General features: G+C 43.5%; 1 long non-coding RNA gene across 1 annotated transcript; it reads left to right on the plus strand.

The window, feature by feature from the left end:
* The first annotated feature begins 42,064 nt into the window (after positions 1-42,064).
* Positions 42,065-42,693, plus strand: LOC144827287 (uncharacterized). Its single transcript, XR_013610118.1, has 3 exons — positions 42,065-42,100; positions 42,413-42,513; positions 42,609-42,693. It is a non-coding gene; the product is annotated as an uncharacterized LOC144827287 (long non-coding RNA).
* Positions 42,694-288,358: the final 245,665 nt, after the last annotated feature.

The raw sequence follows: 288,358 nt of genomic DNA on the forward strand, positions 1-288,358 counted from the left end.
GGAGTATTCACAGATAATCCGAAATATATCTCTAACTTTAGTTACATTGGAAATACTTGTTCACGACAGTGGCTTGTACTTGGTATACACGCAGCTACTGAGGAGCTTAAAAAACTTGCTGATATCATCAAAGACATTGAGAAACAAATTATTGAGAGTAACACTGGACCAGAAGCCAAGAAACTACTGGAAACGGTAGAGAAAACAGTGGAGGAATTTAACCGCATTGAACAAAATTAAAAAGCTAACAAAGTAAAAAAAGAAATCAAGTCTTTTTCACAGGAGGGTGCATTCCCCTATCTCAACAAAGACTTTTACACAAACCATATTTACAGTAACAACTCTCAGAACCCCAAGCCCTGGGGTCGCTTTAATAGACGTAATACCCTGGTAGGGTTTTCAGATACCTCAGCTGACTCATCAGATAACTCTGATGCTGAAGAAGGACCCAGTGCACCCACTCCTAACCCTCATATTTTAGGCTGTGGCCAATCGGAACCTCCCAAAAGGGGCAGAGTGAAACAACAACCCCGATGGTACAACCCTCCAGGCGAAAGACAAACCCGACACAAATTTTACCAATGGTAGACTCAACCAATACACCAGTCTCTGACAGCAATCTGGTTATTACCCTTTTTAATTTATCAACACACTCGCTATCATGTGATGAAATCTCTATCCTTAGTAAGGGTCTATATTTCGTCCCCACTTCATACCCCAATTTTCTGGACCTACAAGCTGAGCTTTTTGGCTTTTTTAGGAAAATACGGCTTCAGGCATTTTTTTAAAACACCGAGAGCCCTCCTAAAAATACAAACACACCGTTCAGACCACCCTCAACCTTTCTACCATCATCCAATATGGTACCAAGTGAAATAATCACTTTCGAAAAGATTATCCTACAAGAAACATCCAAGCTGGCCAAATCTCACCTTTTTATTCCACACAATCTCAACCTACAGTAGAAATAAGCAATCTCCAATTCGCATGACAATACCAACGTAGTGATTAAACCTGCGGACAAGGGGACCCGGATAGTGCTAAAAAACATCGACACATACAAATGGGAGATTAAACACCAACTTTCTAATACTGATAACTATCTCGGACTCCCGACTATCCCTACCAAAGATCTCCAGTCGCTTATCCGACAGGTCACTACAGAAGGTCTTGATGAGGGTTTCCTGAGTAAGCACGAATTCAACTTCCACAATGTCACCAGCCCGCGCACTCCAGTCATTTATACGCTACCTAAGGTCCATAAAAGACTTATGGATACCCCTGGCTGCCCGATTGTGTCAGGCTGTGGCTCGATTCTCGAGCCACTAGGCCACTATGTTAATTTATTTTTGAAGGACTTTGTACCCATCACTGAGTATTACATTAAAGACAGCATGGCCATGATTAATTTAATTGAAAACCACCCATATGATCCCACCACCGAGACTTTATGCACATTGGACGTAGAACCTCTCTACACTAATATCCCACAGAGAGACTCACTAATTGTTATGGGATCCATACTCAACAAAAGACCACGTCCCCACACAGTCCCCACACTCTTTATCTTATAATTGCTTGAGATATGCCTAAGAAGGAATTTTTTCAAATTCAATGACCAGTTTTACCAGCAGGTTATGTTATGTTATGTTATGTTAATAACATTTATTAGGCGCAACAGCTGCCCCAGCAAAGCGGCGTCCTGGCGCCAGGTCTGGGGGACATCAATGGGGGCTAATTTTGCCCCTACACTAGCCGTTCTCTATATGGACTGGCTTGAATGCAACACTATTCTTCCCTCTAGCAACCCGTTCCACACATGCATTATAAAATGGAAACGGTATATAGACAACATCTTCCTTATCTGGTCAGGAGAACTAGAAATACTTAATGCCTTCCTTCACTGGCTTAATGAAAACTGCAATGGTCGCACATTCACCTTGACACACAACAAAGACAGTATTCCGTTCGTCGATCTCACTATCCAGCATCAAGACGGTACTCTTTTCACATCTCTTTTTCGCAAACCAACTGAGCGCAACACTCTACTCAGCTATAAAAGCTGTCACCCCAGGGCCCTGAGGGACAGTCTACCTTATTCGCAGTTCCTCAGAATCAGGAGAAACTGATCATACACGACTGACTATTTTTCTGAAGCACAAATACTTTCCACCAAACTCATTTCCCGAGGCTATCCCCGCTGACTAGTGTGTAACGCATCAAAGAGAGCGTGGTACTGCCCCTGAGACACTCTACTCGAACCCAAACCCAAACCACTGGCAGAATGCCTTGTCTGCGTCACAACATTCTCCTCAGTTTCTAGCATAGTTCGCAAAACTATCAGGAAGAATTGGCCAATTCTTAATGCGGGCTCACTCAACATAGACCCACCTATGTTCGCATTTAAAAGAAGTAAGAATGTGAAAGACCACCTGGTTCGAGCAGCATTGCCATCCATCTGGAACTCCAACCCCACACTGAATGACCGTAGGTCCTTAGCCCCCCGAAAGGACATATTAAATGTGGTAATTTTATAGTGTGCGAGTTTACCATAGAGACAAAGGAGTTTGTCTTTAAGGATGTGAAAAATGTCTTAAAATCCCTGAGTAATTGTAATACTTGCAACGTGATAAATGCTATTTTTTGTCCTTGTGAAATGATTTATGTGGGCCAAACAAAGCAAAAGATTCGGCTGCGCATCTCGCAACATCGCAGCAGAATTCGATACAAGACAGCGAATGCGCCGCTCGTGGATCATTTTCTTGAGAAGGGACACACAGAAAATGACATTCGGTGGACAGTTATCACCACTGTAAAAGTTCCCCAGAGAGGAGGGGATCTCACACGCATTCTCAATAAGGAGGAGATGAAATGGATTTAAAAAAGACTGATAGTCTCAACACAGCATTAAACCTACAGGAGGACTGGAACACCTTGATATGAACATTTTAGCCCTAGTTCCATGCCTTCCTCTGTTTACAAACCGCTATCTATTATATTCACCCTTTCAAAATAGCCGACACAGTCAACACTACCTCTTGCCATCTCTTCTATGTCTAATATTCACATGGGAGCGTCTGCCCAATCAAATTGGCTGACACAGTCGACACTACCTCTTGTCACCTCTTCTATGTCTAATAATCACATGGGAGCGTCTGCCCAATCAAATGCACTCTCTCTCCCACATAAACTCCATGCATGACTCGCCACTCCTACTGGCACCCGCGATTGAGCAGCACTGCATCCTTACTATCGGTAAGTCCTTACCAAGAAGTTTTGCCCGACCACCGCGCTTTACGCTGGATCTCCCCTGGGGCTGCCGGGTCAACCATCTAATTCCAGCCAACCTTTTGCCTCCCACCCTAGGTTATCATACCGGACTATCTTGAACGTCCCCATATTCCCGATTGTGGTCAGCCTGACGTTCTTTGACTGGTCAAACCTTGGTAAGCGCCCGTGCGACAATTCTCAAGTGTCGCCCATGGTCCTAGTTCACTGCTGGTTTCACCTTGACACTCCTATTCGTTCTTTCAGGCCCTTCTTCAGGCTTACACAAGCACATTGCTAACCGGAATCGAATCCAAGCTGACCCCAACATGTCACAACCACAGCCCACCCGGTAAGCCTCCCTTTACCCGTCCCACCCACCACCTTATCTGACACCTCGCCCGCAACTTACAGTAACCTACTCGCTGTTTTTTGCAGGAAAATCCTGTGATCAGGCACAAATTAAGCCTTGAACCCCTTGGCTTCCCTCTTGGTGAGCTTTCTCCTATAGATATTGACACTCTCCAATGTCATCTTCACTAGCCTGGTTGAATGCGTCGTCACCCCCTTTTCCCCCCCTTTTTAACCAGCCTCAGCACTTGCGCCGAATGTAATTTTTTCACACCTTGCGTTGAATGTAATTTTCACGTCATGCACATGCACCGACCTCAATTTCGTTTTCTTGCATGTGTTTAGGTATCTTTTGTTCAGTACTTTATATCAGCCTGTCGCACTCGAACCTTCCTCCCACAGAGTGCATGCCCACAAAATTCACGCTATGTATACATGCGTCCTTTCCGAATTGTCCTTACGGATGTCTTTTGGTATTTTCTTTTCCTTCTTCCCATCAGGCAAATGAGGCTGCTTTACTATTAGGCATACATTAAATGTCCTGATGAGATCTGTAGAATGTGTTAAACGTATCGAAACGCCGTCGACAACTATGAGCATCTTACACACATGGAATGATTTATTTGCCCTTTAAAAAGTGTGAAGGTGTCAATATTGTTCTGTTTTACAATCAAAACTGTGCGATTAACGAGTTTACAGAACGTTAAGCTCTTGCCTAAGCCCTTTTGTTTGTTCCCTTTAATTGTTCCCTGTTCTGATATTTCTTGTGTGGTTGACTGGGTACAGGCTTGTGCCCTGTCTTGTATAATGTGTGTTATTCATGTTTTACATTGACTGAAAAGTAACTACCAAGACCTCTGCCCGGCTGGGCATGTCTTTTTCAAATATAGCAACGAATTTGTCTATATTTATTGAATAAGCATTATTATTTGTAAGGGACCACTGTTACCTTAATAATATTGACTCCCAAGGTCACTTGCCGACTTCTTTGGGTTCCCTTGTTGTTTTAAAAAAATAAACCAAGAACATGGCAACTTTCTAAAAGTGGCCTTTTCAGAATTGTAATAAAAAGTCTGACTTCACCATGAGGTAGAATTTTAGACTAGGATTACAGAGACACCAAACTTGAATCAGGTATATTATCTTCCCATTTGGATATTACTCCTATAACATGTAATAGTGTATTCCCAAAGTTATCTTAGGGGCTATATAGGCCATTCTGGCAGTGAAAAACAATCTTAAGTGTTTTTCACTACCAGAACATGTAAAATTTGAAATTACCTGTCTTGCCTATAAAATACATTTCACCCTACCCCCTGGATTGTCAAGGGCCTACTAATAGGTATACAAATGGCAGGCCTGGGCCTGGCCAAAGATTTAATTTGCCAGGTCGACATGGCAGTGTAAACTACACACACAGGTTCTGCAATGGCAGGTCTGAGACATGGTTAAAGGTCTTCTTAAGTGGGTGGCACAATCAGTGTTGCAGCCCCACTAGTAGCATTTAACTTACAGGCCCTGGGTACAGGTAGTACCAATATACGAGGGAGTTATAAGCAAATTAAATATGCCTATTGGCATGAACCAATAGTACCATGTCAAAGGAGAGAACCCTAGCTTAGTGCCGAGCAGTCAGACTTAACTTAAGATGCAATGTGTAAAGTATTTGTGCAGAGAACACACCGTAGCATAGTAAAAGCACCACAAAAATACTCCACACCAGCTTAGAAAAATTGAGAATGTTTTTATAAATAAAACATGACCAATTTATTTTTATTTATTATTATTAATCTTAATCTTATAGAGCGCGACAGCTACCCGTAAGGGTTTCCCGGCGCTAATTGACAATAAACAACATGGTTAATCCTGAAGAAAAGGGGTTATTGGGCAAACAGCCAGGTCTTTAAGGCCTTTCGAAAACGGAGATGGCACTGCTCCATTCGTAAGTCCACAGGAAGAGAGTTCCACAGTTTAGGTCCCAATACAGCAAAGGAACGGCCTCCCACTCTGGAAAGCCTGAACCTAGGTACGCAGAACAGATGTTGGGAGGAAGAACGAAGTGAGCGTGTAGGTACATAAGGCTTAACGAGTGCTTGAAGATAGATGGGAGCAACCTCAATTTTAATCTTATGCATAAAGCATAGTGCCTTAAATTTTACTCGGTTGTCAATATTAAGCCAATGAAGTTGCTTAATGCGTTCCGTGATTGGATCATATTTCCGGCATCCACACAGGAGCCGGGCGGCAGCATTCTGAACTAATTGGAGACGATGCAGGATCGCCTTGGTGGCCCCAAGATAGAGCACATTACTGTAATCCAGTCTTGAGGTCACCAGGGCCGTCACAACAGATCTTTGTGTGTCAGATGGCAGAAACCAAAAGATCTTTCTCAGCCATCTAAGAATAGTAAAACAGGTGGCTGAGACTTTATTGACCTGGTCTTTCAACGACAGATCCCTGTCAATGAGGACCCCTAGGTTTCTAGCACGTTCCGATGGAGTGGGTAGAACGCCCATCGTTGATGGCCAGTGTCTCGGACTCCAAAGGTCAGGCTTGTTGCCAAAGACGAGCACCTCAGTCTTATCGCTGTTAAGCTTTAGAAAATTCCGGCTCATCCAGCGAGAGATGTCACTAAGACCAGTTTGCAGGGAGGAAGGAGAAGAAGGGTCTGCTTGAGTTAAAGAAAACACAATCTGAGAATCGTCAGCATAAGTGAAGAGGTTAAGGCCAGAAGACTGTGCAACATGGGCTAACGGAACAACATAAAGATTGAAGAGGAGGGGGCTAAGAATAGAACCCTGGGGAACACCATGAGGGGAATGATAGATATTAGAAGTGGAAGTATTAGAAAAGATTTGAAAAGTCCTGTCAGAAAGAAAGGATGAAAACCAGAGTAAGGCTTTGTCACAAATGCCAAAAGAGGCAAGGCTATTGAGAAGGGTACTGTGGGAGACAGTATCGAAGGCTGCACTGAGATCAAGCAAAATCAGTGCAGCCGTTTCGCCTTGATCTAATAATTGGCGAATGTTCTCAGTTACACCAAGTAGGGTGGTTTCTGTAGAGAAACCTCGGCGAAAGCCCGATTGAGATGAGTGAAGAAGATTATTGAAAGTGACAAAGTGAGAGAGATGCAAATGAACATGTCTTTCCAACATTTTTGAAAAGGCTGGCAGCAATGAGATAGGCCGGAAATTGGCAGCAACATTAGGATCTGCAGTGGGTTTCTTGAGAAGTGGGGTGACCATTGCATGCTTCCAGCAAAGGGGGACAGTGGCTGAAGCAAGAGAGGCGTTAAGTAAAGAGCAGATCACTTCAAGTTGGGAAGATTCAAGCTGACGTAGAACCGAAATGGGTACAGGATCCATGGGTGAGCCAGATTTAATATTGTTTAGAATTTCTAAAAGAGTGGCAGGAACAAGGTCAGGCCAAGTCTGCAAAGAAGCCAGGGGAGGGCAAGTGGCAATGGGGGGTGACCAAGGGCAGGCAGTAGATTTCTCAAGAGATTTAATATCTCTATAGATTGTGTCGATTTTAGCTGTAAAGTACTGGGCAAGTTCGTCACATTTCTTACTCGAAAGAGGAGGGGGTATAGCAACTGTCTGAGAGCCAGCAAGGTCTTTTACAACTTTAAATAAAACATTAGATTTATTTATGGATTCTGTAATCAAATTTGTAACATAAGTGGCTCTGGTATGAGCACAGGCCTTGTGGTATAGTTTCAATTCGGCTTTATACGTAAGCCCGGCAACAGTAGAGTAATCTTTCCTCCAGGCCCGTTCTAGTCTCTTACATTGAACTTTGTGTAGACGAAGGGTTTCATTGTACCATGGGGCGGGAAAATTATGAACAACATTTCTTTTGTTTGTAAGAGGAAGACAGATATTTATAGCATCAAGGAGCCAGGAGTTCACTGAATTAGCAGCTGAGTTCATGTTGTCTAAATTAGGTCGATATTTAGGCAAAAGATCAAGAAGCTTTGAGTTGAGAGCTGTAGTGTCCAAGTTCTTCCAGATTCTCCTTTTAAAATTGCGAGAGGAATTAGGTGTGGTCAGAGTTTTATTGGTAGCTACAGTAAATTTAACTGGATAATGATCTGACCAAGAGACAGGTAAAGCAGGAGAACATGTTATTTGCGAAGAGTTTGAAAAAATAGGATCTAAAAGATGCCCACCCCTATGGGTGGGGCCCTTGTTGTGTAAAATTAAATTCATAGCAGCAAGATCGGTGATACAGTTACCAGCAGCCTTATCATTGGGGTTGTCCAAATGTAAATTTAAATCACCAATGACAAAGAAATTACTGGAAGATACGAGCACTGAAGCTATAAAATCCAAGAATTGGGTGTACCAAGAATTAGAAGTGCCAGGGGGACAGTACATTAAAAGTCCAGTAATAGTATAGTTGGGGTTTAGAGTGAGCTTAAAGTGAAGAGCATCACATTTGCTTAAAATAATAGGATCAGAATGACATTGATATTTTTTATTAAAAATTATTGCCACACCGCCTCCAGTCCTTCCAGGACGGTCGTTTCGGACAATGGCATAGTCAATAGGCAATGCTTCGGTGATGTCAGGGCCAGAATAATCGTGAAGCCAAGATTCAGTAATAAAAAGTGCGTCAGGCGCCTCATCAGTAAGCAAGTCAAAAATATTGCGTTTATGTCTGGGCAGAGAGCGACAGTTATGGCTGACGAAGATAAAACCAGGAGGAGAAGGCATAGTAGCTCGTAGTTGTTGACTTTTACATAAATCAGGAGTATTTAATAAGAAAGGGCAATCAGGGCAGTGCAAAGGAAAATTTCCAAGTAGGTCAAAAGAATGCGTTATATGTGTATTGAAAGGTCTTAGATCAAATAATTGTTTTCTGGAGTATGAGCGCGGAGTTCTGGATGGAGAAGAACCAAGGGGTCTGGCCCCGGGACCCGGTTGGGCGCGGACGGGCGCAGACGGGCACGCCTTTGGCGCTCCTTCGGCGCGCCATCGGCGCGCCCGCTGCGCCCGCCCGCTGCGCGGACGGGAAATGATACACATTTATACAGGAGGAGGGTGGGAGGGTCTGAAAGCCTAGACCGCGATCCCTGCACCTCCCTAAGATGGCGGCTGACCCCTGGTTTGAGCCGCGACAGCGTTCAATCTGCTGTGCGGTCCGAGGTGGGAAGCGGAAACAGTGTTAGCAGTGTGAATATTGACCAAGACAACAAAAATCCAAGCAGTAGAAGTCAAGATATGAATTTTAAAAGGTTAAATGCAAAAATAGCACCTTGAAGCAAATAGCACTCAATGAGTTAATTGGTCGCACTGGACTGGGACAAAGTCAAGACTTCAGGCCACCTGCAATGTATCACAGGCTGGCTACAGGGCCCGATGAGCAAAAGCACCTTAATCCTTGTCGCAGCAGGAGATATATCGATGATCCCCACTGAGTCAGAGTGTTCAACCTGATTTCTCCATGCAACTGCGGTTGTGTGTTGGTCCGGTTGAGTGAAGCGCCAGTTCTGGGTGCAGCAGTTCTGAATGCCATGCACCAGGTTAATCCGTGCAGGAGAAGCAATGCGTATATCTTCTCCATGCAGTGGCGGCAATAAATTAGTTTGGATGCTGGCGTTCAGCAGGTGATGCACCGGTCCAGTCCCTACAATGGAATTGGTATGCAGGTTCTGGCAGATGCAGCACTTTAAACTCACTTCCAAGGGCCCTGGACTGGATTGGCACCACTAGGCAGAGCAAGACTTACACCAAGTGAAGTCAAGGGGCTGAGTTGAAGGAGAAGTATTATAGATCACTGAGACTATAGACATAGGAGGCAAGACAGCAAGCCCTTGGAGAGTACTGAGCTTCTGGTATGTAGAGATGCAGTTCCAGTCCTTCTCACTCCCAAGCAAGAAGCCACAGGCAGCAGGTCAATGCAGTGAAGCAGTTAAGGAAAGTGGCAGTCTCTTCTGGCAGCACAGCAGTCATTTATACTGGTAGGATGTCCTCAGTTCCAGACATTTTCTCATTTGGTGGCGTCAGAAGCCCAGTACGTATACCCAGTTCGGCCTTTTGAAGCAGGAAAATCTTACTTTATAGAAATCCTTTGAAATGCACAAGACACTGCCTTTGCCGCCGTGGCTCCATTCTCACTGCAGGGGGGTATGCAATCCTTTGTGTCAGCACCGGTCACAGCCCTTTCATGTGAAGAGTGTCATCTCCTCCCTCTCATCCTGCTCAGAATCACCAATCGACATGCAGTTCACTACTTAGTCACACCTACCCTTCCTATGTGTGTGGCTGTCTAGAGTAAATGCATGAAGCAAGCTGTACCCACCCCAGATGGGTATCCCAGAGACAGTCAGAAGGCAGCAAATGGTTTAAGTAACTGCAGTTTAAAAACCAACTTCACCGTCAGTTGTGTGTTTAAATTGCGAGTCCTGAGACACCAATGTGGTTTTCCTGTCTCTTCCCAATTGGAAATTATACTTAGAAAATTTAATAAGTCAATACCAATGTTAACTCATGGGAGAGATAGGCCATGTAGTAGTGAAAAATGAATTTAGGTATATTTCACTACCAGGACATGTAAAACTTAAAATAACATGTCCTTTTTAAAAAGAACACTGCACCATGCCCATGGGCTGACCAGGGCCTACCTTAGGAATGATCTATATGCAATTAAAAGTAAGGTTTGGACCTGGCCAGTATGTTAATTTGACAGGTCGAAATGCAGTTTAAAACTGCACACACAGGCTCTACAGTGGTAGGCCTAAGGCAGGTTTAGAGGGCTGCTTAAGCAGGTGGTGCAATAAGTGCTGCAAGCCAATCAGCAGCATTTGATTTACACGCCCTGGACACATGTAGTGCCCTTGACTAGGGACTTATAAGTAAATCAAATATGTTAATTGTGGATAAACCAATATTACCATATTTTAGTTGGCGAGCACAAGAAATTTAGCACTGGTTAGCAGTTCACAGAGTCCCAGAGCAAACAAAAACTAAGTCAGAAAATGAGGAGGAAGGCAAAGATTTGGGGTAAGCCGGCAAAAAGTACCATTTTCAACAACAGGGATAAAGACCCAAGGAGTGACACTACCCAATTTTGCAACAGTTCCTTACTGCAAATAATCCCACAGAGCACCTCTCTACCTAAAACCAAGATGGCAGAAACGTACCTCCCCTGTGCAGAGCTCCTGTGACCGCCAGCAACCCCTCCTCTGTTTTCACTCAAAACTGATTCTAGGGGCAGCTCCTATCCCACTGGGATTGGTACCACCGGGATTGGTCCCTGTCTGACAAGAAGGACAAAAGAGGGGCAGGCCCAAGTGTAGCTACATTTACCTCTGACAGGGTAGACCTCTGTGAAGATTATTAAGTTCCTGGGCACTGCCCTGCCCAGATGGTCATCCTGTCTTAGGAACAGAACATCTGCCCACACCCAAGGCCATTGCCTAAGCTCTGGGAGCATGTTGACACCTCCTTAAGGAGCTATTCAGCCTGTGAGTGAAGGATGGAAGCTCATGTAAATGGGTTTCTAGAGGCATAAGGCAGGCAAATAGCAAATTTTGAAAAGTACCTTTTCTAAAATATTTAGTACAAGTCTGACTTTACCAATGAATTGGGTGTGTAATAAATATTATAAAAGTCCAATAATTAACGTTTTAGTTGCTTCCTAGGTGGGAACAACATTATTTAATGTTGATATTAACTCCCAGTACATTCCTATGGAACAGCTAACCCTGCTACAATGAAAATATGTTTTGGGGCCTTGCCACTGTAAGGACATGTTCTATATTACATTTTTGCATGCCCCACTTTTAAATATTATGGACACTGCCTTATTGGGCATTTAGGCTGGCTTAGGGGTGATTTTCATTTATATTTTAAAGGAGGATATAGGCCTGTCAAAAGAGGTTGTTTTGAAAGGTCAAATATGTAATGTGTTAAAACAGCACCGACAGGCTACAGTATTAAGCTTGTAGCCATGGTCTGCACTGTTGCTCTAATGGTTGCACAATGTGTGCTGCAATCAACTAGCATACATGCCAACATTCCCAATTGAGACAGGAGGCTCCAGATTTTTAGGCTATTTTTTCCACCGATTTTCTTTCTTCAAATGTTTCCTCTTTATTCTTCCCAAATGTTAGCAAGTATACACTAGTGATGGGGGCGTGTACTAGCAAGAATGCCACCTAGAAGCGTTTCTCGGCTGTCCCTTCAACAGCCCGAATGATCGCAGTTATCCTGCAGCATCCTGCTCTGAAATATGGCCAAAATAAGATAAGAAAACTGTGAACTACCCCTCCAGTGAAAAATCGCTGTCCGCCCCAAGATCCGCACGATGACAACCGAAAGCCGAGAAGAGCAGGCAGCGCCATCATGGGGTGAGGAAAGCCGAAGGCGAAGCACACTGCACGCAACAGCCAGCGGACCTCCAGGACCTCGCCTGGCGCTCCGGGAAGTGGAGACAAGTTCGGTAGACCAGAAAAGCACAGTGTGCCAGCGAGGAGCCCTGGTTGTGCTCTGAAGGTTGGGGATCGTCAGCCCACCCCTGCCTGTAATAATGGAGACGAGCCGGCCTTTGAGTCCTCCCCCACTTCACTAGTGGCAGCCGATGGACCTCCGGGATCCCAACCAGCGCCCCAGGAGGCAAAGTTGAGAACGGAGTTCCTGAGGGTGCCAGGAGTTGAAGAGGAGTGCTGCTGTTTGTCCTTAAGGCAGGGGAAAGCAAGCCTGCCCCTGTCTGCAATAGTAGAGATTGGCCAACCCTCTGGCCTCTTTTGTCTAGATGAGGCTGTGGCAGATCTCGGTTACACTAAAGAGGGAGGATCGACTCTGGGTGGCAGAAACGGGGCCAAAACACACACGCTAAGGGGGGAGCCCCTGTAAAAGTGTGCAGCGGAGGCCAGATGCACACAGGACGGGAGATAATGAAACATAAAGTACGGAGGTAGAAGAGACACTACTAGGACACTTGGCGGGACACCAAACTGGCACAGCTAAACCACCGGGAAACGGAGCTGCGCAGGAAAGCTACACTCTTAACCTGAAAGCCACATCCAACAAGGGCTGCAAATAGATCTCTGCTGGAAGCCTGGAAAGGAAAGCTGAAGAATTAAAGGGGACAGAGCACCCTGACCAGTGTCCAAAGCACTGAGAAGCGCAAGGAATAACGCACTGTATACCAGGGGCCACAAAGAAAGGGCCTCACCAGACATTTAGACGCAGGAAAGAAAATCCACAGCAATCATGGTGAAAGAGAAAGCGCCCAAAGCACAAACAAATAAAATATCAAACTATTCCCAACCTATACCACTAAGCCCAGAAACCAGAGAAGGATAAGCTAATGGATGGGAGGGCCCCCACGATCAGAGCGATGGGGTTCTCCCCGTGCTGACAATGTAATTCAAGCAATCCAGTCGACAAGAGATGGCGTTGTCTATACAAATTGACATGATGGAAATGGATGTAAATCTTGCGCGATGTGACCAGTGGAAAGTGCCAGATAGGGTAAACACCACAAAAATAATGTGTATACATTACAGAAAGAAATTCTCAATCTTAGTGCCACAGTGGTTGACTTAAAAAGCAAGTACTACAGCTGGAGAAGAGGACGGATAAAGCTTGAAGGCCGATCCAAATGGAATAACCTAAGATTTATTAGTTTTCCAGAAAAAGCAGAAGACCCCTCAACAGAATATTCTTTGAAGACTGGATCACCAAGGAAATAGCCCCGAAGAGACTTTCAATGATATTTAATGTTGAAAGAGCTCACAGGGCACTGGACCCCCCACCTAGACCAGGAGCGCCTCCCTGAGTCATCATCACCAGATATTTTAATTACAGAGACCGTGACGTCAGCCTGCAAACTACCCATAATATAGGTCAGATTTTCTATGAGGGACATCTCATCTCCATTTACCAGGACTATACACAAAGAGTGCCGGAGCCGAGTAAAACCTTCATTATGGTTAAACGGAGACTCATTGACCTGAATTTAACATACAGCCTCATGTTTTTCTGCAAAGCTATGAGTGAAAAACGAGGGCAGTACTCTGGTTTTTCTCGACCAGCAAAGCAAGTGACTGTTTGGACACAAGAGGAACAAGAGGGAGGTGTCTGGCCCCATCCACGGGATCCACCGGACTTCCAGCGACTGGAGAACGTACGGAGTAACGTAGGAGATCAAAAAGACAACAACAATTGGAAATAACTCAAGGCGCAGGGCGGATTAAAGTTCTCCCCAACAGGACATTACAAGTTTAGGACACAGAGACTGTACCTGAATGAGAGGTGGTATCTCAGGACCTAGAGACTGATCCTGGAGGCCCAGGAGAGAAGATGAATGAACAGAGGCAGGAGAGCAAAAAGGACAAGTGCAGATAATTGATTAACAAACATACATATAATGGGGGTGAGGTCTAAACATGCGCGGAGGGAGACTTAAGGGAAAACATATATAAGAAACAATCTTGCAATGCTACGAAGCTGCCCCAGGACGTACACACGGTACCTTCGCCTGCCACTTCTGCAAGTTCGCCTGCACCAAGACCCCCACCAAACTCACTAACTCCAAACACAGCTCCGACCCTAACCACCTGAAGTGCATCCTGCTAAATACCCGCTCGATCCACAGACACGCCACTGAACTCTGGGACCTACTCGACACTGCTTCACCGGACATCGCCTTCCTTACAGAAACATGGATGAACGCCTCTTCAGCGCCCAACATCGCCATAGCCATCCCGGACGCCTACAAGATCATCCGAAAAGACCGCACCAACCAAATAGGAGGAGGCATCGCCATCGTCCATAAGAACACCATCAGAATCACGACCAGCCTCGATGATAACCTTGCAACCGCCAAACACCTACACTTTCAGATCCACTCCGACCCCAGGACCACACTTAGAGGCACCCTCATCTACAGACCACCAGGAACCCGTAAACAATTCAGCGAAGACGTCACTGACTTCATCAGCCCACATACCCTCGCCTCCGAGGACTACATTCTACTGGGAGACCTCAACTTTCACCTGGAAAAGAAAAACGACAGCAACACCACCACCCTTCTGCACAACCTGGCCAATCTTGGTCTCAAACAACTTGTTGACACCCCCACCCATATAGCCGGACATACGCTCGATCCAATCTTCACCTCCAGCAAGCACATCTCCTTCGATCACACCACAGCTCTCCATTGGACGGACCACAGCTGTGTTCACTTCAGCTACAAAACTACCTCGACCCACAACCCCCCACAACCTATTCCTCGAAGAAACTGGAACAAAATCACCACCGACCAACTCCTCACATCGCTCAAACAAAACCCTCCCACCCTCTCATCAGACCCAAACCAAGCGGCCACCAAGCTCAAACAATGGATCACCCACAGCGCTGACGAACTAGCACCCTTGAAAAACCACCAAACCAAACAGGGTAGCAAAAAGGCCCCCTGGTTCAACGAGGACCTCAAGAAATCCAAGAAACTATGCCGTACTCTCGAGAAAACATGGAGAAAAAACCCAACCACTGACAACCTGACCACCTTCAAGACAGCCACCCGCAAACACCACCAATTGATCCGATCTACCAAGAAATCAGCTTTCAAGGATCGACTCGACAACAACGCCCAAAACAGCAAGGAACTATTCAACATCGTCAAAGAATTTACCAACCCCACCACAGCCTCAAACGACATTACTCCCTCCCAAGAACTCTGCGACTCGTTATCCTCTTTCTTCTACAACAAAATCGCCGACATACATAACATCTTTGAGAACATTTCCAAAGAACAGTCCACTCCACCCACCACCGAACCTAAACCGCCCTCTAACATCCTTAACGCCTGGAATCCAATCACCACTGATGACACCATCTGCCTAATGAACTCCATCCACTCAGGCTCGCCAACCGACCCCTGTCCCCACCACATCTTCAACAAAGCAGACTCCATCATCGCTCCCCATCTCCGTAATGTCATCAACTGCTCCTTCAACTCCGCTACCTTCCCAGAAAGCTGGAAACACGCCGAACTCAACGCCCTCTTGAAGAAACCCACAGCGGACCCCTCTGAACTTAAGAACTACCGCCCCATCTCCCTCCTCCCATTCCCTGCCAAAGTCATTGAGAAAGCCGTCAATAGACAGCTTGCCTCCTTCCTTGAATCCAACAACTCCCTCGACTCCTCACAGTCCGGCTTTCGGGCCAAACACAGCACCGAAACCGCCCTTATTGCAGCGACAGACAACATCCGAACACAACTGGACAACGGAGAAACAGTTGCCCTCATCCTACTCGACCTCTCCGCCGCCTTCGACACAGTCTGTCATAGCACCCTCATACAACGCCTCAGCAACATCGGCATACAGGGAAAAGCCTTGGACTGGATCATCTCGTTCCTCGCCGAGAGAACCCAGAGAGTCCGACTCCCCCCATTTAAATCAGAGGCCACCGAATTCATCTGCGGAGTACCACAAGGATCATCACTCAGTCTCACCCTCTTCAACGTTTACATGAGTCCCCTCGCATCCATCGCGCGACAACACAACCTTAACATCATCTCTTACGCTGACGACACCCAGCTGATCCTTTCCCTTACCAAAGACCCTAACACCGCCAAAACCAATCTTCTTGAAGGAATGAAAGAAGTAGCCGAATGGATGAAAAACAGCCGCCTAAAACTTAACTCAGACAAAACAGAAGTCCTCATCCTAGGATCATCCCCCTCTGCCTGGGACGACTCATGGTGGCCATCGGCCCTGGGCACGGCACCCATACCCACAGACCACGCACGTAACCTAGGCTTCATCCTAGACTCCTCCCTCTCGATGACCAGACAAGTCAACGCCGTCTCTTCCTCCTGCTTCAACGTACTTCGTATGCTCAAAAAAATCTTTCGTTGGATCCCCACCGAAACAAGAAAGACTGTCACCCACGCACTGGTCACTAGCCGTCTTCACTATGGAAACACCCTCTACGCCGGAACCACATCCAAATTACAGAAAAAACTCCAACGCATCCAAAACGCATCAGCCAGACTCATATTGGACATCCCGCGCCAAGCTCACATTACCGGTTACCTGAAAGACCTCCACTGGCTTCCCGTCAACAAGAGAATAATGTTCCGTCTCCTCACCCACGCACACAAGGCCCTCTACAAACTAGGACCCGAATGCCTCAACACACGACTGTCCTTCTACACACCGACCCGCCAACTAAGATCCTCCAATCAAGCCCTCGCCGCAGTTCCACGCATCCACAGATCCACCATGGGAGGAAGATCTTTCTCCTACTTGGCGGCCAAAACCTGGAATTCTCTCCCCACTCACCTCCGACTTACCCAGAACCACATTTCCTTCAGGAAGGAACTTAAAACCTGGCTATTCGATAAATAATGCACCCCCTCCCCCAAGCGCCTTGAGACCCTCTGGGTGAGTAGTGCGCTATACAAATTCCTGAACTTGAACTTGAACTTAGGAAAAGCAGTACAGAAAGTAGTTCGACACACACCCTATGCCCCTGATGCGCCATTATGGGTTGTGAAACCCTTCAAAAAGAGAACTGGAACAATGTCCATTAAAATATGGGTGGAAGGTGGCTGCCAAATAATGGGAGATCTTTACAGGAATGAACAATTCATAACGAGGGAGGAAGCCAAGAACATATTTGATTTAGAAAAAGGGCAATATCTGCAATATGCAAAAATTCTGTAGTGGCCCAGGAAATATGGCCTGCATTCCTGCAGGAACCGCCCACCACATCGGTCTTATAGGCGATAATTAGCCTTGCTGGAGGCCGTAGATTGGTCTCACATATATACAAAGCACTAGGAGGTGGTATTTCCCAAAAACTCCTTCCAGGCCATGGCACGATGGGACGGAAATGTAGATGAACCTTTATCAGATAAATAATGGGAGAAAATACATGAGGGAGGTAAACGGGTAAGGTCTAATGTGAGGTTTACACTTATACAATATAACGTTATACATCAGACATATCTAACCTGCGGGTGATCCAGCGGCCTATAGAAAATATGTCATAAATTACGCTACCCAACTCTACAACTTATACTATTTATCACTAATTAAACACAAAGGCCCATTAATCAAACATGACATATTATGACCAACTGAACCATGTGGCCTAATTAACCTATTCACAATTTATATACATTTATATACAACCGCGGTAAATGGATATCATCATTTCAATAAATCTAACTATTTATTAAGCCACTTATGGCGATAGAATCTAGCTAATGGTAACTTGAACCTGAACCCATGAAATGTCAAGACCAGCTTGTTTTCAAAAGTAAGATTTTATTAGCTATTTATTATAATTTCATAAATGTAATTTTTATTAAAGCATTTTTATTAGAATCATTGCAAGTATAAACTTTATAAGTTTCAAAAATTATTATTGCAAAGGTATTTATTAGTTTGGCATTTTTCCAAAAGCTAAGTCCCTAACTATGCTAAATAAATGAAAATAAAGTAAAGTCTTTGAGGGCTCTTACGTGTTCCAAGTAAAGTCCGTCAGCACGACACCCTCTTCCAAAGGTCAGCAAAAGCAGTAGCAAGCAAGCAAGCATAACCCTTCCACGGGGAATGGGTTTTTATACCTTACTAAGCTAACTAATCTAAGTAAAAGTAATTCTTTTCTGCAAAAGTCGGAGTCCCATTGGTTCAAAAGTGACAAGTGACATGTCACCTCATTTTCAAAACATCAGTTCCGTCACTTTCTTAGAGTCCATTGTCTCTAGCATTCGAGCTCCGAGGCTTCCTCAGATTGCAACATTGTCTTGCATAAAATTTTACATCATGTCATTTCGCTTCCTCGGATGCAAAGTTATCAAATGTTCCTCCTGCCGGTTCCTGGCCTTGGCCTTGTCCGAGTAGGAGACTGTTAGAAACACACCACGCTTTCCAAATGTTACCATCAAAAGGATATCTTTCTTTTGAAAGGACTCTCTCTTGCTCCGTGCAGAAATTATTTGCAAACTCGAGTAAACTAGGCCCAAAGCAGTCAATTTAACGTCCACTAATATATAAACAAACACAAAAGAATAATTAATGTAAGAAATATTATTCGTTCTGTTGCCACCCAGCAAATACTAATGATTAAACCATTAGTCTAAATTACCTAGCCAAAGCAAACAATTAAAGCAGCATTATATCTACCAGTCTACTTAAAATCCATCGAAATTCCTTATGCACCTATAGAAAATAGAGTGACACCATGTAGACAAGGGAAGCAAAAAATAGCACATGCATACTTTTAAAAATAGTTATAACATGACAAAAAGACAAAATTAATTTATTAATTTGCACGAACAAAAGATGCAACAAATATGCACGTTTATGAGCACACATGTTAATATCCCGCGTGTAGTGTAAGTTTAATCTAGGTTGAACTAATACAAACACAGCACCAAACGTTAATAAAGTTATTTTTCATTATGGAAGTGTGACTTCACGAGTTGAAATAAAATTATTTCTAAATCTCGCTCCATCAACTCCCTCATCTGGTGATTAACAAATCACCACACCACACCCAAAATTTAGTAAAATTTTGACTAACCAAAAATGGTTCGAATTCATTTGTATTAGTATTTTCTAAAAATTTGTCTCTTCAAAATCTTTGCAACTATCATATTGAACTCTACGTAACTCTTGTAACTCAATTTCCTTCTCCTGTTCCTTTTTGATCTTATAAATTTGTTTCTTTTCCTTCATGTGTTTCTTTCTCTTGTGTAACATGCAACTAATTTTTGTCAAAACTACTATAAATATTATTACAAACAAAGGTGTTAAAATCTTGCCAAGAACTGAACCACCAATTTCTTGAAACCATGTTTTAATAGCCTGGAATCTCTTTGTAAGTCGCTCTGAAAAATCATCCTCTTCTAAAGGAACTATTTCTGAATGCATTTCTGTGATGTTTTTGATATACATCTCAATATTCTTACTTTCATCAGGGATATAAGTACAGCAGTGCTGAACATGTAAAATACCACAGACTCCTCCCTCTTTTGCCAGGAGTATGTCTAATGCAAGGCGATCTTGCATCACTAATTGCAATGACCTCAACATTCACTAATTGGAAACCATCTGCTGTGTCAGTTGACAATCTGTCAACAATTGTGGATAATTTTCTGATCCTTCCTGCATTCAAGGTTATACCTACTAAAGGTATTACTGCTTCAAAAATATCTCCCAAAATTTCTGTAAAACTTTCTCTTTTATATCTATTTATATGATTATTAATTTTAAACAATCCTTCTTCATTTCTGTCAAGATGAAAAATCTTTGGAAAAACAAGCCCAACAAAACATGTCCCATACCAATGATCTGGAAGGTTATAATAAGCCTTATCACCACAAATAAAGTAAATCCCAGGAAAAATTGGATCTTTGCCCCCTTTGAATCCCCAACCTCCCTCGCAATTGCTAGCACCCACAAAATAATTATCAAAAAGTGTATTATCTCTTCTAATGCAAAGCTTACCACTAATTGGTTTGTCTATGTGTATTGCAACATTATCAAAAGTCTTGCCATTAAGCTTCTCATCCTCTTTTTGCCAGAATTTAGATTTAGTCTGCTTGACTATTTCATTTCTCTTATAAATTGCTCTTCTCTCCTCAACAAGATTCAAGAAAGACTTTTCTTCAGCTCTTAATTTACAGGTTAAATTATTCTTGTAAGCATACTCATAGGTAAGTTCGTTAGTGACTAAAAAGAATTCCCTCATCTGTTTAGCTCTTTTATGTTTATTTAAAGCACTCTCAATTTTTAAATTTGCAAAAATGTCATTTAAAATTTGAATAGTAATATTCTAAGCGACCAGTCTGATAAAATAAGCTAGCTAACACACTACAAGTTATCCCACATGTGAGAGGAAGCATATTGTATGTCACTCCCTCAGAAACAGAAGCAGGTAATTTTACACAGACGTAGCAATCTTTAACACCCATTACCTTAACATATTCTCCCAAAAGCCTTGAGAATGAATTGCTTGAAAAATCACTAACAGATTTATCCTGATGAATTTCAGGTTTGTGATCAATCACTTTGTTAGTTATATCTGTTGCACTATGTTTGTCTTGACTAACTGAAGCTTTGCTTGTCATATTAACTTTATATAAATCTTTACTAATTTCAAAAGGAATGACAATAGCCAATACTAACCAGAGCAGAATTAACATGAGCACACACACCAAAGTCATCTTACAGCATTTCTTGAAAATGGAACACTTTGAAGTACTCCTTTCCATAACATAAGGCATCTCTGGAAAATCTTATCTCAAAAAGGTAATAAAAAGAAAACAACATTTTAAAAATTATCTATTATCTAAAATTCAGACTAAATATATACCCCCCTTTTTAAAATCTTTTTTTTTTTTTTTTAAATCCTCTAACAACTTTTCTTCGACCTAATGTCACAAGTTAATTTCCAACTAAACAACTTTTCTTCGACCTTGTGTCACCTAACACAATTTCTTCAGCCTTTTGCCATAAACAAAACCCCACCACATTTTTTTTTTCAGATTAGTACTTCAATAGTTGTCACTAATTTCCTCAACCTCTTCCTGACTACTGCTGTTAATTTCAATAACAGGAGGAATAATCAGATAAGTCCACTCAGGAGATTTATATTTCTGATTAGGTCTCAAAATTCTTTTTGTTTTTCTAGTCACTACTTCTATTTTCCTCCCTTTTTCAACTTTCTTTTCAGGCTCTTTTTGACTAGTGATTTCGTTCACTTGCTCCTTTGAATTTTTAATCAACCTGAATCTCAATCCTCCATTTTCACTTGGCCATGATTCTCCTTTTCTCAAGATCTTTCTTTTCGGTTCTGCAATATTTGTTTCAGTCTTCCAAGATCTTTTTCTTACTCTTCTTTCTTGATCATCAACATCACTTTCTGCAGAATCACTATCAGAAATTTCTATTCTTGACTCAGGAACTTTTCTAATCGGCAGTCTCACTCTGTTAGGAACTATATTCTGTCTTCCATCACTGGTACTTGGCAATTCAACTTCCTCCTCTTCTTCAATTACCTTCAACTTCCCAGTTTCTGGTTTCTTGTTCCTCCTTCCAGAGCTTATTTTCTGCTTTTCGATACTCTCCTGGTCAGAAATTTCGATTGATTCAGCTTCTCTGTCTTCAAAATTTTCAATAGCCTCTACTCCATTCACTTTCTTAACAGACTCTTCTGCTGAATTTCTTTTTAACAGATCTTCATCACTTTCAGAGTCTATTTCAATGATTTCCAAATCTTTTCTGTTCAAGTCTTTATTCACTTGCAAATTTTCCAGATGTCGACCTCTCTGTCGATCTTCAGAATCTGGATTTCTTTCACCTTCTACTTCAGAATCAGAATCATCTGTAGAATCACTCTCTTCATCAGAGTTTTCAGGAGTAGGAATTGGAATCGTGTGGCTTGGATGTATCCACCTTTTCAATCCTTTACATTTTACTGCATTCGTTGTTACTAGAATTATTTGTCTAGCTTTCTGCCATCTTGGAACTAGACAATTTCTTCTCCGATGTACTTTAGTTCTAACCCAATCTCCAGGTCTCAGATCATGTGTTTGTACTTTCTCATCTGATTGTACTTCAGTTCCCACCTGCAGTCCGCCGTGTGTGTACCTGCCTGACATAGTTGAATGAGGAGGGTCAGAGTATATGGAACGTTTAACATGAGGCTCGACCACGAAATTGATGTTCTTTTAAAAGTAACGAGGTTTTGACACAATGACAAGACGGATGTTTTGGTCTTTGATTTATGAATGGTGTGTAAACATGACATTTGTTTTTTAATAGATAGCTTAAGGATAAGCTGTGGTGATAGCTCACGATTGGAGCACCCCGACATCCTTTCCAAGCCCTGAGCAGCTGGTATGCGCAACTTGGCTGTCTCTGGGTAATAGCAGTTGGATATTCCTTCTGGTTTCCATGTTCACATACATTTTGCTAATAGCTGGTTCACATGATTTTAAATTGTTGTCTTTTCGCCTGTTCTCTCTCTGACAGCAAAAATCGAACTAGTGTCCAAAAGTGGAGTGGTGGCACAAGAGTGCAGCCCTGATGAAACTGCTTAACGAGCTATAGCAGTGAAACATGTCGGCACTGGCAATAGGTAATGGTGGGCATGAATAGCTACCAGCCTTTTTAGACACCATTGCATAAGTAATTCCCTATAAATAAAGTTGGTTAAGGGGACTTTATGCTTGGTTTTTAAGCACTTCTTTATGTTTTGTGTTTGTCACCAGCAGATATCACTGCTATCCACTGTTTGTCACAATTTCTGTTGTTGTTGTGGACACTCCTTTGCTTTCTTCTTTTTTCTTTGAGAGACAAGTAACGACCGATGATGAGACAGGGGCCTGTCTGGAAATCTCACACCAGTTACCCGTTGGTGGTGTTTCCGTGAGGTGTCACTTGTCTTCTCCACATTTTTTCTAAGGAGAATTTAGTCCAACACGAATGTGTGGACAAGTGTGACTAACACATTTAGGTCACGAGTGTTGGTGTTCGTGGTTGCTGTCAGGGCGAACAGGCGGAATACAAATTTTGTACGTGTGCAGGATTGCAGTGCAATATTCTCTTCATAAAGTGTATGAGAGAGTGAGAGGTAGCAGGATATGTTAACTGCCCCTTGTTGTAGTCACTGACATGCTTTGACGCCCGAGGACTGGGTCTTGTGTTGTATGACATTTTCTGAGTGAAGGGCGACCCTTTCCTTTTTCCCTCTGAGCTCCTATTGTGTTTTTGCCCACCTGATTAGACGCAGAAGTAACTACGTCAGACAGTCTTTTGCAATATTCCAAAATAGCACTGTCATTAATGCTCAACAATTTCCCTACTGGTACAAAAGCTTGTCTCATGACTCTGCCCATAAGAATTTCACGAGGACTCAGACCTGTCTTTTTATCAGGTATGCTTCTTAGAGACATTAAAACAAGTGGAAGAGCATCAGTCCACTTCATACCTGTATCAAGACACATTTTTCCAATCCTGTTTTTGATCGTTCCATTAATCTGTTGGTGGTGTTTCCGTGAGGTGTCACTTGTCTTCTCCACATTTTTTCTAAGGAGAATTTAGTCCAACACGAATGTGTGGACAAGTGTGACTAACACATTTAGGTCACGAGTGTTGGTGTTCGTGGTTGCTGTCAGGGCGAACAGGCGGAATACAAATTTTGTACGTGTGCGGGATTGCAGTGCAATATTCTCTTCATAAAGTGTATGAGAGAGTGAGAGGTAGCAGGATATGTTAACTGCCCCTTGTTGTAGTCACTGACATGCTTTGACGCCCGAGGACTGGGTCTTGTGTTGTATGACATTTTCTGAGTGAAGGGCGACCCTTTCCTTTTTCCCTCTGAGCTCCTATTGTGTTTTTGCCCACCTGATTAGACGCAGAAGTAACTACGTCAGACAGTCTTTTGCAATATTCCAAAATAGCACTGTCATTAATGCTCAACAATTTCCCTACTGGTACAAAAGCTTGTCTCATGACTCTGCCCATAAGAATTTCACGAGGACTCAGACCTGTATTTTTATCAGGTATGCTTCTTAGAGACATTAAAACAAGTGGAAGAGCATCAGTCCACTTCATACCTGTATCAAGACACATTTTTCCAATCCTGTTTTTGATCGTTCCATTAATCTGCTCAACTACTCCAGATGCCTCAGGTCTGTATGCACAGTGTATTTTCTGCACAATATGCAAAGCTTCACAGATCAATTTCAAAAGTTTATTATCAAAATGTCCCCCTCCATCACTCTCAATAGTAACAGGGAAACCGTATCTTGGGATAATTTCTCGAAGAAGCAATTTTGCCACTGTAATCGAATCACAATGACGTGTTGGAAATGCCTCCACCCATCTTGAAAACAAACACACAATCACAAAAACATATTTTAAACAATTGTGTAAAGGCATTTCAATGAAATCCATTTGTAATCTGGTGAAAGGGCCACCCTCTTGACCTATGATTCCTGTACCTACAACTGATTTTCTGTTCAGGTTCATTTGTTGGCAAGTTAAACACCTCTGACAAAGAGATTCTGCAATTGTTCTGAATTTGGTATTAAACCATGTCTCTTTAAAAAGTCTGATCATAGAATCCCTTCCAATATGACCAGGGCCATGATATAATCTGGCCATGTCAGCAATCATACAATTAGGTAAAACTATTCTGCCATCTTTGTAAGTCCAAACTCCATCTTCATCTCGTGGTCTACATTCTGCTTTTAACCATGTGTTTTTCTCCTCATCATCAGCTTCATTTTGTAAATCTCTGATTTCCTGCCATGTTTCAACTACTGTTGTTAGCATCAATGAATTCGAATCACTTTCTTTACTCATTTCCCGATTATATGCACAACCATTTCTTGCGCAATACTTAGCCGTCTCATCTGCATAAGCATTGCCTTTGGTGATATAATCCTCACCCTTTTTGTGAGCTGCACATTTTACGACAGCAATTTCTTTTGGTAATTGAATGCCATCTATTAATCTCCTAATGAATACTGCATTTTTGATTGGAGAACCTGCTGAAGTTAAATAGCCTATCTGAGACCAGAGCTGTCCATAATCATGCACAACTCCGTATCCATACTGGCTATCAGTTATTATGGTAACTCTCAAATCTTTTGATATTTCACAAGCACAAATTAAAGCAATCAATTCAGCCACCTGTGCTGAACAAATTCCTTCAAGACATGATGCTTCTTCAACATCTGCAACTGTACAGACTGAATATGCTGCCTTTAAAACACCTCCTTCTGATCTTAGACAGGAGCCATCTACAAAGTAGACAAAATCTGATTCAGGCAAAGGTTTGTCTTTAATATCTTGCCTTGGCTTGGTACAGTATTCCATAACATCCAAACATTCATGCTCCACATCAATTTCATCAATAATTTCAGAATCAGGCAATAATGTAGAAGGATTCAAATTCACACATCTTGCAATAGAAACATTATCTGCTCCTAAAATAACTTTCTCGTATTTTGTTAACCTATTACTAGTCAGATGTTGTGTCTTACTCCTTGTCAGGAGTATTTCAACTGAATGGGGAACATAGACTTTTACAGGAAACCCCATTATGATTCCTTCACTTTGCTCCAAACTGACACTAGTTGCTGCAACTGCTTTTAAGCAACCTGGTAAGGCTTTTGTAACAGGATCAAGAACTGCTGAAAAGTATGCAATGGGTTTTCTCAGATTCCCATGTCTTTGAATTAGTACAGACAATGCACATCCTTCTCTTTCACTGCAATACAGTTCAAAATCTTTTTCATAATTTGGCATGCCTAGAGCTGGAGCTTCACATAGGCTTCTTTTTAGATTCTCAAAAGCTTCTAACTCAGATTCATTAAGAACAATCGGATCTTTTACATCAGATTTTGTCAATTTCTGTAGTGGTTTCGCAATTACTGAAAATCCACTTATTCATTGTCGACAGTAACCAACCATTCCTAGAAACATTCTAACTTGTGTTTGAGTTCTTGGAGGTTGCATTGCTTGAATCATTTTAATTCTTTCAATTGTTACCTGTCTTATTCCTTTCGCAATTCTATGTCCAAGGTATTTCACTTCTTGTTTACAAAACTGCAATTTTGCAGGAGATACTTTATGTCCCTCTTCTGCTAGATGATTTAAAAGTACAATTGTGTCTGTCACACAATTTTCTCTTGATTTTGCTGCAATTAGTAGATCATCAATGTATTGCACTAATGTCGACCTGCCAGGTAGATTTAGATCTTCTAAAGATCTCTTTAACAACTCCTTAAAAATAGAAGGACTCTCTGTATACCCTTGAGGAATTCTACACCATACGAGGGTCCTATTTTGAAATCTGAAAGCAAAAATTTCCTGACTCTCTGGATGTAAAGGAACAGTAAAGAATGCATTGCAAAGATCAATGACAGTATACCACTCAGCATCATGTGGAATCTGATATAAAATGACTGCTGGATTTGGAACAACAGGACAACTTGGAACGACAATTTGATTAATCTTTCTTAGATCTTGAACAATTCTATATGTTCCATTTGATTTTTTAATTCCCATAATCGGTGAATTACAAGGGCTACTCTCAATTTCTTTTAAAACACCTTGTTTAATGAATTTTTCAATCACTGGAATAACACCTTCTATGGTTTCTGCTTTCATTTTATACTGAGGAATGTTTGGAAAATCTATTCCCTGTTTCAATGACATTTTGACTGGATCGATATGTTTCATCAGACCCATCTCATTTCCAGTCAAATCCCAAATTTCATTCTTGACTGTCTCTTTTAGTTCTACAGGAAGATTTTCTTTTTCAAAAGCAGGAAACAATTTTGTTTCTTCTGATTCTACTAACATCATTGTCATTCTATACAAACCATCTTCTTCCATTGTTTGCAATTCTACTCCATCAGGAGAACAATATATTCTACAATTCATCTTGCACAATATATCTCTCCCTAGTAAATTCACTGGACTGCTATTACAAACCACAAATCTATGTTTGTCTTTAAAATTTCCAATTTCAACTTGCACTGGATCTCTTAAATCAGTCTTAATTTGTTGATTACTTACTCCGACTACTTGGATGGTTTCCCCAGAGAGAGGTAGGTTTTCAATTTCCACTGATCTAACAGTAGAACGGGTAGCACCAGTGTCCACTAGAAAAGTGATGTCTACATCATTAACTTTCCCATTTACAAATGGACCAGACTGGTCAACCTCAAGAGTGGCTCCAATTACACACTCTTCCCCCTCTCTCGGGCACCGTCAGAAGTAGTCATCAGAATCACTTCCTTGATTCTCTGTTAACAAAAACTGTCCTGAAGCATTTTGCACAATTTGTCTTTGAGTCCTTATTACCTGATCATCTCCTTCAAATCCCACACCTGGATTATATTTTTGACTTCCCCCAGAATTTGGAAAGGGAGGCTGTGGAATTTGATTCTGCTGTTGAATCAATTGATTTTGTAGCTGTCGCTGAAGACTCAGGTCATTTAATTTACGCTGCAAACGTAGCTGTTGCTGCAGATCAACATCATTCTGCATCTGTGGGTTTAACAATGGATTTTTAAAATTTCTGGGTGGGTTTTTACACTCACTCTTCCAGTGTCCAATCTCGCCGCAATTAAAACGAGGCAATTTCTGTTTTAAATCATCCATTTTAGCATTATATATTTTATTATTATTAAACTTAAATTTTCCTTGACCCTGATTCATGTTCTGATTTTGAATAAAATTTCCGTTTTTATTTTCAAGACTGGCAATTTGTTGCTCAGCCACTTTCACTTGTGCACACATTGCTTTCTCTTTCAACTTCTTTTGTTTAACCTCTAACTCATCACTACAGTATTTTGCTTTTCTCAAAATGTCGTCAACTGAAAGTGATTGCCATCCTACAATATTATTTCTAATCATTTCCCCAACTTCTGGTCTAAGACCATAAACAAATCTGTAAATAAAATGGCTCATATCCTTTTCGTCTAATTTTTCATAGCCACTGTATTGTTTAAAAACTAGTAATAACCTTTCATAAAATGAATGAACTGATTCTTTAGGTTCCTGATTAGTTCGATCTATTTTAACCCAGTCCACTTCTTTTGGAGCAATTTTTTGTTTTAACCAATAAATCACCTTTCCATAAAAATCCATTACTATTGGAGCTGGAGCACCAGTTACTTTAATTCGCTCAGGTTCCTCTTTAGGCCAACCTATAGCAATTTTACATTCTGTCCAAAGATCTGATGGAACAACGATGTCGAAAAGTCCATCCAGATCAATCCACAGAACTTTTGAAACTTTTATAAACCTGTCTACTTGTCGATACCATTCAACAGGCTTTTCCCTCAGTCTTGGAAAATCATTAGTAAAAAGTAAAATATCCTGTCTCGACCAAGGAACATGAACATAACCTCCACCAGCAATTTTTCTCATTGGAAATTGTTTTGATAATTTCTCTAATTTTTCATCCTCCTTCTTTCTAGTCCACTTCACTCTCCACTTACTTAATTCACCGAGCTTTTTGATGTAAACAATCAAATCTTTTATGTGCATTATTCTTCCAATTGAGTTTAAATTCTCAATATCTTTTTCTGAAAAATCCAATCTATAATGCTTTCCAAAACTCTTTTGTCTACTTAAATCAATTTCGAGTTCTGCTGCCAGTTCCTCTAACTGATCATATTTATTCTTTGTTTTCCATTGAATACTCTTGCAGATGAACAGTAATTCATCATCACGACAACATTTTAGACTGTCAGAACCAATTGTACCAATTATTAATTCTTCTAAATTTGCTTTTAATTTTGCAACATCAAGTTTTGGATTTGACCCTCTTCTATCAGAAGTCTCAGTATCAGATTCTGCACCCATTGGTGACTTATTAAAAGAACCTTCATTGAAAGTTAAATCAGGCATTTTCGTTTTCTCAAGATTAATTTCAGATAAATCTGAATAAAAATTTTCAGCAACCCTTTGAACTTCTGCATTTAAAGGAATAGTTAAACTTGTCCTGTTATTTTCTCTCTGTTCAAAAACAGGCTGAACAGGACCAATAGTTACTGGAACAGTCACAGCTTCCATGCCTTTAGTTATTTGTCGAATTAATTCTTCTTTAGATCGTAAATATTCTGAAGTATTTCCAACTTCCTCATCTCTAATTTCTCTCATTAAATTTTTAGGGGCTTCCCTTTCTTTTGGAATTAACGAAAAATGTTTACCCCCAATATAAACATCAGCATTTGTCCCAATTTCTGATTTTTCTGGAGTTTCAAAAGATTCTGAATTATTAGGGTATAATCTTGGAGATTCATTAATAGGAGGTGCACTTGGTGTGGTTTCAGTAGAAACCATCGGAGTAGACCATGATCGAGGAGGTCTCAAAGGTTCATTTCCTTTATTAGAAGTAAAAATTTCTTCTAAAACTGCATCTTCAGTTTCACTTTCTATGACTACATTATTTTTCTTTTCAGATCTTTTTTTACCAGGAGATCCCAAAACCATTTCTCTAATTAAATAGAGACCATCACACATGTCTCCCTGTCTCCACATTCGTATTCTATCTTCATGTGTCTCTCGTCTATAGCTTGGTATTTTCGGAGGTCTTTTAATACCACTCGCTTCTCTTTGAAGTTGAAACATTTCATCTTCCCATTCAACTAATGCTTCAAATTGAGTAGGTCTTGGTTTTGGAATAAGAGCATTCATCTTTTCTCTCAAATTTCTTAAAATTTTTATATTAAATGAACCATATTCAGGCCAAGTCAAAACACCATCGTCTTTAGTGTAATGTTTCCAGACATCAAACCATAAAACAGTATGATATCCATATTCACCTTCCATATACGCTGCAGGTGTTTTATATTTATGAAGCAATTTACCACCTCGCTTTTTTATTTTCTTGTCAGGTGAAATAACATTTTTAAACTTCTGAAATATTGTAGGCTTTTTCTCAACATGTTTAAAATAATAACTCATTTTTCAAATCAAATCCAATTAAAGGAAATGATCGTAAAATATTTCCTGGATGTTCCGTAACGCTAGCCAATCCGTACGCGAAACACACCAACAAGCCAATCAGAGTTGAGCTACTTCACTACCTTGCTCAACGAATAGAAATTGTTCTTTCTCAAAGAACCAATCAGTTTACAGCACGTCAGAGTTACGAGAGCCAATCAGAACACAGCCTGTGACGTATGCTACCCAATCACTGCGCGAACCGTGTGACGTATACAGCTACTGCGGTTTCTCGTGTCTCTCTCTCAGCTCTCACCCCTCCTTTACAAAAACTTTTCACAGCGCCATTTTAAGAACGCTTTTTCAATGAAAAATTAATTCAACAACCACAAGAAAGACTCATCTGTCTGTTTCTCTAATAATATGATAGAATTTCAATCATACAAGAATTCTATATGTGGAATAGACGACGCTATTCTCACAGAATATACAATTGCCAATAAAGTAATCTTTTTACTCTACCCTTCAAACAAGTAATAATGAACTCATTTCCCTCAGAATGCACATCCAAGTGACAATTCAAAGTTTAACTTGAACACCATTACAAAACAATTACGCACTTTCAAACGGAAAGTATCCCTAATCAAACACACATGAAATCCGTACAGGACTCTCACCTGTTTATAGATATCATGCACCGTTAGTAAAATAAACGACGTTATCCGTACAGGACTCTCACCTGTTTATAGATATTAAGCATGTTATCCGTACAGGACTCTCACCTGTTTATAGATAAACATACACCGGCGTTATCCTACCCTTCACTCAAGCTTGAATATATACTATTACTCTTATCACAGTGAGTTTTAGAGCGGGCTCATTGTCCCTATACTCATGCTGCTCAAATTTCTTAGATAATCCTCACTATACAACATTCACACCTAGCCCTACTATGTGTTGCACGGCGACAACACTTGTGATACACGGCGATACCACTACTCTGAAACAGATCAAATGTGCTGTGTGACTACCTTCTCATCACACTAATTTGTACCGGTACAACAAGGAATTTTCACGCAGCTGGAAAAAACCTTACATATAGCACGAAAACGGATTCAACATATGTTAGACATCGATCCTATGTAACTACCGTATATGTTGGTTACCATAGCAACCATCAAATTCTGCTACTAAGGTAATTGATCCAGCGGCCTATAGAAAATATGTCATAAATTACGCTACCCAACTCTACAACTTATACTATTTATCACTAATTAAACACAAAGGCTCATTAATCAAACATGACATATTATGACCAACTGAACCATGTGGCCTAATTAACCTATTCACAATTTATATACATTTATATACAACCGCGGTAAATGGATATCATCATTTCAATAAATCTAACTATTTATTAAGCCACTTATGGCGATAGAATCTAGCTAATGGTAACCTGAACCCATGAAATGTCAAGACCAGCTTGTTTTCAAAAGTAAGATTTTATTAGCTATTTATTATAATTTCATAAATGTAATTTTTATTAAAGCATTTTTATTAGAATCATTGCAAGTATAAACTTTATAAGTTTCAAAAATTATTATTGCAAAGGTATTTATTAGTTTGGCATTTTTCCAAAAGCTAAGTCCCTAACTATGCTAAATAAATGAAAATAAAGTAAAGTCTTTGAGGGCTCTTACGTGTTCCAAGTAAAGTCCGTCAGCACGACACCCTCTTCCAAAGGTCAGCAAAAGCAGTAGCAAGCAAGCAAGCATAACCCTTCCACGGGGATTGGGTTTTTATACCTTAGTAAGCTAACTAATCTAAGTAGAAGTAATTCTTTTCTGCAAAAGTCGGAGTCCCATTGGTTCAAAAGTGACAAGTGACATGTCACCTCATTTTCAAAACATCAGTTCCGTCACTTTCTTAGAGTCCATTGTCTCTAGCATTCGAGCTCCGAGGCTTCCTCAGATTGCAACATTTTCTTGCATAAAATTTGACATCATGTCATTTCGCTTCCTCGGATGCAAAGTTATCAAATGTTCCTCCTGCCGGTTCCTGGCCTTGGCCTTGTCCGAGTAGGAGACTGTTAGAAACACACCACGCTTTCCAAATGTTACCATCGAAAGGAAATCTTTCTTTGAAAGGACTCTCTCTTGCTCCGTGCAGAAATTAGTTGCAAACTCGAGTAAACTAGGCCCAAAGCAGTCAATTTAACGTCCACTAATATATAAACAAACACAAAAGAATAATTAATGTAAGAAATATTATTCGTTCTGTTGCCACCCAGCAAATACTAATGATTAACCCATTAGTCTAAATTACCTAGCCAAAGCAAACAATTAAAGCAGCATTATATCTACCAGTCTTCTTAAAATCCATCGAAATTCTTTATGCACCTATAGAAAATAGAGTGACACCACGTAGACAAGGGAAGCAAAAAATAGCACTTGCATACTTTTAAAAATAGCCACAATTAGTTATAACATGACAAAAAGACAAAATTAATTTATTAATTTGCACGAACAAAAGATGCAACAAATATGCACGTTTATGAGCACACATGTTGTTATCCCGCGTGTAGTGTAAGTTTAATCTAGGTTGAATTAATACAAACACATCACCAAACGTTAATAAAGTTATTTTTCATTATGGAAGTGTGACTTCACGAGTTGAAATAAAATTATTTCTAAATCTCGCTCCATCACGGGTACTACATAGAATGTATCCGGACCACACAAACCAAAGCCCTGAATGTAGACAACCAGATGCGCATTTCATTTATATGATATGGGATTGTCCAACAGTGACACAATACTGGTGGATGGTGATAGACTGCATACAAACTGCCACAGTGTCGAAAATACCAATAACTATAAAAGTTGTAATACTGGGAATGCTTCCTACACCTAGATCCAAAAATCTCAGGGGAAAGGTTTTCATATTAAATAAAAAATAGAGATAAGATAGCTCAGCCAGGATCCCCCTACAATCGAGGGATGGTTAAAAGACCTGAACGAATGGACAACTGCAGAACTATTTCGAGTGAAAAGGGTCAGAAAGGAAGATGAGATAGAAGAGGATGCGCTGGCCTGGACCCTCATGATAGCAGATGCAAAACAAACCCCTACCCCAGATGAGGAGCTGATCGGGGACTGACTGGAAGAGATAGGTACAGAGGGAATGCCCAGATGATTTGTAAACAGAGAATGCAAGGTCTATTTACGTATAACTATGGAAAGTAGGATATGTTGCTCCTATTTTTACTGCGAATTGGCACAACAAGAGGGAGGGTGTGAGGAATGTTTTCTTGTTGGTAATATGGCACGAACAGCATGTGATTTATATGTTTCATAATGGGAGCTCAAAGTAAATAATGTTGTGATATAGAAATAAGGATGTCTCGGAAGTCTAGAGACGATGTATATGAAAGCTGATACGACATATGTAAAATGTTATGATACGATGCGAAAATGGCAATAATTGTGTATTAATTTATTTTTTAAAGTATACACTAGTGATATTTACCTTACAGGCCCTGAGTACACTTTACTAGGGACTTATAGGTAAGTTAATTACAGCAATTATGAGTATAGCCCATTTTTACATATTTTAGGGGTCAGAGCACATGCACAGACACCTGGTTAGCGGATTTCCAGTGCCCAACCAGCATCAACAATCTCTAAAAATTGAAGTGATCATGCAAAAAGAGGCATTTTCCTACTGATGGCCATGAACAACGGCTGGTAAACTGAATGTGTGAGTGGTCATAGTGAGAATAATGATAACAATTTTATATCAAAAGAGTGCTGATGTCTAATAGAATTTTTCAGTCAGAACTCCAATTGCACTAACACTGAACAGAAGGAAGAACAAAGGAATCCTGTTCAAATTGAGTCTAAATCGTAGAGGGAAACAGCCTCCACACATCAATGAAAAATGTCAATCCCTCAAATGGATTTAAGTATGTAAATCTGAATGTTTTGGAAAAACTGAACAATACATATTGGGGAATCAAGAGATAATGATCCTGAAAGAGTGCAATGCAATGGCTAGGTTCTGTCATAAGATGGTACAGCAAATTTGCCTTTTCTGGACCCTAGTTTTCTTGGTATTAAGATACACAGTGACAGTGCTATTGCCCCAAAATGGCACAGGTAAAGTTGGTTTTACCCGCATGTTCTATTTTACTGTTACTGTCCAGTAAAACCATTGTAGTTGTAGCAGAAAATGCCCCTTTTTCATAGAAGTCAAATGTCTCATGTGGGCCGCAATACATAGTTGCACCACCCCACAGGTTATCAAAAATTGCCTTTGCCTTTCATGAAAAGCCTGATTTTATATACTTATGAGCCACTTAAAAGATTGCATTGCAGTTCCAAAGGGCACGGTGCTATTATATAAAAATAGGATGCACAGTGTAGGCTTTGCTAAACCTTTCCTTTTAAAAGACCCAGGGGGGTTTGAATCTTCTTGGATTTCTATATTTTCATTTTCTGCATTGGAAAATGCTTGGGAAATGTTTCACTTTCAGAGTTATTTTTTGATTACTTTTTAAAACTTGATTTAATGGTTGAATCAGATTTTTAATAGCCTAGTTGGAAGGGTAACTTGATACACCTTTGCACTGTGGCACCTGACCAAAACTGGGCTACACCTATTTGTGCAGAGAACCATAGCCTTCCTCAAAGACCAGGAAGGACACATTGGAGGTATCTGCTGTCATCTTAGCAGCATTTACCTATTTGGAAGTGACCACGAACAGTTGACTGAACAAAGGGCAGCTTTAGCAATACCTCTTATAACTTGGAGATGCCAGGGTAGGCTTCTACTATTTATTTCTATGAACCTCATAGACAGCCAGGCTCCAGTCACAAAAGGATAGATCAGCTTGGATCCTATCAGGTGAGACAAGAGCTCAACTACTTAAAGACGTCACTAAAAAGAAGAAGACAGGCCCGCTTGAGGTCAGAAGAGTTTCATCACATTAAAACTGGGGCTTTTGGGTAAATGTACAGCCAGACAAAGAGGAAGTGCTGCAGAATTAGGTGGGGACTTTGAAAAATATTTATTATAGGGTACCAGAATTTCTCCAATTACTGGCTAGTGGAAGGACACATTTGTCACCTCGACCACCACTTCCTCAAAACATTTCAGGACTTGAGAAGACTCAACCTGAAAAAGAAGGCTGTGCTGGAAGAAGACTCCTAACTCCTGCTTGAAGATGAGGATTCACTAATGGACTCAAGGATCCAATGACATAAGGATGCCTCAATCATGCTGCCGCAGAAGGACTGAAACTAATCTCTAAACTTGAAGTGGGTGGCCTACTGTTTACCTGACTCAGGGACACAAAATGCAGAGGTAATCCTGACTTTACGAGCCCCCAGCCAACTGATGAGAACTGGACTCTGTAGCAGACCTAATTGAAGCGAGACATGGTACTTAGAGGCCTACCATGAGGAACTAAGGGCAGTAGAACTGTCCAAAATAAACTATTCAAGGAGAAAAATGGGGCTTACTCACTTTATCCATCTCCAGAGAAGCAGGACAAGGTACTAACGTTTGCCAAGCGATTTATATATTATGTGGGCAAGTAAACCAGGTTCACCTGCAGTGCTTATTGACTCATTTAAAACTCATTCAGAAATACTTCACAGCAAAGGTATCTGGCCTCGTGTAGTCCTGTCATGCTAAAGATTGCAGCCTTTCCTCGCTGAAGGATTTTGACTACCATGATGTGACTGAGTCCGAAGGCAAAACCTTGGACTGGGGTGAACCAGAAAATCAATCCTACCCATTAAGCAAACTTGATGACTGTGAAATCCAGGGTTGTCCCAATCAGAGACTTTACCTCAAAGCTAACCGATAAGCAAGAGCTTGATAACATTGTATCCTACTACAAGGCATTACCACCAGCCACAGCCTTGTCCATAGCCCTTCAAGAAGAATTTGACTTCCATTTCAGAGGCTAAATCAGAAGGTAAAACCTTTAACTAGGGTGACCCGCTTGGTGTTTACAACTTCCACTGCATTGCGCATATTCTGCATTCACACCTAGGGGCATATTATCAACAACGAGCGATAAATATCGCTTAACGTGTCTAGCGCGTTTTTCATTATCACCGTATATCGCCGGATCCCATCATCATGTTAGCGGCGTATTTGAAATGATTTGCCAACAGGCGATGTGAAATTCTGCGATTTTCATCAATATCGCATGAAAACCAGCGATGTTAGAACTGCGCTGAAGAAAATGTTGTTAATAGGGAGAAGTGGAAGTAACCTTACAATCCACCTCCCATATGCACATGGCGAAGTCGAGAATTTTGTAGACGTTAGTTTTCTGCAATATCCGTGCTTAGCGCGTATTTTTTCATCACTACCCGGAAGAGGTGTGGCGCCGCGGCTAGGGCGACTGACTCCAGAATCTGGGGATCACGGTTCGATCCCCGGTGCCGGCGGCAGATTAGCCCAGCACCATGTGACTCTGGGCAATAGCTTTCTTACTTGATGTGTGTTTATGGAGTTCAGTGAGGGATATGGTAATAGTACCTTCAGTTGAAAGCGATCACAATCTGCTGTCCCTCACCTTAGCCCCTTGGTGGTCTGTTAGGAGTGGTGGTCCCGTACTTAGTTCAACAGTTGGCCTAGGCGAGTCGGAGGTATCCCTTTGCGGTAGACGCCTGAAGTGGCCAAAACTTCTTTTGTCTGCCGATAAACTGGAGGCTGTGTCCCAACTTCTGGCCTTAGCCCATCAGAAACTGGGCACAGTTGATGGGGGTCTGGGGGAGACATGTGAAGTATTTTGTAACTTAACTGGGGCCTTGACAAATTTGCTTACTGTGCCCCAGAGGCATAGTGGGGCGAAAGTAAGGGCCAACACAAGAGACGGCTGGTACACTCACAACTGCAGGGAGGCGAAGAAAAATCTAGTTGAGGCTGTTAAAGCAAAATCCCAAGTTAGGATAAGGGAGGCAAGGAAGGTTTACTCCAAGTCAATCCAGCTAGCAAAGAAGGAATGGGAGGAGAAATTTTGGTCGGACTTGCTCACTGCCAGTAGAGATAAAGATGCTAGGGGTTTTTGGAAATTGATAGGCTCTCGTAATAGACCCGACGACACCCTGAGAACTTGCACTATTCCACCCCAGGCCTGGTTCCATCATTTCGGGGCCTTATATTCAGCGATAGAAGGGCCCCTAAGTGAGCCAGCTGTACTCTCCTTCCCAATGGACTATGGTACTTTTGACTTGTTTACACCACGGGAGGTTGAGAATGCAATCAAAACCGTGGTCCCACTGAAGGCTGCTGGTCCTGACGGGCTCCCAGGGGATTTGTTGCGCGCTTACCCATCTGATTGGGGCCTAATGATCTCGGCCCTCCTGAATGCCATCCTGGAGGATGGCCCGACCCCCGAGTCATGGAGAGGGGCAGTGGTAGTCCCCATCTACAAAAAGGGAAGTAGAGACACCCCAGGGAACTACAGGCCTATAAGCCTGATCGATTCTACCCAAAAAGTAGCTGGAAAGGTTATCCTGGGGAGAATCCTTCAATGGGTGGATGAGAACCAGGTCTTATCAGACTTCCAAGCAGGCTTTCGCTCAGGTACAGGCACAATTGAGCAGGTCTTCAGGCTTTTACTCCTGTACTGGAAGGTGGTGGAGCTAGGCAAGGGCAGTCTCTATTTGGCCTTTATCGACTTGAAGACTGCCTTTGACCTAGTTCCCAGGGAAGAACTTTGGAGGGTTCTCCACCGAATGGGCCTCCCCCTGTACATTTTGTTTCTTCTCAGGAAACTTCATATGAACAATTTTGCTCAGGTCCGTTGGGGGAGAAACGGCGAAACAACAGATAGGATCCCGGTCTGTAGGGGTGTCAGACAGGGGTGTGTGTTAGCTCCCACACTCTTCTCTTTGTATGTAAATGGTGTGGTGGAGCATCTGCTACAGGAACCCGCGGATGCACCATGTCTGGGGGGTGTACGCATCCCAACATTGTTGTTTGCGGACGATACTCTCCTTATTTCAAAGACCCCCCAGGGGCTCCAAAAGTTGTTGACCCGTTTTCAGGACTTCTGTGTATCCAGAGGGCTGGTGATAAACGTAGAAAAAACAAAATACTTGGTACTACGTCCACCAAGGAAATTAGGTCGCCCTCCCATTCTGAATTCGGTCCCTTTGGAGAAAGTGACAGAATTTGATTACTTGGGTCTACGTTTAAATGATTGTCCCAGGGGGGGTTGCGCTGTGGGTACCTGCGGTTCTACTACCTCCGTTCTAGGGGTAAACACAAATGTTGGCTCTCTCAGCAGTGCTTTTAACGAGGGTTTTATTGGTATGTATGTTTTTCTCTGCATACCAATCACAGTGTTCAGGGTAGGGAAATATAAGTCTCTTGAATGGGGGGAAATAAATTCCAAGTCCAGGTAATTCAGGCTGGGGTGTCCGTGCTTTAGGCTGACTCTGTGTAAGGGTCCGGGCTTGGTGGATTCCCCTTCGCCGGCGTCTCCCTCGTCAGCACGGTCGTTGACCCAGAAAACAAACAAAGGACATATATTGGGTTACTGAGACGTCCGGTATATACAGTGGAGGGTAGGGGAGGTGATGGAAACCAAGTGTCGGTGCTATATGCAAAACGTCACGCAGTGCTCTCAGTGCTCGTGAAGGGAGGGGCACCTGGGACGCCTTAAACACTCGGCAGCGGATGCTTTTAATCGGTATGGCTATTCCGACCCACCCACTCCGCAACTCTGCCCCGTACCTTGTTAAGCCACGTTCCTCCCTCGGGACCGTGGCGGGGCGAAGGGTGGAAACGTTGGCCTCCTGGCTTGTAGAACTCCGCTGGGCTCGTCTGCTCTCCGACCTCTTCCTGCTTCACCTCTGCGCTCCTTCGGGTCCTCTGCACACCGTCTACCTAGAGGGAAACGCCGTCCGTCCAGGATGAGGTACTTCCGCCTTTTGACGTCGCGCCTTGGAAAGGGGGCGGAGCTGCGCCGTCCTCGTCGTTCCAATTAAAGGTACCACGTCCCTTTTCTGCGGGTGTCCAGCAATCGTCCTTAATCTCTTGCCACTCGTTCTCGGGCAGCTGTAGGGACAATGGGCAGGGTGAGAGAGCAGTAGTTGACCACCACTCCGAGTCAGTACGGGGCTCACCCGGTACCCCACCGTCACAATGATAAAATGACCTGGTCTTCACATATCAACAAGATGGTCCTCTGCCACAAAAGGGTAGGGGGTGCTTTACTCAAGGAATATCATGCATCCCCCAGATCTACAGTGGCTCCTGCAATTGAGATCTACAGGGCAAGGGGGGTCACTTCTGCCCTGTATGGCGCGGAGCTATGGGGCCATTGCAATTTAGACTTCCTGTCTAAGACTGAAAACAAGTTCCTGAAGGACCTCCTAGCTCTTCCCTCGAGCACCCCCACAGTCCCAGTGCTCTTGGATTTGGGCTGCAAAAGCATCAAAGACCAGGCCCGTCTCCGCCCATTGCTTTTATGGTCCCGCATATGGAGGGTTCCGGAATTAAAATCCTATGCCGACGGACTGTCAGAAATAATAAACATGGGGAGCTGGAACAAGATCAAGTGGCTGAGGGACACTAAAACCCTTTTGGGGGAACTGGGTCTAGGAGACAGCTGGACTACGAGATCTGCTCCTCCTAAGGCAGTCCTTAAAAAACTATATTGGGACTGGGTCTCTTGCGAACTAAATGGGAATCCTCACCATTGTAACTCGACTGCAGCGTTCCTTAAAATAAAGGATGTGGCATTATATGAACCTTACATGGACCTAATTACTATGCCAATGGATAGGGCCCTCTACTTTAAATTTAGAGTTGGTACCCTTCCGCTAAGAGGAACCATATCCAAGTGGAAGACCTATGCCCATTTATCTCCCTATTGTGCTTGCTGCCCAACTAGATCGGAGACGGTGGCACACATACTTTTTGAGTGCCCGGACTATATCCATCCAAGAAGATACTGGCTGAAACCCCTTTTTAAACGCCTGGGAACACGCTTGCATTCGGTGGCTCTCCGAATCTTATTGACTGATACCTCTCCTCTCATAGTTTGTGGTGTTTCAAAATTTTTAAAACGTTCTTGGTTAATTCGTTGCAATAGACTGTGTATCTCGGTTTAATTCTTTTTTAGTTAATTTATAACAGTGTGATTCCCAAAATGTTATCTTTTTTAACAAAAATGTATGACATAATTGTATCTTTTGTAAATGTTGCTTTTTTAAACATTTGTCATGCTTGTAAGATGTCTTTGCATATCGAATAAAGCTTTCAATCAATCTTAATCTTCTCAACGGCCCCCAGCGCCTAGAGACCCTTACGGGTGATTGTGCTCTTTACAAATGTGGATTATTATTCTATTATTCTGGGCCGGCTTGCAAATACCTCGAAGTGCAGTTAGCGGGTATTTTCCTGTTGGTTCCTGAAGGTATGCCTAATTTGCATCTCATTATCGATGCAAGGCAAGGCGTTTGGAAAACGGCTGCCAAAATGCGCTAATGCATGTTAGCGCCGCCTTGTTAATAGGGCGATGTAATTTTCGCCGCTTTTTTAGCTATTAAAGCCAAAAAAGCGGCGAAATAGCCCTTGATAAAATGCCCCCAAATTCCCAGTCAACCATGAGCAGTACCTTTTTATTAAAGCTTTATTTTTTTCATGGCACTTTTTGCCTTACATTAAAAAAATACATTTATATCTCCAGTACCCCTTAACTTATTCTACTGAACGTAGTGTCCCTTTCCCCTTTAAAGTTGCCTCTATTTTTCTAAAGTGGTTGGGCTATTTTGTTAAATTGTGTTTTTTTAAATTGTTGATAGTGATTCAAAATAACACATACTTCTTTTGGGGGTGTTTGGTGCCTGTGCCATAGATATCAGATGTAGAGCAGAGATTCTTGCAGTTGAATTTTTAGGTTGGTAGGCATAACCCCACCCAAATGTTGAAACCCCATTCCTGACAGGTGTGATACCAACGGTAATATCAATATTTTTATGTAGAGCAGACCTTACAGGATCTGTAAAATTTGGAATTCCCATCCAAAGAAACCACCCAAAGAAAATGTTATACCCAGCTCTGAACAAATAATTAAAATGGACCATCTTTGTTCCAGTAAACAAAGGCCACTGAAAGGTGGGGGAAAACATAGCATATAGGTAAAGCTGATTATTGCCTTGCTGTTAATTCTGTAAAGCGCTGTAACACCTCAGCAGCCAGCTAGCTCGATATAAAACCTTTAAAATAAAAAATTCACATTGTATGACTGGGGAATAAAATACAGACCCGTTAGGAGTCATTTATCGATTCCTAAGGAATAATAATACTAGGTATGATGAATGCTGTCTTATAAAATATTTGGAGAATTAAGATTTTGGGTTGCAAATGCTAGTGATGTTACCATAGGTCAATAAACGAAATACTACATCCTGATTGGGTATCAACTTTGTCCTGAATAGTGAGTTTTCGATGCTGACTCATAATAATATTTACTTTTGACGTGCTTATTTGTGCTCTCAGGAAATATTCTATGATTGAACATTCGGGCTAGAAATTGTCAGGGATGCTGCTATGGGCTTAGAAGCCTAATAGTTTATCCTGATTGGACACCCCTGTAAACCAATGCAAGCGGAAGTTATATCTCGATATAAAGTGATATCTAAATATGATATACCTTACCTTAGGAATTTTTCATTGTAACCGATGCAAAGTAGTGAATATACCCAGAGACTTGGACTATCCTCACTGGCTGGAGTATGACATTAACTTACATATATTTTTGTGGCTAAGATGACACCAGTTTAGGCATAGCACACAGCAAGGTAGAAATACCTGTCGGACCACAGTGAAAACGAGTCGAGACAGTTTGCTTTCTGTATGATTGAACCTGATTGGACTGTATCTTTCATCTTTTCCGATTGGTCTAGAAGATAGCATAAATAGCGAACGTGATTTCCAGTCAGTTTTATCCTGACTTTAGAAGATGGAGGTTGTCGTGCTCTTTACTCGATGGATATGAAAGTACGTGGCTTAGGTTGAGTGATTTTTTTGATACTGTGGTGGCCCCTTCGTTTGGATGATACGTTTGACAGAAGAACGAGTCTATATGGATATATTCTAAGGGATGATACAGACGTAGGCTTATTTGTGTAATTACGAATTATTGGCATAATGATAACTTATGGATAAGAGGATACATAGTTTTTTTCAACCTTTTGGGGCAATGATATGCTATTGTTATTGCACATGTGGGGTAGTTTTTGTTAAAATATGGATATTGGAGCTGTGAGCAAAAGCAGATAGTGGGTGACAGAGGTTCTATTCTGTTTACAGATTCGTCTTGAGATTTCTTGAAACAATCCACTTTTCCCTCGGACGACGAAGGGCACACATATATGAATTGAAGCTTTATATTTAGGACGATTCTCTCTGATGTAAGTAGTGTAGCCCATCTCCCTTATACACTTAAGGATTTATATAACATACATTTACTTCCACTAAAATACTGTTCAATGTATCTGTTTTACAGATGATTTTCCAATGATTTGGTTCCAAAGAGCAGAAGCTGTTTTTTTCCAGTTACAACTAAGGTCTGGAATTAGATTACTAATCACAAGTGAGTAGTGAGGAAAAAGGGGGGTTTATCTGTGTAACTAATATATCATATAGTTAAAAAGAGGTTGAATATAGCTATAGAGCTCCTCTATGAGGTTAAAAGAGTTTCTTAAGGACCCGGACAAACCTAACCCATTGTAGTCTATTTATATTGCAAGCCTATTACTATAGGTTACACTCTTTTGGACTCGGGTGCATTTTTGTAAACAGACAAGTAATGTTTAGTGCTCTTTTTTGGGGCTGAAAGAGACTTCAGAAATAGGACATTAGAGAAAATTGACTATCAATAAATCATGTTTTGTATACAGTATTGGAGGTCAACTTGGACTTTTGATTAAAATGATTATTTATATGAAACATGTACTTTACGGGTAACAAACCACTTACACATGTATATAGGACTAAGTTCAAGTGGTGGAGTCACACTGTTTCTTCATATTTATTAGGTGCATTTATTTCTTATATTTGTATGAAAGCAATGTCTGTGTTTCTTATGTACATTTTTGACAATCATTGTAACAATATTATTGTATGTGTTTATTTTTTAACCATTTCAGCCCTGATGAAGTCCTTGTAGAATGAAACGCGTTGTCTGGGCTGAACATGTATATGTATCTGCAAAAGGAATACAAATAAATCAAGAAGATTTTTATCATAAACCACGTGACTATATTGCATGATTAATGACAACTCCTGATGATTTTGGTTGAACAGATTGTGGACATTGTGGTCATGTAATTGTGATGTTTTGATGTTATAAATGTTAGGAATCAAGCACCTCATCAAATGAATACTGTATGTTTAGATAACAGACGTTCATGTGTTATTTTTTTCAATAGGCCTTTTTGTGGTGATTCTTTGGCAATAGGATCACAACCAGTTGAGGGTCTATTCTTAGATTACTAAAAAATACAAATAGATACTAATGCGACGGTTGGGTAGCCTTATTGCCTGTTTTCTCTCTTGTATAAATTGTCTGCAACTACGTTGTATCAATTCGAGGTTTCACCATAGGTCATTCTCCCATTCAGGTCTACTTTCCCATTCATAAACTATATTCCTAACCATTCAATATAGCAAATGTATTCATTAGCTATCCAGTTAAAAGGTCACAAATAGTTTAAATGCTGAATCTACATATGTGAACTTGTTCATTATCCTGCTAAATGACATATTTCTAATCCTTTGTTAACAGTGATCTTAAAGACTCTGTGAACACTTTGTGCCATTTACTAGGGGTTTATAGGTGAGTGAACTGTGGCATTTTTAGTATACCAGTTTAATTATATACACTTTAACACTGGTTTACAGATGTAAAGTGCATAGAGTTCTACAGCAAGCAAATATCTGGAGGGACACCACGCAAAAGATGTTCATTTCCTTAACTGGGCATTACCAAGCGTCATGGAGATCATTCTGTTGATGTGGCCCTACCTACTGCTGGTGGGATGTACCCTCCCTTGATTATTTACAATGAAGGAAGGACTACAGAGGTTGCTGTTCCTATTTTAATCTACAGAGGCCATTTTCTCAACAATTGTAATATAGGCAGCACTTCAGAAAAATGTTGAAATAACAATCTAATGATATCCTAAAATAACCCATAACTGAAAGTAAATTGAATTGCTTCATATTTTCATTTTTATGACCCTTGGCTATGTCTATATGAACTTCATTTTCTGAAGTGGGCTAAATGATACTAATGGTGCTTATTACTACTATGCTACATTTGCTGACTGGTATCCTTTTGGGATCAAATAGTTGAGATGAGACTGGATTGTCTTCCAGATGCAGCCTATAAACCAAATAGATTTTTGCACATTTGTTTTTAGACATGTCAATTGCTATAGTACCTTTAAATTAGGTGAATACACATTGCAAGGGAGTATCACAATGTGAAACACAGAATTCCGACATTGCTATTACGAAGGCTGACATTTTGAAGAGCATAGTCACTTTTTAATTTAAAAAAAACTCCTAGTTGCCCTAAAGAGAACTTGGCCAAAAGGGTTTCAGGAGCCCTGTGGTGAGCTGGAATATTGGAGAATGTAAACCCCCTAGTGGAGCAAATAGTGAAAATTAAGTCTATGCTGGAACACTCTAATTCTGCAGGGGAATACCTACTGAATGATATGGAGGTAAGTAGAAGAATAAATACAATGATGCAGCAACCATTCAACGAGTTGAAAACTCGCTCTTGCACAGAGGACATTTATATTTGAGAGCTATTGGAATGTTTGTGGTGAAGATGTTTCTCGTCTCGTCTAGGAGATAACCACTGTGAAGTGATACTGGACAGTATATATGATGTGAACTTGATGAGACTGTGCTGTAAATAGAGACTAAGAAGCATCCTGGCCAAGTGTCATTATTATTTTTCTAAGAATGTGAAAGTACTAGAAGTGAAGAGAATAAGAGAGAACTCTCTTCAGGGCCACTTCTGGCAGGTTCATTAGGAGATACCAACAACTATGCTTCAGAGACTCTTGCTCAGATCTATCACAAACAGCCTTTGGAGAGAGAATATAATATATCCATGGACCTTCCCCTTTGACCTTGTGTTTGGGAAAGGCAAAAAAACATTATCTCACTGATGCATAGCAGGCAGTTTTTTTTATTGAAAATAGAGGCTCGTAAAATTGACTCCCTGTGATGATGATTATTGTGTGTTCTCTGCGCCAAGGCATCATACTCAAAATGACATGGGCCCATAGCTCAGAATGAGATCTAAGAGGGAGAAAGATGCCAGAAGGAGATTGCAGAAACTAGTAGCTTCCCTAAAGAGTTGTGGGCTGCAGAAGAACTCAAAGCACACTTCATATATTTTTTCAATGCCTTAGCATTCTATGGGTTTGATTTAGACCTAGGTGGACTGGTTACTCTGTCACAAACGTGATGAATATCCTGACTGCAAGTTACAAGTTCATTATAGCCTATAGCACTTATACGACGGATGGGATATCTGTCACATTTGTGAAGGAGTAAACCATCTGCTAAAGTCTAAATCAGACTCTATGTTTTCAGAGGTGGAATTGCCATTCATTCCATTGATATCAGAGAATTCAGAGGTTAATATGAAGTAGGCGTTCTGTAAGCAGCAGGCAGAGGAGCAGCAAATCTCTTTAGCATACCGACGATTATTTCCCATGGAAGAAGGAAGTGATTAGTATTCTTGTGTACCCCATATAGGGAGGATATCTTCTCTTACTTAATCAGCAATCATTTAAGCTTCAGGTTTGTAGCTATTTACTTGGCTTCTATTTCTGCATTCTATTATTGTTTGCAAGGGGTGTTGTGGGGTTGGAGGGATTGATTTGGTAAAAGTTCTGGTTGCTGACTAGGAATTTCAACCCTATTAAAGTTGCAAAATTGTCCTTGTTAGCTCAATGTGCCACACAATACAAGAAAGCTTAACTTACCAATTATAAGAGATCTGCTTCTGAAAGTCCTTATACTAAATGCCTCCAAGAAATTCAGTTCATGTGTGAAGAGCAGCTGAGGATGAGACATAGGCTATACCCTGAAGCATTCCATTCGTTAGTAAATACTAAGCATAATGGAATGGGCAATTTTATACATTGTAACTCACAATTTTCCTTAATGGAGTCAGTGAGGGTTATATGGGGTAGATTTCTTCTGCTCAAGGGTACCGTGTGAAGTACAGAAATGACGTTGGCAACAGTCTACATACCTAACATTGAACATGAGCCCTTTCTCAAAGACTGACCTAATTTCAGCGGTGATATTCTTTGCTTGGGATTTTATTCTTATCTGGGATGCCACATTAGGTAGATATGATACACAAATACTATAAATAAAGCCTCCTCAAATAAAGCTTTAGGACAGAAGGGAAGAAAAGGTCAAAAAAGCATTTTTATTTTTTATGAATAGATTATATTTTTGTAAGAAATTATGTGGACCCAGTACACCCACAGATAGAAATCGGCTTAATATCTATCTTTGATCACCCCCCAGAGTTGGCAAAGTTTGACCTGGGACAATAAATGCTTACGCAGGGATAATGGTAACTACATTATGGTCTACTTTATGACACACTTCTTCAGAAAGGATGTGAAATCACCAATCAAAGGCATACTTTTTGCTTAATGAAAAACAGGACGTTTCAATAAAACAAATATGGGATGCATTTAAGGCTAAATTGAGGGGGGAATTCATTACTATAATGGCCGGATTACATAGGATGTGAGCTTTTGAAACACAAAAAATTAAAATGGAACTCAAAAGGGTGGAGAAGGATCACAGAGAGTGCCTCATGCACAGAATTATTTGGCATATGACAATTAGGAAAGTGACAATTGATAAGTTGAAGTAGCCCTTCTCCACAGCACAAGGCTATCTTATAGGTCAGGTAACATGGTGTGCTTAAAACGTGCCCACAGCTCATCGAAAAGAAAGAAAGAGATTATGTCACAGTCCTATTGTTTTGCAGAGGGATGACATTGCCGGATAGTCGGGTAAAGTTGAAGAAATTTGTGGAAACTATGCTAATCTTTACTTGGTGGAATCATATGACACACTGGAGTAAATAAATTATACCACAAAAGCAAGCCTCTCTAAACTCCCACAGCTACATTGTGAGGTTGGACATGGCCCTTTCTGCAGGGTCATCAATTCGTTTTTTGCCTATACCCTCCTGTTTCGCTAACCGGCTTTTGCTGGCTTTTACATTTCTGTGCACTTCACCACTGCTAGCCACCTGTGCTACATGCTTGTGCTCTTTCATGTAAACATGTTAAAATTGGCTTACACCCAACTGACACATTTAGTGTATATTTTTATGCCCAAAGTAATGAGGTACTACATGTACCGAGGGCATGTTTAATAAATGCTACTAGAGGACCTGTAGCACTCATTGTGCCACCCATAGAGTAGCCTTTTAAACATGTCTCAGGCCTGCCATAGCAGGGCTGTGTATGCAGATTTAAACTGCCACGTCAACCTGTCAAAATAAACCCTTTGGTAAACCTAAACCTTACTTTTTAAAACATATAAGTCCCTCCTAGGGTATGCCATAAACAGCACATAGGGCATGGTACAGTGTATTTAAAAATTTGGACATGTACTTTTAATTTTTACATGTTCAGCTAATGAAAAAGATTTAAATGCATTTTTCACTACTGCAATCTCTCCTATAGGATCAAATTGATCCGTTTATTGAGTGATAACTTTCAATTGAGACACTATGAGAAAGTTAAAGGAATAAATGATGCACGGAATGCTGAACAATGCAAACATTCAACCCCAGTCACAAAGATCTGGGTTTAAACCATTGTTCTTTTGCTCACCATGCCACCCCAGTTTGGACCCAGCCATAAGAAAATCACTCTTAACCATGTTGCTCATGGTAACAGTCCAGCCTGAACTGCCAAGCCAGGTCCACTCTTGACCAGAAACTAGCATCCTGGGACCGATTTGGGGGCATCACCCCTGATCAGCCAGGCTAGCTTGAATCCAGTGGTGCAGTGAGCACGGGACCCACATCTGGGCACACCCTTCCCACTTAGGGCCACAAAAGCAAAAGGAACAAATGATCTACGGAATGCTGAACAATGCAAATATTCACCCCCACTCGAAAAAGAACTGGTTTTAATCCATTGTTTCTTTGCTCACTACGCTACTCTTGTTTAGTCCCAGCCATATGCAAATTAGTCTTGACCCTGTTCCTCATGGGAACAGTCCAGCTCGAACTGCCAAGCCAGGGCCTCACTGGACCGGAAACATGCGTCCTGGGGCCAATTTTGAGGCATCACCCCTCATCAGCCAGGTTAGCTTGGATCCAGTGGTGCAGTGAGCACGGGACCCACGTCTGGGCATACCCTTCTCTCTTAGGGCAACAAAAGCAAAAGGAATGAATGATGGACAGAATGCTGAACAATGCAAACATTCACCCCATTCACAAAGATCTGGATTCAATCCATAGTTCTTTTGTTCACCACGCCACCACGCCACCCCGGTTTGGACCCAGCCATATCCAGCTCGAATCGCCAAGCCAGGTCCTCACTGGATCAGAAACAAGGATACAGGGACCGGTTTCTGAGTGTCACCAAGGTATGGGAGGAACTGGCTTGGAGGTTTGGGCTGGACTGTTACCATGTGAACAATGACAAGACTAATTTGCTTATGGCTGGGTCTACACTGGAATGGCATCAAGAGCAAAAAAAAAACAATGGATTTAGGCCCAGATCTCTGTACTGGGTGAATGTATGACATTTTTCAGCATTCTGTCCATTAATTGTTCTATTCGTATTTCTCACCTTGAGTTGGCTGGGAATGCCCAGCCGTTGGTCCCATGCTCTCCATGCCACTGTAGTCAAGATAGCCTAGCTGATTAGGGGTGAAACCCCGAAACTGGTCCTAAGATGCTAGTTTCCAGTCCAGGTAGAACCTGGCTTGGCAGTTTGGGCTGTACTGGTCTAATAGGGAACAGGGTCAAGGCTGACTTGCATATAGGTGGGTCTAAACTGGAATGGCATGTGGAGCAAAAAAAACAATGGATTTTGGCCCAGATCTCTGTACTGGGGTCAATATATGACATTGTTGAACATTCTGTCCATCAATTGTTCTTTTCAGTATTAGAAAGTTGTCAAAAACAGATAATTGAGTACACAGCTTATTTTTCTCATGCTCAAAAAATTCTTAAAGAAGTTCAATTGCAGATTTCTGGTGTGAAGGCTTGATTATGAACTGTGCCCCAGTGGCATGATGCAACATTTCATAACTGATATTCAAGCTGGTTTGAGTTATACATTTGTAGAACAGTGTCATTTTCTTCTCCTAACCATTTGGTGCCTGCAATCTGTATCCTATGATTAGGTGTAACTGGCTATTAGTCTTTGTGCTTTGCTCCCAAACAGTGAAAAAAAGGGGCAATAGGTGTTGGCAGGATGGGCCATCTCTGAATTGATGAGGGGAAGGAGCTGTCACCTACCACACTTGCCCATCACAAAGGATTTGAATGAGCACACTCATAAAGGGTTTTATGGTAATCTTTTGTGTCCCTAGTCAACCAGGGGCCTGGGCAGGGAGGCAGAAATCCCAATCACCTCTGGGGGTGGAAGCATCTAGGAGCGTTTCCTACTTTAAAGTGGGCAACAGGTATAAATAATAGACCCTCAGACCCATCTGTTCAGTGTACCTCTGGATATGTGGAAGACCAAGAGGACTGCTTTGGTGCTCTGCAAGAAGGACTGCTACTCTGCTGCCCTGCTGTGTGAGGGGAAAAAGGACTGGACCTGTATCTTAAATCCAGGACTACCATAGTGACTGCAAATGCCGAATGTCTGGACTCCTGATCAGAGCCATAGGGACAGAAAGGCTCCAAACACCTTGAACTCAGCTCCTGGACTCTGTTTGCTGTGATTCCTAGCTCCCAAATGGTGACACCCAAGTCCTGTACCATTGGAAGTGGGCCTGAAGACCGACAGATACAACACAACGCAAAGCCTCTCTTTGCAGATCTGCTTCGGAACCGCCACTGCATGATGCATCCCCAATGCAGGACCTCACATCACAGCTTTCAGCCTACTTGGGACCATCGCTACATGATGCATCCTCAGTGCAGGCCTTTGCATTGCAAGTACCTCTTCGATGACATCTTAGACGATGACAGCGGACTAAGCATCACAGCTCTGCGTCTTTCACAGACCGCCGCTGTGTGATGCATCCTCGAAGCAGGATCTTGCTATGCTCCGTAAACCAGGATTTAAAGTGCTCTGCTCATTGGGCCTAACTTTGTCCCTGAATTGGCCCACACTCCCTTGGGATTCACCTGAACTGGTGGCTTTGTCCCGGTCTGGCCTGACTAAATAAATACAGTTTGATTATAGTACTTTTAGGCACTGTTTTCAATTAAAATCTTTAAAATTGCACATCTCCGGTCTACTAATTGGATTTTTGTTGTTTTGGTCTCAAATCATTTTTACTTTTTACTCTATTTGTCTTGATTAGTGTGGTACTTTTCTTGTGTTGTGTTTGTACTTTATTACTGTTTGAAGTGTTGCATAAATACTTTACACATCGTGTTAGAATCCCCGGTTCCCTGGTTGGCTTAGGTAGGTGCCTTAGGTCAAACAGGGAGCCACAAGCCACCAACGTTAGGGAAAGACAGGTCGCCTCTAGAGATAGCCCCAGCTCCACTCCCTTGGTAGCTTGGCACGAGCAGCCAGGCCTATCTTCAAGGCCAATGTGTAAAGTATTCGCAATTACGCTCACTGCAACCGAATGATGACGCCACAAATAGACTCCATATGAGTTTCATAGAAAAGCAAGTATATGTTTATAAAAAGATATACAATGTGACCACACAATACTAAACCAACATATGCTTTGGGGTAAAGTTCCCCCTGGCCTATTACTATTGAGCTAAACCAAACAATCCTGTGTAATCCTAAAGTCGAAATATGCAGTTTGTTATGCAACAATCAGGTACTTCCCAACATAAGAACAATGCAGTTCGTAATATGGCTATCTGTACTGCAGTGCGTAAGGCAACAACCTGGTAAACTGGTATGCCCCCGTAATGCAAAGCGTATGGTCCCCTTCAGATACTCTGTTAAGCAAAAGCAATGCACATGTAATACAGTTATCAGGCAGTTCATTATGCGAAACTAATGCAATGCAGAACACATATATCAGGTAGTTCGGAATGCAACATTTTTGCAATGTGTAATACGACAATACAGCAGTTTGTAATGCAGGACTAAGACAAGGCGTAACACATCTATCAGGCAGTTTGTTATACAAACCTAGTGCAATACGTAGCACACCTAACAGGCAGTTCGTTATACAAAACTAATGCAATGGGCAATACGACCCACAGACAATTTGTTGTGCAGAAATAAGGCAATGTGTCCTTCAATTATCAGATACTCCATTATGCAGGACTAATGCAATACAACAGTTACTCCAGCACCGTTCACGGTGCCTCCGTCTGTCTCTCTGCCACTCCTGATGCTTGCGGTTAGTCTCCAGCCACAGATTCTCCTCCCAAACGGGTAAGATATAACACAGTGAATACAGCTTCGCTCTCTGGCCACAATGCTGCCACTCCCTTGTCACACAGGCTGTGATCCGAGCCGAAGCAGAGGCTTGCGCTGCAGGATAGAGAAAGAGTCCGAGAACGTCTTCCTCCGAGCCTGTGCCCCGCCCCAGGAGTCGACACACGTTACCTGGGGGGCGCAAACCCACTCTCCTCTCCTCGTCCAGTGACTTGGGCTTCGATGCAATCTCTCTGTATTTCCGGTGAATGGGAAGATCCCAGGCTGCGACTACACCGGCACTCAGAGTCAATGAGCCTCACTGGACTCCTGGTGCACGATAACCAGACAATTCCTCACAAAGGTCTCGGGCTGCACACTACACAAGCACGCGGCATCGCTGAGACACATTTGATCTTCTGGTTCCCACGATCACAGGGCACAACTTGCACAGCTCTCCGGCGGTAGAAAGCACACAAACTCTGTGTCGCAAAGACACACTTTATCTTCTGGCGCCCCAGATCACGGGGCACAACTTGTGCAGGTCTTAGGCTGTAGAAAGCACTCAGACACAGCGTCCCTCGAGACACACTTGATCTTTGGGTGCCCCCGATCACAGGGCACCTTTGGTGAGGATATCAGGCTGCAAACAGCACATGCACACAGCGTCGCTGAGACACACTTGCCCTTCTCCTGTGGATGATCACGGGCCAATCCACGCAAAAGACTCAGGCTGCACCAAGCACACGCACACTGCATTGCTGAGACTTACTGGGCTTCGCAGTGCACACGTACACAGGACTATCCTCTAAAAGGATCGGGCTGTACCAAGCACACGCACACTGCATCACTGAGTCTTGTTTGGAACTCAACGTGCCCAAGATCACAGGGCACAACTTACGAAGGTCTCAGGCTTGACAGAGCACACACACACAGATTCTCTGAGAGTCTTCACTGGGAACTTTTGTGTTCCTGTGTTTCCGAACAGGGAGCCAGCTCACCTCAGGCCCTTGGGGATAGTTACTTCAGGACACAGTACACCGCAAAGCCCTTCAAGCAGGTGGACACAGCACATAGTAAATTCCCTTTATCATTTCCTTGGTTGAAACAGCAAACTGCAGGCCAGTCCCAGATCACACAGCAAGAGCAGTCTTATCTGCCAGTCTCTTCAGTTGGTTCTTCCTTGGCAAAGGTCCTCTTGACCATGAAGTAGCTCCAGTCTTGTTCACACTTGATCAAGCCCTTTTTCCAAAGTTCATGGACTTCAGCTCGCATAGTTATACCCCTCAATGGCTTTGAAGTCTTGGTGTTACAGGGGGCACTGACCCTGCTCAAACCAGTTCTGGGTGCCTCCCTACCAGTGAAACCTTCTTCCTTTGATTAGTGGGGGTATGGATTCTTAATCACTCAGCAGGAGATGGGACAATTGTTTTATAGCACCAGCCCAGGCCTCTTCATCTCTAGGGGCTTCTCCTCCCCCTACACTCCAGATGCAGGTCAGCTTGTGCTGTCTCACTTCCTCCCCTTGGTCAAGTCATTCCCCAGATCATATCGCTTTCAAATCCAGCCAGTCAATCCACAACCAGGCAGAGACACACAGAAATGTTTAAAGCACAAAAACCCAGCCATTTCTGAAAGAGTGGCTTACAAACATGTAATGCAAAAACTATCTTCATAAAAAGATTTGTTATTGCAGGGTGAGTTCATGCATTCTAAACTTCACCTTTTCATCTTAAACCTTTGGGAAGATAGGCTCGAAAACATATTACACAGCCTTCCATTCTATTCTAATGGGCAAGATGGCCTTTGAACAGTGAAAAACGAAATGGGGATTATTTCACTGTCAGGACATGGCACACACCTTAGTACATGTCCTATCTTTCACATGCACTACACCCTGTCCAAGGGGTACCCTAGACCTACCATAGGGGTGTCTTAGGTGCACAGAAAGGGAAGGGTAAGGTCTTGCAAGTGAGTGCACTTGACAGAACAACATGGCAGTTTCACAAACTGCGCGCAGGCCCTTCAATGGCAGGCCTGAGTTCCCTTTTAAGGCTACTTGAGTGGGTGGCACAATAAGTGCTGCAGGTCCACAAGTAGCATTTGCATTACTTATCATGGCACACATAGTGCACTTTACTAGAGACTTCACTAGTAATACAACATACCAATTATGGACAACCAATTACGATTACACTGTACACAGGGAGCACTTGCACTTTGACATTGTTTAGAAGTGGCAAAGTGGCCAAAGCAACAAAGTTAGCAACACTATATCCATCACAGTACCAAAAATAGAGGAGGTAGAGGCAAAAAGTCTGGGGTAATCACGCCAAGAAATGCCAGGCCTAACACATTGGTTCTAGGTTAAGCCTGACTGCTTTGTACCAAGCTACCAGAGGGATACGCACTGCTTAATTTGGGGTTGCTTGTGACTTCACACTGATAGTAATCGTGGTTGCTGCTTTAGTAGGATTTCACACTCCTCAACCAATAACCCTATTTCCAGCAGGTGAGTTATAAGCATATATTACCAACACTGAGATATGAGAGGCTACACAATCTCTTAATCTGAACAAATCCCAGGGTTGAGAGTGATCACCAGGTAACTTATATAAAACATTCACCTTCCATCTAAATCCCAAGCTTACTGTCTTATACAAACATATAGCTGGAACCTGGAAGCGATCACCATCCATAAGTCAAGCAGACGTCATTGTCAATTTGAACCCAGTAAAGGCCAAGTGGTTAGCTCCCAATATAGAACCATTGCATTTTTAAAATTAAAGTGAAATTATACACACACATTTTAGCTAAAAGATTCAAATATTTGCTGTCAGGTCTGATAGATTCAGATAAACCTGGCTTTCTGCTTTGTCAAGAGCAGACAGACCTCAATACCATGACAATATTAGGAGAATGATTCGCTTGTTGAAAAAAAAAATCCAAAGAAGAATACAATTCCACTGATTTTGGCACTGCTGGCAGCAAAGAAAGTGTTCAACCAAGTGAGTGGTCTTTTTGATGTTTAGCCATGCTAAAGGCATTTAGATTGGGGCCAGAATGCATTGAGATGTTAATGGTCAAGACCCACAGTCCCACAGTCATTCATTTGTGATTATATTGTTACAGACAGAGACACGACAGGGTTACCCCCATACCCTCTATTATTTCATCTGAGTGTAGAGCCATCAACCTTTCACATTCACCAATGTGGGAACATTCCTGTCTACCCTCTGGTTTGGCAGTTCATAAACTATCATTGATTGCTGACTGTACCCTTCAGACCCTGGAAAACCTAGAAAGTGCCTTGCTTGCTTTAGCAGACCAACTCCAACTTTTTTTTAGAATAGGGCAGTATGATCAACATGAATAAATCAGAACTGTCAAACCTTACTTTGCCAAAAGAGACAAAATAACCATTTCATTGGGCTTCAACACACATTATCTATTAAGGAATACAATAACCCCAGAAACAGCCGACCTATATTGTGCAATCTATAGAACAATTCATAGATTGTGGGAGATGGCTGCCCATTTATGTATCATGGCTATGCAGAGAGGTTGTAATGAAAATGAATATTATATCGAGACTTTTGCATTTCTTTCATGTATTCCAGAAGAAGGTGGCTTGATGCTTCCTAGACTTCCAGCAATAAGCTATATAGTTCACTATGTGTGGAAGGGTTGTAGGCCTAAAATGCAGTCAAGACACTTACGCTCCAATAAAAAGCAAGGATGACTGGTATTACCAGAATTCTTTGAATATTTTAAGTCAGAATTACTTAGAGTGCTGATAGAGTGGCCCAAATGTGAAAATGACTGGATTTAGCGACATATGGTAAAGTCAGCGATAAGTCAGGCCCCCTAGATGATAGTGTTGCTGAGGAAAGATATTAGACCCTCCTCTGCTTATCTAAGTACACTGTTTTACACTACTTTATCACCTGGTATTAGATAACATAGAAAATAAATGTCACTTCTATTCCGGCTCCACTTATAAACACAAACATGAATCCTGAGTTCACCCAAGTTCTTTACATGGTGCCTTTGATAAATAGAGAATATTTTGTAGACATATGTCTAACATGTTTCAAAAGGGCTCCATTTCGGACTAGAAGAGTCTGGACATATACATTTTGCCCAATTACATCACTGAACAATGCATATGGTAATAAGAGAAGAAGTAACCAGTTATAGGACTGATTTTGAAATGCGATTCTCCACAGTCTCATCTAGGAAACGGCATATATATATATATAAGATAATATTAAAATCCTGCATCTCTGTCCAGCATCGATGGTGTGTTGAAGAACGGAAGTGTAATAATAACTATGCACAAGAATTGTCTCTTGACCTTAAAGCCCATGACCCCTATGCAGGTGATGTGGAGGGCATCATCATTGTGACTGTGGCCTCAATATGGAAGACATACAAACTATGAAAGTGACAGAGCTATCAGTTCACAAGGGTTTGACTCTTAGGGTGAGCTGAAGATTGGGAGGATGTCATTATTACACTGTAATGCCTCAGAGAATGGCAGAAGAAAGTGTCCACCCTTTGGCGGAATCCCTCAGCAACCATAAAGAGAGATATTTCCGAGGAATGTGGCTGATTTAGGAATAGTGTACAACTTTGTTCATGCATAATAAATTAAATTAACAATTGATTTCAAAAATACCTGTGTTTTTCTCCCTTTATACCTCAGAAGGTAGTTAGGAGTGACTAGCATTGTTTACCTACAGAGAGGTATATTGCATGTCCTGGGGCTCTCAACAGGAATGTGGAAGAGGAATGTGAAATGCTGGTCGTGGGGGGGACCTATGTTGTCATTGAGGACCCACGTTATAGCAGCAATGAAGAAGTTGTCTGTTTGAAGATGTTGCCTTTCGTTTAAAGCCTTACAGACATATATAAAATGCATACAAATATTTGACCCTTAAAATTATGGATTATTCCTTGCGCTTCAAAACAATATCCTCCTTGAGAAAAATAATAATGATCGAAAAACACTTTTTCAACATTCCCTTAACCCCTTGACCGAGGCGCAAATTCTGCTGAGGTGCTGGGGAAATAATAAGTGGGCGGGGTTCGGACGACCCCTGGCCGTCCTCCGCACAAGCCCACTGTGATGTCGGACGGCCAGTGGCTGTATGACGCATGCAAGGGGTTAAAACAGTTATACTCAAAGTACACATGGGTGTCTCATGCACCCTCCTCAGCTTTACATGCAGCCCCTTGGTCAACAGCAGTTCCGAGCTGCCGTATACTGACTTAGAGCTAACATTAAAAAGAGGTTAAATAAACAGGCAAGCGTTTATTTAAAGGTTGATAAAAGCTAAACAGGGAAGTAACCAGAGTGTCCTGTACTGCTTAACTTTAGGATCACCTTTATTTTTTAAAACATCTTGCAGCAAATGTGTACAAATATTAGTCTCTTCCAAATGTAAAAAGTGTATTCATTTACACGCAGAACAGTTTCACGTTGGTACAGCAGATTAGGTCAGTACATAGAGATTTTTTTTAAATTGCTCGTTTTCAAACATACATTTAGAAACATTTATGCTTCCCCCCTACCCTGACAAGAAGGCCAACACTGAATTAAGAGGCAAGTCATCCTGTGGGTGGCCTGGGTTGCTATTATATAAATGAACACCATTATAGTTTATTGAATCAAACACAGGAGAAGGTTTTGTACAGGTCACACCCTAAGGTCATGAATTTCAAGGTCCATTTATATGTGATAATGAAGAAAAATGAGTGAAATCCAAGTAAAATAATTGTGTAGGATCACACAATTTGGTTAAGTGTGGAAGCTGTAATTGATCCTTGGTTGTCTGGTTTCACACAGTCGCGGCTCCTGCAGGTAAGTGCGGTGGGGTGGGCAGAGGCGGGGCACAGGGGAGTCGACAGACGATGGAATAGGGAAAATAAATAAATAAACAAATACTATTTGGTCATCTGTCGACTTCCCCCGCCCTGTCTCCCCTACCACACAGCAGGAGCCGCAAGTGGTTTCATATTGTGCAATTTAGCCACTAGATGTACATGCTTCGCTTCCCCTTCAACCACCTTATTCCCCAACACGGTCCAAACGGCCACCATGCCCTGCATCAATGTGGCCCTCGATCACACCACAGACCCTGGGAAAATGTTTGTGATTACCCATGCCTTGAAGACTGTAAGGAACATTCCCACTTTGCAGCATAGAACAATGCTTCCGCATTGCATCACATATTTGCTAAGTTCACAATTCTTACTTTGGCTTTCTGAAAACTTGATATAGCAAAGCTCTGCATTGATCTTTTATTCCTTTCTAGGAAAGCATAGCAAGAGTAAAAGATAAGTCAACAGCCTAACCACAAAATGGGGGTGTTTATCCCTCCTTCCCCAACGTTCATGTGAGTGGATTTCTTATTAGTTTCAACTCCTATCTCTGAATTCCCCTAAACGAGGGGCATATTATCAAGGACAGGCGATACATTCTCGCCGCTTTTATCGGCAGGAAACTGCCGATAAAGCGGCGATAATGGCCTTGATAATATGCTCTATGAATTCCAATCGAAGCCCATGTTAGATATGAACACATCTAACATTTGATTGGAATTCATAGAGTATATTATCAAGGCCATTATCGCCGCTTTATCGGCAGTTTCCTGCCGATAAAAGCGGCGATAATGTATCGCCTGTCCTTGATAATATGCCCCTAGATTTGTATCAGATACGGTTGTGGGTTCCTACGAGCTTTTCAGTGCTCGTATTGAAGAATGCGCACACGTTGCTGTAATCTGACTCATTTGAGACATGTTTTGCCAGATTATTAGTTTTGTATTCGAAATATAGGAGAATAAAATGGCATAGCCCTCTTTTTGCGTCGCAGCCATGCTTATCTGCATTCTTTGTATGCTGACATGCCATGGGCAGATTTTTAGTACCTTTATGTGCGTTTTCATTAACTTCTTAGGCACTTATGAATGAATGAATGAATGAATGAAATGGCATTTATCATGCGCAGCTATGCCCAATGGGCGTCAAGGCGCCTAAATCAAATAACTAGCTGTCAGTAGTCAGAAACAGAACTTACTGGTATGCTCCAATAAAAAGCCAAGTTTTCAATGACTTCCTAAAAAGGTCAAGAGAAGGCAATACTTTGATCTCAAGGGGGAGTGAATTCCACATCTGGGGTGCCAGAATGGAGAAAGCTTTGCTCCCCCATCTAGCCTTCTTGGCTCGAGGGATTACCAGTTGATTGAGCTCACTAGAGCGCAGGCATCTCTTCGTGACATATCTGGTAAGTAGGGATCCAAGGGCATCAGCCGGGCCTGCACTTAACGCCTTGTATGTTAAACAGAGAAGTTTGAACGTAATCCTTGAGGGAATAGGGAGCCAGTGGAGATTCTTCCTCGCCAAGGTCATAGATGACAGCCAAGGCAGGGCCAAGGCAAAGCGTGCTGCCGCATTTTGTATAACCTGCAGGCGCTGCAGAAGGCCCTTGTTGGCCCCGGCATAGAGTGAATTGCAATAATCCAGCCTTGAGCCAACAAGGGCGATCACCACCTGTTTCCGTGCCTGTAAGGAAAGATAATGAACAATCCTTTTCAGGGTCCTAATGACACCCCAACAGGTAGCCACCGTTCGATTGACCTGAAGCTCCATAGAGAGCTGTGTGTCAAAGATGACACCAAGGTTCCTGGCAGATTGTGAAGGTGTGGGGCAGATGCCTAACAGAGGAGGCCACCACTCACCTGACCACATGCCCTGGTCCTTGCCAAAGACCAGGACCTCTGTCTTGTCCCCGTTCAACTTTAGGGAGTTGGAAATCATCCACTCTGCAACAAGTTGCATGCAGGCTCTAAAGTTTGACGCGGCTTCAGTCACAGAGTGGGTCAGGGATACCATAATCTGCGTATCGTCGGCATACAATACTACCTCCATCCCCTGAGATCTTACTAGTCTTGCAAGGGGGGCCACGTAGATGTTGAACAGGGTCGGACTCAATGCCGACCCCTGTGGCACCCCACATTGCAAAGACTTAGCAGGGGAGAGGTACTCACCTAGCATGACACGCTGCTCTCGTTGCTGTAAAAAGGAGCTCAGGAGCCTGAGGGCCGGACCTTCTATACCTGCCTCCCTTAACCTAGATGTTAAGGTAGAGGGAGACAGGGTGTCAAAAGCTGCTGTAAGGTCCAGCAACACCAGCACGGTGGTCTGACCCAAATGAACTTTCCTGCGGATGTTTTCCATGACCATAGTCAAGGCAGACTCCGTGCTATGCAGCTTTCTAAAGCCATGTTGGGACCCATCCAAGAAACCTGAAGCATCCAGGAAGTTAGAAATATGGAAGTTCAGGTGGGTCTCCAACATCTTGGCAGGGGCCGGCAGGAGGGAGATGGGTCTGAAGTTCTTCAGTACTCCGGGGTCTAGGGTGGTCTTTTTCAGCAGCGGTTTTACAATGGCTTTCTTCCAAAGTGATGGGAAGATGCCTTGTTCCAAGGCTCCATTCATTACTTCCAGCATCAGAGGAAGAATGATGTCCCTACAGTTCTTAAGATGTTTCAAAGGGACTGGGTCCAATGGGGAGGACGATTTCGTTTTGTCCAACAGGCTGTTCAGTCCCTCTAGAGAGAGAGCAGGGAACTGTACGAGGGACTGAGAAGTATCTCTACTCCAGGATTCCAGCAGATTAATTCGGGAGAAGTCCTCAGAACTCAAAGAGTTCCTCTGCGATTGTAGAGCTTATGATAGTATATCAGCGGTGTTGCTCTTTCCTATAATATTTATCCACCACGTTGATTAATCCCAACTCCAGACTCCAGGAAAAACTTGGCATGCATTTAGCCAGCCTGAACCACCGTTTACAGATGGTCATTTATAATGATTACATTCTGTTTAAATCTTTTTTATGACAAACAAATCACTGCCATATAGTAGAATGCTCACGATTTTCAGCTCATACATTCCACTTTATACCTCGATTTTTGTGGCACATGTTTGCATCCAGTTTACCTAAAGCACCTGCTTGTACATTTACACATCCTACCAATAATGGACAAACGTGAAGTTGTTAGAGAAGGTCACTTCCACGTTACCGTAGCTGGATGCAATTTTTAAGTGGATGATTGTTAAGCTTCCAGTTGAAGTTTAGCTTACCACTTCTCCTTCAGAACTCCATTACTTTTGTTTTCGTTGTTTTAATGTGTAAATTATTTTTACAGCACTCAGCAAATATTTCTAAAGCTTCTTGCAGCCCAATGGGTGTTAAGGCAAACAGGATTGTATTGTCAGCATGGCAGATAATCAGAATATTTTTTGATCACGTTTTGTTGGGAAAACACATGCTTCTTTAAGGATTTTCAGAGTGTCCACTATATAGGGAGAAAAACAATGGAACCCAGCCTCGATCTGGTCATTTCAATATTTTTCGACATGGCTCCATTATCACAAATTTGAATTCTAATCCACACATTATTTTATAATTCAAGTACAAGTCAGAATTGAGCTATGGTTTTACCCAAGCCAAACATTCCTACTACTGAATCAAATGTGTTAGAGAGGTCGATATAATCCTCAAGGGCACCTTGTTAGATTGCATAATTATCAGCCTGGAGCTTTAGTAGTAATTATCCATCCAGACAGGAAAACTATTTCCTAATTGTAGCTTTTTGCGCCCGCTCGTCAAGGCTTCTTAAAAGATGTCTGACAAATCGCTTTCTTCAGTATGAGAAAATGCCCCTTTTTGCACGGTCACCCACATTTCTTGCTGAATTGTATTGCTGTTTTTTAGACTCTGCGCACAGGGTCACTTCTGTCCAGTGCCCATTATATGTGCTCTGAACCCTAAAGCATGTAGCATTGGTTAATCCCTGATTAGCATATTTAATTCTCATTTCAGGCCATAGTAAATGGTGTAGAAACTGCCTACAATGCATATAAAGTTAAGTTTTGCCTGTAGACTGTAGCCCTTATTGTGCATCTACTGGTGTGACAATGAACACATTGCTTCAGGTCTACTATTTTAGCCTGAATAACCCATTTGACAGAGGAAAAATCTCCCTCGTACACATTGACAAGTCACTGATGTGTAGACCTTGTAGCCCACAAGGTAGGGTGCATTTTTTTTATTAGTGGATGATGTATAAATGTAATGTTATCATGCCCCTACTGTGACAAGGCTCAAAAAGCTTTTCACTTTGGCAGGCCCTGGTTGTCCTATAAGGAAAACCAGTGTTCAGATTAAAGTATTAATTCTGCTATGTCGAGTTTGGGACCAGCTACAAAATATTCCAATCACAATTTTTAATATTAATTAAAAGCTCAATTTAATGGTGAATTTGTATTTTTAAAACATATTTAAGAAAACTATTTTTTAGAGAGTTATCTTTTCCCTACAGGATTCTGATGCCTTCTACAGCAGTGGCTCATTGGTTAGAGGCGGCAGACCCGTAAGCAGAGAACGGCCCGAGACCAGGGTTCAATTCCCGACGCGGCAGGGTCGTGAACCAGGGTCAAAACGGACTCAATAATTCTCGCCTCGGTGCCTACTCTAACCAGGGAACACACTCGGCAACTCTGGGCATTAAGCTTGCCTCATCTCTACAACGGCCCCCACAGATGCCGGGGATGCCTGGTTTCACCTTGGAGATACCCAGAAAGGGACCATCTCACAGGGAAAACCAGGACGGGTTCCCCAGCGGTCTTCTGCACCAGGATACTCCATGGAGTCGCAGTGCGCTTTACAAGTACACCCACATTTACATTTTACATTAGTTCTCCAGCAGCTGTCAGTCAAGTACTTGACCCTAATGAGTTGTGAAATTCATCCCAAGAGCTGCACAATAGGCCAATTTGATTGACATTTGGACCTGAATGAAGGAGGATGACTCACATGAGCTCAGCTGGACTTTCAGGTTGAGAACTGCTGCCCTTCCTTTTAGCACACAAGTGTCAAATCATGCCTGGTAAGTGTGTCTTAGGCAAATTGCACCCCTGATAGGGGTCAAACAGGACCAGAATACCATTCTTGTGTATCCCCAGTCTGTGTGCTGAATAAACCTGCTATTACCCTTCCAGACTCTGTCTCGTGATTTGTTGTGGGTCCTGTGTCTGCTTCAAACTAGATTGTTATTCTTAGATGCAAGAGGACACTGGTGATTTTTTATAGCACCAGCCAGTACACACCTCCATCTCTCAGAACCCATGTTTAGTGTAGCTGAAGACTTTGGTCTTCTTGTCACTGCACCTTCACATGGCATTTGATCCTGTTTGCTGTAAGGTAAAGAGGAACTACTGTAAAGTAGGTAGGGTAGTTGCCAGGAACTTTTATCCCACTATCTAGGGAGTGTCCAGGAGTCACCCCTACCCACCAGCAAGTGCAAACCGTCAATGTGGCACTCCAAGGCAGCATCTTTAGAAGAATCTATGGGCCTACTGAAAGCAAAAGAGGGGATACAGCTGCTGTTTGAGATGTGTTAGGAGACCTGAAAGGCTGGACCTGCACCCACTTGTACTCGGGACAAGGAGTTGGACTCCAAGGGTCACTTGGCTAACTTCCAGTGTGGCTGCAGGAATGCAACAAGAGGCCCTTTTTATGAATTGCCCAGTTTACCAGTAGTAACTGGGCCTGGACAGGACTAGACCCTGCTGTTAACCTCTGTCAGTATCCCTGGGCGTCTCCAAGTATCTTCCCGCGGACCTGGCCCATTTGAAATGTACCCCTTTGGTTGTTTGGGCCCCAGAACAAAGTTTGAAAACTTTTGAAAGTTTTCCCTCTAGAGCTCAAGCTTCACAGTGTTGTATCGGATAGCAGAACGTTCCGCTCAAAGGTCCCCATACCTCTGAAAAAATGTTAAGTCCATGTGAGGGATTAGCAGAAAATAAATCTGGGAGGCCAGAAGTGTTTCTTAATTTTGGCGTTTTTATTTTGAGAGGACAAAAATGGATAAACACAAAGAAAAATAAGGTCTTGGTTCTGGTTATTGTTCCTGGTTTGTCAGGGTTTCTCCTTTCATTTGTAAACCTCTTTTCCTCTTCCTTCTCTTAGGTTCCAAATCCGGTCTCCAGTGGAGCATCGGCCCCAGAAGAACACAAGGAGATTAGGGTAAGTAAAATGGTGTGTCTAATAGGTTTAATAAGGACAGGGACCATCACCACACTCAGGTACAAATAAAAACTGAAACCGTTTTACTTAGGGTTATTAATCTCTAACCCTTTGTGAATTTTAAGCCTTTGATAGGGGGGAAAATGAGGAGAAATAAAGAATTTTAAAAAAACTAAAAGAAATGTGTGTAGTTTATTCCCTTGACTTACTCAAACTAATTATGGAGATTTTTCTTTCAGTCTTCCCTGGATCATTTCTATAGCTTCTCTTAGCTACCACCTTAGTTTTCTCTTTCTCGAACATTCAACATATACATATGCCCTTTTCCTTTCTTCAAAGTCCACCTATTTATCTCTTCCGGGATTGGTCAATGACCTTTGTATCAAGACATGTACTCTCTCTTTAGTCCCTACACTTCACACGTCTTGAACCCCTCTTGCACTCACCCCCTCATTTCTCTCCACGTTTCCACTCCCCACCCTGTACAACTCCCCCAGGCCACCTTTCTCCCTTTTTCCACATACTGGGAAAAGCTACAACTCTCTCCTGAGTTGCGCCAGGGGACTTCAGGCCTCCCAGGGCGACCACCACTCTTCGTTCCACCTTTCTGGAGCCTTGTCGTCCTCTTGTGTGGGCCCCCACTCTTCAACTGCCGAAACTGGATGTCCGTCTCTTTCCTCGGGACCGGCGTCTTCGTCCTCCTCTCCTTCGTTTGGCTGGGTCTTGGCTCCTCCTTCCTTTCTGGAGTCTTCCGGGTTTTGTCTTCCGGCTCTCCCCCGCCCCTCTGGCCGGAGCATCTGTTCTTCTTGGTCCGTGCTTGCTGGTGATTGGCCTCTTGCGTCTATGACTTCACCTTCCTTCTATGCTAGCATCTCTTTGCCATACACCTTAACCCTTTCCTTCTTTTCTCTACATGAATCAGTCCTTCAGAGCAGTTCATCAAGCTGGGGATGAAAAGGTACATTTAAATGGGTCAGTTCTTCCTCACAGTCCCATTCTGCATTTGGACTTAGCAGGTTTTCAGCAAGAAATCTCCAAAGCTCCTGTGGGATCAACCTGCTTTAGATATTCAGCCATCGGATCAAAGCATAACTATTGTTTCCTCAACCCAGTCGAGGAAGATTTTTCTTCTTAAAACTGATTATCTCTTACTGCCTTGGACTTTGAAGACATTTCAACATTGTTCTTCCAACAAAGTTTGACTTAGAAACTTTTTTGAAGTTAACTTGTGTATCTGACATGGGGCCCATTGCAGTTAGCCTAAAACTGCACCTCGGTCCTGGTCTACAGCTTCCATATTCTTCTATTGGAGTGGAGTGTTTTTTGTTAGAGGTGGGCGTAACCTGTCTAATTGCCTCTAGAGTAATTATGTGTAATTACCACAATTATGCAGAATTACTCATTAACTCGCAACAAGTATAATCCAGTTCTTAACGTAAAATGCACCCTTCTCTCAGAAACGGGCAAGAGGATGCATTGTGCACTAAATAAATAGAACTAAATGCAACAGGTCATGAAAAGCAGCAGCCAGCAGCTGCTTGTGTATTTCAAAATTTGCTATTCCTGTGCTCCTGATGTAGGATTTCTATCTGAAATTACTCTTGAGTGCATGTAATTTCAGTATTTTTACATCACAAGAGTAATTCAAAATTACTGAAGCTACTCTGATTATTCCGGCGTAATTAAAATTACTCCTAGGCCTTGGCCTAGGCCTAGTTTTTGGTACTTTTTCCACTTAAATCTTTAAAAATTCATATCAACAGTTCCCCAGATTAAAGCTTGTCATTTTAGTGTAATTTTGCTCATTGAATTACTTTAACATTTTTCTATGAATTGAATTGGGATTTTTATTGTGGTCTGTCTTTGAATTTGAAAGGTTTTCATGCTTCTAAATGTTTTCCGAATTTTCTTTAAGTTAAGCCCACCGTCTCTGTGCATAACTACCAGAGGCTAAGCTCAGGTTTAAATGACTGAAACCCTTTAGTGTATGTAATAACTTAGTAACATTATTACTTGTGGTGTCCTACCACATACCACGATTAATAATTCACTTTCTTACACTGATATTTAATATAATCATTTGACAGTTTTCCACTTTGGACAAACCACCTTTCTAATGGACTACGTTGACTTTTCCAAGATTCTAGGATAGTATTGCTTTTCATGACTACATTAACTGCCCATTCTAAAATAGAAGCTCAAAGATCTGATAGTAATTTATTATGCTTGCATGTATGCTGTTTGGTCCCAGGGCATGAGAGTAAATCATAAATCTTATATAATCTTCAAGTTCTTTTTCAGTTGGTGTTGTAAGCTTACAATTAATTCCTGTTACACTTAGTTCAATCTCAGCCTTGTTTACCAGTCCTCCCTCAGCTGCATATCTCTTAGTCTTTTCAGTATATAGTTTCTATAGATTTGTGATGTAAGTGAACCAATCGTTTTCTTCCACTGGTGGGGAGTTTATCCTATGTCTTTTGCCCATGAATGTTCCCAATTAACCCCAGAATGTATTGGTTTTCATATGTCATACTACTAGTGTCTCGTCAGTACAAAATATATTACCTTTCTTTATATTTACGTTTTCTCATATTGTGTTCTATGTTCCTTTATTTTAATAATCCTCTTGCTCATTTCCAGTTTGAAAGATTCCTGAGTTTGCCTTTTCAATACTTTTTAGATGGCTGTTTTTTTAATTATTCTCAATGTTCCAATGTTCTTTAGTCTTCATCAAATTGCAATTGCCTATTTATAGGATTTTAAGGTACATTACAAAATTAATATAGCACTTCGGAACCATTTTTCCTGAGTTGTTGGTTTTATTTATATAATATTTATTTAAAGTATAATTGCTTTATTGTAGCTGAACGAACAATCCTGTTATGATTTTTGACCACATGATTTAAGCCCTCTTTCCATGCAAATTCTTGTCTATCTTTATTGTTATTTGTAGATGTCTACAGTCACTACCTTTATGTCAAGGATGACATTTGGATTAAATTACTGCATAGTCAATCAGTGTTCTATATTGACTATAGCTTGTCACTGGGCTATCGTACATTGCTGACTATTAAGTTGAAGCTTTTACAAATTCCATCAAATTATTTGCCACTTTTACTTGGTTTTACTATTTTTTGGATTCAGATAGGAATACCAATGGCTTCTTCATAGTTGAAATAAAGAAGATCTTCCTAGTTCACCGGCTGTAACCTCACATTTATGTCCCCTAACATCACAGTTATAAAGTTGCTCTATTGTCCCTCACTTTCCTCTATAAGGGTGACGGGATAATACATGCTTGTTAAAATAGTACTGTGGATAAATAAATACTTGTTAAAATAAGTCCTGAATGCAATAAATTAATTTATCATTACTATACAATTCAGCTATTCTGCTACACCACAACTATTTCTGATTCTTACATCATATATCACTACTGTTAGAAAACTGTTACGACTCATGCAAACTCTTGTTATCTTACTAGTTAATAGTGCTGAAGCAAGAATCATCATTCCACCTGAAGGACATCCTTATTTCCCTTTGGGCTAATACATCTGGAAGGCTTTATAATTATTGCAAATGATATTTTCAGTTTCTCAGGTTTCCTGCAAGGCTATTATTTGTGTATCAATTTTAAGTTCTTTCAACTGGTATTTCACCCCTGCAGTGTTTCATATCATAAAACTAATTTGACTTTTAATAGGGTTGTACAGCTTCTATACTGGCAGGTCCTGATTTAAAGATTCCGGGATACAGATCCAATCAGCTTCAACAATGTTTACTATGTTGTCACTCTATTCATCTGCACTGATAAATCTTTCTATACCTTCATTAGTAATGCTGATCCTGTTGTTCATAGTCACCAGGGGCTGTAAAATGTTTCTTACTCTTAGATGTGCATTTTAACTTTGAAAGTGGGAATGTAATTCCCTTCTGTAATTAAATCAGTTCATTGTAAATTGTGGACTTGTGGATTTGTCAGTATTGCAAATATATCTATCCTATGCCTTCTTAGGCCATCTTCAGATTTTAGGATTTTATCTCCAGTGATACAGGATTGAAACTCTACAGTATCTTTATTCCATTTTTAATACAATGATGATCTTTTGGGAAGCTTGCCACTGTTGTCCTTTGAAGTTATTCTTTGCAAATTAGGGAGAATACGTAATACTTTTAAATTCATAAAGTCATTTTCGTTTTCTGAGAATAGTTCTTCAATTAGCCAACAGCTTGTGTCTGACAGTATTTGAAGGGTGATGCACCTCTTGTCTACCAATTTGATCTATCCTTTTTTCACTGTGGTTTCTCCCAAGGGGTACAAATATTTTCCGATTACATCAACTCTTTCTTTCCCTACTTCCAGACCTTTATCTAGGTGACTTGATTGTTTTTTGTTGCTCTCTTGTGAAGTTATTACTGCCCTTGGATAATTATTCTGGATATTCAAGCCACTTTTAGTTGGTAAAGACTGCTTAGTGCCTTCTGCCATATCATTATCTTTGGGGATTTTCTGCTATCTGAGGGTTTACAGAAGCCTTATCCTTTGTTGACATACTAATACTATGTTCTGTCTTAAACACTATGGGGTCGATTCCGATCCGGTAAAATCACCGTCCGTACGACTCGCATCTGGAGCCGTTTCCGTACGACTCGTATGGACGCCGTACGACCGGACGATTCCGATCCCGATCGGGCGACCCGGACGCGATTCGTACGGTCCACGTCGATTCGTACGGAAAAGCGCACGATCACCTACACACCGTACGGTGCGTACCCCCCATGATCGCAGGGGTAAGTGCCATACCCCTGCGATCATGGGGGTACGTGCCGTACACCCAGCGTACATGGGGGTACGTGCCGTACACCCAGCATACATGGGGTACGGCACGTACCCCATGTACTCTGGGTGTACGGCACGTACCCCCATGATCGCAGGGGTACGGCACGTACCCCTGCGATCATGGGGGGTACGCGCCGTACCCGGGGGGGCCGTTAAGTACCTGTTTTGGGGCGAACTCTGACTGTACGACAGTTTCCAGCTCCCGTAGAAAAAGGGTCGTACGGAGGGTACACAACACGGATCGTACTTGCCGGGTCGTAGAAAGCAGCTGCGAAACGTATGAACGTCGCGTACAGCGGCTTCCGAGGGCAATTTGTACGGGAATTTCATTTGTACGGTCCCTGGTACGATTCGGACGGATAGCTGCATCGGGTGTGGATCGTACTACGTTGTTCGTACGGGGACGGTTACGGGTACAATTCGTACGGGAAATAATGCTCCGTACGACGATTCGGAGCGCTTTTTACCGGATCGGAATCGACCCCTATGAATCGTATTGCTTGTGACCTTTTTGTGGTTTTACTCCTTGTGCTTTTTCTCTTAGACCTGCTCAAATCTTTTGTTTATGTTTTATATACATACATTTATAAAGCATAAACATGACCCAAAGATATCAGAGCATGGTACAGTGAAAGGCCACTACAACATACTCAGCATTAATCTAATATCATTAACATGTGTTGGACTTGACCCTTTTTGCAGGGTCATCGCTGAACTTTTTGCATTTCTCCTGTATTTTGTCTGACCTGTTTTTGTTGGTTTTATGACTCTGGGCACTTTACCACTACTGATCAGTGCTAAAGTGCATATGCTCTACCAATTGTAAATTGATGTATGGATTAGTGATTCCATAATTGGCTGATTTGGTTTACTGGTCAGACCCTAGTACAGTGCACTGAGTGTGCTCAGGGCTTGTAAACCAAATGCTGCTAGTGGGCTTGCAGCACTGGTTGTACCACCCACAGAAGCAGCCTGTAAAAGTGTGTCTCGGATCTGCCATTGCTGAGTCTGAGTGCAGTCTGATACTGCCATGCTTACTGGGCAAGTGCACCCACTTGCTAGTCCCTAAACCTTCCCTTTTCTTTATATCAGACACCCCTATGGTAGGCCCAAGGGCAGGGTGCATTGTAAGTATAAGGTAGGACATGCCCTGGTGAGTGCCATGTCCTAATAGTGAATTACAGCCATTTTCGTTTTTTACTGTTGCAAGGCTACCTGTTCTCCATAGGCCAGAATGGGCAGTTAGATTATCACACTTTATAATCCTAACTTACTCAGGGAACATGGTAGAAATTCGAGTTTAGTATGCCTGAATGATAAAATACATCTTTTAGTGAAGTTGGTTTTAACATTCTGTGTTTGAAAATACCACTTTTAGGAAGTGGGTATTTTCTTGTCTACCTATCCAACCCTGCCTCTGCTAGGTTGTGTATTCCTTGTCTCGAGTTTGAGTGACAGGGCTGGGGGATTCCAGGAGACCGGATGAGTCAGCCTAGTGGTGAATAGAGAGATTTGCATCTAGATGGGAGGGAGGAGTTTCACTTGGGACCTGAATAGGGCTGTGCCTTCCCTCCACAATGCTGGCTCCACCTACTGTGCTGTGTCTGATGTCTCTGCCCTGCACTGTGAAAGGAGAGGAGTCATGTCAACAGAGTGCTCTAGGGCTGTGCCTTTCCTCCACAATGCTGGCTCTACCTCCTGTGGGGTGTCTGAGGTTTCTGCCCTGCACTGTGAAAGGAAAGAAGGAGTCATGTAAACAGAGTGCTCCAGAACTGGTTTGGACTAGGCAAAGGCCCCTCTGCCGTCAGAGGACAAAGGATTTTGGGGTATAAGTAATGGGACCCTGATCCCAAGAATTTAGATCACTTTTGGACAACAAGAAGAAACCTTTGCTGAGAAGAGGAAAATGAAGAAACTGAGGAGAGACTATACCTAAGTTCAAGTGCTGCTTGGGGGATTGGCCTGCAGTGGTTGCCTGACTGCCAATGAAAGGAGAAAGGACTTTGTGTGCTGTATTCAACTTGTAAGGATCTCCAAGGGCTTGAGAGAAGAGCTTGCCTCCTGCTGAAGTTTCAGGGACAACAGACTTCAACCCCCAGCTCCCCAAGAGTTCTTTGGAAGTGTCTGCTGCTGTTTTGGGCCTTCTGAGGGACTGCGTGTCTCAAGAAGCTGGAAGCGCGACTCAAGAGGGAGAAGCGTGTCGCCATTACAGCTGCTGCTGTCGCATTGCACCACATCTCAAGAAACGTCCCGCAAACCCGAAGAAGCGTGTCGCCATCGCAGCTGCTGCCGTCGCATCGTGGATGTCGCCGCTGTAGCTGTCGCATTGCACCGCATCAAGAGAAGCGTCTCGCATAGGGGAACGAAGCCTGTTGCTGTCACAGCCACTGCCGTTGCATCGTGGATGTAACCGCTGTAGCTGTCGTATTGCATCGCATCAAGAAAAGCGCCTCGCATCCACGGAGAAGCGTGCCGTCGGAGCTGTTGTCATTGCATCATGGAACAAGAGTGTCTCCGCTGCAGTTGTCGCATCGAGCAGAAGTGTCTCGCATCGTTGGGGTCACCGCCAAAGCCGCTGTTGTCGCATCACGGAACAAGGGTGTCGCTGCTGCAGCTGACGCATCGAGTCAAGACTTCTCGCAACATCAGAGAAGCATGCCGCATCAGGAAGAACTTGACATCTTTATTTCTTTGCACCGTACCTTTGCCGCATCTCCATCTCTGCAACACTTTCCTTGTAGAAGCATGATTAAACCTAAGGTACATTGACTCAAAGTTTCGCATTTTAAGATCTAAAGAGAACTAAGCTAATCCTACCATTTTAAGTACAGTATTGTGGATTTTTGTCGTTTGTGGTCTTGTGTTAAATCTTTATAAAGAATACTTATTTTTAATATAAAACTTGTGTGGTGTCCATCTCTAGTGTTGTCACTTGATTACTTTATGTGTTCACAAATGCTTTACACACTGCCTCTGAGATAAGCCTGTCTGCGTGTGCTAAGCTACCAAGGGGGTGAGCAGGGGTTATTTTAGGAGTGTACCCCCTTACCCTGACTAGAGGCAAGGGTCCCTATTTGTCACAAGTACCTACCTGTGCAAACTAGAGACCCCCAAATCTAACAACATGGTACTACAAAAATGCTGCTATTTGCAACCACAATTAATTACATGCACAAAATGACTCCCCTTAACCATCCATGGGGTATCGGTAGAGGACCATATAAACGATTTAAAGAACTCATTTGTAACATCTCTTTACCCAATTGCTTAGTTACTGGAATGCCAATGATGCCCCTATCGGCTACAGTGTTGGTAGAATGTGCCTGGTGATGTGTTTTTTTAGCATAGACCTAGAGTCTGGACAGCTAAGAAGGAATCTGCCAAATACATTTATTTTACCTCCTTTCTGGTAGTGATGGTTGCTGATTTCTCCCGGATCTCAGGTGGGAGAGAGTTCCATATTCTAGGGTCTGAGCCAGAGAAAGTGCAGGCTTAGGACATTGTATTTCTAAACTTTGCTGCTGCCAGTAGTAGGGAGCCTATGCTTCTTAGAGAGTGACTATCACCTGGCATAGTGAGATTGTGGGATAGGTACTCAGTGTTCTTTGTTCCAATTAGCAGTCTTGCTGTGGCACTGAGGATTTTGTTTAGTTGTACCAGTCATGATTCTGTTAACCCTGTAGTCTAGTTTGGATATGACTAGAGATTTTTACTGTTATTTTGACGTCTGATGTTATGATGAAAGGTTTAAACTTCTTAAGGAATCTGTGTTAGAGAAGTGCCTTATGTGCGAATGTGTTAATGTGGGCGTGCATATTTAGATTTCTGTGTTATCCCCAGGGATTTTGTGATTTGATGATTAAAGTTTTGAAGTCAAGTGCATTAAGGTGATTGATCCATTTTTGAAAAGGAGGGGAGCAGTTGGAGAGAGAGATGAGTAGGAATTCAGTTTTCAGAGAGTTCAATTTAAGGTGGTTTCATGACAACCAGTAGAGTATCATTAAGATGGATAATAGGCAAAGGATAAATGCAACAACGGAGATCTTAGCTTCTGGAAGAAGTCTGATTGGATAGTCAATCAATCAACAGTCTTTATTCGGCTTCTTTCACAAAGCCCATAAAAGAACATAATAAAACTCAGATAAAAACATCCACAATAAAATACAAGTTGAAACTATTTCTGTGCCTGCCTAAAAAGATTACCTTCACATAATGTGTCAAATAGCACCATTCTCACACGGACAGCCCCAGATTAAAAAGATCTTAATTAAAACATGTACATGCATTAGGTAATAAAGCGCAGGGTGAACTTGAACAAAGTGTCTATCTGTAAACAGCAGAAAGATGAAAGACCTTCGTATGCTCTAGTATAAAGTGCAAAACGTAATAAATTGCATTGTATTCTAGCCAAATAATTATTACTTACAACAAGGGGTGGTGATGGACAGGGTCTCTGAATTAAGCAGAGTACTCTCACCCAGTCAAGAGATCAGGGCTAGATCCAACACCGTTTTTTAGCTCATTGCACCATCCCAGTTTCAGAACCTGGCTGTATGCAATTTAGTCTGTCCCTGGCCCAGTGCATCATGGGAACAGGGCAGACCAGACTACAAAAGCCAATTCTTACACTGGGAAGGAAACAAGCTTCCGGGGACCGGTTTCTGGCATTTCAGCCGTCTTCGGCCCGGCTTGCTTGAATCCTGATGGTGCAATGAGCAAGGGACTCACATCTGAGCATACCCTTCCACGCTTAGGGTGGACAAAATTATTTACAACAAGGGGTGGTGATGGACAGGGTCTCTGAATTAAGCAGAGTACTCTCACCCAGTCAAGAGATCAGGGCTAGATCCAACACCGTTTTTTAGCTCATTGCACCATCCCAGTTTCAGAACCTGGCTGTATGCAAATTAGTCTGTCCCTGGCCCAGTGCATCATGGGAACAGGGCAGACCAGACTACAAAAGCCAATTCTTACACTGGGAAGGAAACAAGCTTCCGGGGACCGGTTTCTGGCATTTCAGCCGTCTTCGGCCCGGCTTGCTTGAATCCTGATGGTGCAATGAGCAAGGGACTCACATCTGAGCATACCCTTCCACGCTTAGGGTGGACAAAATTATTTACAACAAGGGGTGGTGATGGGCAGGGTCTCTGAATTAAGCAGAGTACTCTCACCCAGTCAAGAGATCAGGGCTAGATCCAACACCGTTTTTTAGCTCATTGCACCATCCCAGTTTCAGAACCTGGCTGTATGCAAATTAGTCTGTCCCTGGCCCAGTGCATCATGGGAACAGGGCAGACCAGACTACAAAAGCCAATTCTTACACTGGGAAGGAAACAAGCTTCCGGGGACCGGTTTCTGGCATTTCAGCCGTCTTCGGCCCGGCTTGCTTGAATCCTGATGGTGCAATGAGCAAGGGACTCACATCTGAGCATACCCTTCCACGCATAGGGTGGACAAAATTATTTACAACAAGGGGTGGTGATGGACAGGGTCTCTGAATTAAGCAGAGTACTCTCACCCAGTCAAGAGATCAGGGCTAGATCCAACACCGTTTTTTAGCTCATTGCACCATCCCAGTTTCAGAACCTGGCTGTATGCAAATTAGTCTGTCCCTGGCCCAGTGCATCATGGGAACAGGGCAGACCAGACTACAAAAGCCAATTCTTACACTGGGAAGGAAACAAGCTTCCTGGGACCGGTTTCTGGCATTTCAGCCGTCTTCGGCCCGGCTTGCTTGAATCCTGATGGTGCAATGAGCAAGGGACTCACATCTGAGCATACCCTTCCACGCTTAGGGTGGACAAAATTATTTACAACAAGGGGTGGTGATGGACAGGGTCTCTGAATTAAGCAGAGTACTCTCACCCAGTCAAGAGATCAGGGCTAGATCCAACACCGTTTTTTAGCTCATTGCACCATCCCAGTTTCAGAACCTGGCTGTATGCAAATTAGTCTGTCCCTGGCCCAGTGCATCATGGGAACAGGGCAGACCAGACTACAAAAGCCAATTCTTACACTGGGAAGGAAACAAGCTTCCGGAGACCGGTTTCTGGCATTTCAGCCGTCTTCGGCCCGGCTTGCTTGAATCCTGATGGTGCAATGAGCAAGGGACTCACATCTGAGCATACCCTTCCACGCTTAGGGTGGACAAAATTATTTACAACAAGGGGTGGTGATGGACAGGGTCTCTGAATTAAGCAGAGTACTCTCACCCAGTCAAGAGATCAGGGCTAGATCCAACACCGTTTTTTAGCTCATTGCACCATCCCAGTTTCAGAACCTGGCTGTATGCAAATTAGTCTGTCCCTGGCCCAGTGCATCATGGGAACAGGGCAGACCAGACTACAAAAGCCAATTCTTACACTGGGAAGGAAACAAGCTTCCGGGGACCGGTTTCTGGCATTTCAGCCGTCTTCGGCCCGGCTTGCTTGAATCCTGATGGTGCAATGAGCAAGGGACTCACATCTGAGCATACCCTTCCACGCTTAGGGTGGACAAAATTATTTACAACAAGGGGTGGTGATGGACAGGGTCTCTGAATTAAGCAGAGTACTCTCACCCAGTCAAGAGATCAGGGCTAGATCCAACACCGTTTTTTAGCTCATTGCACCATCCCAGTTTCAGAACCTGGCTGTATGCAAATTAGTCTGTCCCTGGCCCAGTGCATCATGGGAACAGGGCAGACCAGACTACAAAAGCCAATTCTTACACTGGGAAGGAAACAAGCTTCCGGGGACCGGTTTCTGGCATTTCAGCCGTCTTCGGCCCGGCTTGCTTGAATCCTGATGGTGCAATGAGCAAGGTACTCACATCTGAGCATACCCTTCCACGCTTAGGGTGGACAAAATTATTTACAACAAGGGGTGGTGATGGACAGGGTCTCTGAATTAAGCAGAGTACTCTCACCCAGTCAAGAGATCAGGGCTAGATCCAACACCGTTTTTTAGCTCATTGCACCATCCCAGTTTCAGAACCTGGCTGTATGCAAATTAGTCTGTCCCTGGCCCAGTGCATCATGGGAACAGGGCAGACCAGACTACAAAAGCCAATTCTTACACTGGGAAGGAAACAAGCTTCCGGGGACCGGTTTCTGGCATTTCAGCCGTCTTCGGCCCGGCTTGCTTGAATCCTGATGGTGCAATGAGCAAGGGACTCACATCTGAGCATACCCTTCCACGCTTAGGGTGGACAAAATTATTTACAACAAGGGGTGGTGATGGACAGGGTCTCTGAATTAAGCAGAGTACTCTCACCCAGTCAAGAGATCAGGGCTAGATCCAACACCGTTTTTTAGCTCATTGCACCATCCCAGTTTCAGAACCTGGCTGTATGCAAATTAGTCTGTCCCTGGCCCAGTGCATCATGGGAACAGGGCAGACCAGACTACAAAAGCCAATTCTTACACTGGGAAGGAAACAAGCTTCCGGGGACCGGTTTCTGGCATTTCAGCCGTCTTCGGCCCGGCTTGCTTGAATCCTGATGGTGCAATGAGCAAGGGACTCACATCTGAGCATACCCTTCCACGCTTAGGGTGGACAACATTATTTACAACAAGGGGTGGTGATGGACAGGGTCTCTGAATTAAGCAGAGTACTCTCACCCAGTCAAGAGATCAGGGCTAGATCCAACACAGTTTTTTAGCTCATTGCACCATCCCAGTTTCAGAACCTGGCTGTATGCAAATTAGTCTGTCCCTGGCCCAGTGCATCATGGGAACAGGGCAGACCAGACTACAAAAGCCAATTCTTACACTGGGAAGGAAACAAGCTTCCGGGGACCGGTTTCTGGCATTTCAGCCGTCTTCGGCCCGGCTTGCTTGAATCCTGATGGTGCAATGAGCAAGGGACTCACATCTGAGCATACCCTTCCACGCTTAGGGTGGACAAAATTATTTACAACAAGGGGTGGTGATGGACAGGGTCTCTGAATTAAGCAGAGTACTCTCACCCAGTCAAGAGATCAGGGCTAGATCCAACACCGTTTTTTAGCTCATTGCACCATCCCAGTTTCAGAACCTGGCTGTATGCAAATTAGTCTGTCCCTGGCCCAGTGCATCATGGGAACAGGGCAGACCAGACTACAAAAGCCAATTCTTACACTGGGAAGGAAACAAGCTTCCGGGGACCGGTTTCTGGCATTTCAGCCGTCTTCGGCCGGGCTTGCTTAAATCCTGATGGTGCAATGAGCAAGGGACTCACATCTGAGCATACCCTTCCACGCTTAGGGTGGACAAAATTATTTACAACAAGGGGTGGTGATGGACAGGGTCTCTGAATTAAGCAGAGTACTCTCACCCAGTCAAGAGATCAGGGCTAGATCCAACACCGTTTTTTAGCTCATTGCACCATCCCAGTTTCAGAACCTGGCTGTATGCAAATTAGTCTGTCCCTGGCCCAGTGCATCATGGGAACAGGGCAGACCAGACTACAAAAGCCAATTCTTACACTGGGAAGGAAACAAGCTTCCGGGGACCGGTTTCTGGCATTTCAGCCGTCTTCGGCCCGGCTTGCTTGAATCCTGATGGTGCAATGAGCAAGGGACTCACATCTGAGCATACCCTTCCACGCTTAGGGTGGACAAAATTATTTACAACAAGGGGTGGTGATGGACAGGGTCTCTGAATTAAGCAGAGTACTCTCACCCAGTCAAGAGATCAGGACTAGATCCAACACCGTTTTTTAGCTCATTGCACCATCCCAGTTTCAGAACCTGGCTGTATGCAAATTAGTCTGTCCCTGGCCCAGTGCATCATGGGAACAGGGCAGACCAGACTACAAAAGCCAATTCTTACACTGGGAAGGAAACAAGCTTCCGGGGACCGGTTTCTGGCATTTCAGCCGTCTTCGGCCCGGCTTGCTTGAATCCTGATGGTGCAATGAGCAAGGGACTCACATCTGAGCATACCCTTCCACGCTTAGGGTGGACAAAATTATTTACAACAAGGGGTGGTGATGGACAGGGTCTCTGAATTAAGCAGAGAACTCTCACCCAGTCAAGAGATCAGGGCTAGATCCAACACCGTTTTTTAGCTCATTGCACCATCCCAGTTTCAGAACCTGGCTGTATGCAAATGAGTCTGTCCCTGGCCCAGTGCATCATGGGAAGAGGGCAGACCAGACTACAAAAGCCAATTCTTACACTGGGAAGGAAACAAGCTTCCGGGGACCGGTTTCTGGCATTTCAGCCGTCTTCGGCCCGGCTTGCTTGAATCCTGATGGTGCAATGAGCAAGGGACTCACATCTGAGCATACCCTTCCACGCTTAGGGTGGACAAAATTATTTACAACAAGGGGTGGTGATGGACAGGGTCTCTGAATTAAGCAGAGTACTCTCACCCAGTCAAGAGATTAGGGCTAGATCCAACACCGTTTTTTAGCTCATTGCACCATCCCAGTTTCAGAACCTGGCTGTATGCAAATTATTCTGTCCCTGGCCCAGTGCATCATGGGAACAGGGCAGACCAGACTACAAAAGCCAATTTTTACACTGGGAAGGAAACAAGCTTCCGGGGACCGGTTTCTGGCATTTCAGCCGTCTTCGGCCCGGCTTGCTTGAATCCTGATGGTGCAATGAGCAAGGGACTCACATCTGAGCATACCCTTCCACGCCTAGGGTGGACAAAATTATTTACAACAAGGGGTGGTGATGGACAGGGTCTCTGAATTAAGCAGAGTACTCTCACCCAGTCAAGAGATCAGGGCTAGATCCAACACCGTTTTTTAGCTCATTGCACCATCCCAGTTTCAGAACCTGGCTGTATGCAAATTAGTCTCTCCCTGGCCCAGTGCATCATGGGAACAGGGCAGACCAGACTACAAAATCCAATTCTTACACTGGGAAGGAAACAAGCTTCCGGGGACCGGTTTCTGGCATTTCAGCCGTCTTCGGCCCGGCTTGCTTGAATCCTGATGGTGCAATGAGCAAGGGACTCACATCTGAGCATACCCTTCCACGCTTAGGGTGGACAAAATGATTTACAACAAGGGGTGGTGATGGACAGGGTCTCTGAATTAAGCAGAGTACTCTCACCCAGTCAAGAGATCAGGGCTAGATCCAACACCGTTTTTTAGCTCATTGCACCATCCCAGTTTCAGAACCTGGCTGTATGCAAATTAGTCTGTCCCTGGCCCAGTGCATCATGGGAACAGGGCAGACCAGACTACAAAAGCCAATTCTTACACTGGGAAGGAAACAAGCTTCCGGGGACCGGTTTCTGGCATTTCAGCCGTCTTCGGCCCGGCTTGCTTGAATCCTGATGGTGCAATGAGCAAGGGACTCACATCTGAGCATACCCTTCCACGCTTAGGGTGGACAAAATTATTTACAACAAGGGGTGGTGATGGACAGGGTCTCTGAATTAAGCAGAGTACTCTCACCCAGTCAAGAGATCAGGGCTAGATCCAACACAGTTTTTTAGCTCATTGCACCATCCCAGTTTCAGAACCTGGCTGTATGCAAATGAGTCTGTCCCTGGCCCAGTGCATCATGGGAACAGGGCAGACCAGACTACAAAAGCCAATTCTTACACTGGGAAGGAAACAAGCTTCCGGGGACCGGTTTCTGGCATTTCAGCCGTCTTCGGCCCGGCTTGCTTGAATCCTGATGGTGCAATGAGCAAGGGACTCACATCTGAGCATACCCTTCCACGCTTAGGGTGGACAAAATTATTTACAACAAGGGGTGGTGATGGACAGGGTCTCTGAATTAAGCAGAGTACTCTCACCCAGTCATGAGATCAGGGCTAGATCCAACACCGTTTTTTAGCTCATTGCACCATCCCAGTTTCAGAACCTGGCTGTATGCAAATTAGTCTGTCCCTGGCCCAGTGCATCATGGGAACAGGGAAGACCAGACTACAAAAGCCAATTCTTACACTGGGAAGGAAACAAGCTTCCGGGGACCGGTTTCTGGCATTTCAGCCGTCTTCGGCCCGGCTTGCTTGAATCCTGATGGTGCAATGAGCAAGGGACTCACATCTGAGCATACCCTTCCACGCTTAGGGTGGACAAAATTATTTACAACAAGGGGTGGTGATGGACAGGGTCTCTGAATTAAGCAGAGTACTCTCACCCAGTCAAGAGATCAGGGCTAGATCCAACACCGTTTTTTAGCTCATTGCACCATCCCAGTTTCAGAACCTGGCTGTATGCAAATTAGTCTGTCCCTGGCCCAGTGCATCATGGGAACAGGGCAGACCAGACTACAAAAGCCAATTCTTACACTGGGAAGGAAACAAGCTTCCGGGGACCGGTTTCTGGCATTTCAGCCGTCTTTGGCCCGGCTTGCTTGAATCCTGATGGTGCAATGAGCAAGGGACTCACATCTGAGCATACCCTTCCACGCTTAGGGTGGACAAAATTATTTACAACAAGGGGTGGTGATGGACCGGGTCTCTGAATTAAGCAGAGTACTCTCACCCAGTCAAGAGATCAGGACTAGATCCAACACCGTTTTTTAGCTCATTGCACCATCCCAGTTTCAGAACCTGGCTGTATGCAAATTAGTCTGTCCCTGGCCCAGTGCATCATGGGAACAGGGCAGACCAGACTACAAAAGCCAATTCTTACACTGGGAAGGAAACAAGCTTCCGGGGACCGGTTTCTGGCATTTCAGCCGTCTTCGGCCCGGCTTGCTTGAATCCTGATGGTGCAATGAGCAAGGGACTCACATCTGAGCATACCCTTCCACGCTTAGGGTGGACAAAATTATTTACAACAAGGGGTGGTGATGGACAGGGTCTCTAAATTAAGCAGAGTACTCTCACCCAGTCAAGAGATCAGGGCTAGATCCAACACCGTTTTTTAGCTCATTGCACCATCCCAGTTTCAGAACCTGGCTGTATGCAAATTAGTCTGTCCCTGGCCCAGTGCATCATGGGAACAGGGCAGACCAGACTACAAAAGCCAATTCTTACACTGGGAAGGAAACAAGCTTCCGGGGACCGGTTTCTGGCATTTCAGCCGTCTTCGGCCCGGCTTGCTTGAATCCTGATGGTGCAATGAGCAAGGGACTCACATCTGAGCATACCCTTCCACGCTTAGGGTGGACAAAATGATTTACAACAAGGGGTGGTGATGGACAGGGTCTCTGAATTAAGCAGAGTACTCTCACCCAGTCAAGAGATCAGGGCTAGATCCAACACCGTTTTTTAGCTCATTGCACCATCCCAGTTTCAGAACCTGGCTGTATGCAAATTAGTCTGTCCCTGGCCCAGTGCATCATGGGAACAGGGCAGACCAGACTACAAAAGCCAATTCTTACACTGGGAAGGAAACAAGCTTCCGGGGACCGGTTTCTGGCATTTCAGCCGTCTTCGGCCCGGCTTGCTTGAATCCTGATGGTGCAATGAGCAAGGGACTCACATCTGAGCATACCCTTCCACGCTTAGGGTGGACAAAATTATTTACAACAAGGGGTGGTGATGGACAGGGTCTCTGAATTAAGCAGAGTACTCTCACCCAGTCAAGAGATCAGGGCTAGATCCAACACAGTTTTTTAGCTCATTGCACCATCCCAGTTTCAGAACCTGGCTGTATGCAAATTAGTCTGTCCCTGGCCCAGTGCATCATGGGAACAGGGCAGACCAGACTACAAAAGCCAATTCTTACACTGGGAAGGAAACAAGCTTCCGGGGACTGGTTTCTGGCATTTCAGCCGTCTTCGGCCCGGCTTGCTTGAATCCTGATGGTGCAATGAGCAAGGGACTCACATCTGAGCATACCCTTCCACGCTTAGGGTGGACAAAATTATTTACAACAAGGGGTGGTGATGGACAGGGTCTCTGAATTAAGCAGAGTACTCTCACCCAGTCATGAGATCAGGGCTAGATCCAACACCTTTTTTTAGCTCATTGCACCATCCCAGTTTCAGAACCTGGCTGTATGCAAATTAGTCTGTCCCTGGCCCAGTGCATCATGGGAACAGGGAAGACCAGACTACAAAAGCCAATTCTTACACTGGGAAGGAAACAAGCTTCCGGGGACCGGTTTCTGGCATTTCAGCCGTCTTCGGCCCGGCTTGCTTGAATCCTGATGGTGCAATGAGCAAGGGACTCACATCTGAGCATACCCTTCCACGCTTAGGGTGGACAAAATTATTTACAACAAGGGGTGGTGATGGACAGGGTCTCTGAATTAAGCAGAGTACTCTCACCCAGTCAAGAGATCAGGGCTAGATCCAACACCGTTTTTTAGCTCATTGCACCATCCCAGTTTCAGAACCTGGCTGTATGCAAATTAGTCTGTCCCTGGCCCAGTGCATCATGGGAACAGGGCAGACCAGACTACAAAAGCCAATTCTTACACTGGGAAGGAAACAAGCTTCCGGGGACCGGTTTCTGGCATTTCAGCCGTCTTCGGCCCGGCTTGCTTGAATCCTGATGGTGCAATGAGCAAGGGACTCACATCTGAGCATACCCTTCCACGCTTAGGGTGGACAAAATTATTTACAACAAGGGGTGGTGATGGACAGGGTCTCTGAATTAAGCAGAGTACTCTCACCCAGTCAAGAGATCAGGACTAGATCCAACACCGTTTTTTAGCTCATTGCACCATCCCAGTTTCAGAACCTGGCTGTATGCAAATTAGTCTGTCCCTGGCCCAGTGCATCATGGGAACAGGGCAGACCAGACTACAAAAGCCAATTCTTACACTGGGAAGGAAACAAGCTTCCGGGGACCGGTTTCTGGCATTTCAGCCGTCTTCGGCCCGGCTTGCTTGAATCCTGATGGTGCAATGAGCAAGGGACTCACATCTGAGCATACCCTTCCACGCTTAGGGTGGACAAAATTATTTACAACAAGGGGTGGTGATGGACAGGGTCTCTGAATTAAGCAGAGTACTCTCACCCAGTCAAGAGATCAGGGCTAGATCCAACACCGTTTTTTAGCTCATTGCACCATCCCAGTTTCAGAACCTGGCTGTATGCAAATGAGTCTGTCCCTGGCCCAGTGCATCATGGGAAGAGGGCAGACCAGACTACAAAAGCCAATTCTTACACTGGGAAGGAAACAAGCTTCCGGGGACCGGTTTCTGGCATTTCAGCCGTCTTCGGCCCGGCTTGCTTGAATCCTGATGGTGCAATGAGCAAGGGACTCACATCTGAGCATACCCTTCCACGCTTAGGGTGGACAAAATTATTTACAACAAGGGGTGGTGATGGACAGGGTCTCTAAATTAAGCAGAGTACTCTCACCCAGTCAAGAGATCAGGGCTAGATCCAACACCGTTTTTTATCTCATTGCACCATCCCAGTTTCAGAACCTGGCTGTATGCAAATTAGTCTGTCCCTGGCCCAGTGCATCATGGGAACAGGGCAGACCAGACTACAAAAGCCAATTCTTACACTGGGAAGGAAACAAGCTTCCGGGGACCGGTTTCTGGCATTTCAGCCGTCTTCGGCCCGGCTTGCTTGAATCCTGATGGTGCAATGAGCAAGGGACTCACATCTGAGCATACCCTTCCACGCTTAGGGTGGACAAAATTATTTACAACAAGGGGTGATGGACAGGGTCTCTGAATTAAGCAGAGTACTCTCACCCAGTCAAGAGATCAGGGCTAGATCCAACACCGTTTTTTAGCTCATTGCACCATCCCAGTTTCAGAACCTGGCTGTATGCAAATTAGTCTGTCCCTGGCCCAGTGCATCATGGGAACAGGGCAGACCAGACTACAAAAGCCAATTCTTACACTGGGAAGGAAACAAGCTTCCGGGGACCGGTTTCTGGCATTTCAGCCGTCTTCGGCCCGGCTTGCTTGAATCCTGATGGTGCAATGAGCAAGGGACTCACATCTGAGCATACCCTTCCACGCTTAGGGTGGACAAAATTATTTACAACAAGGGGTGGTGATGGACAGGGTCTCTGAATTAAGCAGAGTACTCTCACCCAGTCAAGAGATCAGGGCTAGATCCAACACCGTTTTTTAGCTCATTGCACCATCCCAGTTTCAGAACCTGGCTGTATGCAAATTAGTCTGTCCCTGGCCCAGTGCATCATGGGAACAGGGCAGACCAGACTACAAAAGCCAATTCTTACACTGGGAAGGAAACAAGCTTCCGGGGACCGGTTTCTGGCATTTCAGCCGTCTTCGGCCCGGCTTGCTTGAATCCTGATGGTGCAATGAGCAAGGGACTCACATCTGAGCATACCCTTCCACGCTTAGGGTGGACAAAATTATTTACAACAAGGGGTGGTGATGGACAGGGTCTCTGAATTAAGCAGAGTACTCTCACCCAGTCAAGAGATCAGGGCTAGATCCAACAACGCTTTTTAGCTGATTGCACCCTATAGGTGTGGCAGGGTATACTCAGACATGAGTCCCTTGCTCACTACTCCATCAGGATTCAAGCAAGCCGGGCCGACGAGGCTGAAATGCCAGAAACCGGTCCCCGGTAGCTTATATCCTTTCTGGTGAAGAATTGGCTTGGTTGTTTGGTCTGCCCTGTTCCCATGATGCACTGGGCAAGGGACAGACTAATTTGCATATAGCCAGGTTCTGAGCTGGGATGGGGCAGTGAGCTAAATAACGGTGATGGATCAAGCCCTGATCTTTGGACTGGGTAAGAGTGGTCTGCTTAATTCAGACACTCTGTTCATCACCAGCCCCTTTTCTGAATCGTTTTTGGCCACTATAGGTGTGGCAGGGTATACTCAGACATGAGTCCCTTGCTCACTGCTCCATCAGGATTCAAGCAAGCCGGGCCGACGAGGCTGAAATGCCAGAAACCGGTCCCCGGTAGCTTGTATCCTTTCTGGTGAAGAATTGGCTTGGTAGTTTGATCTGCCCTGTTCCCATGATGCACTGGGCCAGGGACAGACTAATTTGCATATAGCCAGGTTCTGAGCTGGGATGGGGCAGTGAGCTAAATAACGGTGATGGATCAAGCCCTGATCTTTGTACTGGGTAAGAGTGGTCTGCTTAATTCAGACACTCTGTTCATCACCACCCCCTTTTCTGAATCAAATAATTATTACAGCTGGGGGTAGGATCGTAGGAGCTACTATGAGGAACTGCTAATAAATTATGTATTACGTTCAAAAGAAAACATGTCAAAGGAATCAGTCAATTCAGACATATTATACATGTGGTACAGTTAGATAGATGATGTAGTTTGAAGAGACAAAGAGGTTTTTATGTATGATTAATCTTTGGCCAGTGAAGCTCTCTTGTTGTCTCTCTATTCTGCAAAGGCCTTTTTGGTCCACAAATAATCCCCCATTACTGAAGTTTGAGGATGATTGAACATTTTGGGTGTGGTACCTTAATAAATCAAGCCTTAATACATCTGATCCATGAAATACTAACTGCACGATCAAGGGCCAAACAATCTTTTAAAATAGAGCAATTAAAATGCTTAGCTGGGTGAACCCACCCTGAGATCCAGTGGATCGAGGACTGTGCCAACAATGTTCCCTTTAGATACCCAATAGCTAATTCTTCATGTATGTTGATCGAGATGTGCTCTGGGGAGAGATAGTAAGTTTCTTCAAAACTTGCTTTCAAGGACTTTCGGCGAAGACACATTTGTGTGCCCTTATACATCGCTGCCATAAAATGCTATGGCAACCCATTTGGCTCTATATATTTCAATCATAGCCTTGATGGACTTATGGGCCAGCTTAGATTCAAAATGAAACGCAGAAGCAACTCTCCGGGAGAACGCGTCCTCTTGCCGATACCAAGCACAGCATAGCAGCTACTTGCAACTCAATTCGGACAAAACGAAAATTCTGATGATTGGGTCATCCTTTCCTCTTTGCAGACTACGCCTTTGGCCCCTTGACTTAGGGCCCTCTTGCTCCCCCTCCATGGCTAGCAGGAACCTTGGGGTTATGATGGACACTACCCTTTCCTTCAAACCCCATGTCAACACCACATCAAGCACCTGCTTTAGTCTGTTAAAATCCTTGAGAAAACTCCTAAAAGACCTGCCCCATAGCATTTCCAAAGGGATTATGCATGCGCTTATTACCTCCAGGTTGGATTACGACAACGTAATCTATCTAGGTGCCCCCTGTCTTGGCTTCAGCAAGTACAGAATGCTGTGGCCATTCTGAACATCCCCAAGCACGAGTCTATCATACTAGGGCTCAAGGAACTACACTGGCTTCTGATCAATGCTAGGATAAAATTTGAGATGCTGATGATCACTCATAGAGCCCCACACCAGAGGGGCCCCCGATTCATCCAAGATAATCTTAAACTAAAGTCTCCAATAAGGGCATTTGGATTCTTCAACCACATCTTTCTGTGCAACCCCAGATTCCGCACAGCCAGATCACGAGGAAGATCTTTATAGGTTCTGGTCTCTGGAAGACTCTCTCAATCTTCTTTTGTGCCATTTCCAGTGTAAGCACAATTAAAAGCAGTCCTGTTTGCCAAGCTGTAACCTTCCTGTCTCACCTGCTTAACAGACACTTCTTCTGAAGCAGCAGTTGCACTCTATAAGCATTTCTTCAGTCATTCAAGGGGGACCAAGATTGAGAAGAGTTAACTAGAACTCCCAAACAAGGGAATTCAGGCACTCGACTCCAGGGATTGCCCTCTACGCTATATGATCTGGTCCTGGTGTTCCTTGGGTCACTCATCATAACACGTACTTGGTAAAATTAGCATTTAAATCGAGGCTATCCATAAATTACATGAATAGATTGAGCAAAACATTTAAGTCCAAGGGAGTTCGTGAAATCAGGACAGCATTGTCTGCATATAGCAGTAAAGGAATCAAGTGGGAACCAACTTTGGGCATGACTTTACCTACTTCAATCACTTTCCCCCATCCTCAAATCCCCCCGAAACTGTCAAATTACTATATAGCTCATGCAAAAAAACTATCTGTGGGTCAGCTCCCATCTCTAACATGACAGCTTCTTCCTATTAACCCTATCATAGGCTGTGCTAAGATCAATGAATGCAAGATGGAGAGCCCCTTTTTTGCCAATAAGCAGATACAACTTAGGATTCTGCTCGATGATACCTAGATCCTTGTGCAAATCATAATGAGTCTCAGATAAAACATTCTGTTCCATAGACAAATACACTAATCTGTTCAATAAAATGCAGGCCGCAATCTTAGCCAAGGAGCTAATGAGAGATGGGCCTTTAAAGTTTAGGGTCTTGGCGGTTGCCTTTTCTTAAAACTAGGTACCATCACACCGGAGGACCATGCATTCGGAATACACAATTGTGCTGCTTAATTCAGATATATAGTTAGTAGAAGAGCCCAAAAGTCTATATTAGACTTATATAGGTCATGAGGGACCCAATCGGAGCCAAGAGCCTTGTTAGCGGGGAGGACCTGCATAGCGGTATGCGCCTCGTCTATTGTATAGCTGTTGGGAGCTGAAACATCATCGGAAGGGGCAATGGGGCTTGTAGGATTAGGCTAGTCGTATATAGATTCAAAGTGTTCAAAGCATGCCCTAAGAAGGATAGTAGACTGTAAAGCAGATCCAAAGGCTGGCTTATACAGAGGGCTATTGACAAGTTCCCAAACCTTTAAGCTATCCCTAAGGTGACTAGCAGGCAGCAGTTGTTCCCTTACTTCTTCTCTCAGGAGCTTCTGCCACTCGTCCAATGTGCTCTCATAGCCAGCACAACGAGAGGAAACCCATTTACAGTCTCTGGTGATGGCCTCAACAGCCTGGAGTAAAACTCAATGTGCTCTAATGCAATTGGAGTCAAAACATTTAAACGGGATAGAGTTTTTGTTACCATTAAACTTGCCAGTTAACATAGAATATATATGATGACAAATCATATTAAAGTAACTCACACTAACTGGATCTTGAACTGGACAGAAGGACTGCTGTGTTGCTTAAAGGACTCAAATGAACTTATTTTCTGGAAGGACTGCTTTTCTGCTTGTTGGCCTGCTGTCTGCTGCTCCCTGAATCTGCTAGAAAGATTCTGCCATTCCTCCAAGTGTTCTCCAAGGGCTTGTTGACTTGCCTCCTGTTTTCTGATGTCTCAGGAACACAGTTCAGCTGGTGCTGCTGGACTCTCCCTTCTGTGAGTCCTACCCTTGCACGAGGAGCCCATCCAAGCTCTGGGCATCAGAAGTGGTGTCTGTAACTGTTTTCCTGAAAAACAGACACATTGATTCGACTGCACTGAAAGTGCAGTGGGTCTCCATAACACCTTTCAGATGCAGCAATAGCTGGTGCAGCAAAAACAGTAACAAAGAAATTCTGGTATGGAATTTTGCTAACTTCTGAATTACACCTCTATGGGATTTCAGCTCATAAGTGTTGTGAAGATTTTTCACTGATACCTAGTTATAATTTTCTAGCAAAAAGGAAAGATCTTGAAAAGCAGTTTCTAGTTCCCCTTGCATCTTATTAATTCATTGTGCTATAACCTGTAAAGCATTAACCTCCGTATCCATAATGATTTGGCACTCCATCAAGTTCCTTGCAACTCCAGATGAAGGACAGTGAGGGTAATACCGCCTTCTCCCTTCTAGGTAGACCTCTGTCCTGTATTACATTCTTGGAAAGCAGAGGACGCCTAATTTATTAAACAGAAGGATGGGGTGTGGGTTTCAGGAGAGCAAGAGATAGATACCCATTTGCAGCTTGTTTTCCTTGGTAGAAGATCTTGACTGAACACTTCAAGATACAGGATGGCCCACGGTCACAGAGGCACAAGATGACCCACTCTCAAGAGAGACAACAGATGATACTGAGTACCAGATAAAGGAAAAAGAGTTCTTAAAAACAGATTAGTGCAATAGGAATACATGAGGCAGCTTACCCAGTATGAGATGAAACACAGCTGATTCAGTCCCCAGGGAAACCCATAAACTTGCCCAAGACCTGAAAATGAGTAGTGCTCCACTCCACCGAAAAGCTGAATCGTGGTTGCCAAACCAAAGTGAGGAATCCAAATCCTGGTCAATAAACAAGATCCTAGTTAATTAAGCCAAATCACAGGAAATAAATGGAGCATAGCCTAAAAAAAGGAAGCAGAGTCGAAATACCAAGATCAGTCCAATCCAAATACAGAGGTCAGTACAAGGAAGTGGGAGAAGGGAAACTGAGGGAAATAACAAAGGGAAAAAACTAAAAGAGTGCAGTAATGAAATCATGGGTGAGAAATGTAATATCAAGCAAGGAAGTTGAAGCGACTGAGCTAGCCAGATATGATCTTCTGTGTTTATTAACACTTTGTAGGGCTCTGCTCTCTTTGACCTGGAAATCAACTACCTGCTCTATGGTGGCTGGTGCTGCATGTTGTTATGTTATGTTATGTTTTGTTATTTTAATTTATAGAGCGCACGTATACCGGAGGTGTCTTGGCGCTATGGACGGCGGGGAGTCTGCACTGACAACTAGTTCTGGAACAGCCAGGTTTCAAGCCTTTTCTAAAGGAAGTGAGGGAGGTTGCACTTCTGAGCTCGAACGGAAGGGAGTTCCAGAGCTTGGAGGTGTAAAAGTCGAAGCTGTGACTGCCCCATTGTAAGGTGCAGATTTCCGGCACCTGCAGAAGTTTGGTACTGGAGGAGCGAAGGTGTCTAGCTGGTTCATACCAGGCAAAACGATTTTGCAGAAAAAACGGACCCTATTGGCTCAGGGCATTGTAGGCAAGAGAAAGTGCCTTGAATTTGATCCGTTGTTCCACTGGAAGCCAATGCAACTTTCGAATTTACGTGGTGACAGAATTATTCATAGAAATGTTAGATAGTAGCCGTGCCGCTGAGTTTTGTACACTTGGAAGTTTTTTCAAGCATTGCTTCTGTACGTTTACCAGCAGACCATTACAGTAGTCCAATTTTGACTGGATTAAGGATGTGACTACAGTTTTTCTAGTTTCTACGGGGAAGTAAGGAAGAATCTTCCTCACCTTTTTAATAAGAAAGTGACTGGCCGAAACCGTTGCATTGGTGTGTTGGATAAGAGAGAGTTTGAGGTCCAGCCACACCCCCAATTTCTTGGCCTTCACCACAGGTTTAGGGGGCTCACTCATCTCAGTTGGCCACCACAGATTACCCCAGCTAGGTTGCAAATTGCCAAAAATCTCAATATCTGTTTTGTCAGAGTTTAGCTTAAGGCAATGTGTATTTATCCATTGATTAACGGAACGCATGCAATTTTGAAATTGCATTTTTGTATGCTGTTACCACAATCCGAGAGTCGTCGGCATAAGATTTACGGTTAAAACCAAAACTCTGGATTAGCGGAGCCAGTTCTGAAACATACACATTTAAGAGTGATGGACTCAATGAGGAGCCCTGTGGCACTCCACATGGGAGGGTATAAGATTCAGAATGGTATGTGTCGATCGAGACCGTTAGCCTCCTATCCTTAAGAAAGGAGGACAACAGGGCCAGCTCAGTTCCACTGACCCCTAACCTCTCCAGCCGCTATTGCAAGAGAGAGTGGTCAACGGTATCAAAGGTGGCTGACAGATCGAGGAATATCAGCACCGCTGTGCCACCACGATCCATTACCGCCCTTATCTCTTCTGTGGCTGTTTCGGTACTATGTTCATGACGAAAGCCAAACTGTGAGGGATCCAGCAAGTTGTTCTCGCTGATGAATTGGGTCAGATGGGAATTCATAATTTTATCAATTATTTTAGCCGGCAGTGGTAGCCGGGCTATAGGCCGATAATTATTGGGGACTGAAGCATCCAACTAGGGTTTTTTCAACAATGGTAAAATTGACGTGTCCTTCCAAATTGATGGGAAGGTCCCAGAAATGAACATTGAATTACAAATTTCTGTAAGTCCTGTACTCACCAGGTCAACAATTTCTTTAAGAAATGTTGGTGGACAAGGGTCAGCAGGAGACCCTGATTTAGATTCCTTAATGAGTCTGGCTACAGTTTCTATAGAGATAGGAGAAAACGCAAGAAGCATGTTAGTGTTGAGCTCTCTAGCGGAGGGTTCACTAGAAGGGGAATGGGTTAAGTCTTGAACATTTTTAAATATGTTCAGCACTTTTGTTCTAAAGGCAGCTGCAATGTTATCACATAACTTTTGGTCACTCTTAATCCCTAGGGTCTTGGAAGTGGCTAGTTTGTTCATCACTGCAAAAAGTTCTTTAGATTAGTTTTTTGCATCTTCGATTTGTATGGGGTAAAAATCTCTTTTTCCAGCTATCAGTAGGCTCTTGTACTGTAATAGGGCTGTTTTGTAAATTATTTTCTCGTTCGGGCAATAGTTGGCATGCCAATGCCTTTCTAATTGTCAACATTTCTGGTTTTCTTTCCGAAGATCGTAGGAGAATCAAGAAGTACACCATACTCTGAAGGTTGTTTTCCACCATGAGAGTAGTCTCGAAGGAAGTTTCCTCCAATATTGTCCCAGTTCATCCTGAAATAAATTTCTAGGTGACTTAATTACTTTTGTTTTGAAATGGGCTTACTGAATTTTTCCTTTGATTCCAATATCCATCACTAATAGCAGCAGAGTTGTTTGTGTAGTGTGTATGTCAGCAGACACTGTAATTCTTTTACTGTGCTCGTTATATACAACTTCTCTGACCAGGTAAATATTACAGTTTTTTTGTATCCTCTTCTTTCACATTTTCAAATATTCCTCCACATCTTGATTTAGCTGATTTTATTTTAAAATAATCTGTGATTTATATATTAGTTCTGGCACTTTCCCTTCAAAACCTATCCTGAAGTCTGAAGTGTTCTCCTTGTGGAATGTATGTGTTTTCCTTTACTATTGCAGAACTACCCATTAATGTGTCTAATTCTACTTTAAATATGATGCGACTTGCATCTAGGGTAGGCAGGGTATAATCCTCTCCTATTGCAACTCACTCTTTAATTTGGTGTTTCTCTCTCAGACACATTTTCCAAGTGAGAGCACACTGACTGCTTAGTAGGTTAGACACACGGATCATACAATTAATAGGGAAAAATCACTGGAGGTCACTACAGAAATATATCTGTATATCAGTATAACCATATGGTTGGAAGCTATAAGCAATGTAACAATGGTTGACTCTCAGCAGCTTAGTTAAAACCAACATCTAAACAAAAAACACATCCAAAGCAGTGAAAGTAGAAAACTGCAGAAAACTGATCCACAGTGGTCATAGAGGGTAATCTGGAAAAGTCCCTAACAAGACCCCATAACAGGCCACGTCAAAATAGAACAGAGGCAAAGTTGGCAGGTTCCCACCACAGGGTTGTCAGTGGAAATTATTCTATCTCTTTCACTGTAGCAGGAGCAGGCTTGCTCGGGCTGGAGTGGGCTGTGATGAACTGTACAAGCAAAGTGTAATCCTTGTGGGCCACAAAAGGTCAGGGCTGGTGATGCCAATAGGGCAAGAGACCAGAGAACAACAGCACTTAATCTAGTTTCATCAGCAGACCTTTGGATAGTGTGGTCTGGGCTCATCTCAACTCAACTCCTGCTGAACCGCAAGCCATACCTGATGCAAACTTCTCCTATGGTTTCTTTGGGTGCCCAACAAAATGTCCTTAGCACCAGGGATCGAGGGTTGGAGACTCTGTAGGGGTAAAGAAAATGAAAATCAGGGCAAGGGCACCAGCATGGCCAGCTACTTCCACACACTCATAGCACATGCAGCCATAGCATGACCTGGCAAGAGGAGGAGCAAGAAGCAAGGATCAGCCAAATAGTGCTCGTGGAGAAATGAACGAATGAATGAATGAATGAATGAAGAAAGATGTAGATGAGTACTGAGAGAATGAACCATCGACTGAGCATTTACAGACATTCATCACAGAATTGTTTGATAAAATATGAAAAGTGATCATCAAAGTACTTTAACCCAGAGGATGGCGCCATAGTTGATATTTAAGGCCAGGCATATTATCAGAGAGTAATGATTTGTGGGACAAGGCAGATTGAGAAGCTACTGAAAGATGTTTAGACTCATTTAGCCATGCAACAAGTAGCCGATGCCTGTTGGTTTTAAGCTGTGGCATTGAGACAGTTTTAGCTCCTATCCAGCCTCATGTTTTAGTGAAATAAATACATAGCCAATTCCAATTCCAAAAATTCTTTATTTCGGTCATGTAGACCATAAAAGATGCAGTAAAAAACAACACATACAATAAAATACACATTATTTTTGAGAGAAATACATGTTATAAAATGCACCCAACCGGCGCGAAAAAAGATTAAGACACTAAAAGTTCAAGAGGGTTCAGCAGATATTTTTTTCCTGATGAGCCATATAGCCATGAGAAATTTAGAGACGGCAAACACAATATGGCCCAAGGTGCTGGTTTTCAGGATCCTGTATGCCTGTGCATACTCTCTGAACCCTAGGTTCTTGCATAGTGGTGCTATCCAGCGTTTCCTGGGCCTTTGGTAGGCGAGGCACACAAACAGAATGTGAAGATCATCTTCCAAGTGGGTTTTACAGCAGGGACAAGATTTGTCGGCCGTGTTAGACCACTTGGATGTAAAAGTTTTGATAGGCAGTGTGCCAAGCCTCCATTGGACAAAGAGTTTTCTCGCTAGGATGGGAAAAATAAAATCCATAAAAGGTTCAAAAGTGTACGAATTTTTGGATTCTAAAAATCGCAAAATGAGGGTGCCGCTATTTTGAGCGTTTACCAAAAGTGCAAGAGACCTATCCTTAAAAATTTTTGACAGGGCTTTGCGCGAGATTGCTTGACAACCTCGCGCTGGGTCCTGCCAAAGGTCACGGAGATTCATTGCAATCAGTTCGTTTTTCACAGAGACAAGCCAAGGAATTTTTCCACCGCAATTGAGGCTCATGACGTGGGTAAGGTCCTCCCTGTAATGGTGCAGTTCGTTCGTAGACCAGAGCCTGTGCCAAAACTTCACTGGTTTGGACACAAGCTCCTCTGCAATAGGGGGGAGCCCCAAATCCATTCTCAGGGGCAAGAGTGGCGTTGCACGTGGAAGAGCCAATAAGCGCCTTAAAAAACTGTTTTCAACTGTTGTCAGGTCCTTCGCCGCTTTATGCCCCCAAAGTTCGCTGCCATAGATGGCCGCTGCCTTGGCCTGGGACCTGTAAGTTTCGAGGGCCGGGCTTACAGGCTTGAAGGACGAAGAATTGGCCACCTTCAAAATTGCACCAGACAGTTGAGACAGTTTTACCCTTGAGCGTACTATCTGATGGTCCCAAGATAGATTTTCCTGTAATGTTACCCCCAGATATATGAAGGTGGACACCCTCTCGAGGCTAACAGTCCCAAGGGTGGGATTAGGCCTTGTTTTAGTGGGTGGATTAAAAATCATATACTTTGTCTTCTCTGTGTTTACCTCCAACCCGTGCTGAGCACAGAAAATTCCAAATCCATCCAGGATCCTCTGGATCCCCATGGGGGATTTGGAAAGAAGGAGGGTATCATCGGCAAACATAATTGCCGGTACCCTCCTTCCTGCCAAGCAAGGAGCGTCGTTGTTATTGACATTTTCCAGGTGGGAGATGACATGATTGATGTATAAACAAAACAGGGTTGGTGCCAAGACACAACCCTGCCTCACCCCTCGACAAACGGGGAACCTAGATGATAATTTGCCATCTTTCCCACACCTGACCTGCGCATAGTTGTTCTCATGCAGCCTAACTAAGATGTTAAGAAGCTGGGGGGGAACTCCTAGCTTTTCCAACACCTCCCACAGCTTTTTGCGCGGGACTAGGTCAAAGGCTGACCTCAGGTCCACGAAGACCATGTACAGTCTTCCTCCCTCGATCTTCACGGTCTTCCAATAAAGGAGGACGAGGCGGAAGATCTGGTCCATGGTCGACGTGTTCTTCCTGAAGCCAGCCTGCAGAGGACTCAGAATGTCATTGTCCTCTACCCAGTCTATTAGATGGTTCAGAATAAGACGCGCAAAGAGTTTTTGGGGGACGTCTATAAGGCTAATTGGCCTATAGTTTGTTGGATTTAGAGGGGAACCTTTCTTGTGGATTGGCACTATTTCGGCCCCTAACCAAGAGGGAGGAACCACCATACCTCCTAATATAGCGTTGAAAAGAATAAGAAGGTACGGGGCCCAGATATCAGGATGGTACCTGAACAGATCACCGGGTAGCTTGTCCAACCCTGGAGCCTTCCCCAAGGCCAGACATTCCAGTGCTGTCTTCACCTCCCCTAGAGAAAATTCCAGGGCCGTATCTGGAGGACAGGGGAACTCCGCCGCCACCCCATCGGGCCATAGTGTGGTTGCATGATATAATGCTCCGTAGTGGGCCTCCCAAATAGAGGGGGCAATATTAGACTCTACAGCAGACGTGAGCACCCCTGTACCATTATTAACCAGAGCCCAGAACTTCCTAGAGTCTCTACACTTAAGGGCTTCAAACAGTTCCTGCCAATGGTTCCAATCCCACTCAGCTCTAGCGCTGGCTAATGCTGACTTATACTCCCTCCTCAGGGATACAACCCTCTCCCTATCACTACCTTCTTTGATGGCTGAAAGTAGGTCGGATTTGATTTTCCTGCAGGTAGGAGTATACCAAGTAGCAATACGGGTAACTTTCCTTCTTGAGGACACCTCCGGGTTAAAAACATCTGCGAGGTCCCTTACCAAAGTCTGATGGATGCCAAAGAGTCTCTCATTATAGTCAGAGAGTCTAGGTTGACTAATGAGAGCATCCACCTCCTGAAACATGGGGAGTACTATGCCATATAGCTTATTCATGGCGTTTTTATTATTGACCAACTTCCCCCATTTCACCCGGCGCCTGCTTGTAGTGAGGAGTGTGTCCCCCTGGTCGCCTCCGGCATCGATAGTTGGCGGCCCTACAGCGGGGGCTGGGTGCTGAATTTCCAGCACAAGGGAGTTGTGATCACTATCTGTTCTTGATACCACTTTGAAGTCTTTCACTTTCGGCCATAGGGATATATCAATAAAAATATAATCCAGCCTGGACTCGTGCCCCTTTCTATTAAATGTGCACACCGATGGAGTATCGGAGGGAGTGCGCCCATTACACGCCCTCAGTGAAAAATTCAAAGTGAGGGAGGTGAGTTGTATTGCCAACGGGGACCATGCTTTTGGGTGAGGTGAGGAGGAGGTAGGAACTCCCCAATAATCATCCTCCGCTGTGAGTGGTCCCTCCATTAGACCCTCGAGCGGTTCAAAGTGGCAATTGAAGTCCCCTCCCATCACTATTTTCAGGTCAGCTGGTAATTGACCTAAAAAGGATGAGAGTTCGACTAGGGTGGAAGATTCGCTGCCCGCAGCAACTGGTCGAGAGTAGACATTTACAATTGCCCAGGACCTTTTGCCAGGCCAACTGAGGAGGACACACTGGATGTCCTGGGAGAAAGTGTCAATACTTTCCACCTGACACCCAATGTGGCTCGCCACCCAGATTGCTAGACCGCCCGAGGGTCTCCCCCTGCCGTTCCACTTTGCCGGGATTTCAGAAATATCATACCCCCTCATGGAATGCGGTTCCCTTGCCCACGTCTCCTGTAGGAGAAGGATATCACTCCCGTCGACCAGGGTCTCCCACTCCGGAGTACCCACCTTATTCATGATGCCCGCCACGTTCCATGACAGAATAACCAACCCTGAACCTTGGTGTTGCAGGAAAGCCCCGCTTAGTGCTGAGCCTTGGGGTTGCGGGGAGACTTCGCTTAATGCGGGCACGGTATCGCATGTGTGCTTAGCCAAGGCGCCCAACCCGGGTATGGTGGGCGACAAGATAGATAATACAGCACGCTCCTCCAATTGCGATATGGGGACAGAGCTTGAGTCGAATGGTTCCTTAACTTGCAATTGGGTACCTCCCTGAAAGATCCCCCCCTCATTGAAGAAAGCCTGGGTCTTTACCTCAGCTGCAAGGTGAGGTAAATCCGGCCCTCTGGCTAAGACCGCAAGGGGAGATTGTCCAGAGTGTTTCGGTGTTGATCCCCATTGTGGTCAATCTACATGGTCCAGGCAAGAAAATCTGTTCTGGTGAACAAAGTTACCAAGAGCGGGGACTGTGTTATGCTTGGGTCTGTACCGTGAGCCATCAATTGCGAAGCCCACTCTAGTCCAACTCTGCTCCCTCCCCGTGGGTAAGTTAGTCACATGTGGATAAAAATCTGAGAGGGACACTAAATCTATATTGGATTTATCTGGCCTTGCCAACCAGTTGCAGATGTAAGGAGCAACTAGTGGGCTTTTAAAACTAATTATAACACAGTCCCCGGCCCTATTCTTGGGAGTGACTCCAATCCATGGAATCCTTCTAACCATTAAAACGTCTCCTTTGATGTTAGGGGGGAGGGGTCTATTAATATTAAGCCAGCTGATTACCTTATTGCGAAGTGAATCCTGTGGCTCTCTGGAGCCACCAGTGAGCTCAGGAACTCCCACCATTATTGCCGTATAGGGCACTGCCTCCGGGGGCAGATTAACCACCCTGCGCCTGGTATTAGGACTAGAATTATGACCAGTAGGTACATTAGTGTCACGCCCCACACTCCTTGGTTCAGGTACTACTAGTGACTTAGATCTTCTAGGTGCGGGGATTGGGGGTCTACGGGTTTGTGCAAGAGGAGGTGGGGGGGCATGGTTGACTGTAAGGCTGTGTTGTATCCCAGTCTGGGCTTGTGTGCATATTTCAGCAGTGAGAGGACCCTTCCCCCCAGGTTCTCGAGGAGGCAGCTGTACACTTGCGCCCAACCCCCCGCCGGAAGTATTTCGCATATACGCATTTTCTATAGCTATGAGTCTCGCGTCTATAGAGTCTAATTTTGTAGATAGCGGTTCCAACAAGTTCTTGAAAATGACCGTAAGTGAACTAATTAAAGCATCTGAAGGGTCAGGTGGGGGCCCCCCAAATATGAATGGCTCCGAACCCCCTGGTGCAGTTGTAACATACGGTGAATCTAGTTGGTCAGACTCAAAGCCCATGCCAATACTGTCAAGTGATGCCGTCATGTCCGTGCTGGCATCCAGTATTGGAGTAGTCGTATCCACTTTAGCCCTTTTTGCCCCTGTTAGCTCTCTTGACCTTTTCCTTTTCGGTGGGTGAGTCCTTGCACTACCTGCAGGATTTGATGACAATAAGGCTTGACCCTCCTCCAACGACTCAATTGATTCCACATAGTTCACATAAGGAGTGGTTTCCACTACCCCGGACGGACACAAGGGCTGGCTGTCCCTTGCTTGGGATATCGGAGTCCTAAGTTGTTGGAGCACTGACTCAATTGTCTCGTCAATACTGTCCAGGAGTGATAGATGGGTATTATGGAGGGTTATTGGAGTACTGGTCTCGTTTAACGGGGAATCCAGGATTGCCAGGGACACATTTTCTGTATTCGCCTCAAGCAATGTATCTAGCACTGTAGAACTTTTCTTGGGCGCAGCGCTAGCCTTGGGGAAGAAATTTTCAAGAGTGTTAGCATGCTGTTGGGCAGACTTACTCCGGGATCCTCTGGAGGCCATAGATAGGATTCGAGCAGGAAGGGCAAACTTAGTAAAGTTAGTAAGGCAAGGGCAAGTATTGAAAGAGGCCAGAAGTCAGAGGGAGGGCCCGGTCCGGTCTCTTCCGGCCTAGAACGGCCCGCCCTTTGCCCGGGCTTAGCCCCGGGCTGCGTCCCGCGCGCGTCCCGCGGTCCGCGGTCGAGCCCTTTCTCATATAGGGGGGTTCCCAAGGGGGCGTGGCACTGGGAGGGGGCGCGGCTCCCCCGGGAAGAGGACACAGCTGTAGGTGTTTCAAGCTGATCCTCGCAGTCCTGGGGCCGCGCCTCTCACCTCCTCTGCGGCCTCACGCCTCCCTCCTCTCGCTGGCAGAAGTATTTGGCAAAAGTCCCAGGGCAGTGCTACTCCTGTAGCGGGACCACACGAACAGGGTCAGACAACAGCAAACTCCTCTCACGAGCGGCACCCGCGAAGCGGGGGCCGCGAGGAGTAAAGAGCAGGCAGATGGGGGCGGGCACTGGGAGGGGGCGCGGCTCCCCCGGGAAGAGGACACAGCTGTAGGTGTTTCAAGCTGATCCTCGCAGTCCCGGGGCCGCGCCTCTCACCTCCTCTGCGGCCTCACGCCTCCCTCCTCTCGCTGGCAGAAGTATTTGGCAAAAGTCCCAGGGCAGTGCTACTCCTGTAGCGGGACCACACGAACAGGGTCAGACAACAGCAAACTCCTCTCACGAGCGGCATAGCAATAAACATACTCACTTATTAAAAAGTGGCTTTGGACGGGACTTTGTTTGCTATCGGTTACTTACAGTGTTGGACCAGCTAACATGCCCCATGCATTTATTGTGTAAGTAGGTATGTTTATTATGACTATTGGTGTAGTCTTGCAAATTTCATTTCATTGCTAGCTTTTCATACGTTTTTGGCACTGAGTCTTATGTTGAGTGACAGCATTTAGCCTGTGCACTTCTTTATACTAGAAAGCCCATGTTCCTACCTACATGGTGAGTGACTATTTTATGCAATATGGGTTTAGTATGTTTTTTTTGTCCATGCACATATTTATATATTTTACAGCATTACTGACAACTTTCAATTTCCTTTGGGTGTCATTTTTGTTTCTTTTTCATATACATGTAACATTGTCTTTTCAAATTGTTTTATATACTGTGATTAGATTCTTTTGAACTGTTTGTTTATATCTATATGTATAGAAGTTAAATTTCATATAGATATTTTGAGATGTTAAGGCTCTGATTGCCAACCCCTATCTGATACTCTTACTGCCCTAGTGTGAAGCCCCTTTTGACATTTGAAATACTTTGAGCTCAACCCTTTTTAACTTTTTGACCACAAAATGTGTCCAGGACAAATCTGCATCTTTTTTACCACATGTTGGGGATTCTGAAAGTAACCAGAATTGGCAAACTCACCTAGCGGAACCTTATAAAATAGGCAAAGTGTATCAAAAGCTTTGTGTTTTGTTTTGGAAAAATGGAGAAAAAAAGTCCTGTGCAAAAATTCTTTTTTTTTTCTACAAAAAATCACAACAGACGTATAGCTGTGCTAAGATCACAATTTACCCAACTTTCAGAAACAGAGTTGCAAAAATATCGACTTCTTTATCACAGTCTTTGCATTTTATTAAATAGTGTAGGATTGTTCCTGTTTGTTGGCATTTCAACCTACTTGCAGTTCAGTTTGTGTTATAAACCCCTAAGTGAACTCCAAAAGCTATACATTCCTGAAAATGAAATACATTTCTGAATACAGCAAGGGGTCAGTTTTGTGGATCTCTCATGGTGTTCCCAAAGAAAGTAATGGTTCAGGAAAATGGAAATAGGTGATGTTTTCTTCTATAATTTAAAAGACTTATGTCCCATTATTCATAGCAGTCCATTTTGGTTAAATGGATATAGAGTGACTAGGGGTTGTCTAAACACATGAAGTACCCTGTGACAAGTGAGCTGTAGCTTACAATAATGTTTTGTTGTGTACAAATTATCATTCAATTCATATGGTAAAATCTAATAAATGAAAAATGGGTATGAAGGAAACCAGTATTTTTTTAAATGTGTCCAAGATACTGAGTTTTGGAATAGTGGCTATTTTACAACTCTGAATTATATTCGGGTTACCCATACTATCAAGTTATTGAGGCAGAATGCTTGGAAAACGTGTCATTTCATGCACACTAGATGCCAAAAATGAGGAGATATTCAATTGATAATACCGAATGTAATACTATTCTGTTTTTCCATACTTCTTATGATAAAAGCTGTACTCAACGTGTCTGGATGGACCTATCGTACACAACAATTAAGGTCACAAAATTGAACGTGGATAAGTCATATTTTTGCCATGAAAAAGAATCCATTGTGGCAATGTGGAGAGCTGCAGTATTTGAGACTACGTTTGCAACCACCAAGGAAAAACTACCAAGCCTAAACATTTCTGAAAACTAGACATCCAGGAGAGATCAGGGTGGTATGAGTTGCATGGATCACATTTTAATACCCAGAATGTCTTCCAGAACTCAATCCACATGCAATTTCCTCATATTTCTGTGAAGGAGAGTACCAGAATCTGCAGGGATCTATAGCATTCATATCACCCAGCATTCCTGCACTTCTCTTGATATAAATGCACCCCACTTGTGTGGGTAGGTCTATTGCCTGCAATCGGAATGGGTGATGCCATATAAAGTCAATGTGTTTTTTTGCATGGTCCCTTGTTTTGTCCTAATGGTATAACATGGTCCTAATGGTCCTGTCTGCTGTCGCTTTGTTTAATGTGACATCAGTGAGCCGTACAGGCTACACACCAAAGAAAACAAAAACAAGAAACTCTGTACACAAGGGAAGCTCTTTCCTCACTTCCTATAAAAAAAAGGCTTCAGTGGAAGCATTTTCTTCTTGAATAAGGTGGCCGACCTTTTGACATCCTCCCCACTATGGAAGTATTAACTTGGACTTCAATTGGTTACCCACTACATTTAAGAGGTTAATTGTTATTTGCTGATTTTCCTTCCCGCTTATATTAATTTATTTAAAAATCTGTGCTTTAATGTTATACCTTGTAAACAAATATGAATGCAGTGTGGCTTTACATTCGCATTCCCTTTTTCAGTGCATGCAGTTTAGAAATCGTTATTCAATATGTGCCCATATTCGCACTCTGCTCTTACTTGGTCCATGTTTCTGGCTTTTTTAGAGTAGTTTGCTAAATGTACAGAGTGGAGTTCTCTTCCGGCTTGTATCTTCTTGAGTCATGTCATATGGCATTTAACCGGTTGATCGTTAGTAACAGTAGGTGCTGGGTACTTACATATTGCATATGCTGTTATCTTTGTTAAATACAAGTAATCTGTGGAACTATTATTCCATTCTGCATTTCTTTGAGTAATGGTTATCCAAAGTATTGTGTGCCCGCTTCAGGTCATCTTGAAGTGCTCTGGTGCATTTAACTTGTTGCCCTTTGTAACCACAGTATACAACGGAAGAGTCTTATTCACTTGGCCTTAGATCAAATGCCACTGCCCTTGGCTGCATTTAATTTTATGCTTATGCACAGGATACTTCATAAAGCCTTTCTTCATATTGCTTGGAGCATGGTTTGGCCATTTGTATGTGCTGGATACAAATTATATTAATGTTCATTACCCATTCATTTTATGTTTTTTCAATACTAAAAGCTTCCGTATTATAAGCTCAAAATAAAATACAGGTCACACCGACTTTGAAGGTCATTTCTTTTTAATTCATGCGCAGGATAATTCATATCTTAATACGAAGAAAGCAAAAGCTTTTCTGTCTTCGTATTGGTTTATGCTTTCCAAATGTTTACAAGTAATGTGGAAATATTTCATTCTATTATGATTTATATTTAGAAATGGTTAGCCAAATCATTGGTTGCGAAATTTAGGTTGCCTTATACTGCTCTCATGGTTTAAACTTTTCGTTACACTTTGCTGTTTCCAACTTATGAATATTAAAACAAATGGCAGTGTAGTTGCCTTTGTGGAGCATCTCCCTTTTACACTTCATGCGCAAGACAATTTCTCAATCTGAGAAAAGCGGAATGCGCTGATTTGTTTCTGACCCTTGCGCTATAAGTACACCATAACATATAGGGCCATATGTACAAGGACTGGCAAACTATTACAAATATTAGTTAGCAGCAGTTTTCTTACCGCTGTGTACCGCTGAAAACTATTGACATGTTAGCAACGTATGTACAAGGTGTCACTACATGGCGATAGCCTCACGGATTGGTGGTGAAAACTGCAGCGAACATTAGCGTGATGGCAATAGAATTCTGGCGTTAGCGGGCGAAAACAAACGAAAGGCCAATTAGCAGCAAAAAAATGCATGTTAGTCAGCCCAATGTGAGATTTTTTTGCCTCGATCGGAAAAAAAGCTTATCAGTCGACCTTCAATAGAAAATAGGCAAAAGAAAAACAATGAAATGCAGAATGGAGTAGCCAGGGCCAAATGCAGCACACATCGAAAGCCACCCAACATCCAGGATGACCAGGATGAGAGACTGGATGCCTCACAGGAACTGCGCTTGGAGCCTGAATGCCTTTCAGGACCTGCGTCTGGAGCCTGGATACCTCACTGGACCTGTGTCTGGAGCCTGGATACCTCACTGGACCTGTGTCAGGAGCCTGGCTGCCTCCTTGGACATGCATCTGGAGCCTGGATGCCTCTCTGGACCAGCATCTGATGCCTGGAGTGGGATGCGAGGAGCTGTGGAGTTGATGAGCCATGGAGGTAGACATTGAGGCACAGCGATTCCCCCTGCCTGGTGCTCAAGTCTCAGACAGCCAGACAATTATTCATACGTTGATTGCACCAACAGTATTCAGAAAAGAAAATTTCAACATATAAATCAGTGGTTACGTTGAATTTATTTCACAATGTAACCCGGTAAACCGATAAATGGTTCAAGCAAATAGTAAAAGTTCATTTGCAATTCATAAGCATATTCGTGCCCACATAGAAAAGGGGTAGGAAGTGAAGTGAGGGATTGGAAGTGAAAAAAGTGACAAAATACATCAATACTCAATTATACATCATTGAATAAAGATTCTTCACATATATACACCGGTCTCCTGAATTCGGAGCCACGTACAAAGGAGCGTATCACAATCCAAAGTCAAAAAAGACAGTATCTCCTATATAGGGCTGTGTAAATCATATATAACCAAAGGAGTACATATCAAGAAAAACGTCTACGTTTCGACCCTAAGCGGTAGGTTGAATAGCCCTTACAGGCGGGTCTTCATCAGGACAATGGAGAGGTGGGCAGACCTCCTTGGAAGGGGAGGTGCGAAGCAGTAGCCTTCGAAATGGGTCGTTACCACAGCCAGATATTCTTCAGTCCCTTGTAAATCGTCACGTGCGATGTCAAACAGACTCAATCTGCATCACTTGTCAAGCAAATTGCTGGCGTAGTCTCTGGGCAGTCAATGCGACGGACTCGCGTAACCAAACTAATTCCGCATCACTTGTCAAGCAAAATGCTGGCGTGGTCTCGAGGCAGTCAATGCAAACGACTCGCGTAACCAGGAACTAACGACCCATTTCGAAGGCTACTGCTTCGCACCTCCCCTTCCAAGGAGGTCTGCCCACCTCTCCATTGTCCTGATGAAGACCCGCCTGTAAGGGCTATTCAACCTACCGCTTAGGGTCGAAACGTAGATGTTTTTCTTGATATGTACTCCTTTGGTTATATATGATTTACACAGCCCTATATAGGAGATACTGTCTTTTTTGACTTTGGATTGTGATACGCTCCTTTGTACGTGGCTCCGAATTCAGGAGACCGGTGTATATATATATGTGAAGAATCTTTATTCAATGATGTATAATTGAGTATTGATGTATTTTGTCACTTTTTTCACTTCCAATCCCTCACTTCACTTCCTACCCCTTTTCTATGTGGGCACGAATATGCTTATGAATTGCAAATGAACTTTTACTATTTGCTTGAACCATTTATCGGTTTACCGGGTTACATTGTGAAATAAATTCAACGTAACCACTGATTTATATGTTGAAATTTTCTTTTCTGAATACTGTTGGTGCAATCAACGTATGAATAATTGTCTGGCTGTCTGGGACCCCCCTTTCTTCATAATAACGTACTACCCAGGTCCCGAAGACTATATGGGTTTGACCCTGTTTTTTGCTAACGTGGTGCTCAAGTCTGGCAGGTCACATGGATACATGTTGCTGACCTGTGTGAGAAGACCACCTTGCGCCCCTTGGAGCTGTGAATGGTAGAGGTGCTCCTGCGCACCAACGTAGGGAGATCCGTATCGCATACTACAATCCACCACTACACCGGGATGCACCAGGGTGCACTTAGGGGTTTACCAATGGTGGGGGGCACCTCTCTGCATCACAGGCCGGATGAGGTTGCGCTGGCCGGACGCTGGCCTGACGTTGTGGAGGGTGAGGCCCCTGAGCTGCGCCAAACTTGTGTTGCGGGAACGCTGCAAGTTCACGCTTAAGGGGACACTGCTGCATCAACTGCATCAGGAGGTTCACCAGAAGACTTGGCGATGACTGCTATACCCAGGCTTGTGGAATCCCACCTGGTTGGGGCTCCTGTTGGCAGAGTCACAGATTTGGGGAGAGTTTAGCAGATTGCGCCACAGTGTCACTGTCCAGGTAAGGCGAAGGTTGGACACGTAGAAGTGGAAGCCCAGGGGTCGAGTCGCCCAGGCCTAGCACCTGTAGATGATGCACTCCCAGTGTTGGCACAACCGCTATGGTGGAAGAGCATCACCCCACTGCTTTCAAGCTGTGCAAGAAGAGGAACAATTATCACATAATGAGAACTTCCTGATGTAATCGTGTCACGTTTCCTTTGCGGGTGGGAGGGTGGGTAGGGCTGCTCCACTCACGGAGCAGGGCAGGGAGGGAATAGCATGCCCACTCAAGTGCGCAGTGACTGTTTTGTCGGCCCGCTCAGGCCGCACAAAACAGTCATGCACACTGTCCTGTTCGCAATGCAGGCTGCATTACAGCCTGCATAGAGAACATGCCCACACCTCCAGCCCCTGGCTGAATGCCTCATCCTGGCGCCAATGACCAATCCCAATGCTGCATTGCAGCACTGTAATTAGCTTAGTGGAGGGAGCCTGGCAGCCTACTTCCTGTTCCTTGAAGCAGACTCAGGTGAGCAGGAGCAACAAAGACACAGGACCCGGCCTCGAGGTAAGATTTCTCTAATTTAAATATTTACAACACCCGCTCACACACACCCACGTCCAAACCCCATCCAGTGTTCTTTCCAGCGTTTCCCACCTCCCAGCTGTCCAGTCCCCCCACAGCACTTCTCAATGGCGGTCGCTGTGCGGCCATGCGCAGCAGTCGTGCCACTGGTGTGCCAAAGGTATATATGGAGTTACGACGCATAACATTATATTGCATTCCATTACAATGCATACTAATACTAGGCATATTGCAACAGTAGGGAAGTTGTTGGATTACGGAGATGTAAACATTACTAGTCCCACTTCAGTGAGTGCAATCCTAAAACTAACCCTCGAACCCCAAAGCAAACCCTGAACCCTAAAATTCATCTTTGAGCCCCCCAAAACACACCCTAAAAATCATATTTGACCCAAATGCACACCCCGATTTTCATGATTGACCCCAAAACACACCCCAATTTTCAAATTCACCCCATAATACACCCCACATTTCATCTCCGACACCCAAAACTCATACCCTCCCTAAAAATTTAAAATACCCCATTACTGAACTCACAATGCGTTGAAATGGAATGCGATGTAAAGGCACCTGCATTGTTGTATTTGCATTGTAAAGGCATTACGATGTAATGCTTGCGTTGTAATGGACGTCTCCCATGCCAAAGGCAAGCCACAGGCAAGCCCGTCTGTGTCCGTCTGCGTCCGTCTGCCACTAGACCACGCTCAACACCAAGGACCCTTCCTCCCGGACTCTCCACCGCTACAGAGCCAGCACCCTCTGGGCCATCAACACTGGATGCACATGGCCTGTCAGGACCAACATCTGCTCCGGACCAAACATTGCCATTCCCATCACTGACGGCTCCTAAATCACCCGCAAGGACCACCCCGACTGTCCAGGAGGAGGTATTGCCATTACCTGCAGAAACACACGCCGACTGACCACGCACTCTAATGTCCCAATGGTGACCATCGTACACCTCAACTTCCAGATCCAGACCAACCCCATCCTCTGCGGCAACCCTCATCCGCAGGCCCCCTGGGCCATGCACACCCATTCTCCTATACCATTGTAGACCTCATTGTACACCAGGCTCTCCAATACACCTACGACATCCTATTCAGGAAACTCAAGTTCCACCTGGACAACCCCAGTGACCAGAACACCACCCCCTCCTGGGGTAGCTCCCCAACATTAGATTCAAGCAGCTAGTCACAGCAGCAAGCCACATACCAGGACACATGGTCGAGCATGTCTCCTCAGCCAGCGGGACTTTCAGCTAAAGCCACACCACCAGACTCTCCTGGAGCGACCATAATTGTATATATCACGTCTTAACCATGCTCACCGTACACAACCACCATCATCGCCCCCCTTGCAGCTGGAGAAAGGCCACCAAAGTATGTCTCGTCAACTCCCTCAGCACCACCACTCCGCCAACGCTTACAGACGATGACACCACAGTGCGCAACCGCCACCTATGGATCTCCAATTGCGCTGACACCTGGGCACCACTCAAGAACGGCACTGCGTCAGTACCTTACGCCTGCAAGATGGCAGGCTTATGGGTGATATAAATAACAATATGTTAGTGAAGGGTCTGAGGGATATTTAAAGACCAGCCTTAGGTTGTACCCCTCTATCCAGCTAATGATACAACAAGAAACCTAGGGGTCTAAGGGGAAATAACATGAAGAGCCCTTATAACCTAATGCCTAATAAAGTACAACAGGTTAGAACAGAACTAAATAGTTACAACAAAGGACAGAGTGTACTAGTAGAGGGCCACCTGTGATTGTAGATCAAGACTTATGTAGGATTCCCATCAAAGACTTGTAATGATCAATTTTATCATTTGGTTATCCTCAGGGTCGTTTGTCTCTTGATCATTGAGACTTAAATCGTACCCTATGATCGTTTAGGGTTCTGACCCACAATCACTGCTGGACCATATGAGATTGATCTGATGGGATCGAGTGCAGTGCAAGAAATAATAAAAGTGGTGAGTTAAAATAGGATAGAGAACCCAAAAACATACTTTTTATTAGGAAAAGGTCCCTTCCTGCTAAAACCAAGAACAGCACAAAATTGTATAGCAGTTTTAACAAAATATCTGCATAGGGGCCAACATGTTTCAGCCTAATGGATAAATGGAACCCAGGGTTTCTTCAGGGCCTCTGTCCTCATTAACAATGCTACTGCATATAGTGTCAAAAGAAGTGCCAACACAAAATATAATCACAAAAATGTGGAATTAAGATCTATAACAGCAAAGGATATATCATCCGTCGTCTGATGGATCTCCCCCTGACTCAGTTTCTGTAAGAGGCAACGATGGATAGAGCGGGGTCTCACAGTTCCTGAGCCAGGTCCAGGAGAGGTGAGGTCTGGCCCCCGGACACACTGGATGTAATGAACACACCAGGTGTCACCAGGGAGATCCATCAGACGACGGATGATATATCCTTTGCTGTTATAGATCTTAATTCCACATTTTTGTGATTATATTTTGTTCTAACCTGTTGTACTTTATTAGGCATTAGCTTATAAGGGCTCTTCATGTTATTTCCCCTTAGACCCCTAGGCTTATGGGTGACCCAGTGCCACAGGGATGGGCTGGCCCCATGCATTGCTGGAGTTGCGTCACGGTTGTAACACAAGTGCAGCAATGCATGACTTTAGCGCAGACAGATACGTCAGGATTCCAGACGTATCTGTCATTACTTGCATCATGGAGCGATGTCCAGTGAATACAATGCATCTGTGGTGTCGCAAGAAAGGGTAGTGAAAAGTGTTGGAATGCTGTCATGTTGCAGCCCTGCAACACTTCATGAGTAAGGCCCAGGAATGCACACTATCTTATTGATGGTGCGCAGTCCTGCAGTGTAGTTTTGTTGGAGGGCAGCACAGCAACATTGCTTGCACCCCGGACCAGCACCAAAACCTGCTGAAATGAGGCCCCAAGGGTTATCTCCATTTTTAAGACCAGCTATTTTCTGGTCTTAAAAAACTGCCTCTAACTGCAGTTAGAGGTAGTTTTTTTGGTCCTCCAATCTTCAAGAATCACCTTGTGAATATCGCGAAGTGGGGTTAGCGGTAATGTTTGCACGGGAACGCCTCCCTTGCATGTCATTATCGCTGACAGAAGTGGCGATCTATAGAATGTTTTTGCTGGAAAACTGCTGCTAACAGAGGTTAGCCCAGCTTGTACATAAGGCGAACACAATCTTGCTGCAAAACTGTCGCAAAAGTGCTTCTAATGCGGCGTTAACCCCTTGTACATATGGCCCATAGTTTATTTATTACTAGTGTTCTATTTAGGATTGTTTTCGGTTTTCCGTTACATACCTATGTTTGACTACAGGTTTAAACTTCTGTATATATTTTCTGATTGAAATGTTATTCCCGCTGGTGTCTTGAATATACGTGACTTCATAAATCACTTTTGATTATTGCAGGCTATCTAAAATACATTATTAATATCTACTTGAACTTCCTATATGTATTACCAATAGTCTTCTTTATAAATATTGCCTCGTATGAAATGTCAGTGTGTTATGCATTTTGAATAGCATTATGTGTTTACTGCACCAGAGTAAAGCTTTGAAACAGTTGAATGCAATAAGCAACACAAAGTAATAGTAAATGAGAAATAGTATGAAATAGTATGAAACATGAGGTGTTCTACTTTCACTCAAAGTCCGTTTAAAAACAGCAAGCTGAAATAGTGTTGAATGATGCAAAGACGAAAAGCAAACTACGTATTATATATTCGTATCAACTATGTAACATTCCAAAATTGCCTCTCCTGAGTCTCAGAGCCTCATTTAAGTACGGAGATTCCCCCACCACTGCGAAGGAGACACTCTGTTTTTCAGCAATTATCTGAAAATGACATCCTTTGGTCTTGTTTATTCGGAAAGTTTCTCAGGAGAAAACCCCACTTTCTCTGAACCCCTGTAAATGTTGCCAGGCTCACTTACTTCATCCGTTGCTCTGTGGGATATATTTATTCCCCACCACTTCAAAGATTCACTTGCTTCCAATGCAGCAGATTATTTGGATAAGGAAGGCTGTATGCGGACTTTTATTGCTGTGACACTCTATAGGATCTTCAAGTAAATGTAATTTTTTGGTGTTCAAACATTTTAATCGTCAAAATGCATATAAAGGAAAACAGAAAAACAATGAGCTGATACACAGTCAATCAATCAAAGAAACATTTGTAAAGCACACTACTTACCCGTGAGGGTCTCAAGGCGCTGAGGGGAGGGGGATTGCTGCTACTGAGTCTTCTGAAGGTCAGTAGGTGTTGGGTCTACCGTAGGCAGATGGGGAGGGTGTTCCAAGTCTTGGCGGTGAGGTGGGAGAAAGATCTGCCGCCGGCGGTCACTCTACGGATACGGGGGAGAGTGGCGAGGGCGTGGTCGGTGGCGCGCAGCTGGCGGGTTGGGGTGTAGAAGCTGAGTTGGCTGTTGTGGTCCGGTGTTGTGGAGTGCCTTGCGTGCGTGGGGGGAAACATCCTTTACAACGCAACTTTTACTCCGCACTACCATTACAACGCAACTATTACAACGCAAGTCATTACAACGACTTGCGCTGGAGGGCGCTCTAGGATAGGGAATAGTTTAACTACAATCCAACACCTTCCCTACTATCCACGGGGACTGGAGTTGGAATAGTAAATTAAAGTATTCCACTATCCAGCGCCCCCCAACGCAAGTCGTTGTAACGACTTGCATTGTAAAAGTTGCGTCGTAATGGCATGTGGAGTGAAAGCATGCGTTGTAGTGTCATACATCTGTGCGTGGGTGAGGAGCTTGAAGGTTATCCTCTTGTTGACGTTGAGCCAGTGCAGGTCTCTCAGGTGGGGTGTGATGTGGCTGTGCCTGTGGCAAGGGATGTCAAGGATCAGGCGTGCGGAGGTGCTCTGGGTATGTTGGAGCTGTTTCAGGAGTTTGGCCGAGGCTTCTGTGTAGAGGGCATTTCCGTACTCCAGTCTGCTGCTGACGAGGGCCTGGGTGACTGTCCTTGTTTCGGTGCGGATCCACCTGTAGATCCGGCGGAGCATTCGGAGGGTGTTGAAGCAGGATGAAGAGACGGCATTGACCTGCTTCGTCATGGAGACGGTCGAGTCAAGGATGACCCCTAGGATGCGTGGGTGGTCGGTGGGAACTGAAGGAGTTCCTAGTGCGGTCCTCCACCAGGAGATGCCCCAGGCTGAGGGAGTGGATCCGAGTATGAGGACCTTCGTCTTGTCAGAGTTCATCTTCAGTCGGCTGTTTCTCATCCATTCGGCAAAGGCCTTTATTCCTTCATGGAGGATGGATTTGGCTGTCAGGGGGTCTTTGGTGAGGGAGAGGATCAGCTGGGTGTCATCGGCGTAGGAGTTGATGTTGAGGTTGTGCAGTCGGGCAACGTGGGCGAGTGGTGCCATGTAGATGTTGAACAGCGTTGGGCTGAGGGATGAGCCCTGGGGTATGCCACAGATGCCACAGATGATCTCGGTAGCTTAGGAGCGGAAGGGGGGAGGCTGACGCTCTGTGTTCTGCCAGAGAGGAAGGAGATGGAATAGTGCTTGCAAACTACAAGGTAGGTTATATAGCGATATACAATTTTGCTGGAGAACTACGTTTCAGTGCATGGAATATGATTTTACATACTGTTTTAGCAATAGCAGGGGAGGTGGCCTGGGGCATACTATAGGAAGCGAGGAGGTAACAATAACTATAAATGGCTCGTGCACAAGACATGAGTTGATACAGCCATACACTAGTTGGTTGGCGAATGAGACGGAGAAATAGAGGAGAGAGAGAAAGAGAGGACGGGAGCAAGGGGAGGAGGGGGTAAGTGAGGAGTGCATATGGCCCCCTGGTGGGTAGTGGGTACCAGGGGGTTTGGTGAAAGTATGTCTGCAAGGCATAAGACATATGTTTTCTGTTTTAGCCCTGATATATGGGAGCTATGGAGGATCCACCTCTTGGAGTGAGTCCCATATACCCTGTGAGCCAAGGGTGCTGGGTGCTTTCTTATACATGATGTTGTCGGCAATTCTAGTGGCACATAAAATGTTCCACCATCTCTTGTAGGGGATTTCTGTAGTGGAGTAGATGCTGTTAACGTTTTCAAAGAATTACTGGAATCCGGAACATTGCAGGAGCAGAAACTGCCATTAGCGATAATGCAGTTGTGCATATTCATCTATTATTAATATCATGGCCCTACGGGGCGTCGGGTGGGCTTACTTGGCTAACAATCTTGCCACAAGCAAGCCAGTGGGGTGACCGCTCTGTCACACGGCTATAAGTCCCATTATTCTCATTGATACAGAACCTTTCTTGTATCCTCTTTTCACCCCTTTCTCTCCTGCTTCTTTCTATCATCCTTTGCCTAATTTTCAGCAAGTCAAGCCAGAGGGGATTAGCTAAACATATATCTCAAAGTACCTGTAAATACTGCTCTACAAACTAAGGGGCATATTATCAAGAAAGGGCGTTACATTATCGCCGCTTTTATCGGCAGGAAACTGCTGATAAAGCGGCGATAATGTTCTTGATAATATGCTCTATGAATTCTAATCAAAGCCCATGTTAGATGTGAAGACATCTAACATGGGCTTCGATTGGAATTCATAGAGCATATTATCAAGCACATTATCGCCGCTTTATCGGCAGTTTCCTGCCGATAAAAGCGGCGATAATGTAACGCCTGTTCTTGATAATATGCCCCTAAGTTTGGCTAACCTTGTAACAGTAATGCTAATGTATTTGCTTATGAAAATTTATAAAATACTTTGAAATCAAAAGAAAGTTACATTTCCCTTTCTGTTACCAGGCGACCTTGTGCACCTTCCTTCAATTACTGGGACACAACAATGCTCATCCCTTTCCAACAGTAGCTAAAATAGTGCAGTGCCCCCTCATTAAAGACTAAACATTTCCTTCTACAAACCTTACAAATTGGTTTCTTTGTGAGCTTTGTTTCTTGTGACTTCCTGCGTGAGTGATATCACCATACCTCATTTTGTTTTTAACGTAGATGAGTTATGCTACATATAATAAATCTGTACTGTAAAATGATTAGCTCTTCATAAGTTTTTACCAAGAGTGCATGCAAGACAAATGCATTCATTTTTACTTCTGCAACAGCTAACTGCATATTTAAATTGTGTTATCATTTGTTCTTTCCTCATGCGTGTGGTGTTTTATCTGACATAATTCAATCATGTGATGACTGCAGACTCACCCAAAATTTGAAAGATGCTGACATAATTTTGGAAGTTTTATATTATGCTTGCTACACAAAATTCCCGAAGTGACGCCATTTCACACAATCATGCACAATTCACTGTAAAAATTGACGAAGATTGAGTAATTCATGGTAAAAACATACTATAAATGCACAGAAACAACACGATGTGAATGATTGTTGTTCAATGTTCTTTCGTTAACTACACCCTCATGCCAAAAGATGGCATGAGGACACATTTCATGCTAAAATATAGTGCGAAACGTCAGATTTGTATTTCACATAATACGATTAATTTTGCAGTGATTTCATGTAATTGCGCAACAGCCAATTAGCCAAATTTCTGCAACTTTAATGATGATCTGACCATTATGAAATATAGAGCTATGTTTTTTTCGCTACATTCCTCCTTTTAAATGTGTAACTTTTGATTCACTTGATTAAACTTCTTATAGCATATGGCTGTATCGGTATCCATTTCCAGTAACTGTTCATGATATAATTAGGTTTGCAATGTTTCTATGACCAATTCGACTAATTAAAAAAGGTTCCCCTGTCTCTATTTATATCCCTGCTTCTCCTCAACATATTCTATACTATGTGATGCACAGTAATTAACAATATATGTGGCCTATTGACAAACTGCGTTTTGAAGAACATTTAGTAGTACTTCAGTAGTACTGTTATGTTATGTTATGTTATATATAATTTGTAGCGCGCACAATTACTCAGGAGTATCCTCGTGCGGACAGACTGAGACCAAGGGAGCCCAATTAATTAGATGGAAGGGTTGAAAAGATGAGTTTTAAGTAGTTTCTTGAAGACGCGGAGATCCTGAGTGTGTCGCTGTAAGTCGGGAAGGCTATTCCATAGATGGCCACCTTTACTGACCACGACTGGCCGCCCATCCTAGAGCGGCGAAACCGGAGAGTGAACAGCAGGCGAAGAGAAGCGGAGCGCAGCGAGCGTCCAGGGTTGTAAAAGGCCACGCGCTTCTTGGTCCAAAATCATGCAGGGCTTTATGGGCCATGGTCCGGACCTTAAATTGGACCCGCTGAGCCACAGGTAGCCAGTGTAAGTCACGTAAAAGTAGCCTCACACTGGATCATTTAGAGATGATAAATAGAAGTCTGGCCACCGCATTTTGAAGCAATTGAAGTTTATTCATCAGGTAGCCAGGGATGCCAATGAATAAAGCATTAGCATAATTGAGCCTAGAAAGGATTAGTGCCCGGGCCACCATTTCCTTTGCTGATTGCGGTAGCAGAGGAAACAACGTTCTCAAAGTCTTAAGTGTGCCAAAACAGGCATCAGTAAGTTTTTTGATATGTTAATAGAACCGGAAATCTTCCCTGAACCATACTCCTAAGGTCTTGGCCGGGCTGCCCTCCGACCGTGGGCGTGGAAAGTCCGGCAGCCACAAGGCTTCTCTAAAAAGCAGAGGAAATTTGCCATACAACAATATCTCCGATTTTTCTTCGTTGCACTTGAGTTGGGCCAGCCAAGTAAACACTGCTGATAAGCACCTCTATGCAACCCCAGTACACAATTCAGATCCTAGTCAGGTAGATATTAAAAACTAGCGGGCTCAGAGTAGAGCCCTGCGGGACTCCTGTTGATAGCTTTCTGGCAGAGGATGAAAAGAGGGGCATCCAGACCTGTTGGGTGCGCTCATCCAAAAAGGATTTTAACCAAGCCCACACAGCACCAGAGATGCCAATGGAGGAGAGCCGAGCGAGAAGGAGCCGGTGAGGCACCGTGTCGAAGGAGGCAGAGAGGTCCAATAAAATCAGGGCCGCTCTGCCGCCCCTTTCCAGACACTCCCTAATCTCCTCAGCCATCTCAACCAGCGCGGTCTCCGTGCTGTAGGATGTTCTAAATCCAGACTGGGCTGGGTGGAGCACCCCTGATGTTTCCACGAAGGTGTCAAGTTGATAGAAGACTACCTTCTCACACTCTTTGGCCAGTGCAGGCAACAAACAGATGGGACAATAATTGGAAGGCAACAAGGGGTCAGCAGTGGATTTTTTAAGAATCGGGAGAAGTTTGGCGTGTTTCCATTGCGCAGGTACCATAGCAGAATGAAGTGAGCGATTGATGATAGTAGTGACTTCGGAAAAAACACTCTCTGCTAGCCCTGCTTAAGCTCTAGCTGGACATGGGTCCGTAGGAGAACCCGACTTTAGGGATTTGAGGATAGCAAGAATGTCGGAGTCCTCTGATGGCACAAACTGAGAGAATAAGGTGCTGGTAAAATTACTAGACAAGGGAGCTGTAGGTGAAGAGGTCTTCTGCTCCCTTAAGGCCGACCCTAAACTATCTTGAATAGATTGTATTTTATTGATAAAGAAGGAGGAGAGCTCCTCGCACCATTGGGGAGAAACTGGGAGGGTCTTTTGTTCTGCACACGGGGACATAAAACTTCTGACGATAGAAAAAATCTCCTTGCTGTTATTATTGGCTTTCATAATTCGTTCTGCATAAAAATCACTTTTAGTTTTCCTGACAGCAGCATAGTAATCTCTCTGAGCCGCATGAAGCACTGCTTTAGCCGCAGGGCAGTATGCAGCAGGCCACTGGCATTCTAGTTTCTTACATCCCAACTTTAACTCTTTTAAAGACGTAGAAAACCAGGGATTAGAAGGGGATGATCTGTGATGTCTGTTAGCCGGGGGTTTAGAAGAATATTCAACCCCCTGACAGACCCAGGTGTTAAAACAGTCCACAGCCTCCCCAAGGTCATCTGCGGGAACCAGAAGGATATTAAGCAGGGCCTCAGATAATGCGGGTATGTTGATCCTCCGCATAGGAGGGTCGTGGAACGGGGGGAAGGTAGAGGAGGGTTTCATCATATCCCATGAAAACCTAACCAAAAAGTGATCAGACCATAGAACCGGAAGGGGATCCATGGCATGTAAATCAAAATTAGAACACACCATGTCAATCAAATGGCCACCCGTGTGTGTTGGTCCCTTGACCCACTGGGTCAGTTGAGTCATGTCAAGTAAATCCAGCGGAGCTGCAGGGTCTGGAGCCTCTGGGGTGTCTAAATGAATATTAAAATCACCCAAGAAAATAAATTTGGGGAAGCGCAGAACACGAGGGGCATTAAGATCCCCTAGAGTCTTCAAAAAGGCTCCAGGAGGACCAGGCTGCCGGTACAACATTTTGCCCCCCAGAGTGTAGTGGGGTGACAGGATGAAGGTAAAATCCAGCACCTCCACCTCCGTCAACTCCCTAACGGTTAGACACGTAAAGGCCCACGCCTTCCAAAATACCACCACCGTGCCACCCCCTCTCCCAGTTGTGCGGCCCGCACGAGCTACATGAAACCCTCAAGGTACAGCAAGCTCGACCACCGGCGCACATGATTCACCTAACCAAGTTTCCGTAATGAACAGAGCATCATTATTATCGAGAATTAGTTCATAGATATTAAGAGCGGGTTTGACCATTGTGCGTGCATTAAAGAGACCTGCAAAAATCTCTTGCTCCTTAGCAGCCTGAAAACCCCGACAGGGCGGTTTGATGTCAAAGCAAAAATTACAGATGGACCACCTACTAGAGAGGTTATGTGAGACATCCCACTGTTTATTACCCACACAGGGACGAGGATTCAGCGCCAGCAGTTCATCACGGCCATAGGATCGCCTTCCCCCCAAATCATCCGGCCCCACACCAGCAGCATAACCAGCACTGGGCACTCCCAGGGCGCGGACGGGCGCAGACGGGCTGGCCTTTGGCGCGCCTTTGGCGCGCCGATGGCACGTCCGCTGCATGTCCGAGGAATCATGGGCAATTTATATGTCTTCCCTCCCCCAGCTAGAGCGCTAACTTGCGTCCCAAACTGGATCCGGGACACCCAAGATGGTGCCCTGCCCTCTACTCAATCGGCACTGGGAGCAACGGTGGACCGGGGCAGGGACAGCACACCTCCTTGGCTAAGAGACCAGGTAAGTCCGAGCCAAGTACAGGGGGAACAAAGGAGAAGTGAAGCAGCAAAAAGAAAACAAGTTCTATGGATGTAGCAGCAATGTGAGAACAGTTTAAAAATATCTCAGTTTTAAAAGCATATAAAAACACTCGAGCTCAAAATCACATTTAGCGTGGAACAAATTAATTAGTTGCCCAAACAGCCTGAGTCCAAGCGGGATTCGAGCAGGAACTGCCACTACCTGCTCTAGCTGCTACTGCAAATGTACTACAAAATGCTATTCACAAATTTACAGATTACCTCTCCCATCTTTAGACTCCACATAAGTTTTATTAAACAAGTGTAAGCGCTTACTCGGCAGCAGACATTGCAGAGAGGAGAATAGCCTCCTTCCTCCTTTCCTTGGCAGTCATGAGGGGAGCGGCTTACTTGGCTGACATCCCGCCGTGAGGGGAACGGTATCCAGACACCTGCTGACGATGTCACCCAAAGCGCCCGTAGGCGCGATAAGTATCTTGGTTGGCTCCCGTAATGCGGGACACGCTTACCTGGCAGCAGACATTGCAGTGAGGGGAACGGTCTCCTTCCTCCTTTTCATGGTAGCTTTGAGGGGAATGGCTTACTTGGCTGACATCCTGCCATGAGGGGAACAGCATCCAGGCACTACATCTCCCGGCAGGCGCGAGTAGATGCCTGCTGACGACATCAGCCAAAGCACTCAGAGGCACAATAAGTAACTTGGCGGGCTCCCGCAATGTGGGACGCATGCAGGCGGCTCCGGACAAAGCCTGGACCAAGGGCGGCCCGTCCTTGCCTGTCATTAACAGGAAGAGACAGGGCAGGGCCACCTCTCTTACCTCGATGGCCCAGGATTGTATCCTCCACCAGGAGCGGGCTCAGAAGTACTATGAGTCCCATTTTTGACTGCCCTATTAGTTGCGGCTGGTATTTGCCCCCAAAATCGATCCGTGAAACTTGTACGTCCTGTGAACAAGCTGACTGGGCACAAACCAAAAAATGTATTATTCAGCTTGGACTGATCAGACTTTTTGGGACCTGTTATATATTAATTGGGACATTGCACGACACATTTTATTCTCAGTATCTTGTTTACATGCCCTTTGCTGCTAAAAACATAAAGCATGTTGCACTTATTTCCTTCGAGGCAAGGTTTTATTAGTCTTAGTACTCAGCACTTTACGGTCTGTGTCATCACAAACAATGCACATTGCACTTTGCTTTGTAAATAGGGAAGTACTCAAAAAGTATATTGTACTTTCTACCTGTCGAATACACGTTGCACTTCATACCTTGAGTGGGGAAGTTAGCGTATCAAATCCCTTGAAGATTATTAGCCTCTGAGGGTACGAATTAATTTTTTCAACACTGAAAATGGGGAAAATAAAGCAAACAGCAAGCAATGTATCCAAATCATCAAGCAAACATAGAAAAGTCAATATGACTGTGCTTAATTATTTAACTGGGGCAGTTGGTGATAGTGAAAGACAGATAACCTCTGTAGAAGAAACACTAAACATGAACTCATTGGGCTCTAGACGAAAGTACAAAGCTATTACGACAGTGGATATAGGAGTTGACGAAATAGACATTCCGGGCAAAATGTCTACTGAGCAGACAAAAAATGGATGTATGCAGACCATTTCTGATGATATTTCCACTGGTGATTCTGATATTGATGATTTACCCCCTTCTAAGAAATCCTGCAAATCATAAAGCTTAGAAATACTTGATTCGCCACCAAATGGATACATACATCTCAAATTACCCCCAGACTAACTAAACTCACACAAGAAAATTACAGGAAAATCACAGGCCCCTAAAAATAAAACCAAGACAAAAGTAGGTACCATTAATGCACCAGGTGCACAAAATAAATGTAATGTACCCCTAGCTGAGACTGCAAATTAATCCACAGTGATAAAACAATTAACTGAGTTTGTTACACAGTCTACAACACCCTTACTGGCAGGCTGGATAAATTAGAAGCAGGAATAGAGAAAGTTCTTGCAACTCAGAATATGGCTATTGAAGATGGGAGTATGCAACCTAAGAAGTCATTTAGTACCATCACACAGTCTGAGAGTGCAAACCCGAAAGCAACTACGTTAATAGTAAATTGACAAACAGGGGAAAGAGAAAGGGGTGAGGGGTCTGGAATATATCCCAAAGTAACAGTAAACATGAAAAACACCACATCAAATGAGAGAGACGTGTGCAGAAAAAATGAAACAGGAAGGACAGGTAATCAGGTGGGTGAAAGAGGGGTGGGTGAGAAAAACATAAGAATGAACCCAAAAAATAGCAACACCTTAAAGGACGCGTGCAGCCTACAGACCCTAAGTCTGCAAGAAAACCTGGACTGCCTTAAGAAACAAAACTATTTATTGGTTTGGAAACAGAACAGGTCTGACTACTGCCCTTTTTAGAGAGTTCAAGATGGTGAGGAGAATCGTCTGGGTGGGAAATAGTATAACACTTTTCCAAGGTGATTGCGTTGTCCTCTCACTAGGATCTCCATCACTGGTAAGGGAAGTTCTACTAAGAACACAGGATTCTGACCTCAGCCACACAAACGTAAATGTTCTCCATTTGGTTTTCTTTTATAAACCCATGCGTCCAACAAGACAAAACTGTTACCGTCCACCTAGGCAGCTTATAGACAGCTCTCTTTTCAACATGGACACATCAAATAGATTTGGGCCTTTATTGACCCTAGATGAGAATGATTGACTACCCAATAGACCAGACTTAACAGGGCATGATAACAATGTCTGAACTGAAACCCTAGGTGTAGCACTCTTGAAAACTTCAATCAGGGTTGAACTAACTGAAGGGGGGACAGTAATTCTAAAGGCAAAGAAATATCTGGGATAGATCATACTAATAGGGATTATATTGAAATGGGCAGTGTCGGAGCCCCTAACCTAGCTTCGCAAACTGGGTCTGAACCAATAAACCAGTTTGATCCTGTCCCTGAACTAACTCACCCCAAAACAAAAAACCTTAGAGTTTTGTTTTGGAATATAATGGGCCTCAAGACCAAAGTGAATGATATAGCCTGGATAGACTTTATAAATAACTTCGACTTCTTGTGTGTACAAGAGACAATGAAGTACACATAAACGGCTTCAGGACATTGCATACTCCAGCAATTCTCTCATCGAGCGGAAGACCTAAGGGTGGAATTTGCCTGTATGTTTCAAACCTGGTTGGGGCTATTACCAGATTGTATTGATTCATATGGATGTTAAATGACACTGTCCGTAATTAATTTTTACAATAATGTTGAAAAAGGACAAATGGGCGATATCATGAAGAGACTTACCCTGGATATTAGCAAATTAAAATCAAAAGGAGAAATCCAAATAATTCCTATCTGGGGCGGGGATTTTAATATCAGTTTATGTCCATTGGCCGGATTAGGAGTATGTGGTTTAACAACTGAGGAGGCTGATCAGGCGATTCATTTTTCTCTCTCAGAGAGGGGTGAGATGTTTAATGAAATCTTATTCCTGCATGACTTTGGTTTTGCAATTCATCTATGCTCGCCCAGGGTGGATTTTTGGTACACCTTCATAGGCAGGGGTGCTGAATCCACAATAGATTTTATAAATGTGCCAAATCGATATGCAAGATATGTCACTGGCTATAACATCCATCAAAATGTAATGACCGATTATCTACCCCTAAGTGTAAACATAACCATCCCAACCATCGCAGTAAGGAAACATTGCAATCAAGTAGCATGGGTTAAAAATGTGGCAAAATGGAAGACAAAATGGATACACATATGATGGTCTAGTCTAGACACGTCGGAGTTGAGTAAACAAATTGTCACCAAGGCGTATGATTCAATCTTAACATGCCTAAACGATTGAATATTGTACGATAACATTCTGACTGCTTTTGCCCATATTACAAAGGTTGTTAAAAACCTGCAGAAAGCAAAGGTATTCGTAATTGCAGAAAGGGATGGTTTGACAATAACTGCACAAAAACCCTCACTAATTTAAAACATGCCCTACACAAGACGTAGGAGATAAGGAAGAAATTATGAAATTTAGGAAGTTGTATAACGAAGCTAGAAAAACTAGGAAAAATGAAATGAAAAAGAAGTCCTGGGAGAATCTTAAGAAAGCTTCAGTGAGCAAAGACAGTTCCCTCTTCTGGCAGGCCGTGAATGCGCCTTTCTTTATCACTGAGCCCGATGCGCCTTCTATAGAGGTAGCAATAGAGTAAAAACTTGGGTGCATTTTTCTCAAATGTCTACACCCTACAGAGTGCTACAGGGTGGGAAAAAGATCATAGGCGAGAGCCCGAGGGGGACCACCAGGATTTTTTGCCTTTTGTCTATATCACTCTGGAAGATGTAACTATGGCTTTAAATGCAAGTAAGTGTGGTAAGGCCCCAGGCCCGGATGGGGTGCTAACTGATTTATTTAAAGGCAATCCCGCAGTTGTGGTCCCCAATACTAACAGGTTTTACAAACATGTTGTGCTTAAGGTTTTATAGATACATGGTCCGAATCGATAATTGTTCCAATTTTTAAGAAGGGGGACAGGGGATATTCTGCCTACTACCGTCCGATATCTTTATTAGATCCCCTCATGAATGTAGCAGGAAGGATTGTTCTTGATCAGCTGGAAACATGGGCAGAAGAAAACAACATTTTAAGTGAAGTACATACAGTACGGTTTTAGATCTGGTTTAGGAATCAATGAGCAGGCTCTTAATCTTAGTATTTTAATTGGAAAGTATACGCAGGGGAAATCAGGGAAATTTTATTTGGCATTTGTAGAACTTACAGCCGCATTTGACTGTGTTATACACAGCATATTGTGGGGGTATTCTTAGAGATCCTAAGGTCGATCCAACATTAATTCAGTTTTTAAGACAGCTATACTCTGGTGCAACAGCCAAAATCCGTTATGGACTTAAGGGAGAGGATACCGTATTGTTCAAAGTGGAGAGGGTGGTGAGGCAAGGATGCGATTTGGCACCACTCCTCTACACCAACGCATTGGAACAGGAGTTGGTGTCAAATGCTAGTGACCCGCCATAGGTAAACAAGCACCCAATAGTCTCCCTTATTTACGCGGACGACGCAGTACTTATGGCAAGTACCCAGATGGGTTTACAAAGGTCTCTCACTTTTTACAATAGTTTTATGGACAACCTGGGTTTAAAAATGAATGCAAAGAAAAGTTTTATAATGACCTGCGGGAGAGGGAAACAAAAGTATAGAAGCTTTCAAGCTGGGGGAAGCAGGGTAGAAGATATCAATTCTTTCCCTTTTCTCGGCGTCTTATTTAACCGTTCTGGGTCTTGGGCTCAGGCGATTAAGACTAGAAGCCTTTTGTTCATGAAGTCTACTGCGGCCTTAATTAATTTCACTAAAAAACTGGGCAAAAGGTCTCCTGAAATTCTCCTGAAAATGTATCAGGTTGAATGCGTGAGCATAGCTACCTTTGGGGCGGGTCTATGGGGATTTCAGGACTGTGCACCAATTCAATATGTTAAAAAAGCCTTTTTAAGATTTATCTTGGCAACTCCTACTAGCACCTCAGTCTTTAATTGCCACAGTAAGCTAGGAGCACCATATATTTCAGATTTAATTAAGGTACAACCAGTGCTGCTCTGGCACAGAATTTGGACCTCTACTAGCACAGGTTTCTATAAGGAAATCCTAACTAATGCAATGAAATTAGACCATGCCAGTAAGATCATTTGGCTAAAATATGTAAAAAACTTTTTGTATGATATTGGGCATCCAGATTATTTTTCCCTCCCTGAAACAATGAGTTCCATACATCGGAAGGAATTAAAAAAAATTGTATGACTTTTTTGGAGGAGAACTCTGGAAATGAATAAACCTACCGTGGTCCAGCATCAAATGACAATTACAACATATAATATCCAACCGTACCTATTGTGCTGTACAGGGGGATACAATAGGTATGTGCTAACACATTTTAGTTTTTGGACTGTCCACCGCTTGACTAGCCACCCAGACATGAATAATTGGTCAAGGAAATTATGCCTGTGTCCCTATGATAACATCTCCTCACAAACAACTATCCCGTAATTGTATTCTGTAAATTTTATGCAAAAGAGCAACCTAGATGGATTGTACCTCTATTAAAACAGGGGGATGGAGGCAATGCCGCCCTGCTTTCCTGTATTTACAGATGATGGATAATGATTATTGTATTGGAATCATGGTGGGTTTCTTAAAAAGCATACTGAGAGAAAGGAAAATTCTAAATGCTTAGACTTCTGAGAAGAATATATGGGGGATGTTGAATTTAAGATGGATTATTTTTTAGTACAGATGAGAAATATTTTTTATATTTTTAATTTGATACATCAGAAACAGTTAAAGTAAAATGAATCGATTCGTAAACCTGTATAAATTCATGTATACCTATGTATTTCTTAGAAGCGTGATGAGGTGTTTTTAAATTGTCTGCTTTTATGATTTTGGATGCCTAAAATTGAATAAAGCTCATTTTGATTTGATTTGTGTATAACCTTTATGCGAAAAGATATACAATAAGACCATACGATATAAAACCAAGATATGACGTTGTGTATTATCTCTCCTGGACAGTTGTTAGGCCTACCAGGCCTTGTACGCTGCTCCCCGTGAACAGAGGTGTCCCTCAAGGATCCATTCTCTCCCCTCAACTGTTCAACATATACATGGAACCCCTCACCTCCATGATGAAAAAAGCAAACATCCCTTTTCATCTATATGCATACAATACTCAAATCCACTTGGAAACCTCCTCCTTTAACGACATCCTAAGACTCAACAACACTCTCAGAGAAGTCCAAGAATGGCTATCAAAGAACCACCTCAAACTCAATCAGGGAAAAACTGAAATCCTACTCATCTCAAACCAGGAAGAAAAGCCTCAAATCGTCGAATGGCTGAAAGCAATTGATGCCCTCAACTGAAATCTCACACTGGCATCGTCGGTCAAATCATTGGGAATCACCCTTGACCCCAAACTATCCATGACCAATCACATCAAGAACTCCGCAAAGAGCACCATCCTCAATCTGAAGCTCCTCAACAAAATCAAACCCCACATACCTCAAACAAGCCACCCAATCCCTGGTCCTGTCCGGGCTGGACTATGGGAACGCAGTCCTCAACGGTACAGCTAGCACACACCTAGCCCCTCTCAAAACCACCCTCAATGCAGCGGCCAGAATGGTCACCAGAATCAAACATTTTTACCATATATCTCCCGCTCTCAGAGATCTAAAATGGCTCCTGGTGGAAATGCGAGCCAGCTTCAGAACTGCCTGTCTCACACACAAAGCCATGCACACAGGGAAACCGGAATACCTAGCTTCCAAACTCAAGAAAGCTGGTCAAACAAGAAGCCTCAGGAGTTCCAACGCCTTCCTCCTCATCCCCTCAAAAATACATAAACAAAAGACTGCAGCCCGCTCTTTTGCTGGCAACGCTCCAAAAATCTGGAATGCCATCCCAGTCGACATCAGAACCACCCCCTCCTTTGCAAAATTCAAAAGCTGCCAAAAAGTCATTTACCTCAATCGCGCCTTCCCGAACGCAATCACGTGACTCACACGCCCCCATCTGGGAGGCACCGGACATCCCACCCCCACCGGTCAACCTTCAGACACCGCACAAACAATCACCCCTTGGGTCAGCACCGCTAAGAAATAACACCAGCACTAGACTTGCATTCCCTAGTCTTTGAGACTACCTCCCGACCTATTTACCGCAATCCTACTCCTCGGATCCCGAGACCTCTCTACCTCAATGACGCACCTCTGATGTTAAGCAGAACTATATTGTCTTTCGCCACACTTCTGCATTTTTCCACCATGCCATTATCATGCATTTGTCTTCTCTACATCATGTTGTAAAGTGCTCCGATACCCTCGGGTCTGGCTAGCGCTATAGAAAACCTCTCAAATAAAATAAATAAATAAAAAGTAAACATTCTCCTGTACTCTTAATATCATATCATACAGTTTGTAATGCTAGAATCAGGCATGTTTGCAATGTAAAAATACTGTATTGTGTAACGTAGCAACCAAACACTCTGCAATGAAAAAAATGCAATGCGTAACGCAACAATCTGGCACTTTGCAAGGTAAAATAATGAATGCGCAATACAACACCCAGATATGTCATTCTGTGAATATAAGGCAATGCGTATACACTAATCAGAACATTTGTTATGCAGGAACAATGCAATGCGCAATACACTAATCAGGTAGTTCGTTATGCAGAAACAAGGCAATGCATCATACTACAATCAGGTAGTTTGTTATACAGAAATAATGCAATGTGTAACACGTCAGTCAAGTACTCCCTTCTTCAGAAATGGAATACTACGCAGTACACTCAGGCCCCGATCACGGGCCGCAGGCGGTCTCTCCGCCTCTCCTTCTGACTTTCCATCAGCCTTCCACAGTTGCCCCCAACAAAGTACAATGTAATTCCAGAGTGCAGCTTCGCACTCTGGCCCCTGAACGCCACTCCGTTGGCAATACGGGCTACGATATGAGCCGAAGCAGAGGCTCGCGCTGCCAATATGAGAGAGAGGCTGAGAGCATCTCCCTCCGAGCCCGCGCCCCGCCGAAGGAGTTGACACGCGTTACCTGGGAGGCGCGAACCCACTCTCCTCACCTCATCCGGTGGCTGGGCCCCCAATGCAGCTTGGTGAAATGACAACGGTGGCTCGGGTCAGCAACTCAGCTCCTCCAGGACTGCCGGTCCGGGCCACTTTACTTACGAAGATCTCAGGTTGCCACAAAGCACACGGACACAACGTCGCTGAGTCTTTCTTCACTCCGAGTGCACAATCACTGGGCACTCCACACACAGGTCTCAGACTATCCGAAGATCACACGCACAGCGTCGCTGAGACTCACTTTACTCCGGTGCACATGACAACACGGCGGCGATGAGACTCACTTGGATCCCGGTGCACACAATAACAAGGCAAATCCTCATGAAGGTCTCAAAGTGCATAACGCACACGCTCACAGTGTTGATGAGACTCCCTTGGATTCAGGTGCACACGATAACATGGCAAATCCTCGCAAAGGTCTCCTGGTGCACAACACACCCGCACACAGCGGCGATGAGACTCACTTGGATTCTGGTGCGCACGATCACTGGACAATCCTCACAACGGGGTTCAGGTTGCTCAAAGCACATGCACACAGCGTTGCTGATCCTTGCTTGGATTCCAGGTGCCCCTGATCACAGACCGAGCCTCCTGAAGGTCTCAGGCTGCACAGAGCACACGCACACAGCATCACTGAGACTCACTTGGACACCAAGTGCCTACAATCACAGGGCAGTTCTTATGGAGTCTGCAACAGGCACGCTCACACAGCGCCATTGAGACTCTCCTAGAAACTTTTGGGTTTCCATGTTACAAACAGGGAGCCAGCTCACCTCAGGCCTTTGGGGATAAGTTACTTCAGGACACATCACTCAACAAATCCCTTCAAGAAGGGAGACACGGCACACAGCAAAGTCCATTTAGCCTTTCCTTGGTTAAAACAGCAAACTGCTCGGCCAGCCCCAGATCATACAGCAAGGGTCAGTCCTATCCTTCAGTTTCTTCCTTGGCAAAGGTCCTCTTGACTTGAAATAGCTCCAGTCTTGTTCACATTTGATCAAGCCATTCTCCAAGGTACAGGGGCTTCAGCTCTCATAGGTATACCCTCAATGGCTTTGATGTCTTTGTGTTTCAGTGGGCACTGACCCATGTTCAAATCATTTCTGGTCACCTCCCTGCCAGAGACACCTTTCTTCCCTTGATTAATGGAGGTGTGGATTCCCAATCACTCAGCAGGAGATGAGCCAATTGTTTTATAGAAGCAACCCAGGCCTCTTCACCTCTAAGGGCTCTCTCTACACTCCAGATGCAGGTCAGCCTGTTGCTGTATCACCTTCTCCCCAGGGTCAAGACATTCCCTAGATCCTATCCCTTTCAAATCCAGACAGTCAATGCACAGCCAGGCAGAGACACGCAGAAATGTTAGAGCACAAAAACTCAGCCACTTATAAAAGAGTAGCTTCTGAACGTACAATGCAAAAACCACCTTCATAAAAAGATGTGTTATTACATTGTGAGTTCAGGCAAACTAAACTTTGCCTTTCCATCTTAAGCCTTTGGGAAGATAGGTTGTAAAATATATAACACAGCCTTCCCATTCTATCCTATCAGCAAGATGGCCTTTCAACAGCGAAAAATGATTATTTCATTGTCAGGACATGACACACACTTTAGTACATGTCCTACCTTTCACATGCACTGCACCTTGTCCAGGAGGTACCCTAGACTTAACATAGGGGTGTCTGATGTAAACAGAAAGGGACGGGTAAGGTCTGGCAAGAGAATGCACTTGACAGAATACATGGCAGTTATCAAACTGCGTGCAGGCCCTGCAATTGCAGGCCTGAGTTCCCTTTTTAAGGCTACCTGTGTGGGTGGCACAAATAGTGCTGCAGGCCCACCAGCCCTGGCCCACATAGTGCACTTTACTAGGAACTTCACTTAGTAAGGCAAACATACAAACCATGGACAATCAATTACCATTACTTTATACAGGGAACACTTACACTTTGACACTGTTTAGCAGTGGCAAAGCGTCCAAAGCATCTGAGTTGGCAACACCATGGAAAAAAAAGATGTAGAGGTAAAGCAAACAGTTTACGGCCAAGTCCCACATCCATGTATAACCCTGAGTGAAACTATGTAAGTCTTATATCTCAATCATGACTGTACTACAGAACATTGATATCCACAGGGGTAGGGGAAAATCCAGCTGTCACATCATGAAACAAACCAGTATTGCCTGGTTGGCTGAAAGAGCATGAAAGTTGCCCATGCATTAAGTCTAAAAAGAGACAGGGTGAACTTGTTACCTGTTTGTTTGGTGAGCCAACCTCTGTAGCCACATCAGAAGGAGAGAGGTCTCAATTGGGTGTTGTTTTAAATACAGTTCATGTATCTTGCTATGTGGGAACCTGTGTGTGTTTTGCTTGCAGCGTGACTGCGTCATGCTTCATGTGGATTGCAATCTCAGATGTAGCCACGCCAGAAATGCGCAGTCATGTGACATGGGAAATGTAGTGCCCGATGGAAGACGAATTGGAAAACAGCAAAAACAGTAAAGTATGCTGTGAAACTATTGTTCTCACATATAGCACAGGGGCGGGCCTCAAGGCAGTGTTTATGTGTCTCTAGTTAGGTTGGTGAAAATAAAAGACTGACTGTACAGCGTTGTTACGTGGTCACATGATTGGAGACGTATTAATTTGTTGAACTCATAGTGCTACATTTGAAAAAACCCAAGGTGCAGGGGTTAATAATAAGGTTTTTAAAACAATGAGTGGCGGAGGTCTCACCCTGGAGTCCTCGTACTCTTGGAACAGGTGACCTATCCAGTTGGGAGGAGTAGCTGTGAGATGTAAAGGAAAAGGAAATGGATGACTGTATGTACTTGGTGGGGTAGCTGTCTCTATCTCATAAATAGACAAAGGTAATAAACACTGAAGGCAGGTGTATTGGTAATGTACAGTATACATAGGTGTTGATTTAACTTGCTGTGATAGAGGACCAAAGGATGTCCGCATTCAGTCCTTCCCTATCACCGCACAGTCTATACACCCAGTTCTGTTCTCTTATACACAGACATGGATTGAGGAATGTTAGCTAGATCGAGCACTGTCTACATCAAGTCTTCCACCTGATGGCCTTTCTCCAGAAAGTGGTTGATAAGTTTTTTTTTTATGGTCTTCTTGTATTCCATTATGCAGGTCTTCACCTTAGGAGTTGTCATTTCAACATACATTACTTGGCAAGGGCAGGTGATCAAATATATCAGTTTCTCACCATTGCAAGTTGTGTGCTGTCTCAACTTCCATGGCCTCTTGATGCCAATGTTAATCACTGTTGTGTTTCTGGTTTAGGCACACGCACCACTGGAGCCACATGGGAAGTATATTTTAATTGCTGGGAGCCACCATTGTTTTTGTTGTCTAGGGTCTGTTATGTATCAATTTGTCCGTCAAGTTACTGCCCCATTTGTTGGCGAACAAAGGACGCTCAATTGAAGTCCCGCCTTTATTAAGGATCTGCCAGTTTTCACAGATGTATTTTGCTTGCTGGTTGGAGAATGTGCAGAAAGTGTTGGCAGAGGTCAGTCTCGACCTTGGTGCCTTGGGTTGGGAAAACTCCAGTAAGGCATTCCGGGCCATAGGTTTCTTACACAATTCTGTTGCCAAACCACCTGAGTAGGGGGACATCATTAAGTCAAAGAAAGAAAAGCATACCTTGCTAAATGCAAGTGTGAATCTCAAGACTGAATTGACAGCATTAAGCCAAAAAAGGAAACTGGGATATGCTTATGACTAAAGGTAAAGGTATTAAGGAGGAGTAAGGAGGGTTTTAGGGAGGGTTAGAGACATGGATGACATTTGGAGGTAGTCAGGGGTCGTAGCTGTGACCTGTAGCTTTCTCCCTGCTACTCCTGGCACTTCCTTTGTGACCCCTTGCCTCAGGGGAGACAAAGGCTTTGCCCGGCTGAGGCCAGGAGTCACAAATGATGTGCAAGGAGCAGCAGGGAGCAAGCTAGAGGTCACATCTACGACCCTTGACTACCTGCAAATGATGTCCATGGTTAGAGAAGTGATTATGAAGGGACAAGCACCCACCACAAAAGAGTAAGGGCCACATTTTGACTATGGCGGTCTCGGACCAGGGCTGCCATGCTGCCACCCTGCTCCGAGACCCCCAAAGCCAATATAGACCACCCACCAGAGTATTACTTTTAAATTCTCTGGTGGCAGTTCTTTGGAGGTCCACAGCATTGCCTTTGAAATAAGCATCGCAAGGGGAGCGTCAAAGGCAGTTTCTGCAGGGCATGGATTATTAAGTTCATGCCCTGCAGGAACTGCGGTGCATGCATACAGGGGGGCACAACATGTGTCTGCAGCGATGGTGGGGAAGGAATAAGGAGGAGAACATGGCAGCTGCGCACGAGTAGCCGCTGCGTAAGATTCCCATCGGCTCCTCCATCAGCAAAGCGCTTCATAGGCCGCTTTTCTGGAGTGCCGTGGTCGGTAATTTAACCTACCTTCCTTCCGTGGATGTCCTCCGCATCTGTTTTTGGACGGATTTCTCCTCTTCTTCCCCGCTGGTGCTCGCTGGGGCGGGATGGCAGGACGGCGTGAGAGGCAGTGGGGCTGGGGCCGCGGTGAGGCCGAAAGACCGCGGGCGGCGCGGTGCAGATGCTGTGTAGCCCGCAGGCGATCCGATCCGGCCCGGTAGGGGGCCGCAGAGAGACCGAGAGGCAGCAGGATGGTGGGGGCTGCGGGGGCTGTGTGATAGTACGTGGGAGCCCATAGGAGTCTGTTGGATCCGGTTTTGGCATTTGCAGGGCGCCCGTGTGCTCTGAGAGCTGTTTCTTTTTGCCCTGAGGAGGCAGCAGCGTGTGTTTGGAGGTTTGGATTTTGACGCCCGGAGAGCTCTGGGTTTTTTTTGCAAATTGCTGGGCGGTTAGCCCAGTTTGCTTGGGCTTAGTCTGCTCCTTTCTTTTTCCTTTCTTTATTTTTTGATCAGATAGGCTCGCCAAAACGGATGTGTAACGGAGAGGAAAGGGAATGTGGAGAAGAGCACGATAAGCATAGCTCCCCCAGCTCGCCCAGCCCTGTTTGTGTGGACATTAGGACCAGGACTGGGACTTGTTTTCCTCCTTCCTCATTTTGCTCCACGCGTTGGGGGGCTGTGGCACTGGAGCTAAGGAGAAGTCGTAGAGTGGCAGCCCGCGGCTTCCTTAGGTGGGGCATCAAAGGAGCAGCAGCAGAGTGCATCCTGGAGCTGACAAAGGAAGTGAAGTGTTCAGAGGTACAAAATCTGATCGGAGTAGAGCCGGGGCCAGAAAAGTATCAGGCTCAGCTTATCCAGGACTACCAGGGCACCAAGTGTCATGAGGATTGGCAGGTTGAAGGGGCTGGAATAGCTGGAGGGGGTGGTGTTGCTCATGCCCGTGCCCAAGTCCCTTCACCTGTCCTTTCTCCTCTGAATAAGGGAAGCTATAGGAAGGACAGGAAGCATAGGTCTAAGCTCGATAAAAAAGTAGCTGACCAGCTACAGTTGAGTGAATTAAATGGGGGCTTAGACACTACACTAGATACTAGACAAGATACCACTAGCTTTACACTCGGGAGCAATGAGAGTGGTAGTGATTGTGAGGAGCAGGGTGATGGTAGGGGCACCGGTGGACGGTGGTGAAGGCTAAGACCAGGAAAGGAGGGAAAGGCAATAGAAAGTGTACCTCTACTTTTCTATCAGAAGAGGCTAAGAAGAAAAACCCCAAACTTCCCAAAGCCAAGGCTAAGGGCCCATTGTTGGACCCAAAATTTTAAGATTACACCCTCCCTAAGGTCTTATTTTAAGGTCTAACCAGAAGTATTGAGTCTGGGGGAAGTTGGTAGAGTGAGAAGAGAGGTTGGAATTCAGTCAGCAGCAGATCCAAGTGAGCTAGGCACCCCTACTCCCCCCTAAGGTACTCATAAGTTGGTGGGAGATTACGCTACTGTAGATAATATAGTAGATAAAGGAAGCCTTGAGTTAACAGCAAGAAGTGACAGGATGGAGTTAGAACAAAAGGGGGAAGAGGTTTCCATAGATCAGATCCCTCACATAACCACCATGCAGAACCCTCAGGACTCACTAAAGGCTCATAGTCTTGTGGGGGGAGAATATGCCCCGGCACCGTCTCCGGCTCAAGCTCAAGCTTCGGCTCCGGTCCCGGCCTTGGATTCGGGCCCGGTTCAAGTTTCTGTCGCGGGTACAGAGGCTCACTCTATCTCCTCTTTAGAATCACTTATGACCTCACTGGCAGTGGACATAAAGAAGGGTTTTGAAGTTTCAGTTTCAAACCAAGGGGAGATTAGAAGTTTCTGTGAGTCACTAGACAAAAAAGTAGACCTTTTGAATGCAAGGACAGAAATTCTTGAATCAGAAGTGGGGACACTAACTGGCCAGCTGAACGTCATGAAGGGGGATCTTGCAGCTTTGAAGAAAGAGGAAGGAGCATTGAGAGACAGGCTGGAATTAGTAGAGAACAACTCCCATAGGAATAACTTATGAGTATTGAATGTCCCAGAGGGCAGCAAGGGGAGTGATCTAAAACCTTTTATGATAAACCTTTTAAAAGAATCACTGGAATTAGAGATCACTGCCGAAGATCTGGACAGGGACATCCAAAGAATCCATCGGGACCCTTTCAGACGCAACCCGAGCCATGCCAAGCCAAGGAAAATCCTTATCAGTTTTCATACAGTAAAAGAGAAAATCTTGAATCTTTCTCTTAAACTGAAATCATTGAGGGGTAAGGATTTTCCTTTTCAGATCCGATCAGGTCTGGCTAGAGCTACTTTAGATCGCCAGTAGGAATTGGGGAGGAAGATGGAAGAATTAAAAAAAATGGGAGCAGTGGTCCAACTAAAATTCCCCGCATCCTTGAGGATCATGTACAAAAATAAGATGTACAATGTAAGATCAGTACAGGAGGCTGAGGATCTCCTCGGGAATTTACAGTCAGGTTAAATACAAACAAGCTATAGGTGATAGTAGTTTTGAGACCTGTCTCCAGATCCATACCAATTTATAATTAAGTGCTATGTATTTATGAATGCAGGGGAGGGTTAGGGGGAGAATAGTAAAGTTTTTTCCTTTTTTCTATTGGCATAAGGGGGAGGATGGTGTGACAAAAGAGATATTAATATAGGCACCGACTAGGTTCTTCCCCTTTCCTATCTTCCCTTTATTTATGTCTGGTTTATTCCCCCCCTTCCTCGCTCAGAGATGAACAAGTTTACAACTGTGTTTGTGTTTAAGGCTAAGGATAAGGATATTAAAATGCACATTATAATAGAGGTAGGTAGGTCGATTCCGTTAAGTGGGGATTTATGTTTGCACTCTTAGGTGGGGGCTTTGTATATTTCTTTTTTCAAGATGGGGGCACAGGGTGGGAAGCTTAGGTCGCAACACCTCGACGATTTCTGTCCGGATGATTGGGGGTGGGGTTCTCCAGGGGTGGGGGGTAAGGACAAGGGAAGGGGGGAAGAGAGACAAATCACTAACAGGTCCTGTTATAGGAATAAAAGGTAAAAGGAGGAGATATCAGATATCGAGAATAGGCTGAAGGATGCAGAGGTAGATCTTTCTACTCCAATGATCTCCGGAATCCTAAAGGAGAAGCGGGATAGGATCAAGGATTTGAAATCCCAGCTTGATAGCATTTTTAACACTAGGCTGATTCGAAGGTGGGAAGCCAGTAAAATCTCACATTTTGAATATGGGGAAGGTGCAGGCAAGCTCCTTGCTTAGAAGAGTAGATCATATCAAGCCAGGAGCTATATTAGGAAGATTAGAGATGAAAGAGGTATTGCTGCAACGGATGAAGAAATTCGAGAAGCCTTTCAGTCCTTCTTTCAGAACATCTATAAGGAGGATGGCAATGCAGATAGCCAGCGTGCCCAAAGGTGGCTTGAGGATATGACGCTTCCCTCTCTTACTTCGGAACAAAAAAAAATACTTGGACAGGGAATTTTCCTGTCCTGAAGTAAGGGAAGCAATTTTTAATACTAAAAAGGGCAAGGCCGCTGGGCCAGATGGCATAACCTCAGAAATATATAGGGCTATTGCGGATATGGTTATCCCTTTTTTTGACTAGGCTCTTTATTCAGATTTTCCAAAAAGGCCTGACTCCGCCGGACTCATGGAACGACGCCATTATCGTATTGATATTGAAACCTGGGAAAGCAGCATCTATTTGTGGGTCTTATAGACCCATATCCTTATTGAATGCTGACTATAAAATCCTTGCATCTATAATGGCAGCTTGATTGAGTACAGTGGTGGGGGATGTCCTGCACCTAGATCAGAAGGGCTTTGTAAGGGGACGGCAGTTATCACATTTAACTTACGATCTTATTGGGGCAATAGATCTAGCGTCCGCCTATGCTCTACGTCTGGCAGCAATGACCGTAGACGCTACCAAGGCCTTCGACAGAGTAAATTGGTTGTACCTGTCGGAGACCTTTACGAAATTTAACCTCGGTGAGAAGTTCTGTCGCACCGTACAATCCATCTATAGCAGTGTTTCCCAAACTGTAGTCCGCGGACCCCCAGGGGTTCGTGACACATTCCCAGGGGGTCCTCAGGCAGCAATTTTAAAAGCACAACAAAGTTCCTTGTAGAATAAGCAGTTTTCCAGCAACAATAAATGTGTCAAGATAACGTCAGTGATTAATAAACCTGCTGGAGAGAGATGAGAGTTTTGTCCAGTGGCAGCTTTGACTTATCTAATGTAGCACAGAGGGTTAATATGCCTACTGCAAAGAGCGTGTACCATCTTTTAAAAAAATAAAACAGTGTTTTATGTGCATGGGTTAGTGGGTTACTGCTTTTGTCACAGAGATTCTTTTCTTTCTGTGCAGTTCATAAGTGACAATCGTAATCTAGCACAGTGACCTATTAACTGTCATCAAAGAGGTGCTTGCAAACTGCATGATACAAGTTAGAAACATATGTTTTTTCTAAGTCTTTCATTATCATGATGCTGCTAAAAAGGTTTATTTGGGTGGAAATACATTTTTATTGTTAAAGTCAATGATAACCACTGTGTTATGTTCTGAATCCTGAGTTTGTGCTGCACCAGACAAAGCACTCTTTAAAAATGCCTACCAGCATGAATGACATGTGAATCCTACACCTTATAGTCGCATTTGCCTTATGTAACATTTTCTATACACTGATTTGCACGTATGAATCATTTTCTCTATGGGGCAGATTTGCAAGGAAAGTGACTCAGTGTGTGCCGCAAGCCATTTGGCTGTGCCGCACTGAGTCACTTTCAAACCACAGGGATATGACCTATTTACAACAATATGTTGCATCTCTGTGCTTCCCCCTGCGCTGGTGCACTAACTGCTGCTATGCGCCTGCACAGGCACCCTTGCACCATGGTGCAAGGATGCCTGCGTCGTGGGGAGATTGTTTATATGCAGGAAGGGTTCCCTTCCTGCACATTAACAATTAGATATGGCGTTTACCAACTTCTAAGTGTGCTGCATTAGCACACATAGAACTTGCAAAACGTCATTATTTTACTGATGATTGTCTATGTACAGGAAGGTGTCCTGGAACATTAACAATCACCAGAGGTGATTTCCTCTTTCTATGCGTGCTGCAGAATACAACACTCATAAAAAGAGGAAAAAAACGAGGAGAAATAAATACATTTCTACTTGTTGTGCCTCTCTATCCCGCCATTGGTGTGGAGTAGTATTCAGACACATTTCCTGATTTACGATTTCTAGTAAATCAGGAAATGTGTCTGGTTTCATGGGTGTTGCATGGGAACACCACAGCAACACCCATGGAACGCCCCTTTCACGCAAAGTGCTGTGTGCAAATGGGCCATATTTACAAGACCAGGAAAAGTCACACAGGGTGACTTTTGCTGTCCTTGGAAATATGGGGCACTAAAATGCGCCACAGGTGCGTCACTTTTTGTGTGCAATGTAAAGTACTCTGACATCCTGCAATGGTATGAGAGATGCTATAAAACAAATGAAATACATGTGAAAGAGGGGCTGTGGAGAGTTGAGAGGCACTGTTGGAGGGTGATAATTAGAGAATCATTGAAGAACCCCAACAAACATTGTCGTATCCTGGTGCATAGTAATGTCGTCATTTACTATTCTTTAAAAGCTGATACAATTTAATATATAATGATACATTTTTTGTAGAGTGCACAATTCTTTCCTACATTTTCTTGGAGGGAGAGCCTCCCAAAGCCCCCTTTATAGTGGTCAGGCTCACTCACTGCACTTGGTGTGCACTGTATGGGGACTGGTCTAAAAACATTTGCCAGGGCTGCTTTGGGTTTCTAGTCTTGCCCTGGCAGGAGCCTTGTACTGCAAAATAAAACAAACCATTTAAAAGTTAGTCACGGAAATGCCGCACTAACCCTCCTGTTTTTTGCAAACTCTTTCAATATAAAATACTAAAACTCTTAGTAATTTGAGTATTTGTTTTGTGTGCACACATGTTTATTGTTTTCGAATTACTGTTTTAATGTTTGAAATTTAAATCATACAAATTGCTTTTGGGTCCCCGGCATCCAGTGGTGACTCAATGGGGGTCCTCAGGAGCCAAAGGTTTGGGAACCACTGATCTATAGGATCCCTTCAGCTAGGCTGATGGTGAATGGTGGTCTCACTGCACCCTTTAAATCTAGGGGCTCTAGACAGGGCTGCCCACTCTCCCCTCTCCTTTTCGATCTGTATATCGAGCCATTTACCCATTGGCTAAGGGAGGATATTAACATTCGATCTATTAGGTATGGAGAGTGGGAGAGTAAGGTAGTCCTGTATGCCGATGACATCTTAATTCTTACTGCTGAACTTGACAGGGCCTTTCCAGCAGTCATTAGTCAAGCCCAAGATTTTGGTTTGGTTTCGGATACGAAGTCAACGTGACTAAAACTGAGGTTATGGTCTGGAACCACATGGCAAGTATGCAACAGTATCAAATAAGTTCCACCTTGAAATATCTGGGAGTTAAAATAGTCCAAGATATAGCTAAGATTGCGGAAACAAATTTGATGGCAGTGGAGAGAGAATGTGTAAAGCTGATGCGGACCTGGACTTCGCTACCTCTCTCAATTATTGTTAGGGCCAATCTGGCTAAAATGACTATACATCCTAAAATCTCTTTTCTCTTTAATTGTATTCCTCTGCACTTTGACTGAATAATAATTGATAAAATCCAGAGGGAGGTAAATTATTTTGTGTGGGGGTATAAATATGCGAGATTGGCCTGGAAAAAGCTGAGGCATCGTAGAGAGAAGGGGGGCCTGGCTTTACCTGACATTCAAATTTATGCTTGGGCATTCCAACTCTCTCATGCCCAGATGCTTTTAAAAATGCCGGCCTATACTGGGATAGGAGGGATGTTTTTAGCAATGTTTTGGGGGGCACATTTACCGGTGGAGGGCTTTTTGTTTAAATTTGGAGATGTTACAGTTTTCAAGAAGGTTAGGCTAAAGGTGTTACAGGGCTTTGCAAAATCTTGGGCAGATTTAAGGAAAGCTGTCTCTTTGGGTTATTTTTATAATAAGGCTCCGCTGTGGGATTCACCCTGGAGTCCAGAATGTCTGAGAGAAAGCTTGGTAGCCCCTTTAAGGGAATCAGGCCTGGCAGTTTGGGGGGACCTGTTCATAGAAGGTGCACTGTTAACATGGGAACAACCTAGGGAGAGGGTTGGGACAAGTTTATCTAGGTTTAAATACCTCCAGCTGGCTAGTTGGGTTCAGGCTCAGTTACAGACTACTAGAGGCGTCTTATTAGGGGGAGGCACCGATTTAGAGTTTAATCTCCTGTCCAGACGACAAGGAAAAAAAGAAGTCTCCTTTTGGTAACAGGCAGTGTTGGAGGCAGTGGACGGAGAGTTTAAACTTGCGCAAGATATATGGGGGAGTGCCTTGTCAGAACAAGAGTGCGATACCCTGTGGCTAACTTCTTGTAATCTGTTATATGATATAGTAAAGCCTGCATGGCTAAAAAGAAACCATCTATATACTATCCATAGGTTCTATTTTACCCCGCTGAAGTTATCAAAAATCAACAAAGAGCAGACTGTATGTTGTAGGAAGTGCGGTCTGGCCCTGGCTTCGGATATCCATATGTTTAAAGAATGCCCTGCATTGGCCTCCTTTTGGGATAGCTTCTTCAAATTTATGTCTGACCTAACTAGCACGCCGGTTATTTTGGACTTTTCCCGAGTTTTTTTCGGTCTTCGAGAGAATGTTAAAGGACAAGCAAGATCTTTACTCTTCTATGCTGTCCTCCTGGCTAGGAGGCAAATCTGCATAAAATAGACAAACTCTATCCCTCCTTCCTTCTTTGAATGGCAATCTTCACTTCTGGCGACATCGAAGTTGGACCTATTAAGAACAGGCAGCCAAAAGAAGAGAAGTTTTTGGAATATCCTGAAATCACGATGAGACCCTTTTTTTTTTTACCTCTGTGGTCCGATCATTGAGCTGCCTTAAGTCTCTATGGCCAGGTTGGAACTACTCCCAGCGTTTGGGGGGTGTTTTTAAGACAACGTCATCTAGCTCAAGAAGCTTACGAAATAGAGATACCTAAGTGGACTTCTGAGTGCATATACCAGCCAGTCTTAGTGCCGGTAGGGGACCGAGGATTAATCCCTAGCCACCTATGCCTCTCAGTTCGCTGAATGTGGGTACGGACAGGCTAGAAAACCACACTCAAAGTGAGATGGGCGGTAAATGAGGACAAACAAAATAACCAAGAAAAAAAAACATGTGTCTGCAGCATGCACCGCACGATGCAGAGGCAACAGGGAGCCCTGTAGGGCCCTCTTTGCTTCCTCACCACCACACTTTTCATGGTGGGCTTACCGCCATGAAAACTGTGGCAGTGGGGTAACTAATAATATGCTTGGTGGGGATGTATGACGTTACAACGCATACTTTTACCACGCCTACCATTACCACGCATTTTTTACAACGCAGGATCCATGACAACGCATACCATTACCACGCATGTATTTACAACGCATATACCTTTACAACGCATACAATTACAGCGTAAGTATTGGTAAGTATATAATATTTTTTAATATTTAATTTAATTAAAATTAATATAATGTAATTTATTTTAATTTAATGTAATTTAATTAATTTAATTTAATTTAATGTAATTTAATTTAATTTAATTTAATTTAATTTAATGTAATTTAATTTAATTAATTTAATTTAATTTAATCAATGTAATTTAATGTAATTTAAATTTAATTATATTTAATTTTTACACTGTACCCTTTTACCCAAAAACCCAAAACTGACCCTGAACCCTAAAAATACCCTTTTACCCAACAACCCAAAACTGACCCTGAACCCTAAAAATACCCCTTTACCCAAAAACCCAAAACTGACCCTGAACCCTAAAAATACCCCTTTACCCAAAAACCCAAAACTGACCCTGAACCCTAAAAATACCCCTTTACCCAAAAACTAAAAACTGACCCTGAACCCTAAAAATACACCTTTACCCAAAAACCCAAAACTGACCCTGAACCCTAAAAATACCCCTTTACCCAAAAACCCAAAACTGACTCTGAACCCTAAAAATACCCCTTTACCCAAAAACCCAAAACTGACCCTGAACCCTAAAAATACCCCTTTACCCAAAAACTAAAAACTGACCCTGAACCCTAAAAATACCCCTTTACCCAAAAACTGAAAACTGACCCTGAACCCTAAAAATACCCCTTTACCCAAAAACTGAAAACTGACCCTGAACCCTAAAAATACCCCTTTACCCAAAAACTGAAAACTGACCCTAAACCCTAAAAATACCCCTTTACCCAAAAACTGAAAACTGACCCTGAACCCTAAAAATACCCCTTTACCCAAAAACTGAAAACTGACCCTGAACCCTAAAAATACCCCTATACCCAAAAACTGAAAACTGACCCTAAACCCTAAAAATACCCCTTTACCCAAAAACTGAAAACTGACCCTAAACCCTAAAAATACCCCTTTACCCAAAAACTGAAAACTGACCCTAAACCCTAAAAATACCCATTTACCCAAAAACTGAAAACTGACCCTGAACCCTAAAAATACCCCTTTACCCAAAAACCCAAAACTGACCCTGAACCCAAAAAATACCCCTTTACAAAAAAAAACAAATAATATTTTTAATAAAATAATATACTTACCAATACTTACGTTGTAATGGTATGCGTTGTAAAAGTACCTGCGTTGTAAATACATGCGTGGTAATGGTATGCGTTGTCATGGATCCTGCGTTGTAAAAAATGCGTGGTAATGGTAGGTCGTGGTAAAAGTTGCGTTGTAAAGGTTGTATACCGCTTGGTGGTGCCACAGCGGCACCACCAGTATATTACAAGCCTCTCACCACTGCAAGACCTCCAGGGATCGTGGATCTCTGGTGGCAGCACTGGTTCTGTGGTGGGCCAATCACCATAGTCAGAATATGGCGGGTGGACCGACAGTCTGGCAGTCCACGGACCACCACCATGACTAAGGCGGTCCAATGGACAGCCATAGTCATAGGAAGGCCCTAAGTCTATTTCTATTCACAAACTGCATTTCAAAAGTTACTACTGCCAAAAGGGACTCAAATCAGTAGTAAATTACTCCAGCTCAGAGCTAAAGTAAGTTGTGCACCACACATGGCCAACTAATAGTACTGCAATACCCTGGCATAGAAAATATTGGACCTCAGGATTTAAAATAAAACTCTGTAGGAGATAATATTACATTAAAATATTTATATAGAGAAATATATAACTACATATGAATTCATGTTAAAAAAAAATATATATATAACATATTTATTATACAATTATGAAGTATATAGCAACTTTTTTGAATAACAAAATTTACCAAAAGATACATTTTAAGAAAATGTAATTAATTCTGCATATCACTTTTAATAATTATTAATGCATAATAAAAATAAAATATGTTTTTCCCCACAGATCTTCATATGCTATATTATAGAGGGAACTGAATAAGTTTATTAAATGTGGAACATGTTAAGAACAATCTTTTTGTTAAGTTAAATGTGCATATATATAAATTTGAAATGTAGAATAAAAGAAAACAAATGCTACAGCACTTTAAACTTATTTTCAAAGTAAATATTTCATTAATCTAAGTATATTGCATTAAAATGTAAATTATTTGTTTCAAGTTTGAAATAAAAAATAAAATGCCACCAAAAGGGTTAAAAGATTTTTCTTCAGTATAAAGAATTATTAAATGTGATGCATATAATTAATTAAAGGTAGTTTATTTATATTGTATTCAAATGTAATGTTACCTTATTTTCTTAATTTAAAAAAGGTTGTAAAATCATTTTTAATTATTTAGTAAATGTGTTTTATTTTATAAATATTTATAATTACACTATATTTATTTATAGATTAAACTATTTAAAGTACTTTACATTACCATTATTTCCTAAGAAGTTTTGTTTTAAATCCCTTTGTCCATTATCTTCTATGCAAGGACCACACCAACAAGCCTGGAGGAGGACCAGCCATCACCCACAAAGAGACCATACAATGTACCACCACCACCGACAACACCACCACCCACATGGAACATCTCAACTTCAAGCTCCACATGTATGAGCAGCATCAGATTGACTCAGATCATCCAATAACCCTACACACACCGCAGGACACATGCTGAATCCACTTTTCACCTCCAGCAACTGTGTCACATGCAGCCGTGTCACAAAACTCACATGGACCAATCACTCTGTCGTCCACTTCAGCATCTACAGCCCCCACACCGCCACCCCCAAGATGAACAATGCCCCCACTGAGGTGAAATATATCTTAGAGACCAGCTGGGCAAACGCCCTCAACACCTCCAACCCCACTACTGCCACCAACTTTGAACAGGGAGTGAAAAAAGTAAAATCCTGGATCACTCATTGTGCAGACAGCATCATCCCTATCAAGAGTAACACCCAGAGAAATTCCTCCAAGAACTCAGTATAGCGAAATGAGACAGCAAACAGTTGGAGAGGAGATGGGGCACCAGTAAGGACACATCCCACAGGGCAGCCTTCAAGACCCCCCTCCTCCTCTACCACCACCTGCTGAGGGCAGCAAAGAAGACAGCCCTTGTCCCAAGCATCTAAACCAGTGCCAAAAACACCAAAGAACGTTTCAACATTGTTAAGGAATTCTCCCATCCGGCTGCCAGCAAAAACAACATCATATCCTCACAGGAGCTGTGCAACAACCTCACCCACTTCTTCCATGATCAGATCACAACCATAGAAAGAAACTTCATACCTCAACCTACACCCTTGTGCTTCCTCAACAGATATGCCACCAACGTAACTGACAAGAACCCCACACTGACCACCTGGAGCATCCTCTTACCCAGGATACTACTTCCACCATGAAATCCATCCACTCGGGATCTGCCAATGCCTGCACCATATCTTCAACCTTGGAAACCAAAGGATCGGCCAGGAACTCACCATCCTACTCAACACCTTTATGACCACAGCAACATTTTCCGACACCTGGAAACACACCAAAGTCACACAACTACTCAAATAACCCTCCACCGACCCCAGCAAACTCAAATACTGCAGCCCAGTCTCACTACTCCAATTCGCCCCGAAGGTACCGGAAAAGATCATCAACAATCAACTCTTGACATGCCTGGAGCAGAACCAGCAAATCAATGCTTCCCAATTCTGCATCAATCACAGCACCAAAACTGCCCTAATTGCAGCCACAGGTGACATCTGAACACACCTCGATCGAGGAGAAACAGCAGCTTAGATCCTCCTTGCCCTCTTGGCAGCCTTCAACACTGTATCCCACCACATTCTTTTTAAAAGACTAACTCATCAGCATCCAAGGGGATCACGTACTCCCTCAGCCCCAAGCTCTTCAAGCCATATGACTCAGCTAGCTAACATTTTCAGATCCCACGGTGTAACTTCCTGTGCAGATGACACCCAACTCATCCTCTCACTCACCAACAAGATATCACATCACAGATACATGACAAACATTGAATACTTGATGAAGAACTGCCTGCAGCTGAACACATACAAAGACGGAAGTACTGATCTTTGGCAACAGCAGCAACACTTGGAATGACTCCTGGTGGCCATCAGACCTATGACCCACACCTACTCCCTCAAACCATGCCAGAAACCTCAGATTTATCAATGACAACAAGCTCACCATGAAATCACAGATCAACGCTATCTCCTCTGCCTGCTTCCTCACTCTGCGCATGCTATATAAGATCATCAAGTAAATACCCCTACATATTAGACTCTCAGTGACACAAGCCCTCGTCACCAGCCCACTGGACTCGTGCAATGTCCTCTATGTAGGAATTGCCACACACCTCCGACAGAGACTTAATACCATCCAGAACGCAGCAACCAGACTCATCCTCAGCCTTCATCAATGACCCCACATCACATCCTACCTCAGGCAACTCCACTGGCTCCCCGTACAGAATAGATGCCAATTGAGGCTGCTTACTCACGTATACAAGGCTTTACAAAACCAAGGACCCACCTACATTAGCTACTGCCTGAACTTCCACCAACCGTTGAGAAGACTACGCTCCTCCACCCTTTCACTTGCCCTTACCTCCTACATCTATCGAAGCAGAAGTGGAGGACGTTCCTTCTCCCACATCGCAGCAAAGTTCTGGAACAGGCTCCCCATGCATCTACGGACCATCATCTCATTTCCAGAATTCTGATTGGCCTTCAAGACCTGGCTGTTCAAATAATCCTCCGGGACCTGCAAGTGCCTGGATACCCTACACTGATTAGTGTGCTTTATAAATCCTGATTCATTAATTGAAGAGTGGTATAGTATCAGTGGTGCTGGACTTACTATTGTTTCATTTAAGCAGTGGAAACTTATGCTCTTAGACCGCCTTTTTTAGGGGTGGAAACCTGTAAGTGTAATCATTTTTGTAACTTTAAACTCTGATTTTGTCAATTGCTAAAAGTAGTAAAGTAAGACCGTTTTTTGGTGTTCTGCATGCGTTTACCTTCAATCTATGTAAGTGAACGCAATATTTACTGTAAAATATTGTAGCTGGATCCATACAGGGTAAGAAGAGAAAAGGAAAACAATGTGGAAATCTAGGATTTAATGTTGCTATGATGGTAAAAGCAGGCTTTTACGCACGTAGTTTGTGTTGTCATTTCAAATTAAGGGCATTACCGAGTGCATCTAAATTGGTTATGCTAAATTATGTAAATAGTTGAATAATATTAAGCTTTCCATTGATTAAGTGCAAAACAGCATACCCTTGAGTTATCAAGCTGGGCTAACATGAATCATGCATAAAGATAAAATAAGGTCACATCATAGTGGACATATATTTTTGATTTAATAGCTCAGTAGTTGTTATCAACAGAAGGCTGGGTAAAGAAATACAATTTTATAATAAAAAAATAGCAAATCCCAGCAAAGAATGAAGGCAATGTTTGACTGTTAATAGTTGAATGCAAGGGGGACTGATGGATGAGGACAATTGGGCACTTATAACAAAGGTTTGTGCGCCTACTCGCATGATTCATCTTAGCTGGACTCCAGTAAATGTTAGTTTATGAGACTAGGCAGGATTAAATGACCACCTTCCTAGTTCATAATTTTAGTCATACATAGTTCATAGGTTGTGAATCAGCGGAGGTTGTGGTTGTGCTGCTGCGACAGAATAGGTTCCTTGATAACCATCTATGAATTTCTCAGCATGTCCAGAATCTTCTGTACTGGCACAGATGGTTTTGATGCTGGAAGTTCACTCATGCCCTAAACGGTAAGTGGAGACTAGCCACAATATTTCCAATTGTGACCAGGAGTCCTAGAGAAAAGAACAAGTTGTAATATCTATATAATATTTTTTTAACTGCATTTGAATATTATTTCCTGCATTATGTCAACTACTACCCCCCTGTTCTCTATTTGCAGCCTAGTGAAAGTGGTGACTTGTTTCACTCAATGACTGGGTACAATCTGTATGTAATTTGTGAACTGCTATTGCTATACGAGTACTGCTTGTTCTGAATTGTGAATTACGGCATATCTTGCTGTTAATTGTTTTTCGATGCATATAGTAAAATGCCATACTCACCACCTGGGTACCAGTTGCTTCCTTTTCTGAGGCACTACTTTCTTTTCTGTTACTTTCATCCAGGTGCACCCTTTGAATGATCTAACTTCACACTTGGCACGCTTGCTTACAGTAATTTGAATTGGCACGCCTATTATTTACAGGCGTGTGCAAAGTGACACTTGCTTCTCTCCAGATTTGGGCACCATTTCTAAAATGCTTTGTGAACATTTAAACATAGCTGGGTATTTTATTTTGTGTTGTATTCATTGTTATCTGCTTACCTCAAATGTAATGCATCTGACCTTTTATACAATTATTATTTATCGATATCCTGTTTCTCTTCTCTAACCTTCATTCATTTCCAGGGCTGTCATATTTGCTGCACACCACTGTCTCTCAAGCACTTTGACTATAAATATTCTTCTTTTTTTTCAAATGATTTTTATATTAATCAAAAAGGGCATATATATACTGCAAAAATAAACTGGAGGTTTTAAGTTTATACATCAGGCGGAAACACAAGTACAGAGAAAAACAGAAAAGGAAAAATTAAAGGAGACACAAAATTATTTCATACATCACTATCAATCAATAATTAAAATATTCCATCCAAACCAAAGGTCTCCATAATGCTTCTAACTTGACTAAGTGCAATTGCTGGGTTATACTCCTTATAACCCAGCATGATATCAAGATCAGTGAGTGGGGGGTCCAAGCCCAGTTTAAGCTGAAGTATCTGTTCAATTTTCTGCCAATAACCCCTCAGCTCTGTGCATTCAATAAACATATGTATCAAATCAGCAGCGTATAATCCGCATTTAGGGCAGTTTATCTTATCCCCCGTCATGTTCCCCTGTGCCTATTTAGCTATTTTAGCTGGGTTATAGTACAACATACAGGTAGTGCGTAGTTGCTGATGTTGCAAGCTAACAGAGTGAACCGAGTCCTTAACATGGCCTAAAGCCTGTTTAAGCATTCTAGATGTAACAACTATACCCAAGGTTTGACTCCAGCGCTCTGCTAGTTTCTCGCTGCCATGTGGTCTAAAACTATGTAAATATTCATACATTGACCCTATCAAAGACTCCGTACAAGCTGTCCCAGATGCTTGAGTGCATTATTGCTTTTACATCCAGATTATGGGCCAAATAGTCTCTGCCCTGTGAATACTTAAAAAATAAATAAGCAGGAAATGTATAGAGAAATCGTAGATTTTCAAATGATTTAATTCCTTTCCCATCATACAGATCACCTAAACAGGTAACTCCATATTTGGCCCAAGATTTGCCTGCTTGATACTGAAACACCTCGGGAGCAGAGGATTCCCCCATAGTGGAAATTTTTCATGAAATGCTGGTAATTTACTTCTAGCAGACATAGCTCGCCAAATATATATATAGTGTCTCAAACGTTCTTGAACCTAACTCGCTTTAAATAGTTTGAGTCCCTGATTCGGTATAAAAACTTTTCCCTCTGATTGCCTAAAATAAACCTTAAAACTGATGTGGATTCTGTGTAGGGTTTTAGAGTGTACAAGAAAAAGTTGTGCATGTTCTGGTAGTGGTAAGTGTAAGAAAAAATACAAGGTAAGAACGGTGCAACACGGTTAGAGGAGACCCAATAAACCTCTGTAGGGATTGGCAGGGGCCCAACCAATTAGATACAACACAAGTCCTAACAGTGTTAGTGTTCTCCAACACTGATGTGAAACACCACGCTCCTTACCCCAATTTGTCTTCTTCATCCAGATTACCACTCAACACGACGGATGTACCCGCCCGTTGTTCTACTTCTTTTTTTATCCTAACCTCACCGACTTTCCCAGATACTTAACCCGTTAATGCCGGGTTGGAATTATCACCAGCTACATAAACTGTTGCACTCATACCGCCCACAGCCCTGAAGAGTCACAAGCTCACGGCTCGCTTGACGAAACACGTGTCGGCTGGTTGTTGTTTTTTGTCTTGATGTCAACCTTCTAGAACAGGAAGGCCTAATACACCCAAAAGAAACTATACATACGTGTCAACCTTGTCTCATTACCACTGTTTTTGCGCTCCTTACTCTTTATCTAAAGAAAACCCATATGATTAACCATTTATAACGTGTGCACAGGACTTGTGTTAAACCTAAAAACTGAGTCTGTCTAGTCAAGACCAAGCAGACTACGGAATAGACCCGTAAAGGCAGCCCAAAAATACATTTTTAAATCTGGAAGACCAAGTCCGCCTTGATCAAATGGAGATTTAAGCACATCAATTGCTCTCCTAGGTTTTTTATATCCCCATATGAAACTGCTGAAAATCTCCTCATATTTTTTAAAGAATATATTAGGGACTTTTAAAAGAATGGACTGAAACAAATATAAAAACTTAGGGAGTATTTTAATTTTTATTAGGTTACATCTACCAAATAACCCTATAGGGAGCCTATGCCAGGTTTTGAGCAGTTTAATAGTTTCATTCAGAAGTGGTGCATAATTCAAGTCAATAACCTGATTGACTTTTGACTATAAATATTCTTCTTGAGAAACAACGCGTATATGTTCAACCATTTTTTTCGCCATTTGTAACCATAGCAAACTACCACTCTCTCTATATGCTCATGCCACTATTCTCAGATCTCACTTTTGGTGCAAGCATGTCACCAACACATTTATCACTCTGCCAGTCATGCATTGAACATCATAATAACCCGTCCCCCCGGGGCACTCTGGTGACTAACAACTATCCACCCCCAACCCTCATCTGATTAACCACCATCTCATCACCTTCTGGATAAGTGTACCAACCTATGATGGCACCTCAAGACATCAACAGCCATAAACAACTCAGCATAAAATAACTAGAAAAATTGGACCTCCCAACGTAACCCCTACCTTGAAAGAACTCCAATTTATATTCTTCCTCAGGCCATACACACTTTCTTACAACTGGATCTCCAATCGCACTAGAAACATAATAAACAGAAGGTAACTACCTTGGATAACTTCAAGAAGACCACATGTCTTAATGACAAAATAAGGAAGATGAAAATGAAACCCATGCAGCATCCTACATTGCAAGTGGAGGAAATCAAAATTCGAAAATTACAACCACTTAATGCACTTCTATAATCAAGTCTACAAAGTGGCCATCAAAACCACAAAAAGACAACAATATTCAAGTTGAATTATAATTGCAGCATGCCCCACAAAGGAAATCCACAAGATTCAAGCAGAATTCCACAATCCAGAGCTCCAAATTGCAAAGGTCACACAATTGCATGCATTCTGTGACAAAATCTGAAGGAGCTGTTCTTAAAAATTGAAAACATGAAAATGTACACAGCTAAAACTCCTACTGTACATGATAGAACAACACAAATATGGACACTACTAATCTCTCATTTGGCATCACCCTTAACACCTCTCTGAAAAACAATTCTATAACATTATCAATGCAAGCAGCCATAAGGAGTGCCTTCAGACCCAGACCCACAAATCAATCAATCAATCACTACATTTTTAAAGCGCACTACATACCCATGAGGGTCTCAAGGCGCTGGCGGGAGAGGGAGGGGGAGGGCCGCTACTGATCGAAGAGCCAGGTCTTGAGAAGTCTTCTGAAGGCCAGCAGGTCCTGAGTCTAAATATGGCAGGTGGAATTTGTCAGCTAGACGGAGTACTTGTAACCACCACCACTTAGGTATGACGAGAGTCCCGCCAAGATCTAAATCAGGCACTTTGTCTGTCTTTGAGGTATGAAGGAATTCATTTTAGGGCATTTTTGCATATTGCCAAATAATGGAGATTAGTGATAAACAATATAAAATGCTGCTGACAGGTTCAGAAGCATAAAGACCACTGCATTTTGTGTCCACTGTGTGTTTTATACTCTTCCATATGGATACGATAGCTGACTCTGTACCTCAGTCTGATCTGCATCCACATTATTAAACGGAACTCAAATTAATTTTCTCATAAAATTGGAAAGTTGAGTATAAATTGCTCTTCTAAATAGATTATTTAAGAACGGGCCGGTTGAATCTGGCATGTAGTTTGCTGATTGGATGGGTTGGGGGTCTTCTTAAGGAGTGGTAGAGTGTAAACATTCTTACCTCATTTGGAAATAATCCTCGTCACAAGGACACATTTATTTTGCTTCTAGCTACATCCCTTCAATGGCTGTTCAAAGGGTGAAGCTTGACCTGACCTCGGGTCGCTCCCCACGCCGCACGGCTCCTCCTGGGTGCCTGTGTCTCTTGCTGCTGCCGAGGGTTCGCCGCCCCTGGTGACTGTCATTACGCTGTACTGTACTGCACTATTAACCTTGTTTTCTTTCCCGCTTTTGCCATTTGATTTGTACTTTCTTTTGATTGTCTGTCCCGAGGCGCTCCTTTTCGCGCCACTGCCCTCTGTGCCCCCCCGCCCCCGGCTTCCTGCCGCTGCTCCCCTGCGGCCCTGCCCCCTTTTTCCTTTTGTGTCCCTCACCCATTGGCCGCCCCGCTCCTGCCTCCCAGCTGCTCCTCCCTCCCACTTGGCCTCTTATGGAGGTCGCCACGCGGCAGTGAGTGTGACCTGACCTCGGGTCGCTCCCCACGCCGCACAGCTCCTCCTGGGTGCCCGTGTCTCTTGCTGCTGCCGAGGGTTCGCCGCCCCTGGTGAATGTCATTACTCTGTACTGTACTGCACTGTTAACCTTGTTTTATTTCCCCATCTTGTAATTTGTACTTTTCCCCATCTTGCCATTTGATTTGTACTTTCTTTTGATTGTCTGTCCCGAGGCGCTCCTTTTCGCGCCACTGCCCTCTGTGCCCCCCCGCCCTCGGCTTCCCGCCGCTGCTCCCCAGCGGCCCCGCCCCCTTTTTCCTTTTGTGTCCCTCGCCCATTGGCCGCCCTGCTCCCAGCTGCTCCTCCCTCCCACTTGGCCTCTTATGGAGGTCGCTGCGCAGCAGTGAGTGCGACCTGACCTCGGGTCGCTCCCCCCGCCGCACGGCTCCTCCTGGGTGCCCGTGTCTCTTGCCGCTGCCGAGGGTTCGCCGCCCCTGGTTATTGTCATTACGCTGTACTGTACTGCACTGTTAACCTTGTTTTCTTTCCCCATCTTGTAATTTGTACTTTTCCCCATCTTGCCATTTGATTTGTACTTTCTTTTCATTGTCTGTCCCGAGGCGCTCCTTTTCGCGCCACTTCCCTCTGTGCCCCCCCGCCCCCGGCTTCCCGCCGCTGCTCCCCTGCGGCCCCACCCCCTTTTGTGTCCCTCGCCCATTGGCCGCCCCGCTCCCGCCTCCCAGCTGCTTTTCCCTCCCACTTCGCCTCTTATGGAGGTCCCCGCACGGAAGCGCAGCGGACGCGCCGCTGGCGCGCCAAAGGCAAGCCCGTCTGTGCCCGTCTGCGCAGGGACCGTGCCCAGCACCAGGACCCCTGGATCCCACGCCCCCCGCAACACCAGACTGCACTATGACTCCAGCACCCTCCACGCACTCAACACCGAACAAGACCACCCTGAAGTGCACCCAAGGGTCTTTCACCTGCCGGAACTGCAGATTCACAAGCATCCAGCCCACCAAACCACCAACCAGAGAACCCAACCACCTCTACTGCATCCTCCTCAACACTCGCTCTGCTCGCAAACACGCCATCGAACTCTGGGACCTCCTAGACTCCACCGCCCCCGACGTCGCCTTCCTGACGGAGAACTGGCTGAACGCCACCTTAGCACCAGACCGCCATAGCCATACCACAGGGATGACAAGATCTCCCTTAGAGACCGCACCAACGGAGTTGGAGGGGGAATCGCCATCATCCACAAGGACACCATCAGAGTCTCGACCAACACCGACGACACCCACACCACCGCCGAGAACATGCACTTCCAGATCCACACCGACCCCAACATCACCCTCAGAGGAACACTCGTCTACAGACCACCCAGACCACGACCTCAGTTCAGGAACACCATCGCCGACCTCGTCAGCACCCACGCCCTCGCCTCCATGAAATACATCCTCCTCGGGGACCTGAACTTCCACCTCGAGAACAACAACGACGCCAACACCACCGCCCTGATCGACAACCTCGCCAACCTCGGACTCAAACAGCTCGTAACGACACCCACCCATGCCGCCGGACACACGCTGGACCCCATCCTCTCCGCAAGCCCCCACGTCTCCTTCAACCACACCACCGAACCCCACTTGACCGACCACAGATGCGTCCACTTCACCTTCAGGAAACCCACCACACACCTTCGCACCCAACAGATGCCGCGCCACTGCTGGGGCAAGGTCACCAAAGACCAACTGACCACTACCCTCGCCCTGAGACCACCCGCCGACCCCACCGACCCAGACACCGCCGCGACCAACCTCAAACAGTGGATCAACGACTGCTCCAAAACCCTCGCCCCTCTCAAGACCTCCACAACCAACCACACCAACAAGAAAGCCGCCTGGTTCACCGAAGACATCCGGATCTCCAAGCGCAACTGTCGGAAGCTGGAGAAGAAATGGATCCACGACCGAACACCAGACAGCTACACAGCCCACAAGAGCGCCACCCACAGACACCACCAACTCATCAGGATCGCCAAGAGGACCGCCTTCAAGGACCGCTTAGACAACAGCGCACACAACACCAAAGAGCTCTTCAGCATCGTGAAAGAGCTCTCCAACCCCGGCTCCAACACCAATGACATCCCACCATCACAAGACCTATGCGACTCCCTGGCCACCTTCTTTCACCGCAAGATCACCAACATCCACGACAGCTTCAACTCCGACACCCCAGCACCCACCACCGAGCCCACCACCACCCGCGCCGGGCCTCTGAACCGCCTGGTCCTACGTCAGTGACGAAGACACCATCAAAACCATGAACTCCATCCACTCCGGATCCCAATCCTACCCCTGCCCTCACCACATCTTCAACAAAGACAGCACATCCATCGCGCCCCACCTCCGAAAACAATCAGCAGCTCCTTTGAGACAGCAATCTTCCCGGAAAGCTGGAAGCACGCCGAGATCAACGCCCTTCTGAAGAAGCCCAAGGCGGACCCCAAGGACCACAAGAACTTCCGGCCCATCTCCCTGCTCCCGTTCCCGGCAAAAGTGACAGAGAAGATGGTCAACAAACAGTTAACCCGCTACCTTGAAGACAACAACATCCTGGACCCTTCCCAATCTGGTTTTCGCAGCAACCACAGCACCGAGACCGCCCTCATCGCCGCCACTGATGACATCAGGATCCTGATGGACAAAGGAGAAACAGCCGCCCTCATCCTACTGGACCTATCAGCAGCCTTCGACACGGTCTGCCACCGCACCCTATCAGCCCGCCTCCGTGATGCCGGAATTCAAGAGAAAGCCCTGGCCTGGACCACGTCCTTCCTCTCCGGCAGAACCCAGAGCGTCGGCCTCCAGTCCTTCCGCTCAAAAACCACTGAGATCATCTGCGGCGTCCCACAGGGATCCTCCCTCAGCCCGACGCTGTTAAATATCTACATGGCACCGCTCGCCCACGTCGCACATCAACATAACCTCAACATCATCTACTACGCCGACGACACCCAGCTGATTATATCCCTCACCGAGGACCCCCACACCGCCAAAGCCAACCTCCACAGAGGAATGAAGGCCGTAGCCGACTGGATGAAGGACAGCAGGCTGAAGCTGAATTCAGACAAGACGGAGGTCCTCATTCTCGGACCCACCCCATCATCCTGGGACGACTCCTGGTGGCCCACAGCGCTAGGCACAGCCCCCGAACCCACAGACCACGCACGCAACCTGGGGGTCATCCTCGACTCCACCCTCTCCATGACCAGGCAAGTCAACGCCGTCTCCACGTCCTTCTTCAACACCCTCCGAATGCTCCGCAGGATCTTCAAATGGATCCCTCCCGACACGAGGAAAACCGTCACCTAGGCCCTCATCACCAGCAGACTTGACTACGGGAACGCCCTCTACTCAGGAACAACAACGAAGCTCCTGAGGTGACTACAACGAATCCAGAACACCTCGGCACGTCTGATCCTCGACGTCCCCCGACGCAGCCACATCACACCCCACCTGAGAGGCCTGCACTGGCTCCCCGTCAACAAGAGGATCACCTTCAAACTCCTCATCCACGCACACAAAGCACTACACAACACCGGACCTACATACCTCAACAACCGACTCAGCTTCCACACCCCCACCCGAAGCCTCCGCTCAGCCAACCTCGCCCTCGCCACAGTTCCTCGTATCCGGAAAGCCACTGCCGGTGGCAGATCCTTCTCCCACCTCGCCGCCAAGACCTGGAACGCTCTCCCTACCAGTTCTCTCCCTACCAACGTTCTCCGGGTCAACAGACTGCTTATCATGACATAAGCGGCTTAACTCCTTCTACGCCGTGAGACTCATTTGCTATGTAACATTATTCTGTTTCCGTCAGGGTAGCGGGATTGTGCCAAGTCTGTTTTGATTTCTCAGTTGTGCTGGCATTGTCCTTGCAATAGATTCCTGACGGAACGAGGGAGAGAGTCCGTCATGGGATGCATTCTACATTGTTCTATTGCTATAACTTTTGGATGGATGCTAGCATCACACACCTGATGTGTTTGTGCTGAGTGCTGTCACCTGCATACTTCCAAATGTCTCCTGGAGACCCAGAGAACTGATAGTGGTTTTCCCAGCCCCCCTTACCACTATAACCCTTAGAGGAGAAGGTCTTGCAGATCCTATATCCCGAAGGCCTGACAGGAATCCATGGTGGAGTGGAGACTGGTAAGGTATACTTTTTAATGTGTCACTTAACATACATGTAGTATTTGTTTTCAAATTAGCTGCTGCTAAAGTGTTTTGCATTTTGTTAACATATATCATTGCAGCCTGCTCACTGACCTCAGTCTCCAATGAGTCAAACCTTCTGTACTTTCCTCAACCCAACTCCAATCTCCCACTTCAATCCTAAACACACTCACTTCTTTGCAGGCACCCACTCCAACAGGCACAATCACACACATACATAAACACAAAAACAAAGAAATACACAAACAACAATCACACACTTTGGAACCTCACCCACAAGCACTACATGCACACCTCAAAACCAACACACACAAAAACACACCTACACACATAACAACATCAACCAAAAACAAGCACACATACTAGATTATCAAACACCAGCCAAAAACACACATGTAGACCTACACAACATACACCATACCCACATGCCACTGCCAAACATACAGACACAAGCACATCACCCACTCCAGCTCCCTCTACCTCCAAATGCTACAACTCTAAAACCCCTCCTACCTTTACTTCTATTTTCTTATTTTTTTTTGGGTAAGTCTACAAAAGTACATGATAGAATCATCTGGTGTTAATACAGGTGTGTTGATTTTATCTTAATAGTTGTAAAAGAAACACTGATGCATTAAACATAAGAAAAAATGCGTGTAACAGCAATTTAAAAATGCACGAGTCCATGGCAAATATAAACACACGATTCATAGGAAAACAAGTAAAAGAGAAACTTACCCGGCAACGATGGAGTTGATTATCTTTGTGGCCAAGTAGAAGCAGCAAAGGAAGGACTTGCACAATCAGGTTCAAAACAGAAACAGAAGTGGAAAGCAGAAAATAAGTGGGTTTCTACCTCGTATACCTTCGATTTTGCAAAGTGAAAGTTAAGCATTAACTGTATGGATAACTGTTGCCCACCTAAATCTATGTGGACAATGGTGTAAACACCAGCCTATGCCCATATTGCTCAAGGTACTTGTTGCACCTACAGCCAAATAAAGATAAGTGAGAAACCTAGAGAAAACCATGAATGCAGATCTATCCATTATAAAACATGTTGAGGAGGTCACAAGGAGCACCATCTGCACAATCAAAATGCTGACACATTCTCCCACACTTTAGATATTTTGAAAAACTGCATATTTATCCTAACTCCAGAGACCACATGAAACCAGTCGACAAATATTTCGTGGCTGCCTGTTGTAAGATGATCAATAATCAACACTTTTAATATTGTTCACAGAGTATCACAAGGAAAATGGACCGCTTTTGCTACAAATTACAATTAAGCATTACAAATACAATAGGATTATGTGCTCCAAGCTGGCACCACCGATTATCATACTATCTTACAATTAGAAATATGAAGTAGGCTCTACTTTCTTGCTACAAGGTGCCAACCTTTGAAACCCATTGCCAGCCAAAATTCATAGCTTTCAAGAGTATTTAAAGTTTAGAAGAGAGATGAAAACATGCTGCTCCTGGGATAGAACTAGAACAGCAACCACTCCTATCAGCATAACCACACTACGAAGCTAAGCTCAGTCCCGGCCAGCAAATCATGCCAAGATCGATGACACCAGCACCTGACCTAAAATTGAGATCTACACCCAGCAAAAACTTCCAAAGACCTTGACATACGGATCAAATTTAGTAATCATGCCATCCTAACCCTAAGATGAGCCTATCCGTTTAATATTAGAAGTACCGCTGCCAGTCAGCATCCGAAGATCCAAAGCCTGCCTAATTACATGGAGGACTCTAACCTTAGTGCTCTGCACATATTACAGACAAAGTAAACAATGACTACTCTCCTTCTTACTTCTAATAAACATCGAAGACAGTAAGATTTTAACTGTCCCTCTCATTTGATATTATCCAAGCCACCACTTGATATCATATGCCAATTAACTACCTGATCCTTCAACATGAAAAGGGCAGGCATATAATGTACGAAAGAATCTATGGTGCCTTGCTAGCAACAGGATGGACAGATACAAAGCAAACAGAAGGAGACGATGAACAGAGCTCTAAAATGTTTCAGACACTCAACTCCAGTCACAGATCTGGGTTGGATCCTTCATCGTTGTGTGACTGGGGTGAGTGTCGGAAAATTTTCAGCGCTCCGCTCATCATCTCCTTGTGTTTGTTCTGTTTGCCCCAAGTTGGCAGGGTATGCCCAGACGTGGATCCCTTGGTCACTTTGCCTTTGAATTCAAGCTAGCCTGGCTGATGAGGGGTGTAACCCTGAAACTGGTCCCAGGGTGCTTGTTTCCGGTCCAGTGAAGACCTGGCTTGGCAATTTGGATGGACTGTTCCCATGAGGCAAAGGCTCAAAACTGATTTGAATATAGCTGGGTATGAACTGGGTGGCAAAGTAAGCTAAACAATGAAGATGGATTCAATCCAGTTCTGTGACTGGGGGTGAGTGTCTGAAAAGGTTTAACGCTCCGTGTATCGTCTCCTTGTGTTTGCTTTGTTCGCCTTAAGTTGGCAGGGTATGCCCAGACATGGCCCCTTGCTCACATTGCCACTGGATTCAAGCTAGCCTGGCTGATGAGGGGTGTAACCCCGAAACCGGTCCCAGGATGCTTGTTTCCAGTCCAGGGAAGACCTGGCTTGATAGTTTGGGCTGGACTGTTCCCAAGAGGCACAGGGTCAAGACTGATTTGCATATATCTGGGTCAGTACTGGGGTGGCGAAGTGAGCCTAAGAACGACGATGGATTCAACCCAGATCTGTTGACTGGAGGTGAGTGCTTGCAATGTTCAACACTCCGTCCATCATCTCTTTTGGTTTTTCTTTGTTCGCCCTAAGTTCGCAGGGTATGCCCAGATGTGGGTCCCTTGCTCACTTTGCCACTGGATTCAAGCTAGCCTGGCTGATGACGGCTGATTATCCAGAAAACGGTATCAGCGCTCCGTTCATTGTCTCCTTGTGTTTGCTTTGTTCGCCCTAAGTTGTCAGAATAAGCCCAGAACGTGGGTTGCTTGCTCACTTTGCCATCAGATTCTAGCTTGCCTGGCTGATGAGGGGTGTAACCCTGAAACCGGTCCCAGGATGCTTGTTTCGGTCCAGGGAAGACCTGGCTTGGCTGGACTGTTCACATAATGCACAGGGTCAAGACTGATTTGCATATAGCTGGGTCTGAACAGGGGTGCCGAAGAGAGCTAAAGAATGATGATAGATTCAACCCAGATCTGTGACTGGGGGTGAGTGTCAGAAAAGTTTCAGCGCTCCGTCCATCGTCTCCTTGTGTTTGCTTTGGACAGATGCAAGCCACATAGTTTGAAAATGGAGAATGAGCAAAATTGCATAACAGTATGATTTTCACAAAACAGAAACAAAGCATCATGGTAGTTGTATTCATTTCAATGATACATTCAATACACTTGCCAAATTGTAATTAGAACACAACTTTTATAAATCTGCATTTAAACAAAAATAGACACTAACTATGTGAAACAAATATATGTCATTTGTTATTTGGATTGCATACACTTACAAGCACCATAACATCATGTGAAATGTGATGGCTGTGGAAACCTGTTATCTTAAATACAACTCAATAAATTCAAACAGATAAGCCAAACAAGATGTTATTGATTTATTTAGGTTTCTATGTATAATAAATTGTACATAACACATTAGCATCATCTAACTTCAAAGAAAACACCACATTAGGTTTAGTGACACATTGCAAAGTATAATTTACCAGTCTCCACTGCACCAGGGATTCCAGTCAAGCCTTCAGGATATAGGATCTGCAAGACCTTCGCCTACGAGGGATACAGTTTTAAGAAAAAACTGGAAGAAGCACCACCAGTCCTCCGGGCCTCCAGGTGATGCTTGGAGGCCAGGGGATGTACTCTCCTCCGCAGGTCGTTGCACCTCTTCCTAATTTCCTCCTGTGTACAGAGGTTGTTTGCTCCAGCATTTACTCTGCCAACAATTCTGGCCCACATTTCCATTTTCTGAGATAAGGGTGTATTTTGGACTTGGGCTCTAAACAATTGTGGTTTTACTCTTATGATTTAATTCGCCAAGACTGACGATTCTCCCTCAGTAAACAGTGGATTTTTGTGGGCTGGCATTATGAAATGATAAACTTAAAAAATTGCAATTACTCACCCAAAAATAGTTTACAAAGGAGAGAAAATGAACAAGTAACAGAAAAAGCAAAAGGAAAACCTGACTTGACTCAGAAATTGCTGTGGAGCAATGGTTTGCCGCTGTGGAATGGCAAAAGATCATGGTTTGATATGGAGTGTGTTTTAAAGGGTGGCATGCAGGTTCCAACAATTACCCAATACACATCAGGCATGTGACACTAACATCCAGACTACACCACCAGCAAAACTGTGAAATCTAAATTGGCTCAGCACACTCCCACCACCCTGACGGCGATGGAGTACTATTCACCAGCTGAGGAGTCCACCACATTGGCAGCAGTGAGCTACGTACGCAGCAGTAAGCACTCTGTCAATGTGGACGGAGAGTCAGCCAGCATACATCTAAATAAGGCAGGTGGACGGCCTTCAGCTTGATGGAGTACATTTTTATTTTGCAATTTTATATAGCGCAAACCTGACCTGAAGGACTTGGAGAGCTTTATATGAGCATCAGTTACCTAATGCAAGGACACATTGATTATTTTTTGTGCCAGTACAGGGAGATAGTGATTTGCCCATAATCACAGGATGTTGAGCAGACGCCGAGACTCAAACAGGGTCCCTTAGCCCCATTTCTGGCCGGCACCATGGTGGGATGATGGTAATGCCTCCAAGATCTAAATCAGGCCCATAGGTATTCCACTCACAAAATTGTTAAAGATAGGCGCTCCTTTCAAGTCGTCTGAGGAGGCCGACCAATCTTTCACCCTACTTAAATAAAGGTTCACTTCAGCACTCATTCACCTGGACCCGGTCCAACCATACTTTCTGGAAGCAAATGCTGTAGTGCCAGAGGCACTTTTGTGGTTTGACACCCAGTGATGACCTCTGACTACCATTATTTTAACTGACTTTAGTGTGTTATTTCATCCTAGCCTGGATGTACGACGGTCCTGCATATGCCTTGCTTCTCTTCTTTCTTGTAATCTTGCTGTCTTTCAGTGGGAACTGTCGCGGAGTAAGACAGCCTTGCCAAGAATACAACTTCTGGGTTGTGGATTTGAAAGCGTGAAAGGGAGAGAGAGGTGTGGAATGTACTCTTTGGTCTCAAAGTGCAGTGCTGTGGGCAGTGATGCACACATGTGCTCGGTGTTGCATGAGAATTATGAAGCTCTTACTATTGGCTTGACATGGCCTTATGCCATCTTGTTTTCTGACTTTGCCTTGCTTCAGCTTTTCCGCGTGCACAGCAGCACTTGCAAGTGGTTTGGGTTACCAGAATTATGAAGCTCTTACTATTGGCTTTGACATGGCCTCATGTCATCCTTTTTTTCCTGGCTTTGCCTTGCATCAGCTTTTCTGCGTGCACAGCAGCGCTTGCAAGTTGCTTGGGTTATTCACGTTCAAGGTCTTTCTGTTTTTGTAAGGGATTGTTTATGTACTCTGAAAGGCTTTTGTGTGCTTCGTCAAGATAGAGGCTGGAACATGGGAGATTTGAATAAGGGGATATGAGAGCTCCTTCCTGCCATGGGAAGGCTTGCTTGGAACCTGGCAAGTTCTGGTAAGATTCCTCTGGCCCAGGTGGAGGTCTTTCTCGAACCTTCCAGTGTGTTTAAAGCTGAGGGTTGCTGACTCGGAAACCGGGAGTTTGGGATCTGAGTGGGTGCGGACGCGTCTACCTCAGAGTGAACCCTGGTTGCTGAGGTTCTCAATCACGGCTGTTTACTTCCCCAGTCTGAGATGCAGTTTTTTTGCACCAGGTGATGTATTGAGTTTTGATTATTGCCACTGTGATGTGAGCCAGTGGCTGTGATCATTTAATGTGTTGCCTTTGTAATGTGTGAGTGAGTGTGCTTTCTTTGTGATACAGGAGTGAGTCAAGGTGCACCTCCAAAGTACTCATTTGATGTATATATAGCTTTCTGATCTCTTGCAGGATGTCAAGTATATTTGTGATGGGATATAAATTCGATATATATTGATATTGGCCTAATATATACAATATAACCTTATAACCGCACATCAGTATTACCTTATCTTTATTGTATTCCTATAGTTGAGAATGATTCACTTTGATATCACTTAAACCTATTGACATGACCGAAACCACGCTGTTTTGTTTCTCTGATTCAAGTACGGTTTCCCTGAAACCACGTGATTAAGTTATCTGTATGAAACCATGATGGCTGGCTTATCTGTATGCTCCATTTGCCAGTTTGTAGCTCAGGGAAACCCAAGGTCACACCTGCCCTTCTTGTGGGATGTGCACATTCTAGCAGAGCCTGTTCCTGTACTCCCCGGGCTACAGATAAGACCGGGAGGCACCTCACTGACCTGCCCCCAGAATAGCTTAGACCTAGGTTGCTAGCAAATCAATTGTGCCTTATATGGGTATTCCTCTTGGCTCGCTGACAACTTGTATCTTTCCTTGTAAGGTGTCATTGTGGGATGTATGAAACGTATATATGCTTTGTATCTTATGCATGTAGTCATATTCCTCTGTGCACCTCTGTGTGTCGTGTAGACCGAGGCTCCCCTGTCAGAGCTTGTATTAGATGAATAAAGGATTGAACCTTCTCCATTGCCGACTGAATTCTTATTAATGATATTGGTATATGGGCTATTGGTGAGTATGGTCCAGTAGTATTTATTTCGAATCCTTCAGTTGGCGACTCCGCCGGGACTCCGCGTTGGGGTCGTCCCCTCCAGTAAACAGGAGTAAAGGGACAAGGAGGAGTTCTGGCCGAATGGGTGGACGGAAAGAGGATCCTGATTTGAAACACCCGTTTGTGGTATGAAAACAAGCAACTCCACTCTCGAGCCCAGTATCCCTCCCTGCTGCTGAAGACCCCACGCCGGAGTCCTACGGGCTTAACCCGAAAGAAGAACAGACTGTGCCGGTCTGTCTAGGTGTCGGCAGTGGAGAATTTGCAATCGACCTGAGTGCACCAGGTGAGTGATTTGTTTTGGTTGGATTGGATCCGGAACACTTGGAGGAAGTGTCTCCTTTTGATGACGGTTAACTGTTTCTGTTTGTGGCCGGGGAAGCCGGATCATAAGGGAATTTGAGGGTCTGACGTTGAGGCACGGTGGCTGTTTGTACAGATACCTCACATACTTGTTTTGGTGAAAACTTGTGATTATACTTGGTGCCTTAGCGGTGTACGGCGTTACTCGCTCGGCCGAATCCACTTCGGGAAAGCCCTGGGAGCAACTGGGTAAGCCAGGGTTCTGGAGCTAAAAACCTGGCCCAACCAGAACAGGACCATGGGATGGCCCGAAAGAGGGTTCGTGGTTCACCTGCCAAGTGATCTCAGAGCAGTTTAGGGACTTTTTTATGTGTAATTGATCTATTGGTCTGGAATTCTGTTGAATCAATTCCCCGAACGAGAGTCGACGGGCTCTGTTCGATATTTGAAGACGTCATTTGTATAGAAAGAGAATACGAAAGAGTTATTGCCTTGCACTACTTTACAGCACTTTATACGTACGGATTAGATGTTGAAGACTGAGTGATGAGAGGGACGCGCGCGCATGTGAATGGGATTTGCAGCTTGTGAATAAGAGTGTGTAAGTATTATCATGCCTTGTTTTAGTAAAATATGTTTTGGGTGTTGCTGTCGGCGAGGTACACGGCTGGAAGAAAAACAGCCGGCCCCTCCCAAAGGCAGCCCTAGCTTTGATATGTATGTCAAACATGGTTTGCAGCCGATTCTTTTTAATACACTCTGGCACAAATATATCAGGGATAATTCGGATTTGCAATGGGCCCTAACGGGGTCATGTGATGAACAAAAAATAAATTATATACAGAACAAACTGTTTATGAAAAGAAGCCGGCAGTCGATGTTTGACTCCTTGAACTTATGGTTGAAGGAAGCAAAACGACGACGAATTAGAGAAGAGAAGTTGGGGAAACTTAAGGCAGGGCAGACTGTCATCCAGAAGGCCGTGGCTTATGACAAAGGAAAGGTGGAAGAGAATATTGTACAGATGGATGGACGGTTCCATTTAGAGACAGACAAAAGGTATGTAGCACGGCCAGAAACAGGAGATGAGTTAGAAGAGTTATTAGAAGCCCGTCCGCCTCCCCCTTATGCTCCACAAGGCTTATACCCAGCAGTAACTTAAGTACGGGCTGATCAAATAGGAACTGCACCATCTCGAACACGGGGGGAGCGGTCGCCACGGCCCCTGTTGATGGGTCGGTACAAAATGCATTACTTTCCCCACCTACTCTTCGACCAACTACCTCACCCTTGATATCCTTACAGCCGGATGCGACTGTTCCTTCTTCCTTACACCCTGTATTCCTCTCCCCTCCAACTCCGATTGCTTTAGACCCCCGGAATACAGTCTGTTTAGATGCCACACCCAAGCAACCGGTATCTGACTTGAGTAATCAGCAAGCTTATACACGATCGCTATTGGGTATGGAAAAAAGGAGAGCTATCATAACTCAAGCATCCCAGTGGATGTGGAACGTTATTTATACTTTGGAAGACATTTGGAGCACTATGAAAGATTATGAACCAGTCGCACAACAATTGGCCTTAGAGAGTATGGCAATCCGTCTAATATCGCTGTGGGAACAGTGCTTTGAGGAAGGACTGCCTCCTCAAATACTGCGGGATATAAGGGATCGGGCTCATAAATTTCATTTACAATCAGATGAAGTTTATCAAAATGTGACGACACTTTTGCATTATCGGGAGCGGATGCTTCGAAAGTGTGCAGATTGGGGAGCACACCAACCCATGAGAGAAGTACATCCTCTCTTTTTCCCTGAAGTACCTGAATTGAGAGACGCCAATAATGCTGTAACTCGGGCTAGAGTAGACGCGAGGCTTCAGGAACAATGGGTTTATACCCCCTGGAAACTAAGCGAGATCCTTACCCTAAAAGCCCAACTCCCTGACCCCCGTAAAAATCCTACTGCCTACTATAAGGAATTAACTGAAGCAGCTAATTCCGCTATCATGCCCATTGCTGATATCGAGTTGTTTTTTGGTCTTTTGAGTCCGGTAGATATTTGGAGACAGATACATGATACGGATCACGTTCCCGAACTAGGGGGCACCTGGGACCAGTTAAAGAATTGGGACAAGGAACGGAAGCCTGGGGAAAAACCCAGAGATGAAGTCTTAACAGTACCGGATAAAATTATTACACTGATGAAGACCCTTCTCCCACCTAGGAAAGTCGATTAGGACACATTAACGGCTTGTAAACAAAAGAAGGATGAGAGTGTGTCAGATTTCTTCACTAGATTTAAAAAAGGACTTTAAGATTTTAGTGGGCAGGATTTGTCTACGGAAGGGGGAATACGGCTGTTTGTGAATAGGTTTGTTATGAATTTGCTCCCGGAAGTAATGTCCTGCCTCCAGGCGGCCGAAAGCACATGGACTACGGCCGCCCCCTCTGTAATTCTCAGTATGGCCCAATATTATGAGCATCGAGAGAATGAGAGCAAGGAAAAATCTGAGAAGAAGACTAAGGACTTGAAGACTAGGGTGTTGTTACAGCAAGTTAGTAGAGGTCAAAATGCAGGAAGGGGGGCACGTGGCTCGTTCCGTGTAGTGGCTGTAAGAGGTCGAGGCAGCCCTCCGTACATCGGCATAAACCAATGTTCGTATTGTAAGCAGGAAGGACATTGGAGGGCGGATTGCCCTCTGTTGCTGGCACGAAATGGTCCTAACAGGGGACTGGGAAGAGGTCGAGGAAATATCGACCGGTATAACATGAGAAGGGAGGAAATGCAACATGAGGGTCCTAAGAAAAATTATTTTGATGATCCCCAGAGTAGGCAGTATTACAATGAGAATTACCGGGATGATGGATATGACGGACAGGATTATGCATGAGACAGCCATGGATAGAGCGGGGGCCATATTACAGTACCAATTGACCAGGAGGGACCTTATGTAAAAGGGGAACTGTTGGGCACATCGGGAAAGTTTTTAGTGGATACTGGGGCAATGAATAGTTCAGTTGCCCATACACTGGTCCCAGGGGCTGCTCTGTCTCGCCAAAATAACGTATCAGTAGGATTCTCTGGAATACCGGTGGTGAGCCCCGTTTCGAAACCCTTGCCTTTCACTATAGACCCTATTTCCATGCATATGCCTTTTCTTTTGACCTCTAATTGTGGTGAAAACCTTTTGGGTTTGGATATATTGAAGAAATTGCATGCTAGAATTTACTGTTCCCCTGATGGTGTTTACTTAACCATGCAGAAACCATCCGTAGAGATGGCACAATATTTTATTCAGAATGAAACCCTTCCTTCTGAGTTCTCTACCATTCCTTAGACACTGTGGGCTACAGGAGACACCGATGTCAGCTTGTTACAAATAGCCCCCGTGTCAATAACCGTGAAACCTAATGCGTACCTGCCTCGCATTCCGCAGTATAAGATTTCACCAGAAGGTGAGCAGGCCTTGTTGCAGATCATTTGCGACCTCATTAAAAGAAGCGTGGTGGAAGAAACAGCGGCTAATGTTTGTAACAGCCGGATTTTGCCGATTTTGAAGAGGGCACCTGTTGATGGTACCCCTGATTATAAAAACACATATCGTTTTGTGATTGACCTCCGGGAGGTCAACAAGATAGTGGTCCCACAATACCCAGTGGTACCAGACATTACTGCTATTCTAACAATGATTCCCCCGACGGCGAAATATTTTTCAGTCATAGACCTTAAGAATGCCTTCTTCAGCATCCCAATACACCCCGATAGTAGACATATTGTCGGATTCTCAGTCGCTGGACGAAGCTTTAGATTTACGCATGCACCCCAAGGCTATACAGAAAGTCCCAGTATATATAGCCAAGCCTTGAAAGCAGTTCTTGATTAATTAATTTTGCCTGCAGGAAATGCGATCATCCAGTACCTGGATGACATTCTGGTGGCCTCTGATACGGAAGATGGATGTAAGGAGGCCACCGTCAAATTGCTAAAACATTTGGCTGAAAAAGGAAACAAAGTGTCCCTTTCCAAATTTTAATATTGTCGACAGGAAGTGACCTACCTTGGTCACTTACTGTCGAAAGCGGGGAGACGATTAACTCCAGAGCGAATATCTGTAATTACTAACATGTCTGTACCTCGTACTCAACGTGATGTTCGTGCTTTTCTTGGCATAACCTCTTACTGTCGCCAATGGATTCCTAACTATTCACTCCTCTCTAAACCCTTGTTGTATTTGACTACCAAAGATGTGCATGAACCCCTACCCTGGACGAATGAATGTCAGGAAGCCTTTGACTCTTTGAAATCTGCTTTATGTTCTGCGCCTGTCTTGGGTACCCCGGATTACCGGAAGCCTTTTTCACTTTATGTGCACAAGGTGGACGGTTGTTCGCTTTCAGTATTAACACAGGACTTTGGCGGTAAACAAAGACCTTGTGCCTTCTTTTCATCAGTCTTGGATATTGTGGCTCGAGGCCTTCCCAGTTGTCTGCGGGCCACCGCTGCAGTGGCGATGGCCATCCGACAATCAGAAGGTATAGTCTTGAATACGGATCTCACAGTCATGGTACCGCATGCTGTGGATATCCTTTTGAATAGAACCAAGACTCAGCACCTTATGAGTGCTCGATAGACAGGGTACGAGTTAACATTATTTGCACCCCATATTTACGATCAAAATATCTGCTACTTTGAACCCAGCCACATTGTTGCCTCTCCCTTCAAAGGATAGCAGAGATGATAATCATGATTGCATTTTTAGAACTGAAGAAGAAACGAAGGGGCGTGTAGATCTCTCCGACACCCCTTTATTAGAACCCCACGGAGAACAATATGTAGATGGCTCTTGTTTTAAATTATCTGATGGTACCACAACAGCTGCATATGCCATTACAACTTTAAGAACAGTGGTGGAAACTGCATGGATTTCTCATCACTCAGCTCAGGCAGCTGAACTAATAGCCTTGTTATGAGCATGTGAGTTGAGTGAAGAGCTGAGAGTTAATATTTTTACAGACAGCCAGTACGCCTTTGGCGTTGCCCATAGCTTTGGGAGGCTGTGGAGGGAGAGGGGTTTCTTTAATATGCATGGACAGAAAATTCAGCATGCTCCTTTAGTTGATCGATTATTGTTTGCCTTGACTCTACCAGAGAAAGTAGCTATCATTAAATGAAGCGCCCATAAGAAGATAGTTGATTCCACTGGGAAAGGAAATGCCTTTGCTGACTCAGTAGCTAAAGAAACGGCCCAAACGAGAATTATCCCTATGTTTCCTAATACTTCGGCTCGGTGGGTGGCGGAAACGTCTTTGTTTGATAATACTATCGATAGTGTTAAAGAGTTACAGAAAGAGGCCACTATAGATGAAGTACAAAGATGGCAGCAGGAGGTAGGAAAACTAGATAAAAATTAATGTTGGATAGACCGATCTGAAAAGCAGCGATGGTTACTTCCTAATGCATTGGTCTATGCCGTAGTGACCATGGCCCATGGCACCGCCCACATAGGTGCAAAAGGTATTTGTGCCGTTTTGGACCCAGTCTGGAATAACCCACTTATTTCCAAGACTGCGGCACACGTGGTGAAATACTGCCCCGTGTGTCTACGGTACAACCCTGGGTTGGAGAGAGTCTGTTTTGAGTGGAAACTTTGCACCACCGAATCTGCCTTTTGAAGTAATACAGATTGATTACATTCAGATGGATAGGGTAAATAACCTGAAATACCGTATTTTCCGCCGTATAACACAACCCGGCGTATAAGACGACCCCCTACTTTTCTTGATAAAATGTAGGTTTCGTGCTATACTTGCCGTATAAGATTATCCCCACTTCCAGCGCAGTCCAACGCAGTCCTGCATAGCCATTTTGAGAATTTATTTTGGGCTTATTAGTGATTCTAGTCCTCCTCCGTGTGGGTGAGCTGTAAGGCTTTATCAGAGGACAGTGTTAAGCGTTTATTGTACACACTCAAAGACTGAACTCAAACAAATTGGTTGTATAAACAATATTGCTTTAGTCACAATATTTTTATTTAAAACCATATGAAAAACAGTCACTGTAAACATAAGGCTGTTTGTCATCAAACATTTACGGTAAACATAAAACAGTGCAAGTGGATTAAACTTTTCATAACTCCAAGCGATTTTTACAGGATTTGCCGACGTTCCCTTTAAAAGCCTTCAAAATCCTCCTCTTCGTCATCTGATCTCATAAGTAAATCAATGAGATCTTGTGGTACATCTGTAAAGCAGACATCGTATGGATCTAGTAATTCCGTATCAGATGGTGTGGTCTCGGCTTCGGCTTCCTCTTCATCTTGCCACAAGTAGTCATCCTCCATACCATCTAATGAATTTGATATGCCACACTTCTTGAAAGACTTTATGACTGTTTCTGCATCGATATCATTCCAGGCTTTTATGGCAAACTTGCACAAAACATCCAACTGTGGAGCACGCATGTTTCCTCCTTTTGTGAATGTTTTTTCACCGCTAACCATCCACTCATTCCACTGTTCTCGGATGCGATCTTTAAATGGCTTGTTTAGGCACACATCCAGTGGCTGTACCAACGATGTCAATCTTCCAGGAATAACTGCAGCATCTGTTTTTAATCTTGCCAGCCTTTGCTTGGTGCTTGGAGTTAAATGTGCCCTGAACATATCCCACACCAGTAGACTACGTTTTTGAAGAAGTCCACCTGGTTGCCTGCTCCATACATTATCAAGCCATAGCTTTACCCCTTCTTCATCCATCCAGCCTTTTTCATTCACATGTACAAAACAACCAACAGGAAACTTGAGTTTCGGCATTGTTTTTCTTTTAAAAATAACCATTGGTCTCAGTTTGGCGCCATCAGCTGTGCATGCTAGTACCACTGTAAAACTGGACTTCTCATGTCCTGTTGTTTTTATTAAAATAGTTTTTTCACCTTTTGGATGGACAGTTTTGTTTGCAACCATATCAAAATTCATTGTATGTAAGTAAGTAAGTAAGTAAGCTTTATTGTATTAGGTTAATTAAAACCATTACAAAAATACGTTTGGAAACACATGTCCACAGATAAAAGTTTTAAGAGGAAGTTTTAAAAACCAGAATATATAGTTATAAAAATTGTTGTGCTAAGACAGTGTTATGTAGGGGGAAGCGTTGTTCATGCGTCAAGTCTCGGCCATGATTCCTATATCAAAATGCATTGGAGTTTCATCCATAGTTCCGATACTACTTAGCGCATAGCCATGTACATTGCGCAGCTTAATAACGTAGCGATGGAAACTATGGGCCTTATTTACGAAGGCCTTGCGCCGCTGGTGCGCCACTTTTAAAATGGGAAAAAGTGACGCACCAGTGGCGCAAGGCCTTCATAAATAAGGCCCTATGTATTTTGGCATCAAGATCTGCAGGTAATTTTTGTGCAATTTTCGTCTTTTGCCTCAATACCAGATTATGCCTTCCCAAGAATCTAGTACACCAGGATACAGTGGCCTTAAATCTGTTGCTGAGATCTGGGTTAGATTTGGCCCACTGAAGTGCAAACAAACGTATTTTATTTCGTGTCACTACATAACCGCTTTGGCGATGCTCATTCACCATGTCTGCTACATGTTTTTCGAGTTCTGGCCAATGTGGGGTGCCTCTTCTTAATGCACACTTACCCCTTGGCATACTCCTTAATGCTTTTTCATTTGCTTTCCAGGCCCGAACCATCTTTTCTGTTACTCCATATTGTCTTGCAGCAGCACAGTTATTATGTTCCATGGCAAAATGTACAACTTTAAGTTTGTAACTGGCTTCATATTTCTTTCTTCTTGCTGCTGCTGGAGCCATGATGGGTTCTTGACTGTCAGCCATTTGCCTACTGTACTGTATGTACTGGTGCTGTACAGTATGAACAGGTACAGAGACTGGTGCTGTACTGTCTTCACCACCACATGTAAATATCTGCTCACCAGACTGCCTTTCCTGTTTGCAACAACCAGCCAATCACAGCAAGTGCTCTACTGGTACTGGTACCGGTACTTCCTGTGCACACTGCATACAAACTCTGTGCTCACACTACAGGCCCTCTCCAAGTATCTCCTTTCTTTATTCAACTGTATAGTGCATTTGAGGTGTGTATCAAAAGAAGGTGGGTACCTACCTTATGTAAGAATTCAACATAATAATGAAGGTTGTATAGCTCAGTCAGTCATATAAAAACCTTTAAAAGAAATGTAGTAGTGTGTTTTGTAATTCATTACATGTACCATGCTGAAAGAACTTCTGCAAAAACTGCCATTGGGAACATTCTACAGTCCCCTTTCTATGACCATGGACTGAGGAGATCATGTGGTACTGACGCTCCTCTTCTTCCGATTAGCGTGAGATTTATGGAAGGAGAACACATGTGGAGGAGCGTGTGTCAGACGTGCAACACAGTGGGGGCCGCCATCTTAGGTGCTTCAGTGCTGGCTGCCCGTTATATTTTCGGACGTCCTGCTGCCTCGTCTGCCTGGGGATGTGCAAGCGGTTGGAGGCGCGTGTGCAGCATCAGTCTAGGTAGGACTCACGGCACCATTTGTTGGCTTTCGATACTTGCACAGTGTTTGAGTGCCCTGTCTTTAGAGCAATCGTGCAGTATTGGCCACACTGTCGCATCTGGCTGACGAGGGGCTGTTATTGTGTTGTTTCTTGTGTTCATGGCGTGGGGCCTGGGTGTGGACGCTGCCAGTGCCGGTGTCACGTGTGCGGCGGACAGTGCTGGGGCCGCAGGATGGAGGCCGCGCTCTTCATCTTCTCGCTCGTTGATTGCTGCGTACTGATCTTCCTCTCCGTGTACTTCATAATCACTCTGTCTGATTTAGAATGCAACTACATTAACGCCAGATCATGCTGCTCGAAATTAAACAAGTGGGGGCTGTATTTTTAACATAAAGTGTTGTTTCTTGTTATTTCCTATTAAGAAGCGGTCTGACACCTTCGGGTGAAGTCCTCGCTATGAAAAAACGCATGAAAACATACCGTCAAATTTGGCACCCGGCGTATAAGACGACCCCCGACTTTCCAGAACATTTTAAGGGGTTAAAAAGTCATCTTATACGCCGGAAAATACGGTATGTGTTGGTGGTGGACTGTGCTTTCAGTAAATGGGTTGAAGCCTACCCCACCAAAGAAGCCACTGCTGTAGCAACTGCCAAAGCCTTAATTAAGGAATACTTCCCCAGATACTGTTTGCCCCGGATTATTTGGTCTGATAATGGGACACATTTTAACTCTTTGTTGGTTCAGAGTGTCTGTGATGGGTTACAGATAAAATAAAAGTTCCATGCCGCCAGACATCCCCAGTCGGCTGGTTTGGTCGAAAAATATAACGGCTAAGATCTGTGCCAGTACTGGATTGAAGTGGCCCGATGCACTGCCATTAGCATTATTGTCAATAAGAACAACTCCCCACACTAGAACTGGTCTATCACCTTATGAGGTCATTTTTGGCCGTCCTGCTAATGTATGGGGAGTCCCGAGACCCCGATCCTTTAGGGATATTGATTACCCATTAATGACAGATTACTTGTATGCTTTGACTAAAGATTTGCGTTCTATTCATCAACAGGTATCGAACACATTGCAGCCGCTACCAGAGGGTCCTGGACATCGACTGGAGCCAGGGCAGTGGGTCCTTGTAAAGAATTATCAGAAGAAATCGAGTTTGGAACCGAAGTGGTCCGAACCCTACCAGATTATCTTGGCTACGAGGACGGCGGTTCAGGTGCACGGAAGAAAGCATTGGATACACATTAGTCACCTGAAGCGCCTGCCGTTGCCTTTGCCCTTTGATTTACAAAACAGCATTGGAGTCCCGAGCCAAGAAGGAGAACAGCTGAGAGGTTTTGTGCCCTTTTCGGAGGCCCAAGAAAAGGGGCAGCAAAAAGAGGAGTTGCCCCCAAGTGAAAGGGCAGCGGTTCAACCAGCAGAGGCTACTGTCCCAAGGGCATCACCGGTCTCGAATGCATCAAAAGCTCTTGCAACGGAATTGTTTTCTGATCAGGACCAACTTGGCCATTGTAAATACGACCTGCAGCCCCGAAAACAGCGCGGTACCCCAGCTTCAAATGGTAGGAGTTAGACAAAGACTTGAGTTGAGGAATGTCAAATAGAGTTACTGGGGTACTGAGCGAGACACTGCACTGAACCCGTTGAGGGCTTGGAACACTGTGATAAATAGCCCTGTTCAGAAAGAAAGACTGAGTTAAGGGCCGCGGTCATTCCGTTGGAGAATAAGTAGTTTCCTTTTAAATGGATGATAAGAGTCTGCCTGTGAGGCTCTAAACGGACACAGGAAGAAGATCCCCTGGCGGGAAGAAGAACCCCTTTGGTGGTGTGCGTGCTTTGTGGATACAAAGATTAGATTTGGACTTATAGAAAAGGACCGAGTTAGATTTGGACTTTTAGAGAGCATGTTTCCTTTTGCCCGATTTGCGATGGAGGACGAACGACCACTTGCCCCTCGAAGTTATATTGATAACATGCATTTGTTTTCTGGATGGCCCACCAGAGTGAAGGTGGCATTCGTTGCTTTTATTGTTATAATCACAGTGATTGTGATGTGTGTATTTGCATATTTAGAATTTCAGCACCCTGTACAGAAATTGTTAGGAAATACACCTTTTTTATTCCTTACCTCCTCATAAGGCCCGGCACAGGGAAACTTATGTAAAAAATGCTTTTATTGAAATGCTACATCAAACCCACAGCACCACGAACAAAACTAATTGTTGGGTTTGTGGGTCACTTCCGTCAGTTATGCATCAACATGAATTGTTTATTTCTCTACCATTATCTTACTTAGCTAGCTGTGAAGCCTAGTTCCAATTATTGTCATTGATGTATTCTCATTATGTAGCTGAACCTAAGATATATACTGAAAGGGATTACAAGGCCATTCTGAAGCATATAGAACAGCATCAAAGATTTGATGCCGAGGGAAATGGAGGAGAGGGATCTTTGGATCCAAATGCTTGCATGAATGTATATACTGATTATAAAAACGTTACTTGGTTGCAGGAGGAGATGCAGGATTTTGAGCTTTTCAGCTACACCATGTATTTTCAGCATTTTAAAGAAAGAAATGTTACAAATGACAAAACCCTGCCAATCCCTATCATTAACACTACCTCCCCCTTTTGCATACAGGGAAGGGGTCATGTTAAGGTAGGGAAGAGTAAATGTAATTACACTTACACCTTGCAAACATATAGTACTCCTCCTATAATCACTCCTCCTGATGTATATTTTGTGTGTGGAGAAAACACGTATACTTGGCTTCCAACGGGATGGGCAGGGCGTTGCTACCTCTCCTTCCTTTATCCCCCAGTTTATATTGCCCCACCTGACTACCACAGGACCCATCAGTTGGTTCGAAGGGAAGAAGCAGCTAATCGAAGCATTAGGAGTTTTGATACTGAGGGTACTGACCAGACCGACACCTCCCTGCAACAATTTGAGGATTTTGCTGAAAGTCTTACTCCTTTTTGGGGACCTATTTTTAATAGCCGTAGTATAAGACATTTGTCAAGAATAGTGGAAAACGTGGTTCAAACCACTACTGGCATCCTGACCAACATTACCGTTGAGCTTCAGGCGAAGAGGCTTGTTTCGCTTCAGAACCGAATGGTTCTTGACGTCATCCTCGCAGATAGGGGCGGAGCTTGCCGCGTGATTGGCAGCTCTTGCTGTGTGTTCATTCCTGATTCGGCCCCTACCATTCACCTTGCAATACAGAAATTACATCGATTAGCTAGTGAAGCACATGTGGAAAATGGTACTTGGTCCCTTAGTGGTTGGTTTTGGGGTCTCTTGGCTACTTGGGGTTGGAAGATATTCATTGTCCTGGCTGGAACCTTTGGAGTAATATTTACTTGTTGCCTATGTCTCCATTGCGGCCCGGCCTGTTGTTCTTTCTGTGCAGCTAGAATAACGTCTGCCTTAAATATCTCAAGACAAGCAAAAGCCGACAAGCAAATGATTCAGAAGGAGGTGTCTGATCTGATGCAGATTGATGAGGGAGTTTTTGTAGAATGAATCTAAGTTATATTGGCTATAGTAGGCCAAAAGGGCCATCTGATGGGATATAAATTCGATATATATTGATATTGGCCTAATATATACAATATAACCTTATAACCGCACATCAGTATTACCATATCTTTATTGTATTTCTATAGTTGAGAATGATTCACTTTGATATCACTTAAACCTATTGACATGACCGAAACCACGCTGTTTTGTTTCTCTGATTCAAGTACTGTTTTCCTGAAATCACGTGATTAAGTTATCTGTTTGAAACCATGATGGCTGGCTTAGCTGTCTGCTCCATTTGCCAGTTTGTAGCTCAGGGAAACCCAAGGTCACACCTGCCCTTCTTGTGGGATTCGCACATTCTAGCAGAGCCTGTTCCTGTACTCCGCGGGCTACAGATAAGACCGGGAGGCACCTCACTGACCTGCCCCCGGAATAGCTTAGACCTAGGCTGCTAGCAAATCAATTGTGCCTTATATGGGTATTCCTCTTGGCTCGCTGACAACTTGTATCTTTCCTTGTAAGGTGTCATTGTGGGATGTATGAAACGTATATATGCTTTGTATCTTATGCATGTAGTCAGTATCCTCTGCGCACCTCTGTGGGTCGTGTAGACCGAGGCTCCCCTGTCAGGGCTTGTATTAGATGAATAAACGATTGAACCTTCTCCATTGCCGACTGTATTCTTATTAATGATATTGGTATATGGTCTATTGGTGAGTATGATCCAGTAGTATTTATTTCGAATCCTTCATTTGCTTGAGTCTTATCTCATATTATTTGCTGCTTGTTTACTAATCAGTATTATTCATGTATTTAGCTTATTGCTTGCATATAAACATATTTATATATATATATATATATTACCTACTGGCGGTCGCCAGTAGGTATATATAGTTAGGATTTTTTCCCTATGGGATTTTTGAAAATTCTATGTCTAATAACTTTGGCGTTTGTGGACGGAATTGGCTGAAATTTTCTGGAAAATTGAACATTTTGTTTCTGAGCAGCCCCTGGAAATTTGGGAGGGGTTCGTCAAGGGGGGGCCGAGAAAAAAGGGGGGTCCCAAAACGTGTTTTTAACATTGAGTTTTCCATAGGGCGGTTGGCCTCACTTTTAGCCCGAACGGCTGACTGGTAGCCCGATGTGCCTTTGATAGGTCTCAATATATGTGCTTCAGTGGATTTTGAGAAATTAACGTTTAAAAAAAGATATATATCTGTAAGCGCGCTCTGGGCAGCGCTCCGGTTCGCGGACTTTACGCGTACCGGAACTTCGCGTAGCGAAGCTGATTGGCTCTCCGGTGTCTGTCAACATTCTAAACAGTCCGGAGCGGCCGCCATCTTGTCTCTCGGTAGGATTGAGAGACAAGAGGAGGCCAAAACAAAGGGGGAAATGACCATAAGGGGGCATAGTATATCCTCCCTGACCCCCTAGGTTTAATGTGGAGGCTTTAAAAGGGCCCCGCGGGGCAAAAAAAAAAAACTATTTTTTTTTGTTTTTTTGCGTGGGTAGCGCCCGGTTCGTGAACCGGGAAGCGTTCTGGGCAGCGTACTATAATGAAAAATGAATGATAGACTTTTCAAATACTGTATGTTAATTGAATGTTGGTTTTGTTGATTATTTTTTAATTTTTTTATTTTTTAAGCAATTATTTATTATTGTGATTGTGTTTCAAAATTTAATAACATTTCTAACATTTAACTAGTTTATGAATTACATATAAAAATGATTAAAGACTCAAACAATTTTTTAATATTACATACAATTTTATTTTTCAGATTGTTTTTCAAAATTTAATAGAACGTCTAGCATTTGACTGTCCGATATGTCCTCTTGTTGAGTGAACATAAGTTCCCACATTTGACCGTCATCATAATGGAGTAAATGATCGACAGATTCTACACATTGAAGTAATTCATAGTCCCGTGACTCATCCATGAATTCTAAGTCATCAATGGGTTCCATAACTTGTTCATTGTTGCTGTCCAGAACAATTTCGAAGGAAACATTCTGCTCACCTTCCATTTTATTGCTGTAATTTGCATAAAAAATAAATATATCAGTAGTGATAGGGCACTGTTGGGTTTAAGTTCAGACAGGTACTTGTGAGTTTATAACAGAGAAGTAATCTATGGGCACTGTATGGTTTCAGGCGTGAAGTAGTACTATTAAAAAGTGCCTGTGAAGAAGCCTAAGTAAATTCATAATTATACCACAGAAACCTAAATCAATCCAAAAATATAATAAAGAAGCCTTTCTCAATGTCTAACTCTTACAGAGGGATAGTAGAAGAAGCCTAAGTAAATTCATAATTATACCACAGAAACCTAAATCAATCCATAATTATAATAAAGAAGCCTTTCTCAATGTCTAACTCTTACAGAGGGATAGTATATAACTATCTGAAAATGTTTTCAAATGTATAAAATAATATCTCACCTTCTAAAAACAAGTTTAAGTTGTGAGTGAAAATGATCTTGCAATGTAATTCAGGAAGTAGTAGTCAAAATGGCTGTGTTTCTCTCTCTTTCTTTATATATATTCAGGTACATAACCAATCAAATGTCAGGTAAAAAAAGTTGAAAATGAAAGTAACATTTTAATTGGTTGTCAATTCCAACACTTCAGATGTGTTTTGTGAAGTAATTTACCTCAGGGTATTTAGAGAGGTCTACAGGCTAAATGGTTAAATGGAATTTCAATCAAATTTGTGAAAATGGTAGGCATTGGTATGTAGTATGAGGTAATCTATATTTGGTGAAATTGTCTCCAGTCGCTTTTCTGTAAACTACTTTCCCACCTTTTTTGATGGTGCGCTTCCCAGGGAGCGACCCGGTACGCGAACTGGTGAGCGCCCCGGTTCGCGAACCTTAAGCGTTACGGGAGTCCACCATTTTGTGTTTCGGTCGAATTAAGATACAAGATGGAGCGCAAATAATGTTCAGAATGGGTAGAAGGGGGCACGGTAGACTTATCTTGACCCCCTAGGTTTTCTGAGGGTGGCTGAGGAGGCCCATATGTGCGGAAAAAAAAACATTTTTTTAAAAATTTAGCGAGGTTAGCTCCCGGTTCGCGTACCGGGAAGCACCCCAGGGAGCGTACTTTGTTGAAAATTAGTGAAAAAAGTTAGAGTAAAATAATAATTGTGAGTGATCAGATGCAGGGTAGCTCTGAGAAGAGCTTTTGGGTTTATGGTACATTTAGGTACTTATAAGTAGGTACCAATGCACAGTCTTAAATTCAGAATGAAAATTCTGTTGCCCTCATCTGAGAAGTGAACTCCATCTCCTCTGTAGATATCTTGCATGTAGTAACACAAGTTATTGTTGTACAGGGAGCCCATTCCATGGTCTCTCATGTAAGCTGAAACAGATTTGTTTACATGCTTCCTCGACTTCTCAATTTGTGGACAAAATTGGTTTGACCACCTCCATTTCTGTCTTTGGCATATATTTGAATATACCAAGGCAGTCTGAGGAAAAAGTGCCATCAATTGCTCAAAGGTGTCCTTTAAAAGCATTTCCAGACCTACCCCAGTCAAAGTGCCCAAATCATTACCTCCACAGTGCACAATTAACAGGTCAGGTTTTGGCAAATGCATAAAGGTTTTCACCAATGGTATCAATTGGTGACATTTTAATCCTCTGTGGCCAAACCACTTAATTTCCACATCTTGTAAATTGAGGTTAGGTAAATTCCTGTTCTCAGCATACCTCTGAGCCCAATAGATGTAACTATGTCCAACAATCCAGACAGAAAACATGGTGAGAGAAGGTTCTCCCGCAGTCAGATGAAGTGTGGCAATGAAATGGCAGTTAAAAAAATAAGAGTTTTAAATGAAAAAAACTGTGGAGTTTCTGTGTTAATGAAGCAGTAACAGTGATTGGTGGATTTTGATTGCTGAAAACAGAAAGTTAGGGTGCATGGATGAGTTGTTTGAAAGATGTATTTTGAGTGGTCAAGAAAAAATCATTAAATGAAAGAATGCACTGGATATGAGGTGCACTGAGAGTTCAGAGTTCAATTGCAACATTGTTGTGTGAACTTGCAAACACCAGAAGTCTTCCAAGAGGTGGTTGCCATGCAGAAAAGGCATGAAATGGCAGAGGGGGGAAGGGTTTTCATTTGAAAAAAGTGAGGGAAGAGTTTTGATTGGGTGACATGGGAGATATGTGTGAAGAATTACAGCATTGCTGTGCTTTTGATAGCTGCAGACTCTGGAGTGCATACCTTTTGCTCTGCTGAAGACAAATTGGTGTGTTTCTGAGACTGTTTTCAAACTCAAAGTATTTGCTAAGGTGAGAAAATATTTCTTTAATTTAGATAGAGAATAGTGTGCTTTAAGGAGAAAATTATGAAGAAAGTTGTGTTTTTCAAATGTTGCTTTGTCTCAAGTGTTTTACAAATAGATTTTGTTTCTTTGAGAAAATGTAATTGGAGAAAATGTGAAGTATTAGTACTGACAGGGTGTTTTTCTGCATAGGAGCTGTGGAGTCTTTTCAAATTATGACTTGAAAATCGTTTTTGAGGAAAATGAATGGTTATAATATTTCTGACAAGGACATAATGGTGTATGCTTCTTTATAATGCAATTGACTGTCTCTGATGTTATTTTTCCCATTTCAATGTAAGACCTTTCTCTGTGGCGCAAATTGCTTGTAAATATGCTCCCACCTGTGCATGGCAAATTTAGATTTTGAATGTTTGTGTTACATAGCCATGTTAAAAGTGATACAAACATGCTGCAAAGGCAATCAAAAAACGCTTTTATGTGTCTTAAGGATATTTTAAGTCATTTTCCCATGTGCAGTGTTTTGAAATTATGATTTGAAAATCGTTTTTGGGGAAAAGGAATTGTTTTTAAATTTATGACAAGGACATAATGGTGTATGCTTCTTTATAAGGCAATTGACTGTCTCTGATGTTATTTTTCCCATTTTAATGTAAGACCTTTCTCTGTGGCGCAAATTGCTTGTAAATATGCTCCCACCTGTGCATGGCAAATTTAGATTTTGAATGTTTGTGTTACATAGCCATGTTAAAAGTGATACAAACATGCTGCAAAGGCAATCAAAAAACGCGTTTATGTGTCTTAAGGACATTTGATGTCATTTTTCCCATATTACATTAAAAGATCTTTCTCCGTGGGGCACATTCCTTGTAAATATGGTCACACTTGTGCATGGTAAATTTAGATTTTGACTGTTTGAGTTACATAACCATGTTAAAAGTGACCCAAAAAAATTGCAAAGGCTTTCAAAAAACACTTTCATGTGTCTTAAGGACATTTTAAGTCATTTCCCTGTGGGCAGTGTTTTCAAATTATGACTTGAAAATCGTTTTTGAGGTAAAGGAATGTTGTTAAAATTTATGTGCGCCATATGCCCCCAAATTTCTTTTTCAGGGGTGCAGCAGGGTGTTCTTGAGACACCCCTGCACCTTTGGAAAAATTCCTAATTTGCGATGAGCTAATTGCTAATCGCAAATTGCACCTTCATTCCTATGGGCATCCTGGCCCATGGAAATGAATGGGTAATTTGCAATTAGCAATTTGCTCATCGCAAATTAGGAATGGTAAAGAATCGCTATTTATTCCTTAAAATTCGCTATTTTGGAAATGCAAAATAGTTTGATGATACATATGGTGGTTGATCTCTAACAAGATAAGAAGCTTAGGGATACATTTATGATGACTGGCGCAATGAAGTGGACATCACTTACTTCATTGGTAGAGATTTACATGTATTATCTCCTCTGTATTCTTCATCAAGCGTAACTTTAATCTGCAATCCTGAGTAGGCCTCACCTTAAACAAACCTCTGGATAGGCCACACCTTATCGTCATCATGAATTAATCATTTAAAATGCTAGGGACAGATTTATGATAGGTGTATGCCTCTTTTGCGCCACTTACAAAACACTGCCCATGGGGAAATTACTTAAAATGTCCTTAAGACACATGAAAGTGTTTTTTTAAAGCCTTTGCAATTTTTTTGGGTCACTTTTAACATGGCTATGTGACTCAAACAGTCAAAATCTAAATTCACCATGCACAGGTGGGAGCATATTTACAAGGAATGTGCTCCATGGGGAAAGGTCTTATAATGTAATATGGGAAAAATGACATCAGAGACAGTGAAATGCCTTATAAAGAAGCATACACCATTATGTCCTTGTCATAAATTTACAAACCATTCCTTTTCCCTAAAAACGATTTTCAAATCAAAATTTGAAAACACTGCACATGTGGAAATGACTTAAAATGTCCTTAATTCAAAATTTGCTATTCCTTATTTTGCGATTGCACTGAAGGATTTGCAAATTTTGCGATTCCTTAAATGCAATGTATCAAACAAAAAATATGCAAAAAATGCCATTAAGGATTTGCAAATTACCACCAACTTCTAGTTGGTGGTAATTTGCGAATTCTTTTCAAAAAGCTTTTTTTCCAAAAAACAAAAGGTGACATATGACGCCCATACATGCCCTTAGGGCATGTATGTGCGCCATATGCCCCCAAATTTCTTTTTCAGGGGTGCAGCAGGGTGTTCTTGAGACACCCCTGCACCCTTGGAAAAATTCCTAATTTGCGATGAGCTAATTGCTAATCGCAAATTGCACCTTCATTCCTATGGGCCTCCTGGCCCATGCAAATGAATGGGTAATTTGCAATTAGCAATTTGCTCATTGCAAATTAGGAATGGTAAAGAATCGCTATTTATTCCTTAAAATTCGCTATTTAGGAAATGCAAAATAGTTTGATGATACATATGGCGGTTCATCTGTAACAAGATAAGAAGCTTAGGGATACATTTATGATGACTGGCGCAATGAAGTGGACATTACTTACTTCATTGGTAGGCCTTTACATGTATTATCTCCTCTGTATTCTTCATCAAGCGTAACTTTAATCTGCAATCCTGAGTAGGCCTCATCTTAAACAAACCTCTGGATAGGCCACACCTTATCGTCATCCTGAATTAATCATTTAAAATGCTAGGGACAGATTTATGATAGGTGTATGCCTCTTTTGCGCCACTGTGCGTCACTTTTGTGATGCAGCGACGGTGCAAAAGATTTGCTATGAGGCGACAAAATTACAAATTGATGCATTTAGGCAGATGTGTCATGGTGTAAAAAAAACGTGCCACATGAAACCGATGCAGCAGTGATGCAAAAGATGCACCATGTTGCAAGACAGGCCTCACTTCGGGCCATATGTATCAAGCTAATTACCATTCGGAAAGGTCAAAATTCTGCAAATTTCGGCCTTTGCGAATGCTAATTAGACAAATGGTATGTATCAAACAAGTTTGATGCAAAATAAGGAATAGCAAAATTTGCTATTACTTATTTTGCGAATGCACTGAAGGATTTGCAAATTTTGTGATTCCTTAAATGCAATGTATCAAACAAAAAATATGCAAAAAATGCCATTAAGGATTTGCAAACTACCACCAACTTCTAGTTGGTGGTAATTTGCGAATTCTTTTCAAAAAGCTTTTTTTCCAAAAAACAAAAGGTGCCATATGACGCCAATACATGCCCTTAGGGCATGTATGTGCGCCATATGCCCCCAAATTTCTTTTTCAGGGGTGCAGCAGGGTGTTCTTGAGACACCCCTGCACCCTTGGAAAAATTCCTAATTTGCGATGAGCTTATTGCTAATCGCAAATTGCACCTTCATTCCTATGAGCCTCCTAGCCCATGGAAATGAATGGGTAATTTGCAATTAGCAATTTGCTCATTGCAAATTAGGAATGGTAAAGAATTGCTATTTATTCCTTAAAATTTGCTATTTAGGAAATGCAAAATAGTTTGATGATACATATGGCGGTTCATCTGTAACAAGATAAGAAGCTTAGGGATAGATTTATGATGACTGGCGCATCACCAGGGATGTGCCAGTCATCCTGCGCCGCTGTTCCGCCACCCATGGTGTGCTGCATTTACAATGCGGCGCAGCATGGGGCAAAAATGGCACAGATGCGTGACGTATCTGTGCTGTAAAGGTGGCGCATTGCTGGAGTTGTATCGCAAGTGTGATGCAGCTCCAGCAAGGCTCAGGTTTGCCCCATCTCCACAATGTTGCGTCAAGACCTATGCCTGCTTAAAGCAGGCGCAGGGTTTTGACGCAGCTTTCTCCTATCTGATTGTAAATGCGGCACACCATGGGTGGCAGAGCAGCGGTGCACGTTAACTGGTGCATGCCTGGGGATGTGCCATTTAACATAAATCTGCCCCTTTACATTTAAGTATGTGCAGGGGACACAGAGTCGGTGAGGCTTATCCAAGGTTAAGAAGAGATGAGTCCTGTTCACTGAAAAATTAGACATAGGCTTCACCTGCTCAGCATCGCTGGACATGGCTAAATAATAGCTGTAAAATGTTACTCTTGTTAAACAATTTTACTATTATAATCTCTGAGATTTGTCTCTTACTCTGCAACATCTCATTGTTGTTATCTTTCTTTAAAGATAAAGACAACATCAACATGAGCGATAATCTGCAATCAGTTGATTTTGACCTCATCATTGAACTTGTAATTGAAACATCAGTGGATGTTGATCCCTTGGATGATTTAAATCCTGAGGATGAAGAAGAACGTGATGAGGATGCAGATTTGTCCGAATTATATGACATAGGGTGGGAAGCTGACCTGCTTGATCCTATAGAACTATAAACATTTATTTTTAAAATTTATAATAAATAAAAAGTAAAAATGTAAACCGTTTAATTTAAAAATAAAGACACCTTCAAAAACAGGTTATGTGTAGTGTCTTCAATAAAATATTAAAATATGCTCATAAAATTAGATCAGATTCACATATAAGATAGCACAGGTAACATGAATATAAATTCTATTTCTTTTCTGCTATTTCTGTATTCTAAAATTGCCATGCACTAAAAAATCTTATATGTAAAAATGTAAAGTAGTGTTTTAAGTTTTTGATTACTGTTATTGATGTACTGTTGGGTAATAGTGGTTAATAACATTTTTTAATATATTTTACCACAGATTCAACTGCAGATCATTTCAACATTTCACCATGCCAACGAAAGAAAGACTGAGAAAGGCTGCAAAACGTCAAAGACAGCAGGTGATTGAAAAAAAGCAGCAGTCCTCTAACAAAAAGATTTGTCAAGTCAACAAGAAAGCACCGGGTAAGAGTACAAAAACATTCATAAGAAATATTTGCAGTAAAAAAAATATTACTACAGAAAATGTTTCAGTCCAGAAAAAGAGAAGCAATTCAAATGGAAAGGAAAGGCCAATCAAAAATGTTACTGCTAGAGCAAGAGATAACTCTGTGCATGATAGTAGAAGGAAACAACAGTTTAGGGACATTCGTAAACGAATGTTCCGCAACAGGATAATTGGCAATTTGTTAAAAAATATTAAGAAAGGTCAACAGAAAGTGGTTTTTTATAAGAGAAAAAAAAAGTTGAGAAAGTTATTGATCAGGCATTTGAAATTAAACGTAAGTTATTTATTTTGATAATCAATAGAATTAGGAAGCTAAACAAGGCAATTTATGATTTCAAAAGAAATAGTAGATGGAAGAGAATAGTTAATCGTAGTAATTTTTGTGAAGTTTTTTCTGGAGAATGGATGCATAGTTCAAGCTGTGAGGCATTTTTTAATGAGGAGAGTTATTTCCAGGATAATGATTTGGTGCATGCAGTTGACACCAGTGGTCGTGCTTATGAAGTGAAAGATGGTTGTCCAGTTGAAAAAGAAAAACTTGTGACAACAGAGGCAGAAGAGGTGTTAGGTAATGAGGTTTTAGGAAGACGTGCTAAGGGTCCTGTGTACACCTGGAAGTGTAGTAGTATTTGCAGTGTGCGACAGGATTCCATCAATTTGCTTTGTGATTTTGTACGGTCATTTAATAAGAAAAGTTTGAAGCAGAAAATAAGGTTGTTGCAAGAATTAGATCCTTGCAGAGTGAGAGAAGTTTGCATGGTCATTCACTGGCTTGTCTTTCCAGGAGAGTATGCCAGAGTGTTTTTCATCATTTCAGGATGCTAGCAGTGCATCATAATAAAGTGAGGAAATTAGTTAGAATGTTGTATTATGCTAAGAGTCCAGCAATTATGCTTAAAAAATTATGTGCTGCTCTTTTGCATGGTTCTGAAATAGATGTGAAGAATATATGTGAAGAAATTGAGTTTTGTTACTTTGGAAGTAAAGAGGAGAATGTTGAAATTGACCAAGAAGAAGCGGGTAATGTGGAAGATAGTGTACAGGTTTCCAGTACAGATAATTTCCAGAGGGAAATTGTCACGTTTCAGGTCAAATCAAGTGAGAGGCCAAATTTCACTTGTGTGTGTTGTCGATGCACTTATTATAAGAATCAGACTAAGTTAGTGGATTTATATGCAAAAAGTGAAAGGGAAAATAATAGTAAATGGAAGGATTTCGCAACATACTTGATGGTAGAAAATTGTTTTGATTTGGGATTGGATCAACGTGTGTGTACTTATTGTTGTTGCAAATTAAATCAAAACCAGATGCCTGCTAGAGCAGTTCATAATAATCTGGAATTGGTTGAGATTCCTTCTGAATTGAAGGATTTAAATACTTATGAATCTATTTTGATTCAAAGTATCCATCCCTTTCAGGCTATTGTAAGAATGGAGCCAAAGACAGGGAAATTGCCTCCATCAGATTTACAGAGAGGATTAAAGGGAAGAGTTGTTTATTTGCCTCTAGATTTGAAGAAAAACATTAACACAATTGGAGTAGAAAAAGTGGACGAGGAACCTCTGGTTATCTTAGTTAATGGGGTTCCGACAAAGAATAGGAAAATATGGCAAGATTTAGTAGATGTTAGGAAAGTTAAAAAGGCAACATTGTATTTGAAAAAAAATAATAAATACTATAAGAATGTATATGTTGCAGAAGAGGAAGTAAGTGAGGAAGAGGATAGCGATTTGTGTGCTGGTTAAATTGAGAAAGTAGAAACTTCTACTAGTGAAGAAATATATGAACATTATAGTGTTCATCCTTTGCATTCCAAGGAAGTCATGGGGAATGCTATTGAGTTGTTTCAAATGAAACAAGCCAAAGGGAGTCCCATTAGTGTTTGGGAGGAAAGTTTGGAAGCTCGGTGTTTCCCACAGCTTTTTCCAACAGGTCAGGGAGGAAGATATGATGAGCGACCTCATCAAATTCCTGCTTCTGAATACCAGACTTTGCGATTGTATGCAGGAGATGCTAGGTTTCGACAATGCATTCCTTATTTGTTTCATCTCCTGTTTGAAAGCGATCTGTCTGGACTGTCATATGCAGTGAACCACATCTTGAAAAGTGGTATACACATGCAAAACATCTCGGCAAGTGACTTTATGGATAAAGTCAATGTCCAAGACAGTATTTTGGATTCTCACCTGATTAATCTCATGGCGTGTCAGCGTGGTACTAATGAGTACTGGTACCGTCGTCATGGTGATTTAAAATGTATGCTGAGGAACTTAGGTACTCCCACTTGGTTCCTCACTCTGAGCTGTGCCGAGTATGGCTGGGAAGACTTACTTGAATTTCTACGAGAGGCAAATGCTAACGTGGAAAACATCGAATTCAAGACACCCGGAGAACTGTGCTCTTTGGATCCAGTCAATGTATGTAGGTACTTCAATCATAGATTTGAAGCTATGATGTCTTTCATCATGAATAAGAAGAATCCACCTCTTGGAGAGGTGTTGGATTTCTTCTGGAGAAAGGAGTACCAAGCAAGAGGTGCTCCTCATATACATATGTTGCTGTGGATCAAGGATGCACCTAAATTTGGAACGGATCCAGAAGACTCAGTGATGAGTTTTATACAACAGTATTCTACGTGTGCTGTTCCAAACGCAAAGGAGAAGAAAAGCCTAAGAGAAAAAGTTCTGCATTTCCAAAGCCATCGATGTGGAAAGTACTGTCGTCGTAAATTCCGAAACAAGGACAAGTTCTACACCAAATGTCGTTTCGGTTTTCCACGACCGGTGATTTCTAAAGGAAGAGTAAACAGTTTGATGTCTTCGCTGCGACATAATGTGATGAAGAAATCACCTAAAAACACATACAATTTGAAGAGGAACGAAGAGTCCAAGTACATCAACGACTACAACCCGGTGATTTTGTCCATGTGGAATGCTAACATGGATATACAGTTTGTGGCTGATAACTGTATGGCTGTGGCTCGGTATGTGAAGTCTTACATCACCAAAAAAGAGAAGACAGAATTGAAGGATATGTGGGAGGACATTTCCCATGAAAAGAGCCTCAGCAAGAAGTTGTACAGTTTCAGTCTGAAGATGTTGTCGCATCGAGAAATCGGAGCGTACGAATGTTCTGACCGGTTGTCTTCAGCAAGTCTCTATGCCAAGTCCAGGAGTATCATTTGGGCGAGTCTTGGTCTTGCTGCAACGCGTAATCGAGTTCTCAAACCTGTGCGGGAAATTGAGTATTTGGCGGAAAAGGAGCCAAACAGTACCGACATTTTGAAGACCAACATGTTGGATACATATTATCCAAATCGAAGTATTCACCTCGAGAATGTTTGTCTGTATGAGGTTCTTCAAAATTACATATTGAAGAGGAACATCAAAGAAGATACTGAGAAAGGAGTGTATGCTGTAATAGGAAGTGAGGGATGTCTGGTCAAGCAAAGAAAATGCCACTTGGTAAACCATCGAAAATTGAGTGGCGAATCTCCTGAAAAAAAGGAGTTTTTCTATTTAGCACTTTTGCAACTTTTCAAGCCTTGGCGTGCAGAAGAGGAACTGCTTGGAGATTTTCTCTGTTACGAAGACTCTTTCAATGCCGCCAAGGAGACCATAGAATGTCCTGCTTTTCCCAAATATGTACAAATGTTGAATGCGGAAATTGAGCAGGAAGCAATGATTGCAGCCGAGATTGCCAGAGACAGTTCTCAGGACAGTCAGAGTTCTGCTTCATTGAGTCAGGATCCACTAGGAGGACCTGTTATCGAAAATGAAGCTGCCACTGCTATGAATGAAGTAGAAAGAGCCATGGCACATGCTCAGGAGGATGCGGTTAACTTAGAAGAGTTGGAAAGACAACTCAACGTTGAGCAGAGGAAAATATATGACGAAGTTACCATGCAAATTGATCATGGATTAAGTCATGACAAGAAAGAGTGCTCATGTACGTCGTTGAAGCCTGTCCGACTGTACGTGAGTGGAGAAGCGGGAACTGGAAAAAGTTTCCTCATTAAAGCAATTTCATGCTATTTGCAGGAAAGGACAGAGTCATCGCTGTCTTGTGTTGTCACCGCTCCAACTGGACTGGCAGCACATAACATTAAAGGGATTACTTTACATCGTTTACTGATGCTGCCAGTGGAGCATGACAACAAATTACAATATCACAAGCTATCTGGAGATGCTTGTTTTGAAGTTTCAAGAATCTTGAGGAAAATGAAACTTCTTATCATTGACGAAGTAAGCATGGTTTCCAATGTCATGCTTGCCTTTGTGCATTTGAGAATGCAAGAAGTTCTCAAAACAGAGTATGATGTGTTATTTGGTGGCAAACACATCATTGTTTTCGGAGATCTTCTGCAGCTGACACCAGTGAAAGGGCAACCTGTGTTCAAAATGCTCACGCATGAAGATACCAGGAAGTGCCTAGGCAGCATTGGCAACGTCAATATATGGTTAACCTTCAATTATGCTGAACTGCATGAAAATATGCGTCAGGCGAAGGATGAAGTTTACAAGACTATTCTACAAGATGTTAGAATTGGAAAAGTGACCGAGCATGGGAAAGAAGCTTTACATGCACGATTACTGTCAAATTTATATCCAGAACAAGATGTTGTGCCTGAGAATATTTTTCAGAAAATTACTGAGAAGAAATCTGGAATATGTTTGATGCCAACTCTTGCAGAATGTGCCAAATTCAACAACAAAATGTTGCATTTAGAAAAGCAAGAGATTGTGAAACTGGAAGCTATTGACAGAGTAGAGCATATGGGATCAACAATTATTTTGTCTGAGAATCTGAAAACAAAATTGGATTCATTAGAGAAGAGTATATCTAAAACTGCAGGTTTTGAAAAGACTCTGAATGTGTGCTTGAACTGCCGTTTAATTTTAAGAAGGAATTTACATGTTGAAAGAGGTCTGGTAAATGGATCAATGGGTAATGTTGTTGATTTTGTAAAATACAGAAATAGAGATGGAATTGAATTTTTAAAAATTAAATTTGATGGCATTGAGGAAGTACAGCTAATTGGTCGTTGCTCTGCTAGATTTTTGCTTGTAAAAGACTTATATGTTCGCCGTAAGCAGTTTCCTGTTTGCTTGGCATATGCGGTGACAATCCATAAATCGCAAGGTTTAAGTGTAGACAGTGCATTGGTGAATATTGGCAGTTCTGTGTTCAAGGAGGGTATGGCATATGTGGCATTGTCACGAGTTAGAACTTTATCGGGATTGTACTTGATTGAGTGTGATGTCACAAGCATTTGTGCGGATCTAGATTGTGTTAAGGAATACAATAGGTTAAGAAGAGAGTATGCGCCACATTTGCCTCAATATCCTTTGTTTGAGAAACGTGTGGTAGGCCGGAAACGAAGAAATGTAACCAATACTGGGGAGGTTGTAGCAAAAAGACGAAAAGTCGATGAACCTGAAATTATAAGCAGAAACAAAAAGAATTCTGTTGAAGATGTTGTTGGTTTTCAATTTGAAAACAGTTCTGGTGTCAACTGCTATGCTAATGTAGTGGTTAATGTTTTGTTTTCTCTAGAAAATGTAAAAGAAGAGATTGTGGTCAATTCTGATCAAAGATTTTGCAGTTTGTTAAATTCTGTGTTAGAGAAATGTAGCACTGATAGAACAAACATAGAAAGTGTGTCTGAAATTCGAAATCTGTTAGACAGATGTTCAGGCCAAACACAATTCTCTCAAAATATTCAGCAAGATTGTCAGGAGTTTTTAATGTATATGCTTGATGTATTGCATGCTGAAGGTGTAGATGTAGATCAGCTGTTTGGGCTTTCTTATCAATGGCAGCATGACTGCGAGAACTGTATGGTATCAAGTACTACTAGTGTAGACTCAGAAAGATTTATATATTTAACTTTGCCAGACAGTAAATCAGTCTCATTTAATAAGCTAGTAAAAGCAGCTGATCACAACATGGAGTGTAGCCAATGTAAATCTGAAATGATGTCCACATTATTTATACGAACATATGGCCAGTATGTCATTTTAATGTTCCAACGATGTAGGCCTGATGGAACAAAATTGACAACTTTAATTAAAAATGTTGTGGCTTCGCAGTTGTCAATATCAGGAAGGACTTTTGTAACTGCAGCAATTATATATCATGACGGTCCTTCAATAACATCAGGACATTACACAGCTTATTTAAAGTCTAGAAATGGCTGGTCATTTTGCAATGATTCTGTTTTAATTTTCAAAAAAAAATTGCCGTATGACCTTAAAAACTCTTACCTGGTGTTTTTAAAACCAAAATTTTAGGGAAAGAATCTCGGGATGTGCTCTGTGGAATTTCAAGAAGTTCTAATGGCTCCTACACGATTTGGCCTTGAGGATAAGTGTAGTTCAGAGACATAACTTCTAACCATAAGACTGGACGTCATGGAGAAATAAGTGCACTTTGAATGAGTTCAGAAAAACTATTTCTTTTTATAAGCTAATTGAAGCAGCCAATCAAAACATAGAGTAGAGGGAATGTAAGTCTGCAATGCTGTCTACTGTTTTACATTGCTGTGTGATTAAAAGTGATGTAGAGAATTAAATAATTGTAGTAGTCATAGAGGTAGTGTAAGTCTGCTTCATAGTAAGTAGTATCAGTGTCATAGGAAATGTAGAACATGACTGAGCAAGAAGGGGAAGATATTACTATTCCAGGATTGTGAAAATGATCTTCAACATTTTAATTCTGAAAGTTGCAGAAATGCCAAATGACGGGATTGGCTTACAAGAAATCCAAGAGTTATAAATGGCTCTGACAAGATTTGGCTTTGTGGAAACTTGTGGTAGAGAGCAAGAAGTCATTTATTGCATGTAACATGTTTTTAAAAACGATGGAGGTTTTCTTTCAGAAAGTGGCGGGCTGAAAGTAATAACAGCACACCAGAGTGTAAGCTGTTCATAGGACATCCTTTGACGTCATGGAAAGTAAGTTAACTTTAAGGAGTTCTGAATTCTGATTTGCTATGTTGTATGGGTTTTTTTAAACACAATCATTTTGATTGTGGTTTTTTTTCCCCGCTGTTATATGATGAATACCTTCAAGTCACTGTTTTTAGTGAATTTTGATACATTCTGAGAACAGCAAAAATAAACCATTTAACATGTATAATTAATTCTGTACTGTTTGCATTTATGATGTATATGTAGAACTGTGTAGGAGGCATGGAGAAGGTGAGGCTTCTGTAAGTGTCAAAGTTGTTGCATGCAGTGCTGCACTTCTGCGTACTCTTTCATATGTTGGACTACATCTGCACAATGAGATACCTAAGCAAAGGAAACACAAGTGATGTGATTGTGAAATGAGCAAAAGAAATTGCACGTATTTCAATTACATCACCTGTGTTTCCTATCATTACGAATCACATTGTGCAGATCAAGTTTAGGTCTGTCCAGGGAAACAGAGGAGGTTTGGCCTTTGTTCAAGAGTGCAGTGGACATGACTCACTTCATTGGTAGACCTTCACATGTATTATGTCCTCTATTCTCTTCAACAACTCGAAATTTCATCTGCAACCCTGAGTAGGCCTCACCTCAAACAAACCTCTGGATAGGACACATCTTATTGGCATCCTGAAGCAATCATTTAAAATTTTAGTGTTTCGCGACATTTTTATGAGACAACAGCAATGCAAAAGATGCACCATGTTTTAAGATAGGCCTCACTTCATCTGCATCAAGATACTGTTAGTTTAAAATGGATATCTTTTGGACTGTGTAGGGGGCCTGGAGAAGCAGAAGCTTCTGTAAGTGTCAAAGTTGTTGAAAAACTGTTTGTCCTTCAATCTTTTCCCTTGTCTTTTGTAATTTTTAAATACATGTTTTAATATTTTTCAAATGTTTGTTCTCTCTTTCACAGATTGAAAGTATAAAAACAAAAAGTGAGTAATTTAACGACAATTATAAGGTAAATGTTTTGTACTCTTTTCGTTACATTTCTATCACATTTAACTTCTATTAGTTCCACTGCTTCATTTCTTTAACCCTCAGTTTCCTGCCTTTGCTACTTCCCTCATTCCTTTCTCTATTACCTACTTACTCAACTCCTTCCACTCTTTTTCTCAGTCCCTCTCTTCTCATAGTTCCTCACTCTTGTTCACTCACTCCGTCTCTATTACTCTTAGTGTCTTTGACTGATCACTCTATCACTATTTGTTCATAATGCTTTCTCTGTGTAGTTGAAGCACACTAAGGGGCATATTATGAACACAGCCAATAAAATTATTGCTGTTTTTATTGGCAGAAAACTGGTGCAAAAGTGGTTTTAGCGGCAGTTTTCTGCCGCAAAAGCGGCTTTAGCGACACATTTCTGCCAATAAAAGGTGCAAAACTTTTATTGCCTATGTTGATGATATGGCTCTATGTTACTTACATTTCTTTGCTGTTTCAATTAATCTTTTTCTGTTATTTTTTGTTTTCTGTTTTCTATTTTTTCTCTCTGTTATTCCCCATGTTTTAATCTTATTTTGAACATTCACTCACATTCTCCAAGAAACTCTTCTTTGTTAATGTTATACTCTCTTTTTTTTTCTTTCACTTCCTTATCTATTTTGTTTTTCACAATTATACCCTCTTCCGTCTTTTCTTCGGTAAATAGATCTATTAAACAGTATCTCTTCTTTACTCCCTATAGCTGTCTTTCTTTTAACATCACTCTCTGTTTACTTTCCTTATACTTACTCTTTTTTTTTTTTTTTTTTTTTTTTGGTTAGCTCCCGGTCCGCGTACCGGGAAGCGAACCAAAAGAAATAGAGCTTGCCAGAGTGCTAAACATTCTAGCAATTTTTTTTGAAAGGGGAGGTAGTTCTGAAAAGAACTTTTTTTTTTTATATTTTTGTTGTTTTATATATTTTTTTTATTTTTTTGAACATTTTTTGTTTTTTTTGTATTTTTTGAACGATTTTATATTTTTTTTGTTTTTTTTGGGGGGGGAAACAACAAAAAACAGGCATTGAAAAGGGCTCAACAGGAGCAAAAAAAAATTACTGGGGGCGGTTAGGGCAATTATGATGTTCATAAGCCAGGTTGATAGCATTTATACTCATATTACCACATGCTATCAACGCACCACAGTGCATACAAGTATGTTTCATGTGGCCAAAATTCTCTTGTATGTTTGGCACAGTTTCCAGTGCCTCTGCTGGTGTCAATGATATTGACGATCTTGATCTGGCCACAGGAGTTGATGTTGGATTTTCTTCCAAATCCCGTATTTCCGCCCGGCTGTAATTAAGTGGATGCTTCCTGGTCATGTGCCTATGCATGGTATAGTTCCCATAACTATACTTCTTATCAGTCCCTCTTGATAATTTATCTTTGCAGATGAGGCAGGTGACATACCTCACATTCACTTTTTTTTGGCCTGGAGGGATTGAATAAAACTGCCAGATGAAACTGGCTTTCCTATGGGAAACCCGGGGCACCTCTTCCAAGAACTGTGGTTCTTCTCTCTCCTCTTCCTCCATTTCTTCCTCTTCCTCCTCTGTGTTGGTCATGACCTGGGGAGGTGGTCCTCTCTTCCCATGAGGAGGTGGAGGTGGTGGTGGGGGTGCACCAGCTGAAGCAACTACTGAAGCCATTTCTGAAGTATTAATAAAGGTCTTCCTCTCACAATGATGAAAGTCAGAGTGAGGAAAGAAGGAGGGGTTTTCATCATTTGGGAAAAACAATAGTTCTCAACCAATGAAAAGTGTTATTTTTAGGTCACCTGACCTAGCCTTACATGATTATGAAACCAAAAGTGAAATTAACCAATGAAAAGTTTTATTAACAAGTCACATGACCTCTCACGCTCATGTTACGCGCTGCGGAACGCGCCCCGGATAGCTTCCGGGTCGCTGTGCTTTGCGCCTCGGTCCGCGCCCCGGAGCACTTCCGGGTGCGCTAACGCGGTACGTCACAAGACGCATTACGCGGCAACGCGATACGTCGCGCTTTCGCGACGCGCCGCGGATCGCTTCCGGGGAGCTGCGTTTCGCGCCTCGGTCCGCGCCCCGGGGCACTTCCGGGTGCGCTAACGCGGTACGTCATAAGACGCATTACGCGGCAACGCGATACGTCGCGCTTTCGCGACGCATCACGATGTTGATTTCTAAAGCGGCAGTTGCGGAAACGGAACGTTTACCGGTTCACGGACCGGGTCGCGGCATCAATTTGAGCTAACGGAAAGCTTTCCGGTTCGCGGACCGGGAGCGAAACAAAAAAAATATTTAAAAAAAAATTATTAATAAACATATAAAATATATTTTTGGATTTAAAGAAGAATACATTTTACAGCTATAGATATTAGCTTTTAAAAAACCAATGAAATTCACTGAAAAAAAACATAGGTTATACACCATATATAGTTAGGAATTAGCATTTAAAAAACCTTATTTTACTCACACAAAACCATTGAACTTCCATATATAGTTAGTTGTACTAACTATATATCGCGCACCCGCAATCCACTGCTGATCATGTCACATATTACATCATTCATGACATGGTCAGTGACATCACTGATGACATCACTGATGACATCTCAAATGACATCACTGATGACATCACTGATGACATCTCAAATGACATCACTGATGACATCTCAAATGACATCACTGATGACATCACTGATGACATCTCATTTGACATTACTGATCACATCACTGATGACATCATTCATGTGATAATACGATGAAGCTCTTCAGACTCTAATATAACCTTAGATACACTCAGTGTAAACAGACACTCACAGACTGTCACTCATCCATGGAGTTACTCACACACCTAGTCAGTCATGCAAAGAATCAATCACACCTCCATTTCCTCAACTATACAGTTATACACACCTTACTTATTCAAACATATACTAACACATATTTACTCTCTTTTACAATCCCTGATACAAGTTCACAATGATCCATACAGCCACTCACACATTCACTGGCTCTTTTGCACAGTTATTTATATATGTCAACTCTCACATGTACTGTGTTTTACATATGTACTTACTTTGACATGTAGCACTGAGATATCCATTCACTCACCAATACACTCATGCACACAGTCAACCGCCCATACAGCTGTTTCCACATGCACTTTTGAACCCATACATCTAGTGAATCAACTGCTCACACATCTATGCACAGAGTCATACACCTCCCAGCCACCCATACACACTCTCAGTCTCCCATACAAATACTTGGGCAACCAATCAATAACCCATATAGTTAATCATATAGCTAATGATCAACACATGCAGCAGTTTATAGAACAACAGACATAATGATGCACAAATTGAGACAGTTTAGTCACTAACCCATGCACTCAGTGAGACACATTTAATCACTCACTCATACAGTCAGTCATGCACCTACTAAATCCTTCATCCAGACATTTATACATCCACTCATTCTTAAATATGTAAGACATATTTTAACTTTACAGAAAAATACAGTCACTGGATGTTGTCATCAGTGATGTCATCAGTGATGTCATTTGAGATGTCATCAGTGATGTCATCAGTGATGTCATTTGAGATGTCATCAGTGATGTCATCAGTGATGTCACTGACCATGTCATGAATGATGTAATATGTGACATGATCAGCAGTGGATTGCGGGTGCGCGATATATAGTTAGTACAACTAACTATATATGGAATTTCAATGGTTTTGTGTGAGTAAAATAAGGTTTTTTAAATGCTAATTCTTAACTATATATGGTGTATAACCTATGGTTTTTTCAGTGAATATATATATATATATATATGTGTATATATATATATATATATATATATATATATATATATATATATATATATATATATATATATATATATATATCTTTGTGTATTTGAATCTTGTGCATTTGACATCTGGGAAAGTCTTTCTGTTAGAGAGCATTGTGTAAAATAAAACCCCAAGCCTTATTCTAAAGAGAGAGTTCTTGCATTTTGTAAAATAAAACCCTTTTCTAAAGGTGCTGTGTTAAAGTTTCTGGCTGCGCCAGGTATTGGGCTAACGTGTGGAAGATTCTGTGTTATCTGAGAGGCGCAATCAAAACAGATACTTCCCATTTCACTGTTGGGGGAACTCTGTCCCAAAAAGATGAGCCCACTGAACATATGTACCCAATAGCATATTTCTCTTGCAAACTTCTTCCAGCAGAACAAAATTACATGGTTGCCGAGTGCAAACTCTTAGTCATCAAAATGTCCTTGCAAGTGTGGAGACACTATTTGCTGGTGGTGCCCTAAACCATTATAATTTATTCTAATCATGAAAACCTACAGTTCTTTCGATCTGCCAAATCCTTGACACCATGGCAAATGTGTTGGATCCTGTTCTTGACCGAGTCTGACTATGAATCACTTATCGGCCAGGTGTCAAACATCCAAGGCTGATGCCTCGTCTCGCATTCATAACTCTATTCCTACTGATAGTCTTGCAAATTCTCCTCCTTCTAGTCTTTTTCCAGAGATGATAGTGAGAGCTAATACTGTACCAGACTTTTGGGAGAGGGTGCACCAACAATATGACAAATTGGTCCACAGAGACTGGTTATGAAACCTAGTAATGCCATCCAACAGGGACGGTTCTACCATTCAGGGCTACTGTATATACCTACCCTTAACTTGCAAAGTAAAGTAATGCACTGGAATCACTCTACGCCCCTGGCAAGACATCATGATAAGCCAAAAACTAAACAGAACTGGATAGGCTATTTCTATTGGGAATAGATTTCCAAAGACATTAACACATTTGAACAGCAATTCCTGACGTTTTCTCAAATAAAAGCAGTACACAAAACCCTATTGGCCTCCTACATCTTTTACCTATCCCACCATCACCCTGGCATACTCGATGTATGGATTTTGAATTGACATGCCTGCCTTGAAAGGGTATCCCACCATCCTTATAATAGTAGATATTTATCCAAACAAGCACATTTCATACTGTTGAGAAAACTCTCTACGGCCCTTGAGTTAGCTGAACCATTCCTTCAGCACATGATTCAGTTACATGGAATTCCCTTAATCATTGTTTTGGGCTGTGGTTCCCAATTTGTTGCAAAACTCTGGCACTGTTTGTGTCTTTGGGACTGAATTTTCGCTTCTCCTCAGCTCATCACCCACAAACCAACAGGCAGACAAAAATGGTAAAATAATCCTTGGAACAACGACTTCGCTGCACATTATATACATTAAAAAGTGGCTGAATTTATGCTCCTAGATTTGCAGAATTTGTATGTAACAACACCACATAATCAGCTAAAGATCAAGCTAGTTTTTATTGTAATTTAGGATGCCACTCACAAGAAATCCCATTAACTTTTTATCACGAATGACTCTGCACTCATCCCAGCAGTAAAGGAACAACATGACAACCTTTGCCTAATTTGGTCAGCTATTAAAGAACATTCCACACAGTATAAGGCTTCCATGAAAGCAGAGGAAGATCTAAAATGCACCAAAGAACCAGACTATGTAGTTGGAGCTCTCATATGGTTAACAACCAAAAACCTCTGCTTACCAGGCCCATGAAAATGTTAGTATTGCTTGGTAAGACCTTTTCCAATTGCGCTGATCCTGAACGTAGCATCCAAGAGACTGACTTTGCCGGACGAGTACCTGATACATACTGTGATCCACCCCTCCCTCATCAAACCTTATTGTTCCTCTGAATCAAAGTTTTCTCCTCCTTCTCATGTCTGGGTGGATGGTCACCCAGAATATGAGGTATGCCAAGTTTTGGATTCAAAGCATATCAAGGAAAAACTGTTCTGTCTCCTTGTGTTTCTTGGAGGAGATTGTGGATCATAGTTCCTTGCAGAGTGAACATGCATCTCTAACCACTTCAATCACTGAAAAGCCATAAGGGTGCCTACATTCCTTATCGCTTCTGAGAGAGGTACACCAAGAGAATAAAGGACAGAGAGGGGAACACCGAGACATGGCTATTGCAGGGTGTATAACCTTTCCTCTATTCTCTTCTAGCAGCACTCACACCACAACGTATCATTCTGAGCTCTGTGATAGAGGGGAACAGATGATGGAACTCTGGACCCACATAGCAATTCCAAGGATACTCTTCTATCTCTTCCCAACCCCTTTTCCCATGGGGGTGCTCGCTACAGGTATAGGGCTAGATGTAGGTAATTCTATTTTACCACTTCTTAAATACCGAATTTTACCGATTCGGTATTTAAGAAGTGGTCAAATAGAGGGGGGGGGGTGTAGGTATTTCTGAATCAGTAAATACCGAATCGTTAAGATTCGGTATTTACCGATTCTGTAAATACCAATTCGGTAATGCCCATTGATTCCTATGGGCATTGAAGCCCATAGGAATCAATGGGCATTACCGAATCGGTATTTACCGATTCGGTAAATACCGATTCCAGCAAGGGTGCAGGGGGTGTCACTTTGACACCCTCTAGCACCCCAAAGACGGGCATGTGTGCCATGTGGCACACAGACATGCCCTAAGGGCATGTCTGTCTGTCACATGGCATAGGTGTGCATGCACACATGTGCATGCACACCTGGATTCGGTATTTTACCACCCAATTGGATTGGGTGGTAAAATACCGAATCTGTAAGGCCTTTGGGACTCAGAAGAGTCCTACCTACATCTGGGATTTACCGAATCAGTAAAAATACCGATTCGGTATTTTACAGAATCGGTAAATTTACCGATTCGGTAACCGAATCTGTAAAATGATGCCCCTACATCCCAAATACCCATTTACCAGTCGGTAACGGCCGAAATCGGCCGTTACCGGTCGGTAAATGGCCTCCTACATCGGGCACTAAGTGCCGTGTGTATAGGCCAAGCCTTTGAGTGCATTTGTGATCTTTGCTTTGCTCCTGCAGACTCCAGGCGTGACTCAGGTTAGTGGTTCTCCACTTTCACACTATCCATAATATGTTTGAATAAAAATTGTGAAAACACATTTACTTATTACTACTAAATAAGGAAAAGTAAATGGCAAAAATCTAACAACCCATATATGTTCATGAGAAACGAAAAATGCCCCAAAAATAAATATGTGCAGATCTAAGTCTTATTTCTTGCACTGGGATGGAACGGTCAGCGGAGCCTGAGAGAATGACGTTGGCCCAGTATACATCTACCTTTACAATTAGAAATTTTCTTCCAAATCAGCCTCCAAGGACAGTCAACTCCTGGCAAGAGTTCAGTAGAATTTGATAGGCTGAGTAACATGTCAATAAAAGCAATGTGTACAGTAGGGAAAACGTCCAAGCAATTGGGAAATGCTGTCTGCTGAAACAGAATACTACATTGTAGGATAGGCACCGAAGCTTCCTTTTGTTAGCTGTTTCGTGCGATTGCTATTGAGTGTAAACCTTTTAAGGTGGCAACACGGGAAGTAGGATTACATTACAAGCACCCTTGCTGCTTTACACTGTATTTTTAATATAGGTAAGATGTCAGTTCAAACTGGATTGTCAGTGGCTTAACGAAGTAAACACTTACACACATCAAAAGTTATAATTCGTCAAACATAGCCACTGGAAATGGTGGAATAGCCTAGAAACATATTTCACTTCTGATAAACCTCCATGACCCACAAGTGAAAATGTGTTGTTATGGCCCCTTCTCTCGTCGATTTAATGAGCTACCTGTCTTGACTGTGTTCTTCTTTTTAATTAGAGGTGTATTACATCAATGCTATTATATTATTTATTGCATAATTTTAATTTTCTCCTTCTGTATTCTGAATTTTGAGTGATTGGTATCGTGGTTATTAGGGCCTACTATCTATCACATCAACGTGAATTATTGTATGTACTGAGTTAATGACACCACAATATTCGTCGTAAATCAATGCAATTTTTATTTTCTATTTCTGTTTCTTTATTGTTTTTAAAACAACCAATAAAAATATTTGAACTGAAAAAAGTTATAATTCGTCAAATATAGCCAATGGAAATGGTGTGCCACTCAACGTAACGCACAAAAGGAGTTAAAATCACCACCAAGTCACAATTTAGTACAAAAAAAGAGATTAGCAACACCTATGACAAGTAAAAATCTGGTCTCGCAAATTTTAAATCAGGCGACTTAATGAACTGTGTCTTAGAATGGAAGTTCTATTTCTTGCATTTCTTTTTTAATTGTATATTTTTATTAAGGAAAAATGGAATACAGAAGATAAAAGAACACAAACCAAAAATGAGACCATCTCAAGTATTCCTCGAAGACAACTACAACTCCACTCAGGAAGCCATGACTAGAGAAAGTTTCTAAAGCATTGAAATAGGCACTGTATATTGCATAGTGTTTAATTCGTGAATTTAGAGCACTCATTGCGTGAACGTTCTACGCCTCTCGGTGAGAACAGTGTTTATCGTTGATTGGTAATGCTTATTGACTTCAGCCGCAATACTTGAAAATCTTCAGGGTGCAATAATGCTTGCTTAGTCAGTTTAATTAGCCATCCTCTCCGGCATATTGAAAGCTGCTTTCAGCCAACAAATCCCCATTGATCCATAAGAGGCTGCTCGCATTATGAAACTCCACACGCAGCTTTGAACCAAATCAATAGCTTCATGCATAACAAAACAATCGCACTTGTTAAAAAAAAAAAAATACTCTGTACTCCTTTTCTCAGTGGCTTTTTGCATTTTGAATATAGTACTTTTTAACGTTAATTTAATAATGTACCTTTCAAATAGACCATTCATCTTTAATGCACGTAATTGATGAAATAACGTTAATAATATGGGGGCATATTATCAAGAACTGCGATAAGTATCGTCGCTTTAGTGGCAGGAAACTGCCTCTAAAACGGCGATAATGGGCTTGATAATATGCCCTTGTGAATTTCCAGGTTCTGGTGTTAACCTGGGCTGCTATGGAAATTCACAAGGGCATATTATCAAGCCCATTATCGCCGCTTTTAGCGACAGTTTCCTGCAAAAATGTTATCGCCGTTCTTGATAATACGCCCCATAGTGCTTACAACACACCTTTAATCTCAAAAGCACTGGCAAAGCACTTTGCTGGTTAATGAATAATTTGGGTGGCTACCTTCGTGTTACAGTGAAATGGTCACTCAGAAGGTAAGATAATGTTTCTTTGATTTAAATTATGCCAAAATGACCAATACCACATACATATTGTTGTGAATAGGGCTACCCATCCCATCCCTTTCATTAGGATAGGAAGTTTGAGAATGCAGCTGTAGCCATATCTCAAGTGATCAGCAGAAAGAGAGCTTCAAGACGCACTACTGAGAAAGGAGCTTTGGGTCACTCACATATTAATCTTCCTCCCTACTGAGCTTGATTGGGCAGCTATTGTGTGAATCTACTGAACTGGTGCATGTTTTGCACAGATTATGCTGAGTATGGTAGGCCTGAGTTAGTTATTGTAACAAGCCAATGATCAAGCCGGTAGTCCTGATTGGTTAATTCCATAAAGATATGCCAGACACCGTAGGTGTGATCTGTTTATTATGAAAAGTTACAAAAAAGTAGTAAACCAAAATTATTTATTGTTAAAAAATATGTGATAAAGCCATTAGGCCTTTATAGGTGGGGTTTTATTACATTGTACTAAAGCCTGTACACAAGTATTTTCTACCACAGACCTCGGTTAAATACAATAGGAAGGGTTTTTCTATTGGAAGAGGTTTTTTACCCGTTTTTGGTCTGACCACAAAAAATATTTTATGTCTCCAGAGAAAGACTTTATATTTGTGTCGTTGTATTCTTTGGGTCTTCCTGAAATATTTGATGGATCTATCTGGGAAGAGACTGCATAGTCATGTTGATGTTCATGTTAACGCCAATAAGCTCACATTATTGAATTTGTAAATGTATTGATAAAGGTAGTAGGCCTCTCATTTTACACTTTAAATGACTTTGAAAAGCCTTTAGGCCTAAACTGGCTAATTGCGAACAGCTTTTTTTATGGTACCTTACATCAAATATATGAGCATTGCTATTTTTGATTTGAGCTTGTTGAAGCACAATTTGTCACCTGATACCACATAAACAACTGGAACAAAATGGATGTACTGACTGATTTGCCACCTATGATATTTCTTTTGGGTACTTGATTTGCAATCTGCATTTCTACGAGGCCCCTTTATGAGCGGTGCAATTTGGAGTTCCATTTGAATTCTTTTAAATATTTGTATTTTTTGTGTATAGCATTTAGCTGTAATTTACACAACCTCATTTCTTTTAAGAGGCATTGGCTGGTGTAGGAAAGTCCTTCTATTTCATTGTAACCCCCATTTCATGTTGACTGATGCTACAGTTTTTTGACTCTCTTCACTGGGTATAACTAACCAGGTCCGATGTGCTCAGACCCCTATAAGTTGTTTAAATTGGTTATATTCCTGATTGGCACATTTAACTCACCTATTATTCCCTAGTATATTGTACAAACCCCTTCCACCACTGTTAGACCTTGCCCTTATGACAGGTTTATCCCAAAACCTTTTGCCTCCTATTTTCTGACCCTGTTTTCATTGGATATAGGATTGTGGGCACTTTACCAGTGCTGATCAATGCTAAAGTGCATAGGTTCTCTGAATAAATTGTGACATTGATTCGTTTTCCATGATTGTCATATTTGATTTGCTGGTAAGTCCCTAGTAAAGTGCACGGTGTGTGCCAGTGCCTGTAAATCAAATGCTACTAGTGAGCTTGCAGCACTGGTTGTGCCACCCAAATGAGTAGCCCTGTAAAAGTGTCTTAGACCTACCACTGTAGTGTCTGCACATACACAGGTGAAGTGTGATAATGCCCTGGCAACTTGCCATGCCCAAGCCGTACGTTTTCTTACATGTAAGGCACCCATAACATAGGCCCAAGGTACCCCCATGGGCAGGGTGCAGTGTATGTGAACGGTAGGAAATGTACTGGTGTGTGTGACATGTCCTGATAGTGAAATACTGTGTATTTAGTTTTTCGCTATTGAAAGGCTGTCTGTCCCATGGGGTTATCATTGGGGCTGCGCTGTAACATTTTTACAAGTGTAGCTTTCAATACGGACAAGAAAGAATTATGGAGTTTAGGCACTCTGAACTCAAAATTTATTAACACACCTTTTGGTAAAGGTGGTTTTAAAAATTTGGGTTTGAACGCACGCACAATCGCTACTGCCTATTTCCCAATTGCCATTAGATATAGACCACCTGAAGAAATAGCATCACTACCCTATAGGGGGTTTCGCAAAGGGGACTCTCCAGTGGATGTATGACGTTATAACGCATACTATTACTCCGCAGACCATTACAACGCGACTTTTACTCCGCATACCGTTACAACGCATAGCGCCTTGGGGCGCTGGATAGTGGTAAGTATAATTTACTATTCTAACTCCAGTCCCCGTGGACCCTAGGGAAGGTGTTGGATAGTAAATTATACTTATTCCCTATCCTAGAGCGCCCCCCAGCGCAATGCGTTGTAATGGTATGCGGAGTAAAAGTCGCGTTGTAATGGTAGTGCGGAGTAAAAGATGCGTTGTAACGGGTGTATACCCTCTCCAGTAATTCTAGTGATGCCGGAAGGCAGAGATGACTACCCCAGTCATTTGGAGTCTCAACTCAAGACGCTATTGCAAGAAATATCGGGCATAAAGCAATTACCTACCAGCCAGAGATCTGTTTCCTCTTAGGATTGGTTCTAAATACAGGGGATAGCCATGAGCTAACCTACGAGGGACCAAGACAGGAAGGGACAGCCAATTCATCTGTAAGCAGCAACACCATAACTCCCCACAGATTTTTGAAGGTCCTGGTTTGGAATGTGGCCCGAAATCACCAAATTGTTAACAGGTCCAGACAGGTGTATCTTTGTGGACCTACACAATGTGGTTCTATTCCAGGAAACCTGGAGCCTATGCACCCCCCACATGAATGTGCTCTCTTCCTATTGCATAAATGCCACTAGGAAAAAGTGGGTAGGCCTTCAGCAGGCCTAGTAATTTGGGTCAAAAATGCACTGGGCTCTAGAGTTAGGCAGGTCCATGTAGATTACATACTTGCAGTTGATATGGCCCTCCATTGTGGCTGGACAACTAGGATCTTTAATGTTTATAACCAAGTTGACCAGTGCTCTGAGGAAACTAGCACCATCTTCATTTTAGACAGTGCTTTGTCGGAACTCCCTGATAACATCCTATATTTGGTAGCTGGTGATTTTAACTGTACATTTGAGCCTTTCTCCTTCGCCCCACCTGATGTGACTGAGGAGTGGAATTGCAAGTGACAATTCCCACAGCTCGATCTCCCCCCAGTTAGATGGACAAAGAGAGGAGGCCAGGTGTTGTCCCTCAAGCTAGCTTGGCTGATGTCGGCTGATTAGCAGGGTAGCAGGGTATGCCCAGACGTGTCCCTTGCTCACTTTGCCACTGGATTCAAGGTAGCCTGGCTAATGACGGCTAAATAGCCAGAACCCGGTCCCAGGATGCTTGTTTCTGGTCCAGGGAAGACATGGCTTGGCAGTTCGGGCTGGACTGTTCTCATGAGGCACAGGGTCAGACTGATTTGCAAATGGCCATGTTTGAACTGGGATGGCGGAGTAAGATAAAGAATGATGATGGATTAAACCCAGATCAGTTGACTGGGGATGAGTGCTTGCAATGTTCAACACTCCGTCCATCATCCCTTCCGGTTTTGCTTTGTTCTCCCTAATTTGGCAGGGTATGCCCAGACGTGGGTCCCTTGCTCACTTTGCCACTGGATTCAAGCTAGCCTGGCTGATGATGGCTGATTAGCCAGAAAACGGTCCCAGGATGCTTGTTTCTGGTCCAGGGAAGACATGGCTTGGCATTTCGGGCTGGACTGTTCTCACGAGGCACAGGGTTAGACTGCTTTGCATATGGCCATGTCTGAACTGAGGTGGAGGAGTGAGCTAAAGCATGATGATGGATAAAACCCAGATCAGTTGACTGGGGTGAGTGCTGCAATGTTCAACACTCTGTCCATCATCCCCTTTGGTTTTGCTTTGTCCCTCACACTTCAGCATGACCTGAAAGCCACGAATGGAGAACTAGATCAGATTTAATGGGCAAGCATACTTTGAATCGACATGGCCATGCTAGTAGAATTGACTATTGTCTGGTAGTCAAGGAACTCTGGCATTCCGTCTAGGACATGTCAATAGCTAAAAGAATAGATAGTGATCACTACGCCCTCATTCTCACCTTTACAATTTAGGGTGACCTTGAACCAACTTTCAAGAGTAGGCCTCACCTGGATCACCTTATCTATCTCAATTAACCAGAGGACAATTAGATGGAATTGGGCAGAGGAAAATCCTAGGGCTCTCGAGATAGTCTAAGACATGGTCCATTCGGGGGTGGAAGAGCAGGCCCGAAAGCCCATAAACATAGCACCTAGGCAATTGGGAACCCGGCACGAGCTCCTGTACAGTAAGATCATTGATCTGCTGGGCAAATCATGTAATGAGCAGAACACACACAAAGGCAAGCAGCTGCAGAGAAGCAATCCACATGTAGCATAGTATAAACAGGAATGCAGGAAAATCAAGGGGACTTTGTAAGGGCAGTAAAATCTAACGTACGTCCTGAGATAGTGGGTTGTAAAGAGCTTGTAAAGAGCTAGCTAAGAAAGACTGGGAAGATTCCCTGTGGTCTTTGCCACATATGCCTCTATCAGCTAGAGATGCTAAGACCTTTTGGAAAAAGGCGGTCCAATAGCTTAATGGTAAAAGGACTATACTGGAGTTTACTGTACAGCTGAAGCATGGGTTTTCCATTTTGAATCTCTTTATGCAGTGGGCAATCTAAAGGTTGAAGACCCTATAGAAAGGGGGGGACAACCCTGTCAGGTGCGGAAGACGCTCTGTTTTTTTTCTCACTGGAAGAAACTCAAGCTTCAATCCATTCATGTGTCCCTGCCAGAGCTCCCGGCCCTGATAGAATCCCCAAATGACCTGTACAGGGAGGATCCTATTGTCTGGGGATCGTTTATCAATATGCTAACAAATGCCATTGTATCAGGCATGAGTATTCCACCATCATGGAAGTTAGCTGAAATAATTCCCATCTACAGCACAAGTGAGATGGGGTGAGAGCAGTCAACAAACAGAGCAATTCCCATTCGAACTAGGTGTGAGGCAGGGGTGTGTGCTTGCAGGTACCCTTTTCTCACTCTTAATAAATGAGGTGGTCAATTTCCTAGACAGAGACAGGTGTGACACCCCCAAAATAGGTGAGAAAAGAGTACCAGCGCTCCTCTTTGCAGACAACACCCTTTTAGTTTCCAAAACCCCACAAGGTCTCCGACAATTGCTGAATAATTTTATAAGGTCCTGTCACAAGTTAGATCTGGAGCTAAATGAGGCCAAAAGCAAGAACATGGTCTTTACTAAACAAAATATAAAACTGACCAAAAGACACTTGCTTGCAGGAGACACAATTTTGTAACAATTATCTCCTTTTGTTTACTTGGGTATCCCCCTTACATCTAATTGAAATTAGGCACCCCACATTGATAAAGTTAACTTGATGTTAATCCAGCAGACTGCTTTGTTTGCCCTAAGTTGGCAGGGTATGCCCAGATGTGGGTCCCTTCCTCACTTTGCCACTGGATTCAAGCTAGCCTGGCTGATGAGGGCTGTTAGCCCGAAACCAGTCCAACGATGCTTGTTTCCGGTCCAGGGAAGACATGGCTTGGCAGTTCGGGCTGGACTGTTCCTATGAGGCACAGGGTCAAGACTCATTTGGATATAGCTGTGTCTGCACTGGGGTGGCGAAGTGAGCTACAGTACGATGATGGATTCAACCTAGATCTGTGACTGGGGGTCAAAAAGTTTCAGCACTCCATCCATTCTCTCCTTGTGTTTGCTTTGTTCACTCTAAGTTGGCAGGGTATGCCCAGACATGGGTCCCTTGCTCACTTTGCCACTGGATTCAAGCTAGCCTGGCTGATGAGGGCTGTTAGCCCGAAACCGGTCCCAGTATGCTTGTTCCGATCATCTCCCTGTGTTTGCTTTAATCCAGTAGACTGCCCATATCTCAAAAATCCAGAACAAATGGTGTCTAGGAAAGTGGCCCCTGCTCTGGAAATCTACAATGTCAAATCACTGGGGTGGAACTTTATGGGGCAAAACTGTGGGGTAATGTGAATACAAATTGTCTTACTGTAGTAGAAAACAGTTTTTTTTACGATCTGTTTTAAACTTACCCCTTAGCACTCCCCTGACCCCCCTGTGCCTGGACTTTGTCCAGAGAAAGTTGGCTCACAAGCTTGACAATAAACTGCTAATGTTTTGGCAATGATTGTGGTCCATTGAAGATCTAACTCCATATCGAGCATCAGTGACCGGCCTTTTGTATCATCCCAAGATAACCTCAATCCCTTGGTTTAGTTCCTTGAGGGGTCTTCTCTGGAGACTAGGGTTGGAGGCCTACTGGTCTAATCCTGAGAGTCTGTCTTTATTACCAAAGGCAAGGGCTAAATCGATCTATTGGGAATCAACTATGGAGAAGGAAAGACTGAATGCTGCGGGCACCCTGTCTAGGGATTTTATAGACTTCAAACCCACCGCAAGGTATGAGGAAACAATCGATGAAATCGATCCTCCTTTGGCCACAACATTTTTATACAGTTTTGCTCCAAGACTTTACCAACTAAAGTGTTTTGCAGCGCATGGAGACGTAATGTTTCCTCAGATACTCTTTGTCCAACTTGTAAAGCCAGTGCAAAATCGATAGTCCACTTGCTATTCTTTTGCCCCTACTATAAAAACTTGAGGGGCAACTGGATTATTCCATTGTGCAGACTGGTTGGTCCAGGCCACTATCTTGAGGTGTTGAGAATCCTTTCTACTGATAGTAACCGGACAATCATATTTTGCTTGGCCAAATATTGGCACGCACTTTGGCTCATGTGCGCCAAATGCATTGTATGAATTGCTTTTATACTTTAATTGTATATCTTGTATTTTATGATTGATATGTCTTCTATTCTATTATTCCTGTGAGGTGTTTTGTGCTTTTCAAGATTTATACGATCAAAAATAAAGCCATATGATGATGATGATGAAAATGCCACTTTTAGAAAGTGGGCATTTGCTTATTTTACCACTCCGTGTGCCTTTGGCTGTTTGTGTATTCAGTGTCTGGTGTTTGAGTGACAGGAGCTGGGATGTGCAGTTACTCTAGACAGTCACCGGGGGGGTTAAGGTGTGTCCTGCCTGCCTTGGTGACTCATCGCAGGGCTGAAAAGACCTGGTCTGCCCTTAGAGGGGTGAAGGCATTTTGCTTGCACCTGAACAGGCTGTCTCCTTTATCACAATGCTGTCTCCGCCCCTTATGGTCTTGCTGCACCAGGGAGGACAGGAATGGGTTCAGACACCCTTACAGCAAAGAGGACAATGACAAAACGTATTGCACCTAAAACTCCAGGACTGTAGTTTACTTCAAGTAACAAGAGGTCTCTACCAAGAAGAAGAGAAGAAGGCTGTGTGAGGAGTGCTGCCTTTTCTGAGTGAGAGGTGGGTTGGCCTTCAGTTGCTGCTTCTGTCTGTGGTGGTGGAAAAGGACTGACTCTTTTTGCCCTGCTGTGGTATCCTGCTTGTAAGGACTCTCCAAGTGCTTGAGTGTGTGGGCCTCCTGTTGAAAATCTCAGGGACATTAAAGATTTCAAGAAAGATCCTTGCTGGATCTTAAAGTGTCCTGCCTGGTGCAGGAGATGGGCTGGACTGTTCTTCATCTTTTGTTGCTGTTGATGTTTAATCAAACAAACAAATGTCCAGAGCACCTTGTTGCATGGAAGTACCCTGTGTTTCACATGGGGGCAACCTCCCTTAGCACTCAGCTTTGTAAGATGCACAACTGACTCTGCTGCTCCATATCGTAATGCTCTGGGGGAGAAAAAGCCTTTCAAATCGCCTGCCAGCGTGTAGCGAATGCTGGCATGTCCCTGCCAGTGTGAGTTAAGCGATATGTTCTCAAAATACCCAAGGCTCTGCCACGCAGGAATGCTACATGAAGCCCTGACGGCGAAAAGGCTGTTGTAATCTAAGTGGGCCACTCACCTCTTGAGTGAGCATGAGAAAACCTCCAGGCATTTCCTGGCAACTAGCCCCAAGCCTCTAGCAAGTTGCCAAGGTCTTGGAAGGAGGACAGGACCGCATGCTACAGTGCAGGCGAATGCACATCAAGCTTGTGCTATTCCAGAGGAGTCAGAGCCTTGCAGGCTCCAAGCGGCCAGCTACATCAGCCTCTCGCCTCAGACAGAAAAAGAAGGAAGCTAGTCAGCTGTGAGTCTCACAGGGTAGTTGCAGTAAGGGCAGCGGAGGAGCTCTGCAGTTACCCGCTGCCAGGGCTCTGGCTTCCGGAAGAAGATCCTGGTGCGGTCACAGAACCACAAGGTCGCGGACAGGCTGCCCTTTGCTAGGGGAGATCCTCTTCCCACGTGGGCAGTGCAGGCATATGCCATCCACATATCTTGGGGAGCTTAATCTGTAGATCTGCAACGCACAGCCTGAACATGGGCATTGGCCTGGATCCCAGGATTGAGATGGGGCAGGACCCGGGGAGGTCTCCCCTCCTTTCATTTCTTTCTCTGTGGTTGGGTAGACAAGAAAATAGAAACGAGCTACAGGACAGGATGGCAACCCTCACAGAGGTCCCAGTCCTGCTCAAGTTGCTTTTGTAAAAACTACTGTATACTCTACAAAAGCCACGCAGGAGTGCTGCGACTGCCTAGTGAGGGTACAACTTTTGTACAAGGGGTCAATGTTATCAAGGTTATTCCCAGTGGGTAGTATTATCATGATGGGTTCTTTTTCTTTTCAAAATGTGCAGCTCAGCTGATAACTATTGAGGTAGTGCTTTTTCTATTTTAAATGTTCAGATAACGATTGAGGTATTGCTGTTCTTGTTGAAATGTGCAGTTGAAAACTAATAGGGAATTGCAAGATGTGTTTGGCCCTTGACACTTGCCTGGTTGGGTAGCCAATTGAGCTTTATTTCAGTATGGTCTAATGTATGTTAACTACACTGCAAAGTGATTTATAAACTATGCAGTATTAAGACCATTGCCTAGTTGGCAAGGTGATTATTGATTTATGTAACTGTGGTCTAATGTGTTCTATGTATAATACAAAGGATATTCTTATATAACCTTGAGTGGAGTATCTTTTTGGTGGTGCACCTAGTGTGTCACAGGTGAGGGGGTGTGTTGCACATACGCTTTACACATTGCTTCAAGTATAATTCTGACTGCTCTGCTAAGCTACCAAGGGGGTGAGCAGGAGTTATCTAGAGTGCGTAACTCCCTTACTCTGACTAGAGTGGTGGGTTCTCCCTGGTTTATGTGTATACCCTAGCCAACTAGAAACCCCATTTCTAACAGCCACCCATTATTGTGACAGTACACACATAACTGCAGGTCTATCATTGAAGCCTGTCTGTTGCAGTGTTAGACTGCAAATGCAACCTGTTTAAATAACCCCTTTTCACAAGAACCACCCTTCCATTTAAATATTAATAAATAAAATCTAAGTAGGCATTACTTCCCGTAACGCAAGGTGCAAGGTATTTAAAAGCAGGACATGTGAACATTTAATGTTAAACGTCTTTACAGTGAAAAAAAAACTAAAGCTATTCTCACTGTAGCAAGGCTGGCTGTTCCACAGGAAAACACTGGCTAATATTATTACAGCTAATGATGCAGATTTTGTTAGAAAATAGCTATAAATGTAATTCAGAGACTTTTTAAATATTTATTCAAAATTCAATCTAATGGTAATTTAATGGTGAAATCAAATGTGTAATAACTATTAAGGAAAATATACTTATATAAAGTTACCTTTTCTCTGCCTAAAGCGTCTGGAGGCTCATTTGCAAGAGCTCCAACTGTCAGCTGGCAGCTGAATAGCTCCCTTGATGAGGTGTGAAACCTGCTACTAGAGCAGGATATAAGCCTTAGGCGTGGACATGTTTTTCTGTTGAACAGTCAACAGCTTCATTGGGAGCACATGTGATGGCTATTTGGCATTGTGAAGCCCTTCTTGGCCTCAGCCTGGTGCCTTGTCCACTGAGGATTTCTGATTCCCATTTTAAAGACTCAGGGACTGACTGAGGTCTTGGCGAACATATTACTCCATCACAATGGTGATGGATATCCATCCGCCAAAATATGATTTCCATAGGATATAATGTGATTTATATTTTGATGACCCGAGTTGTGGGTCACCGTTGTGACGGAGTAACCCATTCACAAAGATCTAAATCAGGCCCTAAGTCAGGAGGTAAAACTTCTGGCTGGGTCAAACTTGATTTTGGTATTCTCGTTTGGATCAAAAAAATAAAGTGTTTGACTACAGGGTGACCCTCTCTCTATGCTCTCCTGAGATAGAAAAAGGTCGACAACCACGGGTGAGTGAGAGTATACAGTTTGTATGAGTATGACCACTGCATGATGACGTTACGCTTTTTAAATTTAAATGCCTCACACATGGGGCATGCTGTGTTTCACGAAGACTACCAAAGCTCTCAGATTAATACTGCACGGAAGTAATTTCACTGAAAAAGCACCTACTGTGACAGCTACTAAGTGTGAGTTGTTATGATATTTGTATGGAACATTATGGGTTCACTAAGTCAGTGTACCTCACATATGTGATACCATGGGAGCCAAAGAAGAAAGGCTCAATTAGAGGCTCTCTTTGATTAGTTATTGAGGGGCTAAGAAAGCAACCCCCTTATTACCCCCCATAATGTGAGCATGCACTGGGTGTCACATGCCATTGTGAGGAATCTCAGCCTGGGGATTCCACATGATGCATTGGAAACTCATAATTTGAGGAATTATGTCATGAATACCATCACTAAAAAGGGCCATTGTGTAGGGCAAAAACATTTCAGTCTAGGGTCATAGGACCATAATATTCTCAATACTCTATATAATTTTTAGCATCCCTAACTACTCTACAAATAAAGGATACATTGGCGTAAGCTGGAGGAATTTTAATCTTTATGCCCACTGGTCTCTTTCTTTTTTTAAGTGCTCCCTGGAACATGATTGAGCCCACCCTGACCTGTAGGAGTTAGTGTGAACCTAATGATGAAGCATGAAACTACTAGAGTGTGTGAGGATTATTTAAAGAAAAGGAACCTTTTCCTTCCCTGCCCCTAAGAAGGTGGAGCTCCACCTGAGGAGAACATTGCCCATTACTTTGGGATAAATACAAGGTGGTACTCCCATCCACCCCAACTAATATTCCACTTTCTCACAGCAGAACACAAATTTCTTCCTATTTTTTGATGTTGCTAAGTTTTTGTTTTCAAGCCCACATTACCTCCTTGATTTAAGCTTTGGGACTTATTAGTAGTTTGGCGCTCCCGTGAACCGTCGTATCAGCGGTGCCGCTCTGAGCGTGGTGAGCTTGGCGGTCCAACCGCCATATTACTAGTTGGACGGTTCGGTCTTGCGAAGTCTTCTGCTGGACCGCCAAGACGGCCAGAAGACCTACGTACGCCGGGCTGGGGATCAGGGAAAGGCAGCCGCCAGAGATGAGCTGCACTGCCAAACATATTATTAGTTACCTGTTCCACGAGCGAATCACAGCGGTCCGACCGCCAGCTTCAAGGTGGCAGTGATGAAAGAATTTGGGGTGCATACTCAACTTAATCTTCTTCTTCCAGGCAGATTCCAATGTGGTTCCCTTTCTCCAGGTCCCTCCTTCACATCAGGATCTTCACCCCAAGGATTACAACCCTGTGTACAGTGATCTACAGGTGAGTCCTTTTCATACCATGTACCTACTGTCAGGACTGCCCACATATGGGCCAACCCCCGATAATGCATATATGGTATTGTCCCACATATATCGTGCATATGTGTGCATCCGACACATACCCGACACATACAAAGGTATCAATATCTTTGGTAATAGTATTCACGACTGCTGCAAGATCCCCGCCACAACACTGCCAGCCCCGTGGTCAACTCTTAAGATGGCAGGGGCAGACATGATTCTACGGTAGTCGGACCGCCAAACTCCTAATAAGGCCCTTAGTCTGCATTGTCTCCTGATCTTGACAACCGAGTGCTAAAAGGGGCACTTGGTTACCTGTTTGAGGGAAAATGTCCCAAGATACAAAGTGAGAAAGACCTTTATTGACACAATGGGGGCCAGTAACTTCTGACTTTCCCGGGACATCCCAAGCTAAAATTCTCAAATATAATAGGGAGGCTCCTTAAATTGCGAACTCTGACATATGAAATAATGATATGGATGTCAACTTTAACAACTACAATAGTAAAGTGTTTTACAATATGAACTTTCTAACAATTTCAACTGGGAGGTGTTTTAGATTGTGAAGTCTTTGACAAATACAACAGAACATTAGGAATTCTGAGTTAACGTTATATTAAGGGAATTTACATTGTGAACTCTTACATACAATAGAAACAGAAATTACATTGTTGAGAAGTGCAATCGAAAGTGGTTCTCTAAGAAGAGAAGTTTGAGGACCCAAAAACTGTCAACTGTCAAAGAGCCAGTCAGCTGTGTACGTAGGAGAAGCTCTGCAAGACTTATGTCTTTGACCCGGACTGGGGGGTGGGGCAAGGCCTCCCAGTTTCCCAGCTGGGTGAGTGCACATCACCAAGGGAACCCAAGACCACCTGCCCCTGGAGCCTGGAGTCCCAGTGCCTGCCTGCTTGCCAAGACCAATGTGCCCTGCGATGAAAAAGAACACATTGTAGGGAGTGAGGTCCAGTGGGGGATCCAGGCAATTGGATGCTTGTTGTGAGGTGTGAGAAGACAGATGCTGCACCAATCTAGTGTTGGCCATGTGCAAGGAAAAGTCAATAAGCCCTGTATTACACAGAGGGGCCACTGTGAAGTGAGCTGTGAAGTTTGCTGCACCAATTGTGTCGTGGCTTGTGTGTAGTAGTGATGCTGGTGACCCTGTATGCCAACGTAGTGCCACATTGAATACTACTTCCGTGCCTACCTGGGTTGTAGCCCATTTGCAGAGTGAGGTCGGTGACCCTGTATGCCAGGTGGGGGCCATCATTAAGATTGCTGCTATGTTGATCGGGGTGTAGCCCGTGTGCTGAGTGAGGATGGTGACCCAGTATGCTGGGGGGGCACCATGACCAGGCAAGGACTGTGGTGTGGTTGAGACAATCGACATGAGGAGGTGGCAACCGTAGTGACCCAAGCAGGCCCGAGGTTTGACTGATGACCAGGAGAGTCACACCTCTCACCTGTGGGAAGGATTACAGGGAACTTACCAGCATTGGAGGAACATAGAGAACCGCCAGGTCGCTCCCTCTACAGGAACACATTTGATTGATCCAAGGACACACAACCACTGCCCCTCCCAGGCTGCATGTGAAGAACTTACTAGAGACAGACACTGCATCTTTAGTGCCCAGAAATGGGGAGCGCATGGAGACTGTTTGTTATGATAAATAAACCATGTAGAACTGGTAATATTTCCAAGTGGATTTATTCTTCAAAGAAAGACCTGAACAGCTTCTTACCAGACACAGCTGGACTAACTGCTCACTGATGCCTCAAGTATGACATCACCTTGGAACCACTAAGGCATCATAAGGATGCCACATTCTAAGCAGTGAAACATGTCAGTAAGGGTAAAGTGATAAACAACATAACATATAAATGTAACACATCTCCACCCTTTATCAAAACAACCTATATAAAAAATATAAATAAAAATAAGGCTAAAAACATAGGAAGTCAAGAAACATAATCATTCAAATAAGCAGGTAACCTTCTCACACTAGCATCCCTCAAAATACGTGAAGCACCAGACCCATCTCCCTCCCTTGCAGGCATAGCATCTCTATCAGAAGCAGTCGCCTCATCACAAAGCAAAGACTCACCACCTTGTTGATTCGAAAATTCCATATCCTTCATCAGCATCCATAGCGAACATTGTTCATCATCATACCTACCCTCCAACTTTTCTCCATGCTTGTTTTTTCCCCTTTGGTACAACGCCACCCTCCTTAAATTCCACACTTGCCCATTAGTCAATCTAACCCAATTACCACCAACAACTTCCACTTTAAACGGTCCTCTGAACTTATTCACCAAATTACAATATCCTCCAGGTTTTACTTTCACCCAATCTCCAATTTTATAAAAACACTTCTCCTTCACAGACTGTTTCTCACACTGTGTATCACCCTTTATTGGTTGCTTACGCATCCAAGACAGAAACAGTTTTGTGCCTGCCTCTCTTCTCCGCATCATTCCAAAAGGACTCTTCCACAGATCGTTGTTCACAGTCGTGCGATACACCCACAGCATGTCACTCACAGACTCCATTACAGAAATACCGGCTCCATGAGCTAACTGCATTGTACCTTTAAACATCCGGTTGATGCGTTCCACAAGTCTGTTTCCTTGCGGGTTGTATAACGCACAACATGAATGTTTTATACCAACTGATTCTAAAAACTCCTTCATCTCCATAGAGGTTAGTTGCGTACCATTGTCAGTTAGCAAGATATCTGGAAAACCTTCCCTTTTGAAAATCTCACTCAAAACAGCAATAGTGGCCTTCGTCGTGATATTGTTCATAAAAGCAACCTCCACCCATTTAGATTTTGCATCTACCAATACAAGTGCATACCTCTCAATCTCCTTCAAAAATGAAAACGGGCCAATAAAATCCAAGCAAACCTTTTCCCAAACTCTATCAGCCAAAGAAACATGCTGCTGCTCATCAGAAGACCCAATCCCTACCCTCAATCTTTTCTCTGATTCCTTGCACGCCACACATCTTTCCACCCAATCCTTCACCTGCTGATCCATGGACGGCCACCAATAAAACTCTCTCAACCTCCTTATAGTCATTGTTTGCCCCATATGACCCTCATGTGCTAAACTCATAAGTTTTGCATGCAAACCTTACGGCGGTACAAATTTATCCTCACGCATGATCACACCATCCACAGTAACAGACAATCTTCAAAAATGGACGCACACCAAGTGGAACCGAAGTTTCCCTTCTAATGTCACCCTTTACCATTCTAGAAACACCCATGAGTGTCGTATCCCCTTCCATCTCCTTAATCCATTCCTTCCTTTGAATGTCACCATCCAAACTCTCTAAAGCATCGTCAACACTTGCCACAACCTCTTCTGTAGAAAAATCTGAAATAATTGCTTCTTAATCAGGTAGTCTTGACAAGCAGTCAGCAACCTTGTTGCGCCAACCTGGAACATACTCTACTTTACAATCACAATCTTGCAATTTCACCGCCAGTCTAGCCAACCTACCAGAACAATTACTTATTCCTCCTGGCCCTAAAACCTTTAATAATGGTTTGTGATCAGTGCGCAACCGAAAATGACTCCCCCACAAGAATACTCTAAAATGACTTTTTGCCCATGCCGCAGCCAAAGCCTCCCTCTCTATAACAGAATAGTTTCGCTCAGACTCTGACAATGAACGTGAGGCAAACGCCACAGTACTTTCCACTCCACCACGCACCTGTGCCAAAACAGCTCCAATACCCACCGCACTGGCATCCACAGTAAGTATATTTTCCAAACCACTCTGAAAAGGAGTCAACACACCTGCATGAACAATTTCTTTCCTGATTAAATCAAAAGCAGATTGTTGCATTTTCCCCCACAAAAACTTTTTCCCCTTTCTTAAAAGCTCCCTCAAACATTCTGTTTTTTTGTGAAAAGTTCAGCACAAATTTCGAGTAATATTCCACTAAACCCATGAAGGATCTCAATGAGTCCCTATCATGTGGCACCCTTGCATTCGCAATTGCACTAACCAGGTTTTCTTTTGGTCTTATACCTTCTTTAGTGACTAAATGTCCCAAATATTCAAACTCGTGAGCTTTAAACTTGCACTTTTCACGTTTTAGCGTCAAGCCAACCTTTGCAATTCTGTCCAACACTTTTGTAAGTGCAAGATTATGTTCATTATCATTCTTTCCGAACACTAAAATATCATCTTTGAAGACGACAGCCTTGTCAACACCAGACAAAATTGAATTCATCAAACGCTGAAACACACTGGCAGCGGAACACAATCCAAAGGGTAGTCTACAAAATTGGAATGTGCCCTCCCCCGTGATAAATGAAGTCAGCGTCTTGGAACCTGCACTGAGTTCTACCTGATGGTATGCACTCCGCATATCTAATTTGCTGAAAACGTTAGCACCATCCAGCATCCATATTAATTTGTTAATATTTGGTAAAGGAAACCTGTCCGATATTACATTTTTGTTTAAACTTCTCAAATCCACACAGAATCTGAGTGAACCATCCTGTTTGTTCATGATCACCACCGGACTTAACCACTCAACAGCTTCTACAGGCTTAATCACCTTGTCATCCAATAGCTGTTGGATAATTTCTTTTACCTTTGCTCTAGCTGCAATGGGAACCCTTCTGGCTATATGCTTTACTGGGATTGAATTTTCCTTTCATTTGATCACATGCTGATAATTCCTGAATTTTCCTAGTCTAGGTTTAAATACAGCACTAAACTTGTCCAACAAACCATCCAGATTGTCAGCATCACATGCATTCACACTCATGACTGGAAATTCCGCTGTGGGGTCTACCTTAATCCCCAAGTCATATTGGGCCACCCTAAGATTGGTGGTCCCTCCTCGGCCACACAGACTTTCCCATGGGTTTCGCATTCCTTCAAACCCTATCTTTGATTCCATGCACCCTACCACTTTAATATCATTCCCTTGATATGATTTGAGTTTCGCATCAGACCTAGATAAGGAACCACTCCCCCATGTCCTATCATACATTTCTTGTGGTATGATGATATACAGTGATGGGGGCGTGGCTAAGCACGCAACTGTAATGGCCGCCTTTGGGTAGAGCTCTGCTCCGAGCTCCCCTTCCCGGCGAATTTATCCGACAAAGCACACTCCGCAGCTAGCCGAGAATAACAGGCACAGTCACGAGGCACCGAGACCAAGCATCCTGCAGATTTTGGAGGAAATCGGAGGCGACGACCGGCACCGAGGTATTCCCTGAGCAGCGACCGGGCGGATCGGTGCTGGAGCCGGCGGAAGTGCAGGAAAGCCCGAGGTTTCGGCGGGAGGAACAGGCCCGGAAGTGCGGCCTGCGGCGGGCGCTACCAGACCTGGCAAAAATGGCGGGACGCGCTTGGAAAGTACCTGGGTCGCTGACCGGAGGACCGGAGAGTGCCGATTTTATGCGCAGCCCGCCTTGTGGCCGGCTCACGAAGGGTAAGGAGGGATGGCACGGCGGCAGGAAGACATGGCGCGCTGGCCAGAGCCCCGAGGGCGGAAGCAAGGAGCGGACAAATAGGGAAATTGAGTGGGGGATCTTGGGGATCCTGAACCAGTGCCCGCCGCAGCCCCAAGCCGGACCCCCACATACGAGACCAGCGGCGGAGCGTTTGTAGGACAACAGAGGCAAGCAGCGGCAACCAGGGAGTCTCGAGCGTCCGCAACCTGGGGCATAGGCGACGGGAGCACACAAGCGTGGGTGACCGAGGTGGACACAGCCAGCCGCCGCCACAGTGAACGCCGCGCAGGCGGTGGACCGCGACGGGGGGCACACCGGGCCACTGACAAACCCCACGTGCGTGGGGTCAAGAGCGGAGGGTGTGGCGTGTAGCGCCCCGATAGCCACTCACCCGCCTGCGGAGGAACCCCTTGCGAGATACCGGAGGAGGCACCAGCCAGACGGCGAGGCCGCATCGCCCTATGGACAGGAGGCTCCGGCGCCGCGTGGCACGACGGCATTGCAACCTGACCGACGATTTGCCGGACACTCAGGCGGTGACCGAGGTGACGACTACAGGCACCGCGGAGCGCTGGCAAAGTGCAATCAGGCGGTGGCTGCCCTGGGTCTCGAGGCTCTGCCGCTATACACCCCAGTTCACCATCCAGCAGAAACGCCATAGCTACTCCAGCAGAAGCGATCGGAGGGCGACAGAGCGCTGATGTCTGGTGGGACCAGAGCCCGGACTGGAACTGGGGGCATGACCATTAAAGGCAAAATTGACAAGACTGGGAAGACCTCTGACCCAGACCAAACAGCGGCCAAACTTGACACTATGCTGGCCGCCATGGAACAGCTGGAAGAATCCATCCAACTAACCCGCACTTCACTGGCTACCAAAATTGATAGCGTTGCGATTGACCTCACGCACCTGAGGGCCGACCACAAAAAACTAGCAGATCGTACTGCGTCCCTGGAAGGCGACATGAAAGACATCCAACCCCAAGTCAGCCAATCGAATAAGCAGGTGCAGGACCTCTTGAACAGGGTGGAATTCCTAGAGGAGAGAGCTGAAGATGCGGAAGGTAGGGCACGAAGGAATAATGTGCGCCTTGTGGGAGTGCCGGAAAAATGGGAAGGGAAGAACCCGGAGGAACACGTGGAACAGTGGTTGAGAGACATACTGCCGGAGGGGTCGCTCTCCCCGCACTTCGTGGTGGAACGTGCGCACCGAGTCCCAACGAGACCGCTGCAGACGGGATCCAACCCACGACCCATGCTGCCCCGCATACTGAATTACAGAGACAGGGACGCCATCCTGCGGGAAACACGCAAACTCCAGGACATACGGCTCGAGAACATGACTGTGATGTTCTTTCCGGACTACATGATACAGGTGCAAAGGCAGAGACACTCCTTCCTAGAGGTGAAAAGGCGCTTGAGGCAGCTCGGTCTGCAATACTCTCTTATTGAGAGTGGTGGCGAATGGGAAAACGCACTTCTTTACCGACCCAGACGAAGTGGAGGCGTGGCTCGACAGCGGCACGGATACGACCCCTAGGGAAGCCACCGACAAGACTGCTCGACGCCCCACGGGAGGAGGCCGGCGGAGACGCAGACCCCGACAGAGAAAGCGGAGCAGTGCGAGAGCGCGGCAGGAGGCCCTCCCCTTGAGGACGCCGCACAACAGGAGAAACAGGACGCCCTTCGCCTGGTAATGCAACACAGCCGATCCCCCGCGCAAAGTGCAGCAATGGGCGGCAGCCCGCGGGATCTCCCTAGCGCCGACGAAGCCATATATGGAGTACCGGACTCTCAGGCCTCGGAAGACCGACCAGACGTCACACCTCGAACGGCGGATTACATAAGTTGAATGAACACCCGGCCACGCTGCCCCAGGGCCGCCAGCTGAGGAGCAACGGCGAGGGCACGGAGTGGGGGACCGATGGAACAGTGGCGTTTCGACCGCGAGTGACACCAGTTGCGAACAATGATAACCCCGAGCCCGACCACAGCTGAACAGGACGGGAATGCGCCGGGCGACCCCTCGGCGACCCTGGGACATGAGAACAAGATGAACCCCCGTGAGCGACCGGAGCATGGGTCATGCGGCGACCCGCCTGGACACACATTGCCTGGGACACGTAAAGTATAATGACCACCGCATGTGCCACAAGTTGCTTAGTTATGCAAAACTGGGTTAGACTGATACACTTATTCCGGGAGGGTGAGGGGCCCTCACAAGACAAACTTTGCTAATTCTATAACTGTTATAGTGCTACTTGCACAGCAACCCCCCCTCGATTTAGACTTTGTTACTCTCCTAGAGAGCATGGACGGGAGCACGTTTGGCACCCGACCTTTTGGTATTTTACATGTACATTGCTTTCCATGGCTACTCGTTCTGCTAGTCATGTTTCCCCCCCCCTCATTCCTATGTTATGGTGTGTGGATATGGACATGTTTTCGAGATGCACTGGTGGGAATGTTCTTCGGCTGCCCGCTGGGAGTTGGAGGGAGGGCCGGGGAGGGAGAATTGTCAATAACTTGCAATGTCTACTGTTAAGATATGCACATGGAATGTGAGGGGCATGCACACACCGTCCAGACGCTATCAGATCCATGCATACCTCAAACGCCACCACATCCAAATAGCCCTCTTGCAGGAGACACACCTCAGCGAGGCGGAGACACGCATCTTGCGGCGTAGATGGCGCGGGCAGCTATTTGCCACACACTACTCCTCCTACGCTAGAGGGATGTTGGTATGGGTAAAACCGGGCACCCCTCTGACAGTACTGGACACACATATAGACCCCAACGGGAGGTACGTAGTGGTAAATGGCAGACTGGACGGGCGGCCAGTGGTCCTGGCCTTGATTTATGCACCTAACACAGGCCAGGCGGAATTCCTAGCACAGCTCACAGACACGTTAGCACCTTGGCATGGTATCCCGTGGGTGCTGGGCGGGGACTACAACTGCACACTAGACCTGACGCTCGACCGGTCTCACCCCCCGCCACCGGGCACGCAGGCACAGAACGCTGCGAAAGCCTTACAGGCCTGGTCCGCGCAATGGGACTTGCAAGATGCATGGCGCAGTCGAAACCCCCACACCAGGGTATATTCATACTTTTCTGGCGCGCACACCATGCACGTACGTCTGGACAGGTACATGCTCACCAGCGAACTGCTCCCACACGTGACGGACACCTGTTAGATGGGCCGCACGCATTCAGATCACAACCCACATTTCATGGATCTAACGTGGGACCAGACGAGACCCCCAGTGCCTACCTGGAGACTACAACCAGATCTACTTCTGGACGGTCCATTCAGGAACTCCATAAGTGCACACACAGTGCAATATTTCGAAGACAACACGGGCACGGCGTCCACTCCACAACTGGAATGGGACGCGTTTAAAGTGGTACTTAGGGGACACTGCTTGGGCACTCAGGTACGCTCCTGGCGACAGATAGAAAAAGATCTGCAACATTTGGAATCGGGCCTGCTGCAGGCGGAGCAGGAGGTGGCCGAAGGCGCTAACGCTGGGTTACTGAAGGCGCGGGCGGAACACGACAAATTGATAGATAGGCTGCGACACATCAACTACACAGCACACTCGGCCCGCACGCATCACGCGGGGGATAAGCCTGGAAAATTACTGGCCTGGTTGATAAGCCGTGAGGACCGGTCGTCACCTGTGACGGCGATACATCCCGCTAACGGCCCAGTGGTGTACACACAGGAGAAGATACATGAAGCCTTCGTCCAACAGTATTGCGCGCTATAACAACCCAATCAACCCAATCTTCTCTCATTTCGCAGAGCACTTAAAACTTGGCTATTCCCGTGAGGTCCAACTACAGCTGGTTCTTGTCATTTAGCGCTGGGACGCTCATGGGCAGCCATGCGCTCTACAAATCAGTAAAATAAAATAAAATAAATAAATATATGAATCGAGACTGCACGCACACCAACAGCATATTACCACATATCTCGATGGGATCGCACTGCCTACCCTGACTGACGGACAACGGGACGACTTGGGGCTGCCGCTTGCGTCGGACGAACTGCGCGACGCCATATATGCCCTCTCGAATAGCAAGACTCCTGGACCGGACGGGCTGCCTGCCGAGTACTACAAGGCATACTCTGACATCCTGATCCCGGAGCTCCTCCGGATATACTCTGCGGCACTGGAGGACTCGTCCTTACCCAAGTCGATGAACGAAGCGACCCTAGTGTCTCTTCCTAAACCAGGCAGGGATGGCACGCTCCTCGGCTCATACCGGCCCCTGGCACTTTTGAATACGGACTACAAAATCCTAGCGTCGACCCTGGCCCGACGGCTGGCGACCTTGGTGCCCACCTTAGTCCACGGGGATCAGAACGGTTTTGTGCCCACCAGGTGCACCTCCCACAATATCAGGAGATTGTTCAGAGTGCGACGATGGCCATGAGTCATGATGGCCTTTGACTCGGTAGAATGGCCCTATCTGCTGACAGTACTGCGCAAATTCGACCTGGGGGACGACTTCATCGAGATGGTCGGCCTACTTTACGACAGCCCTGAAGTGCGGGTTCGCACGGGCAAGCTACTATCTGAGGCCCTTAAAGTTAGGCGGGGCACCAGACAGGGATGCCCGCTGTCCCCTTTACTTTTCTCGCTGGCGATTGAGCCCCTCGCAGAGATGCTGCGTAGCAGTGGCGCAACCTGGGGAATCCCGCTAGGCATGGCATACACATAGGGCCAGATGCATCAAGCATCCATTTTGCGATTCCTTATTAGCGAAAAATAAGGAATCGCTAATAAGGAATAGCAAAATGGAATGCATCAAGCAATCACTACATAAATAGCGATTCCTTAGAATTCCTTAATTGCGACTTGCAAATTGCGAGTCGCAATTAATGAATACCTCCCCATTCATTCCTATGGGCCTAGAGGCCCATAGGAATGAATGGGAAGACAATCTCAATTTGCGAATCGCAATTAGCGATTCGCAAATTGAGATTGCGAGTTCAAGGGTGCAGGGGTGTCCAAAGGACACCCTGTTGCATCCCTGATTTTGATCTGTGCACATATGTTGCGCACACACATGCCCTTAGGGCATGTGTGTGCGCAACATGAAACTTTAAAATATGCACAAAAGTGCATTTTTCTAAGTTTTTGCAAATTACCACGAAGTTGTACTTCGTGGTAATTTGCGTGCCCTATTAGCGAATTCGCTATTTTTGAAACTTTCATGCATTGCATTTAAGGAATCTCAATTTGAGATTCCTTAAATGCAAACAATCGCAATTTAGCGAATTCTCTATTAGCGATTTTTGCATTTGGGATGATGCATCCCAAATGCAAAAATACCGGTCGCAAAGGGGCAGATTCTGAGAATCTGCCCCTTTGCGACAGGTTTTTAGCTTGATGCAACTGGCGCCATAGTCTCGCTGTACGCAGACGACCTGCTCCTGTATGTCAGAGACCTAACTCAAATACCACCAGACCTGTCGGACATCTTCGGTACTTTCGAGGCTATGTCGGGCCTAAGGGTGAACTGGGCCAAGTCAGGGGTGTACTCATTTGACCCTGACACCCCAGAGCCGGATATCAGGATCAGTGGCGAAAGGTTACCTTGGTACCCCACCACGTTCAAATATTTAGGAATCTATATATATAGGACCTCCCCAGACATATTAGGCGGTAACCTGACGCGAGCCATCACGTCCATACGATCACAGGTCACCTTCTGGAAAACCCTCCCACTTAACGTGCCAAGCAGAGTGACATTGACGAAGATGATTGTGTTGCCTAGGCTATTATATTACTATGCCAACATTCCAGTATACGTCCCAGCCCACACGTTCAGGGAGCTGGAAAGCATAGTCAGAGAACTGATATGGGACACCGGAAGGCCCAGAGTGGCACTAAGAAAGTTATACACGCCTGTAGACGAAGGGGGTCTCGCAGTGCCGAATCTGGAGCTTTATTATCTAGCGGCACAGCTACAATGGGTGGCGGCCTGGCTCGATGGCAGGAACCTGGGAGATACGGCCACAGACACGATGTCCCCTCTACAGATCCACATGTTGTTCCACCCACTGACCAAAATGAAGAGACAGGTACAACTACACGTGTCAGTGGCCGCGAAATGCTATAGCAGGAGCCTTCGGCTCACGAAAGCGGTTAAGCCATATGCCCCAGCGCTCCCGCTCCTAGGCTCCCCCAGGGCCATGGGCATAGTCACCGACACAACGCTGGAGCACTGGGCTCGATCGGGAGTGGACACCATGGCGGACCTATACGCCGATGGCGCCCTGATACCTTTTGCGACCCTTGCTGACGACACGGGGCTGCCAGCTGGACAGTTCCTACAACATGCTTCCATAATCAGAGCGTACACGCAGCGGTGGGGGACCATCGCAGATGAACCACCCACCCACCAACTAATTCAATACCTACACGTCATGGGGGAAGGCACACATGTGGTACATTGGTTAACGCAGGCACTGTTATCGCACACACAACTTAATCTGCAGCCATTACGTGACAAGTGGACGGTAGATAGAGGGAGAGAATGGTCAGATAAGGAATGGGCGATGGTCCTTGCGAGCCCCAGATGCATCCCACGCAACGCACGCTTTAAATTGATACAATTCTACATATTGCATAGAGCGTACCTCACGCCAGACAGAATCAACCACTACTTTCCGGGTGCCTCAGCGACATGCCCGAGATGCATGTTGCTGGGAGCAGACCTGCTGCACATGTCATGGCACTGCCCGAGACTCCAGACGTACTGGCAGACGGTGCTGCCCCTACTTGAGCGTAGCACGGCCATGCCAATACCACACACATGGGAGGCATGTCTCCTCGGCCTTTACAAGAGAACTAAACTTAACAGGGTCCCCTCCCGTTTCTGGGACCTGGACCTGCTCACAGCCAAGAGGCTCCTCACTAAACATTGGAAACACACTGAACCACCATTCGCTGAACACTGGCCCGCCTCCTTGGACAACTGGGCGAGAGCGGAGAGCGTCACCCTCCATAATGAGGAGACCGCAGGCCTGCGGGAATTCCCCACCGTGACTCTATGGGACGAGGCGCTGGGCTCCTTCCATCGAGAATGCCAAGCGCAGGGAATCCCCTCGAACACTGGCCCCCCCTGACACACATACGATGTAACCGCCAGGGCAGACGCCGTGAGCCACATCCTCACCGGCCCCATTGTCACCATGCATGAACTTCCAAATTGAGACACCCCCTGCTCTGATGACAGCGCTTAGCCCTAATCTGCAAGGAAGCATCCCTCACACACACCATGACCCTCCCGCTGCCCGATATACAGCCCTCCCAGAAACGGACGAACCGTCATGGACAACATGAGACGGTACCTCCTAGCTCCCACCACCTCGACACGACCTCACCATGGCACACGTTACGCACCTACTGATTGACCACCCCATCCCCTCCTCCTTATTCCCCACCAGTTTCCCCTTCCTTTCCCAACTGCATCTCGACTTACCCTTCTATATGATTCCCCCGCCTTCTTCACTACTCCTGCCACAGTCACGAATTTCCAACTCATCTCCTAGCCGATCTCTTGGCCGCACCGACTATCTACCATGGGCTATAACCGCCTATGAGGCGGCTGACACCACCGACCGCTCCCACACAGAGATGGATAGATATTAACTCACCGGAGCGGGGGAAATGCACACTATCACAACAAGCATGGCGTTGATCACCACTGGCAACCAGGTTTAGGGTCACACTGCAGCGACGGCGGGTTCTCCTGCACGACGTGATAGTCCCGAGTCCTGACCCAGCGACTGTCGCAGCACTAACACACCAGCTGCAACACCACCACCGGTGCATGTGATGCCAGACGGTTCCCCCCCCAATACTTGAGACCCGGTGGCGGGCACAGGGAGTAGGGACCACACTACCACACACGTTGCGTAATTCTGGGGAACACGCGTGCACCACTACAGAATGATTGCATGCGCCGTGAACCTGGTGCCACGCCAAATGTGTGGTAACGCTGTAATGCATGATATGACCCTGTGGAGATGCCATACATTGTTTCGATGTAAGTTGCAGAATGATGCACAGTTTTGTATTTCTCTTTCCATTGTGTGAAAACAATAAAGATATATTTAAAAAAAAAAAATGATGATATACAGTGATCCGGTATCCATCATCAATGAAACAATTTTGTTATTTATCTCAAAATTTGCCTCAGGTCGTACTCTTCTTCTCTCTATACCTCCGACTTCCATCACATCCACATCACCATCAACAACTACAACTCTATAAGTGGATGTCGAATCATTCACACATGCCACTTTCTGATACTGTTGCTTGCACATGCGTGCCAAGTGTCCCTTTTTCCCACACTTAAGAGAGTCTTTTCCAACAGCATAACATTGTTTTGAATCCGCCAAGTGGTATGTGCTCCCACATCTTAGACAATGTTTCTCTCCGTTTTTCCCTGTTGTTTTGTTGAAATTCCTTTGAAACTTGTTTTTATTATAGTAATTGCTTTCAGTCTTGTTTCTCACTGCACATACACTCTCCCCATTGCCTTCCACAACTGAGACTTCTTTGTTGCCGTTTGAACTTATTTTCATTTCCTTCATGCATTTTTCTGATTCCTCAACCACTTTCACAATGGCTATAGCATCTTTCAATGTCGGATCACTCGAAGCCCACAGTCTTTCTTGAGTTTTTTTACAATGACACTGAACTATTAATTGGTCACGAATCATCTCCTCCTGCATTGCGCCAAATTGATATTTAGCTGATAGTTCTCTTAATCTGGCCACAAACTCATCAATACTTTCATTTTGTCTCTGGGGCTGAGTATAAAATTTATGTTGTCGCATAACCACATTTACATGCATTGCAAACCTTTTCTCTAGCTTCGTGACAGCTTCCTTATATACATCATCCAAATCTTCTCCATCAGGCAGATATTTGAAAATATGCTGCCCTTCTTTCCCTAAATTACCTAACAGTAATGCTTTCTTCCTTGCAGCTGGGAATTCCGTACCATTTAAGGCCACTAAATAGTTCTCGATGCAGTCTATCCAATCTTCCCAATCAATATTAGGCTTGCCTGGAGACATCAAGAAAGCTGGTGGAATTACTATTGCAGTACTTACATCCATTATTCCTCCTGCACTACAACTTCCCAGCAGAAGGTGGCAGCACAGTCCTAGAATGCTTGTTAGGAATGATCACAACTAACCAATGAGAACGTAGATAACAGAATGCTCTTTTCTGAACAGTATTTACTTCCTTTTAATGGAGAAGGATGAGTATTCAACTGCCTACAACCTTCACGTGAGTGTCTTTTCCTCTTCCTTTTCTTATGATTTTATGTTGTGTCTTGTATTCACATGCTGCTTCAGCAAGGTAATCTGTTATTGGCAAGTTTTTACCCCAAATTACCCATCAAGTAGACTAATTTGTCATATAACATTAGCCCCTGATTTCCAGCTTGTACACCACACGTGCTGCCTTTATGAAACACCTCGTAAACACGAGCTTTAAATTTCGCCACTGCTCGTACACTCCTTGCCCATAAACTTTTTTTATAATCCAAGTCTTTGTTCCTGTACTCTTCTTTATAATTATTTTTAAACTGTGTGTTGTAACTCTTCCTTCAGCTCACGTTTCCTTTAATTAGCACAGGCTGAATATCCGAACAACCAATGACTCGTGGTCGATCTGCTATTGAGAATTTCTGCTCAAAATCACACCACACTTTGCCACTCGCTTTTGTTTTATAAATTCCAAACACTGAAAATAATGTCAACAACACAAACTCTTCCTCACACCTGGCAGCTTGCTCGTGTCCTATTCCTCCTTCACGCCTCCCGTCTCGTGCTCTATTTTTATTTTCAAACACTCAAATGGCTTCTACTTCACGAGCTCTTCCTCGCGCCTTACAGCTTACGCATTATTTAATATCAAAATGTTAACAGTTCATGCTCAAGCTCACACCGTACTTTTTAAACATTGTGCGTCTTTTTTTATATTAAATCCTCACTTTCCTTATGAACAGGCAATTCTTTATGATAAATATGTGTCAATTTTATTGTAGAGATTTAAATCCAGAATACATTCCAAAACTCGACTTTGCCACTCTTTCTCAAAATTAACTGTACCACAACTATTTTTTCTCCTTTCTAATTTTCCTTTTGTTTTGAGACAGCTTTCCTTTTCCGTATTTCAGTGCTACAGCTCCTTTGCTTGAAATACCCCGTATTTTCTTTCCTTAAGGAGTAATATTTCCGTAATGAATAAGCTTTTGCATTTCAAACATCCTGCGCGCACATGGTTAATAACGAAGCAATATCAGATATTAAATTGTCAAGAATATTATTTTAAAAGTCTCTTTTCGTCAGACAAATCTTCTAGAATTTAAATTTTAAATGCAGCCAAACAATATTAAAATTTGTGTCTCTTACCAAGTTTGTAGTAATTATTTCTCTTTGTCCAAAAGTTCTGATTCTTGTGTGAGTTAGTAATTCAACTCACAGTACCTGTTGTTGTTTCCTTTTAAACAAGCAAGTAAATTTCTTCAACGAGTTGGGTTCTTCTTCCCATTAGTTCAGGATAATCTATCTTCCTTATTAAATCCTTTCTTGCATGTGTCTGGTCAAGTAATCGTCGCCAAATTTGTTATGATAAATAAACCATGTAGAACTGGTAATATTTCCAAGTGGATTTATTCTTCAAAGAAAGACCTGAACAGCTTCTTGCCAGACACAGCTGGACTAACTGCTCACTGATGCCTCAAGCATGACATCACCTTGGAACCACTAAGGCATCATAAGGATGCCACATTCTAAGCAGTGAAACATGTGAGTAATGGTAAAGTGATAAACAACATAACATATAAATATAACACTCTTGTCATTCCGATCCTGCTGGTGAGGGTACAACTTATTTTTGAGCAGACACCCCCAGGGGAACTTGGCTGCCATATAGCACTTCAGCACCCCAACAATTTTGATAAAAAGTTGGAATGGGATGCCTGAGACTCTGACTATTAGTGGGTTTAACCTGAGTGCTGCCTATTTTTAATGGGGAATTACCAGAACTGCTAGGGTGAAGCAAGTGGGACTCACGAACCCACCTATAAAACACTAGAGCCCCGACCATGTGTAATTTTTGTAAATGCTGTATTTTACTTTGTATTTGATATATAAAAGCAATTATTTGACTGGGCAATTATTTATTTCTGCTCTGATAAACCTATTTTGAGTAGTAAGCATGTGTTCATACCTGCTGTGTACTTGGCCCAGTTGCTCATGATCCATTGTAGATTGGGCCCAAGACATCAAGAGTAAAAGGCCTCAGCCCCCACAGTTGATTCCAGTAGGTCCTGCTTGCCTCGTTTTGTTCCGAACGGGGTACCGCCACATGTTAAAGCCAACAGGGTTGCCTTATTGATTATTAAATGTGGTGGTATAAGCAGTAGCCTTCTTTATAAAAACTTGCCAAAGTCTTAAGGCTTAAACTTCTTATTTGTGAAAAGGGTCATGTTTTCCAATAGGTCAATAATGGAGCACTGCTGGTTTTCAGGATTAAAGACTGCTTTTGCATAAATAATGGTAGAAGACTATATTCACAGGGTCAGATGACCCCTTTGATATTTTTGTTCATGATTTGCATTCCGTTTAATCTTTAAAGCCCTTAACAGAGGGGTTCCAAATTCTAATTCCCCTTATTATCATTTTAATATTTGTCATTTTGAGCAAAGTATTTAGTTGTTTGCCCATTAAAGTACTTTCCCTCAAAAAAGGATCGGTTGAACATTGTTTCAGTGAGTATTGTTTTGGTGTGTTACTCATTTTTGAATTTCTAGCCTACAACACCTTCACAAGTCACTGTTGGACAGATCTGCTTCAATACCCTGAGAGAAAAGTAAGGTGAAAAGGTTTTACATTATCAACTCTGTGACAATTAGCATAGGAAAAACTTTCCTTGTCCAACACCATAGGAAGGGCTATACATTTTCTTTAAACTTGAGACTTTATGACATAGATTTCTAATTCAGGTGGTAATAGAGAGTTCTCATTTTCTTTGTATTCAACTATATTTTTTCATTTACTATTTAATTGTGTATGAATTAAAGTACTTTTTTTTTAAAGTAAAAACACAGAACATTGCTTAATTAAGACACATTAGGCACTTTGAGGAGATATTTACCTTTTATTTTTCCCGTTCATTGCTTTATTTTATTCTTTTGTTTTTTACGTTTTGACTACTGCAAGAAATCGGGTTACTAGTTGACTGGGGTGTGAGCCTTGATCAAGGAGCAACCACAATCCTTGTCAGGGTGAGGTACAAGTCAACCCTCAATTAGCCTTTGTTCAGCCCAATGTGTAAAGTATTTGTGATGTACTCCAGTCAGTAATAAAGTGATAACACTACGCAAAAGTATTATGGTTAGAAAAATAGAGTTGTTTTTAAAAAATAAACTATACCCAAAACAATAAAAATCCCATTGATAGAACTGGATATATGCACGTTTAATGTTTTCACTAAAAATAGAGCCAAGAAGCACAAAGTGTCAACTATGAATATCTAGACACACTGGAACAGGACAAAGTCAGTAGTTCAGGATGATCATGATGGAGCATGGGTCAGCTACAGAGACACAGGTAGACCCACTGAACAAAATACCTAAAATCCTGGTTTGCGGAGTGCTTCAAGGGTCTGTGTCCAAGATGCGTCATGCAGATTGAGCAATGCATTGGTACCGAGATGTGGAGAGGCTGCGGTGTGAGGTCCTACACCATCATTGAGGGTGCCACTGATAAGGGCTTGCGATCTGAAGTCCGGCATCAAGGACGTGTCTCTCAGTTGGGAGATGCATCGGTTTCAAGAAGCTGCAAGACTGTGATGCAGAGTCTGGCATCGACGAGGGATCAGTAAACAACAGGGAGGGACATCGGGGGGGGACAATGTTTATAGGGGTCCAATGTGCGTGTTCCATCAATCTGTATAACAAAAAGATGCACACAGTTCCCCTGGGGAATGGTAATAACGTAGTGAAGTGAACTATCGTCCTCTCTTCGTGAGGTACAAAGGTGTTATTGTACCAAAGTGAAACAGGGAAGGGTATCCCTTTTCGGAACTAGGGATGCCTCACACAACAAGCTGGCTTAACGGCTGTTGTCATATCACCAGCTAGTCGTCTCGTGCCATCATCGGCTTCCTGCTCCAACGTCAAGCCGGCGCTGCAATGCCTGACGGGTAGCACTCGGTGCTACACTCTTGTGGAGATCTTTTGTTCCTGGCCGTTGAGTGAGTGGGTGTGAGGGCCCCTAGGGTGAGAAGTAGTGAGCGTGAGGGAAATGTGGTAATAAAAAAGGTTGGTGTAGTCTACTCCATTAGTTTTATTCGTGTAGTTCACCACCTTGTTTAAAATAAGAGGGGCATTGGGACTTCAGTGGTTAAGGAGGATTAGTCCCGTTCGACCCTCATCAGTGAACAGGTCAACATGTTTCATGCCCTATTGGCAATTCTTCAGGACCTAGGGTGTGCTCATAAACTTAGTGGTAAGCCCCGCGCAAGGCTGAGGCGTGTGAAGGATACAACCTGTGTGGTTGCCGACTCCTGCAAGGAGAGTTCCTGCGTCGTAGATATACCCTGTGAGGAAAAAGATAAACGTAAGCTCGTGATTCAACTCCCTCGACTTATCCAGAGTGGGGAGTCATTTTTAAAAAAAAACACAGGGGTATAAAGTGAGGAGAGAGGAAGAAGAGTAATAAGTAACTACGTGTAAAATATAACATCACTGTGTATTAATGTTACAGCAGACACAAGGTGTCTCAACCCAGTGGTTGTGTACTTAGGTAGTGAAATGGAAGGATCTAGCGCCAGCCGGCGTGCTAATAGGAAGGGGTTTAGAGAAGAATACGAAGTTCTGATGAACTTACCCTCACTGGTGGGCTTACGTGCCCCAAGGCTGTTCCCGTGGGACCTGCGTTGTGTGACAAATATCTGGAAGGTACACAAGGAGGGTCCAGTTGGTATAGAAGGCAATTAGATTAAATTAACGGGGTGGTGGGTTGAATTAGGCCACCTGGTTAAAAGTCCGGGGATAAGTAGACCACATCGGCAAAACCAACGGTGGTCTTGCCAAGCACCCGGTGGCCCCAGAGTGTTCATACCACCCGTGGAAGGTCGCAGCCTGAATGGGGACCAAGTCAGCGAATAGCGGGACCCCGCCTGGACCGCGGCAGCACTCTGTGGGGCAGCAGCGGCGCAAGCATTAAGGGAGGCGCCGCATGCCGCGCCCCGCGCCGTACCACGACAGCCAGCCTCCCGTTCACCACATGAGACCGCCAACTCGGTGTGTGTGCCGGTCGTGTGACGGGGCCGGGGGGCGCGCGCGTGCACGCGAACGAGCGCCTCACCCACCACCACGGCGGTCGGGGCCACATAGACACAACCGGTCACCCAACCCTGCAAACGGCCTCTGAGGGGGCAGAATCCTGGAGTCCCTGGGGGCTGGCTCGACTCAACGAGGCTCCAGCCGGGCTACACTGAGCCTGACTGTCCAAGCGCCCGCATCGCCCAACTCCCAAAACGCCCATCCACCTTACCTCATCAACGCAGTAACGTGGCCTCTCTACCTAGTCCCACGCTCCGACGTGGTTCGACACGTAGAGCAGCCGCGGGTGTGTGATGGTGGCACTCGGTGATATATGGCCCGGCTCATTACAAAGGCGTGTCTAACGTCGGGTTGCTGGGCAACCCCTCGGCAACAACGGTGCACCGGGATGCAAAGGCCAACAACAAGTATGTGTCACACAATGGAGGTTCTGATGAGGCAGTGAGCTGTGATTTGAAGCGGGTCTTGCTAACAACGGAAATTCATGCAGGGACGGTGATCAATTGGTTCTGCTCGGATTGCGGTGTGCAGCAGAGAAGATGCATTGACTCTACTGGATCCACAGAGACTGGCAGAGCACCTTAAGCTCACTTCCTTGGTTCCAGGACTGGGGTGTCAGATCAACACCCAACCTTCCCAACACTGCAGAGGCGAAGATAAGCCCAATCCCCTACCCCCACTCTGAACGCGGCTCACTGATCTATAACAATGAACCTGCGATCCGAGCGTAGGGAGAGGGTGGGAAAAAATGAAAGAAGGGATGGAATACACAAAGGAATTGTTCTAGACTTGTTCCTGACCCACGTCTTCACCAGGGCAACCACTAACCATGGAAATCTGCAGAGGATGAAAGAAACCATATACATAAGCCTATATACTGGTCTGTCTCTCTAGGAACATGCATCAAAAATGATATATTCCACACTCATAGCTTACCATTCTCATAGTGGTAATCTGGCTTCTTCTGAAGTGTAGAGCAGGTATACAGGAGAATTTATATCCGAACTTGAACCCACCAGGGAAAACGAACAAAAAAGGGAAAAAAGTCCTTAGACTGAAAAAAACCCTTCTGTGCATAAAATACCCAAAAAGAAAATATATCAGGCAAAGACCCAATATCTGTGGCCACAGTACTCAAAACACCCAAAAATAACTAGGAAACACTATCCTCGTGAAAGCGTCCAAAAAGTCTACAACGACTAGGATAGGTAAACACAAACCCGGAAGTAGGGCTTTCCGGAACTAATCGCGTCTGCACACAGCCGTGCACAGACACTGTCCAAGTCTCTAAAACGAGCGAAGTTAATCCTCAGAAGAGTCCTGGCACAAGGCTCCAATTTCCCTACAATCCGGCAGGAAATCCAAAAAACAAAGGCTGCGCGATCAGTAACAGCTACAAACAAAGACAAAAGTCCCGAAAAGCAATCCAGACGTCCCAGGAAACCTCTGAGCTGACAAGGATAGAAACCAAGCACCGATGTCAGCACAAGCTCCACTTTTATGAAGAAGGAAGATAGGAGGGGCTGTACCTGCTGACCGGTGTAGGAGTGATGCATGGCCATAGAGAGAGGACAGGCTAGATGGATTACCTGGCTAAATCCCAACATGAGGTGGCACCACTTGGCAGGATGTACTCACAGGTGGCAGAGTCCAGGTGCTGGGTTCATGATTGTTAGAGCCTTCTGTCACTGAAGCTCAAGTCAAGAGGTCAGCCAACTAGTCCTTAGAGTCATGGGGGGTTCTGGTTTTGACCAATGCAGGTCCAATACTTTGCATCCAGGCAAGAGGGCAGCAGGCAGCAGATCAGCACAGGAGGGCAGCAATCCTTCAGAAAAGCAGTCCAGCAGAGTGACAGTACTTTCAGCAGCACCGCAGTCCTTCCTCCTGGCAGAGTATTCACAGGTCTACAAGTGTACTGAAGAGTTGGTTACTGAGGTCCAGTATTTACATCCACTTGTGTCTTTGAAGTGTAAAAATCTTCTAGAGGCTTGCCTTTGAAGTGCACAGGTGCCATGCCTTCCTAACTCTGGTGTGCGATCAATCTGCTGGCCGTGCAGCGTTTTTGTTTTTTTCTGCCGCAAATTCGACCACCGCGGATAGATTTTTACCTGCTCCACACTCTACCGGCAGTCTTTAGTGGCATCGTTCCGCCGTGTTTGGATTTTTCTGGCAGTTGATCCAAATCAGACTGCCGGTTTTTCCGCTGTACATGAGGACGGTTCATTTCCATGTCCACAACGATCGGAATAGTTTTCCGACCGCCATCCTAATAGACCCCCAATAAACTACTGCAGTGAAGTAAGTTGTTGATGTATTGCATGAACCCACTGTTGTCAATCATAAAACCAGGTGGGTGAGATGGGGTTGTAGTTAGGGTCTGAACTCAATATTCACTGTGTTGTTCCTGCCATAAACTTGTCTCCTAGACTGAACTATTGCCATAATGTACCAACAAGGTATCAGGCATGCACAACTGTTTAGTAGTTTCACATATGGGGTGTCGTAGAGTTACACCTTCCCTACATTGATGCATGCATTCCAAGATGAGATGAAATCGGACCCTCTAGGAGGTTACTTTGGCATGTAGCAGTGTTCCTGGTCCTAGGCAAGGTGATAGAGTCTTTAGGAAAATGTAGTGTGTCATTCTACAGTGAATCAGGAACTCTATAGCCAATTGTAAATGTAGGAATGTAGGAATGATGTTGTCATATATTATCATTGCTTGTGTGATCCAACTGTCTGGATGGCCATGGTGCCATTACTTGAATGTGTCCACACTAATTATCTTAATGTAGCCAGTGAGGCAGGTCACTTTTGTCCACTCAGTATAAATGAATTATTAATAGTTATTAATAGTGAAGTCACCAATCAAGTATATGTGTATCTTTTTTGTTATTGGACTTGATGAACCAAGTGGAGACACCAGATAAATAAAATGTACAAAGGGAATGCATCCTCCTTAGCACACCCTCATGTATCCCACCCACACCACAAACTAAGAGAATGTGTTTGCTTCTTTGCAACTTAGTTTCAAATTTCAGCACCACATATTCACACCATTTTCTGAGGCTTTAGTGAAAAGGTCTACACAGAATAAGCATGGATTGACAAGTCTTTTATGCTTGCAAGTTAACAGAAATGTGCCAGCAATCACCGAATGTATATGCACAGTGTATTCTGATCTATTGCAAAATCAATGCTGGGCATGCCTCAAAGGATGAGACTGGCACTTGTACTAGGCAGCATGAAGGATATAGGTATATTCAGATCCCCGTTCTGACAATTGCAGTACAATTAGGGTTTTCAAATAGTTTTTTGTTAGCTGGGCGTCATGTTTACTGTCTAGGATTTCTTTTTACACATCATTGTTATAAAATATCTTCTTCCAGTTGCTTCAATGGTGACAACCATTACAATATTGTCTTGAATGCACTGACTTATCAAATAAATCTTTTGACTACAAACCTCCAACCAGCCACTGCTGGAACAACTGAACAGCTATATGTACATTGCCAGATGCTGGTATGCAGACCCACCACCTTCATTACAGCTGTGCTGCTCATATAAATGACAATGTTTTCAAGCTGTGATGAGTGCTATTTCTCACCACAGCATGTGCCAGCATAATTCCTCCTTTGTAATGCACCATACAATATCAAAAATTGGTTACAAAGGTAAACTTACATTTTATTTAAAGAAGAATAACATTAATTTTGGACTCTGTAGCCATGGGTCTCTTGAGACAGAGGTGCACATTAAGCATTGAGGTCAATGATACATATTTACTGTCAAGGCGGCAGTATATGGAATCATCTGTCTGAACAATTGAGGGCTATCCTGGATGAAATAAAAATCTAAAAGGATTTGAAAACCCTCCTATGTAAACAGTAGGATAAGAGATCTGTTGTTCTTACCTCCTTCCCCGCTTTGTTATCTAATCAGTGCTGGGACAATCTTGTCGAGTAGCCATGCGCGATAGAAGTTCTCATCATGCATTCATTCGTCTACTTATAATGTGGTTAATTATAACAGCTGTTGTTTGTTTTATATATTTGGCAGTATTTCAACTGCATTATCTTTAAAGCAAAAACACTTTTAATAGTATGAAGGAATTACGTGTTACTGCCTAAGAGAAAACATGGAGGGACATTTCCAAAGATAAATTTAATAAAAACACGTATCAAGTTGATAACGCTCTGGGCCAGTCCTTCCAATTCGAGTCTGGTCAACAGACCTGTTTAGTAGCCTGAAAGTAGCCGGAATACAGAAAATGAGGAAAAGTAATTGATGATTAGATGAATAGTATCAATCCTTCTCCCAATTAATGGAAACAATTTGCCCAATCGACTAAACCCTACACTAACCTAAGGATCGGGGAAACCCTATTGAATCAAGGAAGCAAGAAAGGTGTCAGCAGCAGAAGCTCTGTAGAAGTTCTATAAGTAAAAAGTCATGTATAGCATGAAGCCACATAATCAGAGAGGTTATCCCCCTCCAAGTCTCAAAGGGAATCTGATTACCGCAAGGTGGGTTTACTCATTGAAATGCACAAAGAACATTCAAGAAATATGACCTCATACATATCACAGTACTTTTTCAGTTCCAAAGAAAGAACTTGGCACCCTGAACACTACTCCAATATTCCAGTCTCTGCTTCCTTTCTTTATCTGGCAGTACCAACTGGTAACACCCCCTGTGTTCTTCATTGAAATCATTCCACCTTGCCAGTTCTTCCTTGCTTCACTATCTCCGACATACAATGTGTTTTTCTCTAACGAATCCCTTTGGTCTGCACCTGCACGTGCAAAAGAGAACAACATGCAAACAAACAACTTTCATGTTAGTATTAATTGTCTCCACTGCTAGCTTAAGACCCACAATTGCACTAACTTAACAATTTTAACTGCATATTAGTTGTACAACCTACATATAACCCAATAAATGAAATATTTAATAAAGTAATGGACTATTTTATACTGTACTCTTATTTGTGGCACAATATATTACCTTTTCGAATATGTTCAAAGCACTGTATACCATCTCTTCTGTTAACAGCATATGTTCTCCAACTTTTAATTAACATGGAGGTATTACACACATGTATCCCCTCTCACCTATTTTATTGCTATAGAACCTCATTATGTTTTATTTGCAATACTAAGGAGTACAAGGGAATTTTAATACAAGATGTTAATGTAACGGTTTTAGCTTATGCTGATAATGCTTAATTGTATGTTCATATTCCTTCTAATCAGACCATTAGCCTCTGTTTATGTATATATTCTGAATATTAGTAAACCTGAATTGCTTTGCTTTAAATACCTTACATGCATCTAACATATTAGCAGCAATGAATATTATATGGAACCTTTTCAATCTCAAATTCATTGGTATTGTTTTTACTAGGCTTTCCTGGTGTTTGTTTGAAAACTGAGGAAATGGAAATGTATTAAGAGAATTTGAGATAGTATCCTCTGTAACCTAGATGATGTCTAATAAAGAGTAGAATAGTGCTTGAAGAACATTTCTGGATATCTTCACTACTAACAGTGTCAGCATCTATCAACTCTGATATCAGATTGGCATTAGCTTAAGAGTGTACTGATCAAGCCAATACATGGCCCACATGCTCCCCTTTCCTCTTAATATTGCTGGAATGCAGTCCTCTCATTCACTATTACCTCATTCAAAAAGAAATTCTGAAAATAGTTTTAAGCAAGTTTGAATGATTTCTTAGGAAATTTAGAAGACAGATTTAAACAGCTCTTAATCTTGCTCTGTGCATTGGCCTGAATTTTCTTGATCAAGGCCAAAAGGGTCTTTATAGAGTTTGCTTTAAAAGCAATGAGCTGCCTGCAAAAACAGCAATTACATGCTCCCCAAATACTTAAGATAGAGGCCAAATTCACTTTGAATGAAAAGAATTCCTCAATAAAAATATGCAAATAGTGTTTCCACTTAGGCAGCAATAATAAGAACCTTTCAAACACCCAACTAGTATTAGCTGACCTAGTTTCCAACTGAAGGATAACCACAGAGTGGTTTTAGAAGCTATTTCCAATAAGGTGTGAATCAAGTTCGCTAAACTGAGTTGAAATTAAGTAAAATAAATCTGTGATGCAGACTTAAGTGTTTAAAGGAGCATGTGTAGAGTCTATCATTAGGATTTGCAGTACGCCATGGATCCACAAGCCATATTCTTCTGTGAGTTGGGCCACCATAGAAGCAGATTTATGCTTTAATTGTTACTTATCCCTACGTGAGGCATCAAGTTGGGGATTCTGCAACAGATTAAAGTCACCCACCTAGATGATTACCCCCTTGAGTCCATCAGTGCTGAATACATTTGTTTAAGAGATCTCATCTCATCCTCTATTTGGCCATTGTAGTTAATAAAATTAATACACTGGGAATCTAAATGTGCCACCACCCAAAGCCATTGTTTCTGGCAATCCCTCCTAATATGTTTGACTAACCAATTAAGGGATCTAGAAAAGAAAATAGCTATCCGCTGATAAAAAAAATAGCATGGAAATCCCACAAAGGAATAGACAACTTAATAATATTTGACTTCAAGTATGTTTCATGCCAAAAGATAGCACTTGGGATGTACAGTTTTAACCAGGTAACTGCAGTCATATACTTTTGCTTAGTGCCTAATCCATTGATATTGCAAGATATCACCTTCAAAGATCCTACCATTTTCACATCACACTATGGAAAAATCTTACCCTGTGACAAAACTTCAAAATATCAGATCTAGAATTTAGGAAGGCTTTGGCCTCTATGGCCAAAGCTAAGGCATTAGGACCCGATGGTATTCCCATCAAGGTTTTAAAGAAATTGCTATGCTTTTCCAAGAAATATTGATAAACCTTTTTAACAAGATAAGTGCAGGTGGGCTATCACTCCATCCTTTTCTCAATCTATTGTATTATATTTTTGGGAAAAAGTTCAATTGGCTCTCACTACCGATTCGCATAAGATATTGATTTGTTGAATGCAGACTATAAATTTTGAATGAAGATGTTAACGAATCGTTTGGCTCCTGTTGCCCAGAAACAAATTCATTGGGATACAAATATCATTCTTGCTAAAAGGGCTATGGTAGCTAATACCAACTATCTGATTGAGGCCATAAACTATTTCTTGGTCAACAATAGCAAAGAGGCCATAATTATGGTCGATGCAAAAAACCTTTAGACCTAGTTAGTTGGCCGGCTCTATTTGAGATTTTGAGGGGGTTGTTTTGAATTAGGAGCACTTTATTGAGTCCAGGTGTGGGGAACACTTTTCTTGAAGATGCAAATTAGAACTGGGTCACAGGGTCAGATTCATGTTCTCAAATAGATGGTTTACACATGCAATGTGGAGGTGAGGAAGGAAGCTACTATGGAGGCGGGTAAAAATGAGGAGAAGGTGAATATTTTGTTTTTCACTTTTTTTTTAAAAAGGGCATTGAAGTATAGGTGTTTGTGACTAAGGATTTTGTTGGAAGAAGAGAGGATGATGGAGGTGGTGGTTGTCATAACAGAGTATTGGCACAGAATATCGGCTTGGAGAAGGTAAGGATGATTTATTATTTTAACACGATGGGCTGTGTAAATGTTTGTCATTTTGTTATGAAAATATACAGTGAGAATTGTAGTTAGAATTTTTGTTAGATTAGATGTTCATTGAACATTATAAGGCACTATAAGATAAGAAAGGCATCTTGATGCGCAACGAGTAGAATGGTTGCAGGTTTAATTATTTATTTATTTCTATAATTACCCTTGACGAATAGCTAAAGATAGGCTCGAAATGCATTGTATTTAAAGCATGAAATTACCTAGAAAGAATTGTTAATTCTAAAGTGCCATTGATAAGGCCAGGATGGGCATATTTATGGCAAAAAGAAAAAAAGAGTCATTTTGAATTAACGTTACCATGGAAGTGAATGAATTACTAAATGGACAAAGTTGTGAAAACAATAAATAAAGCTAAATGCATTTTAAACAAGGAGAACATAATGTACTTTGGTTTACGAGGAGAGATAGCATCTCACTACAGGCAGTGCAACTGAGAGACGCGTAAGGTTGAGGCACATATGATCCTTTTGATTAAACTCGTGGTTTTTGGGACTGACACAGAATCAATTTGCACACCAAATAAGATGTGGACAATGTAAAGAATGATTACCAGAAGGAGGAGTGCATTCAACCACTATGTGCATGGTCATTATTATATCCCTCAATTTTCAAACAAATGTTTTTCTAATGTCCCAAATAACTGTTTTAGATGCACAATATTTATCTCAAATAATATCTAAAGTGTGCAGCCAGGTTTATTAGTAGCACTCTAGGGGGTATTGAATAATGAAGTTTTCATGCAATCTGATTTGAAGTTTATTGTTATGGAAGCTTCAATTGCTAGATCACTCATTTTAGTGTTGTAAATCTGTTAGACGCCCATCTTTTAGCCAATGGCAAACTAAAATGCGTAGGATACGTCATCCAGAATATATGTATGCCAAGAGGGACAACCAAACCGATAAATCTGAGAAGTTGTTGGGGAATTTTGCTGCACTGTGTACAGTAGGAGATAATGACACATAAGAGAAGCAATGAGATTTCTTTGTCTGTAGTTGTTTTGAGTTGTTTTTATTTTGCATTGCTCTTTGCACTTTATAAGCATTTTTGCACATTGTAGATGCACTATGTCCGATTGTTATATGCACGTTAGAAATTATATTTTGATGTGGTTAAAATCTCCCTGCTAATTTGAGCAGCCTGAAATTGTGCCCTTAATATATGATTGGCTTTAATACACTTGTTCACTTTGCACTTTAAATATGTATGAACATTAGACTACATATTTTATTCAGAACTAAGCACTTTAATGTAAAGTTTTTTCTTTCTTTTTGTTGAAAGATTTTATTGAAGGTCCAAATAGCAATTCAGAAAAAAGAGAAAACAGGTGGGAGGAAATTCAAACATCAAAGAGTATTGCAATTGTCAGATATAAATCTATGCAATAAAAATGTTAGGTGGTATTTATATATAAAAAGATAGAGGAGATAGAAGAGAAACATAAAAAAGGGTGGGTACAAAGAAGAATGGGAAGGGAGAAAGAAAAGGAGAAAGGAAAAAAGACAATTAACGTATTGAAAAGTGCGAGGAAAGAAAAGTAGTAAAACAAAGCAATACAAATCAGATTTGATCTTCTGATGTAACCTCAATGAAGAAGCAGTTTGTATTCTATGTCCATCACATATAAAATCTCACCATGTTAACATAGATAATTTAGATAAATCTTTTCAACAAGACTGTATAAGTTTAAAAGCAAGTGCAATAAAAAGGTTAAACAACAAAGGTTTAGGGGAGAAATGTTCAAGGTTAGGTGAAAGAGAACCTAAGAACACATTTTTATAAGGTAATGATACATCAAATTTAAACATATAGACCAAATGGAGGTCCAGAATGTATAAGATGTACATATTATTTTTATAATAAATGTGTTAAAGAACAAGTGCATGTGGAGCAGGACTAACATAATGAAGAAGCAGATGGGTCAAATTTGGAAATACATTTTGCAGTAAAACCAGCTTTATTATAAAGAAAACATAAGGACTGTGTATTGCTAGCCACTTTAGAAGTTGTGAAGGTTTTAAGCTAACTTCTGTTCCAGAATTGTGCAGAGAGTGATATGGAGAGATCGGCTTCCCATATGAATGCAAGGGAACATTTGGTTTGAACAGAAATAGGTAACAGCAATGTTATATATATATATATATATATATATATATATATATATATAAGCCATTTTGAGAATAGAATCATGGTGGAACATATCCAAAGGTGCCAACTGCATTGGCGTGATTGGAGAAGAAGGGAAGTGATGAATGAGTAGAAAGAAGTAAAGATCTAAGAAATTAACTCATATTCCTGTAAAAATAGGTCAGGTAAATGATGTTGAGGTATAATTGAGGAAAATGTATAATATGATTGTCAGTTATACATTGACATTCCAAGATGGCCCCCATAGTCGCATCAGCCACGCCCCTTCCGGGTCTGAAGGGCCGACCGGAAGGAGGCGGGACACAACACACCGAACGCGGCATGGAGCCATCGCGCATTAAAAGCTTGGCCCGGCATCCGCATAACTGCGGGTGCGAGCGGAGGCCACACACCTCTCACATACTGGTTTGGAGGGACAAACGATTAAGGTGAGGAGGGTACGTGGGGGGAGGCATTAAAATAGTGCAACCTTGACCACGAAGGTACTCATGGTAAGAGGAGGATGAGTAGCCGGTAGTTTGGTATAGAAAGAATTTCTACACCGGTTATCAATAGTCGGGCTCCAGAGAGGGGCTTAGTACAGAACCGCTGAAACAAACAGGATGCGCAATAGCAGTCAGGATCAAAGTTAATGTTTTTCTTTCGTTTATCTTATAGACTGACCTAAGGCAGTGAACGGGACCTGTAACGGACCTACAGGGACTGGTTATAGTTTCTTCTACGGGGGCGCTGGTACATACATGAACGGCAGCCATCTGGTAAATAACCAAGAGGGATCAACTGTCTGTTTATTTGCCCTCCAATCCCCGTTTTTAACATTCTAACCAGCTTGTTTTTTATTGATACAGATCTAGGATATACATGGTAATTGTGTGGTATATATTGTGTGTGATTAAAGGTACAATAAATGGAGAAACGAGGTGCAGATAAGACGCTGACCCTAACCCTGACGGAGTTGCCAGCAAATTGAGTAAGGCAATGAAACATGTTGGTTTTAACAGAGCAGGCACACAGCAAGGAATAAAACAGTGTAGCCAGTGTTGCCGAGCTCCTTTTTAATTGGAAGGTCTACCAAATTTCTGTGCTAGAGTTTGGTACCCTCAAAGGTTCAATAATACAAAGTACACTTTTTGGGTTTTTTCTCTGCACTATCTTCTTTTTACTTTTCTCACAGTTGGCAGTTGCTGACGATGAGAATTTGAGGATGCAGACGAGTACCAGTGTGTGATCCCCTCCCTTGGTGTTACTCCCGTGAGGCACTGCCAACTTTTTCCTCACTTTTCTTGTTTCTCCCAGCTTCACAGCTTTCATCTTGATATTTCCACACTTGATGGGAGGGTGTTAAAATTGCCACAATACCACGCATTTTAAACAAAAGAGGTGACTCAGAGCACATTGAGGCGGTAGTGAAAATCAATCGACCGTGTGTGATACCCCAAAGACTGTATCAGCTTTACCAATAGTATGGTGGACGGATGTCCTCATATACGATAGGGGCAGGTATTTGTTGAAGTAAAGGTTTTTGGCCCTGTTTTTTCCCCCTTTGGCTCCTCTTTGCATATAGAACACACACAATACCCTTCTCCTTCCAGTGGGTGAAGTAAAAGGATTTATGATAAAATGTAAGACATTTATTATACCACATTGACAAAGATAAAAAACATTGTTGAAAATCAAGGTTAGAAGGAAATAATGTATGTAGTAAATGATGTGACTATTTTAAAATGAGATTCACAGATATACAAGTACAACTAGACATATAAATAATGTCATTAAATGAAGAAAAAAACATTTAGAAAGGATTGTTTAAATGTAATCCATTGTGGGATAGGTGATTCTTGAAAAACAATAATAAGGGCATAATATTGCTTAATCAGGAAGGCAGGGTGATAACGTTTAAAATCAGGAATCGTACACCCCATTCAGTTTTTGGGCATTTAAGTTTAGAGATGGCAATATGTGGATGTTTATTGTTCAATAGTTACTTAGTACAAATGGAATACATTTGCACACAATAATAATTAGGGATCTTAAAGGGTAACATAGCTATTGTATAAAGAACATGTGGTACACTCATCATTTTAATGGTATCAAATCTACCTCAGCATGATGAGTTTAAAGGAAACCAAGATGAAACAAGTTGTTTCTGTAATTTCGATTTTAAAGTTGCTATATTATGGCTACCTATGTTAGAGATACCAGGGGAGAACCAAACACCAAGGCATTTGAGTTTGGAGGGACACCATGCAAAATTAATAGTGGTGAATATGTATTGAAAACAAAAAGAGTTTAATGGTAAAATTTCAGTTTTGGAAACATTAATTTTATAGCCGGAAAAAATTGTAGATAATGTGATCTCTCATATGAAAGGATCTAAGATGGTCAAAAGATTGGACATATATATTAAAACACCATCTGTATAAGCAGATAACTTAACATGTAGGGGATGATGTTGATCTCCAGTGATAATTTTACTGCAGTGTATAAATTAAAGAAACAGTTTGAGACGAAGGACAAATAGTAAAGGGGAGAGGCGGCAACCTTTTCTAGTACCTCTTTAGGAGAAAAAAAGAAGAAAAAGAACCATTGACAGAAAGACTAGCATGAGGGTTGGTAAATTACATTTTTGTAAATTGAATACATTTAGGGTCAAAGCCAAATCACTGAAGAGTAGTGAACATAAAATGCCAATTAATATGGTCAAAAGCTTCAACACCCTTCGCATGCTCTGCAGGATCTACAAGTGGATCCCCACTGAAACGATAAGAACGGTCACTCAGGCCCTCGTCAGCAGCAGGTTGGACTATGGAAACGCCCTCTACGCAGGAGCCTCGTCCAAACTCCTGAGATGGCTCCTGTGCATCCAGAACCCCTCTGCACGCCTGATCCTCGACACCCATTGCAGTAGCCACATCACACCCCACCTGAGAGACCTGCACTGACTCCCGGTCAACAAGAGGATAACCTTCAAGCTCCTCACCCAAGCATACAAGACACTCCACAACACCGGACCAACGTACTTCAACAGACGACTCAGCCCGTTCAACAAACCTGTCAGCTCCCCTCACTATTGTCCTCTCATACCGACCTCCCCAAACTATGCCCCACTTTGTGCCCGCCCTTAAAGACTTACTGGCTACTCTTGCCATCAATAATTCGTCTGTTCTTCTACTGGGTGACTTCAACTACTGGCCTGGTGACCCCAGGGAAGATCAGACTTCTAAAGACTTCTCCGACACTCTCCGTTGTTTTAATTTTACCTCCCACATTCATGTCCCGACTCACGTCCACGGCCATACTCTTGATCAAATATGGTCTTCCGGTCGAAACCTCTCTTCTACTACTATTCTCCCCTGCACCTGGTCGGACCATTCCATCATCTCATTCTCTATAGATCTTTCAGTCGTCGACAGGCCCCCTCTTCCCAAAAACATGTTAGCCCGAAATTGGAACCGGGTGGATTTTAACATCCTCCACTCCTCCCTGGCAACCTCTCTCCCTAAGCTATCTGACCTTCCCCTCGACTCTCAAGTTGATGCGCTTAATACATGGCTGTCCTCTTCTTGCGATGTGGTCGCTCCCCTCAGGGTGGTCAAGGCTTGCCGCCCCCACGAAGCCAATAAATGGTTTTCCGGTGATCTCAAAGCACTCAAACTGGCCCTTCGCCAGTCAGAGTGCCAGTGGAGGCGCAACTACTGCCCCCTCCTGAGGGACCGATACAGGTCTCTTCTTAAAAACTATAAGAGAGCTATTCTTTCAGCCAAATTGGAATACTTTTCGGGAAAAATCCTGTCGGCAGCTAATAAATCTAAGGAGATTTTCTCCATTGTCTATAATCTGGCCGCATCAGATAGAGTTAATCCCAACCCCACCCCTTCCCAATCTCTCTGCCTTTCCCTAAATGACTTTTTTCTGGAGAAGATTGTTAACATCAAACGGAACATCCCCCCTCCATCTTCTCTTCTTCCCGCTGCCCCCCTTCCTCCTCTGTTGTCCTCTCTTCACCATTTTCCTCTTATTTCGCAGGAATCCTTCCTTGCCCTTCTTGGGAAGGTCAAGTCAGGCTCCCTGCTGACTGTGGTCCGGCTCGTATTCTACGGGAGCTGTTCTCCGGCTGCCCCGACCCTCCTTTATCCCTTCTCAATGCATCTATTTCCCAAGGCAAAGTTCCCTTATCGTTTAAATCAGCTACAGTTATTCCTATTTTAAAGAAACCCGGTTCCGACCCCACCCTCCCCACCAATTTTAGACCCATTTCTTTGCTCCCCTACCTAAGTAAGATTCTGGAAAGCCACATTACTTCGTGCCTGTCGACCTACATAGAGGAAAATCATCTCTTAGCCTCTCACCAAGCTGGCTTTCGCCCAGCCCACTCGACCGAATCCGTGGTCCTTTCTGTTCTCGACGAGTTGAAGAACAGGGCGGATTCCAACTCTCCCCAGGCGCTGGTGCTCCTTGATCTTTCCGCTGCCTTGGACACGGTCGACCATTCCATCCTTCTCGGCCGTGTCAGGGCAGCGGGAATCCAGGGCATCGCCCTCTCCTGGCTCTCCTCTTTCCTCCAGGGCAGAACGCAGGCCGTCAGTCTTTCCGGTTTCTCTGCTCCCCCCCGGGCTGTGCCTTGTGGGGTTCCCCAGGGCTCGTCCCTGTCCCCTCTTCTTTTTAATCTTTATATCTACCCCCTTATCATTTCTTTACTCAAGAGGGAGGTCTCGGTGTACAACTACGCCGACGACCTTCAACTTGTTTTTGACCTCGCCCCTGTGCCTGACTCTCTTTGAAAATTCGAATCTGTTCTTATCTTTATTTCCGACTGGATGAACCAAAATTCCCTCAAGCTCAACCCTGACAAAACGGAGCTGGTCCTGACTGGTGGTGCCAATAGTCCCTGGACATCTGTCTTCTGGCCTTCCACCTTCGGCCCTCCTCCGGCTCCCTCTGGGACAGTCAGGACCCTGGGCATCAAAATCAGTCAGGACCTCTCCATGCGCCCCCAGGTCAGCTCTGTTGTTTCATCCTGCTTTCTTTCCCTTAGGATCATCCGCAAGATCTCTCGTTTCTTTTCTACTGATGCCCTCAAAATAATTGTCCTGGCCATGATCCTCTCACGGTTAGACTATGGGAATTGCCTTTACGTGGGCATCCCTGCCTACGAGCTCCGGCGCCTTCAGACCATCCAGAACCAGGCTGCCCGCCTTATCCATCGGCTTCCCAAGTCTCACCACACCACTCCTCTCCTTAAATCCCTTCACTGGCTTCCCATCCTACAGAGATCTCTCTTTAAGATGGGATGCCTAGTTTTCAAGGCCCGAGACCGCAATGCCCCCGCTTTCATTAACTCCTTGATCACTCATTATCACCCTTGCCACAATCTTCGCTCCTCCAGCCAGGCCCTCCTTTGCATCCCTCGCTTCCGTAAATCCAGAACTGGTGGCACCAGATTTTCCATTCTTGCCCCCCGCTTCTGGAACAGCCTCCCCCCACCATTAGGTCAATCACTGCTTACCTGCAATGCCGTAAGGCGCTTAAAATCCATCTGTACGCCCAAGCTTTTACCAACCTCTAACTCCCTGGCCGCCTCCTCCCTCTGACACTATCATCTTTTCAGCGCCAGGAAGCCGCTTGGTCACAGAGCGCTTTACAAATACTTTCAGCTTCAGCTTCAGCTTCTACACCCCCACCCGCCAGCTCCGCTCCGCCGACCTCGCCCTCGCCACAGTACTCGGCTTCAGAACAGCGACCTCTGGTGGCGGATCGTTCTCCCACCTCGCCGCCAAGACCTGGAACACCATCCCAATACCCCTAAGGCAGACCCAAGACCTGCTGACCTTCAGAAAACTCCTCACGACCTGGCTTTTCGAGCAGTAGCCGGATTCCCCACCCCAGCGCCTTGAGACCCTCACGGGTGAGTAGTGTGCTTTTCAAATGATATGATTGATTGATTGATTACAACATCCAGAGATAGGGCCACAAGAGGAATTTTACTTTCGCCATCCAGTGCGAGAATGTTAGAGAACATACTGGCATTGTCTCCAGCAAGTCTAACTTTAATAAAGCAGAATGATCAGGTTTAACTAGGAGAGGGACAACCGTTTCTAGGCGGGATGCTAGGATCTTGGCAAACATTTTGCAATTGTAATTGATCAATGAAATGGGCAGATATTTTTTGCATAGCGAAAGACCTTTATCTGGTGTAGGGATGATAACAATCAAGGCTTCTAAAAAGGAGTAAGGAATCAAAGTAGTATTAGTGGATTCATTATGAATGGGGCCTATATTTGTAGTTCTGTCTTTTTTTTAAAATAATTTGAAATGAATAAGGCGACATTATCACGTTCAGTGCCATATATGCACTCTCAAAAGAAATGCAAGAGGAAGAGCAGAACATTGAGAAGAAGGGGAATATAAGGAAGTAAAAGAAGTGTGTGATATGTCAATACCATAATAAGAACAGCAGCAGAGTGAGATGAAATAGTTAAGAAGCACAGCCAAATATAAAAGATGATAGGAAACAGATAGAAAACAAGCATAAATACAAAGTCCTAAGATTTCAGAACATTAGTATCCATAGCATGACAAGTGTCGGTTTGAAGAAACAGTTGCAATTTGACAGGATCCTCAAAGGATCTGGAGGTGCCCTCATACGTAATTTTGTATAAGCAAGCTAGAAGAATGCCATAGCGCATATTTAACTGTCTCAGTTGAGGTCTTAAAGCAAGGACCACCTTTTGTCTGGCATTTGTTGCATTGGAGATGGCTTTAGCACATGCAAGGACATCATTGACCATCTTTGTGTACTGTGTTGAATGATGAGGAATACTTTTAATGACTTTGGTTCTACCAATACAACAAAATAATGACTGATGCATAGCATAGGAGGTAGGAAATGTCAGGCACTTTGTTGTAAGTAGATTATGAGGCTATAGTAATAATAAATGAATAACTTTAAATGTGATAACCGAGTATGCAGGTCATTTGTTTGAATAATTGTGAGGAAAAGTGGCAAATAAAAAGATAGTGTGAACAGAGTTCTGCCGCTGCATTATTACTAGGGGAGGCGGAATTTTAGTAGTCGCGCTATGCATATGTCACGGGTTCCCCAACGTTGCTACCAAAAGAGAATAAAGCCCAAGAAGAGTGGTAGTCCTCGCCCCCTGAAAATCATCATGTCCTTTCTTTTCAGCCCGAGAATTGGAGCCCCGCCACAAACACAGTATGGTTTGAGGAGTCCCCTGACATGGGGACTTATGACTTTAAGGATTGCGAAGAGCAAGGAAGCCACGCCTGGAGAATGGACATCAGCTTGAAAGAACCGTTAGGGATGCAGGTCCGGCATAGAAGAGGCAGAGAGGAATCCGGAAGAGAGGAGAACGCAGAGATCGAGGGACACGAGCCCAGCCAAGACGAGAGGAGCAAGTCTATCAGAACCAAGAAACCCTGGACTCTCCCACGGAGTGATGAAGACCAGAGGACCGAATGAGTGCCTGGAGGCCACCGTCCCCACTTGGCACCCAGCCACACTAACAAAGGAGTGTGGCTCTCACAGGTACGGAGCCAAGTATCGGGCTGGGTCGGGCGGAAAGAGAGGGAAGAGGAGTGAGTGCGGAACGTGTAGCCGAGGCTAGGCTATAAACACAACTGGTTCCTTCCCCTCACGAGCACTCCCGTATTTTCATGTATGCCCAAAGCTAAACACCGGTGTGCCCTAACTTCTTCTTCCAGATGTAAGCAAAGAAACAAGCAAACCGGCTGATGCATGGTTTTCTTTTCTTTCTTTTCATTTCATTCAACCCATTTAGAAGCTGCAAACTGAACCCAGGGACACAACGCCAATTCACCCAAGGAGTTGAATACCAGAGCTGGGAACCATGCGCTGAGAATCAGAACCGGATAAGAAGCATTTTCCATTGAGACCCAGAACATTTGTCTTGTTCTTGTTTATTTATATTTTTCTTTTCTACTGCCATATTACGCTGGCATCCACAAAAAGACGGATATAAAGAAAAATAAAGCCCAGTTTAAGACATTCTGGAGTAGACCTTTTTTCTGATGAGTACCCCATTGAACCTCTCCCGCTACAGCATAGCTCCGCGAAACTGTAAAAAATCTCCGCGAGCGTGCAGAGCTCCGTGAACACGCGGAATTGCTTGTTCCGCCCGTTCGTAATGCTTTTTTCCTGTTCGCGAATGCTGTTTGCGTGCTCGGGGGGAAATATCTCGCAAACATGCATTTTGAAAGCGCAAACAAGCAAAAAATTCCTCAAAGCAGCGGATCACGAAGTTTGGGTCATTCCGCGTTCTCCGTGGAACGGGAAATAACCAAAATTCTGCAGATTACACGAGCGGAACAGAATTTATCGCCCAGGCCTGTTTATTACCAGAAATCACCACCTCTGCACCATGTCATAGCAGGCATAGAAAGAGGGTTAGAGAGCTGTCCTGAAGAGCATGAATATGACGCCAGATTTGAGAGTTAATAATATGAGGAGTGGCAGATAAATTTAAAAAAACAGTTGAAATGCTTATAAAATGGCCGCCGCCTGTGCTTTTGTCAGAAGTCATCACCTCAGCTCCGGATCTGAACAGACACTGGAAATAGGGTTTAGAGGCCAGCATAGAAGAAAAATAATATGCAGTTATTTATGGGATTCTTTAATGTGAGGGGTATAAGAGAAAGTGGAAAAGCAGACGACAAGCTTACAAAATTGCAGCTGTTCACATTTTACCAAAATTCACCACTGCATCACTGGGACATCAAGGGTGTGCTGTAAAGCTGTATTCAAGAGGCATCAATGAAAGAAAATCAACATGCATAACTGGAGTAGACATGCTCCTCAGTGGAGTGGCATTGAGAAGGTGAATAGCTCCACACTTCATCGGATCCTCACGGAGATGCTGCCATCTTGAATAGCATGGGAGCCACGCCACAATGTTACGTAACATGTATATGGATATCATTCTCTTTTTTTAGTTGACTAGATTTTCTTTAAAAAAAAAAATCGATTATAGTAGATTTTATGACTGTTGTTTTTCGATTAATTGCTAACCTGCTATTTGGGAAACATATTGTTGCTCTGTACCACTGCTTGTACTCAACATTGTTACTATACTGCTATTTCACCACCTAATAAAAAAATATACATATATATATATATATTTTTTAACTTGGTATTATTTTATTCACCTCGATAAAATGAAAACTAATTAAGACAACCTGTACAATTGTAATCACTAAAACAAGGGAAAATGGAACAAATGGTCCAGTCTCCATTTGAACTGGTGGGCAGAAACTGAAGATGCTAAAATGATGATTACACAACAAATATTGTATACATTACATATGTTAGCATTATTCTTCCCATCTAGCATCCGTAACAATTTGAATACGTTTATTAACAATTATTTTTGGAACAACAAGCCTTCTTACACATGTTATAAACCTTTGCAATGACTAAAAAAGAAGGTGTCCTTGACTTACCAGGCTTTAATAAATATCACTCAGTTTTTCAAACTACTCAGAGTTCATTATGGTTTCAAAATGATAACCCCTTTTTCTATCCATAAAGGACCGCTAAATGAGCATAACTTGTTACAGCCTTTCCCTTTACCAGCTTTCTTCACTATTTCTAATAGTAAAGTTGGCATAATTGCACCAGTTATTAATGCTAATAAACTTGCCTTATTGAATTTTGATACAAGGTTTAGTGCCAATACAAAAATTGCTAAATAAATAGTCATATTCTATTTAAAAATGAATACACATATATTGTTTTGAAAACCCTGGATTGAGGCTGGCATTTTTTACATTTTTAATATATGTCATGGAGATATGCTCTTACCTTTTTCAAATCTTCACTATAAATTTCATTTACCTAAAACATAAATCCATAAATATGAATTACTATATAACTCAATTGTCACTGCATACATTAATTCTTACCATCTGCTAAACTATCAGAAATGAAATAATGAATTAACTTATAGATATACACACACACATATATATATATTACCTACTGGCGATAGCCAGTAGGTATATATAGTTAGGATTGTTTTCCATAGGGAAATCGCAACATTCTATTGGGAATAACTTTGGCGCCGGTTGAGGAATCTTCCTGAAATTGTCCTTAACTTTGCCTCGCGGCGCTCCGCTCCTTCCCTGAAAGTTTGGGGGGGATTCGTCAAGCGGGGGCCGAGATAAAAGAGGGGTCCCAAAACGTGTTTTCCCCATGTTAATTTCCTTAGGGCGGTTGGACTCACTTTTAGTCCGAATGGCTGAATGGTTTTACACCAAACTTGGCAAAATTGTAGGGACTGGTAGCCCGATGTGCCTTTGCTATGTCTCAAGATATGTGCTCCAGTGGTTTTTACGAAAATTAACTTTGAAAAAATATATATTGGGCTACATTGGGCTATATGTATGTATGTATGTGTAGGTATACTTATATAGCACAATTTCTGTCACCCGACGGGCATCCTGGCGCTTGGCTATATATATGTTAGAGCCCAAATGTAGCCCAATGTAGCCCAATGTAGCCCAATGTAGCCCAAAGATGGCCACCAGAGACAAAAAAAACAAATGTAGCCCAAATATCAGCCAGATGTAGCCCAACTATAGCCCAATGACAGAATGTCCTAGAGTGTTCTAAAGAACAACTAGAGCGCTAACAGTCTTACTTATGACAAAAGTATGGCACACCTGAAGTCATCTTGATTGGAATAAAGTGGTAACACTTAATACATTCAATTTGCAAAGGAACAAAATGAGGGGGTTCATTTTGCCATAGAAATTATGATTAGTGCTGAAGAAAGAAAAATTAGGGCACATTTTGAGTGACTTCTCAAATCCTCTTATATTTCATTAAAAAAATTCTGATATGCAGTCTCCCAAGATGGCCACCAGAGACAAAAGAGCCCAAATGTAGCCCAAATATCAGCCAGATGTAGCCCAACTATAGCCCAATGACAGAATGTCCTAGAGTGTTCTAAAGAACAACTAGAGCGCTAACAGTCTTACTTATGACAAAAGTATGGCACACCTGAAGTCATCTTGATTGGAATAAAGTGGTAACACTTAATACATTTAATTTGAAAAGGAACAAAATGAGGGGTTTCATTTTGCCATAGAAGTTTTATATATATATATATATTCACTCAAAAAACAATAGGTTACACACCAGTTATAGTTAGGAATTAGCATTTAAAAAACCTTTGAAATTCACTGAAAAACCCACAGGTTTCACACCAGTTATAGTTAGCTGGAAATTTTACTCGCAAAAAACCATTGAAATTCCCACGTTATAGTTAGTTGGACTCACTATAACTTGCACGTCTGCAATGCACTGCTGATGACGTCACATATTACATCACTCATGCATATATTTAAATATTTAAACATTACTCGCTAATATATGTATTCACTAAGATACACTTAATAAGCCAGTTAACCAATCAATTTTTTTTTTAAAACACTGAAAAAAACATAGGTTTCAGGCCTTATATAGTTAGGAATTAGCATTTAAAAAACCTTTGAAATTCACTGAAAAAACCATAGGTTTCAGGCCTTGTATAGTTAGGAATTAGCATTTAAAAAACCTTTGAAATTCACTGAAAAAACCATAGGTTTCAGGCCTTATAAAGTTAGGAATCAGCATTTAAAAAACCTTTGAAATTCACTGAAAAAACCATAGGTTTCAGGCCTTATATAGTTAGGAATTAGCATTTAAAAAAACCTTTGAAATTCACTGAAAAAACCATAGGTTTCAGGAGTTATATAGTTACGAATTCGTTTTTAAAAAACCTTTGAAATTCACTCAAAAAACGATAAGTTTTAGTGGTGTTATAGTTAGCTGGACATTTACTCATACAAAACCAATGAAATTGCTCCTATATAGTTAGTTGTACTAACTATATTTGGCGCACCCGCAATCCACTGCTGATGATGTCACATATTAGATCATTCATGACATGGTCAGTGACATCACTGATGACATCTCAAATGACATCACTGATGACATCACTGATGACATCATCCACGTGACAATCACATACACCTTTTCATACAATATTACAATTTTTCATCACTGTTTGTAAAATACAGAGTATCATATTTAAATCCATTGTCACAGCAATACAAGTATCTAAAAATCCACTCAGTGATTCATAGATGTATACACACATCTAATCACTTACCTATGGATTCACTCATACATGCTGTCAATGAACAATAGAACACTATCAAAAATACTTATACATCGATATCGACATTAAACAACAGCACGCATCCTATTCACATATGAAGTCATCCTACTCACTTATGCAAACAATGGATCATACTTACATATTTACTTAGCAAAACACTTATACAAACACCACTTCTTCTATTCATTTAGATAGTAAGTCATACTTAGTGAATTATAAAATCATTATTACAAGTATACAGTTATCCATACAGTCACTCACACAATCATTGTGTCTTATGTATACTTATTTATATACAACAACTGACACATACACTGCCTTTTATTTTTCTAGTTTGTTGGACCTGTACCTTTGTGAAATATATTTGCTCATCACCACACCCATAAAGAGATTCCCTCACCCAAACTGTTAGAACATGTAGTTTTAACTTCATATATCTACTGAATCAACTATTCACACATCTTTGGACAGTCACACACCCCCCATCGAACCACACACACTTTCACACTCCCATACAAATACTCAGTTAACTAATCAATAACTAATATAGACTTTCACATAGCTAGTAACCAACTGTAGAATCAGTTTACACAACAAATGACAAAGTGATACAGATATTCACACAGTTTAGTCACTATCCTTTATATTTAGTGAGACATTATAAATTGGTCAAGTAAACAGTCAATTACACTGCTACTAAATCCTGCATCCAAATATTTATTTATATATATATCCACTCATTCTTCAATGTAAATTGCTATATATATATATAATGCATATTTAAATAACGAAGCAAACCACATTCACTGGATGATTTCATCAGTGATGTCATCAGTGATGTCATTTGAGATGTCATCAGTGATTTCACTGACCATGTCATGAATGATCTAATATGTGACATCATCAGCAGTGGATTGTGGGTGCGCAAAATATAGTTAGTACAACTAACTATATAGGAGCAATTTCATTGGTTTTGTATGAGTAAAATGTCCAGCTAACTATAACACCACTAAAACTTATAGTTTTTTGAGTGAATTTCAAAGGGTTTTTAAAAACTAATTCCTAACTATATAACTCCTGAAACCTATGGTTTTTTCAGTGAATTATAGATATAGATATATATTTACTATGTTATGTATGTTTATAATTCTATGTTAATATAATATTAAAATATTATAGTTGTATTATTTTATATATGTTTATCATTCAATGTCTTTATAATATTTATAACATATTTTTAACTGCAGTTGTATTTAAATATGCACCTAAATTATGCATAGATGTCATCTAACCACTATGTGGCACTAAAAGGCAGCAAACTGGTTTTGCATAGCTTTGTTAGCAATGCTTTGTTTGGAGCAAAAGGAATGACAAATCTATTGATGTCATGACCAAAAAGCTCTTATAGGTGAGTCAAACACAGAAAGGGAGGAAAGAGACAAAAAGGAATATGGCAACTGACACTAACATGGAAGCCATCCAATGTTGAGCAGCTATTAACTTGGTGTGGTATGCTATACAATGCTGTACGCAGACATACAGCTGGAGCTGTCTGTAGCGGGACAGCACAACATGTCAGGGATGGTGAAACAGTCATAAAGGAAAGTGTAATTGAAGAGAAACAAATACCACCTGGAGAGCGGCTGACATGCCCTGAGGGGGAAGTAGAAAGAAAAGAACAGGTCTATCGCTGAAATCAATCCAGTACCAGAATGTGAGGACAAAATGAAATAAGCAAACAATACTACTTAGGGAGTGGTATGACAAGTAATATACTGCTTGTAGAACCCTGTGCCACTCATCGCTTTCCCTGTCATGCTGCATTCAGACTTCTGAAGGGAGGTAAAAATAAACAAAATAAGCATTGGCAAAGCCAATAGGTCTTGTCTATGCAAGAGCTATTGACTTTGCCAATATGTTTTAGCAATGTTGTACACCAGAGTATAGTGGACTGATATGAAGAGGCATAGAGTGGTGTGGAGTGGCGTACAGTAGAGTTGAGTGCTGTGGATAGGAGAGAAGTGAAGTGTCATGGAGTAGCGAACAGGTTTGTGGAGTGTTGTGGAGGGAGTAGAGTGTCATAGAGTTGAAATGCATGCATAGAGCTGAGTGGCGTAGAGTGGCACACAGCATCAGAATTTATTATAGTGTCAGAGTGGAGTGGCATAGAGTATCGTGGAGTGGTGTAGAGCAGAGTGGAGTGGCACGGAGTGTGTTGCATAGAATGGAGTAGTGTGTCATACAGCAGAATAGATTGCCAGAATGGAGAGGTTAGAGTGTAGTGGAGTATAGTGGTGTAGTGTGTAATAGAGTAGAGTGGAGTAAAGTGGCATGGAGTGGCACAGAGGGCATTGCCCAGAGCATCATAGAGTGGAGTAGTGTCATAGAATGGAGTTGCATAGTGTTGTGAAGTGTCAGTGGAGTAGAGTTTAATAGAGTAGAGTGGAGTATCATGGGGTGGAGTTTTTAGAGTAGAGTAGAGTTGAGTGCCTAGAATGAAGTCGTGTAGAATGCATTGCTTTTTTAATAAAATGGTGGAGTACATTGGCATAGAGTGCAGTGATGTAGAGTAGTAAAAAAACAGTGGCATTGAGCAGAGTACAGCAGAGTAGATTGCAGTGGTGTAGAGTGCCATGGTGTAGAGTGTAGTGGTGCAGAGTGGAGTGTCATAGAGTGTAGTGGTTCAGAGTAGAGTACAGGAGCGTAGAGTAGAGTGGCGTAGAGTGCAGTGGCATAGAGTGCAGTGGCATAGAGTGCAGTGACATAGAGTGTAGTGGTGTAGAGTGCAGTCATGCAGATTAACGTGTTTCATTAATGTAATGTCATCACATTGGATTGTGTATGTTGTGTTTACACTACATGTGACATGATTTGTATGTAATTAATAATTTCTATGTATGTTATATATGTTTATTGCACAACACTTATGATTTTGCAAATGTTGATGTGAAGTAAATTCACCCAAACCAGAGAAGAATCATCCTCTTGTTCGTATGTTCCAGGCTTGTTTACTCGTGTAAGATGATGGCGCAGAAGTTCTGATGAATATTTAATGGGTGGAAACCCAATGGGCAAAGAAGAGTATAATTTAAAAAGTAAAACATGAAGCTTTAATTGGTAATTACAGAGACAAATGATAGACGTATCACCTTTAGAACCACACCGTGATCTATGGTACAGGGGTACACTTTTCTCCAGTATAGCAGTGGCATAGAGTAGTGGCATAGAGCATAGTGGTGTAGAATACAGTGGCATAGATTGGAGTGGAGTGGCGTTGAGTGGAGTGGAGTGTTGCTTGCAGTGGCATAGAGTGGAGTGGCGCGGAGTAGAGTAGAGTGGCGTAAAGTGTAGAGGCATAGAGTGCAGTGGTGTAGAGTAGATTGTTTCAGAGTAGAGTGAAGTGGCGTAGAGTGGAGTGGTGCAGGGCAGAGTGGAGTGCTTCAATGTTATGATGTGGAGTGCAATGGCATAGAGTGCAGAGTGGAGTGGCGTTGAGTGGTGTAGAGTGCAGTGGTGAAGAGTACAGTGTTGCATGATAGAATGGGGTAAAGTGCACTCTCATAGAGTAGAGTGGTGCAAAGGAGACTAGAAGGGCGTGGAGTGAAGTGGTGTAAAGCGCAGTCGCAGAGTGCAGTAGTGCACAGTAGATTAGAGTGGCATATAATGTATTGGTGTAGAGTGGTGCAGAGTAGAGTGCAATGGCACAGAGTAAAGTGGTGAAGAACAGAGGGGTGCAGAGTTGAGTGGTGCAGAGTAGAGTGGCAGTGAGTTCAGTGGCAGAGGATTCAGTGGCAGAGAGCATAGGGGTGCAGAGTAGAGTGTTGTTGAGTGCAGTGGTGTAGAGTTAGAGTGGCTCAGAGTGCATTGGTGTAGAGTGCAGTGGAGTACAGTGGTGCGGAGTAAACTGACAGAGGGCAATGGTGTAGAGGAGAGTGGCATAGAGTGCAGTGGTGCTTACACTGTAGTGGTGCAGTGTTGATTGGCATAGAGTGCAGTCACGTAGAATGTATTGGTTCTGGGTAAAGGTGTGTAGAGTGCATTGACGTAGGCATAGAGTGCAATGGAATGGTGTGGTACAAAGTGCAATAGAGTGACATAGTCCGCAGTGTCAGAGTAGATTGTTTTAGAGTAGAGTGCAGTGGTGCAGAGTAGAGTGGCATAAAGAGCAGTGACATAGAGTATAGCGGTGTAGAGGGATTTGGTGCAGAGTAGATTAGTTTAGGGTGGATTGGTTTTGAGTACAAGTGGTGTATAGGTCTAGAGTGCACTGGCATAGAGTGCAGTGGCATAGAGTACAGTGTTGCAGAGAAGGGTAGTGTAGAGTGCAGTGGCAAAGCGTGCAGTGGTGCATAATAGAGTTTTGTGAGGTAGAGTGCATTGGCATTGAGTAGAGTGGAGTGGTGTAGAGTACAGAGGTATAGAGTGGAGTGGTGCAGAGAAGAGTGCTGTGATGCAGTGTGGAGAGGAGAGGCATACTGTGGAGTAGTGAAGAGTAGAGTGCAGTGGCGTGGAGTTGTGCAGAGTAGAGTAGAGTGGGGTGACGTGGAGTATGCATGGTATGGTAGTGAACTGCTTTTACAGACAACAAATCTTCAATTGAAATGACCATTACATTTCTACTCACATACAGTTTTACTGAAGAAAGTATGCAGTGCACAAACAATAATGTGTGGAAATGTCATCACCCAATGTATTGATTTGATCATCAGCACAGTTCAGGTACAGACATTTAGTTGTTGTTGTGTGCTAGAAAGCAAAAATATGTGCTGTTTTGTAGGCTCGATTTGAAAAGTATTCCCCAATACATGGAAAGCAATAGCAGTCTAAAATGCACATCCCCTTTTTTTTTTAACTAGGAAGTATACTCAATATGTGCCACTGATCTGTTGGAGACTACCATTGGACAGATGTTAGTCCATTCTGGTATTTGGATGTATATAGGGCATAAACATCCAAGGTGAGCAGTAACCAATAAACGTGTTAGCTAATCCTTTAACCTGCTAATACCATCACATGATTTTTTTTTTAATATAAGAGGCTAGTGAAGTGACATAAGGCATCAAAAACATATTGAGGCAGATCAACATATTTTCTGTAATCCCTCTTTTCCTCTCAGGATGGGCCTAACATAGTTTCATCTTGGTCTTATCTATGTTAGATAAGAAATATATGGATCGAGTCCTAGTTCTTCCTAAGTTATCCCCTCGGATAATGAAGAACCTAATGTATCAATCTGGAAACCTCCTGGAACTAAAAGTAATTGTTACCCGGACCCCAGTATGAATTAGCATAATCACAGCTTATTTTTTTACCTATACTTTACTACTGTGATGTAATCTTTCTATACTGTGCTGAAATTGGCTGTTAGCTTTGGAGGTTTCCATAGGGATTTAATTTTTCCTTCTACACAAATACAGTAGCAGTGCAAGCTTTCCCACTAGAGAACACAGTATATGCTGCTTTCTTGTTAGATGTGCTAGTTATATTTTTAACCCCAAAAACTCAGACACTGAGAAATGCACTGTACAAAGTCATACATCAAATCAAATTAATTCGATCAGAAAATACTCCAATGCAAAAATCATGCTCCCAACAGCTACTGCACTGCAGTGCACTGTTAGAGCATAATTTGTTCATGCACAGAAGTAGTACACCACAGCAGCCTATGCAAGCACTCCTCTCATGCACATACATCAAGGCACTTGCAGTACATGACTCAGTACACATCCAGCACAACACTGACATCAGGAGCGCCACTTCCCTGCCACATAAAAGAAACAGCAGTGCAGTATCAGTGTAGGCTCCTTTCACACCTGCTGGTAACTTTTGCCCGTAGACACATAGGCCTCATTACGATGATGGTCAGAAAGGCTCCAAACAGCATTCGGATTTTCCTAACCTGTGTTGAAACCCATGTTTCCGACCGACTTGGAAATATTTCCGACCAATCAATTCTGATAAAAGGTAACCGTTCCGTCTTTCTGAATCGGTTCAGACCGGCATTCAGACTCCGAGTCTGTCACAGTCAAATCGTTCAGGTCTATGGACCGAGTTTTTGACCAACGTATTACGATGTCAGATTTGGATAGCCTTTCCGAATTGGTTCGTCCCACACGAAACGGCTGTTGGAAACTGACTTTGGGGCCCATAGCAGGCCACCTTTTTTCCTAAGGCCCCCCGTTTGGTCCTGTGGTGGTACCCATGGGACCCCTTTTTCCAACCATGGACAGTGTGGCAGGCTGCAAGGTTTTTTCCAGAACTACCCCTTTTTTTCAATGGGAGCCTGTATTGTCAGTTGTAACACAGGCTCCCATTAAAATCAATGGGAGTCAGACCGAACGGTGTTCGGAAACATCGTAATCGGTCGGTCGGAGTCAGTGAGAACCGATTCCAAAAAGGAGTCGATCGGAATGCTTTTGGAGCAACATCGTAATGAGTTCCATGGTAACTCCTGCACCTGACCCAAGCAGATCTCAGTTATTTGATACCATTTGCAGCCTCTAAAAGCAAACTGTTTTAACGGAAACTCAAAAACAGAGTTATTAACTTTCAAAAAGTTAGTGTTGGTTTATGTACAAGATGCAACAGAAACCCCATAAATGTGTAAGAGGCAGACATGGAGATGGATGGATTTGGATGATGAGGTGAAGAAATGAGTGAGTGTGGATGGATGGGTGCATGGATGGATGAATATTATGGGGCGCACCTTTTCAATATTACAGACATGTGATAATAGGCAAGCATGCTCTAAACATTGGTATTTTGTGAGAAGGTGGGTATTGAGGATGAGGGGATGTCAGTAGGAGTTTGGGGGGTGTGTGATGAAAGGGGAATTTTTGCCTTGGCTCACAAGTAGCATGTGCTGAAATAGCAACCAGGTTCCAGGAAGAGAGTAAGCTGCAATCCTCTTTCCTATAAATGCTCTCGCTTTGAAGTCAGCCAAATGCAAAATAAATTTCAGGCTTCCTCAAAGACACAGCTTGACGATTGTCCTCGGTTTTTGAATTCCTAGCAACTGTGATGAGTTAAGAACAAGTTATAAAGGCCAGTTTATTACAGAAAACGAGTTTTTGGAAGAATACAATAAACATAGCATTGTATTGGGAGGGAGGAACTGGACCTGGATAGCCTAAAGGTAATAAAGTCAGCAAATAGAAAGCAAACATGAGTTACAAACCGCCATGCCAATATCAAGCAACCAGCAGAATGCAATCCCTGGTCAATTTTCTGAAACTCCCCAAGATGTCTTTAGCATAGCCAGACAACTGTGCTGTCGGGTAGGCTGAGACCTAAAAAGGGAATACACGGGGAGCAGCTGAAGGGGCGGCATTCTGTGCTCTCTGTTGCTTGTAAATGCCAGTGTGACTCAATACTCTCTCGTGATGCCTCCCCCTGTCTCCCGAAGTGGAAGGAAAGATGAAAAGTGACAGTGGAAAGGCGGTCGATGGGGCACCAAGATCAGTTGTGTGAGGGAGTCTGAGCAGAGGTGCTACTGTTCAGATGTTCACACCTATGAAATGCTATTGGCTGATGCCAACGGAGATGGACAGCCCTTTAAGCAAATGTGTAAATTGTAAAAGCTGGCTAAACCGCAATAGTCACTTGTTGTAAGGGCCTGTCCAAAAGTCCCTTTCTCTACTCGTAAATATATGCATGTGTGAACCTTTGTTTTTTGGAGTGTGGTGCGTGATGACAATAGCTCTAACCATAAAGCTAAAGGTGTTCAATCGCGAAATCTAAAATTCTGACTCAGGTGCCAGAGTAAGCAAGCCTTACTCCTAGAATTATCCAGAAAGCAGAAGCCCAAAACCTGGCAAAAAATTCTAAGGTATGGAAAAAACAGTTGAATCATCCCCACTGGGTGACATAACATGTATTACTAGGCCACAAACCATCCGACTGGGGGACGCGCATAGAGAATTCAATTACTATTGACAGTGGTCTGGTGACAGTGTCACATGTTTTTAATTTTCGAAAATGAAGCAGTATTTTAAATTCTTTGTGATAAACAACATCCTTGGAAATGTACTCAGCAAACAAATGTGAACTTCTCTTTCTTGCAGGCTGATTGTGCTCCTGGAACCGAACAGCTGCACGTATCACGAGGCTTGTATCAACGCGATGTCTGGATAATGGCAACACAGGGAAAATGCCAATGCTTTCACATAACATTAGGGAATCTAACAACCTGCCCTTTTTCTGCATTTATTGACCCAAAGTGTGCAATAATGTCTCAGTTGTGGGTGTGATGGATCATAGCAGACACACTTATGGAGCTCACAAAAATGGACCATTCAGAAATAAGTACCTCTAAAATAAATGTTCTATTCCATTGTAACTCATGTGGAGAGTCTTGTAGTCATCGGGTTCATTTATGACGTCGAATGTTCCTGGCTTCAGCACTGGATGGTCCACTTAGGAGTGCTTCTGCTAATGGTGCCCCTCTCATTGGCGATGGGGACCATTAATAGCCTCTTCTTACGGGGAGAGAATTGAGTTTGTGCGCATCACAGAAAAAACATTCCTGACGTTTTCAGAACAGTATGTCATTGAACCTTTAGAAAACACAGATGTCCTAACCTACATAAAGGAAACAATCTGGATGACGTATTGAGTTCAATAGAAGTTTATTAATCATAATATATAAAGTATCATTACTTAATACAGCAAAAGAATGATGGGGGAAACGGGGAGGGAAGGGGAAGCATAGGAAGAAAAATCAGAATAAACTTTATAGTTGAGGAAACAACAACAAACTTATCATGGGCATTAATGAGTAAAAAGAAAGGGCATAATGATTAAACAAAAAGCAAATGCAAACGAGGATATGTAGGCAATAATGTTCAAAAAGAAAGGAAATGACAAGGGCATCAAGGAGGTTTGGAGACTTCCTGCTGAGCAGGTCGTGGACAGAATGAACGAGTTGTACAGTTATCTAAATACATCGTAACAGGAAGCCAGAGATCTGCACGTTTGGCTGCCAACTAGGCAGGAAAAACAAAAGCAGTATCAAGCCTGTGATTATGACAAACATGATACCACCATGCTCTAATGAAATGGTAGAGGATGTCTTCCAATTAATAGTAATCTGTTGAAACGCAACAGCTAGTAGCAAATCAACAATACGAACATGGAGATCAGTGCCATCCCAACAAGGGTTAAGACTTCCCAAAAAGAGATGGGCAGGAGACAAGGGAATACAGGTATGGAAAATGACATTAATTTGAGCCCAGACCTGTAACCAAAAATCATGTACATGCTTGCAGAGAAATAACATATGAAACAGGGTAGCATTAGGAGAGGAGCAAGACCAACAAACATCTGGAGTGGTAGAGAATCGCTTGTTAAGGGCAGAAGGAGTGTGGAGCAGTCGATTGTAGATGAAAAACATGGATTGTGTCAAGGACGCCGCTCTTGATGTTTTGCGAACTTTAGTCCAAATCTTATCCCAAAAGGAAACTGGCCATGATGTGGAAAGGTCATGTTCCCACTGCTCCTCCACCTTCAACTTAGTCCTGGTAAGTGTGTGTGCATGAAGGTGCCTGTAAAGAATGGAAGCTTTAGGGATAGCTCGTAGGGTAGAATGAATTTGGAGAGTAAGGTCAGGAGAAATAGGGGAAGAGGACGCCTGCAGGAGTCTTGTATAAACCTCCATAACCGCTGCTTTGAGTAGGATGTATTTGGGAGCAAAGGATGAGGGCAAATCAAAGGTGGAACATAGGGTGTGGAAAGGCAAAAAGGTGGAGTGTGAGAAGAGTTGCGAAATCCAGAACAGTCCCTTGGACCTCCAAGATCTCCAGTAAAAGGGTTTACGACAGATTAAAAGGTAATTGTTATGCCAAATAGTGGATGAGAGAAAATCAGTCACAATCGTAGGGGGGGGGGTGGATTAGAGGATAAGAGGAGTTTGACAGTAAATTTATGAATGGGAGTGAGAATCAAGGAGGGTTTGCGTGCAAAAGAGATATATTCACCGAATGAAAAAGGGGAGAGGAAGAGGCGCTCAACCTTAGTCCACAGAGGGCATAGGGAAGCAGGGTCTTGTAACCAAAAGGAAGCTTGACGTAACAAGAAGGCCTTCTGGTAGGCTGGGAAGTCCGGAAAATTAACTTCACCTTCAGAAGCGGGGCGAATGAGCCTGGCAAGGGACATTCTGGGCCTTTTGTTATGCCATAAGAAGGAGGATAAGACCGAGTTGATTTAAAAAAAAAATTTGGCTGGGATAGGGACAGGGATATTAGAGATTGTTTATAAAATAATAGGGGATAACATCATCTTTATGGTGTCCAGACGACCCCACCAAGACAGGTAAAGAGGGTGCCACCTAGCTGTAAGATCAGATATTTTCTGAATGCATTTAGTCAGGCATAGGGAGACGGTGTCAGGGATGGAAGGGGTGATGTGCAATCCTAAATACTTAATGTGGGAGGGACTCCAGGCAAAATTGGAGGCACTGAAATCAGGCTTAAAGGTGAACTTTGTCAGGGGTAAATTCTCACGTTGTAGCCAGAAATTGAGGAATAGTTCCGCACTTCCTCTAGGAATGCAAGGATGGAGACAGTGGGATTCGAGATGAAAAGTAAAATATCATCGGCGTAGGCAGCAAGTTTAATGGAAGACTCTGCGGTCTGAAAGCCATGAATATTGGGGTTCTGGTGAAGCTTGGACAGGAAAGGTTCTAAAGCGAGATTGAAAAGGAAAGGTGAAAGGGGGCAACCTTGGCGAACTCCTCTACCAAGGTCAAAGTAGGGAGAGATTTGACCATTTGCATAAACTGTGGCCCTTGGGTGAGAATATAACAGGGAAACTAGGGAAATAAATTTAGGGCCAAAGCCAAACCATCCAAGAGTGTGAAAAAGATAGGGCCACTCAACCCTATCAAACGCCTTCTCGGCATCCAGGGCTATTGCTGCAAGGGAATGTTGGAGATGGGATGTTTTCGACAGTATGTTAAATAAAAGTCTGGTGTTGTCGGTGATATAACGACCTTTAACAAAACCAGATTGCTCTTCGCCTAAGAGATCAGGAAGTAAATGATCTAACCTGATCGCCAATGACTTTGCGAAGAGTTTATAGTCAATATTGACAAGGGAGATGGGCCTGTAATTCTTGCAATACTCCACATCTTTTCCGGGCTTGGGTATTAAACAAATGTGTGCGTCGGAAAAGGTCCCAGAGGAGGCACCTAATTCAACAAAAGTATTAAGAAGGGAGTGCAATTTGGGAATCAATAGCTTGGAGAAATGAAGATAGAACTCGACGGTAAAACCGTCTGGTCCAGGAGCTTTATTGAGTTTGAGACGCTGGAGCGCAATGAGCAATTCTTTCTGTGAGATGTCAGTCTCCAAAGAGGAGAGATCGAGAGGGAAATGTGCAGGCTTTTGGATGGTTGAGAAGAAATGCGTGAGAGAGGGAAGAGAGGGTTGGGTATCAGAGGTGTAAAGAGTCTCATAAAAGTGGGAACATGTAGCAAGGATATCGGTGTCTCTGTGCTGTAAGTGAGCGTTGGTGTCAAAAACGGATTCAATATTCATCTTGTTGTGCTTGACCTTTAAGTAATTGGCAAGGATTTTCCCAGCTTTATCCCTACCACCATAAAACTTAGCGCTGGACTTTAACAAATATAATGAAGCATCTTCAGTAGACTTTTCATTAAATTTAATCTTAGCAGCGACCAGAGCTGTCAGACTATCTTGGGAATGTGAAATGAAATAGGCGTGTTCCAATCGCTTAATGTCATGGAGGAGAGATTTAGTAAATTGGCGAGCAGTCCTGCGTTTCCTTGCGACATATCCAATAATAAAATCGCGTGCAGCTGCCTTGAAAGCGCCCCAAACAGTGTGTTTTGGGATGGGCGGAACATCATTAAACAAAAAAAAATCATCAAAAAAGGCAGTGAAGGAAGTGGAGAATTTGGGATCCAAGAGGAGGGTATTATTGAAACGCCATCTCTTGGGCCCGTCAACCTTAGGGAGCACATCAAGGCTGACTACAACCGGGGCATGATCCGAGAGTAAAACTGGACCAATTTCAGCTGCAGTGAGCGATTGAGCAAGATTATGGGAGACAAAAATGTAGTCAATCCGCGATTGAGATCGATGAAACGGAGAGTAAAAGGTAAACTCCCGCAAGGTCGGATTGCAAAGTCGCCAAGAGTCAACAAGCTTATGTTGGGATATGGCTTGAGAAAAAAGTTTGTGTGGCTTAGTGGGAACATAGATGACGTCAGAATTCCGGTCTAGAAACGGATCCAGGGGTTCGTTACAATCCCCAGCAAGGATAAAATTGTCATCTATGAATTGGATTATGCGTGGAGAAAATTCAGCCCAAAAAAGGGGTTCACCATTGGTGAAGCGGTAGACATTAAGAAGAGAGATTGGAACACCTCTAAGCGATAGTCTGACATGTGTCCATCTGCCATTAGTATCGGACTCTTGGGAAATGACTGTGAAAGGGAGAGATCTGCGGCATAGAATCGCAACCCCATTGCGTTTACCATCACCTTGCGAATAGAAAACCTCACGCACCCAACCTCTTTCAAGCTTAGCAGACTCCAAGTCAGAAAGATGGGTTTCCTGGAGAAACGCAACATCAACATTCAATTTGGCAAGGTGTGATAAAATGTGTTGGCGCTTAATTGGGGAATTTATACCCTTGACATTCCATGAAATTATATTCAAGGACATATCACGTACAATAATTCAATGAATACAGAGTAAATAGAACAAGGAAAGTGGCCCATGAATAAAAACAAATAAAGAGAAGAGGAATACGCAATGAAAAGTAAGAGGAAAGAAAGAAGGAAAAAATCAACGAGAATGAAATAGTGTGCAGGAAGAAAGAGTGAAGTAGAAAGCGGAAAGAAATTCAGGAAGGTCAAAAGGAGAAGAGAGAGAAGATAAAGATAAATACAACCTGAATGAGAAATGTTACGAGTTCTGCACAACCAAGGAAATAGAAACACAGGAGGAAGGGAAAGAAACATAAGAAAACAAAACAAGAGGAAGAAACAAGGGATGGACATACCTATAGGAGGAAGAGACGAGAAGAAGTCGGGGAGAGAAGGAACCACAGAGGTAAGGCAACACATCCAAGGCAGGAAGCTGGGGAGACATCATCAGACGGGGAAGGAATCCTGTAGAGGCGAAGAGGGGAGACACAAAGTTGATTACAAACCTACATCAAAAGAGAACAGAAAACAATTAAACTGTGCAACGAAATACAAGTAAACAATCGAAGAACAATCGTGTAAAAGGGAGATAGAAACATGAGCAAACAGGAGCAGTGAAGAACAAGCAGAGTGACAGCTCAACCGGAATGAGATGAGGAAGGTCCAGAGGAGTCAATGGCGGTGGTTTTATGTGCATTGATGAAGCTCTGTAATCTCACTGGATCCTCATAAGTAGTCGTCTTGTTATTGTAGGTGACCTTAAACAAGCAGGGATGGTACAGGCCGTATCTAGCACCCATGGAACGAAGGTCGTCTCGCATGCCAAGGAAGGCCTTCCGGCGATTTGCAGTCGCCTTAGCATAGTCCTGAGCGAAGAACAAAGAGGAGCCTGACCATGTTAATTTGGGGGAAGCTTTGGCTGCTGCAAGAACCTTTAAAAGGTCGGTATACTCCAAAAAGTAAAGGATAAGACCTCTTGGTTGTTGTGATAAGGAAGTAGATGCAGGTGGGCGACCCAGGCGATGAGCACGCTGAATATTAAGAGTCGTACCTTCTGGCAAGAGGAGTCACTTGGGGAGGAAGGATTTGAAGAATGTGATTGGGTCCGTGCCCTCAAGACCCTCTGCTAGGCCATAGATGCGGAGATTGTTGCGCCTTTTCCTATTTTCCAACTCCTCCACCTGCCTCTGGAGGGTATCCACCTGTGAGGTTAGATGAGAAACCTTAGTGTGAGTCTCTTGGAAGGAAGCAACGGACTGTTCAACCGAGGAGACTCTTATGTCGATTTGTGACCAACTGTCATTGAGAGCTTGAAGCTTGACATTAGTTTCCTCCATGAAAGGACGTGGAGACCCAATCTCCTCCAAAAAGGGGCGGAAAGATCTAATCTCCTCCAACAAGAGTTCCATGGAAACAGGTGCAGATTGGTTGAGTGGCGAAGGGGGAATCCTTCTTTGGTCTCTTGATGGTGGATTTCCCCGATGGTGGTGGAGGAGGATCCATGATAGCATCTGAGCCAGATGAGGCGAGAGAGTCTTCTAACTTGAAGAGAGCAGAAAATACTTTGGAATTTTTCACGAAGGCCACCTTTGTAGATGGTTTGGAGGGTGTGTGCAACATAGATTTAAGTCGCCCCATAAAAAGCAGATGAGAATGGAGCAACTTGTGCAACACGGATTATCCACGCAGTAGGATGGAGTGATGCAATTAGGCGTGAGAATTCCGCAGAATGGGCTTCTGAAGAGAAGAGGGAGGCAAAATTGACGTGGAGAAGAAGCACGTGCTGAAAATGTCAGGCACAAGTTGAAAGTGGGCGTCAGACAGAGTAGAAGCTGAACAATTCAGGTGAAAAAGAAGCTACTACATTGAGTCGGAGGGCTCCATCAATGGGTGCATGGTCAGAAGGAAATATGCGCAATGAACTCAAAAAGCCGCTAGACATGAAGGATCAGCAACCTTCAGGGCGAAACATATGCAGTGGACCATGAGGCATGCACAGAATCGAAGTTTCCATTCACCTCAACATCCGCACAGTCAAAGACAGCATTAATTAAAGACAATAGGCAGGAAGCATTGACTGTTAATAAACATACTTGAGCGGTTCCCATGCAGAATGAAACAAATGAGTGCAGTTAAAGGCATAGACTGGCCGGCAGAATGGGCAATAGAGCAACAGTAGCCTGTATGAAGCAGAAGTTGCAAGCCAGAGCATGACCAAGTAATGAGGGAAGAATAATGCGACAATACTCCTCACCCTTGCAGTAAATAAGGATAGTTCTGAGGTAAGGTGGCAGAGCTGACGCGCGTCATGGTGCTGAAGGGCTAAGTATCAAAGCGCCACAAAAATAGGAGGCTTTTAGGCAATGTTCTGCATCAAGAGTGAGTTGTGAAAAAAAAGGAGGCAACTAGAAGCAAAAATGAGCGCTCCTACGCCATTTCGCAATTAAAGTAGGAACTCACAGAAGATCTCGCAAAATGGCGGTCAGGAGGTGAGAAGACGCTGTGACCAGGCACATTAAAGCAAAAGTGAGGAGGAAAATTGCAGTCCACATGAAAGCTGTAGAGAGCCTCAACAAAGCAGATAGGTTCCGATATGAAAGGAAATGCAGTCACAGAGGGAACCTCATGAGGCAGCCGGGGAAGCTAGAAGTGCGCGGCGCCATGAAATGGCGGCCGCGCCAATACCTGAATCGGAGGTAGTCACTGCGGTAAAGTTCTCCGCGTTAAATCATGGCAGAGCGAAGACAGCGGTCTTGTTGGCCTCCAAGGGTGTTCCGGTGCGCAAAGAGAGCCTTCCAACAGGAATAGAGGAGGTACAGACTGTAAATCTCCCGGGCTGCTGCAGAGCCTCACACAGGTGCCGCCATTACCATCAGGCGCCAAGCCACGCCCCCCCTTGATGACGTATTGAAAATAAAAATTGTTATTGGAATGCAAAACAACTTGTTTTAAGAACGATATGCTCACAGTTTCTTGTGTTCGTCTACGCTGGCTTATTTTGAGAAGCACCTGACTCATGAAACAAGTGAGAGTGAATATATGAATTATTTTCAGAATGAAAAACATGATTTCAAATGCTGACAGTTGATTCAGTGTACCTTAAATACAGAGGGGCAGAATTACAAGCCCCTCGAGCTACTTTTGCATCACTTTTAACATGGGAAAAGTGACGCAAAAGTGGCGCAAGGGGCTTGTAAATCTGCCCCAGACTACGTCAATGTCACTCTGGTTTCGTTAGTTTACGCGGGATAGCCCCCCCCAAGGCTTTCTTAGCACAACAGGGACTGCATGCCTCCTGACAGGGGATCAGACAAGAAGATCTCCTCAAGCTGTGGTTGGAAGTCTGGTCATGGAAAACTACCTGTGTCTGATCTCTGTAAGCATCGTTTGCATGCACTAGACCACCCCCTTCCCGCGAGTGATGGCTTCAGGGCAAGGGCTGCATACCTTCTGGCGATGAGGACGCCGTTCTGCCACTGCAGTAATGCAACAAATCCAACCCCTCTCACTGAGGTGTGTCTTTCCATTTTTACGTTTTTCGTGGAAAATGTAGAAGCCATAACTTTCAGGCGTGTGTTCTGCAATAAATATTCTGATGTAACTACAAGATAGCAGTGTTATACTTTCTTTACAGGAGGAAATATATAAAGGAAGACATTTACCCAAAATTTCCAATCTGAGGGGAATATTTACAAAAGTAGTGGCGGAGCGCGTCATTAGTCTCCTTGGCTTAACGACACGCACTGCCACTTCAGGAAAGCAGGGCTGCACCATAATTAAAAGAATATGGTGCAGCCTTGCATTTCCCTCTGCGCTGGCGCTACTCTTTGAAGTGTAGCGCCAACGCAGGCACCCTTGCAGCATAGTGCAAGGGTGTCTGTGTGCAGGGGAAGATTGTTTAGGTACAGGAAGGTCCCCCTTCTAGCACATAAACAATCTTGAAATGCTGTTTTGTCACTTCAATGTGTGCTGCTTAATGTAGCACACATGGAAGTTACAAAATGTCATTTAAAAAAAAAAAATTTGGTACAGGATGGGTCACCTTCCTGAACATTAACAATCCAAGGCGTTTTGCTTTTTTCATGTGTGCTGCACAAGGCAGCACACATGGAAAAAACAAAAATGAGAAAAAATAAATCATTTTCCTTGTTTCACCAAGACCAGGTCTTCCCTAGTATTAATTTAGGTGCTGCCTCCTATCTATGCTAACCTTGTAAATAGGGGGCAGCGTCAAATCAATGGGTATTGCTGTGAAAGGCCCACCCCTTTCATAGCTTGAAAGGAGCCCTTAATTTATAAGGCAGCGTTGAGCCACATTAAGTGGCTTAACACTGCCTTGCAAATAAGGCAAAGCGCCTTTTGCCTCGGGAACATTTGGTGGGAAGAGATCTGAAAGCAGCAGAGCAAAAGGCAGGTAGGGGGCTTGGTAGTCAAACTGGTCTTCAAAGAGGGAATGACAGTTAGGACAGGACACAAGTTCCCATCACATCCTGCTTCCCCAGCCAGACAGGTGCTCCAGTAAATGATTTAGCAGAGGGGCTGGAAGGGGAGGGATAGGGAAACTTAGCCACACCAGTAGGTTGGCTTAGCCGTATCCTAACCTCCAGGAGAGAGTTTCTCCATTTTGGATTTCAAAGGAATAGTGCTTTCTGGGAAAAGAATATGCCACGCTTTTTGGGGAAGGTGTCATACTTCTGGATATCACCCTGTTCCCATTGGTCAGGGGTGCCCCCCCGCTTGTCACCCAGGACCTCTGCATAAATATGGGAAAGCCACCCAGCAACTCAGATCCCTGCCTGAAACTACAAGAAGAAGGACTGCCCTGCTGGGCCTTTGGACTGTACAAGAGAAGACTGTTCTCCTAAGGACCGCACCTGCATCACACTTTGGGCTTCAGCCCAAAAAGGACTTTGCCTGGCTCTGAAAGTTGAAGGAGTGGATTCCCTGAAAGCAACAGGTTAAAAGAGCTCCACCTGCATCACCTCCATCAAGAAGAACCCAGCTGGACGGCATCAAGTTGACCTTTCAGGATTCAGCCAGGTGCATTGTGGGTGTCAGGACTCCCAGACTCCAGATTGGAGTAATAATGCAGAGGAGGGGACATCACTGCATTCCACGAGCAAACGAATATGGCTGGACAGAGTTGATTCGGAAATGGCACCTTAAAATGGCCACCAAAACCGAGTTGAGGTCAGCAGTCCAGGTGAAGCTCGCGCTTGTCAAGAACTGCGCACTTCACCGAGAAATTCACTGTGACAGGAGTGTTCTAGTGACAGGAGTTAAGTAAATCGAAGTTCGTGTCAAAATACCATAGTTAGTTTTCAGAACAAATAGTGTTCATTTAGGAAGAGTTTTAGGTCAGTATTCAGAAGAAGTTCGGAGCTCTGAGAGGGAGAGAGCGGCGTTTTCCGTACGGCTGAGGCAACTCGCTGCTTGACTGAAGTACGGCGTATCTCACCGTAACATCTGTGAAGACAAGAAAGAAACAAGCTAAGTGACACTATTCTTAGCAACATATTTAACGTCTCAAAATAAGTAACAGTTCTATGTAAAAGGGTAAATACTTACCAAGTTATCCAGTGGAGAAAGACAAGACAGCATTATTGAAGAGCCTGTAAATCAAAAAACAACAGAGAATTAGGAAAGAAGGAGGTTAACTAAGAATAAGGATAAAGACCAAATCAATAGTAAGTTAGAATACATAAAAATATACATAGGTTATTTCAGTGAGTTAAGATAAGTCTAACTATAGTGTACCTGTATTGCAGACTTATAGAGGAGGACAGGCAGAACAGAAAAGGCTGCGAAGAAGACAGAAGGATATCGTAGCTGTAAATAGGAAGAGGGTCAAAGGCAGAAAAGTGAGTAAGAACCTAAAGGGAGAGACTAGAGAACTAAAAGAAATCCATTTTTGAATTACAGAAGACAGACACTGCCAGGGCTCGATAGAACACACCATAAAGAAAAACTTTGTGAAGTCTTAGAAGAGGTGCTGAGTTTCTGGAAGTTAAGGGTAAGAAGAACAGAACAGTGGAGAGATAAATAAGACAGAATAGAGTAGATTTGGTGAATTAAATATTGTCCCTTGCCAACAGGTACACCGACGGTGAGGTCTGCAGGACGTACTACCAGAGGAACCTACCAGAACAGTCTCTTCTCTCTTTGTTATTTTATCCACTTTCCCCCTTCCCCCTACGATAGCATACTTGGAGACTTGAGTTATTAAGCTCCTGGTTGCTGTCCGGGTGGATTCGGGATCTAGCATCTCTATTCCCGTGTATCCTTTGAAGTAAAGTATTGTTAAGTCTGACAGTGGGAAATGTAGTCCCAATATCTCTAGGAGCAACTTCGAGCTTCTGGAACCTTGGATTGGTGCTGTGGAAAACTTGGAACTTCAAAAGGACCTTCTGGAAGAAGTTCCAGAAGTTTGAAGAATTTTTGGAAAAAAGCTCCATAAATTGACCGACCCATCATTGAGAGTCAAGACGCAGACGTCAAACCGCAACCCTGCCTGCATTTCATGTTTGTCCAGCTGAAAGCCAGGGAGGGAGCTCAAGAGTTCCAGGATTTCACAGAGGCCTCATGCTGAACCAGGCCGCTGACGTTGATTTCAAACCCAGCCTGAAGAGGAGCCTAGCTAGACATCGAGAGAAAAAGTTCCAATGAAGTGACTAAGTCAGAAGGTAAAAACTTGACCGGGGCCTACCACTCATTGTATCGTACCTGCATTCCATTGCAGTCAGCCTGAAAGTTTGAGTTGGTCCCGGTCTAGCCCAAGCAGCTATCCCAAAGTGGCTCTTTCTGTTTTAGGTCTCCTAATGGGGAGTGATTCTGTTTTGGGCTGTGAAGGCTGGAAACAAAATTAAAGTTGCTACAAAACAATACCTCCCAGACCATAGATTGTACTTATTTCATAGATAGAGAGTTGCAGGAGTCTGTCTAATCTTGCTCAACCAATGAACGGTCCTTACTTGAATTTACTTTTTTCTTACATACTGGCATTTCCCGTATCTTGCTTCAAATGTAAAACCCAACTGTTTTTTTCAAATGAATACTCATCTGCCAGGTTCTTAACTTGGTCTGATATTTATCTTTTTCTGTTTTTTAAATTTCATCTCATGCTTTTTCACTTATATAGAACACTAACATACATGATTACACATGATTCAAAGGCGACGAATTGCAAACACAAAAATATGTGAGATAATGATTAAAACTTAAAATGACAGTACATTTTGCATGTTAAAATATCATGTACAATGAGACATGACTTCCTACATTGCACACAGCCAACATAGAATTACAAATCCTGTGTGATGTTGCATGTATTTGTACTTGAGTGTCCAAATGAAATTTCATATTGGGACCTGTTGCCCTTGTGTCCTCGTACACTTTTGTGATAGTGTAAGGTCCTTTGGAGGTCAGAGCTTGAAAAGATAGATTCTTGTTTAAGCGTCCATAATTACGCTTTTGCTTATGGTGCATTTTGTGCTGCAATTAATTGTTCATGGTGACTCTTGACCTCGGTTTGGAATGTGAAGACGCATTTTTGGTGTAGGTTGGGTGGACGGTCTTCTTCAGGGCAGTGAGTGTTCTTGTGGTACACGTATTTTGTCTTTTGGAAATCTTCGGGTTTCCTAGAGTGTGTTCATGGACCAACATGGAAGGTGGTCTTCCATGAAGGGTGTGGTAGGCGAAGTGTCTTTCGTTCTTTCTTCTCCTGAACTTGAAATGAATCTTTCGGTTCCCTATAGATGTGTCTGTCTTCCTTTCCATGTCTTCAGGTGGCAGCGTCTGCCTTACTTTCAGGGGCTTACTATTTATAATGGAAAGCAATGATGAAGGCAGTAGGCCTGACATGTTGATTGTGAAAACATAAGTTAAAGCCAATAGGTATGTAAGGGTAGATTTTTGTTAATCTGTATTAAAGCCTACAGATAGGTATTTGTTTACATGAAAAGTCACAGATTACCTTTGTAGGGAAGGAGTTGGTGTTGGCTACTACCTCTCACGAACTCTATAGGGAAAGATTTGCATTGTAATAATTCTTGGTAGAATATCTTCTTAGTTGTCTGCCAGGATATTGTAATGAAAGAAATCATGAAATAATACATACATACATTAAAAATATAAATCCACATATATACATAGAGGGCCATTTGGGGCAGTTCTGTCCTGACACTGGTTTGTCTGAGTCTCATTTACACTCTGCTTCTATCCATGATAGAGCACTGCATGGGTTAAAGGTTCAACCCACATCAGAAAGTGGCACTCTAGTCTTCCGAATGATGGCTTTTTCCTGATCACATGTGTACATCCACCTGAAAATGAGTGTACTTCTGTGTCAGCCTTTAGTTTTTAGTTTTCTCCTTTTATAGTTCTCTTTTATTTCTTTGTTTTTTTCTTTGTTTTTTCTGTTTAAGGAGATGGCCGTGCTAACTCGTCACTTGCTTGCCATTCATTTAATCTGCAGTGTGCCACATCCCACGTGCCCACTTCCTCTAAACCATGAGACCTGGTTGGAAGGCTGTTGCCATAGTGTTGTTTCTAAGATGGCAAATACTTTGGGGTCCATTAGGATGTCGGGCGGATTGGCCCCGCCAGGCTGGCGGTGGCTACCGCCAGCCTGGCGGGGAAAACCTGCCCGACATCCTTCCCTGAATTCCCCTGCCATATTAGTATGGCGGGGGGGACCACGGCGGAAGAAAACACCGACTGCCCCCTGCGGGCCCCCAGAGTGAAGTACAGGTGGGGGGGTGCACATGGGGGGTACCTGTGGTACCCCCCTTCATTGTCATTTGCAAAGCGGCAGGCACCGCGCGGTGCCTGCCGCTTTGCAAATGACAATGCGAAATTGCATTTTCAGCATTGTGGCGGGCGGTGCAGAGAGCAGCGCCCGCCACAATGCTGAAAATACAGGATGTGCCCGCCACTGTGGCAGGCACATCCTAATGGCACCCCCGGGACCCCCGCCCTTATGGCGGGCGGTTCCGATTTACGATAGGATGACGGGCGGGCAAAGTCCGCCCGTCATCCTAATGGACCCCTTTATTTCTAAATATTGTGGTGATGCTGAAATATTATAATCCATAGACTATGTAGAATACTTCTTTAAGATGGACACCTGCTGCTATGTTTAGTTTCACCATTGCCAGCATATGCCGCTCTTTTTTAGACAGCAACATGTTTTTTTCTACTTATATTCTTTTAACTTATCTTGCATATGTTTGTTAGGAATCCCTCCATCTGTATGGTCAATAGGAGACCCCCAATTTAAACCCACAACAGTCTGACAAGTCTACCGAACATCCAGCCCTTAGTTGTTGCCCTACAATGCTCTCCCAGGCCTCACCCACATCTCCTCTGTTGAGGCTTCACACATAAATCTTACAATGCCCCCCTATGCCTTGCCCACTACTCAGAGTGATGTGTTCACCCCTCAAAGAAACCATCCCCCTGTTAGCCTCCTTCCAGTCTCATTTCGTAACTCATGTCTGCCTGCAATGAAAGAAATCAAGCAGGATTTGAAATCTTGTGAGGTCTTGAATGACCGCGAAACTTGGCCGCCATCTTAATATGTCATATATAAATTCCGTGCCCTATTCTTTCACCATTGTTTGGCTTACTGGTCTTAGATGTGAGAAAAGTCTGGTGTTTCCGCCCCGCCCAGCTTCCCAGAGACTTATCTTCTGCGCCTTCTGGATTTCAGCCACCGCACTTGAGCAGCATTATTCTTCTTATTGGTTCCTGACAACTTGTCGCTTCTTCGCATCACTGCTCCTCAGCATTTGCAAAAGTCAAGAAAGAAAAAGCATCAGAAATCTGCCTTGCTTGAGTTACCAAGGAAACTTTAAAGGACAGTGCACATTAGAATATAGCATGTTACTTTGCATTCCTTTACAACACTGTCATTACAACAACCGTGTTGTTAGAACGCAATACCTTTACAATGCAAGTCATTAGATCGACTTGCTGTAGGGGGCGCGCTGGACTTAGGAATAGTTAATTTACTATTCCAACTCCAGCCGGCGCAACAGTAGGGAAGGTGTTGGAATAGTAAATTATACTATTCCTTAGGTTAGAGAGCCCCCTACAGCATGTCAATCTAATGACGTGCGTTGTAAAGGCATCGCGTTCTAACAACGCGGTCGTTGTAACGACCACGTTGTAAAGGAAATGCGAGTTAATTACTGCATTGTAAATGCTGTCTCCCGCATTTTACCTTTATTTTTTATGATTTAAAGACAATATCCTTTGAAGCTGTTGGTTGCTTTATGCTACAGCAACTTTTGGCATTATACACGAAATAAAAGGCTATGGACTTGAGCCTTGTTGTAGACTTTGGCAAACCTGTTAGGGAGTATCTGATATTAGGAAAAGACCAGGATACCCCACATAAAGACACTTTACTGTATACCATTCAAGTTCTCATCCTATTTTTTTTCAAGCGGTGAGTCATAGACTTAGTAAGATTATAATTTTACATGAGGTTAATAGTATTGTCTAAGACACGTGTTGTTTGCTTGTTGCTAAAATCTGTTACTGTTTCTTCCATCTGCACAAAAAGCAAGAAAGGAAGGCAGAGCTTCAGCCCAGGTCACCTGAGAACCCAGTGGAGTAACACACCATCACGTTCCTCAACCTGAGAAACAGATTTCAATACATTCTTCATTATCTTTCCCATCCCCAAACCCCATTCCCCTGGAAGTTATGCTGCCAGCACCCAATTTAATATACTTGTTGGGAGATGATCAACAGGTGATTGGGTGGACTTTCTTCACTCCTGAAGAATCTAGTACCTCGGGTGAGTGGACTCTGACAATGTTGTTGTTGTGTGTGTGTGTGTGTGTGTGTGTGTGTGTGTTATTGCAGTTGTGCCAGAGGGCGATTGCAGGAATGACTCAGTGAATGGATGCATGAGTGCAGAGTGCTTGTATGATGACCTACACCCATCAATGTCGCAAAAAGGCACATTCATTCATAAGCCTGACCTATTCGAAATGCCAGTGCTTGTTTGTTAGCATTTAATAAGCCATGCAAAACTACTTTCTGTGGCTTTGCGTGGTTTAGTAAATACAAACTGAGGCTCTACCTTGTGTGGTATCTTGGACTGGCAAGCCGTTCCGTGATTAGAGTATGAGTGTCTGAGATCATCCCTAGTTTTACTAAAGCTGGAAAACCTGGGAATGCATTAAAATGCTATGCCTTACTTAGTGAGGTGAAATAAAAAGAAGTATGTTTATTTTTCATTGTTACTTCTTCTTTCTATGTGTGTGGCATCCTGCAGCACACATAGAAAGAGGAATATGCCTCTGAGGATTGCGTTTGTGCAGTAAGGTATCTCTTCCAGCACAAAAAAACATGTTTAACATTTGTTTGCCCATGCACTTAGGGAGAGATGTAATCGTCTTTATGCAACATGGTTCAGCGACGATAGTTGCAGTCCATGAAAAGAAGAGAGTAGGAGCTCCCCATATGTACTAAGATATGGTGCTATAACTTCCTCTCTCCCCGATTAGGTTAGCATGCGCCATGCACATACTTTTTTAACATAGTAAAAAGGTGTGTGTGTGATGCCTAGCATAGGTTTTGTACTTGGTTACCCTTCTTGTACATAGTACTCTGCTTAGACATAGTTAAAAACGTTGTTAGTGTACTGTACAATATAGGACACATGAAAAGTTGGAAACGTTTGTAGAAAAGAAGACTTTTCTCAAACGTTATACCTGCTTCGCCCCTTGAGACATAGGGTCTCATTTATGAGTTTTGTTGTAGGCAGTCCACAGGCCTTCCTGCTGCTCTGCCCTACATTAAACGAAAAGGCAAGGAATGCACCGTATCTATCAGATATTCCTGTCCTTTTCTTCTGCGCTAGCGCACAATGGGTTGCAGTGCACCAACGCAGGCACCTTTGCAACATGTTGCAAGGGGGCCTGCGTTGCAGGGATGATTATTTTTGTGCAGGAAGGCAAAACTTCCTACACAAAAATATGAACAAGAGGCGTTTCCTCTTTCTATGTGAATTGCAAAATGTAATACACATAGAAAAAGCAAAAATAAGAAGAACTAAAGATATTTCTCCTTGTGCCTCCCATACACCTCCCCTGAGAGGAGTACGTTTTTGGCGCTGTCTCAGAGTTACGATTTCTTTTAAATTATGAGCAGTGTCAACAGCCATGGATGTTGCTGGGAATGCCCCCAGAAACACCCTTTGCCTGCCCCTTCAATGCAGAACACTGCTTTAAAGGGAACTATATTTGCAAGGCCGCATTAAGCCAAAAAAGTGGCTTTATGCTGCCCGGTCTAAACTGGGGTGGCATGGTGAGCCAAAAAATGATGTATTTAACCCAGATCTCTCTACTGGGGGTGAATGTTTTGATTTGTTCTGCATTCTGTCCATCAATTGTGTGTCTTTTGATTTCTCACCCTAAGTGCGCCGGGCATGCCCAGACGAGGGTCCCGGGTTCACAGTGCCACTGGATTCAAGCTATCCTGGCTGATGAGGGGTGACCCACCGAAACCGGTCAGAGGATGCTTGTTTCCGGTTCAGAGAGGACCTGGCTTGGCAGTTTGGGCTGGACTGTTCCCATGAGGCACAGGGTCAATACTGATTTGCATATCGCCAGGTCTAAGCTGGGATGGCATGGTGAGCAAAAAATTATGGATTTAACCCAGATCTCTTTACTGGGGGTGAAAGTTTTGATTTGTTATGCATTCCGTCCTTCAGTTGGGTGTCTTTTGCCTGGTAAATATGGAGCAGGCTCCTGCGCCACCGGAACATCAAAAAAGTGGTGCACCGTCGGCGCAGGGGGCTTAAAAATAAGACCCAAAGTTAGCACCATGAAGAGCTTTACGCTACGTTGCGTGCCTTTAAGGCTACTTTCCAGTAACTTCAGTGGTTTTCGCTACTTTTGAATCTCAAACCCAGCACCAATTGTTAGGAAATCGTGTCATACATTTTTATCAACATCATATGACTAAATTCAAAACAGGCTCACTTTCCCTGTCATGTTTTCCTTTCAAAGACTTTGGATGAATATTGAAGCGGTGTAATAGTGGTGCTTCTATATTAAAAAGAAATACATCAATGTATCCAAATCGTTTTTCGGTGATTCATTCGGTAAATCTGGTCAGTTCGTACATGCAAATTAAATATAGGACTTTCAATTCCCAAATAATGTTATAATTACCTTAGTAATAAGCAATAGCACCTACATTGACTGGCAAGGGAGGGCTACACTACTTACACTGCAAGCAGTCACGCTTTTTGCCATCAATTGCAAAACAGACCAGAAGAGGTTTTGAAGGAGAGTGAAAGCGGACTGCAGGAAAGAAGCAATTTAGGAACTGGCTTATATATGTGACAAGAGCATATAGTAGCATCAGAGATTCTTTATTGCAATCACTTCTGCTATCGCTAGTCCACAACATACCATATAAATTCCAGTGGTTGAGTACTGATTAATTCATACTAATTCATAAAAAAGATGCTAATTGTTCATGCACTGGCAATTCATGTATAATTTTACACGCTGTGAATGATGGCAAGAGGATGTTGGCCAAGCTATCATCTCGGGGGTAGGTTTCGATTTGTTCTTACAGTGTTTTAAAACCTGAGTAGTATAAGTTCAAGCACATATAAGTGCACTTATAAGTAATTTTACTTCTGAAATAATTCCTCTTCATTCAATTTTCACTGTTGCTTTTCATTCCCCACCTTTCTGTTGAACGTAGGGGCAATATCCATGCCTTGCCCAGAGTCCCTCTGTCAATGTAACTGTGTCAGTAACTGACATGATGGGTACCCTATAGAACTCGATAACTGCTTCCTAATGGCAATACACCCTGATTTCACTTCTTTTTTTTTTTTTTACACTTTTCGGTGTCTGGCCTACACTCACTATGTCATTTGTTAGGTTTCCTCTTCCCCTTCCTATGCCTTCATCATTCCTAAAGTCAGAGCAATTCCAGTGTGCAAATACCCACACCAGGAATAGTGGACATGCCTATTATGACACCCTCTAAAGGGCCTCACATTTAAAGGAAGGTCCTATAGGACAGGTAAACCCCGAAATTAACCTTATATCTCCTGCACTGGAAGCACATGTCATGGTCTGCGCACAACCAAGCCCATAACCCCCATGTGCTTAATGCAATACATTGAGAGCATACAGTGCAATGAGGTTACAGCAAAAACAAAAGTGAAAGGAGACCTTGCTAATTTCGCGTTATCCTGTCACTTTTGATCAGTGCTATGGGCCGTATCTATGCCCCCCAGCACTGAACAGACTGGGATAGGTAGGATTGGTAAGGGAATAATGTCCCCTTTCCAGTGCTGCCTTTCCTCAGTAGATTGTACTGGGTGTGCAATCCCCAAGCAGGGATCTGCTCCACTAGGCCACCAGGGAGGATGCTTGAGGGGGAGTGGCATGTGCTCCCCAATCCATCAACCTGGGTTCAGTTTGTTTTTCATCCGCGCTGGGGGTGGATGGGAATGTTTTCCCCTAAGCTGTCCTTCTCTGTGAAGACAGAAAGCCCACTGGACACCAGGAGGCATATTTACAAGCCCCTTGCGCCTTCCATTGTGTCACTTTTTTTAATGCTCCGTAGCACAGTGTGGCACTCCTTATATACGAGGCCTTGTAAAGCCACTCTGTGGGACACTTTGTGGCCTTGTAAATAAGGCCCCTTTTCACACAGCACTTTGTGTGAAAGGGGTGTGCCATGGGTGTTGCTGTGGGTGTTCCCACGCAACACCCATGGAGTCTGCCGTATACCAAGATTTGCAATGTTTCAATGTTTCATAGACCTGGGAATATGTCAGAATCCTACTCCTCCCCAGGGGAGGCGTAAGGAGGTGCAACAATAAGAATTACTTTTACCTCTCCTCATTTTTTTCTTTTTCTATGCATGCTGCATTCTGCATTAAAAGAGGAAAACACCTTTTGTGATTGTTTTTTTGTGGGAAGGGACACCTTCATCATCATTCCGGCAATGAAGGCACCCTTGCACCATGGTGCAAGGGTGCCTGCATTAGGGTATGGCAGCCAATTGTGCGCCAGCACATGCGAGAGCTCAGGGATACATCATATTGTTGTAAATATGATGCATCCCTGTGTTTTTTAAGTGATACAACACAATGCAGCCAAATGGCTTTTTGCACCCGGCTGCGTTAATTTCTTGTTAATAAGGCCCTAGGAATGTTATTATTACAGAATATTTGCTTGCGGAGGCAATGACATTGGCCTGTGACCCCCTGTTGGAAATTGGGTTACTAGTTGAGGGAGGTGAAACCCGACTCAAGCGGCAACCACAATCTCTGTCAGGGTGAAATACAAGCAAACCCCAAGTTAACCTGTGCTTAATGCTCTAGTAGCTTGTCACAAAAGCTGTCAGGCTCCACTGAGAGGCAATGTGTAAAGTATTTTTTCAGCACTTCAAACAGTAATAAAAAGAAAACACTGCACAAGAAAAATCCTACATGAAATTAGAACAATTCAGTGAAATGTAACACATTTTTTTAGATGAAAATGACAAAAATCCTATCAGTAGAACCGGAGATATGCAATTTCAAAGTTTTAGGTAAATAGTACCTAGAAGCGCAAAGTGCAACAGTGGTTACCTGGTCACACCGGACCAGGACAAAGTCAAAAGTTCAGGCCAACCATGATGGAGTGTAGGCTGGATACAGCGACTAAGTTAGGCCCGCTGAACAAAAGCACCTTAAATGCTGGTTTGCAGAGAGTTGGGAGATCCAGCGTCAAGGATGCATCATGAAGCGGCACTTCTGAGGAGCAGCAATGCGAAGTATTTTTATTTCAGCCCTAGTACTTATTGCTATTGTTTTTCCCTCTCACTTTTGGTGCCCATAAGACCCCATCCACGCCCCATCACCGATTCTCACCTTTCCGCTCCCGCTCCTCCCGCCTCCCCCCTCCCCTACTTAATGGAGGCTGCTGTGCGGCCGCACGCAGCGGATGCAGACTGCCAACAGGCCACGCCAAACATGACTCACGGCCTGTTCTCCTGCCTCCACTGCCGCCAGACCGTCACCTTCACCACCAACCCTGCCTCCAGCACCGCCAAAACTAACTAACCCCAGTGACCCCCTCAGATGCATCCTACTCAACTTGCGCTCCATGCACAAACACACAGTGGAGATCTGGAACCTACTCAACTCTCTCTCGCCAGACATCGCCTTCTTCACAAAGACCTGGACCAATGCCTCCTCCAGCCCCATCAGCACCACCATCCCGGAAGGATACAAGATCCAGAGGAAGGCCCGCCCCAACCACCCGGAAGGGGGCCTCGCTATCGCCCACAAGAACACCCATCACCTCACCACCTCCAGCAAAACGTTCCCCTCCGCAGAACACCTTCACTTCCAGATCCATACCAGACCAGCCCCAACCCGTGCTCCATGGAACCCTCATCTACAGACCTCCGGGCCCCCTTCCCAACCACCATCAGTGACCTCATCGCACGCCATGCCTTAGCCACCATAAACTATATACTCATCGGTGACCTGAACTTTCACCTCAACAATCCCAGCGACCCCAATTCCACCACCCTTCAGGACAACCTCGCCAACATCGGACTCAACCAACTCATCACCCCACCAGCACACAGGGCAGACACACCCTCGACCCCATCTTCGCAGCAAGAAACAGCGTCCCCTTCAGCCACACAACGCAATCCCCATGGACCCACCACCACTGCGTACACTTCACCATCGGCAAACCCAAGGCACTCAAACCAGCCCCACGCCCACCGCGAAGGACCTGTAGTAATGTCACCAACGAGCAACTCAACTCCACCCTCACCCGAGACAACCACACCCCTGCATCTGACACCAACGCTGCAGCCCGAGAACTCCACACCTGGATCGCTAACTGTGCAGACAAACTCGCCCTGCTACACAACACTGACAAACAGCACCCCAAGAAAGCCGACTGGCTCACCACCAATCTCCAAGAAGCCAGACGTACCTGCAGATGCCTGGAGAAGAACTGGAGAAACTCCAAGACACCCAAAAACTACATCACCTACAAGGACACCATGACTGACTACCACAACGAAATCAGAACCACCAAAAGGACTTTCATCCATAACAAATCCTCGCAAACTTCACCAACTCCAAGGAACTCTTCACTGTCATTCAGGAACTCACCAACCCCTGCAGCGCAGCCACAGACATGACTCTGTCCCAAGACCTCTGCAGCAAGCTCGGAACCTTCTTCCACCTCAAGATCAAAAACCTCTACGACAACTTCGCCCGCCACCCACCAGACGCCACAGCTGGCCCGCCACCGGGACATACCAGCCAGCCCACCATCTCCACATGGACTCCAATCACAGCCGAAGACATCACCTCGACCATGAAATGCATCCACTCAGGTGCCCCCAAGGGCCACTACCCCCTCACATCTACCACAGAGCCACCATCACCATTGCGCCCAAACTACAACACATCATCAACACCAACTTCGAAACAGGCACCTTCCCAGATGACTGGAAACGCGAAGAAGTCAGGCCCCTCTTCAAGAAGCCCACAGCTGACCCCACCGACCTCAAGAACTACCGGCCCATCTTGCATCTCCCCTTCACAGCCAAAGTAGAAGAGAAAACAGTCAACAGGGAACTGACACAACTCATCGAAGACAACGCCGTCCTCGACCCGTCCCAATACGGATTCCGGAGCAACCACTGCACCTAAACTGCCCTACTTGCTCCCACGGTTGACATCTGCACCTTCCTGGACCAAGGACACTCCGCAGCCCTCATCCTACTCGACCTATCAGCAGCCTTCTACACCGTCTCCTACCGCACACTCATCGCCAGTCTACACAACACCGGCATACAAGAAACAGCCCTAGACTGCATTTGATCGTTTCTCACTATAGGACTTTTGACTTTTTGGCTAAAGTTCCCTAAACTTTTTGCTTTCCCCCTAGACCGTTTTCCTGACATAGAGTTGCCAATTTAGATGCTTTGGGTACTTTGCCACTGCTGATCAGTGTCAAAGTACAAGAGTTCCCTGTGTAAAGTGTAATGGTAATTGGTTGGCAATGATTGGTATGTTTGCCTTACTAGTAAAGTCCCTAGTGATGTGCACTGTGTGTGCCAGGGCTAGTCATGCAAAGGTGCACGGAGAAGGGAACTCAGGCCTGCAGTGGAGGGCCTGTGCGCAGTTTGCTAAGTTAGCATGTTGTCCAGGCCTTACTTTCCCTTTTGCGTACACAGTGGGCACCCCTGTGGTAGGTCCCAGGTAACCCCTGAGCAGGGTGCACTGTAAGTAAAAGGCAGGATATATACTGAGGTGTGTGCTATGTCCTGACAGTAAAAAACACTCCATTTAGTTTTTCACTGGTGAAAGGCCATCCTGCCCGTAAGACAGAATGGAAGAGGCTAGTTTAAAATTAAGAGGTGAAGTTTAGTGTGCATGAACTCACAGTGTCATAACACATATTTCTATGAAAGTGGTTTTGTCACTGTGTGTTCAGAAACCACTTTTAGAAAGTGGTTGAGTTTGTGCTTTCATCATTTCTGTGTGTCTCTGCTGAATGTGGATTGAATGTCTGGATCGGAGAGGTGAGAGGACCTGGATGATCTTGACCCAGGGAGGGAGTGAGATGGCACCACGCTGACCTGCATCTGGAGAGTAGGTGGAGGAGAAGCCCTCGGAGGTGAAAAGGCCTGGGTTGCTGCTATAAAACAATTGACACTTCTCCTGCTGAGTGATTAAGGATCCAGACTCCCAGTATCAAAGGGAGAAAGGTGACCAAACACCCCACTGCCAGATTTAACTTCCAAAAGGGGATGCAGGAAGTAGCAGTCTACTCATCCCTCACCATGAACCAACAGGTCAACCCAGCCACCTCCAGCTGCTTCCACACCCTCCGAATTCTCCGCAAGACTTTCAAGTGGATTCTCCCTGAGTCAAGGAAAACAGTCACCCACGCACTCATTTGCAAAAAACTTGACTATGAAAACACGCTCTATGCCGGCATAGACAAGTCCCTACTCTGCAAACTCCAAACTACACAGAACACAGCCGCCAAACTTGTCCTTGGCATCCCTGGCACGAACACATCAGCCAACATCTACGAAAGCTCCACTGGCTCCCTGTGGAGAAAAAAATCACCTTCAAAATCCTCATTCACGGCTACAAATGCCTACACTACACCGTACCCGAATACCCCAATGACAGAATCAACATCCATGTACCCAAAAGGAACCTCAGATCTCCCAACCTGGCACTGTCCGAAACCCCGCGCATCCACAGAGCCAGAGCAGGTGGAAGAACCTTCTCCCACATCACGCCCAAAATTTGGAACGAGCTCCTGGCAGACATCAGGCATGCCCCCTCCCTGAACACCTTCAGGAAGACTCTCAAGACCTTGCTCTTTAGCTGTGAATGGATCTTCTGCTCCCCCCCAACACCTTGAGACCCTCTTGGGTGAGTAGCGTGCTTACAATACCCTGATTGATTGATTGCATCATCGTTGAGGATGCAGTTCATGAGTGACTCATATGAAAGTCCTGCAATGAAGATGTGTTGCACACTGGTGATTCCAAATACCTACTGCCCTGCAATGCAGAGTCCTGCGTCGTGGTCAATAGTGTCATCGATGAGTGGCTAGCGAAAGGAAGGCCTCAGTCAAAGATGCGTCGCACAGCAGTGGTTCTCAGGAGACTCTGAGCTGTGATATGAGGTTAGGCATCGGAGATGTGTCAAGCTGCAGCAGTTCCAATGCAGCTGCAAGGAGATGCATCACATTGCGTTGGTTCTGCTTCACGGGACCACAGCTGAGCTAGCAGCCCTCCTTCAGGCCCACTTCAAAAGACCCAGGACTGCAGTGGCATCACTTGGAAGGCAAAACTCACAGCCCGTAGAGTTCAGGTACTGGGTTCAAGGAGGTAGAAGCTGTTTCTGTCCCTGAAGGTTCTCAGGAACAGGCACATGACGGCAGCCAACTAGCTCTTGGACTCACTCTGGTGGTCTTGGGATCAAGATGCAGGTCCAGTCCTTTCACTCAGGCAGTAGGGCAACAAAGTTGTTGTCCTTCTTGCAGAACAACAGTCCTTCTGATTTTTCCACAGGTCCGGAGGAGTACTGAATTATTTGATCTGAGGGTCTAAGCTGTATTCCTGGCGCCCACTTTGAAGTAGGAGAAGGTTCTGGAGGTTTCCACCCCGAGGTGTTTGAAATGTACTGCTTCCCTGCAATGGCCCCAGCTGGTCTGGGGTTCACAAAAGACTAGTGTCAAACCCTTTATGAGTATGCTCAGGCAGCGCCTCGGTGATGTGCAGGCGTGGTAGGTGACAGCTCCACCTGTTCAACAAGTCAGAGGTAGCCCATTCTGCCAACTGATATGCTCCATTATCTTACTGTCTGAGAGCTATACACAAAGTCCACCTATCAGCTACACATAGTCATGTGACACAGGAGACATGCTGCAGGTACCAAACGGTTGGAACAAGCAAATTCCAACTTTCTAAAATTGGCATTTTCAGGACTGTGAGTTACAATCCAGCTTTACTATTAAAGAGGGTTTTGAATTATAATTCATTAGTCACCAAACTTGGCATTCCTACCTACTCCCAATTGCAAGTTATCTTGTATTAAACATAAGTTAGCCCAATATCATCCCATAGGAGAGGTAGACTTGCAGTGGTGAAAATGGATTTATGAGTTTTGCACTACCAGAACATGCAAACGTTAAAAGTACATATCCAAACTTTTAAATACACTTCACACTGCCCCACCTAGAAAAGTTCCAGATGGTGACATATGTACTTAATAAAGGATGGTTTAGTACTGGCAAAAGGTTAATTTTGCTCGTTCAAAGTGGTAGTTAAATCTGCACAAACATGCTGAAATGGCATGCTTTAGACATGTTTGAAGAGATACTTAAGTGGGTGGCACGAGCTATGCTACAGGTCCACTAGTAGTAGTTAATTTAAAGGCCCGGGTACATTTATTATTAGGGTCTTATAAGTAAATCAAATGTGCCAATTGTGTGTACGTCAATTTTACCATGTTTAAAGGAGAGAGCAGCTACTTTAGCATTGGTTAACAGTGGTAAAGTGCACTGAGCTCTAAGGAAGAAAATAAATGAGATCAGCAAAAATGTAGGATTAATGGAAAAAGATTGTGGGAAGACCACAATAAGGCAGCCAGGTCAAACATGTGGTCCCAAAGCTGACAGTGAGTAGAACTACCCAGCCTTCTGGGAGTTTCCATCACTAAGGCAGAAGAACCAGGATCGACCATCGTCATTGGCATGGTCTGACCCAGGACTGTGTTCCACTGTAAAGTGCATTCCGTGTAGCGAGATGGACGACTTCAACAGCTTTGGATTTCCACCCCTCATTTGACTGAGCCATCTGAGGGGCCTGTGGTCTGTCTTAACCCAAAATGGAGTTCTAAACAGGCATAATTTCAGCTTCTTCAGGGCCTAGACTGCAGCAAAGGCCTCCCTCTCAATAGTACTCCACCTCTGTTCCAGGGTAAGTAACATCTTGCTAATGAAGGCTACAGGTTAGTTTAGGTCCTCAGTTATTAACACATTTGTAATTGACAGATCAGAGAACCTAACCAAAAGGAAGGGCATCCGCTAAATGTGCGAAACAATGCCCCAAAACTAAAAAGGGAAAATTGTCATCTTGAGTCTGCTCACTCACCAAGGGTTGCCCCTAGGTTACTTGCTTCATCGTTGGAGCCATCCCAGACACCTACTGTCTAGGATGTGCTGCAACTTGCGGAACTACGTAGGAGCACTTTTTGTAAGAAATGTGTAGTGCAGTGTTTGGGGGAGTGATGTACGAGTAGGTGTCATTGACGGAGGAGTGGTGAGCCAAGGTAACTACCAGCCCCTCCACCCTGGCACTCAATGAGGCACAGCGTTGCAAAAACAGAAATACTACGATACTGATTTAAACTGTATGTATTCAATTTGATGCTCACACATTAGGTGTGCAGCTGTTCTTTATCATATTATTTCTTTAACATAGGATAGGTTTTCTCACTGAGTGGTACGCATGGGGCTGGTCCCTATGTGGTCCTGAAGAAGAGGTTTAGGGGACACCTTGAAACATGTCAACCAAATACTAGGGAAAGTATTCACATAACAGTTACACTTCCTCCCTACTAGTAACCCCTTTTTATCCATACCAACAGGGAGCAGGAATAAATGAATCGCTCGCTAGCTAGGTATTTTTAGCATCACCATCACCACTCCCCCAAACACTGCACTACACATTTTTCACAAAAAGTGCTCCTATGTAGTTCCGCAAGTTGCAACACGCCCCAGACAGTAGCTATCTGGGATGGCTCCAATGATGAAGCATGTCACCTAGGGGCAACCCTTGATGAGTGAGGGGACTCAAGAAGAGAATTTTCTCTTCTTCGTTTTGGGGCATTGATTCCCACATTTAGTGGAAGCCCTTTCTTTTGGTTAGGTTCTCTGATATGTCATTTACAGATTTGTTAATAACTCCACAGAGTCTGGAGGATGAACCTAACGTCTACCTCCATCTCCCCCATTTTCATTTATAGTTTAGGTCCTCCTTATTTAACTGTGCTAAGGCAGACCCTACACCATGCCCTGAAGAATCCATCTGCATAATAAACTCCTTCAAGAAGTCAGGAACCCAGAGTACAGGTGCTGTACACATAGGTTCTATGAGGGAGTAAAAGGCTTCCTGACAGGCCTCTGTCCTTATCACCTTCTTGGGCTGCTTCTTAGAAGTTAGCTCAGTTAAGGAGGCAACAATGGTGCTACAACCCTTAGCAAACCTGTAATACCCAGTGAGACGCAGGAAGGCCCTCCTCTCAGTCTCTGTTTCTTGGGTAGTTGCCAGGCCATGATAGTCTCAATCTTGGCCTGGAGAGGGTGTTACTTTCACCCGCCCACCAAGTGGGCCAAATAAAGCCACAGTACCCGGCGCTATCTGGCACTTGCAGGACTTGATAGTCAGGCCTGCCTGCGCAGCGCCTCAGATACCTCCTGGAGGTGGTACAGGTGCTCCTCCCACCTGGATCTGAAGATAGCTATGTCATCCGGGCAGGCAGCACAACATGTCTCCTTCCCTGCAAGGACCCTGTTCACTATTCTCTGGAAAGTGTCAGGAGCTTTCTTCAAGTCAAAGGGCATCACACTGAATTAAAAGTTGCCCTCTTGGGTCAATAATGCAGACCTTTCTTTTGCCCACTCAGTCAGAGTAATCTGCCAGTACACGGATGTGAGTTAAAAATGTCCTGAGATATTTGTCTGTGCCCAGCCTGTTGATGAGCTCATCAGCTTGAAGGATGAAGTGAGCATCAGTCTTAGTTATGGCGAAGAGGCCAGCAATCTTGGAGAGCTCTGTGCTCTACAGGCTCCATGACCCACACCTTCTGGCCAGGCTGAATCTCAAATAGAGTGGCCTTCCGATAATACCAGAGTTTCATCACTTATTGACTGGCCTTCACATTATCTTTCAACTTTTTCCAGAAGTGTTGCATCTGGTTTGAGAGAGCCAGCATGTAGCTGACTACTTCCTGAGGGTGTTAACTGGGAGTTTGCTCCCACCACTCTCTCACAAGGTTGAGAGGTCCCCTATCAGGTTGTACAGAGAGGAGTTCAAATGGGCTAAACCCAGCCTCCTTCTCCGGAACCGCTCTGTAGGCGAACAGCAGTCATGGCGAGAGGACGTCCTACTTAAACTTCATGGGTTCAAGCAGGCCCATAATCATGCCTTTGACGGTCTTGTTGAATCTTT

This window comes from Lissotriton helveticus, chromosome 4_1 (genome assembly GCF_964261635.1).
Source record: "Lissotriton helveticus chromosome 4_1, aLisHel1.1, whole genome shotgun sequence".
Lineage (NCBI taxonomy): Eukaryota > Metazoa > Chordata > Amphibia > Caudata > Salamandridae > Lissotriton > Lissotriton helveticus.